General features: G+C 40.8%; 5 protein-coding genes across 9 annotated transcripts; 3 read left to right on the top strand and 2 right to left on the bottom strand.

Moving 5' to 3' along the window:
- The first annotated feature begins 3,312 nt into the window (after positions 1–3,312).
- On the top strand, positions 3,313–5,354 carry LOC119908466 (gamma-crystallin M2-like). Its single transcript, XM_038726161.1, has one exon. It carries the CDS (start codon positions 4,754–4,756, stop codon positions 5,306–5,308), a length of 555 nt encoding a protein of 184 aa, XP_038582089.1. The 5' UTR covers positions 3,313–4,753; the 3' UTR covers positions 5,309–5,354.
- Positions 5,355–12,823: 7,469 nt separating this feature from the next.
- On the top strand, positions 12,824–14,244 carry LOC119908467 (gamma-crystallin M2-like). Its single transcript, XM_038726162.1, has one exon. The coding sequence runs from the start codon at positions 13,690–13,692 to the stop codon at positions 14,242–14,244; it is 555 nt and encodes a 184-aa protein (XP_038582090.1). The 5' UTR covers positions 12,824–13,689.
- A 50,358-nt stretch (positions 14,245–64,602) lies between these two features.
- marcksa (myristoylated alanine-rich protein kinase C substrate a) lies at positions 64,603–68,100 on the top strand. Its single transcript, XM_038726953.1, has 2 exons — positions 64,603–64,994; positions 66,138–68,100. Exons 1-2 carry the CDS (start codon positions 64,899–64,901, stop codon positions 66,849–66,851), a joined length of 810 nt encoding a protein of 269 aa, XP_038582881.1. The 5' UTR covers positions 64,603–64,898; the 3' UTR covers positions 66,852–68,100.
- A 3,837-nt stretch (positions 68,101–71,937) lies between these two features.
- On the bottom strand, positions 71,938–88,854 carry LOC119909029 (histone deacetylase 2). 2 transcript variants are annotated; one of them, XM_038727053.1, is made up of 14 exons: positions 88,704–88,854; positions 87,404–87,516; positions 87,185–87,302; positions 86,494–86,568; positions 82,930–83,068; positions 82,259–82,400; positions 81,954–82,046; positions 80,396–80,504; positions 80,170–80,310; positions 77,759–77,867; positions 76,752–76,882; positions 74,847–75,002; positions 74,675–74,732; positions 71,938–72,321 (listed from the first exon to the last, which is right to left on the bottom strand). In XM_038727053.1, exons 1-14 carry the CDS (start codon positions 88,756–88,758, stop codon positions 72,291–72,293), a joined length of 1,470 nt encoding a protein of 489 aa, XP_038582981.1. In that variant the 5' UTR covers positions 88,759–88,854; the 3' UTR covers positions 71,938–72,290. The 2 variants fall into 2 exon arrangements, with proteins under 2 accessions (XP_038582981.1, XP_038582980.1); XM_038727052.1 differs by having other exon boundaries at positions 71,938–72,264.
- A 1,515-nt stretch (positions 88,855–90,369) lies between these two features.
- LOC119909522 (heparan sulfate glucosamine 3-O-sulfotransferase 5) lies at positions 90,370–198,196 on the bottom strand. 4 transcript variants are annotated; one of them, XM_038727776.1, is made up of 9 exons: positions 197,846–198,196; positions 188,387–188,550; positions 187,575–187,711; positions 185,471–185,528; positions 185,157–185,276; positions 184,712–184,863; positions 137,839–137,914; positions 93,845–93,986; positions 90,370–92,267 (listed from the first exon to the last, which is right to left on the bottom strand). In XM_038727776.1, the coding sequence occupies exons 8-9, from the start codon at positions 93,949–93,951 to the stop codon at positions 91,337–91,339; spliced, it is 1,038 nt and encodes a 345-aa protein (XP_038583704.1). In that variant the 5' UTR covers positions 93,952–93,986; positions 137,839–137,914; positions 184,712–184,863; positions 185,157–185,276; positions 185,471–185,528; positions 187,575–187,711; positions 188,387–188,550; positions 197,846–198,196; the 3' UTR covers positions 90,370–91,336. The 4 variants fall into 4 exon arrangements, with proteins under 4 accessions (XP_038583704.1, XP_038583703.1, XP_038583706.1 ...); XM_038727775.1 differs by having other exon boundaries at positions 187,575–187,693; XM_038727778.1 differs by lacking the exons at positions 184,712–184,863; positions 185,157–185,276; positions 185,471–185,528 and having other exon boundaries at positions 187,575–187,693.
- Between the last annotated feature and the right edge of the window lie 90,162 nt (positions 198,197–288,358).

Raw genomic sequence — 288,358 nt, 5'->3', positions numbered from 1 at the left:
AATCAAAACAGCGAGAGAGTTGGCAGCCATCTTAAATAAATCTCAGGTTGTTTGTGTAAATGCAAGATCACAAATTCAAATTAAAATGGACACATTGCAAAAAATGATTACTTGAAAGAATAGAGATTTTGTCAAGACCACATCTTAGGATGTGTACTTTCCCGCATTCTGTCAATACATTTTGGTAAATTAAATCCTGTAAGTGAATACATCCTGGGTCTTGCCTCTGCTGGAATGCAGAAAATATAAATATAAAATGAATAACTAATAACTATTGTAACTTTTTAAAAATTACAGGGAACGTTCAGCACCTTTTATGTGGACATGATGATCAGTATTGAAACAATAAATTCCTGTGCGTGCTATATTGACAGAGAAAGCAGAGTTCTCCTGCTTGTGGAGCCATGTGAGCAGTACCTACATGTACCATGATTCATTGTGTTCGAGCTTCTGATGCGCACGCCCATCCAGAGAGGCAACTACAGCTCTGAGCAATCTAGCTGCTGGGTTCTAATCAAAGTTACACAACGTTGCCAAGCAAATTAATTCCTGAACATGAAAAAACGGTCACCCGCATCCAACTTACTATAGTCGTTATTTATTTAGGATTATTTAGTAGTCAAATTAGGCTTAACACACAGTTTTGCCACAATCTAACAACTTTGGTTCAAAATTGCCCTAGCATCCAACAACAACTGTCCGCGTTTGAAATTCATTGCAGCAGAATGATTCAGTTTCTGTTGCAACTCTTCATTTGTAAAAGGAATAATGTTTTATTTATTATTTCAAATGTTCTATGGTGTTCCTTTAATCTATCCCTTAATTTGCTTCTTTTTCATACTTAAAAATTCTTGTAAACATACAGTAGGAACAGACTACAGTATTAAAGTCCGAATACAACTAAAGGTAAATTGAAGAACATTCACTATATTTTTTTTACTAAAATCATTATAGTACAAATCATCAGATTTGATAGATCCATGCAAAATTTGCCTTAATCAATCCTAATTAGGTTTCAGACATTTTAAGGTATATAATTAAGGTATTCTGTTCCCTAGTTATTCCTTTTATTATGGTAATTCACAGCACTGACTTTATACTACAGACCTTATATTACAGGGACACATTCCCTAAAGCGAAAAAACACAGAAATTCCTCTGCTGTTCAGTCCACACCCTATACTTTCTGTCGACAAACACCACAAGCGAATATGAGCGCTTTGTGCTAACATTTGCTGTTTGCTCAACCTGGAACAGCAGCCAGAGATGCCATAACTCAGTTTAACTACCATGTTGAGTTTAATGGAGTGGCCACACAGCAAACTGTTGTTAGCAGTATGATAACATCCACTGTTATGGTTCAGTCAGCTGTTTGCAACTTCCCCAAATTAACATACAGCTGAGCCACTGAGTCTTAGGGGCCTCAGAGAGTCTTCATCTGTAGTAATTTTTTTTTTTGAAAAACAGGCCTCATTTGCTGCAAGTCCTGCACGATGAAGGGTGGAAACACTTTCATCTTCACTGTCATGGCCGAGGGAGGACAACATCTAAACCACAAACTTCAAGATGAATAAAATAGAGTGCTGAGTGAAGAAAAACTGGAGCCAACAAGAAGTGAAAGTGATGTGGTCAATGTTTACATGAAACTGGAGATTCAGTCACAACTTCCTCTGTGTTGATGCCTACTGCGTTTAGTTAGCTTCTCTATACTGGCTGCTTGTTGGTTTTAAATTGTTTTTATTATCACTATTAATGCTTGACTAGGACTAGGACTGATGACTGAGTACTCAGATCTTGTACTTAATAGTAACAATACCATATCAATACAATTCAATTTTTTACTTTAGTAAAAGGTTTTTGGTATTGGTATCAAAATATATATAAAGAACCAAAAGTAAATCTACTCATCAGAATGAATATAGAATTTCAGAAAAAGATGCAATATATTATAAAATAAAACTTATTGACACATGAAGTTGTACATCATTTTAATGTTGAAGCTGGTAAAGGTGGTTTTATTTTAACTTTATATAATTTATCTGCTGGGTAGCTCGTGAATCAATATTACTACTTCATAATTTATATGTTGATTCTATTTTGTATTATTAATCTACCAACTAGTAATTGGGGAGTGTAAAATACTAGCATTAACATTAGCCATTTGAATTGTACTGGAGTAGAAGTATAAAGTAGCAGAAAACAGAAATACTCAAGTAAAGTACAAGTACCTCAAAAGTTCTTAAGTACAATACTTAAGTGTACTTAATTACTTATTTTTTGCTGTCATTTACGCTTGCGCTAGTTTCCCTCCCTCACTTGATGAAACTTGACAGTTTGTTATATTTTGTAACACTGAAATTCAACCGTGGTGTTCTGTCGGGAGATTCAGTGACTTACACCAACTGTTGGTGGAAAAAGTATAAATAATATGTTTTCCCAGACCCGTCATTTAGTGGTTGAAGTTGATGCTTCTGACTCCAGCGCTGGGGCTATCCTGTCTCAAAGGTCAGCCAACATCAACATATGGGGCTTCTTCTCCCGCAAGCTGTACCCTGCTGAGAGAAACTTTGATTCTGGTAACAGTTAAACTTGTATTGGCCAGTGTAATGGCTCACGGTTGACCCTTTATTTCACCAGCAGAATAATCACGAGGATAAAACAGGCAGGTCATTTAAAAGTTTCACCTGCTCTCATGCTGCATTCTGTCAACAGGTCACCAGGCACTGCCTGTTAAATAAATAACTGACAAGCCATCTTGCATCAACCTGTACTGAACTGAAAAATGTATTGCATGACTGCCTTTGAGTGTTGGCTGGTATTGTTTTGCTTACTGAGATCTCAGATTTAAGGTCCGGGGCATGATTTTTAATAAACTTCTATTGAAGGAGTGCATGCTTACTACAAATGTGTGTTTTGTTATAAGGTCATGGAAGGATTATGGCCACTTTATAGATTACAGGAATGTTCTTGGCACATTGTGTAAGTACAATATCAAAGGTTTACCATGTTGTCCTCCTAAAACAAATACTAGCTTTATATATTTATATACTATAGCTTATAGTTTTACTTCTTAGTTCTCGGCTCCAGGCAAAGTAAGGAAATCAAATAAAATCTTGCCTAAGACCCCATGTTGTCTTGAGCTGGGGCTGCCTGGTACACAAGTTTCCACCAACCACAACTTCATTCTGTTGTAATAAGGCAGGCATGTGCTACCGTGTGCCTCCTCTGACACTTTTACTTCTGTTGACCTGACATGAGGCGTTTCATCAACAAAGGGAACACTTTCTATAGCCGGCTTTTTTTCACCTTCATTTTTCAGTCGTGTCTCACGCAACAGGTAAAATACATTTTAATCAATACTCTATACTAAAGATTATCATATGTACTGAAACAAAGAAGCAGAAGTGCAGATGATCGCCCTAACAATAACACTAAATGGCCAAGAACAATGCTCCCAAATAACCAAAAAAAAGTTGAAGTGGCTGCACCAACCATTCAATGGATATTGTTTCTCTGTATCTGCGCACAGTAATAATCTCAGGTCATCACTATAAAGATGGTGATATGCTCCTAAGTGGATATGCTGGAATCAAAATCAAATCATTCTGTCAACTTAAAAACCTTCGTCCGTACTGCTGACCTGCTGCATTTGGTACATGTGTGGTGTAAACAGGATGTTAATGCATTAAGTGTCAGAATCGAGGGTGCGCAACGCAGGTGAGAGCCCAGATGCACCTCACAGAGAGCTAAGATACAGTTCCAGGGTTTATAATCAGGCAAGACAAAACTCACAGGCAGTGGAAACTGGTAACTGGCTGAACACACATCAAACGACAATGACCGAACAGGGACTGAACAGAAAAACCAAACATATATACAACAGGGTTAACGAACAGTGGGAGGGTATAAATAATAACTCAGACTAAATAACGGATGCAGAACTGATCAATAAGTAAACACACAGTGAACTAAACTCAACAGATGACAGAACTAAAAAGTAGATACCAAACCCAAACCTCAAAATCAAGAAACAAAACCCAGAAACCAAAATCAAAACACAGGGAAGGCATGGCCAAAATCATACAAACACAAACAACCTCAGGACAGGATCATGACATTAGGAGATTTGATATTTCTGCCCGTTAGCAAGTGATCGGACAAACTTGTAGCACAAGTTATTCCTTTACCTTATACTGTGACATTTCAAATTAATTAAAATTATTCTAATGTACTGAAATTGTATATGGCCAATTGATTATTACTAAGCCCAAACAAATGAATGTCAACACTGTGAAGGCTACAGGCTGAGTATCATTTTGATGATAAATGATTATAAATAATGTAAGTTTGTTAGAATATGCACATCTTTTTGTATAATAAGCTTTCACAGACAATATTAATGGATGATCGGGCAAACTGCTAAGAATGACAAAAAAAACCTTAGGATGGTTTTGTGCACGACAGTGATGTAACAAAGGAGCTATTGTTGTTTTTTAACCCTTTTTGTTTTGTCTGACAGGATTCGAAGTGAAACTGCCTCTCTATGGTCTTTTGGGGGAACAGCTCTAAATGTGGACAACCCTCAGTCCTCTATGGGCTTCTATGGTATGTTGCTGCGTCAGGCTGTTTTCACAAAAGGGCCCTCTGCTCATCAGGTATAAAAAGGAAGGTTTCCAACAGGTAGAGAAGCAGTTCAGCTCCAAGTGCAGCACCACCAGCAGCAGCATCACTTCTAGTGACAACACCAGGCAAAGATGACCTCCAGCAGCATGAATATGATGGGCAAAATCATCTTCTACGAGGAAAGGAACTTCCAGGGCCGCTCCTACGAGTGCATGAACGACTGCCACGACATGTCCTCCTACCTGAGCCGCTGCCACTCCTGCAGGGTGGAGAGGGGCTGCTTCATGGTCTACGACCGCACCAACTTCATGGGAAACCAGTACTTCATGAGGAGGGGCGAGTACGCCGACTGCATGAGCATGATGGGCATGAGTGACTGCATCAGGTCCTGCCACATGATCCCCATGCACAGGGGGTCCTACAGGATGAGGATCTACGAGAGGGAGAACTTCCAGGGACAGATGTATGAGATGATGGAGGACTGCGATAACATCATGGACCGCTACAACATGTCCAACTTCATGTCCTGCCACGTGATGGAAGGCCACTGGCTGATGTACGAGCAGCCCCACTACAGAGGAAGGATGGTGTACGTGAAGCCTGGAGAGTACAGAAACTTCATGAACATGGGCTGGAGCGGCATGAGGTTCATGAGCATGAAGCGCATCATGGATTCCTACTACTAGATGATGACGCATGACGGTTACTAAGCAACTTATCTGCAGCAGTACATACTGGGTGCTGACTGCAGAAAATTGACAACCACTGAACTGCACGTAAAAATGATTAGAGTGCAGGCTGAAAAAGAAAATAATAGCAGTCAAAGTAAAGAAACACTAATAAAGTCTACTTTGCTATAAAAATAATGTTGGAGTTGATTCTTTTCTTTGTTCTTCCTATGATTTCTTTTAACAGATATTTTTTGGGCTTTTTGCCTTTATTACATGAAAGGATAGCGGAGAGACAGGAAATACGGGAGGGAGAGACAGAGAGTGTGAGATAAGGGGGATGATACCAGAACCAGGGGCCGCTGCAGCGAGGATTTAGCCTCCGCCTCCGCACAAGGGGCATGCGCTCTGGTGGCGAGCTAAACAGCGCCTCGTCCTATGATTTCTAAATGTACCTCATCAACATTTCTTCTTACTTTCCAATACACTCAACAGGCTGATTCTATCATTAACATTTTTATCTAGGGCTGGGTAGTGAAACCCAACATCTCAAGGCTACCAACCAATACGCTTCGCTTGAATGAAGTACTGAAAAATGGTCATTTGATATGTTAAATCTAGGGCTGTCACGATAACCACAAAACTGAAATACCGCGCTGTCTGTCAAGTCTACCGCGGAGGATGGCAAGCACCGCAACAACCGCACTGTGGATATTTTACACTTCAGGGCGTGTTAAATTAATAAATTAGTGCTTGAAAAAGTTCCACAAACATAACAAGCTCTGTAACGTTTCAAGGACGGATTGCCATGGGCTGTACGTGAACTGACTTCAAACTTGGAAGCTGTCAGTGTTGCCGTGTTTTTTGCATACTGGAGTTAGCATACTGCGCGGCTAATGTGGCTAGCAGGCTTAGCGATTTTGGACTAACATTGTAATCTTGAGGGACAGTCGAGAGAAACTGAACGGTAAGCCCACAATAATAGGCTGAATAAAAACTGAAAACATCAATACATAAATATATTTACTGACCAATAGTAAATATGGTTAAGTTAAATTTAGAAATGTGATAGATTATTTGTGTGTCATTTCATTGTTTGGATGGTATTAATGCAAACAATGACAAATATTTTAGCCAAAATCTGTGGTCACACCACCCTTTACAATTCCTCAAGTTCATTAGCAATTTCTCAGCAAGAACAGGTGCTCTGTGGAGCTCATAAGGCATTTTTCTTCATAGTGTTACTGTAGCAGTTTGAAAGACAAACAGCTACTCCGTGCTGCACGAGTACTATACATCTGACTAGAAAATATTTATAAAAGGAAGTAGGCCTAACATGCTCCAATACTACACACAAGGCCTACTACTTCTATGTTCATGATGTTCATGGAAATCCTTTGCCAAAGTCTTTTCAATTGAATTGTGTCAAAGTATTTGTTGAAGCCTATTTATAGTTAATGTTATGGACATGTTAAGTTAATAAAGTTCACAATTCACATCCTATTTTTCTCTGGTCTCACTGTTACACATTGTTGGCTTATGTTTATTATTGTCATAGCTCAGCTATGACAGTATGACCACTAGTCTGTTTGATAGTTGTGATAGAGAGAGTTCATCTGTTCACACCGATTTCAATAGCAGATAGCTTATTATAACATCCACTGGTATCAATCTTAATACTTTCCTGAAAACATGTTTTAAGTCATGATATACCACCATGGGCACACCATCAGACCTGTGGTTACCGGGCCCGCAAGGGGTGTGGCCCCCGCTGCTGCAGGCGTCCCTTGTTTTCCTGTATTGAAGGTGGCAACCCTAAGTGTGTTGGATGCCTGCAGATGTTTTTAACGTTGCTTTCTGTGGAAATTTAGTTATAACATCACTACAGTGCAGTGGTTAACGTTGCTGTGCAGTGAGGTATAATCCACAAATACTCAGTAAATGTAATGTAATGTCAGCCCTAGTTACATCTCAGTGGCCCCCCAAAACTGCTCATGAATGTGGATTGATTCTACATTTGTAGAAACCTGCATTATAAAATCAGTTCTGAAGACCAGGACCAGGGAATGAGATTAGCTTACCAGGAAAAACATCATTTTAGTTTTAACTTTGGTGATACATGCAGGTTTGCCTCTTTTATTCTCTCCTATAGTCTGCTCTCTGTCTGTGCATTAGGGCAGGGCTGAGATCTTTCACACCCCATCAGGGCTGACACAATAACGACAAGATTGAAATGCCGTGGTATTGATGAGCCAACTGCAGAGGATGGCAAGCAACCGCAACAACTGCTATGTTCATACCTTCTTGTTCTACACTTCAACGTAACGGTTCAAGTGCCAAGATGGATTGAAGTGGGCTGTCTGTGACCTGACTTCAACTTCGAGGCTGCAAGTTTGGCCTTGGTTTGTGTTGTTTTACTGTTTATTTTGTAGGTAAGTTAACTTGGCATTTGCATATTGTGCGGCTAATGTGGCTAGCAGGCTGGGCGATGTTGGATCTTGTAATGTTGTAACCTACTGAGGGACAGTCAAGAGAAACTGCGTTATGCCTCATTTGACGCATACGACGAGAGCGGTAGGTTGGATGCCTGTAACTCTTACCTGTCAATCATCCCGGGATTATCCCGTACTCTTCTATCCCGCTGTCCTCCAGTTTAAATATTTTACCATAAATCTCCTGTATTTCTAACCTTTCTATAAAAAAAAAAAAAAAGAAAACCCCGCCGGACATTGTTGATGTGTTTGCTACATTCCCCTCCAATAAAAGCAGGTGGCATCCCAGGTAGGAGGTGACGTTCCCGCAATCATGTTATGAAAGTGCTGCAGTTCAACACTCCTTATATGACTTTAGGGGGACCTTCCATATTGGTTCTGTTATGGTCAAATAGCAACATTACAAAGATGACATTTAGGACATGAAGAATATTCCCACGTGGTCCTCTGTTGGCCATATGACAAAGTTTTGTTGCAAACTTCATCAGAACGTTCCAATATGGTTCCCTGTTGTCACAAGGTCTCACGATTCTGTCTGCTTTGTTTTTCTACCTGGGGTTTTAGTATGATATCTCTGCCCATTTCAGAGGACGTCAAGGACGTTGCCTGATAACATGAACATAGTTACCAATGTGTTAATCAGACATATTGATTGATAGTTAGGGTTCCATTACAGCTTTGATAAGACATATTTGATTTATAAAAGGAACTGAGATTTGGTTACTTCCAAAATGCTTTGGAGATATCAAGTCCAGCAGTAAACAGAAATGCTATATTTTATTAAATTGTTAATCAAGTCAGCTTTTGTCACCTACTACGGCAACATTTGACATAGTGTTCTAAGTGAAATGCTAAGAATGTCTAGCATTATACCTGAATGTTTTATGCTGTAAACATTTTTTGATTGTATTTCAAGATACCAATTTTAGGTTCCTACAGGCACTGCAAAAGTTCCTGTAATGTGGCAAACATTCTGGGACGGTGATGCAAGGACCAAAACAGAACATTCTAGGTTGGTCGCCTACAGGTTCAACAAAAGTTCCTGTAATGTTATTAAAAGTTCCGCAAACATTCTGCAAAGGTGATGCAAGAAGCAAAAAAACAACATTGTAGTTTGGTCCTCTAAAGGTTCCTGTAATGTTTCTAAAGGTGCTGAAAATGTTCAGTAATCATGATGGAAGGACCTAAATAGGACAAAAAAAAAATTACATTCTAGGTTGGTCCCCCAAAGGTTCTGCAAACGTTATGGGAATGTTGTGTAGAGACCTAGAGGGAAAGGAGGTAGAGCAGGTTGCACGTCAATCAGAAGATCGACGGTTCAATCACTGGCTCCTCCAGGCTGCATATCGAAGTGTCCTTGGGCTTAATGCTAAACCCTGAATTGCTGTTCCATCAATGTATGAATGTGTGTGAATGGTGAATGCAATGTAGTTCAAAAGCACTTTGAGTGGTCGCAAAGACTAGAAAGGAGCTATACAAATAAAGAGCATTTACATTTACCTCCAATGGTAATGGTCCCCTAAACATTTCCAGAACATCCCAATTGTTCCCTGAAGATCTGCCAGATAACTTCCCCCAACTCTTTAAAGAACTCCACATCGTGACCGTCTGGGAACGTTTTGGTAACATTACATGGCGACATCCTTGACACTATGTTGGATGTACTCAGAATGTTCTGGTAAAATAAAAATTTCTGGCTGGGCAGTATGTAGAACATTAGCTGTAACAGTGACGGGAGGTCAACAGCACCTGCCAATAAAACAAGAAGAACAGGAGTGTGAGGAATCCAGGACGGAAGATGCAGAGCTCTAAGGGTATTTCACTTGCATGTGCTACAAATAGATACATGCAAACCAAAGGATTTACGAGCAGTGTGTGAGTAAAGACTAAAACCTACTGAAATTGTTCTGCAAGAACAGTTATGATTGACAAGTTAGATTAAGTAACACATTAAAGACCAATGTAAACCTTTTTTCTTACACAAGGATTTAATGAATGAAAACAGCCCCCAAAATTAAACTGCTGTAACTGGAATTAAAGAGGTGGAATTCTGCTCATTTGCAGGTTCAAAATCTTATTTAGGGGTTGTACCAGAACAGGTTTACATGGTTTAAAAAACAAACAACACCATATTTTCCCCTCATACTGCACATTGCTGCAGCTCCTCTTTTCACCCTGTGTGTTGAACGCTTCGCTCTTGAGCTACAGAGTGATGCATCTTACTTGTACAAAATCTTTGTTGGGAGTTGCACATGCGCAGTTTGCAGGTAAGGACTACTAGCCAATCAGAAGCAGAGAAGGGCGGGTCGTAAGAAACAAGGTAGTGTGATCCAAATCAAAGATATACTACCATAGCGCAAACCGATAGACTGGACTCTACTCGGCCCTGCTCCATTTTCCATTGCAGACAGTACCCAGAGATAGTACGTAGCTTGTCGTCATAGCGACGCCACACACAACTGCCGCGACGTAATGTTCAATGCGCCACACACACCAGCGATCCACACAGATTTCTCTTTTTTGAGTGAAAGCGTTTCAACATTCCTCAGAATGTAAAGACAGATAAGCGGTATGAAAACCTTCCAGCTGTGTTTTCCTCTGCCGTTGTTGCTGCAGCGGTCTGTGTGACGGCGGGAGCAGAGGGCTCTGTGAGCGGGAGGCTGGCCGGCCTCACGCTCCTCCCGCGCAGGCTTCCCCCGCAGCCACTTGCGGAGCTCCTCAACTTGGACAGTATTCAAGCACATTTTTGTTCCGCCATCACTTCTCGTAAAACTGTCAATATTCAAAATCTACACAGCTGATTTCTCACCTCAAAACTTCTCAGAAGTAGATTTAGTGATGAAATTTCATACGGAAACTGTAAAATATAAAACTTTCTGTTGCTGGCCTGATGCAGTGAAAAGTGACGATTCTCTCTGACCAATCATTTTAATATCCCTCAGCTCGCTTGGAACCTTGACGGAGGTGAGGTGATATGAAAAAAAGTACCTGGAAGCAGGTACAGGTGCAACATTTCTACAAGAAAACCAAACAAAGGCGAGTCGAGCCAAAGGGCCTCCGCTCAGACTAGCTTGGTTTGAGGGCGTGCCTGACCCCGCTAGCCGCTTGGCAAGCTTTATGACGCGTTTTCATTGTGACGTCACAAGTAAAGGAAGTGAAGGGCTGGACTACAAACGAGCTGTTTTCAAGCGGTTCAGAGCAGAGTTTTCTGTGGGAGATGGGAACCTTGCAAACCTGTTACATGCACAAAAAAGATATATATAACTCAATAAAGGAGAGGGAAAAAGCCAAAAAGCATAATACCACCTCTTTAACATTAGGCTGAAACTAGACTATACACACAATTATAATGAATATAGTAACATTATGTAGCCTATTAACATTACACTAAAAAGTATACTATGAAATGAACACACTTTTATTTCATGTTAGAATATTATACTAATACAATTTATAATCCTTTAGGTTGTGGATAGTGATAATATAACATTTTGACTTAAATTTACCTTATTTTCAAATGTTGACAGGAATGCTGAAATTGCTACACTGCAGCTACACTACAGTACAGTTGGTAGTTGTTAACGTTATACGGAAGCTGATTCTGCTCCACACAGGTGTGTGTATGAGTGCATATGTGCGTTGCTGTGGTATGTAAATTTACTTGACAGACATGCCCCGAAGGTAACAACATAGCGTGTGAAGAAGAGACGATCAAACTGCAGGAGTGAATTTGCCTGGCAACGTTGTGTAACTCCACAGATACACTTACTATACATTATTGCCAGTGGTGGACAAAGTACACAAATCCCGTACTTGAGTAAAAGTACAGATACCCGTGCTAAATATCACTCTACAGTAGAAGTATTCAATTTAAATTTCAACTTGATTACAAAGTATAAAAGTACCTGCTTTAAAAATTACTTAGTAAAAAGTACTATTAGTTTGGTTCTGTCTGTCGGGGTTTGCTGACATGATAAACAGAATTTAAAAATACAGAAAGCAAATTTTCCTATTTATTAAACAATGGTATTCATTATAAACAGGTTGCCCTTTTAATAATAATTGAAGTTACTCTGTGTGTGTGTGTGTGTGTGTGTGTGTGTGTGTGTGTGTGTGTGTGTGTCAGTGGTGGAAAAATTCAGATCCTTCACTGAAGTAAAAGTATAATATATAATAACACTGCAAAAATACTCTGTTACAAGTAAAACTGCTACATTGACAATGTACTAAAAGTATGTAAGTATAATCAGGAAATGTATTAAAAGTAGTCATTACAGAAAGAAAACTGTCCTGTGACTGTTATGCTATTATACATGAGATTAGTATTATTATCACTCATGCATTAATGTAAAAGCAGGATTTAGCAGGAGCTCATTTTAACTATTTTGTATCAGGGTGCAGCTAATGATTATTTTCACTATGGGTTTCTCTGCTGATTATTTTCTGCATGAATCATGAGAAATGCCATCACAATTATCCAGAGCCCAAAGGGAAACCTTCACAGTGCCTGCTTTGTCTAACCAACAGTACAAAGCTCAAAATTATTACAAATAAATTAAAATAATTAAAAGGAAAAGCAACAAAACTTCACATTTGTGAAGGTGCATTTTTCTACATGAAAAGTGACTTAAACAATCAAAGATGTGGCCAGTTAATTTCAACGTCAATCTAATAATCTTGTTTAAAATGTTGGGTAGTTTAAATTATAACAAAACATATTTTATGAAGTCGTCATATATTTTGTAAGTAAAAATCTTAATTTGTGAAGTAACTAGTAACTAAAGCTGTCAGAAAAATTACAATATCTCCCTCTGAGATGTAGCGGAGTAGAAGTAGCAAGTTGCATGAAAAGTGAATGTACTTAATTACTTTCCCCCTCTGATTATTGCACCAAATTACTTCATGATAAACAAAATACCAGGTACTGAGCCACCTTTAATCACTGCAGGGGAAATAACTTCACCGTGACCACACTACCCACAATACACACAGCAGGCAGCAGAGCAGAAGGGTCGAAATTGTGGGTACATTTTATTCTATTCATGGACGTAAGTCTCATTTTAATTCATGTTCCTGCAATGTTAATGAAGTTAGCGTGTTCTGCAGTGTGGCGTGCTATGTTCCGGTAGTTTCACATGCAATTATCACAAGTGCGTTAGACCAAAGAGGTTAGGTTTGCTTTCAGTGACATTCCTTCTCTTCCGAGTGCTTGGACAGTCTAATATAAAGTGATACTGCTTGTTGCACCTCCACTAACAGCAATAGACGGAAGTGACGGAGCCCCTCTACGCCCATACAGCGGTGCCTGACTTGTAAAACATTATAGTGGGGAAGAGCCTGCCAACACTGATTTGGCCAATGTGGCCAGCAGAACATCTTCCCATCCACCTAACTGTCCCTAACACACTGGCAAAAGTATCTGTTTGACTAAAGCAGAACGGCTTCAGGTGAAGCAGGTGGACTGTGAGGAGACTGATGATGAGGAAATAACACACCCAGTCACCTTTACCTCGGTTTGTTCAGCCACGGTGGCAGAACAGTAGGTCATCAATGGGGGAGGGGATGATCTGGCAAACTGCTAAGAATGACAAAAAAAACCTTAGGATGGTTTTGTGCACGACAGTGATGTAACAAAGGAGCTATTGTTGTTTTTTAACCCTTTTTGTTTTGTCTGACAGGATTCGAAGTGAAACTGCCTCTCTATGGTCTTTTGGGGGAACAGCTCTAAATGTGGACAACCCTCAGTCCTCTATGGGCTTCTATGGTATGTTGCTGCGTCAGGCTGTTTTCACAAAAGGGCCCTCTGCTCGTCAGGTATAAAAAGGAAGGTTTCCAACAGGTAGAGAAGCAGTTCAGCTCCAAGTGCAGCACCACCAGCATCACTTCTAGTGACAACACCAGGCAAAGATGACCTCCAGCAGCATGAATATGATGGGCAAAATCATCTTCTATGAGGAGAGGAACTTCCAGGGCCGCTCCTACGAGTGCATGAACGACTGCCACGACATGTCCTCCTACCTGAGCCGCTGCCACTCCTGTAGGGTGGAGAGGGGCTGCTTCATGGTCTACGACCGCACCAACTTCATGGGAAACCAGTACTTCATGAGGAGGGGCGAGTACGCCGACTGCATGGGCATGATGGGCATGAGTGACTGCATCAGGTCCTGCCGCATGATCTCCATGCACAGGGGGTCCTACAGGATGAGGATCTACGAGAGGGAGAACTTCCAGGGACAGATGTATGAGATGATGGAGGACTGCGATAACATCATGGACCGCTACAACATGTCCAACTTCATGTCCTGCCACGTGATGGAAGGCCACTGGCTGATGTACGAGCAGCCCCACTACAGAGGAAGGATGGTGTACATGAAGCCTGGAGAGTACAGAAACTTCATGAACATGGGCTGGAGCGGCATGAGGTTCATGAGCATGAAGCGCATCATGGATTCCTACTACTAGATGATGACGCATGACGGTGCAGCCATTGTGACTAATCTGTGTTGACAGCAGCAAATGATTGAAACAGATTGACGACCACTGAACTGCACATACAGATGTCTTAGGGGGCTGGCTTATTATGAGAATAATAATAGCCACTAATAAAGTCTGTTGGAGTTCATCATTTTCTTTTCTTCTATTTTTCTTTTTCTTCTAATTATTTCTCTCTCTTCACAATTTCTAAAGTACCAAACGTCCTACTTACTTTCCAATATCCCTGACCCGCTGATTTAGACAAATTAAAGTAAGTTTGTCAAAAAAAATTCAATTCAATATCCCACAAATCTAGGTAATCTTTTGAGCATAGTGAGCCCTGTGTGACATGGGGAATCAGCCCCGAACACCTCTGAGAACTGCTTCTGAATGTGGATTGTTTCTACATTTGTAAAAGCCTGTATTTTAAGCAACAGAATCTGCCTATATGAGAAACATATTACATACAGTTTTGTGAACTCTCCCATCTTAATCCAGAGCCTGTATGTTTTACATGTAAAGGTGGCAAGCTTTAACTTTTTAGCCTATTCATAACAATTCTCTCTTAACCTTCTTGTTTGTAAATTTAACCTGGAACAGCCGGACCTGCTAAGTAGGTAATCTCTTCACATTTATGTTAATTTTGTTCTGACCTTTTTCTTCTTTTTTTTAAATCAAAAGGAACCATTACACAGTATCAATAAATCACTGGACTAATAAGCTGTGTTAAGATGAAGCTATATGCATAAAATCATACCAGTAACCAACTCTACAATGAGTAAATGCATTCTGGGTTATTTGAACATTAGGCTGGTTTTTCATACTTCATTCATAATTCATACGATTGTAACACCAACCCAAATGGATAGGTGCTTTAAATACAAGCTGAGTCAAGAAGTACTGATCTGGATCTGAATGAATGCCAAGCTCATTTAACAAAACTATCAATGGATCAATCAGCCCTGGGGTCTAGTCCAATTCTGTCTGACTTTTAGAAGAAGTGAAGAGCTCTTCGACTGACTGATGCTGGCCAGTGCTAAACCATCAGCAAGAAAGGTTAGAGACTACAAACTGATTGTATGAAATGACTCAGATGAATTACAAATATTTACATTTTAAGATAATTATCTTCTCACACCAGCGGGAAGGGGATCTTCCCAAATTATATTCAAATCCACGAATCACACTGGAAAGTATACTGGCTATGCAGCTCTCTGCATTAATCTTAGGTCCTGTGTTTGTGGGAAAAACCTTGCTCCCGTGTTGAGCTTTTGACCTTGTCTGCTCTTTTTCTCACATTATCAGGTATAACAGCGCCCATCCCTCCCCGTCAGGCCAAATTAGAGAAGAGATGAACAGACCATTAATCAGGCAGCCTCATACAGGCAGGGAGCTGGGATACAATAAGTTGCTCCTCCAGGGGTTACTATGGCTGGGTTATGGGCTTGGTTCAAAGCACCAGTAATACTAACCTACATATTAATAAAGTATGGGGTTTTAACTTTAATAGCCCAAATCCATGTACTATTAAACGACTGACTGTAAGTTAGGATGCTGCTCACAAATGGCTCATTGAGACCTTAAAGTTGTAAAAGAATAAAGCCCTGCTACAAGCAGCCAATATGGTAGATGAGAAAAAAGACGCAAAATGAAAATGTATGTCCAACTATCACCTGTAGTTTTTGCAGTTTGGCACTGCTAGCCAATAACTAGCTTAGTCAGTATGTAAACAAGAGCTGTCTGGCTGTTTAGCATAGCAGTTTCTACTTCTTTTTCTGCCTGTCTCTTGTCTTCTTCCATACCAGTGCACAGAAATGCAAAACTTTAAGCTGCACTAATTCATATTTTTATACTAACAACGGATCAAGTTACTATGTGTAATGTGATAGAGGTCACTCATAGAGATAGCCAGACTAATGCAAATGCATATTGAACCTCTCAGTTCGTTTTTCTAAGGGGCACAGACCGAAATTAGATCGACAGGCCTAGTCAGACACTTGCTCAAATTACAGCTAAAGAGTACACTAAAATGTGTTTCTGAAAACATTGTAGGCCTGAAATAGGCAGTGCAGGTACAGAATTTTGATTCATATTTGATCAGTGCTGCCAGTTTTGACAGTTTGATCTGAGTTTAGTGAGCCTGGTGTGTTGACTTAGACAAACCTGCAGACTGGACGCAGGTCCTGGCTTACAACCAATTAGAGCAACAAAATGTGCGATGTGTGCCTTTTCAAACTGGACTGGTGACTCTACTGTTGGTCATCCTATCATTGTCACACCGTGTGCCTGCCTGCCTTTTTTAGTTCTCAGTTTTGTTATTTCAGTCTTTTCTGTATCTGTTGTGTAGTCTATGTTATTGTTTATCTGGTTATTATCCGTCAGCTGGTGTTTTGGTATTTTCCTGATTTCAGTTCTGTTCCAGTCTTACAGTATTACACTGACATGCTTGAGTTCTGTCTGTTTGCTAGATGTCAGATGCTAGATGTTCTCTGCCAGTTTCATTATTAATCTGATCATTCTGCTTTAGTCTCTGTTTAGCCTTTATTATTCCTCCGCATCTTCAAGTTACTTAGTATCTGTCTTGTCTCGTACCTTAGTTCCTTGTTCAGTGTCTTAGTTCTTAGTCCTGTACCTTAGTTCATGTTTTAAGTGTTCACTCCTGGTCTGTGTACCTCTGTGTTGTTTTGCCCATGTCTGCTCTGAGTTCTGTTTAAATCTTAGCTTCAGTCTGTGTTCCTTATTATTAGTGTATTCGTGATCTGTCTACTTGTGTCTGGATTAGTTTGTTGTTTTTACTATTCTGATCTGTTACTTCTTACCTTGATATAGTCCATGTTTAGTGTTCTGCAACTTGTGTTATGTTCCCCTCCAGTAATCTGCCTGCCTGCCCGTCTCTGTTTTCCTCTGCTTCCTCTCTACCTGCCTTGTTAGTCCTGATCCCTGTCACCTGTGTTGCTGCCGCCCTGCTCGTTAGCCCCTAAGTATAAATGTTTGGTGTTTCTGTTCATTCCCCGTCTGTCATATATTGTGTGCACTACCAGTTTCCTGTACTGTGAGTTTTGATCATGCTTGTTTGTCGTGCTTTGTGGATTAAAATCGCTGAACTGCCTCTGCTCTCTCTGTGTCTTGCATTTGAGCTCTCACTTCATCGGCGCTCATCCATGAACCCTGACAATCATATGTACTGATAAATGGTTGTGATTGGTCTGACAGGATCCACTTTGAGCGTTTTAGCCTCTTTTAGATAATTGTTTTGGTTTTTCAGCCTGCCAGTCTGCTGTTTAGTTCAGTCCCAGAGCTCTCATCAACCCTGTTTCCATTAAACCGCGGGCAGCTGTCTTCAGCAAAATCATCTGATGAACCCACTGTACACTACCTCTCCACATCAAACAGCAGACAGATAAAGTTAGTGATTAGCGGGTGCACACAATGAAGCATTTAGCAGATAACAGAGCCAGATATTTTTTAAGCAGTTGGTGTAGAGTGGAACAGAGCTAACAAGAGAGTAAATATTTCATTTACATTTGTCAGGTGGGCAAACACAACTCCAAATAAGTGCTAATGTTGCTACAAGTCTTTGTAATAAGCAAGTTAGTCACATAATATATAAGATGACAGACTACTAAGTCATTTCCTCTAATGCAGGCACAGAATGTACATTTACTTTGGCAGTCAGATGGCTCTGGTCTTTGTGGTGCAATCAAACAGTTAAAAACTTAACAGTTATAATGAAGCTATGTGTGGCAGTGCATCAGTGTTTGTTAGCTGTAGTTTTTTTAAGCCGAACAGGACAAGGAAGACCAAAGACAACTGCATGGCCCACAGCACGGGTGGAGCAATAATTTGACAAAGTTTAGAGGACTTTCTAATGCAGTGTTTCTGTCTATTGTGTGCCCCTTAGAGATCAGTAGAAAATAAAGGAAAGGGGCAAAATATCCCTATTCACATCCATTCAAGAGAGAAGACAGCCATCTGCCAAATGTCTCTTCAAATTAACTTGGCATCATTGAAGGCAATGATAGTGCAGGACAAAACTATACAATGTTGCAGCCATTACGGCTGGTACATCAAGTTCTTCAATTGAATTATTTCCTCCTCTTACTTTTCACACATCTCTCAACAAAAAGCTGAGACTCAGTCTGACAAAATTTTTGTCTGAGATGAAAAAAAGGAAGCAGACAACTGCAGAAATAATTAACGGATTGCACTGAAAATATCTGTTCAATGTTTTAATACTGCCTTCTGTGGTCTTGGGCTGTGATTCAATGTGACAATCTCCTTTTTGGTCAGAATCATCCAGTTGGAAAACGATGTGAGCAGGCTAATCCGAAAACAAACAATGACTTCATCTATGTGGATCCTACTATCTATATGCCTGTTAATTTGAACAGTGACACAGATTGAAAAAAATACACGAGACTTCCTCTAAAAGGTTACAACTTGGCAAAGATAAGAGAGCTGAGAGTTACTTTGTAGGTTTAACAAGTCTGCAGGCCTAATTGGAAATTGCACCAAGGTTAGTCAAAAACCTCTTAAAAAGAGAACAGCCTGGCAGGAGAGGACTGCTATCCTGGCTTTGTAAGTCACATCAACAGAAGGCTCTAACCATTTGAAAAACACCACGGGGTGAAGGAGGCCAGCATTTTCTCAGGCAAAAACAGGTACTAGGGAAACCAAACCAGAGCGGTCATCACTACACTCGACTACAGCACTAGCAACGAAAATTGGAATCATATGAATGATGGTTGCCATTCGTAGTCACAGGAATATTTGAACAATGGTGGGAAAGGATTAGACACTTTAGGGGCTTCTGGGTGGTTCATTGTGTGTGGAAGTGGTGTGTTCAGCCCACAGCCTGTGCTCACATTAACTCACACATCAGTCTGTGATCATGGCACAACTCAACAGCTGGCCTACAATTGGCGAGTCTGGATTTATTAGAAGGCTTAGAGGTGCTGGGAACTGGGGGCTGGGGGATCAGTCTAACACTGAAAGCCCTCCCAAATATGCAGAGGAGAAAAGTTAAAAAAAAAAAAAAAAGAGGGGAAGACTGCTTCAAATAAGAGCTTGTCGGACCGTTCAGAAAACATCTGAAACACCTTTCCAACTTCAGAGTTGGGGGGTGGCTGCATCGGACAATTTTTTATGTTTACAAAACCAACCACCCGACAAGCTCACCCACTTTACCAGGCCAGTGTGAGGAGGTAGGACAGCAAACAGGGTTGAACGTCTTTTTCAGGGACCTGCACAGACATTTTGGTGGGCAGGGGCTCAAGCAAAAAAAAGGGCACGGTCTTCTTTAGTATTCACTAGGTTTATCTCAGGAGCAGGCGACAGAAAAGCAAACTATGCCACAATGTGCATGTTTTCTATGCTACTGGTTTCAAGTATATATTTATGACTTAGTTTCATTAATAATTTGTTTATTTTTCACACGGCAATAAATCGTTTAAATTCTTTTGGTGTTATTGGAATAATTCACATAAATCTTCACACTAAACTGTGGCATTGGGCTGCAGGCATAATTAAAATAAATGTTATTTAAATACTTTTACTTTTTGTTTCACAAGCAAGATGCCAAATGAGCAAAGATAACCTTCAGCTTCACACAGCCAAGCAACAGAATACTGAATTGCCTGAATACATTAATGTATTGATCAAATACTTTATTATTGTTTCTATTATATTACATTTGCCATGCACATGCGCGCGCGCACACACACACACACACACACACACACACACACACACACACACACACTTACTGATGGTGACATGGACTTAGTTTCACATGTGAGGGAGGGCTGTCTGTATTATTTAAGGATCTATCAGCATACAACAAACTAACAGAATGGAGAGTTATCAGATGAGGAGCCGACCATCAAAACTATGAAGTTACTCTTTAAGGCACTTTTTCATGGAGCGGTCAATTTTGAGACTATGATCTGTTTTGCTTCCATGTCTTTTACTATAATGGAAATAAAACTTGAATAGGCTACACCTTTAGATGGTGTTGGTTTTAAGCCTAATACCCTCGGTCTATTTGCATCTGTAGATTTATTCTATATTACCCAAAACAAGCTAATCTGCATATTTACACAGCACATTTTAGAGGAAAATAGCCAACTCTTGATGTAAGTCATTAAGTTCTGTGGTGATATGCTTTAGTTATTTTCTTTATCACATTAACCTGCAGTGACTTGTCAAATGTGTGCAAATTGGCGCATTTTAATTAGCTAGTCAATGTGGCGATTGTGATGACGTTATTAGACACAAATGTTACTGTGTTAACCTGTAGTGTCTCCATCAGTACATTAGGTTGTATGGCCATGAGATATTGACTTAGCTAAACTTCATCGGAAGTTTTGGAACTCCAAAATCTCATCTTCCGACATGATAGCCTATTTAGATTTTATTCCCCAATAAATGTGTTTGTTTGACAGGGAATCTGTTGCAAACAGGAATAAATATACTGTATATTTATAACATGTTCGGATGAGAGTTTCACCAAGATGTAACTTTCCTATAACAAAAAAAAAAAAAAAAACAAATCAGGATTTGACTTTAGGGCAAGAGACCAGACAAATGTCCTTATAATAAGGGTTGAGTTATCCTTTGCTATGGTTCCTACAACTCCATTGTAATGTTATCTGTACTGCCAGACATGGCACTAGGTATAGCGCTAGGTAACAAAAAACATTTGTGACGATGTGGGTCAGAAACATTTGCAGTCATAAGATCAGACAGATTTGAAAACAAACAGCCAGGTGGGCCTTAACTGGTAAGTTGTAATGAATTGGAATGATCATTTAAGTAGTGAAAGCTTGTGTAGCAGATGAACGTAAGTTGTGGACAAAAATAGAACTTGTTTACTGCCTTGGGTTGAAAGTTTGTCTCAAGGATTTAGTTTAAGAGGTTGTACTGAAAATGGAGTAGGTACCAACTCTCTATAGGGTTTCTGACACAACGAAAGGCATTTATTAGCATTCACTCGGGGGAGCTTGGGACAAAACGCATTATGTTTTCTTGTTTTTTTGGACCTTTATATCCATGGTTGTCATGGAATAAGGCTGACCGACTGGAAAAGCTTGTTTATGGCAGAGAAAGGAGGCTGAGATGGAATATCAGACCAATTACCCTAAGGCCAAGGATAGGGTATGTGGTGCTGCAGTGGCTCTTTCATATTGACTCATTGTGTTTTTTGCAAAGATACATGAGGGGAAAAAAATGTGTGAACTTGTATAGAGCTGATATTACAAGAGTGAGAAGAATCTTATTTCACACATTGACAGAAGCAGACAGCTGCACTTGAGTAGTCAGCTGGTACACGCAGACTGTGTCATTTTAACCATCACATTAACAGCTCTTTATTGCAGCATTTTGTCTGTAAATATTTTGACCATTCTGCCTATTGCCACTTCTTTTAAGGATACAATCTGGAACTCATTTGACCATAACATTGAGATTAGCACATGGGGAAACACAGCGGGTTTCTGGATGGAAAATGATAACTTTGGGGCTTTCTTGACATGCCATAAGACCAAGGGTCCAGTCTGAGAAACAAGATTTATCTGCAATCTCACTGTACCATGATGTAGAAGAAGTGGAACATTGTGCATTATTATTTTCTAAGATACACCTAGGATTTAAATAGACTTTCAATATGACTATTTTTCTTGCCAAGACAAAAGAGACCGAGCACGTTCAAGCTATATACAGTTTGTATCAATACTATACTGAAGATTCTCAGTTATCTAAGGAAGGTTAAACCAAGGCCCACTGGACTTGGTTGAAGATGCTTGAAGATGTTTCCCGTCTCATCAAAGAGGCCTTTTCAGTTCTCAATATTTGACAGAAAACAAAAACTTCACCAAAATGTATTATGGGGAAAAAAGAATACATAACCCACCTTAACATATAAAGCTTTTGTTCGAAGTGGGATCACACACACACACACACACACACACACACACGTAGTTACACACTCTGAACATGGTGGAACTTTGGATTGGATGGACTATGGAATTTCTTTCCATAGCTGATCTCCTTCTGAAAAGTTATTGTAAAAAAATCACGTATACATTCGCATTAAATTACCTCTGAAACCATTTACACTCTTAGTCAGACCAGATAGCCACCTGATTTCATACGAGTCATCCATGTGTTTGTGTCAATGGATTATTTTTAGTTAGATGGATAAAATGTAATTGGCACAGGTTGAGGAAGCCCATTTATATTTACTCATTTTAGCTGACACTTTTATCCAAAGCGACTTACAATTGCTTTAGATGTCAGAGGTCGCACGCCTCTGGAGCATTTACATTATGAGCACTTAAGTAAAAAGAAGAATCAATCAATACAATACAGCAACATGTACATAATCCTCAGATCATCCACTTAAAACTGAGAAAGGGTATCAGCCAGGGCTACAGTATGAAATAAATACAATATAAAAGTATAAAATAGATAAAGCCGGGGAGGCGAGAGGGTGCCGTGGAAGATGCCTGAGAGGAGAGGGCAGGTAGGCAAGCCCAGCTGACAGGACGGAGGTGAGTGGACCAGGTCAGAAGCAACGACGATCAAGCAGAGCAAGAGATTTGGTGGAGAACTGGGGTTAAAGTACTGTCAGAGATGAGGTTGATTGCTGGCAGTTGTGGCAGGCAGAGGAGGTGGCTGATGAGGTGCAGGTGCGGACTGTCAGCTGGGCTCAGGAGCAGATAGAGGAGGAGACACAAACGGAAAAGAGAATTACAAGAAAAAAGGAGAAATAAACAGGAAACTCACCGTCGGCCGGGCTGCCACCACAACAACCAGCACTTTTTTTTTTAATGATTAATATGAAATAGATTTTATGTCAATGTAGAATTAAAACTCAGCACAGCAGCGATTGGAGAATGGCGGTATTTCCCATATACTGCTCTGATGCCAAGAGCATATTAAATATACAGTATGTCCTGGTCATAAGAGTAGGTTAAGTGTGATTAGCAGTAGACTTAAGATGACTGCTCTAACTACCTTGCTGGCTTTGCTTCATTGATTCTTATTCTGCTGTAACAGCTTATTAAGGTACATTACCACTGAAGTAAGGTTGATCCAGATTTGCATGTAGAGAGGAAAAAAGCAAGATAGATGCAACCAGATTTGTGATCTGGCTAATGGAGACACATCTATGTGTATGCATTTTCTCAAATAAAGTCAGTTGTACATAAAATGTTGGTCTCGGATGGGGGAGAGTTAGCCACGGATAAATAAAGGATGGTCCCAAATACAGGCCAGGAAAAAAAAAAAGGTCGCATAAACTGCTGGTGCCTGTAATATAATTTGCATGCAAGTAAGTAAATTCAACAATAAAATCATGCAATTTAACACTTTCTGAAATACTCATCTTAGGTTTTATTGTCACATTTCAGTCACTGGCAGTGTATGTGTCTTAATGTCTCAGTTAAACTGTGTTTTGTTGTAACATACACATGCCACGAGATAACAATAGCTACCTTGGAAGTGCAAGTCACTGAATTTTTTTACCATGGTCCTGCAAATGTTTCACAGTAAAAGAAAATGAAGCAATTCTGTGCACTAAAACGCTAGAGAGCTTTTAATTTGAAATGCATACAGAAAGGAATTAGAGGGAATTAGAAACAAAAGCCTGTCTTTAAATAAATGCATGGTATGCTCTGCAGTTGAGGTAAAAAAAGGCCCCGGTCACTTTGAGAATTTACAGTAGCTATTTATAAAACAACCGAGCCCTCTCTTTCATTGGGGCCAGGCTGGCGATAGTCGTCCGACAAAAAAGTTGAACCTGGCTCAACTTTTGCCGCAACTCAATGTGACATCACCTAAGGTGATGCAAGGCACTGCAGTGGCCAATTGATTGTCACAATGAAAGATAAAATAGTTACAGTTGTGACTTGCCAGTGTTCGAAAATCCTTTCTGCAAGTTTTACAAACTGTGCAGTGTTTTGGGGTCTGATAAGCCTTTCAACAGAAATCTGTTACTACAACTCCTGGATCGTATTTCATGTCTTAACTGTATTTTAAGGAAATTACCTCCACTAACATAGTCCCCTAACGCAGGTCTGTTTCCTGAATGTCTGCTATGGTTTAACATCTGGACATTCTGCAGATATAAAACGCTTTAAATGAAGTGTAAATGGGGACACTGAGATTGAGAAGCAATGCTAAAATAATCCTAAAGTTCTTATTTGAACCTGTGTTCATGCATGTTAAACCCAGGCTGGAAGCATGGTCTGCCAGTGTAGATGGATGAGTATTTTGACTCAGTTACTCATGTTAAACATGGGTTTGTCTGTGATCCTGCTTCAGTGGGATGGGACTGATGATGCCTGGTAAATCACTTGTAGCATTTAGACTGGACTGTCAAAGCTATTTGTCAGATTCTGTTCTATGGTTTACAAAATGTTTGGGTGAACATCGACAAAGTGGTGGGATCTGTCTGTCCTGGGAGTCTGCCTGGCAGCCACCATGTGGCTATTAGCCGTGTCACAAACTGCCCCAGTAGGTACCCAGAGAAAGACAGACAGAGTGCTGATTGTCACCGGTGTTATCTGAGCCGGATGGTGGCAGTTGGCAGGGTAGGTTTCACCCAGCGTAAATGTGAAGTGACAGAGTGTTATTGTGATAAAATCATGCAGGGCCAGTGTTATTCCAGGGAGTTCTGTTGGCAAGAGACAGGGACACTGATATGGGCCAACTTTGTAATGCGAGCTGAGCCCAAACTGCCTACTTCCCTTTGTGTGAGTGGTGAAAACTGCTGTAGCTAGCAGCAAAACCTGTTACTGTCACTGATCATTTCCAATTCCTGCCTCTGAATAAATATCTGAATAAATTCCAGTGAAATATCCAACAAAACACGATGACCTGTCTTAAAATATAAAATTCCTGAGTGTGGTGTGGCTTGAACATGAATAATATAACAATATAATAATCAAACTGTAGAAAGGTAGCAGACCACTGACAGTGCAACTCAGCATGTGGGGTGAAAAAAAAGCAACAGGTAGTCGTTATGAGAGCATATGGCACAGGGTGGGAGGAGCAACGGGAGTCACCAGTGTGGCTCAAATGAGACAGACAAGAAAAATGTATCACTTCTATCACTGGCAACGATGCGATACAAAGTCTATCTCAAAACTAGGGAAAACAAACACTCCCATCACTAACATGCAGGGCAGTGAATGGAGGGGGGGGGGCAAAATCAACACGAGAAGGGGTACGAGAAGCCCCACCATTCCCTACACTCCTGTCCCCTTTGCCAGCGGCTGCCGCTGCTGTGTTATCGGGGCATTGTGGAGCTGTTGCCATGGAGATGTGGGTCAGAGCGCTGATGTACAAGCACAGCGTGGATTTGACGCTGGCAGCAGAGTGCAAACAGTAAACTCCAGCTGAATCTAGGTCACCGGAATGCTCCGGAGCAGAGGCAGGCTGAGGCACAAGTTACTGCAGAGGGGGTACGGAGTGGTGGGAGGGGGGGGGGGTACCGGCTCAAACATAAATAGCTTAATGGACTGTACTTATGTAGGGCCTTTCTTGTCTTAAATGTGCACACACTGATGTCACAGTAATGGGAGAGGCTGCCAACTGCACATCAGAAAGAACATTCACACACACTCACAGCAATTTGCGTTTCAGAATCTTGCTCAACAACACTTCAAAATGCAAAGTGGAGGAGCCACGGACTGAACCCCCAACCTTTTCATCAGTGGATGACCTGCTCTTGCTTGAATTTGACTGTTACATGCGTATGCAGTCTTTTTTTTTTTCTTTTAACCCACAATCATTTGGGATATTTACTGTAACACTGACTCAACCTGTGTGAATTCTGTGGATGTCTGTGAGACAGCTAATACTGGTTATTGTTTAATTTCTCAGGAACTCATGTTTTTCTTATTTGCTTCCTGGTCCTTTCCCTTTTTCCTCTGGGTTTTTATTTAACAGGACTAGGAAGATATTGAAAAAATTTGACTTCACTTGTACAGAGGCAGTTTCCAAATGGCTGGGTTTAATGTCCAGATAAACATCTGTGTAGTATTCATAAACCAGAATCTAAGAAATGCCACCTACAATAAATTCACAAGACGTCATCAAGAAGACACAGGGATTCCAAAGAGTTCATCCAAAGGCAGAAGAAAATGGGCTTTCCAACCACACTTGTTACTTCATGGTTATACAAAATATTATGGAACGTATAAATCACCCAAAATTTTGGGAATTTGTAATGTAATAAATGTAGCATATGTCTGTGCCTTTTTTTAAGTCTGCCACTGGACTAGACAACCAGCAGAATCCACCACAAATTTCTTACCTTTGTCTAAACCGGTCCCTGGCTACGCCTTTGTGTTTTCAAATGTGTGTTCTTCATCAGGCCCGTGTAAACTACACAAAAGTAATTTTTATCTAATTGAGTCGTTTAGCCATGACCAGTTCTGAAAGGAGGGAGAGCACAAGGCTCAAACTCAAAAAAGATTCCGGTAGGCAATTTCAAGCACTTTTAAGGACCTTATTATTAGGACTGAGAAATCAATCTCTTCTTTGGCAGTACAATCAACATGAGCATCGTGTTCAAAGACTGAAGCCCTATGTTCAAACAGTGTAACGGAGAGACTGTGGTTGTGATTCAGCTATATATCTGAAGATACAGCACTGAAGTCTTCCCAACCACTGATACACAACACAGATCATCTCCCGCTTCAGCAAAACCTAATTCAGACCCCTGGTGAATCTTTGACAGTATCGGAAACAACTCCTCCCATTCGTTCTCCAGCACCACAGAAAGACAAAAGCCAATGAGGAGAGATGGATAACTATCATTTTTTTTAGTATCATACATTCAAAGGAAAATGCTAATCAGGTGCTGAGCAAAAGGTAAAGCAGTAAAACTTGTCATTCTGATTCACAACCTTGACAGGAGAAATAAATGAGTCTTTACCAGTAAACTGAGTCACTGAACAGGTTTAAAAGAAGTATATCAGTTCTGCCAATCTTCAGACTTCAAAAGCCTTAACTTTCCTTTCTGTTACATTAACTTGTTAGGGGTCCAAGCCCAAGGGGGCTCAGGGCCACGCATGCAAGGCAGCATGGATCCCTATACCAGCGGTGCGGGGAACCCAACTGATCGTCATACTGCAGCCTAAACTGTAAACGATAAATAAGTGAAATTCACAGGAGAGGTATAGACTGCTGCACAGACACAAAAAAATACACATGACCACCAGCAGGTGGCGCAATAATCAAGGTCAATCAAGGCATTCCCACATATTTTGTTGCACATTCAAAAATGCTTGCATTCCCTGAAATGAGCTGCATCTCTTGATATACCTAGGCGGTAAGCAGTCTGCATAAAATTTTCCATGTATCAAAAATTATTAAAACAATTTTGATAATCCAAAACATGTGCAAGTTATAAAGGAACAACTTCCTCTACACTGCAGTAGGGCTGACAGTTGAAGTTTCGATGCGAAACAAGGATCATGCCATTTTGGCCATATGGGGGTGCTCAACATCTGATTTTACATAGAACTACCAGTTTTCTTCCAAATAAGTTAATATACAGCCCATTACAATATACATTTCAATGTTTAATGCTGTAAATAAACATGTAAAAAAAAAAAAAACTTTCACTAAATGTTTTTAAAGTGCGTAAATAAATCCAGAATTGTAACCCTAACCCTGGGTCGCATGTGTAGGCGTAGCGTGAATGTGTGTAGTGACAGAAGAGGAACACTTGCTGAAGAGACAGAGCTCCAGCTTCACTAATGTTGTGCCGAGTTGTCAACACCTCGCGGGACTTTTGGATAATTTATCACCGTTGATAAACCACACAAAGAATATTATATCGTTTTTAAATAGCCGGCTACTTGAAATAGACCCGCGACGTGCAGGCAGTTGTCGGCAGCACACACACACACACGATTCGACTATAGGCAGGACTTGACAATTCTGATTCGACTATGTAAATCTTTAGTCGGGGACAGCCCAACACTGCGGACAAACAGGAAGTGATGTCATATATCCGCATACTTCTGTCAAATTAAAATGAAACTTGTGCCAGTAGTTTCCCGTGCTACATGGAGGCTGCGCGAAAATGTTGCCGCCAATCAACCACTAGATGGTACTCTTAGTGAAAACCCATGAAATACACGAACACCTGATGAGGGTACTGACAGTAAACCAAAAATAATGGCTCCATAGAGCTGAAAGGAACAGCTGCGGTGGATTATTATAAATGTAGGATCCAGTGTTGAAGCTTGACCCACTAAAATCCGCTGCTGGTTCGATTTTGACTATTCTCTTTAAAATTCTGTCTCTCCCACGCCCCCTGACATGCTTGGGTGAACCTGTCCATGAGGCTTGGCAGGTGCCCCTGGGAGTGTGCTGCCACTGCTGCGCTCAGTACATCAAGCAAGAGCCTGCCATGAACGATGATCGGTCTGACCTTTGTTTAAGCTTCCAGTCGAGCCACAACATTACAATCTGTCCTTGTGAGTAGGTAGTAGGGGTTTGCATCTTCACTGGTCTCACAATTCGATTGTGATTATCAGGTCAATGATTCGATTCCTCGATACATCACCTCAACTGTGGGAATTTCTAGGCACGTCATTACGATTATGAGGGATACGATGCGATTGTAAAACAAATTGGATAAAGATGTATTTTTCTCACTGTGTGACTACTTGGTACTTTTACAGCAAAGTATTTAACAAGCACTACCTGCCTTAATTTATCCAGCAGTTGGAAAACAGACACACTGTGACCTACACTGTACATTTACTGCCTTTGAAGAAGGAGGAGAGGACGCTCGCTAAGCGCTACCGTGCTGCAGCAGTGTGCGGGTTAAAATCAATAATGTTAGTTGCGCATTGATTTTATTTATTATGTGTAAAGTTTGGTAGCAGTAGTCAATCAACAGTCTGTGCCGAACAGGAAGAACCACAGGTCTCTTGTGTGCACCACAGACGATCCGGAGCTGCTCTTCCACATTTCCGAGTTCCGCCCTTTTCGTTCTGTCAACATTACGTTATTAATTAACCTCTAGATAATCGATTATTGACATTTGTAAATTGATTCATAATCGTCCAAGTCCGCATTGCGATGCATCTAAAATCAATTATTTTCCACACCCCTAGTAGGTAGACCCCCTCAGTTGATGTTCCAAAGGCTTACCGTAGGAGGTAGGAAAAAGAATACCCCATGGTGGCATGGTGCCAGAACACATTCCTCCTTGACACCACAACAGATTTTGAAGGGGTCTGAGGTGGACTGATCAAATGGATGGCGCCTTGCATGTGTGGAAGGACCGGAGGATGTGGACGGGTTTTCGGGGGCAACCTATCCATTCAACCATCTAGAAGAGACTACTCTGCTCACAAGGTCGAAAGCTTTTATAGAGAGATTTTCTCCTGTTCTCTGCACTTCTCCTGCTCTGAACCATGCCTGGGACTCTGGGTAAAGCTTCTCTGCGAGGACCTGAAGTCAGTTCAGTGCAGCTCTAGCAGAGAGTTCACCAGTGATGCTGAGTGGATATTTGGCTCTCACATGTGTTTTTGCCATATTGTTGTCAGTTTACTACACATTATTTAAACTTTAAAGTAATAACTAAATATACTTTTGCTACCTATCAGGCAGTTACTTTTAGCTCCATACATTATTATTCTAATCCATCCATCATCAACCGCTTATCCTGCGTACAGGGTCGCGGGGGGCTGGAGCCAATCCCAGCTGACATTGGGCGAAAGGCGGGGTATTATTATTATTATTATTACAACACAATAGTTAACACAGACAACATTGTGAGCAGACCGGGGTTGTGTCTCAAACAAGTTTCAATTCTCTGCATATTGATTTTCATAATGCAGTAAAAACACATTTGTGGACCAAGAGTTCATACACGCTACATGCGCTTTGAAAAATGGTCATCAAGAGCGCATGTGATTTGAAATAAATAGACTTAACATGCAAAACCATTGAACTCACTGCAGCTACACATTTGCATAATGCTGTTTTAAGCAACAGGTGATAAAGTTCAATATTTGAATATGTCAAGCCCATGTAAAAAGGCTGACTACTGTTGCCATGGTTACAACAAACACACTCTACTAAACCAAACAGCCTTAGAGAATAGTGTCTACATAACAGCATCTCATGCTATAAATATGAAGGGTGCTGTAAGAAACGTCAAGACCCAAATTAGAAAAATAAATTGACAATTGAATAAAAAGACAATTGTCTCTTTTATAGGGATGTGTGAGCGGCTGTGACAGCCTCAGGCAGTTTCTGTCTTAAACTGCCTTTACTCTTCCAAAGACACTGCTGAAAACACAAGCCAGAGACTCTCAGCCAACCCTGTTGTCACTTGTAACTGAACTCCCCATTTACACAAGATGACAGTGTAGGCCTAACCAGTGAAGGTCCTATCACTGGGAACACCTGGAGACCTTTTATTCTTAACTACAAATGAACAGTAAAACACACTTAGTTGAGATAAAGCATCCGTTTTCCTCACACAGCCTGATTAGCTCACTGCCTGACATCAAAATTTCCACGATAATTTCTCAAGATACACTGGATAAGATGTAACTAGTCATTTTGCTATTCAGGCGGAGAGTCTGTGAGAGCTAGGATAACAGATAATGACACACCCAAAAGACTAACGTAAAGGCTGTTTGTCATTAGCTTTGCTAGCTTGCCTACTTCTACCGTAAAAGGGTATTTTCTGAAGAAGCGGATAACACAACTGTCTGTAAAATGTAAAATTACCAAAACTTTTACAGGCTGTGGCTGGGTGGATCCTGTCCTTTAGTATCCTTTGGGCTCTGCGTAGTCACCTCACCGATATCACTGATGCTCGGGAGATGGGTACCAATGATCTTCTGAGCAGTTTTAATCACCCGCTGCAGAGCCCTCCGGTCCTGGGCTGTGCACATCCCATGTTAGTGATGTTTCCAGTCAGGATGCTTTCTATTGCTGCTCTGTAAAAGCTGACAAGAACTTGGCGTGGGAATTTGGTCTTCTTAAGCTTCCTCAAGAAATCCAGTCGTTTCTGAGCTTTCTTCACCAGCGTGGAGACGTGAGACGACCATGTCAGCTTCTCTGTGATGCTGATTCCCAGGAACCTGAAACTGTTCACCTGCTCACCTCAGCTCCACTGATTTCCTTTTTACTCAATAATATAATCAAGTGTTGCTGAAGTTTGTTCCGACTGTCCATTTTCCATATACCTTGGAAGGGTAGGTGAGGTTGTACTGTCTCTACATTTATTTAAGTCAGGACAGCCAGAATGAATGAGGGGCCAGGTTATGAAAGGGTTGGTGCACTATTACAGCTTAACATACTAATACTATAAAACAATCCTGTTTTTTATACATTCTGTGATTACAATGTCATAATCAAGGCTGTGTTCCCCACTACTTAAAATTATGAAAGTAACTAACTGAAGCTATATAAAGACTGGTAGCTTGTACCTCTCTTGAAAGTGTGACATTGCAATACACCCTACATACAAAGTAGTCATGATATCACCAACTTTTAGCACAGAAAAGTGTAAAGCACAGCGTAGCTCACTAGCACTAGTTAACGCTCACACATTTTCAAAAAATCAAGTTTAAAAGAATTAGAACGAATAAATATATATAATACTATCTAATTAATCTAAAGACAGCCCACATAGTCTAATCTGAAAGTACATAGTAGAATTGTCAGCTGTTCAGTAGAGTGTAGAGTTCAGCTGCAGTGCCACTGCCTCACTTAATAAGCTAACAGGTGACGCCATGGCGTTGAATCCAAAATTCTTCCACAAAATACTTTTCAGATTCACATGTAAACAGTTACATCTATCTGCCAATTGGAGCTATCAATATGTGCTGCTGTGCGGCCCAGCTTTAAACAACAAGTTACTGTCAATTAGTCAAATACAAGAGGGTTTAGTTTTGTGATATTTGGTCTTGTGTTTTGCCTACTATATAGAAAAACTGCAAAATTATAAACACAAAGTACAATAAATACTACAATCAGTTCAAGAACCTTTGTGTGAGTGACTGTAAGGACTTTACTGAACAAATTGAATGACTCTCAGCTCAGCAGCCATGGCATTTAGTAATGGTTTCTGATTCATAGCTACTCCTTTTGTATCCCCCTTCAACATTGTTCACGTGCCCACTGATGCCTTTATCCCTCCAGACAAATCCCAAGTAACTGTGACCACATCCTTTTCATTCTTTCCATGAAAACTCCAACTACAGCAATTAGTGGACTGTGAATTACACTACGGAGAGGGCTTGAGAACATAACATTCATAGACCTTGGAAGACCTTTCAAAAGAAGACAACAATGCCTTTCCGGCATTCCACAGAGAAAATGTACATATGTCCTAGAGCAAGAAGGGGGGGGAGCTCACATTCCCAGTCATACAGGGCTCACAATCAGCCACTGAGGGAGTACAACAGAAAGAGGTCATAGAGGTCTTGTCAAGGATAAAAATTGAGATTAATTGTTTAATTCCAGTCAATTCACTAAGGTCCTGATGATCTGTAGAGCATGGGGCACATTTTTCACCTGTTTCCCATAAACCTGACGCATAAAGTAGCTCCAGACGTGGGATTAAATCCAGGCATGGTTAGCAGTGCCTGTGTGTTACATAACAAAGAATTTCCTTCAATCCGTCAAAGGGAATTCAAAATGTGACGGGACATAATGTGCTCATTGTGCTCTACAGCATCATTTCTTATCTTCAGCGAGAGGAATGCCATAGAGGGGTTTAGGGAGCTACCACAAGTTTGCTCAAAACTGGTAGAGTGCATTGATGTGATCTTATTAGCATTATCTGTCAACACAAGGAAACTGTTTGTCCAAGTATGAGGAAATCTGGGGAGAACATGGATTTGGGGTGTCACTACAAATCAAGAATGATGCCCTTTTTTACACTGTGTTCAGGTGAACTGACACTGATCTTTTTTTTGTCCAGATATCCATAATAATACAGGCTCCATACAATAAAATTTGTAAATCATTCCAGAAATTTCAGGCAAGAGCTGAAAAGAGAACTCTATTAGTTGATAGACAGAAAATGAATCAGTAACAATAATTTATTAAGCAATAATGCCAAACATTTACTGGTTCTGCTTCCCATATAAGATTTGTCGCATTCATTGTAAATGACTAATGTTGTTCTCATGCCAGTCAAAGTACAATTTCAGCGCAGAAAATGTTAAGTATCCTTTATTTTTTTCTCATAAGTCAGGACTCTGTCACTTAGTACAACTTTGATCAAACAAGGACAGACTTCAAATTAGCATTTCTTGTTGTTTCCAAATCTCAGTGTAAGAAATATGACAAACTATTGCAGCCAATTGACGTCAATCTGTGAGCACCATCCAGATTGTAACCTTACACTCCATGCTTCCATGAAATCTATATTCAAATGATTCTGCCCTCATGTGCTACAGCCATTATTTCCAAATCAGACTCCAGGCCAATAATACGTTTGCCATTTTTCACTGTGGGGCTTGGAGGGATTCCCAAATGTCCAAACAAAGACACACATAAATTGCAGCCAATCGCCATTTAAAATAATGAAAAGCTGGACAACAAATGTTAAAATGTCTGCAGTAAAGACTGATTGTGTCTTAGTGTGATAACACTGGCTTCAGTGTGACACGCCACATATTTTATTGAATAAATGTGCCTACATCCTGTGGATAAAGGTGACACAGACTGCACCTAAACCAGGGTACCTGCAGGGTCTTAAAAGTATTAAAAATCTTAAATTTCATATTCCAAAAAGAAGGCCTTAAGTATTAAATTACATTACCAAAGTATTAAATTTCGTTTACCAAGGTCTTAAATTTGTTCTTGTCCTTTCATAGGGTTAAATAAATGCCGTAACGTCATAAATAAACACTTTTTATGTGTGTGACTTTATAAATTTACTCCATTTGGTGTGACTCTGATGTTACACGGCAGTACAGGTAACGTTACTATTTATGTCAGTGTTTAGATTTACGCTCTAGACTGTGGAGTGTTCGCGGTGCACAAGCTCTGCCATCCAAGCTCTGGGCGTATCAGTCAGTTAGGAAAGAAAACAAAACGTCTGACGGGTTACCAACAAGCTAACGCTAGCTTGTTGCCTGAGAATGGGAAAGTGTCTCAAATTTAGAAAGCCAGAGACACGGACAAGTGGTGGTTGAGGCCGAGGTCAGTGGCGCTCACACTTTGGCAAGCACTAATGAAACAGCAGAGCTGGAAGACCCGCCTGCAGGTTCCTGGTCAGTGAATGTTACTCTTTATCGATGCTGCTTTCAAGCCAATATTTCAAACAGCCTTAAGATGCACAAACCGAACAGGATGAATAATCACATTAAATTACATTACCTTATCTAGCCAAGGTGTAACTAATTGTAACAACTCAGACTGCACAATTTAAGAGTTTTTAGTGCACAAATATTGGATTCATTTCATAGTTGTAATTTACGCTGGGGATCCTGGGGACATGTCTCCATCACTTTTTGTGAAGCATTTGTTAAATACTAAAAAGGGGACAAATTAAAATTAATGGACAGTTACTGGCTGTGGCATGGAACTTGCGGGTGAGTGAGTGAATCAGACCTTTGGCTCATTAGTGTGAGTGACACGTGGTCTTGTGTCGTCTTCACAGTTTACACTAGCTAGTAGCAGGTAGGAGGGGCGAGTCAGTGAACGAGTTAGTGGAGATGAGGACTTGTGACTCCTGAGTCAGTAAAAAGAGTCTTTCATTTCTAACAATTCAGTCATGACTTCCACATCACTACTGAACAAAGCCTAATGCAGAGGAGCAAATTTATTGTGGAAGAAAATAATTTCCTCCGGTGCCTTCTCTTACCTACAGTTCTTCTTAGTTTTGCATTCATTATTCATGTTATTGACAGGAACTCTTCTGGCAACCCTGCACTATGTCCAGGCTTGTTAAAATGTGTTGAACAGAGCATAAATATAGGCTGTTTTCTTTAACTCTATACATTTCTACATAGAATTGGACCATTGTAAACAAAAAAAAACAGGAAACATACTGTTAATCATAATTCAGGTATTCAGGCTGTTTGTGGGTTTGTTTTGTTTTATTTGCATCAGCATTCCTAACAGGAAGCTGCTGCCAATTTACACCATTCTGATGTTGGTGTGCATGTATGAGGGAAAGAAGCAGCGTGGTCATAGTTCATAGTGAAAATATTGTCAGGGTTGGGATTCACTTCTACAAGTTGACAATATGCACTTATAGTGCAGAAAATGGATAAAAGCATCCACTGAATGGAATGTGTAAGAGAGGAGGTCAGTGACAAACCTGCAAGTTTGGTAAATCTCAAAGTCAAACCCGAGCACTCCTGACTGCCTGAGAAACTTACCAGTCACAGCAATTACCTGTATAGGTGGCAACAGTAGGACCTAGTCCCTGGTTTTTACACATCACTGCCATGCTCGGGCCAGTGGCAGACAATCTTACAGTATATGGCACAGTGATCTCCTTACTGTGCCCATATTTGAATTTAACAAGAATTATTGCCCCATTGTAGCTGTCGCGGCAAAAGGTACTTGTTTACTGTGTACAGGTGCTGGTCATAATTAGAATATCATCAAAAAGTAGATTTATTTCAGTAATTCCATTCAAAAAGTGAAAAAGTGACACTTGGATATTATATTCATTCATTACACACAGACTGATATATTTCAAATGTTTATTTCATTTAATTGTCATGATTAAAACTGACAACTAATGAAAATCCCAAATTCAGTATCTCCGAAAATTAGATTACTTAAGAACCAAAAAAACAAAAAAGGATTTTTAGAAATGTTGGCCAACTGAAAAGTATGAGCATGTACAGCACTCAGTACTTAGTTGGGGCTCCTTTTGCCTGAATTACTGCAGCAATGCGGCGTGGCATGGAGTCGATCAGTCTGTGGCACTGCTCAGGTGTTATGAGAGCCCAGGTTGCTTTGATAGTGCTATAACTAACCATAACCATCACTGACTGAAAACTTTACACTGGATTTCAAGCAACGTGGATTCTGTGCCTCTCCTCTCTTCCTCCAGACTCTGGGACCTTGATTTCCAAAGGCAATGCAATTTTGAATGGGTTTTGTTTCACAATCCTCTCCAGGGTGCGGTTATCCCTATTGCTTGTACACTTTTTTCTACCACATCTTTTCCTTCCCTTCGCCTCTATTAATGTGCTTGGACACAGAGCTCTGAACAGCCAGCCTCTTTAGCAATGACCTTTTGTGTCTTGCCCTCCTTGTGCAAGGTGTCAATGGTCGTCTTTTGGACAGCTGTCAAGTCAGCAGTCTTCCCCATGATTGTGTAGCCTACAGAACTAGACTGAGAGACCATTTAAAGGCCTTTGCAGGTGTTTTGAGTTAATTAGCTGATTAGAGTGTGGCACCAGGTGTCTTCAATATTGAACCTTGAGATACTGATTTTGGGGTTTTCATTAGTTGTCAGTTATCATCAAAATTAAAAGGAATAAACACTTGAAATATATCAGTCTGTGTGGAATGAATGTATACATTATACAAGTTTCACTTTTTGAATGGAATTACTGAAATAAATCAACTTTTTGATGATATTCTAATTATATGACCAGCACCTGTAATTGTTCAGAATGGTTGCATGTCTTCCCCAACCAGTCAGGTTGCAGTTTACATTCATGTCTGTCCAGACCCATCTAGTGACTACATGGAAGTAACTGAATAAAAGGTATAAAGAGTTTTTTGGTGGGGGCTAAATGGAAGTTAGCACCATACTGATGATGCATAGTATGCATGAATGCAGTGACTATACAGTGTTGAAGTGAAGGGTAATCAGATATATTTAACAGGTACACATTTAATTGATTACCATGTAAAGATGTATTCTTACACAAAATAATAATAATAATAATAATAAATTTTATTTATAATGCACTTTACATTTCAGGGAAATCTCAAAGTGCTACAACAACAAGGGGTTAAAAACAGTACCAGAAAATAACAATCGCAATAAAACACCATAACAAAAAATTTAAAACCATGACTGTTAAAAGGCCTTTTGAAATAAAAAAGTCTTTAGGCCCTTCTTAAAAACCTCCAGAGTTTGTGGGGCCCTTAGGGGCTCTGGGAGGGCATTCCAGAGCCGTGGGGCGACTGCCTGGAAGGCCCTGTCTCCCATGGTGGAGAGTTTAGTCCTTGGTTGGTGCAGGCAGTGGGTAGAGGTGGAGGAGCGGAGGTTTCTTAAGGTGGTGAGTGTAGTGAGGAGTTCACTGAGGTAGGCAGGGGCAGTTCCATGTATGCACTGGTGGGTAAGGAGACAGATTTTATATTGAATTCTGTATTGAATGGGCAGCCAGTGGAGGGATTTCAGGACTGGAGTGATATGGTCATATTTGCGCCTCCTCGTCAGGACCCGGGCAGCGCAGTTCTGAATATGCTGGAGCTTTTGCAGTCTCCTGTCAGGGATCCCGACGAGGAGGGCATTACAGTAGTCCAGCCTGGAGGAGATAAAGGCATGGATCAACTTCTCAGCATCTAGTTGTGAGAGGGAGGGGCGGAGTTTGGCGATGTTTTTGAGGTGGAGGAAGGAGACCTTGCAGAGGTGACGGATGTGAGTGTCGAATGTGAGATTTGAGTCAAGTCTGACTCCAAGGTTTGTAACAGAAGTAGACAGGGGAATGTGATGACCAAAAATGGATATACTGCTGAGGGAGGAGGACTGGGTTTGATGTGGAGTACCGATCAGGATGGCTTCGGTTTTGCTGCTATTTAGTTGAAGAAAGTTGTCAGCCATCCATGCCCTTATCTCCTCCAGGCAAACCTGAAGTGCAGATGGCAGAGCTGAGGGGAGTGTAGAGTCCATTTTTATGTATAGTTGTGTATCATCTGCGTAACAATGGAATGAAACTTTGTGTTTATGGATGATGTGACCGAGGGGTAGTAAGTAGATGGTAAAAAGGGTTGGACCAAGGACGGACCCTTGTGGCACTCCACAGCTGACTGTGTGGGGTGATGATTGGGACTGTCCTAGAGCCACATACTCCGTCCTGGCTGTGAGATAAGACTGGAACCGGCCTAGTGTAGTCCCAGAAAGTCCTACCATAAACTGGAGACGGTGAAGCAGGATGTTGTGATCCACAGTGTCAAAGGCGGCCGACAGGTCCAGTAGGAGGAGGAGAGATGGTAAGCCCTGGTCTGCAGTCATAAGTAGGTCATTTGTGACGCGGACCAGGGCTGTCTCCGTGCTGTGTGCTGCTCGAAAACCGGACTGAAATTTTTCATATATGTTATGGATGTGAAGGTGATTGTGGAGTTGGGCTGCAACAACTTTTTCCAGGACTTTGGACAAAAACGGCAGGTTTGAAATGGGTCTGTAATGAGCCAGGATGTCGGGGTCAAGTGACGGCTTTTTCAGATGGGGGCGGATAACTGCAGTTTTGAGAACTGGAGGGACCTGACCGGATTTGAGTGACTGGTTGAGGATTGCTGTGATCAATGGACTGATGGCTGTAATATTGGATTTTAATAATGATGTGGGGAGAGGGTCCAGTGAGCATGTGGAGGATTTCATGCACCTTATGATCCTCTCCACCTCTGTCTGAGAAATGCCTGAGAAGAGAGAAAATGTCTTTAATGGGTTTGTGGGACTAATTTTGGAGGAGGGTGAAACTGTGGCAGAAAGGTTGGATCGGATTGAAGCTACCTTGTTGGTGAAAAAGTCCATGAACCTATTGCACTGGTCTGTACTGGTGTCAAAATGTGCATATGTGGGAGGTTTGAGAAGAGAGTTTATTGACGCAAACAGCTTTTTTGAATTTCCAGAGCACTCTGAGATTTTTTGAGAGAAATATTGAGACCTGGCTGTGGTGAGTGCTTTGCAGTATGATTTTTGGTGTTCACGGTAGGCCTGTTGATGTACTTGTAGGCCACTGGAGGTGAATTTCCGTTCCAGGGCACGGCCAGCCGTTTTCATCCTCCGGAGCTCTGTTGTGTACCAAGGGGCTGACCTGGAAAAAGTAACTGTTTTCGTTTTGATTGGTGCATGTAAATCAAGAATATTGTAGAGGCTGGAATTATAATGGTCAACAGAGCCATTAACTGATGCGAACTGTGTGACTAGTGAAATTTGCTGTATGTCTTGGTTGAAGAGGGTGGTGTCTATTGCTTTTAAATTTCTGAACCGGATTTGACGTTTTGTTTTATGGTAGGGACTTGCTAGGGGCACTTCCAGGGAGATAACCTTATGATCAGACACGCCCAAGTCATAGACTCTCATGTTGGTGATAGGGGCGGTGTCTGTTATGACTAAGTCAAGAGTGTGGCCTTTTGTGTGTGTGGGTACTGTGACATGTTGTGTGAGATGTAAGCAGTCCAGGAGTTCAAGGAACTCTGCAGCAGGGCGGTTTGTGGGGGAGTCAACATGAAGGTTGAAATCTCCCATAATGAGTGTATTATGGGTAATTGCACAGAAAGATGTGAGTAGATCTTGCAGCTCAGTGATGAATCCAGGGTGTGGTTTTGGGGGGCGATAGATGAGGAGTATTGTTATTACTACTTTATGTGATCTGAGTTTGAATGGAAGACACTCAAATGTGGTCAGCTCTGGCTGTGGAAGGGGGGTGGCAATTAGGTCTTTGCGATGGATGACAGCAAGACCTCCACCCCGGCCGGTGGTTCTGGCCTTCTCCAGGTATGTGTATCCTGGGGGGCAGGCTTCATTTAGTGCGAGATATGAATTTTGTTTGTGCCAAGTTTCAGTGAGGCACATCATGTCTATTTGTTTTTCAAGAATATGTTCAGATATTAAACCGGTTTTGTTTGTCAGTGACTGGGTATTGAAAAGGTCTATTTTTATTTCTGAGATGATCTTACATTTGGGAAGAGTGCGAAGAAGGCGGAAATCCACTCCACGTTTTCCATGTCTCCGGTGTTGCCCGTTCTGACGCAGCCCTTTATTGGTCCTTGTGTTTGTCGTGTTCTGGTGACGTAATTGCCAGTGACGCGTTTGGTGAGCGCTGCGGAGATGCAGCAGGTGAGGGTGAGGTCCAGGTGGAGACGAGCTGATGGAGTCTCCGAGTTTTTCGAATCTGGACGGTCTGCATACAGGTTGGGGTCGACGGCGGTGGGGCCTGCTTTCCACTACGCGGATGTGATGTGATGGTCCGGGATGTCGCTGCAGCGAGGCTGGCGTGCGCGGTCTGTCCCAGGTAGACGCGCCGCTCCCGGGCTCCAATGGCTCCGTCCTGTTGACCGCCTCGTCTGTCCTGGATTCCGGTGACACCGCATCGCTCACAGGAGGAACACAAGGACGGAGATGAGATTGTTGTAGTGCAGTGTGAAATGAACAAGGTGAGAATACCTGTAAGTTGTTGATGATGCTCCTGTTGTTAGCAGTGGTGTTGACATGGTTTTCATCTGTTGGGCAGTTCAGCGGGCCTGGACATTGGTGGATGTCCCCGGATAGCAGGAGGCAGATTGCGATGATAAATGCGAGGGTTTGTTGTGGTTTAAGCGTAGTTTTGGTATGTGTTGAGAGACGGCCGAAGAGGTGCGGATGAATGAACGTGGCAGCCAGGACGTGTTTTCCAAATCCAAAGTGCTTGTTTGCTTGCTTTATTATTAACAAGTGTGAGGATGACGGTCTCAAATCATAGGAATCTGTCAGTAATTGACCGGTGTCGGAAAAGGCAGAAAGGCTCATGAGAAGTACATGTATGAAGAGAGCTGTAACTACCCCTGCTGTACCTGGCGCGGCCATCTTCCAAATGTAATGTTAATTACCTTATTAAGGTAGCCTAACCTGGCCCAGTGCCCTGTGGCAGGTGCCTATGCGTACACCAGAATGACCCTATGGTAATTATAACAATGCTGTTGTCTCTCAGGTGACTGTTAAGCAGCCAAATGTGGCCAAGCCTCTCTGTGAGCTGTAGGTAAAACTCACTTAATCACAGGATCACGATTAGCTAGGCGTGCTACCATACGCCATTTGCGGTCAGCATTATCGCCTGATGTCGATTTAGCCTCTGGGAGTAACTGCCAATGTTTCCGGGCTTCGGTGTATCCAACATATATCTGGATTATGGACATTTTTTAAGATAACATAAAGCTATTCTCTAAGGAACCCTGATAAATATACTATTATATATATCTATATACTTTAGATACTGCTAAATTGTGGTCAGATGATAGCCGATCGGTTCTGAGATTACATTTCGGCCAATGACTTCTGCTTATTTTGCACTCCACATGGACCGTTTACCTGCATGCAACCAAAGCCCTCTAAAATGTGATTGGCCAATACTACAAATGGACTAAAAATGGAAACCAGAATGCCTCCAATACCAAAATCTTGTCGCATGCCTACAGATATGCAGATATCTGTTTATAAAGATTAGTGTCCAACCAACTGTGAAATATGGTCAAAGTCTTCCCTTCTGTTCCTGAATTAGGATGCTGAAAAATGGCCAGTGTTTTTCCAGGACATTAGGATGTCAGAGTGAAGTTGACCTTTGACAATCAAATTCTAATCAGTTCATCCTTGTGTCCACATAGATGTTTGTGCCAAATTTGAAGAAATTTCTTCCTGGCGTTCCAGAGACATGACGCTCATGAGAATGGCACGGACATGAGGTCACAGTGACCCTTACCTTTGACCGCAAAATTTTAATCACTTCTTCCTTGAGAGCCAAATTTTACGGAATTTCCACAAGGCGTTCCTGAGATGTCACGTTCACGAGAACAGGAGTGATGGATGGACAAAATATAATGCCTCTGGACATGACTATTGCTGGTGCAGAGGCATAAAAAATTGCCAAAAATTTTAGTGAATTTGAGAGTCTTAGCTTGTTGGTGGTATCACACAAAAGATGATGGTATAATTAAGGAAGTTATTGCACAAAATTGGTCTGTTACCTAAATGTTGATCTCCTACAGTAAAAATGGGGAGAACTAATTGCTGAAGATGGGTGTGTTAGCTTTCCAAGTGTATCAGAGTGTTTCATAAATTCCCGAGCTGAAAGGCTTCAGATTTTTGCATACACTATTAAGATATACGCAGCATAATAACATTAAGAGACAAAATTTTTAGTGCTGGGCAATGATAAAAAAATTTTAATCGCGATTAATTGCTTGGTTTTCTGCTATTAATCACATTGTTATGCGCAAAATTGAATAATGAATTCTAAAGTAGTGTTTTGCGCACTTTTAATGTACTGCTATATACACAAAAAAGTGCAACAACATGTGGTTTGCAAACACTTTAAACAAATCAGGTGCTTTTTACCAGCAGTATTCCCTTTACACAGTAGCAATAAAATATTTCTTTTAAATCAACTTAACTTATTGTAATCAAATGAAATATAAAACCAAAGCCATTTGCCACTGCCTTACCTTTTATCTAGCTTTTTAAAACAAGTTACCATCAGAGTCCAGAGCCACGATCATAACAGGCACCTTCTAAGTAACAGGTTAACATATATAAATCGGTTTTCTTTTTTTCTGAACAGGTATCAGCAGAAATGTATGTTCAGTAGTAAGTGTCCCAATGAAGGTGGACGAGCACAAGGCGTAGTGACAAACGGGTGCGCTCCCATCACACACATGCCCGCCGCCGAAGTTGAATTGTCTTGAACTTTTTGTACACGACGCACAGCACAATTTATTGGAAGAGATACTGATCCTCGCTGTTTGTGAGTTTCCAGAATCTATTACGGTTTACTAAATAGGACATCAACAGGAGGGAATGCGCATGGCAGAGTCCCTGCAAAACTAGATGAAGGCCTATCAGGTAAAGGTATGCAGCCTGTAATTGTAAATGAAGTTAAATAGGCTACGACTGTGTTGCGCACAGAAGCTGTAGTCTGCCGAAGTCTCCCTCCGCTGCTTGTTTGGGTGGCTGATCAACAATCCCGCCCCTCCTGTGACAGTGGTTTGACATGGTTTGACAGTATGTGTATTCAGAGCCAGTGAGCAATGGACTTTCAAAAATATAATAAAAACTGCGTTAATGTGCGATAAAATAATTGTCGGCATTAATCAATGCATTTACACAATAAGGCATTAACGTGCCCAGCCCTAAAGATTTCACTTATTTATATACATTAAAGATTCTCATTCGATTTAAACTAGGGAAGTACAGAAATTCAAAATACTCAAGACTTCATTAAAAATAACTACAATAGTAATGTAAACCAGGACCAGATCTGATGGATTTGGGAATAATTGCTATAGGCTCTTAAAACCTGGAAAAAAACATGTGTCCCATACTTCCACTGTATCTGGAAAGCATTTAGCTGGAAGACAGGTACATCTGAAAACACCATGTGTTTCACTTCTGTTAAACACACATTACATGTCTTAAAAAATCCATATGGACACATTTCATCTTAGTGGCTTTCCTTTAAAACTGTACCTATCATGTACCTTGTGTCACTCGTTGGCTTTGGCGGGTCTTTTGTATCATTCGGGCTCTGTGCCGTCATCTCACCTCACTGATATCACTGAACCTCAGTAGATGAATTCTAATGATGTTCTGGGTGGTTTTACTCGCCTGATGCAGAGCACTCATGTCCTGCGCTGTGCCATCGTCTTTCTCTGAACTGTCCCACGGACTATAGATAATTGTCCCTATTTCCACTTAACATTGTATCCTGCTACGGAACAATTTTCTGTTTGGATCTGTTTTCTTTATGATGGACAACATAAGAACATCTGTGTAGAACATCCTTGAAAATCTCTAAAAGGTAGGAGGTGTCAGTATTACTGAAAAAGCCCTAACCTTAACCCAATCTGCCAACAGATACCAGCTTAGAAGGTCTATGAGATCTTTTCATTTTAGTGTTGCACATTTACTTAAAAAAAAACAGGACTAACATTCTGTGTGCTTTGGATGTGGTGTTGGCTGAGCGAAATTACTGCCACGATCACTGTTGGTGTAAAAATACCAGGTGCAGCAGGGCAGTGCTGGGGCCTGCAGTAGATATCCAGGGACCGCTTCCTCCAACAACCAAAACAACCCCTCCAAAGTTAGCATGCTGCCAGCTGGCCGGCAGCCACGGAGCCTTTCCTTCCCTCTCAGATCCCCCAGCTGGCCTCTCTGTGATTATCAGCAACCAATGAAAAAAAACCCCACAGAGTACAAGGACCTGCTCGGGAGCTCTGACCTACCTGGAACAGATCAACCCACTCAGCTGTTGTCTTTTCCAGTCTAACGTATATACCCCAAAAGCCACAGACAGGCTGGCCTAACTGAGGGAAAAAGCAAAGGATATACACGTTTGTTGGCATTACTAGCTCGGACTGTACAATATGTGACTGAAAACCATCCTAAATTATGGGTGATAGCCAGACCCATTTTGGATCCCTTTTCCAACATTTTGTTCCCAACTCTCTTGCTGACACTACAGGCATAACAGTTGTTAACAAGACAATCCAAAGTGTGGTCACATTTCAAGTCAATGACTTGCACAAGCACAAGTCAAAAAAACATTCAGCATGTTAAAGTAAGGACTTGTGGCATTTTTTCTGACTTGAAAAAGGACAAGTGCGCCACCTCAGTCCGTGTTACAGCACATACTGTTGGGGTCGCAGCCATAGCCTACAGGATTTCATTCAATGGAAGCGAAAGCAATATCACTGTCCCCGAATAATACACTTTGATATGATGCACAGACTATAATGAGATTATTGAGTTTGTCTATACAGCTGTCTTCAACATTTGCATGGCATCCAAAAGGATCTCCAACAGAAATTATGTAAGAAGGTTCTGAAGTGAAAGCAGCATCAAACAAATACTAAGCTGGAGAAGGCAAAAACCAAGGTTGCCAACCCAGCAGTATTTTACAGCAGAGGCGGTCCTCATCACCTTGAGTAAAGACAGCTAACACCAGATGATAATACTAAATTAAAAACTTTAATTTAAACTTCTTTGGCAAGGCTTGTTCTGAGTTTAACCTGTCCTGTTGAACCACTGTATGGTCTTGGTCACCGTGCTGCAGCTCAGTTTCACGGTCTTGGTAATCTTCTTATAGCCATCTTGTAGAGCAACCATTTTTTTCAGATCCTTTGCCATGGAGGTGCCATGTTGAACTTCCAGTGACCAGTATGAGGGAGTGTGAGAACCATAACACCAAATTTAACACACCTGCTCCCCATTCACAACTGAGACCTTGTAACACTAACAAGTCACATGACACCGGGGAGGGAAAACGGATATATGGCCCAATTTGGACATTTTCACTTAGGGGTGTCCTCACTTTTGTTGCCAGCGGTTTAGACATTAATGTGTTATTTTGAGGGGACAGCAGGTTTACACTGTTATACAAGCTGTACACTCACTACTTTACATTGGAGCAAAGTGTCATTTCTTCAGTGTTGTCACATGAAAAGATAGAATCAAATGTTTACAAAAATGTGAGGGGTGCACTCACTTTTGTGAAAGACAATGTGGGACTGATGAACATCGAGACTTTTAGAGATACTTTTGTAACCCTTTCCAGCTTCATGCAAGTCAAGAAGTCTTAATCCTAGATCTTCTGAGAACTCTTTTGTTTGAGGCATGGTTCACATCAGACAATGCTTCAATAAAAGCAAAAATAAAATGTGTGTTTTTTTGTTTTTGTTTTTTTTATATAGGGCAGGGCAGCTCTAACAAACACCTCCAATCTCGTCTCATTTAGTGGATTCCAGGTTGGCTGACTCCTGACTCCAGTTAGCTTTTGGAGAAGTCATTAGCCTAAGGGTTCACATTCTTTTTCCACCCTGCACTGTGAATGTTTACACGGTGTGTTCAATAAAAACACAATTGTTTGTGTGGTATTAGTTTAAGCAGACTGTGTTTGTCTATTGTTGGGACAATTTATGTAGAAATTCAGGTAATTTCAAAGGGTTCACATACTTTTTTCTGTTGGCAATGGGAAAAATCTGATGGCTCTATTGTGGGAGGATATGAAACACACAACAGAGTTGACATTTTCATACTGGTGTTGAAATGAAAATCTAGGGTCACTTCCTTTTACATGACAAAAGATTATCTGCTTTCTGTTCCTATTATTGATGTGTCCAGACAAAGACAGCAACACAATCACAGAGCTGCTAATCCTCCCCCCCAGTCATGATAAATACATCTCTCATATCAACATTCGCTGTTTCTCTGAAAAATTTAATTCACCTTAAAGCTCCTATTATGTGTTATGCGCCATTGCTTAAAATTATTTGTTTAAACAAGAAAAAGACTCTTTCCAGGAATAGTTCATAGAGTATTTATAGCTTGGAAGATGTTTTCACTGTAAACAGCTGCACGCATGGGTAATCTAACAACTGCAAGCATCAGGCTTTAATGGTAGGGGCAGGGAAATGTCCCGTTTGCCATCAGTCTTTCTGCTGGTGTGTCTGTCTCCAGAGCTGTGGGTTCCGGATATGTGGTCGCAGGCCACCTACTGCCCCTGTCTTCCAACTCGACACCAGCTGCTACAATTATTATAATTAGTCCTATTATTAGTAGTAATATCATTCATTTTAATTGATATCTGTACCACTACCACCTTCATTGTTGTTTTGCATCTCTGTGTGGATATTGCATTGGGCCTGCTCTATATGAAAAGTGCACTTCTGTTATGAATTGGTGATAAAATTTGATCAATTTCAAGTGTTGGGATGACAACTACAAAAAGTAATAAAAAAAATGTATTTACACACATTATGGACCACGTGGTAATAACCAGGGGTGAGAATCAAATTGCTTTTAAGCAAAAGCCCTAACCACCAAAGTCCCAAATAGCTTGATATTCATATGGTGTCAATACAATTTACAAGTCACTACACTGTAAATAGCTCTTTCTGGAATGGATAGATTTCAGTAGTTCTGTAAATAGCCATTAATGGCCAATCCATCAAGTTGATTAATACATCTTTGCAAGAGGTTGCAACATTGTGTCTTCATGTGCTATTTTATGCCAATTAAACAACACAATAAGTGACAGAGATAACCTCTAATCCATCTGACACTTCATTACATACACACACACACACACACACACTTGTTCCACAGTGGAATCAGGCATTTGATAAAACAGAAGGCAAATAACTTTCTAAAATATTCAAGACAACAAATATTCCAGATTTGTGCCATAAAAGCACTGATTGTGTCACTGTAGCTTCACCTACTGCATATTTTATTCATACATTCCAGTCTTACATAGCTGAATCTAGAGGAAGAAAGCTAAGTAAAGAGCACATTCTGATGTTTGACTAGGATCACTTTCACACTGCAACTCACAGTGTCCCTCTCAAGATTTTCCCACCATCAGCCAAAACTGCATGACGCCACAACTCATTAAACAAATGAACAAGAGATACAGCACCGAACCCTAACGCATGTGACTTTATTGCGGCTTGTATTTTAAACTATTTGTCAGTGTAAAATAGTGCATCAGTTACCTAAAACTACTGAGTACACCTCACTTAACACATACACACAAAAGCGTATACTGTATCCCAAATGCTTTAGAGCCATTTGCTACCCTGAGTGAAGGAAATATTATTCACCAGCAAAGTTAAGATTGAATGCGAGATTAACGGGCACGTTGGTGTGGCTGCTACTGTGTTGTACCAGAATTTTGTGGTGTAGAGGGAGCTGAGCCTGAAAGTGACGCCCTCAAATAACCTTCTGAAAGGAGATTGGAGTAGAGGTCTTTGTGGGTCCAAATTGTTTGACTCGATCTAAAATGGACTTAACTCAACCGACCGGAACTTGATGAGCATAAATACATTTTCAGAAATAAGAGACCTTATCTGAAAGGGATTTGAGGACAGTCAGACCCGATTCGAATAGACCAGATAAAAAAAAGCAGACAACCCAAACTCATTCTAAAAGTGCGAGAACACCAACAATGGCTGCAGAATGATGGGCCACCAGAAAGGAAGAAAATACAGCGACATGACATTTTTCCAAGTTGTTCTCAGTTTATAATATGTTTGACGTGACAAACACTGTTTTATCCTACGATGATGATTCCATCATATTAGAGCTAATAGGGTCAACTTGGACCAGTATATGTGTATGAAACGTATTTACAGACACCATACAACAAACCCCTGATTTGACTAAATCCAATTTGGATCATGTGGACTCTTTCCTGGAATAAAACTGCTTGCTACCACTGCAACCCAGAGTAAATGAATAGATGGATGTAGGTTTGAACTTGAAGTATAAGCGACACACTGCAGAAAAAAAAAAAAAAAAAAATCACATAATAGCATAATATTTGGAATATGTTGCATTATCATTATAATATGATATCCCTACTCAGGCCCATGTGGTCCTGTAATGTGATAGTTAACCATGATGGATCCCGCATCTACATATCAATCAAATGACCAATTAAAGGTAAGCAGGCACTTAAAGCATCCAATAGCAGCTCTAAATGATGGTCTGACACTGAAGGAATGCCTTGTAGTTGAAATAACTGAGGCTTGGGGGGCTCACAGTTGTGACTGTGGTCCAGTTCCTGTTGCCCCTTACATTCCTGGTTTAAATGCTGCTGCTGCTCTGATGCAGCGCGCACACACACACACACACACACACCCCCAGCAGTCATGTTTACTGAAGCCAGGGGTCAGAGATTCTCGCCACACGTTTATCATTAATTGGGAGCAACTGGCTGAAAGGACGATCAAAGGAGTGGCTGCAGACATGTAAACACTGTCCAGGCCTTTGAAGATAGAAGCTGTGTGAGGCTGGATCAGCACACAGAGAACTCAGTCCTCTTACAGCTTGCTTTATGTCTTTTCATTCATGCTAACATATGGAAAGAAATCTGAATATTTTGTGAATACGTTTGTCTTCAAACTCTGCTACCAGCTGGGCATTGATACACTGCTGTTTATGTTAAGGCCTGTTTAAAATGTAGAAATGCACTGAACACAGCGTCAAGCTGTGGCTTAGGGGTCTGTTTGCACTACTGACGTTAATGGCAGCAATCCTGAAAACAAAGTCAAGAGCTGGCAATGAGTGGGTGAAGAACCAGGGTTGATATACTACAGTGTTGATTAGTGGATGGATTGCAGGTGTGCAGCTTGGAGCAGGTGTGTAGATTGAACAGTGAATCAGGAGCCAGTAGAGAGAGAGAGTGATACCTCACATACCACACACACACATAGAGACAGGAAACACCAGGCAGATACTGAAGTAGCAAAGGTGACATATTCTAATAGCTTTTTGCATCTGACCAGCAGTTCAAAACCCAAACATATGTGCAAATGTTCAGCATTTTAACTTAGGATTTAAAAAAATGTTTACTCAATTAATGCACTAATTGTTTCTCCTCTAGCTCTTACATGTCACGTAGTAAATGGACCTTTAGATTTTATGTGCTGGTGTGTCCCTCAGAGGTTCAGCGAAATATTTAGTTTCAACCTGTGGTTCATTTTACAGTTGCGTGAACAGGACACATTCATAGGAAATAAAGGTCACAAACAGAGCTAGGTGCACAAACTGCCAAAAAATAATACAAAGTCACACTTCTACTACTATTCCCTCAGAAAACTGATCAGCTGATACTGACAGCATGATGGTTCTCTTGGATAAAAACACTAGTGATCACCATCATCCTGTTTAATGAGTAAGCAACGGAACTCATTAAACAAAAATGCAGTTCCAAATGACTCATTCATTTAACCAAACCGTCCTGTCACACTGAAGCCAACATTAAAGAGGATCAATCTGTGAAGGGTGTGGGATAACTTCCCTCACATGAGAATTTTATTTTTATGATAGAATAACCAGCCTCGTTCCAACAAACTGACAAGAACTGTCAGATATTTATTTGCTTTCAATAAAAAACAAAAACAAGATTCTGACAAAATACAGGACTGACAGACCTCTTGGTGTAGAATATATTTTTGCAGTGTATGAGCTCAGCATGTGCTGCACTGGCAGACTAAACATCCACTCTGTCAGACACATGCTGCTTCTGTTGCATCTGTCAGCCAGTGGCATCCCTGTGGCTGCAGCCTGTGCTGAGGCAGCAATCTGCACAGACAAAAGTCTTATCAACAGGCACAAACAACAGTCTGCCCCCCCCGGCAACCCAACAGAACAGACACACACCGTCGTTTACTCTCTGACCCTGCATGTAGGCTTGCTTTAAATCAGTGGTCAATCCTCATGCAAACTTATCAAAACACATGATGAACTGTGGATCTTACTCCTCATCCTCAAGTTCAGCAGCTCTAACTGTAGGCCTGCTTTTAACCAGTTCTTCAAAACCAAAACACTTTCACACCGTGACCTGCCGTTTGGATTATAACACTGTTAGACAAAGGTTAGGAGGCTGAGTACTGTGGATAAAAAATGGAGTGTGTTTAGCCTGGGATGGGCTGAAGGACTGCAGCCGTGCCCACTCTATGAACGTGAGGGACTTTTCCCTTCACTAATGAAAAACACTTCACATCAGTGCTGGAATGCAGGGCTAGTATTACTTCCAGGTGACATCCGTTGGTGTACAAGCTCACACACATTCACAGCGTAGTGGTTGATGTAGATGTACAAATAGAGCCTCCTCCAGATGTGTTTGCTCCCACTCACACATATAGGGACGGTTCGCTTGGTGTGGTACATGCCTTTGTATGATAAGACCGCATGTTAAAGGAAATATCTGGTTTATCACAACTTAGATAGTTGCTTGCTGAGATAACTATAAAAATAAGACCCAAGTTATAGCTCACTGAAATTACCCTTTCAAGGAACTGTGTGACATTTTAGGGAATACATCACTTTACATTACATTTACATTTATACATTTAACTGACGCTTTTATCTACAGCGACTTATAATTGCTATAGGTCAGAGGTCGCACACCTCTGGAGCAGCTGGGGGTTAAGTGTCTTGCTCAGGGACCCATTGGTGGACGTGTCACAGTGGGGAGTTGAACCCGGGTCTCTCACACCAAAGGTGACATTTTAGGGAATACACTTAATCGCTTTCTGGCGGAGAGTTAAATGAGAAGAACTCCTCTCATGTTTGTACAGTAACAAAAGGCTAGTCCAACCAACCGGTTAGCTTAGCTTAGCATAAAGAGCGGAAACAGGGGGAAACAGCTAGCCTGGCTCTGTCCAAAGGCAACAAAATCCATCTCCCAGCTGCCCTAAAGCTCATTAGTTAACATGTTACATGTCATTTGTTAAATCCATAGAAAAATGTATGTGTAGAATGACAATTTACAGTTTTAACTATTTATTGGCTCTGAGCTGCTGCCAGGCAACCAGAAAGAGACTCCGGGAAGTTATTGGTCCCAGTCAAGAAACAGTCCAGCATAACTCCCGTAAAAGTGCGTACTGAAATTTTTACATTTCAGTTTTGTGCAGATTAAATAACGAATATAACGGGTTAATTAGTGAGCTGTAGACCTGATGGTGGTCAGATTTAGTTACTGTTGGCTAGAGCTAGGCTAGCTGTTTACCATGTTTCCGGTCTTTGTGCTAAGCTAAGAAAGTATTTTTATATATCTAGACAACACACTAAACCACTGTTCAGTAATGATCTGTAAATCCTGCGAGAACGCCAGCTGTTGTGTGTCTTTGTACCGAAACAAACATGTTTTACATGCAATGCAATCTGCATATAAAATAAGCTACAAACTGAGGATAAAAGCTCCTGGATGAAAAGGACTGTACAGCCTACAGAGGGAACTGGAGGTGAGTGAACTTTGTAAAATGAAGGTAACTTCTGGTAAACATGTTTATTTACTGGTAAGTAAATACGTCTTAGTAGTCGATCTCAGCATCGAATATCACGTGTATCGACATGTTTTTAATAATAAGAGACTGAGACTGACCGGCAGTGACTGGATATCACTAACTATATGATTTTATCTGATTTTATCTCCAACACCAGCTGGCCCATCAGTGGTCTCGCACAAATCATATTCAGCTCAACAGTCATAATGTGACTGCGCTCAAACTTGTAATTTTAAGCGGCGAAATGGTTCTGAATGTGAGAAATAGACAATATAAGTTGACCTGACTTAAAACTGGCACAATCATGTAATTATTGCGTATACAAGATGAGTTGCTTAAATTAAATTGAATTTAAATGATGGGTTTTTACAGCGTACAGATGTGGCTGCTTACACTGACAGATGTAGGGAGAGCTGGTTTGGCACAGTTTCCAGACACTGCTTGTTGACTGGTTAATCATGAGTGAAAGGCCACAGCAGAGAGGTAGAGCGGAAAGACAAACCCTCCTGTTTCTTATCGGCTTCCCCCCCTCCCGTGGCAAAACAGCCCCTGTTTGGTTCATTCACGTGGTATATGCAAATAAAAGCCCGCCGTGTGGAGCATGAAGTCACCGCCAGTGAAGTCAACACTAGCGATAAGCCCAGCGTGGTGTTTGACATGCGGGGTGCCTGAATCGCCATCTGTGTGGGTACAGAGGCACACCCAAAACAGAAGGAGATATTCCCTGAACGCTCCCAGCCAGGGCGGGGGACCTGAGCCGAGGAAGAAACAAAGCGACGGGAGCAGGAACTGGGGCCAGATCCACAGTGGGGAGTGGAGACCTGCAATTATACAAGCCAGCGGAAGCAGCACCTCTCCCTCTCACACAAAACTTGGCCTTATGAAAAAGAAGATCATGTTTACGCAGCTTTTGTGCGGGCCTGAGTGTTTGGTTCCTATACCTTTTGTATAAGAAGCACATAGACAAATCTCCCGTCTTAGCAGCCTGGTTGAGTCAAGCTCTTCCCACAGAGTACAATAGGCCCAGCTAATAGCATTCCAGTAATGGCAGCAGAAAAGCTGTGGACAAACATTAACGGTTGGCCAGATTGAGTTTTAAAGAGCCTCTTTTCTCTGCCTGTCCTTGTCCCATTCAGACCAGTCAGTGGGCTCCTCCCTGGTGTTTTGTGCAATGTGATTCACAGCACTCCATCACTCAGTGCCTCCAACTCTCTCCCCTGTCCTCGGTTCACTCCGCTGGACAACACTGACTCTGGGCAAATGAACTCTGGTGTTCATCAGCAAGGTGAAGTGTTTAGAGCAAGGCTTTGAGGCTGTGAGAAGAGAAAATCCCAAAAATTGCAGGAGGAAAATAAAGAAAAGGAGTCTACTCTCCAGTGTAGAAAGGGAACATTAAACTGTCAGAATTGTTAAAGAATGCAACAAAATCTTACCACCTTTTCATTAAAGCTTGTTGCCTAAAAATTATGTTCAGGTTCAACTAATTAGCATTAGCAGCTACAGTATGTCACCCAGATTAGCTAACAATAAGGGGACATTTATATCGATCTGCAATGCAAAAGGTTTGTAATGAATATATTTTTGTTTTCCTATAATATCTGCTCATGCCTACTGTAGCACAAATAATACTTTTATGGTTATGTTTAAACAACTGAAAGCACCTGATTAAAAGATGCTGATCTTGGCTAAATAATGGTAAAGTCAATGCTAAGTCAAATGCTAACTCATGGGACTGACTTGTTTGTCACAATTTTTCCCCAACCTATGGTTTTATTACAACTTGAGTTTTTTTTTTCTCTGGCCATTGGGTAATTCAGGCAAAGAGCTAAAGTCACACTCACACTTGCGTGAGTTGAAAATTTTAAACTCGAGCAGGAAAGTTGCATGACGCTGAGTCGCGAAAGCCTATCAGCGGTGGGATTATCCGGACGTCATCCGCGGCTTCAGAGCGTTGTTTGGAGAGGGCCAGGCAGAGCGGGGGAGTGACACGCCGCTGGCTGACGGAGAGCTGCTAAAGTACGGGGAAGTGTAGAAGAAAGAGCCAAGAGCAGCGCTGCAGCTTTTGGACAAATAAACACCTGTAGTCGGTCTGGATTATTCTCTGACAACTGTTTACCTGCTGGAGGAGCTTGGGGGTTTTTGATTTTATTAAATCAGCTTTTTAGCTGTTAGCCTTGGTGGGACTCAGAGGTCTGTGATTCTACCACTTTGTATTTATATAAAAACCGGACAAAACTGGACATTACTTAGAGAAAAGAAAGCAAGGAAGTTGAACTACCTGGTGGGTTCAGAAAACATGTGTCTGTAACTTTATTCCAGCTATCGTGGTACTTTACTCTGAACAAGTTAGCATAGCATAGCCCTGATCGATCCGAACTTCATTCAGAAAACATTTAGAAGTTGTTGTCCTGCTGACAGACCTGACAAAGCATGAATTTATATGTTTGACAAATCTGCATCATGTTGTAGTTATTTCTGCATCAGTTTAATCCGTTTATTGCTATTTAATCACAGCAAAATGTTTACTTTGGGTTGATACAGCTGTAGTAATGGCTGGTTGTGTTTATTCACATTATCGCGTTGTGTGTGAACACTTCGCAGCAGTCCAGCGAGGAAAGCGTGACACTGCTTGCACCTTGCTGGGTGACTGAAGTTTGGATTGTCTTCTTGCTAAATCCTCCTAAAATTACTGCAGACTACGTTGTTTGTCTGTGCCCTCTAGAACGACACATAGAAGTGTTTTCTGATCTGATGCAAAATCTGGCTAATGATGAGACAACACCATGGTTAAGGCACAAAAACCACTTGGTTTATTCAGCACCTTTCAAGAGCAGACGCCACAAAGTGCTTCACAAAATAAAACTGTGACATAATCAACAAAAAAAGACAAAAGAATAATAAAATAAATAAAAGACAGAGCAACAGGCATGAAATGTTACTTAAACCAAAGTAAAGCAAGTCCGAAACAAATAGGTCTTAAGTTGCTTTTTAAAGGTGTCCAAAGTGTCCACAAATCTGAAGTCTAATGGGAGAGTTTCAAAGTTTATGAGCTCCAACCTCCAAAGCCCAGCGTCCTTTTGTCTTGAGCTGGGAGCGACATAACAAACCCTATTCAGAGGAGCTCAGATTCCTACAGGTGATCCAGGGCTGCACCAGCTTGCTCATGTAGGCAGGCGCCTGACCATGGAATGCTCTGAATGGTTTTGAAATCGATGGGAAGCCAGCATTTTTGGTTACAGAGATACCCACCCGCTACCTGAGCCTCTCAGCCAATGTACAGCACTGGGGACTGATCCAGAACCTTCTCCTGCATCACCGTGCATTAAGAAATCGTTTCAGACTGGCTGTGTGTGTTGGTTGGTCTGCCATGTTAATGTCGGGTGTTTTGTTCACTCATCAGTCCACGTAGACGTCCTCCCTACATGGACATCCTCCTTTGCATCCGTCATGATTCCTACAGCTGCTAGGGAATTCTGTCTCTTAAATGTAAACAGATGTTATATTTGGGGACTTCCTAAAATCTGATTCTGTTTACTCTTTACAGTTATCTCTGATTCTGTACCTTTAGTTGTCCAGCAGAATGCCTTTATGTGTCAGGATCATCGCCTGGACTCCTGCCGGCCTGCCTTCAATCCCCGCTCAGCTCTGCTTAGCCAGCCTCTATTTTCCCACTACCTCTTACCCTCCACCATTGCCAGCCAGAGCCCTACTCACCCTCCCTCACCCTCTCATCTTCCATTCCTCACCTTTGAAAAAAAGTCCGGGATTGTTCATCTAACCTCTGAGTCTGTGTGCTGCATTTGGGTTCCCTCGTCTGACGTGGCACAGGGAGGTTTTGCCTGGGGAAATAACTCCTGAAAGAACTGATGCGTTTATGTCACATTAAGGACACATGAGTCACGTCACCTCCTATTTGCTTCGATTTGATGATATCAGCTACATCAGATTTCACAAGAGAACACCCTGAGGCATGTGTCTCATCAAACATGAGTTTTGTCAACATATCATGTGTCAGTTGAGTCAATACAGCTCCCATAATGTGGGGGCTATGGGGGCTATAAACAGGGAGAATAAAGTTGCCATGGATTCCTTGAGTTACGCTTTGGGCTAAAGCTTGAGCTCATTAGCTCTTAGTAGCAATGGGGAGGCGCCCCTCACAGTGTGAAAACATGTATCTACTGTATTTACAGAGATGGGGACTCGAGTTAGAGACTCGGACTCAAGTGCAACTTAAGTCGCACACACTCTGACTTCAGACTCGACTTGAGACTCGTCCTCAAAAGACTTCAGACTCGACTCGGACTTGAGGTGCGGGACTCGTGAACAGTGTTTATTTTTTAGGAAACATCTGATGAGCTTGCTGTTATTCCCTCCCCGCGTTACCTATAACCTGCCTACATAACACGTACCATCTGCTGCGCGCAGCAGCAAGTGAGAGAGGACAACAAACACCGGCAGCTGCTGTGCTATTTATCATAAACTTTGGCTTTAAAACTTCATACAACAAGGCCCAAACAAAGACGCGCTGAACACAAAATAGGTTAGTAAACATGTTAAGTTCAGCATTGGCCATCTAACGTTTGTTGCTTCTTGCTTCAGCTACGACCTACGGGAGGTTAACTCCGACTGTCGTTCGTTATGAAAAGATGAATGAGCGTTTGTTTACTTGCCAAACTTGTGGTGGTCGATTAACGTAATCATTAACGTCCTGCTGGCTGCCATCACGTTAATTATTAACGTTGGCTGGAAAGAGGTTACAGGTTTATTGTTCATCATGTAACTTTACAGTTTTATTTAGTTAACTTTACACTGAGTCTGAGAATCAACAGGGTTTGCTGACTTACAGTAGTTTATAAGTTGTCGTTAACTGTAGACGCATTGTACATTAGGCTGGAGGGTTGCGCTCTGTCAGTTAAAAAAAACAGATTTATTGTTGATTATGTCACAGTTTTATTTAGTTAACGTTACACTGGGTTTAAGAGTCTGGGGAGTGTGTTGACTTACATTATTTAATAAGCCGTCAATATTTGCATTGCACATGACATGGTTGTGCTCTGTAAATGAAAAACAGGTTACAGTTACAGAATTCCTTATAGCTATGCAGTTTTATAAGCAGCCTGGATTGAACGCAGCAGGTGATACAGCATTCATTATAACCGAGAGACTGGAGACTTGACTTGGACTCTTGCTCAAAGACTTGAGACTTGACTTGGACTCTACCTCAAAGACTTGAGACTTGACTTGGACTCTAGCTCAGTGACTTGAGATTTGACTTGGACTCTACCTCAAAGACTTGAGACTTGACTTGGACTCTAGCTCAGTGACTTGAGACTTGACTTGGACTCTAGCTCAGTGACTTGAGACTTGACTTGGACTCTAGCTCAAAGACTTGTGAGCATCTCTGGTATTTATTATACTGTCTTAGCATAAATTAATTTTCATTTACTTTGGCCTCAAACATTGGTAGGTAGATATGTCCTTTGAAACTGATGCTCAGGCTGTGCTATTAGTAAGGCTGCCCAGTGCAGATGAAAATGGCAGCAGAAATCCCCACTTAATACCTCAAACAAAAAATCCCTTTCATGACAGTAGTGGTAAATACAGCATGAAGTTCCACAAGAGAGGGAATAGGTTTCACTCAAAATTCAAGGGACACTACTTTGTTGATGTACAACACATTTGAATGTCTTCACTGACATGGCAACTGGACGTCCTCAAGTTAAATTATATATATTATAAGTCTTATTTCTGGTACCAGGCAAAACTGTCAAGTACCAAAGTGCTTGGTCATCTTCTTTGCTTATTCTGTAATTGGACAGCTCCTGATTTAAATTCAAATTTTACAATATTTTACATAGGCACGCCTCTAGTACAACTGATACGTTTGGCTGCTCCTGTGAAATGCAGAAGGTACTTGAAAAAAGTGTTAACATCTCTCAAAGTAAGGGATCCAAAAATCAGTATTGGTTCAGAAACTCCGGTATCATATCTTGATTGTATAGTAGAATACCCTATTTACGTGTTTACTCAAACTGCCTTGTGTGTTTGTGTCCTCCTCCTCACCAAAAGTCAGATGAATGTCAACACTCTGTTTCAGTTAGAGCATGGTTCCTCTTCCTGGGAGTCACATCGCAGTCATGTGCACCTCCACCTCCTCCACCTTCAGTGACTACAAAGTGAGTTTACTACAACTCATGTCAAGTGTGTTTTGTCAACTCATCCTTGGTATCATCACAGACAGCCAGGCCTGCTGATAACACCTACAACGGCTCTAAACATCGTTTTTGTTTGCTTACCTTTCCACCAGGAAAGAGACAGCAGGTGTTATCAACAACATTTTAAACTTTAAACATCCCAAAACTCTTTTTATCCAGCATTTGCCCCTGTGATTTACTGTTTCTGACTTTAATAGCATCATTAATAATGCTGCATGACTGTGCAAGCATGCATTTTAATACTATAGCTGGTGGGGGCATTTAACTTTTAATAGAATAAGCTGGTAGTTGTAGAGAATGCAACATATTTTATAAGGTAGGTCATCACACATTCTATATGTAAATTCCTAATCTGCAAAGTAAAATTGTTCATCAAATAAATGTGGTGGCGTTAAAAGCGTCATTATTTATTGACAAGAAATGTCCACTTGTTTTTTCCAAAGAGAAACAGTTTATGGATCAAATAATCAGATGGTCTTTCCTGGCAGGTCAAGTGAATAAAATACGTGACAAGTCAAGGTGCTTCATCACATTGATGCAAAAATCCTATAAAAACAACACCTTTGTAACACCTTTGTAACATTACCCACAATTACCTAATACACCCATAGATATCTAAGTTCTAATGTTAGGCACATTTTTGTCGTCTCAGGGAACAGGTATATAATCCTTTCTTGCCTCTGGAACGTAGTGAAGTAGTGCAGTGTTTGGCATCTCACCATCAACACTGTCCAATAACAGCCACATTTCTCTGTATCACAGAGCTTGTTCAACAGAAAAGGAAACTGACTATCCTGTAATTAGAACAATAAATCATTAGCCACATGTTCTCTTTAAAAACTGCACCACCTCGTTTATGTACGAAGTTTAGCTTGTAGGGGTGAAAAATGCTCCAAAACTCAGAATCACCACAGTCCTGTGTAGACTCATGAACATCACTGAGAGCAAAACTGCCCCAGTGAAGGTCGGCAAACACACGTCAGCTTTCCCATGTATTACTACTTACCAGGGAAATGTGATTGCGGCGGTAACATATAAAAGTCTTGGAATTACAATTGATGATGACCTCCTTTAAACTGCATTTACTTCAACATGCCAAAAAACTCAAGTTGAAGTTGGGATTTTATTTTAGGAATAAGGCTTGTTTCTCTTTTAAGGCCACATGGAAACTTATTTCAGCAACTTTTCTGTCTATAGTAGATTATAGCGATATTTTATATATGAATGCCTTTGCTCGCTGTTTGAGATCGACTGACACCCTTTACCATGGTGCATTTCACTAGCAACCTGTAGACTCAGTCACTGGTATACTTTTATTAAAAAGCAACCCTGGGTTTGCGACCTTCTTACGTGTGCTGTTTTATCATAAAAAAGATGTGGGGTACTCCGTTCACAAAATTTTATTTTGTTAACTGTCCCAAATGTTAGAACGGATTTTGGGGGGAAAAAAAGCTTTCAGGGACTCTGCCCCATCAGCCTTGAACACCCCACAAAATAGTATTAAATTGAAAGAATTAGTCTCTCTTGGCAATTTTAAATCACTGCTGCTATGTGTCATTGTTTGTAATTTTGGCTGTGTCAATTATTGTGAGTGAAAGGTTTAGTGTGTAGGTTTTAGTGGCACCTAGTTGTGACGGTTGCAAATTGCAACAAATAGCTCACTGTGCATTCACTTGCTCCTCAGACGAAAAAACTGCTTTATAATAAATGTATTAAATGCAAATAGCAAGGTAAAATTTAGCAGTAAAAAAACCTAACTTCGAACTTTGTACTGCAGAGGTTGTTATATCAAGTTTAAAATTCAACAACAAAAAGGCTTTCAACGTATGGTCTTTTAACATCTTTATATGATATATACCCCTGGAAAAGTTTTTATTATTTGTCTAAATATCACTTCTAATAAACCTAGTAAACCTATAGACTACTACTACTTCTGCTTGTTTTTCGTATGTATTCAACGTAGTGACGAAACACGCTCTGTAGAGCACTTTGTCCATTTGGGCTACTGTTAAAACATGGCAGCGCAACATGGCGACGTCCACGTAAAAGGACCTGCAGTGTATATATATCATTCTAAGGTAATAAAAACATAACGGGTCATTGTGTAAGGTCTTTATACACCACTGTCAATTCTGTCAGTAGATCCTCAGAAATATTACACACTGAACCTTTAAGTTGTTCTTGTTTTTATGATATTGTATTCTTGTTGCTGACTGTCTTCACTCGGACGCTCCTGGAAAAAAGATTTACAATCTTAATGAGCCTTTCCTGGTTAAAAAAGGTTTAATTATAATAAAAAAACAACACGTTTTAGACAATGCTACATAGGTTTTATGACTCAATAAATTTATTTTTTGGAATATAGAGGTTACAGCCACAAAAAAGCTATGAAGCTATTAATAACTTTATAATAAAGCTAAGTATAATGGTTGACATTATTAATCTTTTTTTTTTTGTCAACTTTTGTATCTACAACATCGGACACACACACGCAAAGAATTGTGTATAAGAAATTTAGCATAAAAGTTCATTCTTGGGAACAGTGGTGAGAAAATGATCTTAACTAAAAGGTCCAGATACTGGCTAATGGGTTTAACGCTGGTTTCACGTACAACACGATGCCAGCGCTGGGATGAGCACATTTACATTCAAAGTAACTGTAAAGATGCAGAGGGATGCGATTTCCTTCCGCGTGGCGTGGGCACGCTGCCGGAAATGCAAAGTGCCTCTGCTCACCGACAAACAGCTGCTGAGCTACAGGGAGCGCAGAAGGAGAGAGCCGGGAGCAGTGCCGGATCTTTGGACAAATAAGCAACCAGTCGGTCTGGATTCTGCTCTGATAACCCAGCAGTTTACCAGTGGGAGGAGCTCAGAGTTAACTGCTTTTATGAAATTAACTTTTTACTTGTATTTTTTGGGATTAAAACTTTGATTTATCTTCACTTGCGCTTCTCAGCAGTGACCTGCCTTGTTTTCAGCCCCCACTGTTGTTAGCTGCCATAGCTCTGTGGGGCTACTAGATAAGTATATAGAAATCAGACAAAACAGGGATTGCTTGGAGAAAAGTAAGCGAGTAAACTGAACTTGTAGTTGTAAGTTGTAACTTGTAAGTTTGTCATCTTGCTGACAGACCAGCAGCAAACTTAATATTTTTAACAAATCTGCGTCATTATGTAGTTATTTTGGCGTGAGTTTGATTTGTTTATTGTAACTAAATCACAGCAAAATATTTGTTTTTGGGTTCATCCAGCTGTAGTAATGGTGGGTTTTGTTTATTCGCATTGTCGCGTTGTGTGTGAACTAGGCCTGCACAATTAATCTAATCGCAATCGCGATGTCGTCATATGCAATTATGTGCAATTTCTCAATTGTGATGATTTGTTTCTTTTCTGTCTTTTGTGATACATAACTGAATATCTCTTGGTTTTGAACAGCAATTTGAAGATGCCACTTTGACCGCTAGAGAATTGTGATGGACAGATCTCACTATTTCCTGACATTTTATGAAACCAAACAACTAATTGATAAATCAAAAAATAATCAGCAGATGAAACGATAATGAAAATGACAGGGCACTTAAAGCTCCAGATAAAGCTAGTAGCTTAAGCAGACACTGAGATGAGATTTTGAGTATCCTGTAGAATAGAAGAGAAAAAAAAATCATAAACACACACACAAATGTTCAGAAGAAAGAGATCCAGTTCTTGTTTCAGGGAATCCTCCATGAGGTTAATTTTCAGGAAGCCCATCGGGTCCTTCCCCTTCATTGCAAGTGTTCCACAGAAAGACAGCTGGGTAGTCCCTCTAACCGCTGGCTGAGAGGTGGTGTTTGTGGGTTTTTCCAGAACACATATTTGTCATATTTGATTAATTGTCTATAAAATGTCACAATTTCCCCGAGCCCTAGGTGACATCTTCAGAGGTCTGTTTTGTCCAATCAACAGTCCAACACCCAAAGATATTCAGTTTACTACTATAGGAGACTAAGAAATCCAGCAAATATTCACATTTTAGAAGCATCACCAAGTCCGCCCTACAGTGGACACTACAGTGGACAGATATTTGAAAGCCATTTTGAGCCATTTAAGTTATAGTACCATGTCCCAACCGTTACGCGGCAGACCCCCAAAGTGTTGTCTACAATTCCATTTGATTATTATCTAAACATATCTGTCATATTATATACTGCATCATAAATTTAAAATAGGGGAGGGAAGAGGAGATGTACCAAGTACCTCAGCAATAACTGTGAAACCTTTTATTCTCAGAAAACTAGACCAGTAAAAAAATAAAATTTTTTAGAAATACCTTTATCCAGATTTCCATGATATATTTATTGTACATTTGGATTTGGATTCTGTCTATGTAGATTCCACCTTATTTAGGATGTTTCATTTAAAATTCTGATATAATTTGCACTTAACTTTATGTGTATATTTACCACTTGCTTTTAGTAAATGTTTTAAAAACATGTAGTTTTTTGGACCTATGTTGAGTTCCATGGAATCACTTTTCATGCCATTGATGCAGTGGACACCATGACATTTCAAAATAAAATCAACTGGGGGGGAAAGTTTATAGGCATTATTTTTCACTTATTTTAAAAGTAAAAACAAACATAAAAAACTAATACTTTGTGATTTATCAATTCATGAATGAAAGGGTTAAAATGACTTATATTATTACTGATTATTTAACAAGATTGCTTTCATTTTTTCTACCATCAATGATTTCATGAGATGGCGTAACACACATGTTGACTCATATCTATGCTATTGAGCATGAACGTTCATTCTTGACCTTGGAAACTGTAGTTAGACCCAAAAAAGTCCACCTACTTCAGTCTGAATACCAGCCAACTCGGAAAGAGAAAATCAGTACACCATGTTTGAGTCTAATATGAGATGTGGCTGAAAAAAGCAAGTAATTCGATCTTGAGCTAAGACTTTTTTTGTCAAACTTCATGCTACATATTGAAGCCACAGTCTGAGGTTACGATAGTATTACATTATCAGGAAGTAGCATTTTGGCGTCCTGCTAATGGAGCCCCTGGTAGGACATGTGATTGTATTTGGACACATCCAGGCCGTTAACAGAAGCTGAATCAAGTACTGTAGTTTGCATCCCAGGTGAGAGAGGCCCTGCAGTGCTGTTTTGCATTGCACTTGATAATATTTAAAAGCAACAGAGTAAAACTACTCCGGGAAGCCTGCGTCAGTGTGTCTGGTACTGGCTGTGTTAGCTCAGGTTCTCTCGGTGCAGCAGAGGACAGTTGACTCTGCCTGCGTGACAGATTTGCATTGCAAATTTGGGCTAAGGGACCTGTTTTAACACTCAGTCCCATAGTCATCAACAAGACTGCACTCGGTACATGCCAACCCCCAACCCCTGTACTAACTCCACACACACATTCACATACAGGAGGTGTTTGTTGTTCATTTTGGATCTGGTATACTTAGCCTCACAACTAATCTAATCCTGTCGAACTGTCCTCAGGTCCCTTTTGGATGGGGTCTCGTCTGTCTTTGAAAATGAATTTATGCTTGCTAGGTGGGATTTCCACAGGTCAGTTTTCCAACTGAGACCACAATGTCTGACCTGATCCAAAACCGACATGAAAAAATTTCTTACATCACATAAAATCACATCATATAATAATAAAAAAATATTGTTCACAAATCTGTCAAAATCTCTGTTAGTGAACTCCTTTGCTGAGATAATCCATCCACCTCACAGGTGTGGCATATCAAGATGCTGATCAGACAGCATGGGTATTACACAGGTGTGCCTTAGGCTGGCCACAGTGTAGCCACTGTCCATGAAGGTATTTACATTTTGTCTGGTAAAACTAGCTTACACGACAATACTACCTACAAGACAAAACTTTGACAAACTGTATATGAAATATCAATCAAATCATTATCACAAATAATTAAATTTTAATGGATGTATTTGAAATGAAACGAGCCCCTGATGTCTTGATCAGCTTGTAGCCCATATCTTGCGTGCAAAAGTTATTAGATTTGATATACCTAGCTATAGCTTCAGAAAACTCATGGACCTTGAATTAATAAATAAATGAATAGAGCAAAAAGAAGGAAAAAGGTGTTTTTAAAACTTTAATGTGTGTTCATTTCTGTTGATCTATGTTCTTTCTCCATATTTGAATGCAAAATAAATGATCACTTTGGTCAGATGCAGTTCCAGTGATTTAGTTAAATGTTGCCAAATTTTTGAAATCTATTATTCCTACCTAGTTTGAACGCAGCGCTACAATCTATTGTTCACTCCCTTTCCCAAACCCCGCCCACGCTCTGAGCGGAGGCGCTCATTGGCTGAATCCGTGCGGTGCCGTCATCGTTCGGAGCGCCCATTCATCTCTTCACTTGGGCGTTGGACTCCGCATCTTATTAGCAACAAGGGAGATTTCTCCATTTTGCAGCCTGTCTACCGCGACACGGCCACCAATCTGGGATTGTACTACTTCGACTTACCTGGCCGCTTTTTCCTGCTATTTTGAAAAATCCTCCTCACTCTAACTGGACTTTGCTTTACATTTTCCCTGTGAACTTTTTCTCTGTGCAGAGAGAGGGAGACAAGAGCGAAGAGCTTTGCTTTCAACAAAGAGGCTTGTGGGTCTTTGTTCGTTTTTTGGATCAGTTGAGTTTCTTTGTTGGAGCGAAAAGCATGGGAGCGCAATTGTCCAAGACAGCCGGAAAGGCTGAGACCGTGGCTGAAAAGCCCGGAGAGGCAGCAGCTTCACCTACCAAGACCAATGGACAGGTAAATGATATTTTAACAGCCAGCTCCTCACATCCATCAGGGGAGAATCTGGTAGTTCTGCAGGAGGCTGCGCTCTGAGGGCGCAATCCGTGCGTAATTGTGGAGAGATTGAATGGAGCTCCGCGGTGGGAGTTAAAACTAAATAGAAATACATGTTTTTAAATCGGAATAGATTATAGTTCATGAGCAACAGTTGATCATTTGATATTTCCATTTTCGTGGGAAACTGGCTATAATGAGCAGATATTTAAAGGAACTGTGTCAAGATACGCTTTTATTTTCCATTTGGTTGGATCTTTTGTTGATCTGATCACTTTGAAATGTAGGATCTGAATGAAATGATGTGTTGAGTGGTTGATGGGTAACTTTCCTTTTATTTTTTTCTTACTACCAATCATTCCAGGATAATAGTGAACTGCTTTCGGCTTTCAGTGAAGTCGTCTCCTGATTGTAATTTGGAAACTGCTGAATTAGACAAGATGCACGGCGCCAACAAAGGCTGTGTGCGCTCGGAGCACCACTCCTTTTGTTAGAGAAGCTCGACTAGAAAGTGGAGACGGAAGCCTGCTATCACACAGGAGGGGAGGCAGAGGCTCGGAGAGAGAGTGCGCCCCGGAGAGAAAGAGGCTCGGAGCTGTTCTTAGTCGCTCTTTTATAGTGTGGATTTTTGAAAACACATAATTCAGAATCCCGTTTATAATTACATAGATACATTTTTTAGGAAAGGTATCTGAACTCTGCTCCTTATCTGCTGGACTAATGAGCATCTGCTGTTTTAATGAGCAGCTGCGCTGCTTTGGCGCTCCGCTGCTGGAGCGACCAGGCACCGACCCCTTGCGATCCAGTTGAAATACTGCGCTTGAATGAAATGATATGAATGAAATCCGAGGCCTATAGATGAGGAAACATGTTGCGCTTTTTAGTCTAAAGCATGACTGTTGTTTTCTTTCATTTTCATGTAAAGTCTCCGAGAGCTTGACAGTAGAAACTGGGTCCAGGCTGAAGTGAGAGTCTGCTTTATCACTACAGATTTGATGGTGTCTGCTGCCCCCTGGTGTCCATCAGCGGCACTGTCCGGCCTGAGTCTTGAAATCATGCCAGCTCTTTACATGACTTTAACAGTCACTGTTTCTCTCTTTCAAGGAAAACGGCCATGTTAAAGCAAACGGGGATGCCTCTCCTGCAGCAGCCGAGAATGGCAAAGAGGAGGTGCAAGCCAATGGCAGCGCCGCGGCCGAAGAGAGCCCAAAGGAGGAGGCAGAGAAGGCGGAGGCCCCCACCGCTGAGAAGGAGGCTGCAGATGGGGAGAAGGTAGAGGCGGCGTCTCCTGCTCCTGCTGAGGGAGAGGCAGCAGCAAAGGCAGAGGATGGCACCACACCTTCCACCAGCAACGAAACGCCTAAGAAGAAGAAGAAGCGGTTCTCCTTCAAGAAGTCGTTCAAGCTGAGCGGCTTCTCTTTCAAGAAAACCAAAAAGGAGACGGGAGAGGGAGCAGAGAACGAGGAGGCGGCTGCAGCAGAATCCACAGAGGAGGCGAAGGCTGAAAGCACAGAGGAAGCAGCGACTACTAGCGAGGAGGCCAAGCCTGCTGAGGGGGAGGCTGCACCTGCTGCAGAGCAGCCCAAGGAGGAGGTCGAGGCCAAGCCAGAGGCAGAAGCAGCGGCACCAGCAGAGAAACCTGCTGAGGAGCCCAAAGAGGCCAAGGAGGCCGTGCCCGCCGAGGAGCCAAAGGCAGAGGAGCCAAAGGCAGAGGAGAAGCCAGCAGAGGAGGCGCCCAAAACAGAGGAGGCTGCTCCCGCCTCACAGGAAGCAGCGTCAGCAGAAGCTCCGGCTGCAGCTGCAGAGGCAGCCGAATAAGTCTGGAAAGAGGAAGAAATTTTGGCAAAAAAAAAATTAAAATAGAAGGAAAAAAGATAATCAAGAAACATTTCCCTGTTTGTATGTTGGAGTGACGCCAGGTCTTGGCTTTGAAGAACTTGTCTACAACCAGGGATATTATTTTAAAGCTTTTCTTTATTTTTGGTTTCCATTGCCCCTTATACAAAACCCATCTCGGCCCATTGTTACTTCCATTCTGACGGGCTAGAGAGGTGGGTGGCTTCAATATGTACAACAGATTAAATACATCCACTCTGCCATATATTTTTTCATCAGTATTAAGTTTTGTTTTTTCTTTTGAATTTTTATACAACATGTAAACAAAATGGTATGGACATGCAGATGGTATGAAGCAGAAGGGGGTAGAGCTGTAAATGAGGGGGGCGGGTTCAGAGATGGGCGGGGCGGGCCTGGGAGATGTGCCACAGACTATTATGGAAAAAAGTAGTCTAAAAAACTAGGAGACCAACATCTACATTCACCATGCGGTTTACAACACTAAGTCCTTTTTTACAATAAGACCACAATAAAAATCCCAGAGTTAGCTTTTTAGAAAGTCATATAAACTCATAGGAGCTTTTCACTCCTCTGTAGCTGTACCAGTCAGTGATTCAGTAGAAATACAAGTTGTATAGGCTTTATTGTTTATCGTTGGTTTTCTGACCTTAATAAAAATGTAAGTATGTATATGCGGGGTGTTTTTAACTGTGATTATTGTACAAAATGAAATCTTGATCTCAAGAAGCACATGAAGTTTGCAGCTCCTTTTTTCCACCCGCTCATTTTTGTAAGAAAGACACACACACACACACACACACACACACACACACACACACACACACACACACACACACACACACACACACACACACACAGTAATACTGAAAGAAAGACCTTCTTAAGCAATTTCGAACTCCAAAACCAAGCTGTGATAAGTGGAATGGTTAACTGTTTATATACTGTGGTATGCTTTTTGATTACAGCAGGCAATGCCTTTTCAGTGGTCTCTGACACAATTTAAGGAATCTATCAGATGCAAATGTTTGTGTAGCATCTCGTCTCTCTCTCTCGTTTCCTTTTGTAAATACTGGAGAAGCTTTGACCAGTTTGACTTAGAGAAGGAATGTAACTTTGCTTACAAAAATTGCTATTAAACTCCTCTGCTTAAGGTGTTCTAATTTTCTGTGAGCACACTAAAAGCAAAACAATAAATGTGAATAAAATTTGAGCTGCATCTGTCCTTATTTGTGTGTTACATGAATGCACGGTAACACTTTACAATATTGTACTCCCAAATTGTGAGTAGTTACTAAGGAACGAGTGAGGAACGGCCTGAATATCTCAGAACTGAGTTCTGTATGACCATTAAGAGTTACTAGACTGAGTAATACTACTCATATTAATTCTTCTTAGTTCACGAATAGCTGACTACTGACTGCTCTCTTCACAAGTAGTTTCTGATTAACTCGGAATCAGCCGCTGAGCAGCACTGAACTAGTAACGACTCATTAATTAGGAATTATTTAGCAACTCCACATGCACAATGTATCACTTTACTTAGCGGTGCACAAGAGAGAGACTAATGACTAAGTAATGAGAAATGAATGAGTTATTAGTAGCTGATTCAGAGTTAATCACAAAGAGAGCAGTCGGTATGTCGATTCATAGATATTATGTAATGATCCATTAATATAGTAACTCTCCATTGACATCTATAGGCCTACAGTACTCGATTCTAAGATATTCAGGAACTATTTGGGGACACAGGGTCCAATTAAGAACTGTCTCTTATTCTCTCAGGTTTCTTCCCATAGGCCCCGACAACCTACTCTGAAAAAGGATCGGTCTAGACACGTCACTAACCCATATCAGACCTCCCATTTCGAAGTATAATCACTGAAAAGGCTGTTTTTCTTCATGGCTCTAAACAACTGATTTGATGTCTTCCATTCTGGATTCCGACCACACCACAGCAGACCGCCACTTAAAAACAGACAGTGGCAGGATTTCAGTCTTGGTATTATAGGATCTCAGTGCTGCAAACACAACATATTACTAAACCAACTGGAGAACTGGGTGGGACTTTCTGGCACAGTACTAAACTGGTTTGAATCCTGTTTAAAGGACAGGGACTACTTGGTGTTTATGGGTAATTACACACCGGAGCTGACAAAAAAGACCCGTGGAGTTCCCCAGACTCCATTCTGGGGCCTCTTCTATTCAACATCTACATGCTTCCACTCTCTCAGATTACGAAAAAACAAAATACTTTTGCCGACGACACACAGATTTACAAAACCATATCACCAGGGGACTATAAGCCCATACGAGCGCTGAGTAAGTGCATTGAACAAATTAACAATTGGATGGGCAAGAATTTTCTTCAATTAAACAAAGATTAAACTGAACTCACTGGTTTTGGAGCCAAGAAAGAACAATTAGGCCTAAAGAAGACTGAAGACTGTTTTTTCTCCTGCCGCCGCCTTTTATCAAAACAAATCTGAGGAATCTTATTTGAACTTTCTTGCCTTTAAAGATGTTTTATTGGAAGAAGGTAAAACTCAACTTCATAAAGATTATGAAATACATAAAGACTGCCTAAAGGGTACAATACACAGCTGACCTGCAACTGTCAAATGCATACATATTCATGGAAACTGCACAATGAATCAGGTTATAAATTCAGATTTATACAGGAATCTCAGCATGCAAAGTCAGATATCTGAATGTCACCACTCTCAGATGTCTGGAGTGGGAGTATGAAGATGGTGGAATGTAGACTAGTTGTTTAAATCAAAGATCCCTAAGTAATGTATGTCAGTGCTTCCAAATCAGTATGTTTTATACATTTAGACGTTTACCTTGGAAAGAATGAGGCAGCAAGGAAAATGGTAGATACTACGGTATACATTTCTGTCACTGCTTTATCTACAAATGAAAACCAATGTGAAACTCAGGGACCAGCTGGCCTCGACAGTACTGCAAAATGAAAAGTGTGTTCGTGAAAATCCGAGTATAGGTATGGAAGTAAAAGGGTTTAAAAAGACTAGGGAAAATCTAGTTAAGCTGCATCAGTATATTTTATATCAATAACCAAAACTGAAAGTGGTGATTTAGGTTATAAAGAGGAAAGTGAAGATTTATACTGAAGTACTGTAGGTTTCAATTAAGCCTCATCAAAGCAGACTGAAGCCAGTTAGACTAAAATGTCCCTGTCCCTGAATGCTACTTGCACCACTTAATGATATAGTTTTATTCCAGTACATTTACAAACGTCATCCTACCTGTTATTGGCTGATGTACTTCTGTGTGGTTTCCAGCTGTATTAGCATGACTCTACATGTGGAAATGATTAATTTAACAAATAGGCTACTAAGCAAGTGGCTGAAATGAAATGTTGATAGCTTTTTAAATAGTTAACTCAGCTGTTGATTGGCGCATGTCTCTAGCCTGTAGCATTCCATCTGAGCCTCCATTCAAACTCTTGAGTATACTATTTTTTATAGATATGAAGGAAACATGCCAGACATTTTGCAAATAATTACAATATACTTTTCAATTTGGCATACCTTAAACGTACGAAGAAGAAATAACTTATAAGACAACTTTAACTTTACACATTGAGTCGCCCATTCCCTGGGGTCTTAACGTTACTTCTATCAAAACAGCCACGGTACACAGCTGGAGCGAGAGCTCTCTAACCGAGAACTGGCTGCTTTTTTGGTGTTTTTTTAACATGGGATTTCTGTGCACTGGATTCAGCAGAACAGTGTTTTGATGTTGTAAGTATCTTATATTGGGCTTTATAATATGTTAACACTCACCATCTTATCTTAAAGAGCTCATAGTACCTTACTACCCCACCAGAGCACTGCGCTCCCAGAATGCAGGGTTACTTGTGGTTCCTAGAGTCTCCAAAAGTAGACTAGGAGCCAGAGCGTTCAGCTATCAAGCTCCTCTCCTGTGGAACCAGGTTCCAGTTTGGGTTCAGGAGGCAGACACCATCTCCACATTTAAGAGTAGGCTTAAGACTTTCCTCTTTGATAAAGCTTATAGTTAGGGCTGGCTCAGGTAGTCCTGAACCATCCCTTAGTTATGCTGCTATAGGCCTAGACTGCCGGGGGATTTCCCATAATGCACTGAGCTCCTCTCTCCTCTTCTTTCTCTCCCTCTGTATGCAACCTCATCCCATTAATGGATGTTACTAACTCGACTGCCTGCAGGTGTTTCTGACTCTGGAGCTGTGGAGTCTGGATCTGTGGTTGCGAGTCACCTGCTGCCCCCGTGTTCCTGCTCGACACCCTCTGCTACAACTATTGTTACTTGTCTTATTGTTATTATAATCATTAACATTACGATTGTTATCATTAACACTACTATACATATCTAAACCATTTTTCATTTAGTCTATAGCAACATCACCTTTACTGTCTCTACCTCTGTGTGTGGATATTGTGTAGGCTGCCTCCTTCTTTCGCTCTCTCTCCTTCCATCCCTCTCTTTTTCTCTCTGTTCCTCTCCTGCCCTCCCTCTCTCTCTCTCCCTCACCCCCAACCGGTCGAGGCAGATGGGCACCCACCCTGAGTGATGGTTCTGCTCGAGGTTTCTGCCTCTTAGAAGGAAACGTCTTCTAGTATCTTCAACCAAGTCCAGTTGCCCTTGACTTTAACCTTCTTTGGATAACTATGACCTGGATGACTGAGAAGCTTCAGACTTCTTAAAAGGAAGTTTTTGTTAGGTTTCTGTAAATAACATCACAGAGTACGGTCTAGACCTGCTCTTTTATGAAAAGTGCTCTGAGATAACTGTTAGTTGTTATTTGGCGCTATATAAATAAAATTGAATTGTTAAAAACATGGACCACCGGCAAATGTATCCACGATAGCGTGCGTCCTCCAGTCAAGACTCCACTTGTCCCCAGCTTGGCATGTTATCTCTTGGGTTACAACGCCCCCATGTGGCTGTGCATGTTCATTACATACATACATACATACATACAGAAAAAAATAAAATAAAATAAAAATCACACCAAGCAGCTAATTTAAAGTAATGCACATTCCAAGGAAATGGTATAAAAAGTTTTATTGACAAATGCAAAATATTTAAATTTAATCATGAAATCATTATAGGTTCATCTACACTTTACCCGCAGTTTCCTAAAAACTAGAGAGCCGAGGTTTCGTTCAGAAGATCAAGCACATTGGAATAAAATAGTTCAAAGGGTATCAAAAGGACGGTATGATGAATTCAAGTGGTGGAAAGCAATCCACTGGTACACTACACAAAGAGAGACGCTAACAATTCACACAGATTTACAAGTAGAGTCATAATAATGCTTCTGGCTGCGATTCAGTGAAGAGTTGGATCCTTGAGGCAGGACAGCACCGCTGAGCTGTGTGTGGGGTTAAGAAGAACAATTCAGGCGCTGCTCGTCTGCTCAGTCTTCACACTGCCAAATGACAGACAAATGAGGTGATCTCAGCTGTAGATTTAGTCTGAGGCTTAGGGGAAAGGTGCATAATACTTTCTCTTTCTCATAGACTTTAGAGACGTAACTAAAGAGAGCTGTTCTACTGAATACTTTCCTAATTCTAATATGACTTCTGAATGCGGTGAAAGCGGACCCACAGGTCCAGGCCAAAGCAGTGTCTTTTTAGTGTTCACACTATATTACAAACAAACAAAGAGCCATATGTAACTCCACAGAAAGCCAATCTGCACTTCATGTTGTCTGGTGGTCACAAAAGGCTCAGGAAGAACTGAGCAGTGATGGAGTCCTGTCTTGGACCTGGTACTGGAATATGATGGACTGCATTCAGATAGTGCCTTTCCAACCGCAATACGGTGAGAAACATTATAAACATAATGCAACACTCAAATGCTGGATGGCAAGGAACTTCCTCCAACTTAATGAAAACAAAACCAAAGTAATTTTATTTATCCCTCCTAGCTCAGTCACAAGCTTACGCAATGTGCTCGGTCCCCTGTTCAGAAATTTGCATAATGTAGTTGAAAATCTTGGCGTTTTCTTTGAATGTTAACTAACAAGTCAGTAGTATTGTGAAGGGCAGCTTTCATCAGCTTAGAACCATAGTAACAATAATGCATGACAAGGACCTGGAAACAGTTACACATGGGTTTATCACCTCTCAGCTGGATTCTGGCTCACTTGCATTGGTTACCGGTGAGGTACAGAATTGATTTAAATTTTTACCATCTGTTTTTTAAAGCCCACAATGGATTAGCTCCACAAGACACTGACATGCTGATTCCATTTTCTGCTCCTTAGTCGCTTAGGTCATCCTCATAACAACAACTCTCAGTACCCCACTTATGCCTCACAACCAAAGGTGGCCAGCCCTTGTCTGCTTCTGTCCCCAGGCTCTGGAATAGTCTCCCGTCCAACATTAAGTCCTCTCCAACCCCCCCCTCAGGCTTTTAGTTCATTTGACTGGTGTGACTTAACGGTTTGTGTCAGGCCTACTCTTAATTATTTTAACCTCCTCTCAGCATTTTAATCTGTTGTTGATCTTTTTGTTTTTGAGTTTTTAAATTTTATTACTTCTGATTTTTAACCTTGTACTTTTTATTCCTTTTTTTTATTTTTTAATGTATACCGTAAAACTTTGATTAATAGCCTGGGCTTTTATTTGGGACGGTCATCGATATGGGAGAGGCCTTTAATTCCTCTTTCACAAAACTGAAATAGGCTACTATGAAACAGTTTATTTATTTCAAACAGAATATTACTTGTATAAAAATGAAATAGTGAAAAAGTGAAATGAAATAATATCAAATACACGTCATTAATTTGATTAAGCTCCGACAGACGGCTTATGAACTTCTATTTTGAAAGCAACATAATGAAAACATGGTGCAGAATGAGAGTGTGGCAGAAGTTAGCAGACAGAGCGTGATGGACCTCACATGACAGGATTCACAACTTACATGAATTTTTATGAAGAGAGGTTTTGTTTTTTTGATCGGTGGACCCTTACAGACTACTGAAATATAAATAAATCAAGGAATGGACACATTCGGCCTCAACGAGTGCTTCAAATGTAAAGCGAGTCGGCACTCTCCCCACACCAGGCCAGTCAATGGGGTAGGCAGCTATTTGGGACTCGGGTATTTATTAAAGTTTTACGGGTAATTGTATTTGTGTATATTGTAGATTTGGAGAGCACTTTGGGTCAACTCCTGTTGTTTTTAAATGTGCTATATAAATAAAAGTGATCTGTCTACATAGGAGGCATAGCGTGAGCAGCCCGTTAGCAGAGCAGCTTCTGTCCTCTGAGTCTACACAGAATGCTTTCCGCATCTGTACTGAATGTAGTTCACCCTCATTTTGGCAGGAAGTTCCGCGCAAAAAACTGAACAAAATACAGTTGAAGCGCAACAATACACTTTTAAGTGCATACAGTGTGAGCCATTACGTCTGTATAGACAGCTGTAATGTTTTAAACAGGAGCGGATCTCTACAGTATATTTACATCACCCAAGAAACCAGGTTACCCTCAGACATCAGACAAAGCCTGTACACACTGTGGACCTGCAGAAACAAGGTTTACAGAAACGGCAACTGTTGAAAGCAAATAGTAACCAGGTTACATAGGGGAGTAAAAAAAAAGTAAAAACACTGCCGTCAGGTGTGAGCAGGCCATTACTGAACTTAAAACTGCATTTTGTTGCTGTGAACTGGACCTGAAGAGTAGTGAGTAAGCGTGAGGTAATACAGAAATATGAAAGAAAGGTTTAGGGGACAGGTGTTGTTGGACAAATACCATGTAGAGGGTTATCACCTTTTTGAGTCAGTCTTCTCCGCACTGCTGTCCTTTGTTTTCTCTTCCTCTTTTATATCTGCGATAGGATATAGGACATAAAACATTTATAAAATAACATCATTAATAACAACAACAGTCATTTCACCTCAGTGGAATAATCCCTCAATGTGTCCAAGTTGAGAATACGCACCAGTTCTCTTCTCCTCGCCTTCCTTCTTGTCTTCGTCAACTCTTGGCCTTTTTGCTCCCTTCTTGTGATTGGCCACGTTTCTCCTGCCTCCCTCCCCCTCGTCCTCAGAATCAGAGAACTCTTCATCGCAGGCTATCCTCTTATCTGTGGCACGGACTGCAATCGCACAAGACACTCTGATTAATGACGCTACAGGGGGAAAACCTGTAGCCACAAACCATTTGACCCTTAGCTAAGCCACGCCCCCCTTAGTTACTGTTGCTAAGTCCAACAAACTGTTGAACTTGTCAGACTTTTAACACGGCACTGCCACTGTTTAATACTGCACTCCCTGGAGAAATATTGTCTAACTGTTGGAAAAAGCGATCTCAGAAAGACGCAGACAGTTTGGCAGTTGCATTGCTTGCAGGCAGTCAAACTGACGTAGTAAAAGTGAACCACCGTATTATTATTATTAACTACTGAGAAACAGGACAACAATATTAAGGACCAACACTGTTCCTGTACAGCTGGGTAGGTCTCTATTCATTATTACAATCATCAAAATGCAAATGCAGTAGGTTTACAATAACGGTGGCCCGATGGCCCGGGGCCAGTAAAAAGTAACACCGGGCCAGTGCAAAAACATTAGTATTTAAAAGATTTAATTAAAAACTCAACATCCTGCAGTTGCTTCGCAACTCATGGCGCATGCCATTGTCCAATCCAGATGTGTAGTTACGTGACTAGTGGCTGATTTCTTTAATCTCAATCACTTAAAACTGCATTCTCTCTAACGGCCAGCAGGGGGCGAGTCCAGTTCTATTAGAAATGATGTTAAAATGTTGCTTCTTCTCAGCCGATTTATTACATCAGTAAAAACTTTCCTAATGAGTGTCCGGTCTCAGTCGCTAGTTTGAAGTATTGTTACAACACAACATGATGTTAATTGAGTAAATTATGGTCCTATTTAGGGGGAAATAGACAATAACACAGCAAATGCTTTTGGGCAGGACTACCTTATGATTGACAGCAGAGCTGACTTGTATCCATTGCTCTTTTTAAATTAAATGGCTGTCAGCAGGAGAGAGAGATGTCGTGTTTTAGACTGTTAGTATGTTTTGTTTTAAAAGTAATTTGTTTTGTTAACCTTTTTATAATTTTAAACTGTGATTACATTTTAGTTTATTTTTTTATATCCAGGATGTATTTAATAACCAATTAAACATGTTAACAGTATAACATAACTTAGAAGTCTTTGGTTTTGTTGTAACACTGATAAATAACTTTTTGAAGGAGGGCCAGTAAAAATTGTCTTCAGGCCATTAAGTTTCAAAACATCTGGCTCTTGACAGTCACACGAAGAGAAGTGCTCTACTGAAAATATGTCTGTCACCCCTGAAACGTAAAACTGACAATGACAACTGTCAGTTTAAGCCTGCCTGGGCTGGCAAGTACTTGGAGGGAAAATAAACATCTCCAAACACCAAACCAGTGGTTTTGACTGAGTGCGCTGTGGTAGTTTATTTAGAATACAATATTAGAGCGTCCAACGTTTAATTGAATGTATAATTAATCACAATCTATTTTGATGATTGATTAATCTGTTTGAGTAATTTTTTTGAAATGAAAAATGATCTGATATTTTTAATGTTTAATGTGAATACGTTCTGGCTTCTTTGCTCCTCTTTGACAGTACACGGAATCTCTTTTGGTTGTGGACATTTGAGGACGTCATCTTGGACTTTGGGAAACAATGATCAAAATTTTTCACAATTTATTTCCAAACGCTAAAGACAGGTTTTAAATGGGTTGCCGAAAATGTCTAGCCTTTCTACATTTCCTGGTTTTGAAATCTGGCCCAACTGAATGTATAACTGAACAGCCCTGCTGTATTCCTGTGTGTCTAATCCACAGAAGTCTTACTGGACAAGCGTTTGTCAGGATCCTCTGCGTCCTCGTCCACAGTGTCGTCCAGGACAGCGTCCTCTGGGATGGCCTGCATCTGCACTCCAGGAGCGTGAGGCAGCATCCGCAGGTTCTCAAACAGTCGCTGCCTGTCAACAATCAGATACACCAAGCAACGCATTAAGGCAGCTCTGCAGCAATCAACTTTTACACAGGAACATTTGTTCCATCTATCACTGAAGCTCTGTGACAGCAGCCTAAGCAGTTTAATCTTCCGGTTGACTCATCAGCTTCATGTAAAACTGAAATGTGTAAAGTCAGACTACACCTGCCAATACTGCCTAAGAGAATGTGTTCTAGTTATTTGGTTGGTGCATACTAACTACAACAGCCACCATAGGCTCCGTCTTTGCTGCATCGTAAACTTGCTCTGAGATGAATGTGAGACATGAGTCACTTTCACTTTAGAGATATGTTTTTTTCCTGGTATTCAGAGTAGCTCAGGTGGTAAAGTCACATACTACATGGCTGTAGTTGAGGTATGGTCACTGGAACACAAAACTAGACAAGGACATTTAAGACCCACTGAGGGGGCTGAGAGTTTTGAATAATTTAAATACGGGGAGTAATCTGAATAATTTCAGATGAACATCATCACAACCTGAGGAAGTTTTCTCATACTGAGCAAACTCCATTAGCTTAGAGACCGTGAGATATAGCTGAAAGCTCCAGAAAAAGTGGTTAGCGGATCTACAGTTGAGAACGTCAAACCGATTTGTCACACTACCATTTCCAAGAACTTTATTGCTCAAAATATTTGGATGTTTGAACACATTCTATATGATGCAGCCAGAAAAACAATACAATAACAGGCCATCTCAGAGCAGAATTGATATGAAAAGCCTGGATTTAAAATGCAAGATTATAATCAAAGCATGTTTGCATAATTATCAGTAATAATAACAACAACAACTCTCTACTGCAGCTTTGTTAAGAAACAGTCTAATAAAAATGACTGTACATACTTGATCTTGTCCATGTACTCCTGTGTGTTCTGGTTGGTCATGTTGGAGGGGCTGATGTGCAGCTTGAAGTCAGGCCCAAAGTACTCAAAGTAGTCATTGTACGGCAGCTCTGCAATAGAAACATCATTGAGAAACTGAAATCTTAGCACACAGCTAAAAGAGATTTATACGCTGCAGATAAAACAAAGTGTCAAATTATCAGTCGTTTGGAATGAAAAGCAGTGATAACACACCTGTTCATATGATTTACTGCGGCTTTGTAACCTGCACTGATCCTCACTGAGTGGGGGAGGTCAGTTAATGTCCTGAAATTCCATTAAGAGAACTACTGGCCCATTGGACAGCTGTGATTACATCCCCTCTCTTTATGTTACACACACTCAGTGGAGGAGACAGTCTGCCCAGTCAGCTCTCTGCAAGGAAAGGTAGCAGTCTGGCGTTTCCTTTCCAGAGGTGAAGGCGCATAATATTCCCTCACAACTAACCCCCAGATACTCCATCACTTCCATCCCCAACACCCCAGGCTAAAGAAGGAGAGAAGGCCAGCAATAGGGGTGCTGCAGACCTTTTCCTGTTTCCAGTTCCACTGGTTCAGTTGTAAGTGGATATTTATTTTGATGCATCAAATTGTTAAATGAGAACTAATTTCATTACACAAAAGAGTCAATTAAATCTTCCATCAAATCTACACATGGCCTTTGCTTCTCTGAGGATGTGGTCAATTGAATTTAAAACATAAAAACATCATTTTTCGATCATTTCAGTTATCTCTGTTGTCTGCATAGACTTTGAGACGTAAAACTGTATTTATATGACTTTGTACTCCCAAACACTCAAAGAATTCATGAAAAATAGCATTCAACATACTACTGACATTTTAATATGTTTGAAGGATGTCAACAATGTTACAGTGTTTTAGACCTTATATATATATATATACACAAATCTCCGTCCACACCAGCATTTTAGCTGCGTAGCAGAGTTGATCTCCGTCTACATTAAAACGACTGAAAACGCACATCTAGTGGCCGGTCACGTACACTGGGCATGCGCGTGCTGGTGTAAACGTGAAGCAGATGCTCTATTCCGTAGGTACAGAAGATTTGGGAAAAGAATAAAGTACTACAGACGAAAAATCAGACCAGATTTTGTTTTTGCATGGGCCAATAACGAGCTGGGACTGTTATTGAATGTACCACGGGAGTTACGCAACTGTGGCGGCAGAAAACAGACTGGGAGTCTACACAAGTGTAGCCAGTGTAGGCTGTAAGTGTTATTTGCACAGTCAGAATATTTTAATAAAAATACCAAATCAAAAACTCTGTCAGTGGCGTCGTGTTTCTGCTTTGCATGACTTGTGAGACCCAATCAGAGAGCCGAACATGAGCGTCTGCTTCATCGTTTCTGAAGTCCTCCGTTTTTGCCCATCTTTACTAAAACGCTCCCAGTTTCAAAACAAAAAACGGGGTCGGCAGCGTTTAAAAACAAACGTAGTGAAAGGTCTCCGTTTTAAAACGAAAAACGCAGTAGTGTGGATTGGGCCTTAGTCTGCTTAATCCTACCATTTCCATGTGACTTGATACTTGTTCATTTGACCCTCCCTGCCCGGGAAACAGCCACATCTATCGAACGCCACACCTCCAGTTTACAACACAGGCTGTTATAGAAGCTGAGATCTCACAAGTGATTTCTCAGACTTGACAAAGCTCCTCCAGATCCACAGAAAACATTAAATGTAAATGCTCCGTATTTGTATAGCGCCTTTCTAGTCTTTTCAACCACTCAAAGCGCTTTTACACTACATTGCAGTCAACATTCACACACATTCATACACTGGTGGAATAGTCACCGGGGGCAATCTGGGGTTCAGTATCCCGCCCAAGGACACTTCGACATGCAGCCTGGGGACTGAACCGCCGACCTTCCGATTAACGTGGTGGAGTGCCTTTTAAGAAAAATCTAATTACAGTACATAAGCAGTTTGGCCGTCTAATATGGTTAGATGCAGGAAGATATCCAAACATTATTGTTGAGGCCAACGTTAGCTCTGAGATTCACTGAAAAGGAAGAAACTGGTCCAAACAGATTTCCACCTGACTTGATATGTGGGCTGGAGTAACCAGTAAACCGGTTCCTCTGGTAGAGAGAACAGCTCAGCCTAGCATTCTAGTGAGAGAAGAGAGTCAGGCATTCACTGCCTTAATTAGTCATTTTCCTTTTTGATAGGATTGTCTGGGAACTACTGACATCTGTTGACCTCTTACAATCAAATAAAGCAAGCTGAAGATGAAACCAACAGTTCAGGGACGTTTGCTGCAAGGCTCACAAACCAACAAGACTTGCTGCTCTTTCTATCTATTGTGTCCTTCACATTCACTGATTTTTTTAACATCTTGGAATTAGTGACAAACCATCAGGGATGTCTGTGTCCAGAGCTACAGCGGTCTCGTAGGTCCAGCAGCGGGCCACATTCCGGATGGTGTATCCTCCTCCACCCAGCATGAGCAGCGGGAGGTTGAAGGACTTAATGTACTCCACACATTTGGCATGGCCTAGTGAAAACAAGAAGCACAATATAACACTTCCTGCGTGGCTTATGCTCCCATTCATCAACCACCATTTGCTGTGTTTCTGTACCGCGGATGGTGAGGTTGAAGCAGCCGAGGCGATCTCCTGAGAGAGAGTCTGCACCACACTGAAGAACCACAGCACTGGGCTGGTACATCTCCATCACCTTGGCCATTACCTGCACAAAGTCACACTCAGGAGGTGTTGAAAGATAGTGTGCCCCTGAAATGTATAATGTGAGTCCTTTGGAAGACGCTAGCAAGGTATTCTCGTCAGAGGAAGCGAGTAAGGGTGATCCGGTTGGTCGGCCATGGATCGTTATCGGCCAATAGTTGTTTTAAATAGTTTGATTGGTGCTCTCTATTAAAGATAACGCAATACTACAATTTTCAAGGCGCACCTAAAATGGTTTCACTACATTCAGCAGTCTGACCCCGGACTCACACAGGCGGCGTGTGCGCCGCGTTATGGCTGCGCCACGGTTTTGACCCGTCCTTGGTCAACTCACACTGGAAGTGTTTCAGCAGTGGAGCGTTTAGCCTGCCCCACGTTGTTGATTTGTTGTTTGTCATTGTGTGTGCTTCTGCTACACAGCGCTCTGAACCGTTTCCCTGCAGTTCCCTGCAGGGCTGAATTTCCCACATGGAGCATTTCAGAATAAGAGCGTTCTGCCTGCCTGATGTTGATGAATTGTTTAGATTTAGTTGATTTGGTAAGCCTGTAGTTATAATTGCTTAGTTGTTAGCAAACTTACTGGAGAACACACTCAGACATCTGTATCGTTACTGTAAGTGCTCTTGCAGGTGTCTGTCTAGCTTTATTGACTAGCTTTCCATCCATGTTTCAAGCAACACTATGCTGCTGCTGGTGGAGAGCGGCGCCGGTGTCGAGCCAGAAGCCAGGCGAGTGGGCAACATAACCGGGCTCAGCAGCCTGTTTGGACGCAACGTTAGCTAAAGTCAGAGGACGTTGATGGAGGGAGCTAAGAAGAGGCTGCTGGACGTTGACGAGAGCTTAGTGAAAGAAAAGGCTGCAGGACAGACGCAGAGCTTTCCTTCTTCCGGTTGGACTAGTCAGTAATAAGTCTTGTGTTGTCACACTTGTTGTTTGGCTGTGGATCAGCTTACTGGTTTTGATTGTAATGTAATCATAACAAATGAACGTGTGTAGCTGTGCATATTTAGGATGGCGGTGATTACACAGAAGGTAGGGCGCCAAATCGCATAAAATACAAAACACATCTGACATGACGTCGCTTTAAATTGAAATGTAGCATTTGAATGTGTTTTGACTGAAACTGTTATGATGGATTCAGAATATCAATTTCCTTTTCAAAACAACTCTACAGTGTCATCAAGTGTTGTGCTACCTTCTGCTCTGAATATATTTGAAATCAATTTCCAGAAGGTTTTGGCTCCTACGTGTGCATTTCCATTTGAAAGTCTCACACTGTGCTTAACTCTAAATCTCTGACTTTAGAATGCTGTTAAATTCTGATCCATCTAATTCCCTGTAACTGGGATATATACAGGATTTATAGATGTTTTCAGTCGGGTAGCAGCTCTGACATATTGTAAGTACTATGTAAACAGCATAGTCATATTCATGATTACACTGTCAGACTCACAGGCTTGAAGATTTGTTCGTATGACTCATCTTCGATGCCATCACGCAGGGGGAAGTTGACAGCGTAGTATTTCCCTTTCCCAGCGCCAATATCCTATATACAGAGATTGGGGGGGGTGGGTGGAGAGAAATAGAGCCATCACTAAATGATCTGAATACCCTTGTACTATCAGTGGGAGAGCCGAGTGGCAGCCAACCAACATGACTTTTTTTCAAACATAAACTATGTTGTAAGAGTATTTCTCTTCTTTTCTACCATTTCACTCTCGGCTGCTTCAAACAACTGAATGTTTTGCTGAGGCTCACCCTGAGGTCTCCGGTTCCAGGGAAGTACTCCCCATATTTATGAAAGGACACAGTCATGACCCTGTCTGTGGTGTAGAAGGCCTCCTCCACTCCGTCCCCATGGTGGATGTCTATATCAATGTAGAGCACCCTCTGGTGGTACCTGGGAGAGAGGGACAACACAGAGAGAGCTGGGATAAGTACCAACGACACATTGTTTGGTTAACACTGTATTTTCAAGAGAAACAACCTGGGCTCCGTTTCAGAAAGCTGGATTAGTGAAAACTAAGTGTGATAAGCCTGAGAAGAGAAACTCTAGGTTTTCTGTTTCAGAGACCGGGATCAGATAAATCCTAGATCACTGGCTGTGTCCGAATGTATAGTGATAATTATTATACCCTATATAGTCCACTCGATACATCCCAGAATGCATTTTGAAAAGTAGTGTACAACCGATGGTCACTAACCAAGCCATATATACCATCATGCACTCCTCCCTTCCTTCAGAAACTGAAGCAGCTGTCTGACACATTGTTTGATATGATAATAGAAAATGTGTTTGGGACGGACAGAATTATTCTCCGGGACAAAAGGGATTGTTTGTGTGTTTAACTAGGAGGCAATTCTTTCATTTATTGTATTTTCTTGCATGCAGATGAACATTATGTGAAACTGACGTTGGTGAAACTCACTTGAGCAGCTCCAAGATGGCCAGCACAATGTCATTAACGTAGCAGAATCCAGAGGCTTCAGACTTCTTTGCGTGGTGAAGTCCTCCAGCCCAGTTAACCGCAATGTCAGTCTGCTGTCGGTTTAACTTCACTGAACCAGCTGTGTACAACAGAAAACACGTTTGGTTTAGTAACATTAGGAAAATGATGAAATATTTACATGACTGATTCTTAATCACCAATAGTACAGCTCTAACGGGGCCTATACTTTTCATTTACCAACCAGATGTATGCCGGTAAGTCCCAACTGGTTCTAATAAAATCAGCGATGAAATTAGTTTCCACAAATGTGAGAATTTGCTCATATGGGTTAAAAGCACTGTACCCCGTTGGCAACAAATTTAATAATCGATTTTCGTCAACTACAGCGATTAGTTGTTGCACTCCTACAATCGATAATGCTTCCTTCATTAAAGGCCCTGTAAACATGAGGTCCTTTGTGAACACACATTTTCCCATTTTCTCTGCAAAATTACAGTGTTGGTAAATTTAACTGACAGATTTCTGTCTGTCCTGTCTGTTCAAGAAAAGATGTGGCAACATTTGAATCCCAGGCTGTCGGGTTGTTTGCTGATGATATCAGGCCACTGTCAAATGGAAGAAATCCCACCCACATGATGAAGCAGATTAGCTGAATTTTGGCTGTTAAACTCTCAAAAATAACAACAAATTATATTTTTCCCGCCGACTTTGATATGTTGTTGTACCTACGATAGTCATGAATATTTAATGTTAGAAAGAAATACTTTGGATTTGAAACAGATTTCAGGGGCTTTAGCGTTCTGTTCACAGTTTTATTATAGTTTATAGACATAATTCTACATGAGTAAATAAAAAGGTTCAAATACTGGTTTGAAAATACTCGACCTAGCTATACTTAGTGATAGCCAGCCAGCCAGCCAGCCACACACAAGCTGTAAGACAGCACATCTCTCTGCTCTGAATAGGGACAGTGAGTTAGCATCTGTCTAAATACTATAAATGATATTACACTCATTTGTTTAACTAATGAATTACTGTAAATGTTTGATAGAAGTAAAAATGAGAATGGTGCTTTAAAAATCTGTATTGTAGTGTGCAGTCTTTGCTAAAAATGCCAGTATGTCTAATACGGTCATGGGTTTGACATCTTCTATGTGCAGAGGATGTGATGTAATATAACTAGTTTGGGCTGGATGATATCGAGACCAAAAGCTTCTAACAGACGTAATTTTCCCATGTCGGTTATTTTGGATTTTAGTCCTATTAATATTTCCCCTACTGTGTGTGTTTATGTACTTTCCTCTTGTATGTACAAAGAAACCGTGTAGTTACGTGACGCCGCCACGTCCAGTCCTGCTGGCTCGCTTGTCACTTTTTTCCGGTCGCTCTCACACTTGCTCATCCTCACACACACACACACACACCTTAAAAGACCTAACTTTGCTACTCTTATGGTGCTTTCAGACCAAAAGTGAAGCAAAGTCAATGTAAAGATGCGTGGAGCTGCGCTTTTCTGTCGGGCGGCACAAAGGGGGCGGTGGCAGCGACGCCAAGGCTAAATGAAGGAATTCGCATGACTGGAATATTTTCAACTCAAGATTGTCCTTGACATTATCCGATTGTCACAGACGGCTTCAGAGCGTTGCATGGAGAGGGTCAGGCAGAGTGGGCGATTGAAAATCCGCTGGCCGGCGGAGAGCTGCTAAACTTGGGGGAGAGGATGAGGGAGCTGCGCTCCAGCTGTTGGACAAATAAACACCCGTTGTCGGACTGGATTCTGCTTCACAGTGTTTCGCACGGACATTTATTAATGTGGCACATCGCGCTTACGCTGTGAACATGACTTGATTATAATGGAGCTGTTTGCAAAGTGGAGGAACAGAGAGACAACAGCGAGAGACAAAGAAGAAAGTGTCCAAAGTATGGGATTATTTCAAGCTAAAGAAAACAATAACTCTGTAATCTTACTGTCCGTCCACTGTAAAAGGAAACTTATGTCGCCTCAGCAACAGCACAACGGCAGCTGAACAAAAAGCCCCGGTGTTCTACCGGCGGACCACAGACAAGGTAACAGTAACAGCAACTTTAGCATTTAACTGAAGTCATGATTGATTGTTGAGTTGAAGCCAAAGTAAGCCGCAGTCCTCAGCTGAAAATGTGCACACGAGCGTTTGTTGTTCTCACAGTCATGAGTTAACTGGGTGTCGGGGAGCTGCACCTTTTAACTCCCCTGCAGCTCTCTGTAGCTCAGACAATCCCTGCTACCTGCATGTGCTAATCCATCCTTTCACCCAGATTCTTTGTCTTTATAATTGCCATCTTTATAATAACAAACAGCTGCTTCGTGTTCAGGGTGCATCGATGAAATAATCTATCGAAGTTTTGGAATACTAAAATCATCGTTTCAAAATCATCATTTTCTAAACTAACAAGATTCTTATTAATCTTTCAACTGAAATGTCATCACTGCTCACTTTTAATCATGATTTATCATTCAAATTAAACCTCCTCCTCAGACTGCTCACTTTCTACAATCACTCTCTTCTGGCCTCCTGGTTCTGACAGAGTCCCGGTGCCACAACACCTCAGCTTTTGTAGGATCAACATTTTTTTTTAATATAGCTTATGGATCATACTCTGATTTCTGGGGAGGACAGCAGGACCATTAGAAGATCCAACAGTGTGTCAGACACTAGACTGATCCACCAACTTTATTTTATTTTATTTTTTTTTATGTTCTGCTTCAGCCTCCTCTTCCTCTGCTTCACTTTCATTTCATTGGTTTGGTGGTAACGTTAATGTCGCCACATTACGCCGGTGGCTAGCTAGTTAAAAGCTAAAAACACTCCAAGTACAACTTTAGTAATTAGCTCCTAACACTTGTAGCTTTCACGCTGCTTTTTTAGCCAATCTGCCGGCTCACTGGAAAGGGGGGGGGGTCTGATTTGATCCGTCTTTTAGCCGGGAAATTTGGTTACAGAGGCGAGACAGAGAGACGATCTATGTGTGAAAAGCCACAGCCGACATGCCGGTGTTGTGTTACACACAACAGTTTTTTTACACGCCGCTGGTTCCGGTAAAGCCAGACCGCTATGTGAAAGCACACACGGCTGTGGGATAATGCTGAAAACCTTTGGTTCAGTTTGAATTAGCGAATAAACGCGGATATTCTTTCCACGTTGATCTCCGTATGAAAGTGGCTAAACTCTCCCCTCTCGACTCCTGTCCATTAACGCCCACCCCTGTACAAATCTACACCAATCAAACACAAGTAACATGAAACATTAGCAACAACCAATAAATGCCCCTAATCCATGTGTTACACGATTTTAGATCCCTTAGTTCACGGGACCAATTTAAACACAACCAACAAGAGTGCCGGTCTGCTGCCAATTACCGTCAATTAAAAATCATATGGCGATATCGTGCTGAATATATTTACCCGCCAATGTGGCGGGTGGCCTTCCAACATTTAGCCGTCAAACGGAAAATCCAAGGTGATCAATTTTCTATAGATCTATATTTTTTAAATATATAACTCACCAGCAGAGCCACCAGCGGAGAGTTGGCAGAACTCAAACAAGCCATCGAACACAGGACAGTCCTCTCCAACGTTGACTGCAAGATTAAAGCAATATTTCATCAATTACTGATGCGAGCACACCCACAGCTGGTTGTGAGCCTTTTCAGATGAACAGGGTTCCAATTGCATTACTGATGAACTCTCAGATTTTTTCAAAACCAAAATTCAGTAGGCGAAATGTACCAATGATTCACTACTTCTGGCTTCTCCAGTGTGAGGACTTTCTGCTTTTCTCTGTCGGTCAACTGCAGTGTTTCCCACACATTGATTTATTTGTGGCATCTGCCACATTATCAACGCTGACCGCCACATATTGATATTATTATTTTTTACTATTTAAAATGGGTAAAATCGCATTTGATCACAGAGCTGTGCACAGCGCATATATTAACTCAGCACCTCCTCTCTCTCTTGCTCACCACAGTGAGTTCTCATTCTGTGGGAAACACTGAACTGTAAAACATTTAGGCTGTTGAGGCATTCTGAAGAGGTCTTCTTGAGTTCAGGGACACTGGGGTTTTTTGTGAAAATATACAGACTAAGCAATTAAACTACTAAGAAATAATCAAAATGAGTCATTAACAATGACAATTATTGTAATCTGCAGCCCTAGTGAAAACCCTACACAAAAGGAGAATGCACAATACTTACACCGCTGCATTTGCTTGCTGAACTCGGACATGTTGTCCGGCCGTATGGATCGGAGGAACTTGATGTAGTCGTCACTGTGATATTTTGTCATCTCCTCTGCTGTGGCTTTGTGTGGTCTCTGAAACGCAAACCAAAGTAACTGGGTGAAAACGAGGGGAGCAAAGAAGACGGCTCCAGCTATGCTCACGTTACTGAAGAATTTAGCGGTTAGAAACATACATAGATCTCCATCTTCCTGTATAGTCCATAATTCAGAAGCAGGTTGTGAGTCATCCGGATACGATGTGGTTTCATGGGATGCCCTTGTCCATAGTAGTAATTTCCAATGTCACCTGCAAAGGGAAACGTGTTAAAGGCTATAAGAAGGAGCGCTGATCACGATTATCTTCTCCTTAGTGGGGCTTCAGTTGTAATATTTTTATACACCATGATGACAATTTCCATTGACGCGCCATTCTGCTCTGGGATATTGTCTTCTGGGAATTGTGCTTTCTGGCGATGCGTTTTGTTTGTTTGTTGCTTCTTTAACGTCCTAAAACTGCTGGGCACTGTAGTTTGTAGCAAATGTTACTCAAACAGGAGGGAATGGTTTATATATTAGAGACTATTTTCAGCACACGAACAAACATGTAGTTAGACTAATTTAAAATCAGAAATCCACCATTCAATGTGGGTTTTACAGACATATGGTCACACTGCTGGTTTGGTCAATATTAGTGTACATAAACAACTATCCAAAAGCTAACAGCGAACCAGGCCACTGTGGAGCCACAGAGTGACACTTTATGGTCCTGGTCCATTGTAAATGAAGAGGAAAACAAGAAATGGGACTAATTATGTCCTCAATGACCTGAACTGCCAAGTTTAAAAATAATCAGTAATTCCTCTGGGGGAGGACCTGGGTACACTTTGTGTGTCAGGACTGTCTCCTCTGCTGTGAATTTCTAAAGGAATCTAAATCATCTGGACCCAAACAGGCGTTAATTCTCCGCTGAGTAACGTTACGCACCAACTGTTCCAGAGCACATCGTGCATGAAACACTTGCTCATTTCACTTTGTGGCTTCAAATATGGAACTTTGACTCTCCGGGTCTAAATTTATTCTTCCAGGTTGGCCAAAGTTGCAATGAGTAGTTATGGCTCAAACAACGATGATAATGAATGCTGGGATTAACGTTACAGTGTTAAGCACATTTACTTCAACAGTTAATAACCTCTTCACCGTAATGTATGCTTACTTGCGTTCATTTTCACACTCCTGCTCGCTCTCCGTGAAGTGGGGTTAGCTTTTTAACCACTTAGCGTGAACATGCAGGGTGATACTAGTTAGCACCACGGAGGCCATTCAGGCGATGTCATTAACGTTAGCGACGAGCTTCCTCGTTAGCTAGCTTGTAAACAGCAAACATTCAGCAGCAGCACGGTCAGCTGCACAGACTAGCTAAGCGGCTAAGTTAGCGTTAGCCTGCCAGACACCTCAATTAGGGCTCCTCACTCAGACACTCAGCAGCTTTCATACCGTCATAGTAGTAGCAGACCTTCTTCTTAGTCCCACCCGCAGTCGTGTATGCCATGTCTGCAGCACTTTTCCTAAAAGTTACTTTGAATTTGCGTCAGCAGATGCAGGTTGGGATGGACGACATCAACACAGCGGAGCGTTGGTGGGTGGGTGGGTGGGTGGGTGGGAGGCGCGAGTGCACCAGGGTGGGGCTACCTTATAAAGTGGCCTCGGGCCCCAGACATCAGAGAGGACCCATTTATGCTTCTGCAAATACGTGATGGGTAAATTCGTTTTTATTGTACCGTGACGTGAGGACAAGTAAATGTATAAATAACACACGAGGGTTTGGCAGATAAGTAAGAATTAGGCTTTCTATGGTTTATGTAGAAAATAATTAATACTACTGCTACAGCACTTTATGTACTGCTTTAACACAACAAGTGTCAGCATAATCTTTGTTACTTTCCCTACCAACAATCCACAACTGTAAGTGAAACAGTAAAACAACATGGCCAGCATTTTTAAATCACTGGTATTCTGCAAGCTATTGGTAATGTGACTCATGTGCATGCTATGTTTTCATTAGCTATTAATTTAATTCCTTTAGAGAAATTCTACTATAGGTGGTCAGAGGTCGGGTATAGCTTCCCAGCAAAGGTTCCAGTGCAGGTAGAGGTTTGCACATGGACCTGGGGCTGTGGCAGGGCCGTATTAACCTTCTAGGAGGTGCTAGGGTAAGCTCTGGGCCCCCACATGTGTGCATGCAGGTGATGCGATACACAGTCCTGCTAATGTTGCTAATATGGGCTGTATAACTAAGAGGAGAACTGACTTATGATTTTGTGAGTTTTTTCTTTTTCTTGAACACCCCATACTAACGTACAGTAATGCTTCAATGTGACAGCAATTTTGTCCATTCTATTTATAGCTGCGCTCCAATCCCCAAATTTCATTTTCCAATGCTGATGAGTGTGTTTGTGACATAGGTAATATGTCCTACAGCAATAAAGGTAAAAACAACAAATTAAAGCAAATATGGGAAAGTTTGAAGGAGCTATTGGCCAACGCATCTGCATGCACCACCGTCATCATTGTAAGAAAAGTCCTGTTTCATCAAAGATCTCTAAAATACAGCAGGCTTGATTTTATTAAGTTAAAGAAACAGTGATGTGCTTATTTGCTTTCTTTCTGAGAGATAAGAAGATTGCTGCCACTCTCAGGACTTCTATGGAGCATCTCCAGCTACAGTGCAGGTTGTTGGATATAGTTGGTGAGGACAGCTTTTAAAACAGATCTGTGCATGTGCAATAGTATCAAACCTGACAATGTCACTGCAACAACAAAACTCCAGCAGGTTGTGCGCAGTCACTACGCCCAGCAGTGGTTCATAGAGAAATAATTACAGCATCTAACGCCCTCTAAATCCACAAATGGTCGTTTTTATATTTCTCTTTGTGTTGGAATAAATAAACACAACATGTTAATTAGTGAGCTTTAGAGGTGTTGTAACTTTGGACAGAAACAGGCTAGCTGTTTCCCTTTGCTTCCATTCTTTATGCTAAGTTAGGCTAATAACCTCCAGACTCCAGCAAAATGTCTTATTACACAGACATTAGAGTACTTTTCCAACATGTTAAACTATTCCATTTAATTGCAAAAAAATAAAACAAATGTACACAATAAATCAGCTGACAAATGTTCACATTATTTTAATATCACCTTTTTTAACAACACACTTATGACACAGAATGAATATTTGCACAGAAACAGACACATTTTGCTAATAATCACAGAATAAACAGTCAGTTTGACAAGAATCATCAGAGGGAAACTTTTTTTCCTCCACCATAGCTTTTTTTGCCTGGTATTTCCCAAACCCATGGAAGCGCTGTAGGGGGAGGAAACATCATACTTACATTAAAAACACAAGCTTGAGTCTTAAATGCTTTGAAGGTTTTGGGCATGGCTTGAATCAAGTTTGAATCATTAGATCTTATTCTGAGTAGCTATCCTCATTTTGTCCTGCTCTTTAGAATGGGTATTCTGTTGAGAATTAAAAGAGGTAACCATCTAATGGAATTATCGCAGCTTGAATTAAAAATAAAATGTGGTTAAAGACAACATGAACTGACAACAGAAGACAACTAATACTAGAGTGCACAACGTTATAATGGCATCTTGATTGCACATGCAGTTTTGGTCAAATAAACAAAAATGATGGGGAACAAATGAAAAACTGTTTATCAAATGTCATTTTGTCATCTTTTAAGTGTTTAATCATGAAAAAAGCATCACACTTAAAGCTTATCTTAACAGCATGAATGTCAGTGTTTGATAGTCTTTTAAAGAGCAACAAAAATAATCTCTTTAGTTAATCACACAGTTCAGTCCTTTTTTTCCTCTTTAGGGAACAATGACAGACAGGTGAATTATCTGCAGGGTCAAGTGCTTTGAATTGAACCTCTTAGTCAAATCATCAAACTGTTTTGTTTTATTCTCACACATCAAGTTCTTTTTATATTTGGTCACACTGTCATTCTTGTATTAAATGCAATCAAAGTGCTATTACTATCTTTGAGACATGGTGGCTTTGTGTTTGAAAAAAACAAAAAACAAAATATCAATCCAAGCAATCTCATTGGATAAGCTGATCATGGCCAGCTGAATGTCCGACCGGTGATCTGGTAAAACTTCTGATTGAAGGGGTGAAAGAACTTCTGCAGTTTAGTCACCACCGACGGGTCCACCTCTGGATGGATGCGGCCCTTGCTGCCTGCCAGGCACTTGTTGAAGACAATGTTGAATCGCAGACAGTAAAATCCCCTGGTGGCGTTGAAGTACAGGTTATACTGGCTGATCCTTGAGGGGAGGTTGAGGAAGCGCTCGACGAGCTGCAGCTCCGGCAGCGGATCCGTGATGAGGCGGTCCCCGTCCACGATGTGGAACTGCTCTGCGGGGAAGTACTTCAGCCAGCGCTCCAAGTGTTTAGTGTAGATGCTGGTTCGCACCGCTTTGTACTTTGTGTTCACCTCGCAAGTGTTTGAGTCGATGGCCAGCTTCTCAAACTTGTGGTACGTCTTGTTTTTGCGCTCCTTGCCCTCCAGCACTTGCGTGTAGTCGGACACAGCTCTGGTGGTGGGCTCCCGGACTATGATCAGCAGCTTGATGGAGGAGTTCATCTTGAAAATGCGTTCAGGGACCTCCTCTGTGATGAAGTAGGCCGGGCTCTTCTCAATGGTAATCTGATGAGGGAAGGAGAAGGGCATTTTCTCCCTGTACCAGTCGATGCCTCGTGCGTAGTTTTGGTCATTGTCAAAGAAGTGGATCTCCTGCGAGGCCTTGACCACTGCCGGATGCAGGTTGAGCATCTCCAGCAGGGCGCGGGTGCCCCCCTTGCGCACCCCGATGATGATGGCCCGAGGCAGCTGCTGGACCAGGTTGTGCAGACGGATTTGCTCTTTGGTGGCATTGCCCTTGCGAAGTTCATGGAGCAGGCCACGCTTAAACTGCAGGGTACGGAGAGGGATTTGCTCTGGCTCAGGAGGGGGCACTCTGCTCTCAAGGGGGCAAATGGGTTGTAACCTAAAAGAGATGAAAAGCAAAAAAAGACATTCTCAGTCTTAACTTAACTATTATGCATTACAAGAATCCATAACTTCATTTCAAACAAGCTCTATGGCTGGTGAAACTACTAGTGCAAATATTCCTTTTTGATTTAGTATTTTACCATTTCATTGCTAAATACTCAGAAAGTACTAAACACACGTTTTGCCTTGTAAATGATAATCAAGCTGATTTTCTGCAGTTGGTGCTTTGCCTGTTAAGCCTCAACAGCTGTTACTGTCCATGCCAACAACGCACTCCTGATTGCATAGGAAGTTCATTTTCTATGCATAAAAATACACCTGACATGCACTTTAATTTTAAAAATTTATAAAAATTATTTAATAAAAAATTATTGAAACTTGAAAGTATGTTTTGTCAAAACAAGGGAAAAACCTGAAGTAAGATTATTTCAACCAAAGGCTTTTGGTGAGAATTGTTTAACTTCTTCAAATTGCTTGGAATGACCAGATTTATATCACTTGTTTAAAAAAAGACTATTGGGATTTAATATCAGACAAAAGGGACTTGATCAGTGCAGCAAATCAGAAGGGGACCATGTACCCTAACTGAGTTTTTTTTGTAAAGAACATGACCAAAGATCTGTCTAAAATCACTCCCTTACCCACTCATTCACTCTTCCTATATGGACAGTAAACACTCAGGAGTTAACTCTACAGTGAGCAGTACATTGAGCTTTTTTAGAGACTTATTGATTCAGTATCATTTTCAATCATCGCAGCATCGACAGGTGTTGTGTAATGCAACAGTAAATCTATTTATACCGTTATCTTTAAAATGTAATGCACTGCATTGCGGGACTGTTAGCAGAAAGTCTGTACCATGGAAACTACTTTTGTTCCATTGTGGAATTTCTGAGGGCCCTATATAGTTAATAAATATCCCCCTCAGGATTTGGCTCTTCAAATAAAATGGTAATTATAATGCATTATATAGTAAGTATGATATTCTGGAAGTAGTAACTCCACGTAACAAAACATATGAGGAGCAGAACATACAGACATCAGAGGGGTATCAACCTACTTGTCTGGAAGAAAGCAAATGACCTTATTATCCAAAATGTTGAACTACTGCTTGAACCAAAAACTTACAAAAGAAAACTAAAATTATTTTAATCTATAAAGTTGTTCCACTCTGTCCACTAAGCTTTTTCACCTGTTTTGAGGTACATGTCTCAGAGGACACACTGCCTGAAAGGCTTCATTTTGTCTAAAGACAAAAACGTCTTTAGACCTGTGGCTGCCAAAACTGTAAAAACATCCTAAGAACTGCCAAGTTCTTGTATGAAGTACCACAACTTCATGAAGTGGATGATTGCCTACATTTATTCACTGAAACTGTTATATCAGTAAAATAGAGTGTGAATTTTAAAAAAGATATGATAGATCATTACAAAAGGTTACTTTAAAAAAGTGTTTTTCAAATTTCCCCCCTTTAGAAGCTGAAAAAAGTTCAAGCACCCGGACTCCAGCATAAGGGGCGGGGCAAACCACCACGCTAGCTAAAAGTAGTGCAATGTGATAGTGATGACTTACCTATCCAAGGTCCCAACCCTGGCCACAAGATAGAGGACACTTCCGATAGCAAGGCTGCCCAGAACGAAGAGCTTCTGTCTCAGCAATGCCTGCTGTTTGAATAGCATGGCCCTCCATCAATCTTCAGGACTGCGTCTTCAGCCTGCACAGAGCAGAACAGCACATAAACCACTAATCACCAGGGGAAGAGAGACAGCCTAATGTTTATTAACACACACTCAATCAAGTCTTACAAGTGATTAAGCCCCACTCACACACGCCTGAAAAGTGCTTCAGTGCCATTAGAGGAAATGCTCTTGCACCAACCACCACTTTGTAACATTTATTTATTTATGCCAACTTAAGAGTCAGATTTGATCTAATGTACAGACGTGCTTTGAGACAGGAATGTGTAATATGAAGTATGGCCGCAAAATAGTGTTTTGGTTTGACTGGTCCAAATACAGTGGATAGAAAAAGTCTACACACCCCTGTTAAAATGCTTGGTTCTCATGATGTAAAATAATGGAGACAAAGATAAATCATGTCAGAACTTTTTCCACCTTTAATGTGACCTATAATGTGAACAGTTCAATAGAAAAACAAATTGAAATCTTTGAGGGGGAAAAATGAAAAATAAAAACCCTCAAATAACCTGGTTGCACAAGTGTGCACACCCTTAGACTAATACTTTGTTGAAGCACCTTTTGATTTTATTACAGTAGGGTAGGAGTGTATTAGCATGGCACATCTTGACCTGGCAATATTTGCCCACTCTTCTTTGCAAAAGCGCTCCAAATCTGTCAGATTGCGAGGACGTCGCCTGTGCACAGCCCTCTTCAGATCACCCCACAGATGTTCAGTTGGATTCAGGTCTGGGCTCTGGCTGGGCCATTCCAAAACATTAATCTTCTTCTGGTGAAGCCATGCTTTTGTGCATTTGGATGTGTGCTTTGGGTCATTGTTGTGCTGAAAGGTGAACTTCCTCTTCATCTTCAGCTTTCTAACTGACGCCTGAAGGTTTTGTGCCAAAATTGCCTGGTATTTGGAACTGTTCATAATTCCCTCCACCCTGACTAAGGCCCCGGTTCCAGTTGAAGAAAAACAGCCCCAAAGCATGATGCTGCCACCACCATGCTTCACTGTGGGTATGCTGTTCCTTGGGTGATGTGCAGTGTATTTTTTTTTTTGGAATTATGGCCAAAAAGTTCTACCTTGGTTTCATCAGACCATAACACATTTTCCCACATGCTTTTGGGGGTTTGTTTTTGCAAACTTCAGCCGTGCTTGGATGTTTTTCTTTGTAAAAAAAGGCTTCCGTCCTGCCACCCTGCCCCATAGCCCATTCATATGAAGAATACGGGAGATAGTTGTCACATGTACCACACAGCCAGTACTTGCCAGAAATCCCTGCAGTTCCTTTAATGTTGCTGTAGGCCTCTTGGAAGCCTCCCTGACCAGTTTTCTTTACGTCTTTTCATCAATTTTGGAGGGCCGTCCAGTTCTTGGTAAAGTCACAGTTGTGCCATATTTTCTCCACTTGATGATGACTGTCTTCACTGTGTTCCATGGTATATCTAATGCTTTGGAAATTCTTTTGTACCCGTCTCCTGACTTATGTCTTTCAACAGTGAGATCTCTCTGCGGACCGTGGCTTTTGCTCAGAGATGCAACTAAGAAAATATCAGGAAAATCCTTCACAGCTGAACTTTATTTGTGATTAATCAGAGTCACTTTAAATGATGGAAGGTGTGTAATGACTCCTAGTTAACCTGAGTTTGAATGCGATTGGTTAATTCTGAACACAGCCACATCACCAGTTATAAGAGGGTGTGCACACTTATGCAACCAGGTTATTGTAAGGTTTTTATTTTTCCCCCTCGAACATTTCAATTTGTTTTTCTATTGAATTGTTCACATTATAGGTCACATTAAAGGTGGAAAAAGTTCTGACATGTCTCATTATTCTACATCACCTGGCATTTTAACAGGGATGTGTAGACTTTTTCTATCCACTGTAGTGTCCATCAGTATATGTGCTAGTTGGGGATGGACATCAAAATCTCCATCTCTAAAAATCTTCAGACAACATGTACAGATAAGAAAGCGTGTGAATGGTTACAATATGTTGATGAATTTGGATCTTTTGACCTTCAAAGAAAATGAGAGACTTCATCTCTTATCCAAAAGAGGGCACTGCATCCTTTCAGATGGAGCACAGAAATGTTTGTCTCACTGTAATTAATAAAAAAGGTTTCTCTTTAGTTTTTTGCAGATCGATACCTGAGCCCTTCCTGCATCTGCAAGCTTACAACAACGTGACTGGGTAAATCACATTATAGCATATCCATATCCAGAACCGTAGCACTATTACAAAAGGGCCAACTGCACTCTAATCCAGCCTTTGAAATGGCCTACCATTACCAAAAGAGCAGATCCTCTAGAGCATCTCATAAACAAGTAGAGAGGTTTTGACCCCAGCCTGACAGGAAAACATTTCACTCATATTGCCTTGTGGTGACTTCTGAAGGGAGTCCAGCAGAGTACTTGCAATTGCATCAGTCTGACAAAGCAGAAGAGTAAAGCCAGTTAGCCAGGGGCCAGCCCTGTGTTTGTGGAATCCCATTTAGAAAAGAAATGTTTTTCATTACAGTCTGTGTCTCTCAAACAAGTTGGAGCTATAAATCCATTTGTTTCCAATGGAAATAGTCTGTTCAGTACTCTGAGACACCATATAATCTGACCATATGATAACAAAGTAATCCACCTGTCTTTGAGAGTGTGCCATTTGTTCCAAAACAGGAACTGTAATAGTAAAACATGGGAGACAAATAAATTTATTATTATCCAGAATTTGTTTTACGTGTTCGATTTAAAGCAAGGCTGTGTAAAAATAAAAAAAAATGTTGTAAAATGAACACATTTAATACCCAAGCCATAGAATGCACCCATGCTTAATTCAATACACCTGCTTAGGGTCTGTTTGTGAGGGAGGGGGAGCCTCATTGCCCTGCTTTCAAGCCGCTGGTAAACGTATCCTGCTATCTGGAATCTGTCCTTGATCCTGCAACCTCATTGCCTCACCTAAACCACCTAAACCTTTTAAGTTAATGTTAAGGATTAATATGCACATGTTGCTGATGGTGGCTGTGTATGTGCTGTGATGTCTGTGTGTGCTTGTTAAATTTTGTTGGTGGCTGTCATATTCTGCTCACACACACAGCTTGTGCGATGATGGATGTTGCTAAAGAAATTAGTTTGTTTGTTCTGATGATAACTCTCACTCCCTGCTTGCTGTTTGCTCTTTGCATTGGCTGGACTAAATTAGTGTCTTATTTTTGTTTCAGAGTTCAAATTGTCAAAAGTAACTTTCGCAGTAACATAGGAGAGGACACAGTAAACTGGGTTGGTTTCCTCACGAGTGAAGGGAGGTCAGGGGGCCAAGGTTTAAGAGTCACTTAAAGGTTTTTACTTTGTCCAATACTAGCTATCTATTTGGTTACTTTTTTCATTCCCTCTCACTCACCCAGGAAGGATCCACGAAAAATATTTGTGAGATACAAAAAAAAAGTCACCCATTAGCAGTCACCTTGTAACTCAATACGGTTGTATGATTATAGATTTGGCCATGTGTGGGTTCAAAATACTGTGCACTGACAATAAAACAGTATATTCATTAAAGCTGGGTTTAATTACCTTGAACAACAGACTAACATTAGGCATCCAGGTTTTGGGGTTTTTCAGGCACTTTCTTGCTATTACGCGCTATCTTGCTATTAAGCTGGATATATCAGAGCATTCAGAAAAATGTGACTGTTGATGTGAACACTATTTACATGTAACACATTACAGTGTAATGTTAATATGGCATGATCACGGCATAAGCTCTGTTTCTACGTCTGTCAAGTTTTCAACCAATCTAGCGCTGTACATGTAGTTCACAATGAAAACTGGCAGATTTACCACTGGACAATCGTAGTAATATTTGAAACAATGGTTCTTTGATTTCTGACAGAGGTATACAAAGGACATTCATTACATACAAAATAAAATATTTCAGGCTTTTTTGTTTTAATCTTGATGATTATGGCTTAGAGCTCACGGAAATCAAGAATCTATATCTCAAAATTTTAGAATATTAGAATAAAGAATTAAATGTGGACCTTATAAGAGCCTTTAATCTCTCAGTCTGGTTCAGTAAACACAACCACAATCATGGAGTAGACTTGTCCAGAAGACACTCATTGACACCCTCCACAAGGAGGGTAAGCTACAGAAGGTCATTGCTGAAAGGGCTGGCTGTTCACAGAGTGCTGGATCAAAGCATATTCATGGAAAGTTGACTGGAAGGTGGTAGGAAAAGGTGCACAAGCCACAGGGATGACCACGGCCTTGAGAGGATTGTCAAACAAAGTTGATTCATGAACTTAAGGGAACTTCACGAGGAGTGGACTGAGTCTGGAGTCAGAGCATCAAGAGTCACCAGGTACAAACGGGTCCAGGAAATGAGCTACAAGTGTCGCATTGTTAGTTTCAAGCCACTCCTGAACCAGAGACAACGTCAGAAGCGTCTTACCTGGGGCTAAGGAGGAAAAGAACTGGACCATTGAGGTGGTCCTCTTTCCAGATGAAGGTACGCGTGTTGTCTCAGTCCAGAGTCAGTGCAGCGTCTCCCAGGAGATTTTAGAGCACTTCATGCTTCCATCTGCTGACGAGCTTTATGGAGATGCTGATTTCCTTTTCCAGCACCTGCACACAGTGCTAAAGCCACTAGTGAATGGTTTGCTGACCATGGTGTTACTGTGCTTGGTTGGTCAGAGAATCTATGCGGTTGTCAAGAGGAAAATGAGAGACACCAAACCAACAATACAGACGAGCTGAACGCTGCTATCAAAGCAACCTGGGCTTCCATATCCCCATGTCATGTCACTGTGATGCAGTAAATTGTGCAAAAAGAGACCCGACCAAGTACTGATAAAGTGGATAAATTAACCTTTTTCTAGAACATTTCCACTTTTCAGAAGACCTAGATTTCTGTATTAGATATTCTTTATTCTAATATTCTATATTCTATAATAGTTTTGAGATATAGATATTTGATTTCCATGAGCTGTAAGCAGTAATCATCAAGATTAAAACGACAAAATATTTCACTTTAATATATGAAAGTTTGAGTTTTTTACATAAATTATGTGAAAAAAATATTTTTCAGGATATTCAAATGTTTTGAGATGCACCTGTATAATCTGTCATCACACAAAATAATGTAGATAGACTATATTTTCTTTATTAGTAATGCTAGTTTACATTAGCATCAAACAAACAGTGAGGGGTAGCTATAGTTTAGGATTAGTGTCGTCGTCCACTAATCAGAGGGTTGGTGGTTTAATCTCTGGCTCCCCCAAGATACAGAACCCCAGATTGCGGTCTGTGAATGTGTTAGTTTTGTTTCTGAGAAGCATTTGGCACCAGAGTGTGAATCACTTTCAGTGGTCGGAAAGGCGCTATACAAGTACAGACCACTTACTATATTTGGTTTTAGAAATGGCGATAAAAAAGGCACAACCCTCAAAACTGTATAGATACCGAGGATCAGTCTTAAAAGAGTAGCCTCAGTGGCTACTGCTCAGGAGAACTTACAGAGTCTTGTTTTGAAGACTAGTCAAAGTCACTGAAATGAAGTCTCTTTTGGAGGCTATCGACAGAATTCCCATTGAACTTCTATGAGCTTTCATAGCAGCTCTCGCCAGAAACTACTCTGATGTACTAATAAATAGAGAGTACCACTTGGTGCATATTCTTTATGACTTATTTATATGCATACACAGACCTTAACCTTTTGACCTGTCAAGGAGCTACAACCAGAACAGCTGTGCCAGGCTCTGAGCATGAGAGGATGACTACTCAAATATGGATTATTATGTTATTTTCGTAATCTACGCACTGGGCCAAAGCGTCAACTTTTGTTTACAGAACTAAGAGAATTTACAGTGGCCAAGGATTTCTGGTTGAGTTTATCTGTGCATTTTGACTGCACCATACAGTTAGCAAGAATTGTATCCTTTAGAGAAAATAAAAAATCCCCTTTCCCTCTAAAAGTTTCTAATCTTACTGGTAAAATGGCTCATGTAGCTCACTTTTGAAATGACAACTCTGCTCCTGCTAGGTAAGATCACTCCTCAAAGAAAAGTGTAGAAGTTATTTATCTTGTCTATAAAGCAGATTCTCATAGCGTGACCTAAAAAAACTCCACTGTTTGCTCCTTGTAGGACTTTGAGACAGAGGAATGTTTTGATCGAACAACCAGAGGGAAGCAGGGAGAGAGAAAACAAAATGGTGACGATCTTTTTCAGAGTTGGTAGACACGATGGAGTGAGCACTGACATCCTCAGCAAGGAAAACAAAATGTGTCTGGAGATGCTTTAGATTAGAGTTTGCTGTCAGTAACATAGGGTGTCTGACCAGAAAAAATCAAGTAGCACTTCAAAGGTTTCTCACTGTATTGAGAACATTTCTCTTCTTCTTCTTTAAAGCACTGCAGGGGGAGCTGAGTGTGGGGGATTTGCAAGAGAGCTATGATAGGCAGCGTTGCTCTGTTCTAAACAGATACATACTATACATATGTTGCTACAGTCTCAGACCTTGTCTGCCACTATATAGATATTCCCCTCCTCCTTTTAAAATGAAAAATTCTGTCCACTCATCCTTCGTTTGACAAAATATCTCTACAAAAACTATTATAAACACTCAAATAGGCATTTGCCATTGTTGTTGTTGCTTCAGTTGCATGCTCATTACACAAAGCAACAATACGGAGGTGCTGACTTCATTGCTTTCCAAAGGCTCTGTTTTTGCATGTCCACACAGAAACCATTTTTTAAAACAGTAAATGGACTGTAAGTGTATAGCGCCTTTCTAGTCTTCTGACCACTCAAAGTACCTTAAACTACGAGTCACATTCACACACATTCATACACTGATGATAGAAATTGCCATGTCAGGTGTCAACCGCTCACCAGATGAAAGAAACTAATCGCTTGTACACACTTACACACATTGATAGACCAGCCATCGGTAGAGATTTGGGGATCAGTATCTTGCCCAAGGACACGTCGATATGCAGACTGGAGGAGCAGGGGATCACCACTGATCTTCCAATTAGACCAGAACAAACAATAAAACAAAAAAAGAACAGAAGCTTTCTGCATATACTGTTTTTCAGGGATAATCCTCTGTGAACCATGAATATCCTGGCAATCCCTTTTAGAGTTTTATACTATACTTACTTGTGGAAAGTTCAAGTAAGAATATTTGTGATGATTCAGGAAAGGAATGCCATGAATTTTCAGAATGCCATGTTTAAGTGGAAATTTTGACCTAATGATGGCACTAAACAAGAAATTAGTGGGTAACAATTAACAATGTAGAATCATCAAATCTGTGGACAGATTGGACAGACACTATTTTTTTTTTTGTTATACCCTACCAGTTGGAAGTCACTAACAGTGACTTTGAGTGCATTGTAGGGCTCAATGCCAATGCCTCTCCGAACGCTTTAATATTCTAGTCCACAACAGAGATCACCCTCTGTAGTAATTTGTTTCATTTTCTCTCATCTCAGCCACTGACCTCTATACCTGTCTCAGATCACCCTGCATTCCCAGATGTTTACTACACGCAAAGCAGGGATGAAATGAAAAGCAGGTAATTTGCTGCACCCCCCCTCCCCATACACACTGTTTTGAATGACATGTGTCATGAACGATCAGTCATACAGGAGCTCGCAGCCTTCTGGGCTAATGGGATGAGGATGAGCGCAGCAGAAACACTTAGAGCTAAACACTAAGCGATTAGAGAAATGCTGACTGGCCTTTGTGTGTGTAATTAAAACACTGAAAAGCCTTGCTGTTTACAGAACTGATTACTCTAATTAGTTTCCAACTAGTGGAATGTGGGATATATGAGCTTGATAAAAAAGTGGCTATGCACAAAAACCTGTTTCGTTATTAAGGAACTTGCTGTATCGCGCTAATAATCTGCACTGCCCCATTCTCATTTTTATCACAAGGGCACTGGTAAAAATAGACCACTAAAAGTTCTCTTTCTATTGTTTTAATTCACTGAATCACTGAAAACACTGTTGTTGGAATGGCAAAGAGGACCAGCATACCCTACAGAATACCAGCCTCTAGTAAAACACACACATGAAGTGTGGGGCCTGGGGAGTCAGTCATGAGGACATCAGCAGTGGCACCAGCTTGTGGGTGTGATAGGAAAAACTTTGTGGGGACTGGTGCCATATTGGGCCCAGATCTATGATCAAATGACCATTTACGCTTCACATACTTCACTGAGGCTTTAAACTGTTACTTTCTCTCTGCGGGCTGCTGCTTTATTAATGGTAGCAGGAGCATGAAATATCCTGACAGATGGACGGGGACTTTCTGTGTGAATATTTTCATGTCCAAGGGATGAAAATAGTTCTAATATTGACCCATTTCATTCTAACTGGATTCATTGTGCAGCCCTTTGTTGTAGAATGACAAATACATGTTCCTTGAACCTTGTAGTCATCTTTACCAGAGGTGCCTTCCAAAAAAGCCTCCGCATCCACATGTCTTCAGCAAAACCCTGCTTGAATGAGCAAAATAATCTAATAATATACCATATAATAGACAATAAAGCCTCATGAGGCTTATCTGTCTGCATTGACAACATTTTGCAATACTTCTGTACTACTTACTGTTGTATTGTGTGGGTATGGGTGTGTTAACCGAACTAGATGCAACACTTTACTGCACTAAATAGCACTTTAAATTACATAACCCTGTCTACAAAACTGTGGTGTCTTATATTATATGATGTTGTAAATTGTGTTGTATCATATATCTAATTTAATGTTTAGCTCTGTTACCTAGTACTTTGTGACGACGTGCCGGGGGACTGCAGATGTAAAATAGCCTTCAGGCTAATTCTGGCATATTTACATTGCTGTAAGGCTAAGATGGCCATTAATATGCACGGTCCCTTTTAAATAAATAAATAATTTAAGTACCATTTTAAATGCAGTATTTTTACAGTAGTGTATAGTATATCAACTTTCACTTACATAAAAGAGAAAGTGAAGGACAAATAAAAAATGACAAATGACTCAAGATCAAACGACTAAATTTCCTTGGACTTGCAAAACTCACTAGCTGCAGTGAAATTTTGACTCACTCTTAAACAAAGCGGCTTATGTGCATGTATACAGCAGGTAATACGGTCCATCCAGCGATGCTTATACACTGAGCTACAGTAGCTATTCCACTACTTCCTGTCTAGTTCACTCAGTCAGACTCAGTGTTCATTTTTCCCTAAGATCTACAACAGAGGTGGTGACCACAATGTTATCATGACCAATAAAAATAGTAGATAGAATTATGACAGTAAGACCCAAGTTGAAAAATATGTGAATTTTCCTTAAACTATTTGAATTCCCGATATTTCTGGGGACAGCGCATTCAGCTGACTGATCAACTCCTCATCCTTTAGTCGCGGAGAGCGGCGGGGAGCGACTATGAATGGCAGTCGCTGCAGTCTACTTCACACAGCCTTACACATTGTATCCTCTGACAGAACTGGTGCACACGCCAAAGACTGTCTGCGATCAAAGATGAAGTTCTTCATTCATCAAAAAGCATTTACATGTAAGAAGAAACAAAGTTAATAATATGCATTTGGCTCTTTGTAAGTGAAAATAATTTCTCCAAAGTTTGGCGGAGACAGACAGCTGCGGCAGTGTACTGTAGCTCTAACTGCTGGAGTTCAATCAGCTGGGGACATTTTGAGGCAGAAGAGGAGGGGGGGGGCAGAGAGAGGACAGAGCACTGATGAATAATTCACCACTATGTGCTTTATTATTGTTATTGATCTTTGCTTATGCACAAGGGAATGATTCTGCTGTTCAGCTTAGAGCTCCGCCCTCCGCTGACCTCTACTCCATTCGTCTAAACCAGGCGTCCATTTTGTGATATAACACCTCCATTATTTATCACCCGTTGCTACTGATCCCTTTGTCTTCACTCTACTCTGGCATCCTCTTTTCATCTGCCACTGTTGATTTTACAAGAAGACTCTAGGTAAGAAATATTGTGCATATGCATTTAGATATGTATCTCTGATATGTCTGCTTATATACTTCTTATAGTATTATCGACCTGAACTCATCACTTTCACCATGGTAGACTTCCTGTATCTGACAAACAACAGCCACATCAATAAATGAATTGCTACATGATGTCTCATACTCCTGTAATATATATTTTTACTGTTCTGTAGTCATGCATTTTGTTACATGTTGGGAGGGTTGGCTCATCTGGACTAACAAAGCAAAGCAAAGCACATCTCAAAAACTGTCACATCTAGTGCATCAAGTATGACCACTGACAGATAAGAGGACAATGTAAGCCTCACTGTTTCAAGTTTACAAATGCATTGTCAGCTGAGGATCAAGGCTCCTCTCCACTTTGTTCAATTAGATAAGCATGCAAATCTTACCAAAATGTCTTTTTTATTTTGTTGGAAATACAACAGAAACACAAAGTAGTATTTATAGCCACAATTTTATTTCAGCTAGTGATAAAACGGTGTAGTGTTTTTAATGGGCATTTACAATGTGAATTATCAGATTACACATTTGTGTGCACAGTAGCGAAGCAATATCCTACAAACAAATAAGTTTTTTTTATGCAAATTCTGAAAGTATAAGCATCATTGGTCACTTGATAGGCACACAGTCCTGTTGTTATATCCCATTAGCAGTAAAAGAAATAAATTAATTTTTCACCAGGGCAGTAAAATGTGAAGTTTAGCTGGCTGATCTGAGCTTCCATGCTGTACAGTTTTATTGCCAATAATATTCATCAGCTGTTTGTCTTTTGAACGTAACCGTCACATTTTTCTGTCCAGGTAGCAAAGCCAAATACAGTACTGGAGAATAATGTTACATGAAATTAAGCCAACTATATATTTAACAACACTGACAGGAGAAAACACATCAGCCATCTTCTAGCTAAAGTTATCAAACAACAGTTTACATTTGAATTGCTAAATTTGCAACTTAATTACCTGTCCAGCAGAAAACAGACAACTTCAGCACAGCTTTGAAAACATTTGCCCAGCATCAGGGCCTTCCATCTGGGAATATCCATCCATCCATCCATTCATCGTCAACCGCTTATCCTGCGTACAGGGTCACAGGTGGCTGGAGCCAATCCCAGCTGACATCGGGAAAGGTGGGATACACCCTGGACAGGTCGCCAATCCACACATAGACTAACAATCACTCACGCTCACACTCACACCTAAGGACAATTTAGGGTCACCAATTAACCTAACCTGCATGTCTTTGGACGATGGGAGGAAGCCGGAGCACCCGGAGAGAAGCCATGGAGACACGGGGAGAACATGCAAACTCCACACAGAAAGGCCGGGGCAACTGAGATTTGAACCCACGTCCTTCTTGCTAGTGTACTGCAGTAAACAGACACTTATCAGAAATCCCAAACCTGATTAGCACTCTGCAGTCTCTGCAGCTGTGAGAGCAGCTGACCTCTCTTGTAATCCCAGAATGAACCTCGTTTTTGTCCCTAAACACAAGTGACTGAGTGCTAAGTCTAACAACCCGTGCCTGCGAGTGTGTCTCTGGCAGCAGAGGAATACAACTCAAGGAGTGAATGTTGTGGAAAAGCTGGCTTTATTCTTGACCGCTGTGTGACCTTCAAACACCAAATAAGACAACAATCATAAACTTTGAGCCGGGAGACAAACAGGAGGAGATATCCCCACACGGTTTGTGCTTTTTGTTTTTTATCTCAAGGTCCTCTTGTGTAGTGGGCACTTACTCCCATTTGAAGGCTGAACTACTAACACAGATGTACACACACATTCAGACACCTTACACGCTGAGACAAACACAAAGACAAAGACCCTTTGAGAGGTCCAGATGAATGACAAGAGATATCCTTTTAAGAGCTCTGAAAACATACAGCTGAGTACACATATCGCTTCAAACATTATACTGTCATCGTGATATTCTCTCCACTTTACTCTCAGCTTTTGAGCACATGCCAAAAGGGAATAAAACATTCTCAAAATAGGCAAGGGTTGAGTAGTAACCACAAACGCACTTGCACAACAGCATCATGTAAATACACTAAGAAGGTAAACTGAAGACAGAAGCAGCTACGAACAGTAAGAAAAGTGCTTACTGATGTAGCTACTGCAGTGCAGGAAATCAGTGATGCAGGTGAACCAGCAAACTACATACTCAGTGACGAGGCTTTGAAATGGAGCTTACCGGTAGCACAGAGCCATGTCATAGTCACATGTTCACACCTGGCAGTCATATAGGTCCATTATCTATCTCTCACAAGTAGGGGGCCCATATAAACATTTGCTGCTCATTCAGCTGAAATAAAAAAAACAAAGCAAGTCACTCCTGACTTTTGAACTAATGGTTTTCTGCACATGCATTATAAGAGCAGTATTCATATCTTAACGTCACTCTCATGCATGTATCACTGGCAGTAGCGGCCTCCCGGTCAGCGCTAGAGTTTCTTTCTACAAGTTTCACATTGCTGTGGTGCTTTAGCCGATGCTTGTTGACAAACTCACAATAATGGCAATACTTTCAGCTGTGCAAAGAACACCTTTCTCCCTCCTTCTCCGTTCTACCTTTAGCTTTTTTGGCTAACAGCTGACTTGAATAAAATCAGGTCTGGCATCTCGACTTGAACTGCCGCAAAGTCGTGCTTACTGTGATTTCAAATGATTCCACCAAGGTACATTTTCTGTTCTGCATCTAGCACAATGTTAGTATTGTTACAGTTAACAGGGATTTTGTCTCTTATTTTTACAAGAGGCAGCTTAGGAAATAAAGAACTTCGAAAGTAATCTATTAACACCGCTCAAGCCTAAATAACAAGTGTCAGATTTCATCCTTTTCCAGGCTTGTGACCATCTATTTTGAGCCTAATGTGATTGTGTGCTTCACGTCACATCTTTTCACATCAGCCTGAATCACTGTATACATGGTGACAACTAATAAGATTAAATAAGAAGGCCTGTTTTTAGCTTTAGAGTTAAGTGCACTAATGGGGGTGTGTTAGCTGAGGGCATCTGTTATTTTGCTGGAGAGGATGTGTGTTTATTTGTTTGTGTGTGTGTGTGATGGGAGGGGCTCTCCGCTCTCTCCACCTCTGGGAGAATCCTGAATCACATCAGGTACAAACACCTGCTAGCCGAGAGGTCTCCGGAGCAGCTGTGTGCCCCTAACAGCTGCTGAACCATCACCCCAACCCCCCCCCCAGAGGAGATGCTGATGTCCTAGCAACCAACCAGCTCCCTGTTGGACTCTGTTTCCTGCAGCTCTGGGTGGAGCAGGGAGTCTGTTGGTGCCTGATTCTGGCCCTACAGGCTGACAGACAGACAGGCGGGCGGTCTTGCCAGGGCCTCCAAACACCGCCTGTGGTGTCTGTGCTCAATTCCGAGCAATCCCTGCAGCAGCTTGCCTCTGTAGCCTCAGTTTATCTGATTTTCTTCTATTACCCTGATGTGTTGTTCCCCATGCTGGGCACTGCTGCCTCTCCTCACCATGTACAGGCAGGAGAGGCCACAATAATGGGCATCCTTCCAAACACTCACTTTCAGCCAGCTGAAAACATCTATATCCAGATATCCAGGGGAAATCTAATTTACTCAGAGTGACAAGTTCAGAAACATCACCACACTTCCACACTGTGGTCTAGGCACGGTGTGCTGTTTTGATAGACCTTGTGCAGTACTATTAGCACTCAAACTGGAAATTCTACCACCCACACAGATAACTGTTTCTTCTACTGACAGCAAAATCCAATGGATGCTTTACTTTTTTTCTGCAAAAATTGCTCTTCATTGTGAAGAGGCCCTAATATAGACACTATAATTGTCATTTGTTTTTTTTATTTTGAGCAGTTGTGGAAGAAGTACTCAAATCCTTTACTTAAGTAAAAGTAGAAATATCATAGTATTACAAATAAAAGTCCTGAATTCAAAATGTTACTTATGTAAAAGTACATAAAATGATAAAAGCATTATCAAGTAACAAAAGTAAAATTATTCAACATGCAGAATGGCACATTTAATATTTTGTTCTTACTTTATAATTCTGTTTATCTTTAAGAAATACGTTTAAGAATATTTTGATACTGTAGTTCGTCAAACTGCCTCTGAAATAGTGAGAAGAAGTATAAAGTAGCATTAAATGGAAATACTCTAGCACATTTTGGAGTGGCCTTTTATTGTGGCCAAGACACACCTGTGCAATAGCCATGTGAGGTGGATGGATTATCTCGGCAAAGGAGAAGTGCTCACTAACACAGATTTTGACAGATTTGTGAACATTATTTGAGAGAAATAGGCCTTTTGTGTACATAGAGAAAGTCTTAGATCTTTGAGTTCAGCTCATGATGAATGGGGGCACAAACAAAAGTGTTGTGATTTTCAGTGTAATTAACCATTTTTTCCATCACCCTGTGAGTTTCTGTGACCTAAGGATCAACTAGCACCATTGCCTCATGGATAGCTTGTGAGGCTAAGGGAGAAACTGTGAAAATATTCCTCACTTTAATCAATGTTTTCTCACACAAGTCACATCCTCAGTGTCAGCGGCATTCCACTAAACACAAAGCTAAAGGTGGTGCAGGTCAGATGGGCTGGACACACAATGCATGATTAACACATCTTTCAAAACTGTTGCAGTTTAAAGACAGCTTGAAACATTCTATGAAAAGCCAGGAATTTGCTGTTGATACATGGGAGAAGTAAGCTTCTGGATGAGCGACATGGCAAAGCACCACTGACATGGCTCTAAAACAGTGGAGAAACTATGTTGTATTGTCTTGGAGAGATATCTACTGAAGTTAGCGTGCTAACCAGCTAGCCCTTGGCCCGTCCTCAGTGTTATTTATGACATTCATTTCATCCTAAACTAGGCTAATCACGTCCTGACTCCAGCTCGGTACTTAAAACACAGATTGATATCGATCCTCTCATCTGACTCTCTGAATGAAAGTGAATAAGATTATTTCTGAAAATACTAAAAACTATTCCTTTTCAATTTGAGGACGCAGCTAGCTTCCCCCTTTAAGAACTCAGAGCAGATAAAACAAATCCTTTCTGATCTCTATATGTCTGAATGTGAATCGGTTTCAGCCAGCACACTAACACCTGATCATCTAGCGGAACAGCAACTATCTCTTTCCCAAGATCCAACAGGAGATAGAAAAGCATGCCGGGTTGATTTTTTTTTTTGTTCACAGAGATGAAAGAGTAATAAAACGGCCAGATTTCATCAGCAGATTATGCACAGACCAAGGTAAACAACAGCTTCATCCCTTTAAGGCTGTGGCAGGGACAGCCCGTTCACACAGGGAAAACCTTGTCATCTCATTTCATAGCTGGACTAGCAGAGGCCTGGGGGGGGGTGGGGGGAAGCTGAGTAATGTGTAAGTGATGAGACTCTGAGTCATGAAAACACTGCAGGGATTGCTGAGATATGTCCCTGCTGAACAACTAGCTCACACCATTCACCTCCTCATTTGCCCAGTCTCTGATCAGCTCCTCTTTGTTGACGTTAAATGCAGCGACCTTGGGCCATCCTTGCTGTGTAGCTTCAATCAAAGACTCAGGCATGGATGTTTTATGTGTAGGCCCTTCGAAAAACCATATCAAGAGCCGACGCGCAACTATCCACTTTGCTCAACTGTAAGTGACACTGACGCAGATAGGATGTTAGTCGGGGTTTGACAGCTTGTGTGAGCGTCCCGGGGATTGTTGCAGAAATGGGGATGGGGAAGCAGAGGTGGCTCTAGGTGTACGGGCAGGCCTGCAGCAGGAGTCGACATATGCGTGGAGCTAATTAGCCACGCACCGCTTATGCAAAAACCTTTTAACGGTTTCCAGCATCAAGCACCTCGTGATTCCCTCTGACAGGCCCTCCGCTCTGCTTTGCATAAAGACGCCGGCGTGGGTGTTTAAAATTTCATCCGCCTCGCCCAGCACAGGCTTATCACTGCCCACGATGATTTCTCCATCAGGTTGTTGGCAAGTAGAACAGCTCAGCAGGACGTACCTATCATCTGTGATTTATTAACCCTTTCTTTAGATGGTCTGATACTTTCTTTTGGGTTACTGTTCAAATCCATATCAAGATTTGACTTGTATGTAAGAGTAATAATTCAATAAAAAAAATTATTATAAATTAGTGTCACAACTTTGTCTGAATCCTCATGCACTGAGCACAATCTGATGATATGTTGACTAGAGGGAGTGTTTTCATCTCCAGTGATCTCATGACCAACCACCTGTTTCCCCAGTTGCCCACTTGGCATACTGCTTTGTTCTCAGACAGCAAGGAAATGCCAGACAGTGAAGAGATGAAGATGTATAATATTCAACACAACGCCCAAATGGTCATGATGCTGTGGTGCAATGTAGGTTATTGATTAACTGATTAATCAATATTTAATAAATCAATACGTCGATCAACAGAAAATTAAGTGGAAACAATTTTTTGATAATTCATTATGTAAGTTATTTAAGCACAAGTGCCTAACATTCTATAGTTCTCAAATATGATGATTTTTATGGGATGAATATCACGCCATATCTCAAAACTGGAAGAAAAAAAAGCACTGAAAGGTTGAAACTCTGTATTAGAAAGCTTTGCTGCTTTCCACTGTTGAATAGCACTGTAAAAGGGAATATCTTTGAATTTAAGATGTCACCTTAAGCTTTGGGACATTATTATCGGCACTTTTCATAATGTTTATAGACTAAAAAAAAATATCAATGAATTGCTATTGAATAGAGTTGTTAGTCGCAGCCCTTGTGTGATAATACCAGCAATTTCTTTTGGTCTGCAGTGGAAAAGGTCATTTTAATCCATCCAATTTGCTGCAGCTATCTGCGGAGCCTGAGCTGCAGCAGTCTTCTGTTTCTCTGGTTGCACCGGCTGACCTGCCTGTCCCCCAGTTGTTGCTGGTTTCTAGTTCTGCTCTGCAGCTGCTGGTCTCTGGTTCTGCACTCCAGCTTTGCCTCTGGCCTACAGAAGGGTACCACTTTCTCTGCCGGCCTCCTGGTTGCCCTCCGGACGGGCTCAGCTTTTTGGCCTTGCCTCCTGGTTGCCCTCCGGACCTGCTCGCCCCACATGTCCAGCATACAGGCTGTCCACCTGAGGCCTCCTGTTCTTACCAGCCCTCAGGCCGTCTGCCTGAGGTCTTCTGCACCACCCCTGTTCTGCAGTTCTAAGGCCACTTACTCACCAGAAAATCATTCCCAATCAGCCACTCACCATTTATACCAATTCACTTCCATTGGTCCTGGTCAAAAAGTCTGGCTGTTTGTCACGTTCCGAGTTTTGCATTTCCATTACCTGGACTTATATATGCCGGCCAGTCCAATTCCCATTGCCCTGGTAAACCCACCCTGACAAATTTAACAAAGCCCAGGTTAGTCAAAAGTATTTGGTGGAGAAAACAAAGGTAAGCGGTAAAATTAAGACCCAAACTATCTGTTGTAAACATTCAACATGGTTTACAAAGACCTTTCAGGTTCAGCTTTGACCTGTCATACATGCATTGCTGGAGTCATGCTTGCATTAGCTGATTGGCATCAGTTGTTTCATTCATGCTTCACTATCACTGGCTCATTGAATAGTCCCTTAGTAAGGTTGATTTCCATTCCAAACATCCTTGCTGTGCACACATCCCAATGAAATCCATATACTTTTATTCTGATCATGAGCTTTGTTCCAAGGATGCTCATCATATTCAAAACATCTCCCAGGCAGTCATGTTGGTAGTCATGTTCATATTTAATATCCAGTATCCAATATCCAGTGTCTGCCTGATAGGAACACTATATCTGCATTGCAGAAATAATGTTAATACTGAGATTAACATTGGCTACATGAGTTTCCAGACCACAGCAATTCCTTCTCTATCACAGTCTGTCAAGTCACATCATTGTCTCATGTCAGTCACAGATTGCCTGGGCTGATCACCGGTCCTTTGAATTGCATTTACATTCAAATGAAACAGATCCAGAGAGACGTACAGGGAAGTGAACAGGAAGCAGTCTTGCTCAAGGACACAGTTACAGCACACACCGGTGTCTGTCGCAGGAATCAAATCAGTGACAGTGAGTTTCTGTTATGGGCCTGTATTTACATTACAGTAATACTCGGTCGCCTTGGTATAGTACCTGTCTGCTTGGAATGTCTTGCAGGGCACTGATTGGTCGCATTACACCACATGGGTGAAAATGACTTGGCCACCATTTTAATTTTGATTGGTGGATTAGCTGCTTTATTGTGTAAATGCTAAATAATGCAATACCATGCAACACTTTATCAGTCTGATCCATATAAGTTGTATGTGAGGACAAGCTCCTTAACCTGACTCCGACTTACTACATCTTTGTATGTTCATTTATCAATTTGTGATCAACTGACCCTTCACTAAGCCAGAAACCCTTAGTTACTGTTACTAAGTCTGACTGACTGTCGGACCTGTCGGATTTATCACGGCACTGCCACTGTCTATAACTGCACTCCCTGGAGAAATATAGTCATATTTTTGTTAAGACATAAAAAGCGATCTCAGAAAGGAGACAGAAAGGTTTGCATTATACATTTGAAGGAAGAACAACAATAAGGATCAACACTGTTCCTGTACAGCTGTGTAGGTCTCTATTCACTATTACAATCATTAAAAAGCAGAACAGGGCCACAGGAACTATTGTTATAGAGTACAGCGTGCCTTCTTTTTTTTCCCCATCCTGCTTTGGGGGAGGGGGTAATTGTTTGGGTTATTACTAACATTGATGTCCTGAAAATCTATAAATAAAGTACATAAAAAACAGAAAAAAACAGGAAAAAAAGCAGAACAGTAGGGCTTTATAACGTTACATTCAGAAGTAAGTTAGCTAACTAACATTACATCAGGAACAATCCACAAACTATATTTTTCTGGATTCGTTTTAGGTTTTGGAAAGAGAATAAATCGTACTTCTCCTTTCAACCTCTCTGGGTAGCTGCTGTAACTATTAGAGCCCAAGGAACAGCATATGACCATATCTTGGAAAAATACAGCAAAAAAAGCTAGAAAGCAACTCCTTTTGCATTAGAGTCAAGGGATTGCAGCCATGAAAGTGGCGATCCTCAGTTAGAGCGAGGCCTATACTGCGCTGTGATTGGCCAGCTGCATACTCGGGGCGTGGCTTAGCGAAGGGTCAATTCTAGTTACCGTATCTTACTTGCTGATCTATGGGAAATTTAGTTCTTCACCAGTGAAGTGAAAAGTTGTGATCTGATTCATAGTTGTGTTTAGTTATTATATGGTTAAAAAAGTTTTGTATTTAAGTTACCACACAGCTCCAGGAGTCTTGTCCTTTCCCACCATAACATGTTAGTTAGTGAGGTTTAGAGATGTCAGTAGGCATATTTTTGAACCCTGGAAACAACCAGGCTATCTGATTCCCCCTGCTTTGTGTCTAAATGCTAAGCTAGGGTAACCACGTTCCGATGCCCGCTTCGTACTTAAAGCAGAGATACGACAGTGGTATTGATCTTCTTGTCTGGTTCTCTGCAAGACATATTGTTTCCTGATTTTCCAATTTAGATATAGAAATATCTGATTAACAAGTGAACAAGACTAAGAAGGTCACCAAGCACTTGATTCCAACTTTTGATCCTTTTACCCAGCCCTAGCCAGAAGTGTAGTGTTATTAAAATACCCCTGGCTGGATCACTAAAGGAACAAGTAAATGTGAAAGGTACATTAATGTCACAATCATCTCTGCATAAGAGCTTTAAAAACTTAATTTCCTGCACTGTGGTGGATTTTTTATGTACCAATTTATTGAGTAAATGTCTTTATTTTATGAAGGGAAACAAAATGCAGGTGGCAGGTTCAAATTATAAAACTATAACAGAATATAATCCAGTAAGGCTCTCAGGCATGGCTTTCAGGTATGTTGCAGATTGACTTTTCTCATGTAATATCATCCCTGCTGAGTCAACACACATGCAGGCATGATTTATTCTTCCCTACTATTTGATGTCTTTTGTTTGGCAAAGTAACCATTTTAAATGTGCATGTGGGACCTTTTTACCTCAATGATACATTCATTCATTTTAATTCAGTTATAGCTAATGTGTTTCAGCAGGTATTCTGCGCATGTTCAAAACGTCCTGCACATTCAAAATAAATCCCACATAGTGTCCTCTTCACATGTTTGACAGACTCAGATCTGGACACGAGCACACTGCTCCTAAACCTAAACCTAAACTGAACCACTTGTGATCAGATATAAATCTCACCACAGATCCACACAAATGATAACTGCAGCACCTCTGACAAAGTGCAGCTCACAGCCGCTTCAGAAAGAAGCACCCTGGAGCAGAACAGAGCAAAAGAGGTCAGAGACAGCAGGACACAGAGCAACAGGTGTCTGTGTCGCCGTTATTCTCTCCCCAGTTTGTGAAGTTCTGTTAATTGTTTATGTAGCAAATACAGTACACTGACCAGACGCTGACCGACAACATATAAAACTTTTTCGATCAAAATTATTGCTAGGGACATTTCAAGCCCTGAAGCTGTAACCACTGCGCGAGAGGGTCTCCAACGTCAGGTTCCTGGGTGCACACATTGTCTTGAAAAACAAACACCAGCGCACTGAGAATCCGCTGGTGTCCTTCTATCGCTGCTCCAGCGAGAGTGTGTTGAGCTCCTATATCTCTACGTGGTTCACCAGTTTCTCCTCAGCGAACACTTCAGAGAATCATCTCGTTGCCTCAAAAGAGCCTCCAGTATGCTCAAGGACTCTTTCCACCCTGGACATTACCTGTTTGAACTACGCTCCTCTGGAAGGCGCTTCTGGGTCTTCAAAGCACGAACGAACAGACTGAAAAACAGGCTTTATCCTTCAGCTGTCAAGGCACTCAATTCTGCTCAGCTGTGAACACTTTGGACAGTATGAACACTGATACACTGTGATATACAACATCAAAGTATACTGTGCAATATCAACAGTCTGCTGCTCTAACATTCTACATTCACTTTTCATACTGACTAGAGTTTCCACTCTGTTTTTGTTAAATATACCTGCTATTTTCAGATGTTTATATTTGTCTATTTTAGATATATATGCTCTTTGCACTGTAAAAGGAAGGCTATCCCATTTCGTTGTACTTGTACAATGACAATAAAGGCATTCAATTAGAAAAGGTTCAGAATGGCCAAATGTCTCTCAAAACCACAGTGAACAGATAGGATTTACATTATAGGAATATAAACACAGCATATAGTCTATAATCAGATTATTTTAAGTCGTTTAAGTGTATTATATAGTATATTACTGACCAAATGTTAGTAGTAGGTTCTGATGCAGTGCATTGTACAGGATCCTGTCTGGATGTGGGTGGACACTTCTGATTTCTTCCTGTCTATCCTTTGGGATAACTGGAAGTGAGCTTCCCACACGGGGTGGAGTATATCTGGATGAGGACTTTTATAGGAGATCCTGGATCCTTTATAGGAGGAAAAGACACTCAAAGTCAAGATGTGTGTATGTGTGTGTGTGCGCTCTGCCAGTTCCCACTCTCCATCAGTGGGTAGAAAACGTGTCACAGAGTGGCACTTGAATAGATAAATGGCCGTAAATACACCACAAGGGTGTTACGGGCAAAAACACCAAAGGACAAAAACAGCTTTGTGTTGCCCAGAGGAAGCAGTTTACCTGTCCACCAAACTGTTAAAGATGTCTCTGAAAGATTAGGTGAGTCTGGAAGCGCACTTCATGTCTAAAATGGTTTCAGCAGTAGGTGAAATTAAAGCTATCCAACAAAACCTAGGTTTTTAAAAGACAACAGGATCCCTCTTCAGTGGTGTAAGAGGAGAGCAGCAGTCCCATCATGTGCTCAGTAAACTGTTGCCAGTCAGGGCATGGAGCTCTTCTTGGTTAGGCAGATTCGTCTTCACATGTCCATTTCGCTGTGTCCCACAAAAAACTCAGGTCGGCAATACTATGAACATGACATGTCCAAAGAATGGCAGTCCAAAGCAGACACACCATAACCTGCAGGTCATGCTATTTGAATGAAATAATCTCGAGCATTTCGTACACAGGCAGGAGGATGAACATGCATCTACACGGGTGCACAGCGAGACAGTACATTATCCCATCGCCAGTTTTAGGCTATTCCACTGATTCACAGTCAGTGGCAGCAACGCACCAAGAAACACATCAATGTGGGAAAAAAAGTCAGAGAAGAAGAAGACTGCTAACTAGCAAACATATCCTTTAATAATGCTATATGTGAAAGAAAATGCTCTCAACACCTTTGTTAGACCTCGAGGAAATATGTTTTGGTGAACATAAATGTAACACAACTCCAGATGAATGCTAATTAATACAAGATGTACACTCCATTAACCACAGATAGCATATTTTTTATTCACCGATCAAAAGCAAAAGATAGTGCTTAAAAATAATAAATCAAAACTGATGTGTTTTTTGTTGTATGTTATTCTATAGCAAAATCCTGATGTCCTACATTGTATTGCTAACTAGCTTTTGTCGCTTTGCATGTTTTTCATGTGCACAATGTTTTCCTTTGCCATTTCCAGCCACAAAAGACAAAAATTTTATTTTGTTATGCAGCCTTGTATAATGACAAATAAACTACATTGTACCTTGTAAAGTTTGATGCTAACCTGATGCGTTTGATTGCTTCTCATGTTTGAGTTTGCAGCGTAATCAAAAGTAATGTATTAAGTTACATTTCTTTGAAAAAGCACACATTTGCTTCAACAACCTTATATAGAGGTAATATGTCAGATATGTTTGTGCTTTAAACTCCTTTTGGAGTTCGTCTGCTCCTAAATGGCCAAAAAATTAATAAACAAATAAAAAATAATTCAGCTTTAAATAGTATTTATGTGAGAATTTAAAGTAAAAAAGTAAGTTTAAAGTATGTAGTCATGATATCTACTCCTGTTTAACAATTACAAAATCATTAAAGTGTGGATTATAAATTTAAAAAAGTAAACCCCGTATGTCTTACACAATTCTTGAACAACTAATTAAAAATAACATTCTGTATTCAACAAAAGCCTGGAGCAATCAGTTCACTACATGTTTCAGATACTGATTTTATTACTATTACTGTAATATTGCATCCAAATATAGATACGCCTATGCTTTACTTTTCTTAGGATGCCTCTCAAGAATATTTATTCATCCTGGCTGTTTGTGCAATTGCCAAGGGACCCAGATTTACTCACTGTCTGTCTGTGTCTACCTGTCCGTGGACGTTTTTCATGTTTAAAAAAATATATGGATAAACTGTAAATCCAAGTATTTTTTCATGAGCTGAACTCAAAGATCTAAGACTTTCTCTTGTGGGCAAGAACACAAATCTGTCAAAATCTGTGTTAGTGAGCACTTCTCCTTTGCCGAGATAATCCATCCACCTCACAGGTGTGGCATATCAAGATGCTGATCAGACAGCATGGGGATTGCACAGGTGTGCCTTAGGCTGCCTCTCACTAGGAATATAATTTCCACGACAGCCACAATAAAAGGCCACTTGAAAATGTACAGTTTCCATCAGACGATGTCTACAATGAAACATTGGGATGAACAATGTCATGTGGCAGCAGTCGATGAGTGCATGTGTTCTCGCACAGACTTCACTCGGTAAAAACATTGGTAGACTATTAACTTAAGTTAAAAGTCGTGGTGGATATTTTACACACGGACCAGGTAAAGCAACGGTGAACACACAGGGTGCAGATGTTGGTTTCAGTTGTTTGGTAAGCTGCATCATTAATAAGTCGACATGCGGCTCACCTGCTGCCGTGATAACGGATCGCTGGTGGAAATATATGGAAAAAAGACGAGTTCTCAGTCATTAAATCCTGATTTCACAGGGTGGTATAAATGTGAAAATTTGAGATTCTTTTTTGCTGGGGGGGGCGGAGGTTTTACAATAACGATGCCGGCTCAACGTCGTGATGTCTGTCAGCCATCGCCGATGGATGATGGCATCATCTATTAGCCCAAACCTACTGTTATTAAGTTGTTCTCTCTTTAACTAAGGATTATATTAACTTCAGGAGACCTTAGCATATGAGAGCTCATTTAGCAGAAGAGCGTAATAAATCACAGACTTTGTGCCTGTGCTCTGATCCCTGGTTAGCCGTGACATGAGGTGTAGGTCCCTCTCTTAATTATAATTTCTTCTGAGAAAGCGTTTATCTAAGAGAAAATAAGTGGAAGAATCCATCTAAAAAAATCTGGCTTTATCTTCAGAGAAAGACACCACAGATAATAATGCATCTCTAATAAAAGACAACTGGAGCTGTGGTAGAGGTGAAATGGTTTCACATTTAAAGATCTTAAGAGGTTCACAAATTAGCAGTAGCTGAAACTACACACACACACACTGCCACTTTCTAACCTTTGTCCTCTTTGAAGCATTCATGTTGCCCTAAACACACAAAAGATTACAATGCAGGGGTTGGAGAGGAATCCATTAACATGCTCCAGATCCCACACAGCCACACATTAGAAGCCTTATTCAAGTCGAGAGAGGTCTGGAGTCATGGAGGAAACAAAGCTCAGCCCTGTTATTAATGGGCTCACTCTGTCTTGGACACATTTGCCATTTCTGTAATGTCACAGAGCTGCGAAGGAGGACGCAATAAAACACAGAGCCTGGAAGCTCCACTTATTACAATTAATAATTCATTTGACTGCATTAAAGTCAAAATCCTCAATTTCACATGACAGGTGTGAAGTGTGTGTGTGTGTGTGTGTGTGTGTGTGTGTGTCCCACCGTCACAGCAGGGGGAGACGGAATCGTATAGCCTTGTTACAGCCAATGCAGACTGAAGCAAATACACGAGCCATGAATAATAGATGGGATATGTCGATGTTGAATGAAGACGTGACAACCCGCTCCTGCAGAATCATCCTCCACAACATCAAGAAGATTTGTCTATTCCACACCCAGGAGGCGGCGCAGGTTGTGGTCCAGGCTCTTGTCATCTCGCGCCTAGACTACTGCTACTCACTCCTGTGCCGGCCTGCCTGCATGTGCCATCTGACCTCCGCAGCTCATCCAGAATGCAGCAGCTCGGCTGATCTTGGTGGCTGCTCGAATCTGATTCACGACATTTGTACCATACTTCGAATGGCTCAGGCCCATCCTACATCCAGGACATGGTCAAACCAAACACCTGAGCCTGTCCACTACTCTGCTACTGCCAATCGGCTTGCCTTATTAAATGTAACGTAATGTAACAAAGCAAAATAATACAGTATGGTAATGTAGACATATTTATGTAAATCCCATTTATTAAATGTTAAAGCACTGAACTCAAATGAGTGTGAGAATGTGCAGGAGCAGGTTCAAGCTGGCTAGCTCAACTTGGTTTGCTTTTTGATCTTTATTACCATAACTTTAAAGATCCAATCCAGACATGTTTTAAGACACATTAAACTCTGCTTAGCATAATAATTTGTGTCTGATACGGGTTTCCACAAGAAAAATAAATAAATAAATAAATAGAAAATATTACTTAAAAAATCTTAAAATGATCTGTTCTCCGACCCCCCCCCCCCCCCAATAGGAAAATCCAGAATCTATAAATATTATTATTTTTTTAATTATTTTAACTGTTTGACGCATGTTATCTCCTACCTCACCAAAAAAGGGCTTTTCCACATCCCACTTGTTGCAAGTTGCACTCCAAAGTTGTGATATCACAACATCCTGCCAGTATGTACACATCTTTCACTAAGACTTAAGGCGAAAGCAGCCCTCTAGTGTCAAACTCTGCACAGTGAAGCTCAAACATTCAAGTGAAGTAACAAAAATCAAAGCACTTTTTTTGAGTGCAGGGGGACTTTAAATAATGGCTGTGGTTAGCACAAAGAAATAAAGGCAGATTACTAATGAAGTGCAGGTAATGAACATTATGCGTAATTAACTGTACTCTAACAGTTCACATTGTAAATTCAGTGTAATGTTTATTTCCACAGAGCAAATTCCATCAGTACAACAAAATCAGTCATGTCATACCTTACCAGTCTGATGCTGTCAGCTTCTCTTTTTTGAACAGTAGATTATGCTGAATCCATCAAGTTTCAAGTGAACAGGATCAACAGCAAATTAAAACGGAAGCAGATCCGAAAACAGGCGAGCTTTATGTTAAGATGTGATTAGAAACAGGGGACATTAAACTAAAACCTGTCTCCAAGAGAAGCCACTTGAAGACCTGGTTTTCTCTGCAGCTGAGATATTAAAAGGCCTGCACAGCATCAGCAGGTTTGATGATGCAGTGATGTCACGCCAACTACACACTGGACTTGATGTCAGCGATAAGTGCTGCAAAGTAACATAAAGCACAGCTGGGATGTGACTCCAGTAGCAGGTCTGAGAAATGCAGCATCTCTAAAATATGGAATTAATCACATTTCAAAACCACCTACAATATAAATGTAGCTTTAATCTGATCCGATCAAAAAGTGTTTTAAACGTTCCAAAGCAAATCAAGTTGTTTCAAGAATGATCACATTAAAATGTGATTAAGCTCTTTTTCAGAAAAATAACTTTTTAAAGAATTGAAACAATTGAATTGCCCTTTTAAACTAAACATTTGTACGGGGCATATTTTGTGCAAACACACTGGGAGTTGTGCTGCCGGAGTCGGATGCCAGTGACATTAGTAGCCCACTATGACAGATTACTGTGAACCTGCTCCGTCTGTTTTAGAGCACATGATCCTAGAAATAGTCACCATGTGATGCAGTGCAAGGCCAGTAGTGCAAATATTTTTTTCTCTTTGGCTGTGAGAATGTGTGACTATTGGGATTACACTCCGCATAATACAATTTATGTACTAAGACATCACAGCATCTTACTGCTGTTGTTGCTCACCTGTTGTTTAGGATGAGCCTTTTCTTAACTACATGGTTTTCTGTTTTCTGTGGGAATCCGGAGCTGAAGTCAGCATGGAAGAAAATGATGGGTGAGGGCTATAATGTGTCCCATGCCCAGCAGGTGTTTCATTAATGCAGCAGTTACCCTTCACATAGCAAACAAACAGCTCGAGGTGAGGTTGATGTCATTTTAACATTTTAGTCTCTCCTTCAAGTCATTGTCCTGTGAGTACATCTTAAGTGGTGACCATGCCGTAATGCCAAAGCGTTGAAGTCAAGGGCTTGTGTGAAGGGTAGTGGTTTATGTATGTGTTTTGTTCCCCGTGTAGCCTACTGGCAGCAGTTTGTCAAGTATACAGGGAAGGTGACTGCAGTTACACTGGCATGTCATTTGGCTGTGATGACCCCGCTGCGTTCTTCTCATGACTTACGCATTGCTCCTGTCTTTTAATATCAACTTCAATTATGGTCCAATACCAGCAGCTTGTCTGAGTTGCCCAGCAGCAATATGCACCAATAAAAAGCCACAAAGCCTGAGGCAACAGCCCTGGATATTGCTTTTGTGTGGCTTTCATCGCTGTATTGCTGCCATTTATCTCACAACTTTGCAGGTGAATCATTTCCACAATAATAACTTGCTTTTAAAAAACAATATAAATGAATTATTTGAAAGAATAGTCTACCTGGGTGACAGTTGTGGATGTCTAATTTAGCGCTTCTGTTCGGCTTAAATTACCCTGTTAGTATATGTGTGTGTGTGTGTGTTTTGCTGATACAATATTCGGTAAATGGTACAATGATTTGTTTCTAATAAAGCTTGATAGGTAAGATAAGATGGTGGACTGGCAATTAGTGGTCCTTCTCAGTGCAGAAGTTGAAGTAAAACCTATATCTATGAATGACATCTGATTAACACAACTAACCAGCCAAAACAAAGGGTAACTAGAAGACCTCATCATGATTGGCTGATCATCTGTAGAGTATAATAGGGGAACAAAGTATTTTAAGGCTGGACATGAAACTATCTCAGTGAAAGTAAAAAACTGGGTCTTTGATAAAAATTCAAAGGCAGGTCTGTGTACATAAGAACTTTAAGTTGGACTAATCACTATTTTTATATCAACAATATGACTATGGGCATCCAGAATAAAGAGTACTAAATTGCGTGTGCATTCTAAAATAATGCACGTGCAATTGTAGTACCTGTTATGGGTGATTTACTAAGAATTATTGCGTAGATGACAACAGGAGCAAACACAATGGAGATAGCAGTATTTAAAGGAGGGTTTTGTGTGTTTTAATGGTTTCCGGGAGTGAAACCCACTGTGTAAAAATTTGTTTCATTCAGTGCGTCCCGAGTATGTGGAAATCGCTTGTACCTGCCCGTCCTGCCTGAGATTGCACTAAGTACTTGGGACAGCACACCTGAAACACTGCTTTGGGAAACCCCAGCAGAAACAGCTACAGTTTCACTCACAGGAAATTGCGTTTAGGCTTGTTTGATCACATTGCGTGTAGTAAATAAAAGTATTTCCATGTTACCCTCCCATTACTTAGGACAATAAAATTGACATGCCCCAAATTGCATTTTCATTAAGGCAAAAGTAGTAAATGAACAACAGGTGCTATCTTGCACTTTTGGTGTCATTCTGCGTGCACACTGTTAGTAGATCAGCTTACGTGATAATTTGCTGGTGATGTCAAGTTTGCACATTTTTACTCACACAAACCTTTAGTAAATCAAGCCCTATGTGTAATGTCAAAGGTGTCGCTGGTGGTGACGAACTTACAGAGTATTATCACCCAGCTATGCCATTAGCTGCTGCTCTAAATAGTTTTCTAGCTTCTTTCAGATAATTGTTTTGGTTTCACAGACCACAATTTTATTGTTTTGGTTTTGGCAAACACCACTCTCAATGTCCAGCAGGAGCAGGGTTTAGTTTAGTGAAAAAGCTATGATTAACTGCATGCCTGTTCAGCACCAAATAGCAGACAGACAAAGTTAGAAACTAGCCGAATATGAAGCATTTAGCAATTAAACAGACAGATATTTTTTCTCAGGAGTTGATGTAGACCAAAAACAGCTAAAAGGAAAGTGAATGTTGGTGGCCAGAAACATGATTCCAAATGAAGAATAATGTTGGTCTGTAACTATCAAGGATTTTTATTACAAACTGATCACAGAGCCTAAAATCTTGTTGCATGTGCTGCCGATAGCATGCTGTAACTTTGCAGAAATCTGATAATACAATAAAGCAGTTCGGATCACATTCCCTGTTGCAACAATATTATATTTATGTTTGTTATTATGCCTCTGACTAACTTCTTTTGTAGAAAAGTTGGCTATGGCTGATGTGTATTGTACTATTTAAAGCCACTGAAGTAAACTACATGGGGATGTACTAAGCCTCCATGCATTAAGACTAGGAAGAGCCAGAAGACTCTAGCTTAGTTTATTGTGTCTAGCTTCAGACACCTGCTGGCAAAGTAAAAGGGGGATAAGGTTTGACAAGACAAAAATTTATTTTACCTACATTCGGACAAACTCTCCTGCTCTACAACCTTTAACCAGCTGGCCGTTATACATGGTTAAATACATTTAATTACTGGAGTCCTCTGTTGGGGCCGTTCTCATTGCATTGCGCTGGGAGCAGCTATTGATTTCAGGTTGTCTTCTGCCTCATTAGACCATGGCAGAGTGCTGCCCTGCAAGCTAAAAGGGAACAGCGTCAATCCATAAATAATACACAATCTCTTATATTGTTCTGGGGTGAAATATCTAGACACCTGGAGTTGTGGGAGAAGCTTTCAGCCATCTTTGGTGCCCTGGGGCTGATGGAGAGCCATGAGTCGAAAGCGCGTCATTTACATTGAATCAGAGGTAATTGGTCATTTTAGAGATTACTACTTGCTCATAGCCAGTGGCCTACACAGGAGGCAGAGGCTTCAGTAAGGACAGGCTAAAGTCACAACCATGATCAAAATGATTATTCCTCTGAGGACATGCGCTACTGATCTCCTTTCAACTCCAGTGGCTGCTGGGACAAAGATGCACACCTCACTCACCATGTGGCCAAAGACCAATGGCCTGGCTGCTCCTGTATGCTTGATTGGTTAATTTGAAATACTAATATGGCTGAGGGGAATGTAAAGGGATAAAAGATTTTTCTATTTCTCACAAACCCATTTCTGGCAAACCCATCTCACAATTTTACCTCTGCTAATTTAATCCATATGGAATAGCTGTCCAATACAAGTGTGACAGTGCTTTCTTTCACTCAGATTTCAACATTAACCCTCCCTGCACCTGACTGGACAAGGTTACCGCTTGTTTACTGTCATTGGTCTTTTCTGTCAAATTACTACCCACTAAAATCTATTTTGGATTAGATTTGAACAAAGAAATAAGACATGTTGAATCACACTTCAATTCAGATTTACCATACCACCAGGGCTGCCAACTTTTCAATTTAGTTTTGAGTGAGATTCGGTATTGGCGGTCGGTTCATTTTAGGCCTTCTGTGTCATATCCCACCGCAGGGTTCGGGTCATCACTTTTTAATCCTCAGGAATTTTGTTCAACAGCCACATGTACAGTATGTGGCTTCACCACAAATCCTCACATGTTAAATTCAGCAGCTCTGTGCAGCTCAGATTCCCAACAGAGCAAGGCTGTGCTGTGTTTTTTTCATTGTACACTGTACCAGCTACGTTACTCGATCACAAACTGCCACTCACTGCGCAAGAGCAGGTTCACTTGATTCCTGTCACAGCGCCCACCGGTGCCGCATCAGCTGGGTGGAGTGTAATCGCGCCAAGTCGACGCTATCAGTTATAGGCTACATCAGTTTTTCCAATGCGTGAAAAAAAATTAATGTATGGCGTGAGGGCGTGTGAAAAGTGTCAATTGCGTGACTCTCACACTCAGTATGTGAGAGTTGGCAGATCTGATACCACATTTTGATAAATGCTTAATAATCATGTACATTTCTGACTGCTTTCTAAACTCAAATCAAGCTTGTGCTATATAGTGTAACTATGTGGGGATAAAGTTGTGTCAAAACAGAACACAAAGCCAATTTTATCCAAATGGGATCATAATTTACAAAATGAACATCATGCTGTTTTGAAGAATGGTTCCCACCTGGGTTATGGCTACTCAGCAGACTTTTTTAGTTACTTCAACCTTTTCATTTAACGGGAAAAGGTTTCACTGATCATTTCTGACAGCAATTCTGAAACACATCATCGCCCAAAATTATGTTTTTTGATGTCCGGTGAGCAAGGAACACGAGGATCTGCTTGGTTCGGTTTGGTTCAGCCTGGTGTCGTAGCTTAACGTTAGCTACGTTAGCTAAATAGTGTTAGTTACATAATATTAACCAGAAAGCGTTACGTTAGCTACGGTTACATTTACTCATTTGGCAGACTTATATCTGAGGAACAACATACAAACATCAATAAAGCATCAATACAGTAAGAGATCTAGGTGACAATAGATACTACTAAGAGCAGCAATAAATACTACTAAGAGCTATTAGCGATTACGGCATCAATGGGGTAAAGACCAAGGGAAAGAAGTAAAAGTTCACAAAAAGTGCAATCAATACAAGAGAACCGTAAGGAGATAGAAGAAAATGAGCACAGGAAGTGCATGTTAGAGGTTAGGGGATGGAGGTGTTAAAAGAGTACATGTTCTCAGAAGAGATGAGTTTTCAAAAGCTTTTTACAGTTAAAGAGGGACACCCCTGTTCTGATGGCATGTGGTAGCTTGTTCCACCATCATGGGCCTGATTTTTCTTATGTTGTATAGACCAAAGTGGCACAACCAAGAGACAGCTGTAACATGGTCTGAGCAGGACAGTTGGTCATCAATCATCCCAAGTTTCTCACCACCCTGGTTCGAGTGATAGTTGAGGAACCAATTTGTTATGTTGTGGTGGATAGACTGCTTGGCTGGAATGACCAAGAGTTCAACCTTGGAGAGGTTTAGGTGAAGGTGGTATCATCTGCATAGCGGAGGTAAGAGAAGCCATGTGAGTGAATGATCAGCCCCATTGAGGTGGTGTAAATTGGGAAGAGAAGGGGCCCTAGCGCTGAGCCGTGGGGCACTCCTGTGGCAAGGCAGTGAGAGGAGGACAATTTTCCTTGCCACGACACATTGTAGGAATACCCAGAGAGGTAGTATTCAAAACACAGGAGTACTTTGCTTGCAATGCCCATTACCGAGAGTGGGGACAGCAGGATCCTGTGATTGACCATGTCAAAGGCAGCTGACAGGTGAAGCAGGATAAGAACAGAGGACTGGGCTGCAGCTTTAGCTGACCTTAGGGCCGGAATTATGAGATGTGCGAGACATAGTATTAGCTATGTTAGCTAGCTAGCTAACTATGTTAAAGGCGTTAAGAGCCCCCCCGAAGCCACTTACCCTTACCCTAACCATCACAGGGGTGTGTGCCTAAACTACTGACTGTATGCATGTCAACTGGTTAACTCTACAGCTAGCCTTTGTGTTGCTGTGGTCTATGGGGACTAAACTATCTAACTGATAGAACCTTTTGTGTTCTGTGCAGAGCTGCTTGAGTATGACTGAACAAAATCCTGTGATCTTAAAAGGAAATGAGGAAAATTGATGGATAGGCCTCCATTGCCTGTACTTTTTGATGGATGACAGCAGAAGGAGGGGTTGTGGGTGATTTCTATGGCGTCTAAAAATGTAAATTCTAACCCTTTCAAAAGCAGGCGAAATTTGTGCTGAGAGGTAATAATTTAAACACAGTGGAACAGCTGGTTTCAGAGCTGTGCCTTACATTTGAGTAGATGTGTGCCTATGTGTGTGTACATGTGCAATATCTGGAACCCATATGTGAACACTTGTATGATGAAGCATGTTATATTTCCTTTCAATCAGTTACATCCGCTCACAACGTTTGACTTCATATGCATATGCGGGCAAGTCAGCCTCAGAAGCCAGGAGCCAGTTATGGTTTTTCAGAGAGCTCTCCGGCTGTCCCCAGCAGGTTGCACACACACATCTCCACAGATATTTTTCTTCTCTCTCCTTTCCATTCAAGTGTCTCACTTCTTCTATAAACCTGCAAAACCTTCTCTGACTTCAAACTAAGAAAGGTTTTTGCAGTACAGAAAACTAAACTTGACATAAATGAATCATGCGTAGAAGATGTTGTTAAATTTACATTAATTGATGATGCTGGTGATTTCTAATTGTAAAGTTTATTGTGTTCAAGAGTTGCTCGTAGTGCATGTAAAAGTGTTTTTGAGATAGCTGACGAGTGATGGTTTCCCATTTGTGTTATGTGCTGGTGTTTAAGTGTATCTGTTGGATAAGACTACCTATACTATAATTTTGGCTCGATTTGGTGGTCGACATAAACTAATGTCCCGATCGACTGGTTGGGCGCCCTGGGTCTAGACTTGCTAGCTTCAACTTTCTTAAAGTAAAGCAAAATTTATCCTTCGAAATGTTGAAGATCATAATGGAATAGATGTCTTAAATAACTGCTGGTATAGGCTTGTTGGACAAGAGACATACAGGGTTACAGGGCTCTTAAGCCTCATGCATTCACTGAGACACACGCATTTCAGCCAGTTCACACTCTCACACGCCACACCTTGTATTTCTCACGCTGAGAAGTTAGTTATCAGATAACATCCTCGAAGTTGTCCCCGCTATATACAATTAATGGACGAGAATTTTTCTGCCGAGTTCATAGCGTTCACTGTACTGAAATGCCAGAGTCGTTAAGCCGATCAGAAATTAAAATGTGTTGTTTCCGGGTAAATTCTGTGATCCCGTTGCAAGCATGTTGGATGCGCGTGCACACACGGAGTGAAAGTTGGAAGCGCTAGACCCGATGGATGCTATAACTTTAGGTGCCAAATCACTTGCCTGTGATCAAAGATAGTGAGAGCAGCTGATGTTGGGGAGTAGCCTGTAGCCAAATTCGTGCTAAAAGATTACTGATGCAATCAAAAACTCTCTTGCAACCAGAAGCTTTGGATTTTTTAGCCAGTGGTGAACAAAGTAACTTCGGCTTATTCAGATCTATTTTTCCTAAAAAAAAAAAAAAAAACATGCTAATAGGCCTACCTAACTGTAAAAATACTCTGCAATACTGCAAGTACTGCATTGAAAAAGTTAAGTAAAAGTAAGCTATGTAAGTAGGCTATAAGCAGGAGGTAACATGCTAAAAATAAAGGTAGCCTACTCAAAGCAGAAAGAAAAATGTCCCCTATGACTACTATTTCTACTATTATATATTATATCATTAGATTATTATTCCTCATGCATTAATGTAGTTGGTTGAGGTTGAACTATTTTGTATCAGACTGCAATTAATGATTAGGCCTACTTTTATTATGTATTAATCAGCTGATCATTTTCTCCATTAATCGATTGAAATAAATACTGATAATAGTGAAAAATGTTGTCACAATTACCCATGCTTGTTTTGTCACTCCAAACCTCAAAATGATTAAAACGACATTAAAATAATCAAAAGTAAAAGCAGCAAATCGTCATGTTTGTGAAGCTGGAACCATGAAATGTTTTCACATGAAAAATGACTAATACCAAAACAGCTGCCAATTCAATTTCTGTCAATTAGCCTAACTGATGTAGTTCTACTAGCTGGACTTAAAAATAGAATGTTAAGTAATTTAATTTATATCAAAACATCCTATTTAACGCTCTAAAAGCCTATAGCTAGTAATTGAAGCTGTCAGATAAATGTAGTGAAGTAAAAAGTACAATATTTCCTGAGATGTGGTGAAGTAGTAGAAAGTGGCATGAAAAGAAAATACTCAAGTATAGTAAAAATACCTCTGTGTACTTAAGTGCAGTACTACTTTATTACTGTCCACCACTGGGCTTAGCTTTGGCTACCTGAAACTAAGAAAAGGACTAGAGATGCGTTTCTATATTTTGGCTCTGGACAGAAAGCTATCATCCATCATGACGGTGTAAATGGCTGGCCACAGGGCTCTAAGGGGGAGCCCCCTACCCTGTCATCAAGGCATTAAAATGTGCAACAAACACTTACAACAATAGATATATATATATAAATAGTCTTTTATCAGATTTACCTATTGTCATAATTTTTATTTGTTTTGGTCATTTATGGTAAAAATTAACTGTAGTAAAAACTTGCCATAAGCCATGTAACTGATATCTCAGCTTATATTATTCTCATGCACACAAATGAAGTTGTATCAGTGAAATGGCCCATTAAGATCTACCGTGTGATCTACAGTACAATAAATCCATGTGTGATTTATGAATACAATTTTTCAAGAACTAATGCACACACCATCACAAATATCATCAATAATGAGTAGTCAGCTGAGAGAAGCTGAGAGGTGACTAATGTAGAATCAGCTAAAAAGGCTCAACCACACAAAATCTTTCAATATTACAGGGTCAACAAAGTTTTAATAGGAGAGTTAGGCATCGCCCTCCATTTGATATATGGTTTTTGGTGTATATTTGTGTTGTTTACACATGCCAGCAGTCTTAATTTGGTGATATTTCAGAGCGGAATTGTCACTTCATTTCAGAATAAGCCTATAAACCAGGGAAGGTGCTGACACATGAGAAGAGATATGAGAGGTAGGATTAATCATGTGCCACAGAACGTGTATAAAGAGCGACGTAGCTTAGCAAAGCTGGAAGGAAAGAGGCAGAGAGAGGGAGGGAGAGAGCAGCGACACAGGCACAATGATGGATGAGTATGGTGTGGATTTACTGCTCTCCCTATGACGTTCAACTCCACCACCATTCAGCTGAGGTTGGTACTAAACTAACAGCACACGCCAGGTGAGGCAGTATCAGGTCTCATCAGCCATCTTAGCAGGACAGGTAAACAGGGCAAAGTCAAAAGCCAGGGTCAGGGTCACCTACTGTGTACCAGCCAGAAACCACACTAGACCAATATATTAGTCTAGAGTTTTCCACCTTCAGTATGATTTCTGGGACTGCTCCTGAATATTCAAATACATATATTCATTCATATATTCATACAAATATTCATTATTTCCCAGTTGGTTTATTTGTCCTGGGAAGCTGAGGAAAACAAATCTACAGGAAAGCTTGGCAGTTCACTCAGGCACGGACCCCAACATAGATGAAAAACTGTAAAAGTGGTCAGGATAATGGAAAGTTTCATGAGCAAACTTCATCACAGTGATGAATATTGGCTGGCTAATATGGCTGAAAGCACCAGAATAAGTAAGTAAGTGGACCTTGAATGGCGATTGTTTTGTGTGATTTTCCCAAGGTCAAGATGAACTGTTACACTCAAATTTTAAATTAAAATGCGGAAAAAAGTGCTGAAAATGTTCACAGTAATGGAGAGTTTAAACATCTGAATATCTAAACAAACTTAATTTGCCGATGAAGACTGTGTGATATGGTTGAAAGCTCTAATACAAGAGACTATATGGTATTTGAATGGAATGGATTTATTTAAAGCCCCCCTCCAGTGTATTTTGACATTTCTATGATATTTAATATTTTTCTGAGTCATTTCCTTACAATGTTGATTACCCACATAGTTCGCCAAATATTTTTTGACAAATAGCTTAAAATTTTGTGCTCAAAGTTGCAAAAGTTGCTTAGTTAAAATGGGGTTGTGACATATGACTATAGTAATTCCATAAGTCATACGTCATTCTCCAAGCTTGCGCAGGCGCACTGTCATGCCTCGTTATGTCAGAGCATCAAACCGATAAACATCGTTGTGAGTTAGCTAAAAAATTTATCATGTCATTTACTTAGAACTTACAGTCGGTATGTCTCTCTGTGTCTGATTGTTGGTTTGTCTTTCTAGTTTAGTTAGCTAAGTTAACTAATTTGTAGTTAGCCAGGTGTAGTTAGCTAGCATAGTTATGGCAGAAAGTTAGCTAACAGAGGGTTTATTTTTTAGTTTCCTCCTCTTGGTTTAGTGTGGTGTTCACTTTCATTAAGGCATCTGTGCGTGCGTTGTTGGAGGACAGATGACAGAAGACGCGTCGCACGTTCACCTGCCACCGTCTTATCTACAGTCTGCAGCATGCATTTTACTGACAGCCGTTTCACCAATGCATCGGCGGAGGCAACGGTATCAGAAGTCTGTACATACAGTTCAACAGAGTAATAGACCTCCCCACCCCCGCGGTAAAGTAACCGCACCATAAAACGTAGTGGGAGATATCGTGTGCAGGACCATCGACTGTATGATTGATAACAGCTGATACGCGCACATTAGTTTCTATCATGGGTAAGTAATAGCTACTCCTGCCAGACAGTAAAGTGTACTAAACTTTACAGTGTAGTGATGTTAACACAGCATACCTTTAGTGAACACTCCAACTGATCAGTTTTTGGTTGTCATGGTAATGTATGACGTCCGTCTATTAACCACACCCCCATTCTCTGTTTGAGAAAGAAGGTTAACCAAAAACGGCAGTTAAAACTGGCTGCAGAGGGGCTTTAACCTCTTAAACACAGACACTTATTTCCAGGAAAAAAAACTAAAATAACATACCCAAAATAAATCAGTAATAATTCCTGAACCATTTGGCCTAGATACATAATATGAATCAACTATGAACCTATTTATTTTTCTAGTTAAGAGTAAATGGAGATGCAATAAAGGAAAATCTGATATTTTCATCCTCTCCTGGTATATATTCTATATTTTAATAGCAATATCACCATTAAAACCATCATCCAACTCATTATAATGAAACTGAATATCTTCTAATACACCTGGAATACAACTGTAACTGTAAATTTGATGAAAAGAAACAATAATAACAGTTATTACCAGTGATGTAGTCTACGTGATACGGAGGTGTACGCCGTATACCCACTAGGAATGTGAAGGAAGATAGGAAGATTTCTGTATACCCACTTAAAATAGCGATATAATACGTAACAACATCATTTTGTGACAGAACTTGCACATGTTTATTCATAAATTCACACCATTTGTGTTGCGAAGCTCTGAAGTGACGTTTGCGGCGTCCGTGGCCTGTGACCAGGATCTGACGTCAGTTACCAAATAACAACACAGCTGCGTGGCGGTCACTCGGCGCACGTTTGAAATTAACTAATGTGAATCACTGAAGGAGATGTGAAATGCGAGCAAACTCAAACTGCCCTCTTTCAGTGTTTTGGTAAGCCTGCTGCCGCTCCGGGTGACACTGCAGCTTCAGCAGATGACACGAACATTAAAGTTACTGAAACACAGAAAACGAGCCAGATGAGGCTGATGCTGTCGTAATGTTAACTGCTGAGTGAAAATAATATATAGCCCTATGTTATCATTAAGGCTATCATTAACAGAACTGTAACAGCATTATTGGTCTATTGAATTGAATCTAGAACTAGTAACCTAATGTTAATGTGGTAGATCAATGAATGCGGGACACTGTGTGTGTGTGTGTGTGTGTGTGTGTGTGTACAGTAGTAGCAGTTCCTGGATGCTTGCTCATGCATTTAAGCTGATACAGTAAATAACCTACGTTTGACAATGGTTTTTGGAAGATAAGTGAGCTTGAGAGGATGTGGCACCTTTTGGTGTCCTCAATGCTAATATTCTGTAATGAATGAGTTTTGGTGATAGAACTGCACATAAGCCTATGTTCCGTGAAATGTGCATTGAAAGTTTCCAGATGATAAATCCAGATTTATATAACATCCAAGGCTAAATGTAGCTCTTAACTGGCTGAGTTAGATGGTGATTAATACTAAACATTAGACATTTCCATCATAAATTGGTGCAGAACATGTCCAGAATGCAGGAAATTAAATGTTTAATGCTCAAAATCTTCTGAGGGAGGACCCCAGACCCCCCAATTGTGTACTCATCGATGAATATTTCTTTAAATACCATTAAAATTTCTTCTAGTCTTGATCTCATGACCCCAATATTCTGGATTGTCACATCTCATATGCTAAGTGTTTTGTCACAACTCTAATCTGAGCCCTAAAATGTCTCCACCACATTTGAACACAAAGTGACGCCCTTGCCCACCTGTAACTGTCACTGGCTGTTAAAGTCTTTGCGTTGCTGATAACACACAGCCTAAGCAGTCCTTCAGAATGCTCTCTATTACATGTACATGCATACTGTATGTATTAGTGAGTGTAGTGGCGCTTACGGGACGTCACGCTGGGACGGGGGAGTATGAGACTGGGAGGGAAAAATCACAGTACACTCACTAGAAAAAACTAGATTACAATTTCTCTAAAATATACCAGGCGAATGTCCATATTTTGACCATATTCACTGTTTAAATGTTCAGTTTTATTGTGAGTTTTCTTCAAAACACTATTTCTCTCCATACAACCACGTTCCAAGTAACATAAAGCTTCCAAAACATTGAAGTATTGATGAAAACAGTGAATATTGATCAAGATTTCTGTGACCAAAAGCACTCCCATGCTTTACAGGCCCACAACTTGAGAGCAGAACATCCTACAGGGCTCTTTCTCTTCGTATTGAAGAGACGAAACGTATATTGGATATCTGTGTAGCTCCTACGAGTTGGCCAGTAGAGGCCGAAAAAGACTGTCTGTTCCAAAGCAGCACTTCTTCTCTCCTTCATTCTGAGAGAGAAACAAAACCTTAGAGCTCAGGGGGATTGCACAATACCAAGATGGCGGCCCAGGCGATCTTTTACACTCAGAAAACAGCTGTTTTTGGACTGAAAACAGCAAAAATGGCAAATGGCAAAAGTAAATCAGCGGCAGCTGACAGCTTATTAACTACTGTAAGTCAACACCAACTGCAGACTCTTAAACCCAGTGTAACGTTAAATTAAGCATAGCATTAGTTCAGGCAGGCAATGCTCATTCCAGCATATCAGCTGACAGCTCAGCTGATTCCTCTCTTAGCATTCATTGGCAAATTCCAGACAAGGCACCTATTTAAGCTGCTGTAGCCTATCTGCCTGTCCTCGCTGCTTCCTATGCAAAAGCTCATAACCCACTGCCACCCCTGCTCCACCTTTCAGGATGTGTCTGATACGGATGCTCAAAAATCATCGATCCGATAAGTATTGGCCAATCGGGCATATCTCATTATCGTAAGCATACTGGGGAACTAATTTGGCCGAATAGAACCAAACATGCTAACATGCACCACCGCACTGTTGCACTGCGGGCGTCATGTCGCTGTGCGCGGATGGAGCCACACAGATGCAGTTTAGGCAGCTAGCTCCTGTCCCCCTTCCCTCTGCCTCTGCGTGATTCACTGCAGATAACAATGTGCAGATTGAAGCTACTTGGCAATCTAAGCTTAACAGTTAGACTACAGACAGCTTTCATTTAGCATTAGCGCAGTGTGGTTTTAATAACATAGAGGATGAGATGTTGGTTGGAGACGTGGTCAGAGCGGATCAATTAACCCCTTCTACATTTTATGGATATATCGACAAAGTTGTCTTTTACTCTTGATGTTTTGTTGCATGCTGCAGTGGCTTGGGGTTACCTTCACTTCAATGTGTCCACGACCTATCTCTGCACTTGTCACTGCGGGCTCACACGCACAGAGCAGCAGAGGCTGCATCCTGATAATAAATAGTACGGTCTTCAGTGGCTTTCCACATTTGGAGATCCCAGAACAGAGCCGTACCGCCAAATATAACTCGGCAAAAGTTCCTGACTGAACTAAATAAAACTGTAACGTTACATGATCAACAACAACTCTGTAACTTGTTTTTCACAGAGCACAACGATGTAATGTGCAATACAATCAATGACAGCTTATAAACAACTGTAAGTCACCACATTCCCAAGACTCTCAAACCAGTGTAGCGTTATAACTAAATAAAACTGTAACATCACATGATCAACAATAACCTGCAGCCACCGTTAATAATTAACATGATGGCAGCCAGCCAATGTAAATGATTACGTTACCACCACAAGTTTGGCAAGTAAATAAACACTCATTCATCTTTTCATAACACAGTTGGAGTTAACCTCCGGTAGGTCATAGCTAAAGTAAGAAGCAAGCTAACGTTAGATGGCCAAAAATCTTTACTAACCTCAGGTTACCAAACTATTTTGCATTCAGCACTTGTTTATTTGGGTCTTGTTGTATGAAGTTTTAAAGCCAAAGTTTATGATGAATGGCACAGGAGCTGCTGGTGTTTGTTGGCCTCTCTCACGTGTGGCCGCACGCAGCTGATAGCTACTACGTGTAGGTAGGTTATAGGAAACGGAGGGAGGGGAATAACAGTGAGCTCATCAGATGTTTCCTAAAAATAAATGTTCACAAGTCCCGCACCTCAAGTCTGAATCAAGTCTGAAGTCTTTTGAGGACGAGTCTCAAGTCACTGTTTGTGCTACTTAAGTCGGACTCGAGTCCGAGTACCCATCTCTGTTTGGTGTGGATAAAAATGGTTGGTTTGAGATGCTAGCTGAGCCTCCTAGCTTCACGGAGGTATGTGGCATACATAGGGTGACAAACTACTAGGACAAACTACTCGTCCATGGATTTCCCATTGGCATTTTGAGGCGAAAATCGATCTACCTACCTGATACTGGGCAGGTCCGTGCTGCACTGAAATTGATCATTCTAATAATACTTACAATGGGCAAGAAAGTCAGATGATCAGAAAGGTTCAAACTTATTCAGATGAGAAAACAAAGGCAAACTGTAAAATTATTACCCAAACTGTCCAGTGTCTAACCTTGGTGTTAATTGTACTTGCTGTAATTGTGTGGACATAGTTTTCCTGTGCAATAAAGGATTATTACCGGGGTAAACCAGGGCTGCTAACTTTTATTTGACCTTCAAATAAAGTGGTTTAGATAATCTGACCAAATGTTGGCTTGTTCACAACTTGCATGAATAAATGTGTTGCATGTCTCATCTGACTTGGTTCTCGTGACGTTACCTTGTTCTGAGATATCAGCTATTACTTTGTTAACTTCACAGTATTCTTGACCAGTAGAAATGCTGAGTTAGCCTATGAAAATATGATCCATGTTGTAATTATAATCAATCTATAATTATCCTTTAAGACCAGACAAGAGTTCCAAAAATATAATTGTGGTCTATTTATATCCTGTCAGAATTTCCACTGGTGTTTCTCAGGGGCACTAATTTTACACTTTAAGTTGAATTCACTTGCCATAAGGTGTACAACTCTGCCTGCGCATGCAGTTATATAATGCCTTCTGTGGCTCTGGAGGACCTTTCTGTAGTCTGTGTTAGAAAGTGCAATATTAAATCACTGGATTGCACCTGGATGTGCCACCTGCATATATTAGTATTTTGACATAAATAGTAAATAAACAATCAGAGAAACGGTACATTGTCTGAATAAACACTGCACTGATTAATTATGTGTGACCTCTGCAGTTAAATTATTGGTGTTACATTAGGATATATATTGTTTGTTTTTTAAAATCTTGCTCAATTGTTCAGTTGTTTAGTATAAAAAATGCCCATCACAATTTTCCACAGCACATAGTGATGTCATCAAATTGCATGCTCTGACCCAAACAACCGAAGTATGGTCAGTTTACAATGAACTGAATCAGAGAAAAAAAGTTTTATCCTGAAAGGCTGAAGTGGTGTAATGTATCTAGACTTCTTCCCTGATGTCGAGCTACATATACAGAATATGTCATGAAACTTAAAGGGGACCAATTGTGTTAATTTCCAGCTCTGTATAGTTATCCTAGAACCCCACTAGAGTAGCTGTGTATGATTCACAGTTCAAATAATTCTACTGGCCCTTTATGCAGCCCCTGAGTACATCCTCGGTCTGAAACATGCCATTTTAGCTCCTGTCTCTTTAAGGCCCCCCTCCCTTAAAGCCAACTCTCTTCTGATTGGCCAACTTCCAGGAAGCCTACCAATCCCCCAATCTGGGGCCCAATCTCAATGTCCACACTCACAGACTCAGACTTTGAGGCGCGTTTGCAGTGAGTCCGTGAGGGCTTAGGGCTGTCCCAATGTCAAATCATTAGCCCGTCTCTCACAGACATTTTGAGCCCTTTATGCACCCTTTTCGTAATTTCTGCAGACTTTGCCTGAGGGAACTGCCCACAGTTCAAAGCGTTGTTACGTGAAACACGGGGGGGTAACCAGGGGAAGCCCGGAAGTTGTAAGGCAGGAGCCTGCAAGACGTATAAATCGGTCGCTTAAGTGCCTTGGCCGAGAAGAACATGTTTCAGCGTCGTCGAGGTAACGTGATAAGCCCTTTTGCACTCAATAACTTACCAGTTGGCGTCAATTAATGGTGCGTTCAATTTATTTCAGAAGTCGGAGCTGGGAATGATGTCACGCCCGAGTTGACCGCATTCCAGTTAACTAGTCAGAAATATTCGCTCAGTCATTGTTTACATCTAGCTAACTAAAATGTATTATGCACATATATTATACACCACAGCGGTATTTCCCCATACTAAACATAGTAGCAACACTGTGGACACAGTGGACAGTACATTGTGTACAAAGATTTATATGAGACACAAATACACAGAAGTGCTAATAAACAGTATAAAGTACAGCTTTCACTAACAGTTGCTACACGGAGCAACCATCTTGGATCTCAAAGTAGGGGTTAGAGCGCTTCTCCTGACTTTCCAAGTAAATCTGAAAATCTGACTTAAGGGGGGCCATAAGTCTGTGGGGGGGATCAGGGTTTAGGGTGGAGCTTGGGAATGGGCCCCAGTGTTGTGAGCAAGCCCCTGGGAAGCGCGCCAAACTGTGAAATGACAACTTCTGGGTCAGGCATGTGATGCACACTGGCCCCAAAAGACTTTTCCCCATAGACATGGTGAAAGACAAACGATGATAATTATCTATGAGAGTCTCAACCCCTGCAAAATGACTTGAAATGAAGAGCTGCATGTTATTTTATCCAGAGAAGTCTCACATGGCCAGACCCATCTCCACACAGAGCACAGCAGGAGTGAGGGGTGTGGTACTGTGTGAATCAGAAATGTCAATACATACCCTCTATTCCTCATGACTGCCAAAGGTGGTGATTTGCACCTCGATACTTCTTTATGCACACATGCAGATCCAGTATCTGTAATACAGAGAGTAATATTCAGACCAAATCAAATCAAATTTATAGATGTATTCTACAAAAAGGAGAACTTTGGTGAACAGTACATAGAGCACAAACCTATATGAAAAATGTCTTGCCTCCACCCATTTTGAATTAAAATCACACCATGGAAATGTGACCCACTGACTGATTCTCAGCTCCCAGGATGTGGAAAGACTCATCCAGTTTCTAGTTTGCATGACAAACGGGACGCAGTCTAATTTAAAATATACCCACAGATAAGAGTAAAACTCAACTCATTGGTGTAACATTTTTCGTCAGTTCATTAAAACCAACCCACTGATTGTGTGGACGTCTGGAAAAATTAGTTTTATATTTGAAAACTGGTCATGTAAACAGCTGACCACCACCCCCAAAATTTGCATTAACTAGTCACAATGCCATTTACTTCTTTGTCTACATAGATCAGGGACTTGTTTTCATACAACCCATCAAGTTGTGACCACTGCTGTGCAGAACCTTCACGTGAAAAACCAGTCATGTAGAAACAGTGTCTCCATTACATAGCGTGTAATCCAGGGGTGGTAGCTGTGACAGCCTTCTTGGGTACCCCTTGGGTATTTTTGCTGAGATGTTTATGTGGATCTTCAGCTTACAAAAAAGGGCATCTTGTCCTACATCTACTGGAAGAAATTGCACTGCTACAGTTTGCAGGCTTGTTATCTAATCAGCTGCAGCACATTAAACAGCTTAAAAACATGCTTGCAAATATAATTTTGGACAGTTTAGATGCTGGTGTGGTCCTTACACTTCAATACCACTGCTAACTACACGCTTATAACATGTACATAGACTCATAGACCAACCAGAGGCTAAGAGAAAAAGAAACATCTGTGATGTCCTTTTAATATTAAAAACTATTTACAATAAATAAAAAATACTAATATTATTATTGCACTTATTGACTTTAAAAAGTAAATCACTCATTGTGATTCAGTTGGAATTTAAGAAATTTAAACCAAATTTAAAGGCTGGAATATTCAGTGTTGATTGGGCTGTAATAGGCATAGTGCTTGTGCATTAGAAAAAGAAGTAATAAGTCTGTAACAATATATGCCTTTCAGGTCCACTTACTAAGGACATGGACAAGTATTCTGCCTCTAAGGGGAACAAATTAAATTACTGACAATACATAATCTGCAGGCCACTTCTTTCTGATTTTCTGCTTCAAATCAGACTGTAAGTCATCCCATGCAGTGCAGCAATATGCATTTTGAAGTTACAGCACATAGCAATCGCAAGAATTATACTGTCCTTTATGCCATTTCCCATGGCTTCAAGAGGGGGCCAGGAGGTAGAGCTGGAGATTGTGGCCAGGCTAATCCAGGAGGTAAGGGGCTATAGGGTCAAATCCACCTGCTGGGGTGCCCATGAGGACTGTGGAGCACTTTAATCATGAAAAAGAGTGACTGCATTGTGAGGGAATCCAGTAAATCACACATGATAGGGTCATATATAAGTCAGTGGACCTGTGCTGCTCCATGGTAACACTTGCTGCAGTCTGGCCTTTACCGCTCCTGTAGGACAACAGACTCAATCAATCGTGACCATGCTTATTGCGGTGAGGGGAATGTGTTTGCCAAGCCTTGCGGAGCAAATAATAATTTAATTTATGCAAATATGACAAGTGTCGATGCAATTTAATTATTAAAATAAGAAATTGTTCTGCTGGTGAATCAACGGCATCTTACATCTCCTCTCTAATTATTAACAGCAGCGCTGTACTTGGATGAAACAGAACAGAAGTGGGAGAGAGCAGGATTCCTTGTGTCTGGCATACAATACGAGTCAAAAAGAGATAACACATTTTCCCACTCCAATGCAGTGTGGATTTCTGGGTCTCTGTTTCTTTCTCCCTGCCTGTCTGTCTCTGTTTTTCTCTCTCCATCTTCAACTCCTCTTGGTGCAAATGCAACCTGCAACCTTTTACAACTTGAGTCTTATTTTACTAGTTTGGGACATCATTTCTATTATAACCCCGGGAACGTAGTAACATTGCTAAGACAAATTGTTAACAAACCAAGAAACTCATTTTGAAGAGAAAACAAATTTGAATGGTAAAATTATTACCTAAAATGTCTGATGCAAACTTCTATAACAGTTTACAGACCTAATTTCTGGTAAGCTGACTTTTGGTTTGGTTTTCTTCAAAATTTGGTGGTAAAGATAATCCGGCTACTGGCAACTGCTTGTTTGCAGCCTGCCTGATTGTCTCATTGTCCAAAGTAGTTCAACGATAAAAATGAATGTTGCCTAAAGCAAAGTTATTTTTGCCAAAACCATGATTCTTGTCTGGCCCTAACCAAGTAGCATAATGATGAAAGAATATCTGTGCACAACAGCCAACTTTAAATCTTAAACCATTGTCTCAGCAGACAGGACAATTGAGACAGGATCTGGGGTCAGCAGGACGTGGTTATAGAGAAGGTTAGATTTCTTAATGAGGTTTAGGAAACAACGTTTCGAGCCACTGTTAATGTTATAAGTAAAGCCTGTGATTTGTGCTTGCTGTGAAAAAGGGTTGCCAGATCCTAATACTAAAAATTTTAAGCTGAGCTGAAGCGATTCAGACAGAGAGTGTATAGAGGCCACGATGTACAAAAGAATGTTTTTCGAACAGTAAAGCATGTAAACCTATTCTAGTATCCACCCCAAAAATTTTAACTTTTTAAACTTGCACAATAATAGGCCCACATGCTGCACAAGTAAAACTCCATAAATCCCAGTGTTGAAGGCAGAGCAGCCAGTGGACTGAAAATATGATCCATTTTCACCAAAATCATTGAACAAAGTTGGAAAGTTGTGTTTTGTACAGTAATCAGTAAGGCCCGGCCCCCAGAAACACTGATTTCTCTGGTGTTTTTTTTCCAAACTAATTAAAAAAAAACTAACAAAACGTCTCATTTGTGGTCTGAAGAACAGTAAATTCATCTAATTCAGGTTCAGAACTACAACACATTCTAATGCCAGGTGTGAACTGACGTACTTAGAGATATCCACTTGTGATCGTGTCACAAGACACCAGCCTGTCAGACAGGACTTCTGGTCTCTCTTCAGTCTCAGTAATTCTTTGGTAAGTACATTACAAAAAAGTAATTCTTTGGTAAGTACATTACAAAAATAAGACCCAATTTGTAATTAAAAAAAGGCAATTGACTGCTTTCCAGTGGACGAGTTTGCCTTTTCTGCTTATTTTCTGATGTGTTGCGTTCAGCGTCACCACCACACAGGAAAACAGCAAAAAGCAGGATGGAGGCTGAAGCCAGATGTTAGTGGGTGTGTGAAAGGTGCTTGAGTGTCTTGTTGTGTTGATTATAATCTATCTCCTATGGCTGAATTTTTGTATCACTGACACCAAAGCACCACGAAGGAGGTAGTGGGGCTGGGAGGAAGCGGGATAGAGAGTAAGAAGGGAGAGAGAGAAGAATAGTTTGATCACTGCATTAAGGATGAATGCTCAATAAGCTGAGAGACGACTCCTCCTTTCCCACTAATGCTTGTGAAACAACATGCATACTTTTACCGTATAAAAATAAAAATCCATTCTGGCTATTACTATAAGTAGCATTAGCGAGATTAATATGACAAACACATTTCCCAGCTGCACAATGGCACTTCATCTAGAAGAGTTGTTTAATGGAAGCTTTTGTTGGATGTGCTGATAAGGACTGTGTATCATAAAACAATCCCTCCCTCTGGTGAAAATATAAAAGTTTTATCAGATGTAATCATATTAAGTATCCTGCGAATGCAGTTCACACAACTACCTATTGCTCCACACTTAAAGACCTGAACTTTCTAGATGAATTGCTACCCCAGTTTTAACTGGTTAAAGTGAAGCGTTTGGATACTCTGTGCTCTGGTCAAACTACCTTTTTCTGCCTTTTTTCATTGGATTACTTTACTTGTCTTGTGGAGAATGTACCCCTACAGCATTTCCCAACAGCCTGCACCTCTGAAACCAATGCACCTTCTGTACTGATAATTGGCAGAAAGTGCTCAAGCACAGCCTCCTTGTCTTCTAGGTAGTTTATCATGGCACAGATAATTAGTCTGGAAGTAGAAGTGTTCTTTGGCACAAAGACACAAAACCCAGAATTACTCAATAAGATTGTCTAGCAATGACCACATAGTGGAATGTAGAGTAAATAAACAAACCCTAGCAGCCCCAAATAACAGTACTTGCTAATTTCATAATCATGTCACATGATATGATGTACACATATTAAAGGCTGTGGTATGGTTCATACGAAGTGCTTGTTGCATCGCTGAACACAGTATGAAACCAACCCCTTTTATATGTTTCTGACTGGGGAGCTGTGTCCCTAGAAGTTCTATCGAGCAATAATTTTACAAGTGTGTTTGGCTAGGTGAAAAGAGTTGATAAAGTAGACAAGATCTGAACTGGTTTTGAAAGTGTGCCATGTTATCCCCATATGTTTGATTCATCATGTCTTACCTCTTCTGTTTGTTTGAAGCGCACTGAACCGTTGACTGTCGTAACAAAGCTCTAATACTGGTGGTCTTCTCATATATACTACTCTTTCTAACTTCATAGGACCACTTACTAAGTGCTGGTTCAGATGTCATATCACCTGACTCATCAACAGGATTAACCTGCACATGAGGTTCACCAGTGAACACAAACAGGACTGTAAGTCATTTCTAGAGATCTCACAGCACCCATTGAGAAGAGGTCATCGACCAGGAGTCAGTGGATGAAAAACATTCACATCGGATGCCAAAGATAATCCCAGAGGTGTGATTTCCCCCATACTATGTACATGTATGTGATTCCGCATATGGGATCAAGCACCTTGAGGCCAATTGTGATTTGTGATAAATAAAACTGACTTGACTTGGGATTGTACCATTATAATGCTAAAAGACACCTCCCATTCAGAGAGAAAACAAAAAGACAGACAGTATATTTAACTATAATACTACTTGTCTCCGTTAACAGCAAAACATAGCTCTCTTTTTATAGTAAAATAACAGGAATGTAAGTAGGCAAATCCTATTCCCAAAGTACTTGAAAGTTCACTTCATAAAGTCATTCTGGAGTTTTCCTAGAATCAAACTCTTTCCCAAGCACGACCAAAACAATCCCGTGTTAATGAGTCCCCAAAATCCCCTGCTGCTCTCTTAGTTGTGTTTGTTAATTAGTTTGGATGTCTTTTGTGGGGTTATAGCAGTCAAATAATTAACAATGACAAATAGCTTTCGTGTCCACTAGCGCTTATCCCACCTCTTCAGCTGTGGGGATCTCGCTCTTCTGCAACCTGTTTTTATCAGGCCACGGGAGCCAAACCTAAACTGGCGATGCGTTAATTTATAACATGACCTGGCATCAGGCTGAGGCAGCCGCTCAGAGAGAGAGAGAGAGAGAGACAGAGAAAGAGAGAGAGAGGTTGGTTGGTTGGGGGAAAAACTGCAGTGTCACCACAAGTCCACTTTTAGCCCTCTTGCATCAGGTTACTGTGTATGATCTAATACAGCCCCAGGAAACAGATGTCCTTGTGTGCCGGATTCTAATTATTAATGGGTGAAACTCGCAGGTTTCATCAAAGCTTGAGCTGTGTGGCGCCACACGGCAAGAGGACAATACACAGCGATCCAAGTCAGTATAAATCACAACTTATTTAGCAGGGTTGGCCTTAATGTGAGGAGATAGAGACTGGAAAGACTGGATGATAAAAAAGGTCATGTTCAAACAGAATGTGTGATTAGCTAACTGAGCTACCAGAAAGCCTTCAACGACAGCTGGACAACCAAAGGAATCTCTCCAGTTACTGAAATTATGAATCTATCTTTTTTACTTATTAATAATTGTTGATGAATTTGTATAATGTAAAGGATGTCTTGTAATGATGAACACACCAAGAATTAACACAAACACTGCAGTTCCCCTCAGCTCTACGAAGCGTTTTAGCAACTTTTAGCTCATTATTTTGGTTTACAGCCCACAACTTTACAGTTTTAATTCACTCTCATCAACCCCATTATCAACCTCAGCACGGAGTTGTTTTCAACAAAAAAAGATCTTACTATCCCGCTATATGCCTACTTATCTACCCAGCACAAAACAACAGACACAATTCAGCAACTGAACAGAGTGATGCATCTAATGTTACTGCCGCTAAAGGAGAGTGAATACCGGACTGCATTTAATTCTACTATTATTCTCTGTCTGGTGCTAGACAACTGTTTGCCATAACAACTTTACATTCACTTGCAAGTTTATTACCGTGGGTCCACCTAGCTAAAGGTAATGCAGTCTAATACTAGTCTAACTTGTTGTTCTAGATTTAGTTGAAACTGTTTTACAGAGGTGGTGATTCAACTCTGTGATCATTTTGGAGTCTGTAGTTTGTGGTGCTGTGAATTGTATTGTGTTTTTTATTGTGGCCACCCTATTTATATTATATTAGCATCTCTCTGGTGGTGCAGTGGTTAGCACTGTTGCCTCACAGCAAGAAGGCCGTGGGTTCAGACCCCGGTTTCCCCGGCCTCCCACAGACATAGGTTGATTGGTGACCCTAAATTGTCCTTAGGTGTGAGTGGTTGTTTGTCTGGCCCTGCGATGGAGGGGTGCGACAGCCCCCCCCACCTGCGACTCTGTACGCAGGATAAGCGGTTGACGATAGATGGATGGATAGCATCTCTCTGTATAAGACCCGCTCCCTGACTGTTACATAGTTTCATTTATTAAAAAAAGGCTTAGTAACTGCGCAGTTTTTTTTTTTTTTCTGCAATTTTTGGCAGCAGGACGGTCTTCGTGGGATTAAATCAAAATAAAACCACAGTGCATGTGTTCATGGTAATGAAGGAACAAGGCTCACTGAAGTGTTTTTAATAGTTTTTGGACAACAATGGAGCTCTATGGCACAGAGGAATAACAACAACTACTTGTTAGTACGATCAATTCATTGTTGGTTTTGATCTTTTCCTTTGGTCTTTTTCTTTATCTGTTAACTGATCATGCTGCAACTACCATAATCACGACAAACATATCAGGAGTGGGTTAACATGAGAACTGATAAATTGGAACAATTATTGTCAATACACTAATCTTTTTTTTTTTTTTTTTTTTTTTTTTTTAGGTAAAAATTAAATTAAATAATTAAGATAATATTAAGATCATATAATGAACCTTTCCCATAACCTTCACTTTGAAAATGCAAAAGAAAATAAGAAAGAGCATCCTTCAAAAAAGTCCTATTAAATGCAATATGCAACTCTAAAATTTCAGTAATTACAGCGATGTGGGATGTATACAAGATGCTGTAGGCCGGCCAGCATTGACCTTCACTGAGACTATCAGTAAGGAAGTTATAGGAACAACAAGAATGATGGAAAACAGCAAGAATTGTCACAAAAGTGAAGCTTAATGTAAGGCGGACACCGGGGATCTGTCTGTATATTTTTAGTAAACACCTGTGGGGTCTTTACGGATGCCTCTTCCCTCAGCCTCAGGCAAGATGCCATTTTATGGTAGACAGCTGATCAATATGAGCGACAAGTGTCAGGAGGGTAACTTTACAAACTGAGGTTAAGTAGGGGTAAATAATGCAAATCCTGCCTCTGGGTCAAAAGCTGCACACTGCAACTTTAAATGCAAAGATTTAGCATCTCAAACTCCAACGGAATCTATGGAAACATACAGTATGTGCTCACATGCTGGTTTAACTCAAACAATGAAAAGAATAATTTTGAGGAGTCTTGATGTACACTGGATAACTTTATATCAAAGCCCCCATACTCAACACACTTTCTCATCCTCAATATGCAGACAGGGTCCTGGGTGAACTTTAAGGATAGGTTAAATACGTTTGAAATACTTCAGCATTTCTTTGTTTTCTGGATTTGTGGTTCTGCTAGTTCTCTTTAAAACAGAATTAAAAAAATTCACATGACAACTTGACAGCTCCCATATTTCTGTAGCGGTGTGGGTGTATGGACGTGTCCCTGTGCTTCGTGGCCATGTTGTGCCTGGAGCAGTTCATGAGCAGATGTCCGTCAGATTGGTACAAAAGTAGTAAAAAAAACATTGGGGACCTAGTATTCAGAGCCGTCTGAAGCTTGAGCTTTTTACTCACAGGGATTACTGTACGTTTACATCATTATTTGAAACTTTGGCCATGTTAAAAATGAACATCCAACATTAAATATGTGACAGAAAATCAGGCAAAGCGTAATTGGTCCCCTTTAACTGCCAATGTGGTTCCACATAGAATGTATTGAGGCCTCAGTCTTATTGTGCCTGTGAAACATGTAGCATCCATAGCAATAACTGTAAAAAACTAGCAGCTATTTAAAGTATTAATTCCCTCTTCACATAATTGAATAGGACACCAAGGTGGATGGCAATATTTTTTTATGGGACTGCCCTGTCAGGAGGGCAGATTGTCTTTTGAGGCAGAGTGATGGTTGACTGCAAAGTGAGGGTGAATCTTGGAAATGGGACTCCTCGGAGCATTATTTGCTGTAAATTTCAGAGAGGACCTCTACTCAAGGTCAGCTGTAAAAGCGACAGCCTTCAAGTAAAGCTCACCATCATCAGCCAAGGCTACATCAAGGAAGCACCCTCCAACTTTATCAGCCGGTCCCGGTGTCTGTCCCTTCACTGGCCTGATAGGAGCATGACCCAGTCCTGTGTCAAGGCCTTTTACAGTTGGACGAATAAAACATGGTCAGTCTCCAAGAAGACTTGTAGAAGACTCATAACTGAGGACAGCCAATTAACTTGGCAGCTTCCATAAAGACTTAAATGGTTGAACTTTGGGATTGGTTTTCTGTTGTGTGGCGTCTAGTGAAAGGTGTAGCTGGGGTTTACTGATCCCTAATGAACTCACCGTGCATCCACTAGAGAAAAAAATCGATTCTTAGATTTATTGCGATGCGGTCGTGGAAGATTCTGATAACGTAATGTTGACGGAACCGTCTGTGGCGCGCACATAACAGAGACCAGTGCAGAGCTACACAGACATGCCCTGAAAGAGCCCTGTGGGATGCTCTGTTCTCAAGCTGTGGCCTGTAAAGCATGGGAGTGCTTTTGCTCATAGGAATATTGACTGTTTTTATCAATATTTCAATGTTTTGGAAGCTTTATGTTATTTGAAACGGGGTTGTATGGAGAGAAATAATGTTTTGAAGATAACTCCTAATAAAAGGTAACGGTAAATATGGCCAAAACATTTGCCTGCTATATTTTTTAAAGATTGTGTAATAACTGTTGTACATCAGTTTCTTTTCATCAAATTTACAGTTACAGTTGTATTCCAGGTGTATTAGAAGATATTCAGGTGCATTTTAATCTATGTTATGATGGTTTTGATGGTTTATTGCATTAAAATATAGCTTTTTTTTCACCAGGCGAGGATGAAAATATCATATTTTCGGTATTGCATCTCCATGTAGTCTGTAACAGTAAAATAAATTATGTACAATGGATTTATATTCCTTAGCTTCTGACCTTTCAAAGGAGACCAGAATTATGCATCTAGGCCAAATGGAGATATTACTGATTTATTACTGATTTATTTTGGGTATGTTATTTTAGGCGTTTTTCCTGGAAATAGGTGGCAGGTACCATGTGGTTAATATCAACCTTGTTCTAATTTAGTAGGTGAAATCACAGAGGCATTGGCTCTCAGTCCAAACAGCAAAGATCCACTGTAGTGCCCAGTAACTAAGGAAAATGGTTGGAGTCTTTTTTACAAGCGGTTCCTATCAGTTATGTGACCCCAGTGATCAGTGTGACGGGTCATCGTGGGATTAGCCAGCTCAGAGCATCCAATCTAATTTATTGTACAGAAAATATGAGCAGGTGTTAACCAAAAAGCTGGATGTTGCTCTTGCAGGACATTCAGGTGCTGCTGCTGCACAACACAGACGCTGTACCATGTAGTGGTGCAAGATCTTATTTACATAACATTCACGTCAAAGAGCATGCTTGACGAAGGTCAAGAGCATTTCGTCACTGACACTTAAAGCCATGTATCAGTTAGAAGTCACTGGTTTCACTTCCGTACAGTGTAAAAAAAAAAATTATTTTATGTGTAAGTGTGAGCCGGGACTCTTTCGAAACTGATGGTGTATTCCAGTTTGCTTTGACATCTGAGATAGCAGAATGAGCTGCAGAAACAGCAGCCTTTGCAAAACATGACCATGTTCACATTCATCTTTCCATGACCCAGTGACGGCATAAGGAATGTGTTCCTAAACATATCACAGTATCACTACACTGGAAAACATTTGTTTTGAGCTCTTCATGGCCAGGCTATGGATTATCTTTCAGAGTTGCTCTCTCTGTACCAGCACAGCATAGAGTCCACACACAAGATCAGAGGGGACTGTGTCTTTCCTATGAGGACACCCAATTTGTGGAATGACTTTTTTGCAGAGTCAAGACTTTCAGAAGGAATACAACTCTAAAATCTGAGACCATATTAGAATAGTATTTGTAAGTTTGGCTGTAGCAGTTAAAGAAAACAGCGGTCGTGTCCGGTGCTCATTTTAGGAGTGACGCCAAGATTGAAAAGTGGTACTTGGTTTGCTACTATTTGTTCGGTGGCATATGCCGAACCCTAGAGTGGTACGCTGCTCGTGTTAATTCTGAGATCATCTCATTAATTCTTTACACTCCGTAGGTGTGTTATCAGGTTTTGGGAGATACAAAGTAATAAAGGGAAAGATGCACCTAAATCCAGTATTGCCGTGCTTGCAGACCCTGAGCAAGCGGCCTTCTCTCTACTGCCTCCTAAACCACCATCTGTGCTTCACTCTGACCTAAAACCTTTCCATCATTTGACTCAACACTAAGTATGACCTCAATAATTAACATATAATTAACGGACACACCGCAGAATAAATGAATATAGCAAAAACGATTGTTGGTAGTTTCGTTTATATTTTCTATTTTAACACGGTTTTGCTTGCAGCCAAACATGCAAACAACACAACAAAAGAAAGAGAAGAGCACGCCTTTTTTCCCCTTATTTCCACTACTTTTATGTAACAGTTACTTGAACCAAGGAAAAAATGAAATAGATAGCTAACCTTGCTTGTCCAACAACAATAAAAATAATAATACACTACCAATCAACTATATGGCTTCAACAGGTAGCATTTTGTTACAAGGTATCAAATGAAGTACTCAATTGGTATCAGTTTAAGGGTACTGGTTTTGGTACTGGTATCGTAAAATTTTAAACAATACCCAACCCTTTCTCTGGGTTTAGAAACTTTAACATGATTATTTAGTGTATAACAGATTTGTTCCTCAGAAAGCAAGCAGGTGGCAGCTGAAGAAATATGGCAACAAGGGCTCTCCTTCAAACGTAAATGAAGCACGCTGCTTTTACTTGCATGTGGAAAAAATATCAATTCCATCTCTCGTCTCATATTGCAACACAAAACACATTTTTGTGGATACAAGTCAGATGCTGTTACGGGTAAAATCCACTGACTCCGGCTATGGCGCGTTAGGGCTGCACCGTGGTTGCAGGAGCTAATCGCAGCCATTATAGTCAATGCTCGTGAGTCCACCACACGAGGCCGCAACCATCCCTAAAGCGTCCCAGAAGCGGTTCTCTGTTCCGCTCCGCAGAGAATAGGTAGTAGGTCTATTTTTGCCGCTAGCCGCTTCAAGCAGAACTGAGCAGATCGAACCAGTCAGGAAGTCAGACACAAAACTGCATAGAGAATCCGGTCAATAAAACACTCTGTGGAGAAATCCTTTAACTACGTAGCCTACTTAATCATAAATCAAAAAAATCTAAACATGTCAGCAAAACGCTCTGGTTCTGAAATGCTTCTTGTGGGAAATGCAGCGTGAAGTTGACAGAACGAAAAAGGGTCACAGCTGTGAAGAAGATAGAAGCACGAAAATGACAAATTAATAACAAGTAAATAATGTGGGGCAGGCTGCAAGCTCCTCTGCTGAAATGCTTCTGAGATGTTTCCAGTGGACTTTGACGCCGGGCTATGGACGCATCAAAACCGTGCCGTAGCCGTAACGTGCCGTAGGCGTAGTCAGTGGATTCCCGCTCTTAGGCCTCATGTCATCAAATGACATCTTCCATCATATACAATGCGAAAATATGATATATTATATGATACAATTGTTAAATTAATTGGAAAAAATTAGGTCTGTAGGACTAAAGATTTACATAGTCCAATCAGAATATCCAATCTTGCCTATAGTCGACTGATCGTCGATCGTGTGTGAGGGGGGAAGCTGCAGAGCTGCAATCTCTGTTCATAAGTCTCTGTAACTTACACTGTACATTTACAGCTAAACTGAGGCTTATTGTTGACCCTTTTCTCTCTGCTCTGCTCGCCTGCCAATCACCAGCCTTGTGTTGAGTTGTGCAAGCACCTCGCAGGTCTATTCCAAGTGCTGTTCAAAAAGAATATAATATTCTTTGTGTGGTTCATTAATTGTGATAAATCATTTGAAAGTCCCGCGAGGTGCACGCACAAGTCAGCACAACACCACCACAGCTGGTTCTCTGTCTCTTCCTTTTCTACCACACACACACACACACATTCACACACACACACACACACTGACACCCCATTTTTTAAGGGTTAGGGTTACAATTTTGGATTTATTCACGCACTTTAAAAAGATTTATTAAAAGCTTCTTTCTTTTGACATTTTTATTTACAGCTTCATATGTTGATATTTATATCATAATAACTTATTGGGAGAAAACAGGTAGTTCTATCTAAAATCAGACGTTGACCAACCCCATATAGCCAAAATAGCATGATCCTCATTTCATAACGCTGCTGCAAAGATTCGACTGAGATTGGTAGTCGAATCAGGCTCTTTCTATCGAAGCATCGGATCTTTAACTATTCAGGGTCACCCCAAGAAAAACTTATTGAAGACCTGCATTTCTCTTATCTATCCTGTACAACATGGCCTCCCCAGTGAACAATGTTGAAATTAACTGTCTAACCTTTCACCTCTCTTGTCCTTTTGCTGTCTTTGGTGTAAAGCTGGCTGTGTAAATGTGAGCATGCCGTGTGTAGTTTACTGACATCACGCTACATGATGTGACCTCTTGCTGATGTGCAGAGCCACTAACATTCCAGGCTGCCTGGTGCAGCTTTAATGAAAAATGTAATCCCTTGCTATCTCAGGCGGCACCGTTACATTTGCCCAGACAGTCTGTCAGACTTGGGTGACATGCATATTCCTCCGCAAAGAGGACGCTGACATGTGATAGCGCCAGGCTTATTCTGCTTTATTCCTCATCCCCCAGTGATAATTTCCACGGGCCCTGCAGTCAATCATGCTGCGCTGCCCTGTCACCGGCAGCGGTCCCAGCTTTCAGTCGGACTGCACCGCCTTCACGGAGAATAAACACCACCCGTCTACACGCTCCTTTGCTGACTGGCAACAACTTGTCTTGTGACAGTGCGGTGTGCAGCGGCGGAGTGTGTGTGCCAGAGATAGGCCCGCTCTGAGATTCCATAAAATCATCTGTTCAGCCTTTCTGGCTCACCCTTTCACAATGCTGTGTCAGGCTTCCACACCGATTCATGCTAATGATCTTAGCTGATGCAATTTGTAAGCCCCATAGATGTGACCAGTCAAAGGGGAGTTATGCAAATGGGTTGTTTTTTCCCTCTCTGTTTGTTGAGTCTCTATTCTCAAGTGTCTTGTATGTATCTAATGGAGTTTGAGGTTTAAAAAGAAAATAAGCATTGTTAGCGACCGTGTTTGCAAGGACAAGCATAATCAGGATGTGGTGGATGAATAAATGAACAAAGACATTGTTATTAGTCAATACCTCATCTACCATGCAGCAGATAAGACTGGCGGCCTGATTATACTGTAAATATCTGTTAATTACTGTTTTGTTCTTTAAAAGGGTCAGTTCACCCAAATAACAACATATCATATTTTATCATTTATATATACTTCATTATGCTTCACTAATCAATATTTTCCTAATAATAACTGTGTGATGTGTGTAGTGATTACTCACAGAGGATGGTTATGTTCCTAACTACAAAACTTTGACATTTAACCCCAGACCTACTTTTTACTATCATGGGTTGGGATGGGACAGCAGGATATTTGTAGGAGTGGGATGGGACAAAAAGAGGAAATCCACTCCACTGTCACCCGCTATTTCAGAGGTCTTGTCACGGGCTTGGGTTGGTTGGGTGTGATTTGTATTTGTTTCTGTGTTCATTCCCTGCCCTCTTCTCTGTAGTATGTGTTACTTTGTTTATTAGTTGGTTTACTTGTTATGAGTTCATCAGTGTTTCGAGTCTTGTTCTCTACATCTATAGGTTTTGTCTATAAGTCACTTATGTTGTCTGTTATGTTTCATGTTGTGACATTGTTCCTTGAGTGTTTCAGTTAGCTTTACTTCCTGTTTTAGTTTGTAGTTAGTCTGCCCTAATGTCTCTTGTCATGTTTTACTTCCTGTGTTTGTCCTTGATTGTCTTAGTGGTCTCACCTGTGTGTAATTAGTGTCCCTCACCTGTGTATTTAAGTGTCTGTCTTTCACTTGTTGCCAGTTCATTTTTGATGTTTCCTGTATTTTCCTGTCATTCTAGCATTAGTTTGTCTCTACAGGAGTCTCTGTGTGTTTTGAGTTTAAGTCTCAAGTTTTGTCTCCTGTTTAGTTTCACGTCTCTCGGTTCCTTGTGGATAATTCTCTGATTTTGGATTTTTGGACTTTTCACCTGCGCTGTAAGTTTTCTCCTTAGTCGCAATAAACTTCACCAACTCTCCAGTTTCCGTCTCAGTGTCAGCATTTGGGTCCTTAACTTCTGTTCTCCAGCGTTCAGCCAGGCCGCTGAATGTAACAGGTCTAGAATCACCCTTTCATTGTCTGGGATTACCCATTAAAAGACAACCAGCTCTATTCAGAACACCTGTCCAGACAAATACTGTATTGGTGGTCCATTTACACCTGGCATAAACATGTAGTAGTCTGTACCTGGATACATAATCTGGATAACGATATCCAATAAATGGGTTTCTGCATTTACACCTGGTATAAATTCTTATCATTATCTCGATTTTACCCACATTTTGGGAAAAAATCTAACTGTGATCTATCTGCCAAATATTGCAATTTGATTTGCATTATTTTTTAATTAAAGTTTTGCTTAAGTTCACAATTCACTGCCAGTCTATTTTTGACTGAAGCCACGTCAAACAGCACAGAGCAGATGAACCAGGCAGGACGTCAGACATAGAACGGCATAGAGAATCCAATTTTCAAATAAAACACCCTTTTGCAGATTCCTAATTGTTCATCAACAATAAACAGTTAAAAAGAAACAATTTAACTACATAGCCTAATTAATCATGGTAGAAGCACAAAAATCAAGGACAACAGAACAAATAACCAAAATCTGAACAAGTCAGCAAAATCAGACAGGCAAAACGCTCTTATTCTGAAATTCTCCGTGTTGATATGTAACGTTAGTCTACAGAGAGCGGAACGGGCAGACAGAGAGCTGGAATCTGTAGTAGAAGCACACAAAATGACAAATTAACAACACGTTAATAGGCTGTAGGCTAAACGCTCCGCTGCTGAAACACTTCAGTGTGTGTTCACGCCGGACAAAATGTTTTCCTCTATTTTCGTTTGTTGTTGTAAAATGTACACTGATTGGTGAGTAGGACCGTAACAGGAGGCGCATGGCGCTTCTGATTGGTGCATGTCTGTAACACAAGGATGACAACAGAACGAATTTGTAACTGTGTGACTGTTTAAAACGGGTCAGATGTGTTGGATAATTAATCTACAATTTTTAGATTAATATGCAAATGAGTTAGGCAGGACTGGTAGACCTATCAACAAACATACTACTACAACTAATAATAAACTTAATACAAAACTTTGCAAAACAAACGTTACAAAGTGCTTTAAACTGTAAAAATCAAGCAAAAATAATTCAGGACTGTAATTAAAATAAAATCAGGTTATAACTACAAAATGTTATAATAACAAGACATGTTGGAAGTAAAACGGTGTTCTTGCATTACTAAAAACTTTTTTGAAAAGATTTTTTTTTTTTAACATTTTATTGAAAATCAGGTTACAGACATTCAGACATTCCAGCTTATAAGCACAATATAAGACTTAATATAACATAATAGTGCAACATATATATATAAATTAATAATAAACTTAAATAACAAATACATTAACAAAAACGAAAGGAAATAAATAACAGGACAGACTAAAGAGATGAGTAAGTGACAGTCTATCTTAACAGGTGGTGACATAAGATATTTTTTAGATGAATAGCTCTGAGTAGATATTACTTATCGAAATACTTTTCTTGTTTGATACAAGTTTAAGAGACTCAAAGTACATATCTATTTCGATTAGGAGTACTTTAAAACATGGGGTAGACTTAGAGCATTTAGCTTTGTGAATATGAAATTTCCCCAACAAAATAAAGCGATTCACAACGGTACATAAGTTCTTATCTTTAGATTCAAAGTAGGTAATGACATTTTTCCTTTCAATTGTAATTGTATGTGTTTTTGTAGAATATATGTAATTCTCAAAGTCCCTCCTGAATGTGCTACAGAATGAACAGTCATAGAAAAGATGATTTAAAGTTTCTTGTTCTTGTTGTCAACAAGCATGAATTTTGAGATAAGCATGTTGGTTGAATATATGTTATGCAACATTTTCAAATGTAATTCTCTAACTTTGTTTGTAATACAGAACCTAAAAGGAACAAGCCATGCTTAACACCAGTTAATATTGGAAAACTGAGAATTCCAGAAAAATTTGCCACGAGGTGTTATTTTCTTTAAATTTAAAAAGCATTTTCTAATGTGTTTGTTAGTGCATTTGCTGCTCAAAATATCAATATTATTTATATAAAGAGTATATATGAAACTGGGCACTTTTTCTTATAGCTTTTCATTAGTTCCAATAAACCATTAGGTATAGATTTAAAGACTGAGCTATATTCTCTGAATGTTATTGGGAATGCCTTCTCTCTATGAAAGGACTCATACTAAATTAATTGACCGTTACAATACTTAAGTCCCTTAAGAAGATGATATTTCTATCGATCCAGTTTTGTAAATAAAGTGACTTGTTCCTTTTGGTGATGCATTCATTATTCCATATAACAGACTTGTGTGGAGAGAAGTTATGAGAATAGCACAACTTCCAAGCTAAAAGAGCTTGTTGATAAAATCGGGACAGTTTTAACGGTAACTTTGTGATATTATAGTGACACTTCAACAAGAATTGGAGACCTCCAACTTCTTTGAAAATGTTATGTGGGATAAAGTACCATAATGAGTCGGGTGCATTTAAGCATTCTTTTAACCATTTCACCTTGAAGGTGTAATTCAAGTCCAAAAGTTCAAAGCCGCCTTCCTCCTTAGAGCCAGAGAGCACCGCTTTTTTTAAGTGATGGTGCTTATTCTTCCATACGAAGTTTGAGTACGTTATTAATGTCTTTGCATGTTGAATCATGGACACTGAGGGTGAGAGCAGGGGAAACAAATCTTGAAATCCCTTCTGCTTTAGTCAGGAGGATTCTGCCCAGTATTGAAATGTCTCTTTGAAGCCATAAGGTCAGTATTGTTTTAGTCTTCTTCAATTTAGGAGAGAAGTTAAGTTGCTGATGTTCCATGTAGTCCTTGCAGATATGAATATGTAGATATTTTACACATTTCTTGACAGATATATTAAACAATTGCTTATCATGACTTTGATATAAACATAAAATTTCACATTTAGATTTGTTGAGTTAATCCAGAAGCAGCAGAAAATTGGTCAATTAAGGATATAGCATATTCAATCTGATGTTTGTCCTTTAAAAAAAGGGCTGTATCATCAGCTAACTGAGTCAATCTGATTTCTTTACCAAAAATAGACAAACCTTTGATAATGGGGTTATGATGAATATGTAGTGACAGTAGTTCAACCACCAGCAGGAACAAAAAAGGCGAAATAGGGCAGCCCTGGCGAACTGATCTAAGTACAGGAAATCTTTTGGTGGTATTTGGGTACAATATAACACAACTGTCAATATTTTTATAAAACATTTCTACAGTGGATATACATTTTGGTCCAAAATCAAATGTTTGGAGTGCTTTGAACAGGAAGTAGTGGTCTACAGTATCAAATGCTTTATAGAAACCGAGAAATACAATCAGTGCATCGGTATTAATTTTGTCAGAATAGTCCAGCAAGTCAAGAACAAGTCTTATATTTGAACTTATGTGACGTTTAGACATGAAACCTGTTTGTGTTTCATTTATGATCTTGTGAAGGCCTTTTTTTAACCGCTTAGCAAAAATTAATGACAATATTTTGTAATCAATGTTTAAGAGAGTTATAGGTCTCCAGTTTTATAAGTAAATATATATATATTGCTATAAAATGAGCTAACATGTCTAGAGATGTCCAAAGGATTAGAGGTGATGTTATCATTAATTTTAAGGGTATTTATATTATTTCTTTTGCGGTTTCTCTTCTCTAAAGCGAAGAAGTAACTAGAGTTTCTAGCCATTTTGCTCGGGACCTTATAAAGGCCCCTTTAGTCATTTCAATATACATGTTGTCTATTTCCTCCTTTAGTTTCTTCATTCTTATTTCTTCATTTTCTGAAAGTTTATCTTTAATCAATAAAGCATTTAATTCATCCATAATACATATTTCTTTGGCTATGTTATTTTTTTTAATTTCTTTACTTCGTTTTATTGCTATTACTCTGATTTTGTACTTGAAATATTCCCATTTTTGTATGTGATTCCTGCAAGTCTCAGATCTTCAGGCAGCGAGTTCCTGAGGTCCCGGACTGCAAAAGCTCAGTATAGATTGCATTTATACCAGAAGATACGGTTTGCAGGTGTAAAAAAAAATCTGCATGGTTAGATACCTCTAGAGGTAAAGGGATATTGTGTTTTTTAGTACTGATTTCACCAGTGGTCTGTGTCAATAAGAGAAACTGCTATATGTTTCAGGTCGATCTTGTATAAGAATTTGGGCTGTTACTGCTGCAATACTGTAATGAGAGGGGTTTAACCAATCAAACATTTATTTTACATATTTAGAGAACAATAGTCACCAAATTGTTTTCCACCTCTAAAAACCTTCCACAGTAACGACCAAGGCCCATATTCTCTGAAGAAGACACAAACTGGTGGAGCAGTTCTGAGGAGACTGCATGATGGTAAGAGACGACTAGCACCGCCATCCGCCTCCCTGCCAGGACAGATGTGAACGCATTTAAAGCGACTGCAAGTGTTCATTAGAGATAAGGGAGTTTGTCTGCCCACGTAATTGCCCGGCTCCTGTGGCAGACTGTATGTGCCAGTCAACTATTACCCGTATGACAGCGGCCTGCCAGGCTACGGCAGGTGCTCTTGTTTCCTGACATTTAGAACCATTTAGGCTTATTAGAACTAAGAAGCCAGCAGGGCCTTTTGTGTTTGCCTGTTTTGCTCACACAGAAGATAAATGAGTGGCATGTTAAAGTGCTTTTTTAAATACTGTGGTTCAACAAGTCTGGAGTGGCTGAAGAAGCACTTGCCGTATCTGAAAACACCTGTATAAATACCTCTCACTGCTCATACCTGTAATTCCACAAGACTAGAACAACGTGAGCAGTAACCAGAAACTCATATCACATCAGTAAGCTGCAAGTTTGTGATCGATGGATTTCATGGCAAAATAAGGCAGTATTATTGAGATAATCTGGGTCCAAGCAGTGAAGCTTTCTGCTGGAACTTTATTCTTCTTTGTTACTTTTCTCTGCAAAAAATGTTCATGTAGCAAAAACCTACATAAATTAACAGGTGTGTTGCATTTCACCCACTACTCAAACACATGAAATGACTCACTGACATCAAGGTGGTGCTTTAACAATCAAGTGTATGTTTTCACATCTCGGAAAGAGCTTGGCTTAGAGTCCAAATTCTTTTATCATTTCCTCTGCTCTACAAATGTAATTTTGCAACTTTTAAAATCCTATTTTCCCTGCGACCCGATAAGCGGATGAAGATGGATGGATGGATGGAAAATCCTATTTTTGAAATCTCCTCAAAACTTCTGCATGAGCATCTACAGGCTTTGCTGATCTTAAGTTATTATATACATTTTAATATGTTAATACATTTCATTGCACCTCTTATGGGAGCCCAAAATGAAAATATAATTATATCTTGTAATAGAATGCATGGATTCATATGAAATTCGGTTAGCATGATACAGGACCTCGACTCACTTGATGCATAACATTTGGTAATGATTGATTTAAGTGGCTGTAGATTATTAAACATATCCAATAGGGGTGTGCATCTTCACTGGTCTCATGATTCAATTACGATTCCTCGATGCATCACCTCAAGGGTGGGAATGTTGAGGTACCTCATTACGATTATGAGGCTATGATGCGACTGTAAAAAGAACAGGATAAAGATGTATTTTTCCCACGGTTGATACTTCTAAAGAAAAGTATTTGTAACAATCCAAACAAGTAGGTGGTAATGAAATGCAGCTATTTAATGTATTTAATGTTTAATGTACAGACAGACTTTAATTAACGGACACGCTGTGACCTACACTGTACATTTACTGCCAGACTGAAACGTAGCACTCTTAATTTCCTCTGCTCCGCTGCTTTCACCGTCACCTACTGGCGCCTGTCCTTTGAAGAAGGAGGAGAGGACGCTTGCTAAGCGCTACCATGTTGCACCAGTGTGCGGGTTAAAATCATGAATGTGAGTTAGGCATTGACTTTACTGATAATATGAAATTTTAGTAGCAGTAGTCACTCACTCAATAGCTGCTTGTCTGTGCTAAACAGGGAGGACCACACTTTTTGTTCCGTCAACATTACGTTATGAGTGAACCTCCAAGATTATTGACATTTATTAATCGATTCATAATCGTCCAAGTCCGCATCGCGATACATCTAAAAAAATCAATTATTTTCCACACCGCTAATATCCAAATATCCAGACATTTCACATTCCAAACCTCAAAAAATCAACAACAAAAAAAAAACACCCGTACACTCTCCTGAGCTGAATCTTTTCAGCACATCCACTGACGTGTGACGAAAGTTTGCCTCACTGCAACCTATGGTCAGTTCAATAGTCTGTCACTCTGTTTTTTTCTAAATATGCTAAACCCATTAACATCTAGACCTCCTTTTCCTCAAATGCTACCAAGACTGACATTCTTTGCATATGAAACCAGCGGCATCATGTGTGACGGTTTTTCTCAGAATTTTATGACCACCATTTTACTGTTCGTGTTTTAAGTAAGACAGAAATACCTCAGGTTTGCACATGTGATGTAATTAGTGTATGGCAACCACATCTCCCCAGTGGTGCAGTCAGCAAGGCAGCTTCTCATGTGATGGTCCAGGGTTCAAATCCTACTTGCCAACAATTAATAATAATGATAATAATAATAATAATAATCTTTATTTGTAGAGCACTTTTCAAAAACAAGTTACAAAGTGCTTTAACAAGTGTAAAGACAATAATACCCAAAAGACAATAATACAAAAACAATACAAGATAAAAGCATGAAAACATTGAAAAGACTAAAATACACATTTAAGATAAATATAAAATAAGTAAAATAGAATAAAAGGGATAAAATAAAGTCAAATAAGATCGGGAAAGGCTCTCGTATAAAAGTTTTAAGAAGGGTCTTAAAAGAGTTCACTGACTCAGCCGACCTGATTTCCTCGGGCAGGCTGTTCCAGAGCCTCGGGGCCCTGACAGCAAACGCTCTGTCCCCTTTAGTTTTCAGTCGAGACTCTGGAACAGACAACTGACCTCTGCCCGAGGATCTCAAGGTGCGTGCTGGTGCGTATGGGACTAAAAGGTCAGAAATATAACAAGGCGAGAGGCCATGAAGAGCTTTAAAAGTGATCAATAGAATTTTAAAGTCAATTCTAAAACATACTGGGAGCCAGTGTAATGAAGCTAAAATAGGAGTAATGTGGTCATATTTCTTTGTTCTGGTTAAAAGCCTGGCAGCTGAGTTCTGGACAGTCTGGAGTCGATCAATAGATTTTTGGGTTAAACAGGTGAAAAGGCTGTTGCAATAATCCAGGCGTGATGAGATGAAGGCGTGTAAAATGGTATCGGAGTCCTTAAAAGTTAACATAGATCGAATTTTTGCTATATTTCTAAGTTGATAAAAACATGATTGAACAAGCTTTGTGATGTGCTGCTCGAAATTTAAATTACTATTAAACCAGACACCAAGGTTCTTTGCCACAGGTTTAATGTGATTTACTAGGGAACCAGCAGATGGCAGTATTTGATTTGCCATCTGCTGGGACCCGATGACCAGGATTTCTGTTTTGTCTGAGTTCAGCTGGAGTTCAGCTGGAGGAAATTATTTGACATCCATTTTTTAACTTCACAAAGGAAGTTGTTAAGTGAACTCAGCATTCCAGGGTCTGTGGATCTGACGGGCAAGTATATATGTGTGTCATCAGCATAAATATAAAAAGAAATACCATGTTTATGGATAATATGTCCAAGGGGAAGCAGATACAAGGAAAACAAAATGGGTCCTAAGACCGACCCCTGAGGCACACCATATTTAACTGGACAGAACGAAGAGACATAGTTGTTTACAGACACACAAAACTTCCTATTTGACAGGTAGGATGAAAACCATTCTAGGGCAGTACCAGAGATCCCCACCCAGTGCCTCAGTCTGTCTAACATGATGTTGTGATCAATGGTGTCAAAAGCAGCGCTAAGGTCCAGGAGTACCAGGACTGAGCACATGCCTTCATCAGCATGGTGACTGTCATTGGTGACTTTAAGCAGGGCAGTCTCAGTGCTGTGGTACTTCCTGAAACCAGACTGAAACTTTTCAAATAATTTGTTATTTTCCAGTAAAGTGAGCAATTGTTTGGACACAATTCTTTCTAGAATCTTTGCAATAAAAGGCAGTTTTGAAATTGGTCTAAAATTTAGCACTTCATGCATGAGGTGCGTTTTTAAATGCTTATTTAGTACATTAAGGCAAAGGGTGCCTCTTGTGACTCTGTGAAATAGGCTTGTGCCGTATCATTTTTTTCATACCTTCCTGACATTTTATCAGGGTTTACAGTATATGACAATATTTGTGTAAAAAAAAAAGACAAAAAAGTAAAAGCTGAGCTGCTGGTGATTGAAGTACAGTGCTGTGTCTAATATGCAGTTACCCTACATAGACAAGTCTTGCTGGGTTTAAATATTTATGGCTCATATTGAACAGATAGGAAATAAGAACCTTCATATATAGACTCTTGCTGGAGGAACTAATGACACTTGTTGCTGTGGCAGATACGTAAGTGGGCTGAACGGAGGTGATGTGCACACGGCTTCGTCCTGTAGGCTGGCTCAGCGTTATCATGGGGACTAAACCCAAAATCCTCCCAAACAGGGGCAAAGGCATTTTTCTTGTTTACTGGTCCTGTAATGCTATCTCACCACTCACAGTTGCTACCAAGGAGCTCCTTTGGTGAGCAGTGTGTGTGGCAGAGGAAAAGCTGAGCAGTGAAGTTCAGCAGTAAATGTACAGTGTAGGTTACAGTCTGAGGGCATATGCTACAATACATCACCAGAATACAGTAACACCTTGTTACTACCCAAGCTTACTGTTTGTCTTCTTCTTATTGTTTTCAGCTAAAAAGTGTTATGGTAACAAAAAAAACAGAAGACCTAGAAACAGGTGGATTGCAAATTCCACCCACTACTCAGTCACGTATAATGACACTCAATGACCTCAAGCTGACGCTGTAACAATCAAGTTCGCACAGTCGCAATAATAATATCGCAATTATCTCAAAAATGGCTTGGCTTAGACTGAAGATTCTTTAATTATTTTACTCTCAGGTCATCTGCATCTTTGCCCCACTTGTCTTGTGCTCAATTATTCTGAAAAAAAAAACAAAAACTGGGCCAATAATCCGAAAACGTAGTCAGGATCATCCGCTTTAATTATACGAGGCAATATATTTTTTATCAAAATACGAGTAAAATATGAGCATCAGCATATAGTGATGACCTCAGTTAATTATTTTAAAGAAAATAAAGAGTTTTGATCAGTAAATAAGAAACGAGCATCCAAATGCTCCCAATCTTCCTGGAGCTCAATCGTTGCCACTTGCAGCTATCTTATATATATATACACTCACCTAAAGGATTATTAGGAACACCTGTTCAATTTCTCATTAATGCAATTATTTAATTAACCAATCACATGGCAGTTGCTTCAATGCATTTAGGGGTGTGGTCCTGGTCAAGACAATCTCCTGAACTCCAAACTGAATGTCAGAATGGGAAAGAAAGGTGATTTAAGCAATTTTGAGCGTGGCATGGTTGTTGGTGCCAGACGGGCCGGTCTGAGTATTTCACAATCTGCTCAGTTACTGGGATTTTCACGCACAACCATTTCTAGGGTTTACAAAGAATGGTGTGAAAAGGGAAAAACATCCAGTATGCGGCAGTCCTGTGGGCGAAAATGCCTCGTTGATGCTAGAGGTCAGAGGAGAATGGGCCAACTGATTCAAGCTGATAGAAGAGCAACTTTGACTGAAATAACCACTCGTTACAACCGAGGTATGCAGCAAAGCATTTGTGAAGCCACAACACGCACAACCTTGAGGCGGATGGGCTACAACAGCAGAAGACCCCACCGGGTACCACTCATCTCCACTACAAATAGGAAAAAGAGGCTACAATTTGCAAGAGCTCACCAAAATTGGACAGTTGAAGAAAATGTTGCCTGGTCTGATGAGTCTCGATTTCTGTTGAGACATTCAGATGGTAGAGTCAGAATTTGGCGTAAACAGAATGAGAACATGGATCCATCATGCCTTGTTACCACTGTGCAGGCTGCTGGTGGTGGTGTAATGGTGTGGGGGATGTTTTCTTGGCACACTTTAGGCCCCTTAGTGCCAATTGGGCATGGTTTAAATGCCACGGCCTACCTGAGCATTGTTTCTGACCATGTCCATCCCTTTATGGCCACCATGTACCCATCCTCTGATGGCTACTTCCAGCAGGATAATGCACCATGTCACAAAGCTCCAATCATTTCAAATTGGTTTCTTGAACATGACAATGAGTTCACTGTACTAAAATGGCCCCCACAGTCACCAGATCTCAACCCAACAGAGCATCTTTGGGATGTGGTGGAACGGGAGCTTCGTGCCCTGGATGTGCATCCCACAAATCTCCATCAACTGCAAGATGCTATCCTATCAATATGGGCCAACATTTCTAAAGAATGCTTTCAGCACCTTGTTGAATCAATGCCACGTAGAATTAAGGCAGTTCTGAAGGCGAAAGGGGGTCAAACACAGTATTAGTATGGTGTTCCTAATAATCCTTTAGGTGAGTGTATATATACACACACACACACACACACACACACACACACACACACACACACACACACACACACCTATACACAAGCTTTAGACACCGAGATAAATGAATTAAATGACACTGTTAAATGTTCAACACCAGATCGCAGTCTGATATTCAAACAGCTACCTTCTATAATATCACATCTGCTGTTGTCAGATTGCTGTTGCAAAGCTCATCACATCTCTTGTTGTTATCAAAGAAACACCAGAGGTGATGAGGCACAGATTCTGTGCCACAGAGTCTAAAGATGGTAAGTCAATCTTTCTCATGCATGTTGCCTTTTTGGAGACCACATCTGCTGTTCTGTTTTTTTAGTCCATTAATTACAAATTACACATACTGCACATTACTGCTGAACATTTTCCCAAGCTCATCATTTTAGAATGATTTAGAAAATGGAAGTTATGTTGTTGTCACATGGTAATTTAGCAGCTACAGTTCTGTAAATTAAAATTCATAAATTAAGCTCAGAGGCCTTTGCAATGTGTACAACATATGAAAACCTCTGTTATCCAAAATTCACACCAGTCACAAGACGTCAGCAATGTCATTCCGTTCAATCCACACCAACACGGGATTAGCGTCGTCAGAACCATTTCCCACTGCTAGCTTGTTAAAACATAATAATAAAAGCTGTGTGACGTGCAATAAAATAACTGTCGGCAATAATAATGTGTTAACTTGCCCAGTCTCACTTTTAATATATTTGTTTTGTCTTGAAACCATTACAACTGATGTTTATTGTCCATATATTTTACTGGGTGGTGATGAGGCAGCACTGGTGCGGTAATGTGGTGGTGCTCACCTAAGTCACTAAAAGGGGACAGAGCGTTTGCTGTCAGGGCCCCGAGGCTCTGGAACAGCCTGCCCGAGGAAATCAGGTCGGCTGAGTCAGTGAACTCTTTTAAGTCCCTTCTTAAAACATACTTTTATAGGAGAGCCTTTCCCGATCTTATTTGACTTTATTTTATCCCTTTTATTTTATTGTATTTTACTAATTTTATATTAAATTTTCATGCTCTTATCTTTTTTGTATTATTCTTTACACTTGTTAAAGCACTTTGTAACTTGTTTTTGAAAAGTGCTCTACAAATAAGGATTATTATTATTATAAAATGGCTAGAGGAGCTCGGTTCCTATGGGCTGATGAGTGTGTATACTAGAAACTACAAACGTTTCATTTGGGCACAAGAAGAATCTATGGGAGGTGGGACATTCTTCTCTATTTCAGCTTCACGTTGTGATTTCAGCTAATAAGAAAGCTGTATTTTTATGTTCAGAGTTTATTGCTGAGTGCAACTTTAAATCTGTAAGGCTGGCATTTTTTGCCAGTTCAGTGAGAACTTAGAGGGAGTTAACAGAGTATGTTAGAATCTTCTGTCTGGTTTCATTTTTAAATTGACTGTTTAAATGACATACTGTGCAGAATTGCAACTTTAGCATTGCATAATTTCAAAGGGAATATTTTTTTACTGTTTTGAGACAGGCTGGATCTATCCTCCAGCTCCGGGTCTCCAGGGAGTGCCAATTAGCTTGTTTTTCTTGTCTTTGATCATCTGAGCTGAGATGGTGCAACATCATGCCACACTCAGGTGATGATGCGATTACCTCCTTTGTGAGCGTGTATAAGCTGAGAACAGATCAAATTTATTCTGCCGTTAAATGTCCAGGTGATGCTTTGTGGCACTACAGATGAAGGAGATTCCAGCAGTAAAAAGTAACAAACATGTGCTTTTGAAGATATCTTTATCAACCCACCGTGCTCTGAAGTGGATTAAATAGAGTGGTGAGTATTAGGAAAGTCGAAAAAGGCAGAACGACTCTGCAGAGTACAGCCATGCTGGGCTGTTTAAGAGGTGTTTCAGATCATGTGGGCCTGGCACTGAGCCCCGTTTAGAGAACTTCCAGGCCAAGGCTGCTTCCTCCTGCAGTGAGTGACATCCATAAAGATGACAGCGGTCCTGGAGGAGACACTGGAGGGGACAAGAGCACAGGCCTGCCCTAAAATAACCAAGCTGTTTGGGGTTGACGGCGGCGGCTACTGATAAGAAGTGGCAGGGGTAGCTGTGGTCCTGTTGCCAGGCACTGAGCCCATTTGGCATAAGTGCACTCCCTGGTGAGGTGGTGATAACTTTAGATTGCTGGAATCATCAGGCGTGAAGTACTGTAAATGGACATCAACAGGAAAGATAAATGTTGATGAGTAAGCGAGCCAAAGGCGATGCCCTGCCTGCCTGACAGATGCAAACACACCTTTTAAGTAACACAGTCTCCTCTAAGATGGACAGCACACATCAGGCAGGATGCTGGCGAGCAGCTCCATCCCTTAAATTTTGATCCAACTTCCTCCAGCCTCTGTAAACAGTGGCGTGTCACATCCTGTGAGCACAAATGGAGTAAATATGAGAAATAAGCAACTTTGGGTTTCAGCTAAAAAGAGTTACTTTTCACCAGTGGGAGGAGGACGAGTGAACTCACTCCACGGTCCCCGGTGAGGTGTTATGACAGTAAGTTTAATAAAGCATGAAGAACTCATTAATAAGTAATGCTCTTCTGTGTTGACAAATAATGTGGAGAGCGTCAGCTGGGGGCCTGGAGTAAATCATGTCAGCATGAGCAGCCAAACATCAAGTCACAGGAGTTGTTTCAGTGAAGAAAGCTCAGCCGGTGTTGTGCACAGTGATGCATCACTAGCAGTGGAAGACTCTCAAGATCCTCCTGCCGGCTGGAATGCAGACTGTTTCACTTCCTGTTGCGAAGTGAAATCGTCTGTAAATGTGCCAAATACCATTTTATTTAAAGGAGTAGCACTATATTCTGCTTATTTTATGACATTGTCTTGCCTACAATGATATGAGTCTAATATGTAGTTAGCCTACTTGGACAAGTCCTGCTGGGTTTAAATACTTAAGGCTCTTAAAATAATGAACAGTGAAAGTTGTCTTCGTCCATACATTCTTACTGGAGGTCCCAACAACAGAAGCTGCTTGGACGCATACCGACACACAGCTGAACAAAGATGATGTGCACACTGCTTTGTCTGTGCTGGCTGGCTCACCTTTTTCATCGGGCCTAAACCCAAAATTCTCCCAAAATGGGTGCAAAGGAAGTTTTTTTTCCGGCAATGGTCTCCCCACCACTCGCAGTCGCTCCTTTTGGTGAGCGTAGTGAGTGTGTGGTTCAGCGAGAGAGAGAGAGAGAGAGAGAGAGGCGGGTGAACGCAGCGGAGAGCAAAATGTTAGAAATGTTTTTGAACAATCAACATTGTATTTATTCGACCAGTACTTCCATGAAATATCTCCCACTGTCAAAGTCCTGCAGTTGACATCGCAACATCAAACAGCCACCACACTGGTGGGCAGAAAACACTGAGACCAACTATCATGTTAATGCATTAGTACTGACTGCTGAGGTATAGTAGCTTTTTTCATGCTAGATCAGTCTTATCACAGTAAATTTAGGCGTGGCAGTGTTAGAAAACCGCACAAATAGACGTAAAGTAACAAACGAGTTAAATTATCATTAGGATTTATTATTGGGCCTCTGGAAATGAAAGTGATGTGGTGAGATAATAAATTAGAAGAAGAGGAGGTCATTGTTGTGGTTAAACTTGACCTGCAGAGGTCATGTTCAAAATGGTGACATTCAGAATGTGAAAAGGTGAATGTTAATTAAAATCAGCTAGGGTTTTTTCATGCTGAACAATGCGTTTGACCAGTGTTATTACTCGCGTTAGCTAATTAAGACCAGACGGGGCTCATTGCATGGGGTAAACTACAATCAATATGTATGAGAGGTGGACACGTCAGTAGCTACTCATGATGATTTAGTTTTGACTCCCTCTGCAGTGTATTGTAGGGGGATTGTTCACCAGGTTGTTATGTCAGGCTGTTGCCAAAAGCTACCTGAGGTTGCATCTACTCCTCTAAGGTATTTGGCTCTGTCCAAAGTGAAAAAGTACACCTACCAGACCCTTATGCTTTACTGTTTCCCTTATGCTTTGTTATTGTACACACATAAGAGTAAAAAAGTGCCTTGAGATAACTAATGAGTCAAGTTGGTTTCATAAAACATGGCCACTTTTGATTTTTTTTAAAAAGCTATTCTGCTATATGCTGTCTGCCCATGGCCACTCTCACCAGTGCTTTATTTACAGCAGAGTATGAAAACGCATTCCACTGATCGCAGAGCTCATATAAACTCTGCCTCATAACCCAGACCTTGATCTTAATCTATTTGCTTTGTGCCACACATACAACAATATTACAGCTGCACGCTTTATGTGCAGCCCCTGTCGCTCCTTAACAGGTTTATTTACAACTTCCTCTTGCTTAGTGCCAAATGGGCTGAAAGGATGCAGTATACAGAACTGCAGACCTTGGCCATAGTGTCCTGGTCTCACAGGGTTAGAAATGGATTAATATCCCTACCCTTACCCATCACAGGTGCATTTCCTTACCAATTACGTAGACAGTAAAGGTATCACCGACATGCTAGTTCATTATTGCTTACCTTTAAACAAATAAAAGGATGCAGCTGTAGCCTGCTACATTGTCAACACAGTAACAGCTAATAGCTCAAACTTCTAGCCATGCTAATGAGCTAATGTTTGGATTAAGAATATTTTTCCTTCAATATACAAATACCTTTCTGTCAACGGAGATAAGCAAAGAATCATTACATTAATTTTCCTAAACGGTAAAACCCATTATTGTGACAAAAAGCCGATGAGCACCCTGCCCTCGGCTCTTATCCTCTCATTGTGTGTCAGGAGGCAGAATAATCCTGTGGAAGAGGCTGATTCAGCACCATGGACAGCTTACTTTGACGAAAAAAACATTATCCCCGGTTGCTGGTGTGAGCTGCAGCCACTTCTGGACTTATACAAGGTTTCTACCAAGTTTTCTCTCCTTGTTTAATTCTGGCCAGTTTAGACCACTCAGACTTTTCTCACATTTCCATCTAAGATTAATTTGAAGGTTTTATTGAAAGAAAAAAAGACCTTAAGACTCATTAAGAAAGGGTATTTTCATTTCTTTCCACGCTGCATTTCATGTTTGATTTTTGGCCATCATTTCTATCTGTTCGGATAACATTGTGCTTGTTGAACAAATTCATTGCTGAGATCTGTGAACATGCTGACAAACAAAGTCGGGCTCCACTTGCTTTGTAAACAAGGGTGTAGATTTGGTTTAACAAGTGGGGAAGACGAAATGAATTCAGAGGTTGTTCAGAAAATTAAACCAAAGAATAGGATTATTATTTCCAGCATTTATATTCCTTTATATAAATCTAACAAAAAACAACTCATGAAGAGACTTACCTTGATAGATACTTTATGATAGACAATATTGCAAAATCTTTACTACAAAGAGCACTGTGCATTACCGATTTTATGTTAAATTTGTGTGTCTTTGTAAACTGTAAATAAAATAGTGCTTGAAGTGGACAAAAATAGGTGCCAGTACCCCCCCCCCCCCCCCCCCCCCCCCACACACACACTATCCCCACCTTAAGTAAAGGTAAATATTATAACATTAACAACATGGAGCATTAAATACTTACTTTCCTGCATTCTGGGGACAATTCAATATAATCTAAAAATATAATGGAATATAATGCAGTTTTTGTACGATTCACATTTGTTTCTTCTAAGTTTCAATTGCATTGCATGTTTTCTCATCGTGCATTGTCTCATTTGTTATTTAACATTTCTTGTTGCTGTTTTTCAGAACATTTTCAACAAAAGCTTTCAAAAAGTGATGGAGCCATTCTGATTCTGACCTGTCCCCAGCATCCCCAGTGTAAATGACACCTATCTGTCAATACTGTTAAATGTCCCGCCCCATCCAGGCTGTGATTGGTCGGTGACACTGATGAGCTAGTTTTAGCACACGGCTGCTTGAAAGACACCCGAGCTTCTGTTCTCCCTCGTCTCTCTCGACCGACAGAGTTTAGCAGGCAGGCGAGAATGGAACCAGGTGAGTGTCACGTAGCGCCCAGAGAACCTGATATGGAGAGGGCAGGGCAGAGGACCTGCAGCTTGGGAGAAGTCCCACTACTCAAGAAAATGTCCCAGTACGCCAAAGAGTAATATGTGGAGGTGCCAGTACTGCCTACCGCCCACTTCAGGCACTGGTTATATACGTAAATAAAGAGGGAGAAGAAGTAGTAGTAGTAGCAGCTGTCGTTGTCGTCTAGTTTATTCAAAGTAAGAAGAGAAGTGAAATTTGGACAAATGGAGGAGCACACACGTTATTTAGAGTGACCGTAGCTTCTCCTGTAAGCTTGGAAAGGGACGGATGAGCGATGACTGAGCCTTTGGTTGCAATTCGCAACCCTCACCACAAGATGCCACTAAAACTTGACTGAAACACTAGAACTGCCAACGGGTCAAATTTTCCCGCGCCTGTTTTTTGATTGTATGTATCTTTGTTTCAATATAATTTAAGTCCCCCAGTCTTTTACTTTTCCTAACAGTGTGTTATGTAGCACCCCCTATTGTTAAAAAATGGCAAGATAAAGCCAGATTTAAAAAATGGGCATTTATACCTATAAGCACCAGCGGGTAATATTTACCCCCTATAAGAATACAGTAACTTTAGCACTGTTCATGTTGCGCGTTTAGATAAACGTTCTATGTTGCTATTGGCAACGCCTCTCCCACTACAGGCATTACACTTGCTCAGTGCAGTGAGTGAAGGAGAGTCTGACAGTGGGGGTTGAGCGATGTGTTCTTGGTTGACTCTGCATCTGACGGGTTAGGGCAATCCACTAAAGTAAACATCCATAAATGCTGCTGCTCATAGGTTTTGTGTTGCTACATGATCATCAAAACTAATGCTGCAGTAGTCTAGTTTTCCCCTGTGATAGAGGTGTGTTCTGCGGTCCCTTCAAGAGAGCGTGCGGCTCCCTCGTGTGCTTTTTGACCAGCTATAACTTTTCCAATGCAGTGTATTTTTAAGTAAAAGTGGTCATTATACATTTTTTCCGTTGAGTAAAAATCTACTATGAATTTCAATTAAATAGCCTACTTTTATTTGGACTTTCAAACTTTTGTAGCTATGTGTGTCTCTGGATGCCCGATGAAGTCTGAAAAAACAAGCGGAACAGAAGCTGCGTTTAGAATATAACTAGCCTATAACATCTCTAATAGCGGCGAGTGGATGACATCAAAAGAGCCGCCGCGTGTGAACGTGCCCTCCACAGATGCGCCTAGTGATCGACCTGCACGGTGAAGACAATGAATAGAATAGAATAAACACTGTAAATGCCTGAAACATGGGGATGGTTTTAATAGGAAATGCACAGCCAAGGGGCTGAATGTTTCCCAAAGTGTTTTGGAGCTAAATGTGGAAATGGGTATTTTCAACTGTTTGGAGATTTTCTTACATCCATCTCCTGATTTGTGCAGCTCAACAACTTCCTGTAGCACGTCACCACTGTGTTCTCATGTCTTTACCCATAGTGATGAGTGACTAAGGGAATTTGGCCTGTGTCACCTCATATGACAGTGAAACAGGATGTCATGGTTGACCAATTAAGAGATCCTACAGGCAAACTTAAAAATGTCAAATGTGACAGGAAATACACTTGAGTTAGATTTGTATTTTCATAGGATCTTCTAAATATTTTTGTTCAATGTCAACTGTTATGAATGTGGGTTTTGTGTTCATGTTTCCTGTTTAAGTCTGTTTTTGGTTCTGTATATTCGGTGTAGCCTTGTTTATTATTATTCGTCTGCATCCTTAAGTTACTTAGTATCTGTTTTGTCTCGAGTCTTAGTTCTTAGTCCTGTACATTAGTTCATGTCTTAGTGTTTATTTCTGGTCTGTGTATTCTGGGTTAACTGCCTCTCTGCCGGCCTGCCTCTGTGTTACCCTCTGTTGTCTCTGCCTGCCCGTCTCTCTGTTTTCCTGCTGTCTCTCTGCCTGCCTCGTTATCCTGATCCCTGTCCCCTGCTCTCACCTTGCTCCCTCCCAGCTCGTTAACCCAGGTGTTCATATATACTTGTCTGTTCCCTCAGTCTGTGTCCGGTTATTGTAGTGTGTTCACTCAATCATGTTCGTCTGGTGAAGTGTTCTGTCTTCTGTGTGGAGCTTCCTGTCATCTGCCTGTAACCTTGTTTTGCCTGTTGCCGTTGTGGATTAAATCCCTGAACCTTATCTCTGCCTCGGTGTCTTGCATTTGGGCTCACCTCCTCTGCGCTCCTCCACGAATCGTGACAAACATTTTTTTATTTTGTGAATATTTTGAAAGACAATGATAAACAGCAAAGGGTGCCAATCATTCTGGAGGGCACTGTATACATTCTAAATATGGACAGACACACATAGTGAAAGAAAGTCCGACAGAAACAGACTCATGGAGGCAACATTCATGATGTACTTCTTTATAGTTAAACATCTCTCGCAGCGGCACATATTTCCCACCTAGATGTAAAGACTGAGACTGCATAAGTAAGCAAAGTCACAGGTGGGCTCATTATGTGGAGCATGAAGGTGTCGGCCTCATTAAACAGAAGTCAGATCAGTGGAAAATGATCATACCACTGGGACTATAGGCATTCACTGTGCAACACATTTATCATGTTGCAAAATAAAGAGATGCTCAGCTTAAGATAAAACCAAAATGTGCATCAATATGTGGAGGCTAATGGTAGGAATATGAACACAAAATCCGAACATGATCCATAAAGAGTGGACAAGCACAAGTCTCAAACTGAAATACAAGGTTAAAATATGAGTATAAATTAATTTTTTATTGATTGTGATTAACTGTTCTTAACACTGTCATATACTAGGGATTCCACGACTTCAGATTTTTCACAGCGGACAGTTATGTGATGAAAGTCGAGTCTACTAGTGATGTGCGGATCGATCCTAAAGTATCGATATTTCTAATACCAACAGGATCGATACTCAAATAAAAGGATCGATATCTAAACTCAGTCCTTTGGAGTGAGTGTGTGTTTTATCATAAGTATCTTACTGTCACCAGGATGGAACAACTTTTCCTTCCACCTGGGTATTACTTGGTAGTGGATCATATAGGAATTAAGTGGTATCGCACATCACTAGAGTCTACGTCAACTAATCGCTGATGACATCATTAATAAATCACAGTAGAAGGGAATGCTTTGCAACAAGCTACAATCTGTATTTCCAACATATAATGCATATGTTGACAGACAGCTCATCTACAGATACACGTAGCAACAACAAGAGGCTACAACTTTCATTTAAGTGCAAAGAAGATCGACTGAAATGTTGGTAGAACAAAACAAAACTCACGCAAGATCTAGCTTGTGAGCCTAGTCGTCACTTTCATAGTCCTGCTCAGTCACAGTTTTTGCTTTTCGATCCTGATTTGCGTGCAGGAAGATATGTGCCATCGACACGGCCTGGTTGAAGGCTCGACCGCTGTGGCGTGATGGGATTCCCGGTCAGAGAAAGAATCCTCTCACTTGGCGTGCTGGTGGCTGGGATAGCCCAGTAGGTTTTGCCTGGCTTGGCCAAACGAGGAAATCTGTCCTGGTTACGTGTCCACCACTGCAGCTGGTTCTCCGTGGTGGGAATATGTGTAAATAATCACGGAACTCTTCAGCTGCGGCGCAGTGGTGTCCTGTTTTCCTCCCAGTTGGTAGTGTGGCCCAAAAGGTTGTGCAAAATCTTGCTCAGGCTTGGCTTTTTCCCAGTTACTGGCTCACCTCCGTTATCAACGTTGTCCTCAAAAATTAGCAACACTGGAATTAGCTTTTCCACCATCTCCCACTGTGATGCTCTCATGGCGAGTGATCTATGGATGCTCAGTTTGGTGACTGAGCACAGACTGCACCGCGAACCTTTGCTCGAAAGGCCGCTGGAGCCTGGCCGACCGTGGAATTCCACCAGAGCAGACTCTTACGCCAAGCTGTTCCTGCCGTTTCCTGAGGGCGCGTGTGGCCACTGCTGAGTGGCGAAAGTGGCTGACAACTCTCCTTGCTGCGTCAATAGCCTACATCAAATCAGGTAAGACTAATCCGGCCTTTATTTCCAGTCGGAGAGTGTACCTGGTGCATCCCAGATCTTTTGGAAACATTTCACAGAGCTCCATGGCATGGAGTTCATGTTCATCATGATGGACCGTGCAAAACACCAGTATTCCCCATTCCTTGATTATCTCTGTAGACAGATGATTGCCAATATTGGCATTATTTGTTTGACTATGAAATTAACCAACAAATTGGTGAGTTGCAGCCGTCTTTTCTCTCTTACTGCCGGGCGTTTGGTAAAGTCACTAATTGACGGCTGTCGAGAAGATTTGGATCGTTCCTCGGCTAGCATTAGCGGATACCTTTTCAGATGAGTGTGCATGACACTCGTACTTTTGTTGTATTTCAGGACGGATTTGCATATTTTGCAAGTGACAGTAGTCTGTTTCATCTTTAGTGAATTATTTCCACACACATGATGCACTGCTGCTGGTTTTCGGCAGTGACCCACCAGGCTCCTCACCTGCAGTTGAGGCATCCATAATCACATGATCAGAGACTATTCAACGTCAAGCTTAAAGTGTCATCACAGCGCAGTAAGGTCGACTGGTTGACTAGTCTATGCAACCCCTATCATATACATATATATTGATTCAGCTATCTTTGTGTTAACATGTCCTTGCAGAATATAATAATACTGAAACACAGATTTTTGTCATTCAGTCTGTCTTTTAGTCCAGCACTTTGGTCCACAGCAATATATTAAGCCTGGCATGGATTTTATTATGGAGATTCAAGATCCACACAGGACAAAATCTTTTCTTGAATATGACTCACTGACAAATTAAGCTGTTTGTAATTGCGTAAAAAAAAACACAATCATTCCATCAAAAAAAGTCTCTTATGTGATGGCTTTTGGTTAAGGTGTAACAATTAAAAAAACTTTTTTAGGGCTAAGGAAAAATAGTGGCCCAGAGGCTACTGGCTCTGTGAGGCTGTACTTAGGAACAGCAGTACTTTGAGCAAAATGCTAATGTCAGCATGCTAACATGCTCACAATGACATTACTAACATGTTGATGCAGTTATATTTTTTTTTATCTCATCTTAGGGCAACATGTGCTAATTGGCACTAAACAGTCCAGCTGAGGCCTGCTGGAGTGTCATCGGTTCTGCAAATATTAGCAGTCATAAGCCAAAGTAATTTCTGATGCTTATATTGATAAATAAATAAATGAAATGATGTTGGAGCATGTAGCATGTTCATTAAAGTGACAATCTATACCAAAGTCATGCAAGACACTATTAGTAACGCTTTATACCAGATAATGTTGGTGAACACAGCTTTCTCTAGACGAACCACCCACTCACTTCTCTTTAGGATATAGTCACTTCCTGTGGGTGGAAAAGTTTTCCCGTGACTGATAATGCCTGCAACCAGAATTTAATTTGGGAAATTAGGGCAAATACTGAGCTATTCTTTTGAAGGGAATCAGATATGTATCTCTACTGCAGCCCTATTTTGTGATTTAAGTTGGTAGACTGGGTCTATTTTTACTTTTTACTTACTTACTAAATCTTGCCTTGTGCAGCTTTAAGCAAATCTTGTCAAAGAGCGATTGTGGGTCAGTGGTCTCTACTGGAGAACCGCTGAAGGTCGAGACATTCATTCATGTATTAGATGTACTGATCCAGACATTCGCTGCTGTTTCGGAATGGCCCTGCTTCACACATCTCCAATCCAATCCCTGCTCGACTCTCTCCTTCTCTGTCTTTCCCCTTTTCATCCCCCACTGTCTCCCTCATTTCCATTGTGCTTGTGAGGCAGAAGCAGCACCTAATCATGGAAAATGACAGCGTGTCCTCAGCTAGATGGAGGACACTCATGACCTGTGAATGCATTTGTTAACCCTTAGGTCAGTTGCTTCAAACAAACTGTTATTTTAAAGAGCTGGCCCTCTGTATTGTCCCTGCCATCATCTCTTATTTCACCCACCAATCACCACACAAACACCATTCCCAATTTTTATACTTCCTGTTAAGTCTTCATATGTTTGTTTTTTTTAAATAAAAAATAAAATGGTCTGTTTCTTGCTTGCAGAGAGCTGGGCATCTATCACTTTTTTTTCAGAGGGGGTTTTATTTATAACACAATTACCTGGAAGAATAACTGATCTGGAGGAATCAATAATTAAGTTAACCCTCAAATATTCTTGAACAAACCTTTATTATCATTCCCGACAACAAAATTGAAGCTAACTGATAAACTGGACTTGCAAAAAGCAGCATACCAATGAATCCTAATCATGAAAGTTCATCCGCTAAGTAACTAGCGTACCTAAATAGCTGCAGGTTAGTATGTTATGTATTTCACCTTTGTTTAAACATGACAACCTCGCAAAAAAGAAAAGAAAAAAGCTACTAAAACAAGCTAGAAAACGACTCCTTTTGTATTAGAGTGAATAGGGCGCATCCATAAAAGTGTCGGACCTCGGTTGGAGAGAGTCCTATACTGCGCTGTGATTGGCCAGCTGGGTATTCAGGGTGTGGCTTAGCGAAGGGTCAGTTGTAACTTGCACTGGATAAAAGCAACCACTAAATGAATAAATGTAGTATCAAGCAATTTTTCAGTAACGTTTGCCCACCCTAAATAGTACTTAGTGCTTCTGGTTTCCAAGGAAAGGCCAACAACTGCGTTTACATTAAAATGCTTTTAGTGTACATATATGCAGGAAGCAGGGGCACCAGAAGTATGGGGTCCAAGAGGCCACTGGCTGCCCCACTTTATGCACCGGCCCCACATTCAAGTCCCTGAATCATGGAAAATGTCCCTTTATTGCCAATGGTAAAAAGAAGTTTTAAATCTTTGCCATCCACTCGAACACATTAGGTCAAATAAAGCAGGCAAACATAAAATGAAGAATATTTACATTTTAATCCAATCAAAAAGTGAATACATAGCGAATCTACCTCACTGTCTGCCAATGTCTTTTCCTTGCTAACGTCTGCCCAGTAACACAAAGATGTGGAAGGTAACATTACAAACAAAGCATGCCAATTTCTCTGTTTGTTGCAAGAACAAACACAAACTTCTTTATGTACTAAAGCTGAAGCTCAAGGATGAACTGATATTTACTTCAAATTTGGAAACTGTAAGTTTTGCCATTTTTACGTTGCTTCATTGTTTATTTTGCAGGTTAGCTGGTGCCTAACGTTGCTATAACATCTTTTATTCATGTGCTGGAGCAATGTTGGAGTATTAAATATTGAGGGACAGCCCAGAGAAACTGTGTGAACGTTAAGCCTCATTTGAAACCAGAGTGGTAGTTTGGATGTGCCAGTTTTTTTAAAGTTGCTTTTTGTGTAACTTCATACTGCAACGCTAGCTTAGCTTGCTTTGTTACCTGAATTGGTAGGCTACTTGTTCATGTGAAGTCTCTGGTCTATCTACCACTATATACACACACACGCACACATTGTGAAATTAATCTGGTGCCTTTGCCAGGAACTGATGAGTTTGTACTGTATCAGCTATATGCATCAACATAAGCACACAGCAGTGAGTGAACAGAGCAGAACAGAAATCAACTTGGCTCCTGCCGTGAGGATGCAGTTCATCCTGACGTGGGCATTTACAAGGAAAAGGATGGTCTAATGATTGATTAAATTATGAGAAATGTAGCATCGCTTCTACACCAGAAGAGGGGATATGTAGCAGTGTGTGGATTCAGATCTGCTGCTTGTGATCACCTGGCACCTACATTTTAAAAGATATCTGACGAATTTTATAATAGAACATGAAGGACTGAAAGAACTGAAGAAAATAGAAAATGAGAGATTTTATTCCATTGCACTCTGACAAACATCTACCACTATGGTATTAATACACTGAAATTATATATTTCGAGTGACCTTTTATTGTGGCCAGCCTAAGGCACACCTGTGCAATAGCCATGCTGATCAGCATCTTGATATGCCACAACTGTGAGGTGGATGGATTATCTCGGCAAAGGAGAAGTGCTCACTAACAAAGATTTTGACCAATTTGTGAACAATATTTTAGTGTAAATAGAGAAAGTCTTAGATCTTTGAGTTCAGCTCATGATTATTGGGGGCAAAAACAAAATGTTGCATTTGATATACAAAATATATCCACAACCAGGAGGATTAAAGCTATAAATTAGTGTATTAATAAATATTATAACATTAAATAGTATAATGTTAGTATAATATATTTACACTTTATTTGGATTATCTGCCTAGAGTATTAGTTGAGATTCAGCTGTTTCACAAATAAAGCCTTTCTCTGATATTAGCCTACACCACTGTGGTTAAGGTTTGATTAGTGCTAATGTTTGTAATTTCACATAATAGTACAAGCTACTAGGGCGGCACGGTGTGGAGTTTGCATGTTGTGAGTGGTTGTTTGTCTATTTCTAAACTTTGCTGAGGCACCTTAACCTTTTTTAATGTCCCGCCTACTCCAGACTGTGATTGGTCGGTCCATGAAATGGGACTTTGACGAGCAACTAACGCACACGGGTGTGATGAAAGGCTAACAGGAAGTCATCTCTCTCATTAGCGCGAGCTTCGTGGCAGAGCGTTCGGACAAAGCAACGCAGCAGCTGGTTTATTAATCCAGCGCCAGCTGCATGTGTAAAATACAGCGGCTGTGGATGAGAGGAGAGGTGACTGCTGAAAGTCAAGTCGTTGTATTTAAGTTTATGTTCTGCTTGCTCAACAGTTGTTTGATAAATGGCTATTAAAACACATTCGGAGAATATTTGAAGCTTTTTTTTCAAACTTCTCTACACAGGAAAAACCCTGGCTAGTCCGACACGTCCACAAAATCACACACTGAGCTGCAGCACACAGTGACAATACATCCGCCTGCTGCCTCTCCTCTCCCTTCCCAACACTAGCTACCCTCCAGGCAGTCAGTGGACATAAAGTTGTTACTGTGATGTAGAGACAGAGCTCAGTTAAAACTTTATGGATGAAAGATACTTTTGTTACAGATTAATAACTCACCACTCTGAAACTCTCGCTCCAGTCCATGTTGCCGAGCTGGTCGGCAACATGTAGCCTACAGCTGAACCGAAGCCGTGTTTACTGGCTTGTCACGACCCACCCTACTCTGCTTCTGATTGGCCAGTTGTCCTTAACTAGGAACTGTGCATGCACAATTCAACTATCAATAAATATCTTGTAGAAGGGAGATGTATCACTCCATAGCTAAAACGAAGCGTTCAACACACAGGGTGAAAAGAGGAGCTGTAGCAATGTTCAGTATGACAAAAAATATGGGGTTTTTTTGAAAATGAAACCACGTAAACCTGTTCTGGTACAACCTCTAAATAGGATTTTGAACCTGAAAATGAGCATAATGACCAATTTAATATATCATAGATATAATTTCCAGTAAATGAAACAATGTGATCAACCATGAGCAAGGAGCAAAACTGAGGGAAAGGCTCATTGTAGGGATGAAACGGTATGAAAATTTCATATCACGATTATAGTGACCAAAATTATCACGGTTATCACAGTATTGTAAAAATGTGTCAAAAAAGATTAAAATGTACTAACACACACACTGAAACCATTTCAAGAAGTTTTATATTGACAACTACAAATACAATTGCCATTTTGTTTGCATAAAAAATAAAAATAACAGCCTTTTAATAATACCTTTTGTAAACATATGAAAATCATCTAAGTGTGCATTATCAAGATTTTATATTGTATATTATACAGGTAATACAATGACCCCGTGGACAATTACATGAAAACAAATAAGTCTTTAGAAGACAGTGATAGTAACTGCAACGAGCCCAACAACAGACATAAATACAGAGCAGTCTGTAGCGTTTCTAGATCTGCTGGTTGGTTGACTAAACAGTGTAACGTGTTCTCATGTGCAGCGGACGAATAGACTCTGCCGACACACGACGCACACAGCAACAGAACAACGTGTAACATTTTTACAAGAGCAACACTGAGAGCTTCAGTTTACACGCTGTTAGCAAGTCAGAGAGACAAACCAAAGTTTAAAGTTCACTCACCCTGCGTTCACGGTAAGGTTATTTTCTTCAAATCAAGTTTCCCTCAGCGCTCTCATAAAAACTAAAATACGACCGGACTTCAGAGTGACTGAAAAATCTCCGCTGCACCGTCTTCTGCTGTGTTGTCATTGACCCAAACAAACCCACGTTGCATTCTGCGAATGCGTGCCTGCTTCTAGGAGACGCTGGACAGTGTTTGCCGTGAGATTATAATTGCGCGGTTAACCGTACCCGGTTACCATGGTAATTAAAAGGTGTACGGTAATAATAACCGTCGGGAATTTTACCATGGTTTACCGTTAAACCGATAATCGTTTCATCCCTAGCTCATTGCTGTACTTTGTGCAGGTGAGAGGAAAGTGAAAAAGGAAACTCAGCAGCATAGCACTGAAGAATGATAATGCTTGCCCTGCGATGTTTCCTTCAGCAGGTAATAATTGCAGCCTCAGAGATTTTACACCATCTAGCATACAACTACTGCTTCCCCAAGAGGAGCATCGTCCAGGCAGACTGTCTCCAGATGCTTGTGTAAATGTTCTCTCCACTTGTGAACAAATACAACCTAAAAAACAAACTGGCTTTGAGCTTACTGGATTTCTTTTTGCAAGCTAATATATATCCCATCTTCCTGTTCCCCCCCCAAGGTCAATAGAGCAACAATATTGAGTCAGAGATATGGCAGGCATGGTAGCAGATCTGTGCAGATAAAACATCTAGGTTACATCCCAGTGGATGTTCTGTACCCTGACTTGAAACACAATTCCGCCTCATTCTATCCTGTGACAAAAACTCTTGATGTATTGTATGTGATTCTGAAGAGCAAGTCTTGTCTTGAGGGGACGCAGAAACATTTCCCGCCTGTTTCTCTTTTCTGAATTTTAACAGGCTGCATAATGTTGAATCTTTTTCCACTACTAAAGGTTTTATGACGTGGTGGGAAATGACAGCTGAAGACATGATTATGGGGTTTTTGCCTGTGAATTTTCCATATTTCAGAAAAGTGGAATCCAGCTACATTTGGCTGTGTTTTTGAAAAGAGGATTATTTCAGTGTTGCTTGACTTTTTGAGCATTGAGGAAAATGAGAAATACTGAATGGTGATTTGAAAATGCACTGCCATAAAACTTTTAACAACCAGGGCTTAGTTATCAAAGTTCTCTGAATTATACTTAAGACTTGTAAACTTGTGACTGTAAAAAAATCTATGCTCACAATTCAAAATGTAAAAGAACGAGGAGAGGTGGATGTTTCAAATGCAGTTTGAATATTAAGAACCCATTCTGCCACTGTATATCTAAAGTCAAGAAAAGTGTCCTGTCAATTTTGAGGGTGTAGGATTAAAGGAGTATATCTTTTTTTTACTTTGCTTTAAGTCACAGCAAGCCAAATGCCATAAATGACAGCAACACACAGTAAAGACTCTGAGCTGAAATGAAACAAGTGCACATAAATCAGGTAAATAACATGTATAAAATATTTTCAAGCAGTACTGTAATAAGCACGACCAGTCATTTCATCTGGTCCGAATAAAAGGATTGGCTGGCCTACCTGCCTTTCTACCTACCTACTTACCATCTGCGCTTATTGTGCATGAAAATGTGTTCTGGGGGAGAGGCTTTTGAGGGAGGCCTGAAGGGAGGGGGTGGGATTGTTTCAGTTGGATACTTTCAAAATCCAGCCGTCTCTTGCTAGTTTCCCCAGCGTTGCCTACCCTACTACCCAGCCTACTGCTTTAACATTATGTCTGTAGATGATGATACTTCAAAAGTTAATTCTTGTTGTGGTTAACACGGGCAGTGTGGGAATGTGGGTGGGATCACTGGACCAGGGATGGGATAGAGATTGACAGGTTAAGGTTTTTTTGCAGAAATAACGGGTTTTGATTAACACCACCGGAAGAACCATAGATACCTCCTCGTTTTCTAGTCTCCGTCTTTGCCGTTGAATTATTGGCATTGTGAGCACACCAAAATTTGTCGGTCATAAAATCGTCTTGTTTTTGCTGAAAGTGAGTGAAAACATTCTTTAGACTGTTATAGACATTTAGTTTAATTGCTAAACTACAAGTGAACAAAATTTCAATGAATTTGAACGACGACCTTGGGAGTTTTATTGCCCGCAAAATCTGCTAACATTGACCAAGAACGTAAGAAGCAGCAAGCAGAGTGTGTCATAGCCATGTAGTACGAGCACACATTTTGCTTTGATTTCAATGGAAAACAAAGCACCAAATAAAGTAACAACTTTCAAATTTCAAATGACCAGTGTTTTGTTATTACTGAGCCTATAAACATGCTCTTGGTATCATTTTAAATGATATTTAAGCTCTTTTTGTTTTAGCCTTTAACCATGTTGAAAATCTTGCTCACACACCTAGGATCAGGGGATTGACCTTTGTATATGGTTTTTGGTATCTGCGTTTTTTCTTCAACATGCACAGCTCAAAGCACAGATACACAGTAAGCTTTAATAGGCTGCAGGTAGGGAGGCTGATTGGGCTGGGCAATCACCTGTGCAGCTCTCCCTTCAGAACTTATTTAGCCAGGACTGATCAGCCTCCTCCTAGGCTGACGTCCTACCGGGTTTGTCTTGTGTTTCTTCTTTTGTTAATCCTGACAACACACACATACACATCTCACTCATTCGTTCACTGCTGACACAACTGATAGTCATACTTTGCCACACCACATATTACTGGTGATCATTTGATCCTTCTGTTACTTTTATAATAAATCATACCATTGGCTTGCAAGCCAGTTGTGTCTCACCTCCTTTTTGTCACGGGCTACGAGCTGGCTTGTGACACACCAAAGAAGAAGCTTTGTTTGTCTTACTGAATCTTAGGGCCTTTCCCATTTCCCAAATTTCTGTCTCCTCGACTCCTCGATCCTCAAGCTTGTGATCCGGAAATCGATCGCAGCATGCCATCTTGAAGGAAATCTCAATTCTTAGAATGCACACTGAGGAGCGAGGATCGAGGAGGCTTTCTGGAGGAGCTATAAGCGAGGCTACAGCGGTGTATCCTTTGCGGAAGTCTTTTCAGCCGCTGTGATGTTTACAAGAGGCGTGACAAGCAGCTGGACCAATCCATTACCGGAGACGGATGCTGCAGTGTTCCTGTTGTATTCAGAAGTTGTGTCAGTTAAGCCTATTAAAAATAATCAAACGCACGATCAAACTTTCTGCCCTTCACCGTTTGTGTAGCGCCTCATAAAGCGCTGTTCTAACCGCATTCCTTAATGTCATTTCACTTTGATATCACTGATGTTCTTATTGTTGAATGTGATGTGTGGATGGGCAGCAGGATTGTAATAATGAACAGCAAATAGCGGCTGGATGAAGCGTCTCCCCAGTGACACTGTGCGCATTTATGCACGAGCCACAGCAACATAAATTAATAATAATAAATCTCCCGACAGGATCGGTCAGGATCTTATGTTAATTCATATTCTGTGTTCTTCTTCAGATCCAAATGGCCTCTCACAGAGTTCACTTTCATACAGTAAAATTGTTTGGAGTAAAGCAGCCGTGCTCCTGATCAACCCTGAGCTCCATCAGAGTCTAAACGTGGATTATAGAAGCTGAAAGTTTAAGTTTCTTCTCTCTGTCCTGTCAAGTTTATTACTGCAGGGTTTTTCTGTTTTGTCCCAGGATATTTGCTGTGACACTACTGCATGGATGGAAACGTTTAAATGACTGACAGCAGCCTCTCAAGGAAATACATCAATTTAACACACAAGAAAAATCACCTGGAAAGCTACAGGGACCGGTGAAGGTGGGGGTAAAACCTCCATGCAGATGCCGGTCTCTAAATTTGATAAAATAATTAGTTGGGGGGGGCGGGTGGATGATTTATGCGTATAGGCCTATATAAGTTCCGTTACTGTCCGAGCCGATCCGCGCGTCACACCAATTCAGCTGCTATAATCGTGACAAAACAGCTGCTGAAGTCTAATTATTAGGCTAAAATATCAAGCAGAGCATTCAGCACTGATCTGTTTCATGTTTTAATAGCCTAATAGTGCCCATGTAGTCTGCATGTCATTCCAACAGTAGAGTCCTGTGATGACAGCTGTAATTGGGGCTATATGAGATAAATGTGTCATTTTGTAAAGGGACTGATGATGAAACGCTCATCTAATCAGAAGGCGCACTGCAAAAAAGTGGTAGGCTTAGTCTACTGTGTAGCCTAGTGAATGATCAGGCTGCTGGAATATGACTGTTTCCAACAGATGCCATAATGTTTGTTGGAACCTCCAGATGTTTCTACGTGTTATAATGGTAACAGACATGTTTCTGGATTGAAGAAATAATCTGTAGCCTTTAGTGCCGACAGCTGGTCTGCTGCTCTGACAGATCACAGCTCTAACAGTGGACAGATGATGCAGCTGTGCAACAGGTCGTATTTAATTGACGTTGCTATAAAATCTCATTTCGTTAAATGCGTGTTTCCTCGCGTCTCCTGCTAGGCCAGGCTTAGCCAGTTTTCAAAATCTGAAGTAAACAATAGGAGGAAGTACCACTTAAAAATTTTTTAAAAATGTAATCTTTTGTAAGGGCAACAACGGTGCAGCCGATCTGGAGCAAACTTCTGCTCCAGATCGGTATATTGGTGCATAAATAAGAATTATATTAAATAAAAGCAAATAAAAAGCAAGTACTATAACCACAACAGTAACATTACACTAACAATTTAATGTGTATTTACAATTAATAGTTATAATAATAAAGCAACAACAGTTCCTTTTCAAACTACCTCTGTTGTTTTTTTTTCTCCAAACTGCTTCAGTTTCACAAGCCAATGAATTTCCTGTCCATCACGAGCCATGTGTCTCTTGATTTAAGTTAAAACGTTACAACATTACTCAGAATGTAATGACAGAATAACAGCGTTACGAACATTTACACTATCTTACAGCTGCGGGTCTTTCCTCTCAAGTTGTTGCTGGAGTCGTCTGCTGCGTTGGCTGCAGAGGTCTGTGGGGCTGTGGGATCAGAGGACTACGTGAGCTGACTGGCTAGCTGGCTCGTTAGCTTCCCTCGCCGCACTTGCGGAGAACTCAAACGTTTGAGTAAATTTTCGATTTGCCATCAATTTTCATAAAACTCAAACTGATATTCGAAATCTACACAGTTGATTTCTCGCCTCAAAACATTTCAGAAGTGGATTTAGTGATGAAAGAGCATTTTTAAATTGTATAAAAACTTCTGTTGTTGGCCTCTAAAGAAAAGACAGGTTGTTGTTACCATTTTAGTGCTTTGCATTATGGGACACAGTAAGCAAGGTAGATCACTGACCATCCTACTAGCGACACAACCCGTAGCGATCTGCCGGAGAGGGTGCAGGGAGCTCACAGGGCAAGAGAGGTGGTCACGGAGCGACCCGGCGTGCTGCTGTCAGTCAGTGATTGTTCCCTCTGGCTGGATGAAGTCAGAGGATGGGCTGGGGTCTTTAGACACAGTGAGAAATATGATAAATAGCTTATAGTTTCTGATTACCTGGTTAAGTCTTTTAATGCAGAACTTCAGTTATTCAGTAACTCAGGTGTTCCTAAGTTCTAAATTAGCGTCATGTTGTTTTTTCCCCCAGGTAGATCTTGTACAGCACAACACGGTTTAGACCACAACACATCAGGAAACAATGATATCCTGATGTCTTCCCCCTTTGTTCTACACCCTCTACCTCCCTATTCAGAAGCAGAATGTGTCGTCTTGTAAATGCAACAAAATTCTATTTACTCACTTATATGACACTGTCCTTCATCTGGTTCAGCTTCTCAAACGACCAATGCCAATCCTTCTAAAAAGGTGCTTTCTTCCTGTCAGAGCAGGTAAGTCTGGCTCATGATTACAGATGATACAGCTAATTGACAAAAGAAGGAAAAACTGTCTCAGCCCAGCTCTGCCACAGTGGAATACATTAAATATTAATGGGAATTTCCTATTATAACTGCAGAATATTTCCAGTTTTCCAGCCTTTATGGCCTTTGACATGTCCTTTATTAAATCCCTTTGAGCATTTAAAAGCTGACCTGAATGCAGAGTTGGAAGACTGACCTGAGACTGCAATAAACCTGTGAGGACTGCTGCCTTCTTTTGGTGTAAGACTGCAAGCCTGGAAATTAATCCATAAGCAAAGGCAAGTCATGAGTATTTCTTTTCACATATCAATGGTATGTAAAACATAGTTGACAATTAAAATGTCTTACTGTACATAATATGTAGTTATTATTGAACATGTCTTACTGTACAGAATGTGTTTTCAGCTAAGGACATAATAAGGTGTTACCAGATAAAATCATATTTTAGGAATGCAAACATTCATGGGCAAAAAAAGAATACCCTGATTATCTCCTGTTTACACCAACAGCCTCAAATCCTATGGTAACCCAATGCAAGAAATAGTTAAATAGTAGAAATAAATAGTAGAAAAGTGCCATGTTTTGTGTACTGTGGGTAGCCGTGTATGTTCACACTGTGAGGATGAAAAATGTATGGGAAAGGTGTGCCTTAAAAATGGCAGCATGCAGTCACTAAAATAACACAATTTCAGACTGAACTTTTGATGAATACCGCAGTCCCACAATGCAACGCACAATGGAAATGCAGCTGCTCAAAGCTGGAAAACATGTTGATGGTGCTGCAATGGCTCAGAGGTACAGAACCTCCAAAAAAATGAAACTAGTATAACCTTGGGAGAAAACTAAAATGGTGGACAGTGGTGTTCCAAAATTACAGCGTGGTGTGTGGGGGTGGACACCTTGTATTTTTAGTAAAACTTGTAAAGGGAATGGATTTCTTCTACACTAACAACCAGCACACTGAACATTTGAGCATAGTGTGAACTTTATAGTATATAGTATGGAATTGAAACGAAGCTTATATTCTCTTAGATTAAAAAAATGCAGTTCCTCTCCTCTGGATTTTACAAGTGAATGAATTGTAAGTATACAAGTGTTCTTGTGGCCTAGTGATTAAGACGAATACCCTGTAACTGCAGTGTCTCCAGTTTGATTCTGGCCTCTCTCTTCACATGTCTCCTGTCTCTATATTTACTATCAGCTATTCAATAAAGGCAAAGGTGCAAACATTTCTTTAAAAATAATCCAAAGGTGTAATATTCATTATGGATTGAATTTTAAAAATCTAAATTTTCAAAATAAGAAGCAATTCCTACGTCTCTGTCTGTCCAGCTGCCATAATCCAGATGAGAGAAGCTCAATAAGATCTTTGGGACGGCGGAGTGAAACAACTTCCGGTTTGAGCGAGGAAACGACAAATAAGAGACTTGAGAAGCACCCTGCCCCCCGGTTTGCTTCAGGGTTTTCTTCAGGTACTAATGAAGTGATTGGCTTCCACCTGTGCAGTCTGGTAGTGCAGCCCAACACTTCCAGACGAGTTTGTGGTCCTTCATGTGGTTACTGCTTTGTGTATGAGCACACTTTGTAAATTTGCAGATGTAGACAGAGTTATGGTAGGTGGTTGGACGTAGGTCAGTTTGGGGTACCCTGTCCATTTTCACTCACATAGCATACTCCTGTCTAGAAACACTCGGTTTAGAGGTTGGTGCCACATTGTAAGTTTTGCTAAGTTCTGTTTAGATAAGATAGTTGAGCCTTATTATTTGCATTTTGGTTTCTATTGGCAGCTCAGCAAGATCTGGTTTAGATCTTTTATTTGGAACAACCCTTCTGTCCACTACTCACCATGTTTTACAGAACCTAGATTGATCGGATTACCCTGTAATTAAATCTCCTTAACCGTCACTGGCACTTCTTTTATTTGTTAAAGAAGGGGACGTAACACAAGACAGTTGGAGAACAATTAAATACAAAATAGGATGGAGGCTCTACTGATGATTTTTTTTTTCCTGGGCAATTATCAGGTTTTTCCAAAATGAAGTATGGATTTTTAGACATTCTATTAACTCAAACAGCTTGGGCGCGGAAAAAAGAAAAAAAGATGTATATAGCAGCTGTAAATGTTCCCGGACACCCAAGGTTTTGGCTAAGCCCTGACTGTTTACGTCTGCATCCTTAAAACACACACACACACACACACACGTACTTACTCAAGTAGGGGTATCAGCTGTTACACTGGACACAAACTGATAACAGCCAGACATCACTAATTCTAATGAAAGCATTTGATTCGCACTTACCGTGTGAATAATTCAGCTTGGCATCAAATGAAAGTCACTCAGGCACCATCTGAGACGGCCCACATGTGAGCAGAGGAAACGACTCCATCCTGTGGTTATTATTCCCTGTGGCAGCAAATCTAAAGGGATACACTGACCTTTGATGTCAAGCAGATAAAAAGTGAAAAAAGCTCACTCACCTACTCCACTGCATTCTTACACTTTTAAAGTTTAAAAACAGGCCACCAATCGCACAGTGAGGCGCCTTTTTATTACACAACACTGTCACATCCTGCCTTGTCACATAATATTATTAATGAGGATAAAAACCCCTCGGCCCGACCCGAGGCTTCCACCACACGCTCCCAACAGACTCCATAGAAAAATGAAGAGTATGAATTAAAAGAGCTGGTCCTGGCCGTTAATTTCAGTAAATAATTATCCTGCCACTCGTATAGCAGTATTTTATCTCGCCATCAGTTTAAAGAAAACATTAATCTCCCCAGGCGACAGAAACCAATAAAGCATTAAAACTTTTAAACTGTGCTCAACATTTCTTCTTCTGTGGCATGCATGCAAAGGCTATTTTTAATTGAGTTCTGGCTCCAACCTGCTTCTCCTATTGCATCTACTTGAACCTTAATTACAGGGGTCTGCCTGTGCAAGAAAGCAAGGTAATAGAATATGGCCACAGGTCATCACATTTAATAGTATGACTCATCATTAACACTTCGGCAACAGCGATCGATCGTGCATAAGTGAAAAGAATACTTGAAAACAAGGCTGAGCTAGAGACTAAGTGCTCCATCAGATAAAGGAGAGCCATAACTCACAGTCGGCGTAGACGGGGGCTGTTGGTGTTTTTCTCACTCCAAAGAAGGTTCAGATTACTGATCATCAGCAGCACTCTCCACAGACAGGCAGCCACAGACTCTCAATGCTCCCTCCATCAAACAGGATGGTTGAGGTGGACCACTCTTGACAGAGTCACAGCCAGCTACCAAAAATAATTCAATTTTTAAATTTTCTGAAAATTTGATGTCTCAACATGAAGATCTTCATGCTGCTCCAAAGATAAATACTAAATTCCGGTGTCACTGGAAAATCACATTCACAGATTTTTTTTAATAAACAAATTCTTATTGATTTTACTCACTAAAACATCTAATGATTAATTTCTAGATGAGAAAGGAAACATGTTTTTGGAAGCTGAATAAGCAGCAGCATCAAGTCTACCATTCTCTGCCCTGCTGCTCTCCTCCTGTCTTTTCTCCAACAACAATAAAGACATGATTCACCAAATAATGAAGATTAACTTTACAGTTAATAGACGAGATTTGTCACCACCAATGTTTGAGGAAATTAGAAAGTGAACCGTTTTGATGATTTTCTCAGCATTTCTGATGAGCTTCTCGACAGCTTCAGTGATGCTGATAGGTTTTCAATGGTCTGAGTCCCTTGGGACCCACAGGTGGCCATTTTAGTGGATCCCCAGGAAATGAAGTAGGCCCCCATTAAAATGTGATTTTTTTGACAAATTGTAGTGGTGTTCAGGAATGGGTATCGTTGAGATTTTATCAATACTATTGGGTTGAATCCATACCACAAAATAACTCTCTACTACTTTCTGTCTGTCTGTGAACTCCTGTCCTTCCATGCATGTTTGTCAGTGTGACCAACTGGCCCTTCTAGCTAGCCAAGTTCTCCAGTCACCTACGTATTACGACTAATCCCCTTTATTAAAAATGTACTTTAAAATTGTATTTGCAGTGTGTGTTTACTAATGTTTGTGCGGCAGTAACAGGGGTGGACTGGTAATCTGTAGGGGTGGGAATCACCAGAGGCCCCACAATATGATATTATCACGATATTTATGTTGTGATTCGATTTTATTGCAATTTTAAATATATTGAGATATTTTGTAATTTATTACCTTTTTCCATCTTCCAATTAGGTTCCTAAAGTCAAACTTTGTCAACATCTGTTTATCTAAAAAGAGAGTTTGTTCATATCACTCTTTCAGTCCTCTATATGGTCCTGTTAAGTTCTCTAGTGGACTAAAAAAGCAATCGATTTTATTATTCTAGTACCAAAAAGTTAAAACTCCCATCTGCAATTTATATAATAAAATATTGATACTTCCGTGTATCGATACAGTATTGCCATGGCAAATATTCCGATACTATGCTGTATTGATTTATTCCCCCACCGCTAGTAATCTGGCATACTGGGCAGCCGACGAACCTTTGGGGCCGGTGTAACGTAATGGAGAGCTGTGGCCACTGCCACAGAGTGACAAAGTGACAGGGCTGAGGGAGAGAGAGAGAGCAGGAGAAGAGTAGAGGTGAAGCGGTAAGCATGGAGTTGCTTAACAGGGACCCGTAGGGAGGGATCAGGGAGGGTCAGGTGTCACTTACACTGGGGACATGGCACTTTTGAAAGCATTTGTTAAAAATGTTCTAAAACAAATAACTCACCAAGAAATGTTAATTAACAAATGAAAATGCTTTGAGAAAGGTTTATTTGCCCAACAAGAAAATCTGCAATGCAGCTATATAAATATAGAAGAAACCAAAACAAGTAACTGAAACATAAATGAATAATAAGCTACTGATTACTGCAGTATATTCTATTATATTTTTATATTCTGAATTGTCACCTGCCACTTGAATTTTGTGTTTCCCTCAAAATCAATACAGACATTTCCACCATAAATTGGGGCAGAAAATGTCTCCAGAATGCAGGAAATTAAGTGTTTAATGCTCAAAATCTTCTGGGGGAAAAACCCCTAGGCCCCCCTATCAAATATTTCATCAATATTTTTTCTATATATTACAATATCATCATGAAATCAGTAAATGAGTACACTGATTCTTCACTTGCACTGGTACCTTTATCCACGGCACATACCACTCAGTTGGTTTGGGGGAGTATTATAGTAGGTACATGTATGGAAAGATGGTGTGTTGGTGAGGGGTGTCCGACCGATTTTGGTGGGCTGCCTGGGCCAAAAATGCCAGGGCTGATTTTTTTTTTTCTAGCCCTGGGCAGTACGCATGCTTTTCTGGGTTATTTAATTCAGTTCTTGAAACACAAACTATTAAAAAATATAGTTACTCAATATTAATCTAATTTAATTCACAAACAAGTAAAAATATCAAATCCTATTTTATTTGAAATAAAAAAATATTTACTCAGTTGAATCAAATACGCTCTGAATTGGAGTGTGATGTGTTGTTACAAAATGCATAAATGTATGAAATATTTCTGCATCAGATCATGCACCATGTACAGTATCTACCATGCATAAAGTATCTGAGGGAGAGTTACATTCCTAGCCTAGTTTCTGTTTGCCTAAAGGTGATCAAAGACAAATGTATCTGAAAAATACAGGAAGCATCGTGTTAAATGCCCACCATGTATATGCTTTAATTGTAGAATATAAACTCCTTTTAGGTCCCTAAAACCCATAAATTCTGAGACCATATTCAGAGGCCATGATCACTGCGGGAAGCTCTTGCTCCGATCCCTCTGAGTCAACATTTCAGTTAAACACTCATGTAAAACTCACCACTAAATCCAAATATTTTAAGAAATCTGGGCATGACTGGTCATAAAGTGGGTTATAGAAGAATAGTAAGTTGTTAACTCAGACATTTTCATTTGACAGAATCCTAAAGCAGCTTGTAAAAGTGTGTGAGCAGGTAATTTGTAAGTATATGCTGTATAACTCTGGGCCTGCTTCCAGTAAATTGCTGCTACTGCCTGCTAGACACTTTTGCAACTTCCTCAAATTGTTAAAGCTCTCCGTTAACATTCAAAATAGCCTCAGCAACTCATACAAAGCCAAGAAGCTGAGGAGAAGCTGCGTCCAGCAGCACAAGTCTGCCAGCACTACTAAGTATTTCACGCTTATTGTTTCTGTCCCCAGGCGCTGAATATTTTGAATCTTTAAAATGTACTGTGCAGTGATACTTGCAAGCGTTCCATCCACTGCCCTGCAGGGGATGCAACGATCTGCCAAAGACGTTGGTTGTCATGGTAACTCTGACAGCACCTTCCCATAAAAGCTCTAATTGATAGCAGACGATAGCTGCAGAGAATTAAGCATCACACCCCGATCGCTGGCGCTACGTGCACACAAAGGCACTGACAGCCAGACAAAGCCCATGTGCAGACCCGTGTGTGGCCAATCCAGGCTTCAGACGCAAGGGTTCTCTGCTGGGACAAATCTGCACCCAAAATCCTGAAACAAACCTTAGATAACCCACATTTGAAGTCATGTTAACTCCTAAAAGAAAAACTAAAGCTAAAATAGCTTTTTTTCATTTGTATGATACATTATAGTCAGAAACCATCATTTCTAATGATCTTGTCCTTTAACTTGTATTTTTCAGGAGAGAAAAAAGCTTTCAGGCCCTAAAAAGAAATTTCCCATTCTATGGTTTTCCACCAATTCTGAACAGCCCACAGGGAAAGCACTTCCCGCAAAATTTGATGAACCTGCCTCTCATTTGGTTAGAGATGCCATTACTCTGCTGAAATGACTTGGAGTAAATCAGCTTGCTGCTAGAAATATAATTATGAATGATTTTTGCATTTAGTATGGCAGCATTATGTCCATGCATGTCAATAAAGCTTGAGTGGTAAGTCTTTTTTATTGCTGTGTTTCAGCAGCAGCAGCAGCGGGGCTAATGCTGAGAGAGAAAGTATTGAGCCGTGATTCAACAAGAAGTTGGGAGAAAAAAATGAACTAACAGTGCCTCTGCCTCTCTGTGTGTCTGTCTGCAGACAGCTGGAGCAGTCAAACATCAGCTTTTTTGTCAACACACTGAGCTAGATGAAAAAGCTCACACAGACAGAAAGGACTGCAGGGTTTGAATTTTTGTCTACAGTTTCTGTGCTCTGGCTGCTTGTTTTCAAATTAGACATCTATACTGGGCTTATACCTGACATGACATACTGGCAAAAATGAACAAGCAGTTGTGAGGCCGACCTAATACAAACATACATCAAACACATCGGGAAACAACAAAGTTCAGGCATGCCAACTTGAATCTGCTGGAGCTGACGCAACAGGGAGTACAGAGTGAGCAGAAACTCACTATGTACCGATTAGACCTCTGTATTAATGGCTGATTTGAGCTTATCACAGGTAGGGCTACTCGATTATCACTATTATTTTGGTCAATATTGAGATCACGATTATTTAACATGATTACTCATTGACTAAGGAAACATCATGCATTTATTGAACTTTTAAAATTGAACGCTTCATATTTAAAACTATTATATATGCATTACCACCCAAATCCCAAACAGACCGTGAAATAGGAAATAGTACTCCAACATGATTAGCCTTAAATAGCATCTTAGAGCGCAGGAGGACGATAGCAACACAGTGTTTGCCCTGGCTGACTGCTTGTCGGGGGCAGTGGGGCCGTCGAGGGGGGTTTCGCGCGCACACACACAGTGTGGAGCAGAGCAGGTGATGAACTACTCGAGGTGACGACAACTTGTTACGTTTAACAAAGCTGAAATTCATCTATGATGTTCTGTCAGTGACTTAAACCAGCAGTGAGTAAGAAAAGTATAAATGAGTATTAATAGTATGAAATTTGTTAAGCTGAGTAGAGGAACAGGCCGCTAGCCACTAGGCTAATTTATGCAGTGTAAAGCGCTATAGGCTTAAGCTAATAATGGTGACACGCAAGTTAAAGCGTGTTCCATCGTTACCATGAAAACACACACTGTGGTTTATTTTGAGTCATTCCCACACACACTGTCCTACTGTCGTTAATTCTCACTAAAAGTGTATTAATCCGCCGCTGAAAACAGTCCCCATCAAATATACTATTTCCTGTTTGAGTAATGTTTGTTAAAAACTACAGTGACTATGTTGTCTGTTATTGTATCTATTTTGTTATATAGTTATTAGTTTTATAGTTACTAATTTCATTTCCAGGGAGGTTTACTGTTCAAGATTTACAATTAAATTTAAATTCTATCCTGCTACAGCTGATAACAGAGCTTACTGAACCCACAGCGCTAACTGATACCTGACTGCTAACATTTTAAGCATGAGTGACCCCCATGGAAATCACCACTATCCTCAATCCACTGAGCAACACAGGCCCATAAACAATCTTCACTGCTAAATGGGGAGGTTTTATTTCCAGACACCTCATCCACCTGGACAACGGCTTTGTTTGCTCGGTTTCAAACTCATTGCTCTTTGAAGGGCTGTGGCTGCTGTGATACGAGGTGAGGCAGAGCAGAGGACGGACAGTCAGAGAGAGAGAGATCCAGCAAGCAGGGGGAGAAAGGGAAGGGCCGCCAGAAGTCAAATACACAGCAAACACAACGGTAATAAATATGGATCAATGCAAAATACCAGCACAACTTCCATCAAGAAATCTGGTGATGACCGTGATACAAGGTTCAAATGTTCTGGTTCTTGGTTTTTCAAAGGCTCTTGACAAATTGGTTTGCTGAAGAATGTATCATCCTATAAATATAATTAGCATTCTGTGCAAGCATTATCTATACAGGTCAGAGAAAAAAAAGAGCAGCTTCATCATCAGCAGCAACTTGTTCAAAGTATCTCCTATGCCCTGGTTAACATGAACACTATTCCAAAACAGAGCTACATCGATTAGTTGTAAACTACAAATTTTAACTATTTGGATAATCAATCGGTTTGAGTAATTTATTTAATGAATCCCAGGCTTGCACTGTGGCTCCGCTTATGGAGGACACAGAAAATGAATCAAACGAATCTGGGGAATGGAACCCATATGGCTAATGGACGTGGGTTATGATATTGTTTTGGAAGGCTCCGCAACATGCCGTCCTTCAGATGCAACAGGGCCACAGATCTCCACAAATCATTTCTGCGGGATAATAGAACACGCTTGATCAGACCCAGGAGGAGGGCATGCCAGGGAAAAGAAGGAGACCAGTCTGTGAATAATGATAACGGTCACCTTAGTCATATATCACCAACCTGAGAGAAGATGACTTGGATAAGGGTGTCAGTGTAGAGGGCTGACAAATGTCTGCACCATCCTTAGATTCCAATCCCACAAATCCACCCTCCTCCTCTCTGTGTCTGCCTCCATAATTGCTTGCTAAGGCAGAAATTAATCCATGTTATAGCTACCGACACACGTCTTTGTAAAGGCACATTGCAGGTTGACCATCATGAATCTGGAGTGATGACAAAGCACGCTTCAGGGCCTCACTGAAGTGTCTTGCTTGCTAAAGTTATCAGGAACTGGTAACCAAGGTCATGTTGGTACAGTACGTAGGTCTTTGCCTAAGATATTGGATGCATTCAATTAGCGCTTCTACGAAAGGCGAACGTGAGTGAAATGTAATAACTGGTTCAGGCGTAGGGGAGTGGCCGGATTGACACCCTGGAAAGGCTGCAGTGAAATTAGACTGATAGACAAACTTTTCCCTGCTCTCTTTTTCCCCCCCGCTGCTTTCCTGCACTTGGAAGCCTCCTGGTCAGAGCTCAGTCGTTTTTCGTCTGCGCTCCATTTGTTACTCCCAGAAGGTCATTGGAGAGCATTTTCAGGCCCTTCCTCAATGTCCGTTGCCGCCCTGCCCACAGGAGTCATTAGAAAGAAGAGGACAATATTCTGTACTGGCTTCAGCTAACTGTGTGCCGTCATGACCTCGTGTAGCTCAAATGAGTCCTTCAGGAACACATCTACTCTTATCCTTTGATGAGATCCACACTCAAGGACTGTGATGCATTGTGGGGTGATGCGATTACCTTTAGGTTGAGGTGAAATGTTGCTAAGAGGACTCACTGGCACTAAATATAGATTAGGTCAGAGGAATTGCACAAACAACAAAACCGGGCGTTCCTCCTATTGAGGACACAGAGGTCATGACCTCTGGATTTTTTTTCTGTGAATTAGGGTGTTTTAGCAACCTGGAGGGAGGGGGATATAGGCTGCTACAGCATTTTTAGACTCTGTCTATTCAAGTTTGACTATTTTAGGACAACATAAATAAATAAAATCAATAAGTAGGTTTTGGAGTGGGTGTGGCTGCCTGTGTATGGTTGTGTGTAAATGTTTAGAACATTACAATAAATCACTTTTATTATTATTGTGGATATAATGAACCATCAAGATTGCACTGAATTGTGTTGTACTTGTACAATGACAAAGGAATCTGAATCTGAAATATAGGGGTGTAAAAGAATATGAATGCAGATTATAGGTTGGAGGCTAAAAACACAAAGGTAAATAGTTTAGATTTCAATACTTATTCAGCTTGATACATTCAGCCACACTCATCCTTATTATTTTTCATCAGTTTCCCCCAGATGAATTGCCAAATGAGTAAATGTAAATGAATTGTTCCACTGTTTTTTTTTACCTCCTGATCCAATACTGAAGCAAGTTCAATCCCAAAACATTTAGCACCTTTTTGCTATGGTTTCCGTGTTGAACGACGTTTCCCCAAAACGCTGTGCAACGGTGCACAACAGGCTTTGAGGTACAGTTTCTCTTGTTTGGTGGGCGTGTCAGAGGAGTTACCCACCCAGAAACTGTAGCAAATCGGTGCAAAACATTTTGAGATTGCCCCAGGACTTGACAGAAGACAGGAAACTGAGGAGTAGGAGTTAGGGGCCATCTCAAAAGTGCAATGCAAACGGGCCACAGGAGCTGTCCAGATTTTTGTCAATACCTTTTTCTAAAAAAAAAAATTTAAATACACGTTTCAAACTTCTTTTTTTTGTTGTTTTCCACCCAGACTGTTAATAACAGTTACACAGCTTTGATTGATGCTCTGCTTTGAAATTGGGGTTCAAATTCAAATCATGTTTTATTATATTATTATTAATTATTAATTAATTCATAGTTAAAAGATGATATTTTTTGATAAACTATGCATGCGGAGTATAAATAACAGTAGAAAACAATTTAATGTAGAAGTGAAGTAGACTGGGTAATTTCTAACAAGGTCCGGTATAGGTCACGCCTACTTCTGGTATAATCCAGAAACATAAAGACATACAGATAGAAGCTTTTCATTTATTCTAAAAAATGCATTGTTACTGCTGCAACTATCATAATATCCAATCAGTATGATCCAAATGCTCAAGAATATTAAATAATAATATAGTGTTTTCTTATCTGGTTTGGTTAGGTTTAGGAAAGATCTTGGTCATTTAAAAAAGATTACAAAGTGACTATAGGTGCGAGGAAAATTGACAGCATTGATAGAAACTGTTCAGAGCTGTTAGTTTGGGGTCCAATGGTGCAAGCAACGCATGTTAAAGTCTGAAATATGGTAGACACAATGCAGAACTGGGATAACCAAGTATCTGGAGGAGCTTATATAAGCAGCAGTATCATGCTGTTGGTATTAAACCAAAGCACTGTATTATCCAACACACCTAATATCGCTCATTACTCTGCACTTTTGCAATCTGCCTTTTTCATCCTGATTCTCAAAGGCTGCCACGGAGCTTTAGGCACTTAACTAATAACAAAAGCCCCATTAGAGAGTTAATGCAGAGTAATGGTGACAAGCAGCAGCACTGAAAATAGCACCTGTCGCCTGAGACAATAATAAATCGCCTGACACAAGACCGAATGTGCACTGACACAAACACAAGGGAGAAAGTAAGAAATGTTGAACGATGTGGCGTTGAATGTGAAAACTGGACCCCTTAGTTTTAACTAATCCTCTCCACCTTCTGAAGGGAGTCTGAGTGTAACTGCCAGTTTTAAATGTTAAAACAGGAAAAGACTGTGCAGGTAGTAAAATTAAACTCTGGATGTGGAGGCAAGTCCATGATCTAGGGAAACAATTGAACAGTGTTTCAGTTTGCTGCTGCAGAGGCATGCACATGGAACGATGCTTCTGTCTTTGAAAATGATGTTTGATCATTTAGCTGATGCACCAGAAGAGCAGTGCTGCAGGGGGAGGAACAGAAGTTTGTTGCAATGTAGCTGAAACTTGATCATTCATGTTACAGAATTAGTTCATATGAAAACAATGCCAATCTTCTAAGGTCAGGAAACTACAGAAATAGAATGTAGAGTCTCTGCAGGAATGCTGTACTGATTATACAAAGACCACACCATAACGTGCCATAAGGTCACTATAAACTCATTATGGGTACATCCGGGACACTATGTAGATATGAAAGAAATCTTTTGAATAGCTATGTTTAATAATCTACCTTCTGCAAGCAGACCTTGTTTTGCAAAAGCTTTGACCAAACAAAAACTCTACGAAAAGATGACTGGCGTTCTGTTTACCTGTTCGGCATCCTCCTCGGGACACAGCGGCTACCCTTCCAGCCAGACGCTCAGCAGGAACAGCCGGGATGCAGTGGGTGTCACAAAACCTCTCCACATCTCCCTAGGAGGCGTGTGGCTTCAGGTTAAACCGGTGTGGAAGTGAAAAGGGTTCGGATGTTCCGCTCAGCGTGCGCGCTCGGGCGGCCAGGTGCGCAAAGAACATGCAGAAACACTCACTATGCGTCCCGTCGCGACGAGATTGTTACATTTTCTCTCGTTGTCCTCTTCGTTTAAAGTAAAGTAAACAGGGAGGCTTTCTGAAGTCCACTTACAGGAGCGCCCTCCTCCAGCACCCCGCGCATCAGTGTGGCGGTAGAGACGCGTGGAGCTCGCTGTAGTACTGCTGTCTGGAGGAGGCAGCGCGGGGAGAGATGGGGCGTGTTCCTCAAGGAGGAGGAGGAGGAGGAGGAGGGCGGATGCGCAAAGATGCTCGGCTCAGAGTGAGAAAAGTTTCTAAAAGTACACCAAGGATAACAGAGTAATGGCCTCCAGATTTCCTACAATATGAATTACTTCGAAGTTCAGGGATGAGATGCAAATTTTGACACCATGTTACATATTTGTGTTTTCCGGATTCCACGTCACAAACTAGGTTGATGTGTCAAGGAGGGAGTCTAGGCAAGAGATTTACTTTAAACAATTTATTAAAACTAAAGTTAACACAAATGAACAGTGAGGAGTGGAAGTCAGTATCAACAATGAAAGCACTGCATGGTGAGGAGGTGCTGTGCGCTGTGTTGGTGCAAAAGAAGGTGAAACAGCATGGATGTAAGTCACTCTAGCCTGACTGACAGGTCACCATGGTAATGACTTGTCAATCACACATAATACCGCCCTGAAGCATAGTCTGCTTAATGGTCTATTTTTTCCTCTGAATGGGACCATAATTTACTAAATGATCATTTTGTTTTAAAGAAGACATGAAACTAGTGATTGAGACCATAAACCATTCAGGAAAGTGTTTACTGGGGTAATTATTTACCTGAGAAGTAGGGTAATTTCACCATTATTTCTAATGGAGCTGGACTAGAAGAGTCGCCCCCTGCTGGCCGTTCAGTAGAATGCAGGTTTAAGGGACTTCCGCATTGGCTTTGCTCTCAGACCACAAGCTTCTCGCTCGGCCTAGGCGAGCTTATTCAGCCGATGACCCTCCCATGTCAGTAAATTGCCTGCTGAAGCTGGCCAGGTGAGCCTCCAAGACAGTGAGAGAGGCATGACAGCATTCATTTGGAGTTGACCTCATTAATATAAGTCTCTCAAGACTCTCTCTCCTCTTAGCTCTGTTGTGGTCTTCACCAGCCCCTGAGAAAAATGAATGGTTAGTTGCTGAGCAGGTAGAGTTGGTTTATTAGAACATGAAAATAGCTGCCTGCTAAATAGATGCTTGAAATGAGGTTAATGAGAGCGGTGAGAGTGAGCCAAAACAGTTGTGGCCCTGAAAGATAAAACAAGCAATGAGCTGAAAGACACTAAAACGCACAGAGCTGAAGGGATTTGCAGTGTTGGTTGATTGGTGTCTGTGGGTTTGTTTTTATAAGGAACCCCTTGCACATTCCACATAGTCATTCGATCCATTGCTAATATAACAACATTGATTAGAACATTGTTAAATTGCTCTGTGAAATGGGAGAAGTATCTACTGTATATTGTAGCAACTTAACTGCATTATAGCTGGATACTGAATATTTAAATTAGCTTTTTTGTGACAGTTTGAATGCAGCTGAACGCAGTCATGCAGATTTAGTACTGTATTGCTCTACACAAACACCTGCATTATCATTTAGCACATTTACAAACTCACAGTTTCATCCACAGAATCTGTTGAAGATTAGAAGATACGCATGAAAGTGTGGGCCCACAGGTTGTTTTGGATGCTTGTGTGCATGCATGCATAAGCTTGGCCATGTGTCCATGTACTCATACATACATATATGCTGTATTCTTCCTCATTTCCTCCTTACTGATTCCCCTTATTTCTAAGTTAAATGGGATGGGATGGGGATTAGGGGGGGGATTCATATTTGATCAACTGTGCATTCAGCAATGCAGTATGCATTAAACTGTTGTGCAGCCACACGGCAGTATTCATATTTTTTGCGAGAAAGAAAGAAATAAGAAAAGTGATGCGGAGATTATCATGCTATCAGTCGAAGAGGCGATATTAAAATAACATCGTTGTTACTGTTTGCTAACTCCTGACCAAACAGATGTGTGTGAGTGCATTCCAGCTGATGTACAGCCTGAGTGTGGAGTGAAAGGGACTTTATGTCGTATCCACAATATTTGAGCTCCTTCTCTGATTGCCTATATCCTCCCAAATAAGCCATCAGTCTGACACAGCACATTTCAGTTAGCTAGTAAGCAGCTCGATCTGCCTGTGCAGGGGTCCTGTTGCGTCATACCACAATTTCTTTACGAAAAGCTATTTGAGGAAGGCTGGTGTCTCGGGCACTGGCTTTGGGCTGCCAGATGGTCCTGTGTAAGAACTTTGAATTATTCAGCCATCCCACAGCAGATTGAAGCTGTCATGCGTAAGACAAGTTGGCTGGCCTCTTCCTGTGCCGGGGAACACCAGCGGATGAGTGCGAACAGCTTCTGCAGTGATCCTACCGGTTATGCAACTCCACATTCAAATTTCACTAATGTACAATTTAGGCCTGGCTTACAATTTACTGCAGGATGGAATGTTATATTTCTATTTTTTTTACATCAGACCCAATATGTGTTATGCTTTCACAGAGAGGGATGAGAATCATAAATTATTCACCTGGTCTGTCTTTTATGTGTGAATGCTGAGCTCACAGCGGCGCTGGCGCATCTAGAAACAAGCAGTTAAGCTTTTTAATAGATACACAGTATCTGTTTGTGCCATTCCCTAATGCATCACATTAAGTCAGAGTGTGTCACACACAATTATGGAAATGACTAAAGTTGGACAAGAATGCGTGAAAAGCCATAAACCAAAACATTGTCATAAATTTTCTGAAAGACATCATGTGAGTCTTTAGACATTTAATGTGCTACAATTACCATACTGGCCATTAGTGATATTAGAGTGAAGCTTTACTGATGGCCGGGATCATGATTAGAGCCATAATTTAGCAGGATAACTCCTGTCACTTTTACAGAGCCATTGACACTGTGAATACACGCCATTACTAAATACTGCTGCACAATATATCACCACATTAGTGATGATATATGCTCCGTATCACTTTCTCCTCATACCTACCTCATTTGCCTCTAACTAAAACCAGCCATGCTTTGTCAAGGTTGAGATGATCCAAACTGAATGACACAGATGTGGTCTCGTCCTTATTTTTGTTTGCTGTCAAAGTGTGGGTGGGGGGCTAATCCTTTCAAAACAAGATGAAGAAATCCAATTCGCTGTGTATACCTGTGTGTGTGGTGTAATCACCCTGAGAGTGGCCCATTAATCCAGTTGGGGGGTGGTGCTTTGATCTCTGGCTGAGTGGCCCTACAGCGAAGCTCTCGAGCTCACCACCTCTGCTAAGAATCACTCAAAATTAGAAAGGACTTCTTATGTGAAATGGGTTAATAGTGCTCCTTCAGTCAAGAGGGCTGTCCTGCTCGCACACACTGCTTAGACGTGAATAAGTGATCCAATTTCAGATGAGGGCCTCTTTGCATGAGGGAAGCAAAGTAGTTATGTACTCTACAAAACAACCTGTGTAAAAGAAAATTAAACAATTTCAGATCCTTACACTGTAATTGCATAAAGGTATTTACTGCAAGTGTCTGCTACTTGCGTCTGGCTGATGTACACTTGCACATGCAGTATGTGTTCCAGACATCGAGTCTAACAAACCTGCGGTATGTTATGACCTGGCTCAAAAGGCCACAACAAACGGGAGACACACCATGGTAAAAGTTTAACAAAATGTTTATTTAAACCACAATTAACCAAATTTAAGAAGTATTTCAAACTAACATTAAAGTATGAGGTATGTAGTCTATGGTTTCAGTAGTGTCTGTGCAGGATGATGGTTGCATGAACGTATGTGTGAAGGTGTTGTAGTATGCAAAACAAGATAAATACCACAACGCAATAGACCAACCAAAGAAAACCAAACTAAATGGGAAACCAGGGAGCCGGCCCGCAGGGAGGTCTGACCTGGCCTCGACAGCATCCTCTTTGCAGAATGAGAAGACAGTCCCAAATACTCTACAGGACAATTAGCCCAGGTGCCCAGAGGCCACACCCACTGACGACATCGCAACTAGAGAATTTAAAAAGTCATTTGAAGCAAACAAAGTAAGGCTTTGATTTTGGTAACATCACATTACGTGCATTTGTATTTGTAGCTTAATTCTTTAGTTAAAACAGGATTAATTCAATTTCATTTTAGGCACTTATTGAGATATTATCACCTTAAAGGGGAACGCCACCAATTTGACACATCACTGTCTGTTCAGAAAACAGGTGGTGGGGAATGCTACTGCATAGTTAAAGCCTTTTGTGGCTTCAGAGGGAACAGCCTGAAATTGGATAAATTACCTCAGGTGATGTCACTTGAGTCAAGTTGGGGCTGAAGATTACAAGTCTGAAAAAGAAAAAAATCTGGGGTGGGGGTTAGAAAGAAGTGAGTTTACCAGAACTCTGTAGCATGCTCATCTCGGCTTGAGGCTAGAAGCTAGCTGCTACTTGCATAACACACCTGAATCTCAGACTGAACTGTTGGTGCTTAGGTTGCTTTGTGAGTAATGGTTGTGACAAGGAAGAATTATGCCAGGGCTGCTTTTCAATTTAGTTTGGAGTGAGATTCGGTATTGGAGGTCGGTTCATTTTAGGCCTTCTGTGTCATATCCCATGGCAGGGGTCGGGGTCATCGCTCTTTAATGTGCATGCCAGAGCCACATGTATGTGTAGATGAAAAGCCAAGTCAATAATCATGGTCAGATCACTGTGATCAGGGTAACTCCAGACATGATAGCCTTAATTTTGACCAACCTAACCATGTACTGGGGAGTCTTTCCCCCCAGAATCTAGGCCTGTGTTTCTTTTAATTCTAGAGAATGTATGGAATATTATAGTTTAGTTCATAATAAGAGTGTAGGTTTTCCTTTAGCAATGGAGGAGCCACTTATTAAGAGGGGGGGTCGGGGGGACCTCCCCCTGCAAAGTTTTAGCTTTAAATACTTAATTTCCTGCATTCTGGTGAAACTTTCTGGAGCAATGTTTTTATCTAGGCTATGTCAACAGAAACACAACTCAGGCAGCAGGTGACAATTTAAAATATACCAGATTTTAATTCAGTAGGTGTATGGCTTTCAAGCATTTTGTATTTCTTTCATGATTTAGTCTTCCCCTCTGTGTCTTTGTTTGGGGAAGTTCCTCTTTAAATGTGGCACCATTCCACCTCAGTGATAAATTTATAGTGGGGAGAACAAGTATTTGATACACTGCTGATTTTGCAGGTTCCTACTTACAAAGTATGTAGAGGTCTGTAATTTTTAATCATAAGTACACTTCAACTGTGAGAGACGGAATCTAAAACATAAATCCAGAAAATCACATTGTAGGATTTTTAAATAATTTTCATTTTATTGCATGACATAAGTATTTGATACATCAGAAAAGCTGAACTTAATATTTGATACAGAAACCTTTGTTTGCAGTTAGAGATCATATGTTTCCTGTAGTTCTTGGCCAGGTTTGCACACACTGCAGCAGGGATTTTGGCCCACTCCTCCATACAGACCTTCTCCAGATCCTTCAGGTTTCAGGGCTGTCACTGGGCAATATGGACTTTCAGCTAGATTTTCTATTGGGTTCAGGTCTGGAGACTGGCTAGGCCACTCCAGGACCTTGATGCTTCTTACGGAGCCACTTCTTAGTTGCCCTGGCTGTGTGTTTCGGGACGTTGTCATGCTGGAAGACCCAGCCACGACCCATCTTCAATGCTGTTACTAAGGGAAGGAGGTTGTTGGCCAAGATCTCGCGATACATGACCCCATCCATCCTCCCTGCAATACCATAAAGCTTTATTTTTGTCTCAGACCACATGACCTTCTCCCATTCCACCTCTGGATCATCCAGATGGTCATTGGCAAACTTCAGAAGGACCTGGACATGCTCTGGCTTAAGCAGGGGGACCTTTCGTGTGCTGCAGGATTTTAATCCATGACGGCGTAGTGTGTTACTAATGGTTTTCTTTGAGACTGTGGTCCCAGCTCTCTTCAGGTCATAGACCAGGTCCTGTCGTGTAGCTGTGGGCTCATCTCTCACCCTCCTCCTGATCAGTGATGCCCCACGAGGTGAGATCTTGCATGAGCCCCAGACCGAGGGAGATTGACCGTCATCTTGAACTTCTTCCATTTTCTAATAATTGCACCAGCAGTTGTTGCCTTCTCACCAAGTGGCTTGCCTATTGTCCTGTAGCCCATCCCAGCCTTGTGCAGGTCTACAATTTTATCCCTGATGTCCTTACACAGTTCTCTGGTCTTGGCCATTGTGGAGAGGTTGGAGTCTGTTTGATTCAGTGTGTGAACAGGTGTCTTTTATACAGGTAACGAGTTCAAACAGGTGCAGTTAATACAGGTAATGAGTGGAGAACAGGAGGGCTTCTTAAAGACGAACTAACAGGTCTGTGAGAGCCGGAATTCTTACTGGTTGGTAGGTGATCAAATACTTATGTCATGCAATAAAATGCAAATTAATTATTTAAAAATCATACAATGTGATTTTCTGGATTTTTGTTTTAGATTCCGTCTCTCACAGTTGAAGTGTACTTATGATAAAATTATAGACCTCTACATGCTTTGTAAGTAGGAAAACCTGCAAAATCAGCAGTGTATCAAATACTTGTTCTCCCCACTGTATATTGAGAATAACGTCATCATTTAATCACAATTCACAATATGTTTTCAAAATCTCCCCGCCCTACAATCTGCTGTTCATTACTTGCTCTGCTGATATGATAAGAAAGACACAGAACCCATTTGGGACTGTATAGATGAGACCTGTGCAAAACGTAACTAACTGAAAACACTTCACCACAAATCCTCACGTCAACTTCAGTAGCTCTGTGCAGCTCACATTCCCAACAGAGCAAGACTGTGCTGATTGTACGTTTTTAAATAGCAAAACTCTACCAGTTATACGCTACCCGATCACAAAGTGTCTGCCGCTCACTTTGTGAGAGCAGGTTCGCTGGATTCCTGTCACAGCGTCCGCCGGCGTCGCATCAGCTGGGTGAAGTGTAATTGTGCCGAGTCGACGCCATCAGTTATAGGCTACATTAGTTTTTCCAATTCATGAGAAAATAGATGTATGGCGTGAAGGTGTGTGAAAATTGTCAATTGCGTGTCTCACGCTCAATGCGTGAGAGTTGGCAGCTCTGATAATGCTTAGAATAAAAAGGACAATATTTCTGGTTCTGCTGCACCTTTTTGTGTGAGTGTAATGATAAATCAGTGGAGTAGCCTGCTCTTTGTAAAGGTCCTTGTGGTAAACAAACAGTTTACACATCCAGCAGAAACAGAGGAATATTAGCATGCCTTTGGAGTTGTGTTTCTGTCCACCTGACAGCTGTAAGTCTAGTATTTACTTTCATTTTAGCTTTGTTTTTTGTTTGCTCACTTCACCATTTTGTTCACCAGCTAATTGCTAACTCTGCTGTAGCACTTTTCTGCAAAAAAAAAAAGCAATGTGCTAAAAGCAACTCTGTCTCCTAGAAATGACATTTATACATCAATAACTTTCAAAAGTTGAAGGAAATATTATGCTGCCTGATTAAGTTTTATCAATGAAGAAATGTTGATACTGAAATTGTTGGTGAATGTTTGAAATGTTCACTGACAATATATTTCATTTATTTTCCACCAAAATAAACCTTTTTAAGGTTATGTTTAGACACAGCACCTGGGTCATGGTTAGGGAACGATGATGGTCTTGGTTTAATACAGACAAAAAGTCTGCAGTGGCTTAAAGCATGAAACACGAAGTCTTAACATTTAACTGAAACCACAATTTTTCCCTAACCCTAACCAAAGTACTTTTGTTGCCTAAGCTTAACCACACATGGGAGTCAGGATGTAAAGCCCTTTCTCTGGTGTGTCAAAGTCCTGTGGTTTAAATGCCCTCTATCCACCACAACCATGTCCCTACCCCATAAATGCTTCATTCATTAAAAAACTTTAGATAGTGTCTGTATGTAAAAGTAATTTCTCTGAGACAGGGTTAGCTAAAAGACACTCAAAGCTCTATAGAGTTGATGAAATCTGCAGAGTTCATCATTACGATACCTCTCACATTCAGTCATTTTATCCATTGTTATAGAAATGTAATGATTAGTGCAGCTTCAGTGTGTGGTTAAATTATTGAAAGATAAAGATAAAAGATAAAGTGAGACTGTGACTTTAATCCTCATGACTGATCTAACTGTGCTACTGTACACTATGTTTTAGCATGTCATAGAGAAACTTTTCAATGGTTTAATCACAAAAGTCTAACAAGAAGTTAAAGAGGCTGATATCTGGTATTTTGAAATAACCATCATTATAACATCCTACATGACAGAAGATCTAATCTACAACCATTACTGGCTCGTGTTAAATATATATTGTTATACTCAAATCTACAGCATAACCAAATGTATTTTTTATTTCATTCATTAATAAAATTCCTTTTAAAACAACACGTTACTGGCTGAGATAAAATTGTACTCTGAATGGAATTATAGATGACTTTCCTTTGTTGTGGTAACAGCCTTATATATTGGCTGTCGGCTGCCCTGCTCTCTAAATATCAGACCACCAAAGCACATGATACCTGTCATGAGGCTACCCCACGCCTTCATTTAAGCCAGTGGTAGCATTGGTCTTAGCCTGCTAAGCTAACCTTAGCATGAGCATTAGCATAGGCCTTTTAGCATTAGTATTACCTTTAGCATGTGTGCTAGCATAAATGGACACATGGCTTGTCATTTCAGTTCATTTAAGTATTAGTCAAGAGTAAAAATCATGAGTAGATGAATACAACACTTACAGTTAATTTCAAGTCATTTGTTTTAGGTTATTGGATTTACCCCAGGTCAAAATGTTTGCATTTTTCATTCTCCTGGGCCTCATTTCAGGAAGCGGGATTAGTGAAAATTCTGAGTATGTTAAGCCTGAGATGAGGGAAACTCTGGGTTTTCCGTATCAGAGCGCGAGATCAGATAATCCCTAGATCAGTAACTCCGGCAACTGATGCTGTGAATCTCACCTCCTCGCACCGATTGGAACATTCGTAGTTATCATGTGTTTTGACAGCATTAATAAAATACGAAATGAGCAAGATTTTATTAATGTAAAATAGACGTCTAAAACTTTAACCTATAGGCCTAGACACATTTTCCACTGCAAAAAATAATTAATAGGCTAACCTGCCTGGGTGTGACTGTAACTTTACAATCACAGGTTCATGAGCAAACTGTGTCTTTTATCTGATCTACAGCCTACCTATTTTCATAATCAGGTAGCCACCGGCATTTTATCCCGTCGGGTTACAGCTTAATAAATCTAGCCTTCCTATTTAAATTTTAATGTAATGGGCTGTAGCACTTTTTCATTAAGGAAATTCCAGTCTGGTAAATAATGATTGAGCAACGCTGTATAGTAGCCTAATGTTAATGCATTTATCCTTCCTCCACTCCTGTGTTTTAGAGCCTATCGTGGTCCGCGTTGGCACGCATTCATATTTCTAGCTCCACCTGATAAAAATGGAGGCTCTGCCTTTGTTTACCCGTTGCCATGGTGAATCGTAGTATCAGAGCTCCATTGATGATGGCTTTTTTTCATCCCCACACACGCGCTTCAATCAAGCTCAACATACTCAGAGTTGATTGAACTAATTCTGATCAGCTGTTCTGGAATCGAAAATTCAGAGTTTCCCACCTCAGGCTCAATCAACCCAGAGCTCAGGGACAAGCTCAGAGTTTGTTAAGCCTGCTTTCTGAAACAGGGCTCTTTTCTCATCTTCAAGCAGGGATCTGGGTCGAAGTGGCAAACAGGAAGTGATGGAGTAATTTATAGGGGGGAAGACCTGGAATGGTCCTAGGGTGAGCTAATACTGAGGGGTGCACTGGAGTACCTAAAGTTTGGTATTTTGAGTAGTTTGTTCAGCATGTAACACTTAATTTCCGGTTTTATAGTTGTTATATTGTGTACTGATGTAGCTAGAAATGTTTGGGAATGTTGAGGTAGCACAATGTTGTTTGATTGATTTCCAGGTAACTTTGGTTTGTCTTGTAGGAGGGGCAGAGGCTCCTCTGGGCAGAACAGGGGCGAGTTAAATCTCAAAACGTTTTGCACCGGTTTGCAATGTTTTCCGATTGAACGGCATGTTTCCTTGAAACGTTGCGCAACGTTCTGCAACGGGCTTTGGGGTATGTTTTCTCCTGTTTGGTGGACGTGTTTCATGTGTTACCCAATCAACTACAACAAGTTTGTAAACACAACGGCGTTAAAAAGCCAGGAAAATGCAGTGCGCTTGCGTACACAACAGGGTGTTCAGGGGACCACAGTTTCCGTTGAAAAAAATGTTTCAACTCCTTCCACCATGGGGCTAAACATCACAATACCTTACCAGGAGACGTTTGTGGTCCCATTCCACTTACTAAGGTCACCTTATAATGACGCTGCTTTAACGACTTACCTCATCAGTAAGTTGCTTCTGGCCACAGTGGTTGCTGTTCAGCCAAAGTTACATAGTCGTGCTTTAAAAAGGTACAATCCCTGATTTTCTTATATAATACCTCCAAGTTCCAAAAAGACATCCAAGCTCACTGTAAATGTTTGAAACAACACAATTCATGGTTTGGTTCCAAATCCAAAGACTGCTTATGCGTTCTCTCCCCTTCTCCCGCATTAATTGATCCAAGTTAATATTAGTGAAGTTAGCTAATTCAATATACAACACAATAACAGTCCCCTGCTGAAACTGCTGGCTAAGGATAAATGTAAATACAGTAAGATTGTTATTCACGTCGGCGGTAATGACTCCCGGTTACGCCAATCAGAGGTCACTAAGATTAATGTTGAGACGGTGTGTACATATGCAAAAACAATGTCGGACACCGTAGTTTTCTCCTGACCCCTGCCAAATCTGACCATTGATGACATGTTTTGCCGCCGCTGGTTGTCGAGGTGCACAGACATTTTGGTGGGCAGGGGCTCAAATGAAAAAAAGGGCATTTTTTTTAAACAAGACAAATATATTAACTGAACAACATTTTTACTTTTCTACAAAATAATCAGTTCACACAGAGACCACGGTCTTCTTTAGTATTCACTAGGTTTATCTCAGGAGCAGGCAACAGAAAAGCAAACTATGCCACAATGTGCATGTTTTCTATGCTACTGGTTTCAAGTATATATTTATGACTTAGTTCCATTAATAATTTGTTTATTTTCCACACGGCAATAAATCGTTTAAATTCTTTTGGTGTTATTGGAATAATTCACATAAATCTTCACACTAAACTGTGGCATTGGGCTGCAGGCATAATTAAAATAAATGTTATTTAAATACTTTTACTTTTTGTTTCACAAGCAAGATGCCAAATGAGCAAAGATAACCTTCAGCTTCACACAGCCAAGCAACAGAATACTGAATTGCCTGAATACATTAATGTATTGATCAAATACTTTATTATTGTTTCTATTATATTACATTTGCCATGCACATGCGCGCACACACACACACACACACACACTTACTGATGGTGACACGGACTTAGTTTCACATGTGAGGGAGGGCTGTATTATATAAGGATCTATCAGCATACAACAAACTAACAGAATGGAGAGTTATCAGATGAGGAGCCGACCATCAAAACTATGAAGTTACTCTTTAAGGCACTTTTTCATGGAGTGGTCAATTTTGAGACTTTGATCTGTTTTGCTTCCATGTCTTCTTTTACTCTAATGGAAATAAAACTTCAAGAATAGGATACACCTTTAGATGGTGTTGGTTTTAAGCCTAATACCCTCGGTCTATTTGCATCTGTAGATTTATTCTATATTACCCAAAACAAGCTAATCTGCATATTTACACAGCACATTTTAGGAAAATAGCCAACTCTTGATGTAAGTCATTAACTGGGGAAGTTCTGTGGTATGTGTGCAAATTGGCGTATTTCAGTACATTAGGTTGTATGGCCATGAGATATTGCCTTAGCTAAACTTCATCTAACTTATTACATTAGCTCAGCTCATGAGTCATGCGTTAGCAAGACATATGCCTATACCACTCACCTCCACACAAGCCAAGAAAAACACTGCTGGGAGAGAAGCTGGAGGGGCTGCTGTCTGTCTGTTGCGCTCAGCAAGCAGAAAGAAAAATATATTGAATACTGGAAAGAAACGACCAAAACACAAAGTAAATTCCAATGTTATCTGACCCTAAAAAGAGAATTCACACTGGCAAATTACCTGAGTACAATAAAATGTCCCAAATTAAGAAAAATGTTGACAACATACAGACTGAGTGAACACAGCCTGGCCATAGAAAAGGGTCGCCACAGACAGAGCTGGCTACCACAAGAGGAGAGACTCTGCTCCCTGCACTTTCTGACCTAATGCCCCAAATATAAAACACTAAGACAAAAACACTTTGCAAACATTTCCCAAATATACCCTGAATTCGAATTCATATCAGACACACAGAAACTCCCCTATTTACTGGGAGAAATGCCCAAATGTGAAATAATTGCTGCAAAATATGTCTCCTCATGCCATGAAGTGAGGACAACCAGTGGAACCTCAGACTGATAAATAATAGTACAGATTTTCAAATTATGATTATTTTTGATAATTTGATATTTTAGTAATTGTTTTGTTTTTACATTTGATACTGATTTTAATTCTTAAAATTTTTTATATATATTTTTATTTTTTAAACACACACACACACACACACACACACACGCGCGCACGCTTACTGTTTTATTTATTTATTTTATTTTTAATATATTTTTATTTTTTAACACAAACACACATACGCTTTGAGTACTTTATGCTTTGATTACTTTTTTAATGAAATGTATGGGGCTGATTGTTCTTGTTGTATGTTGTATGTATGATGCTTTTTTCTCTTGAAGAAGAAAAAGAGCAGGTGCTGAAGCCCCTTTTGATGTCAATGTGTGCACGTGCCTGGCTTTGTAGATCATTGGCAGACTTTCTGGGGACGACCTGGTCTGATTCGGAGAGACGGCATCCATCCCACTTGGGAAGGAGCAGCTCTCATATCTATAAATCTGGCCAAGTTTATTAGTGGACCAAATCCATGACAACCCAGAGTTGAGACCAGTCTAACACACTTCTCTGCCCTTCTAATTCAGCAGTTACCCACCCAAAACCCTACGCAGAGTTGCAGTCTAACACACTTCTCTGCTCCTCCATTTCAGGAGTTACTTAGTGAAAATCGTATAGTGACGGTGTCTGTCCCCCGACCATTGAAATTATTTAAATCAAAGGTAAACAGAAGAGGAGCTGTGGATAAAAACCTCATGAAAATTAAAACCACAAGAGCAATAGTGCAAACTAATAGGAAAATTAAATGTGGACTCTTAAACATCAAATCTCTCTCTTCTAAAGGTGTACTAGTAAATGAACTAATATCAGATTATGATATTGATTTATTTGGTCTTACTGAAAGCTGGCTGGGTGATGGAGAATATGTTAGCCTAAATGAATCCACCCCTCCCAGTCATATTAATACTCACATTCCTCGAGGCACAGGCCGAGGAGGTGGAGTTGCAGCTATCTTCCACTCTAGCCTACGAATCAGCTCTAAACCTAAACTAAATTATAACTCATTTGAAAGCCTTGTTCTTGGTCTTCCGCACCCAAGTTGGAAATCACTGCAACCAATTCTTTTCGTTATAGTGTACCGAGCACCTGGCCCCGTACTCTGAGTTTTTGTCAACTTTAGTCCTTAAAACGGACAAAGTTATTATTGTAGGGGATTTTAATATTCATGTGGACGATGAGAATGACAGCTTTAGTACTGCGTTTATCTCTCTTTTAGATTCCATTGGCTTCTCTCAGAGTGTTCAAGAACCGACTCACTGTTTTAACCACACCCTCGACCTTGTTTTGGTATACGGTATTGAAATTGAACATTTAATAGTGTTCCCACAGAATCCCTCTTTATCTGACTACTGTTTGATAACTTTTGAGTTTGTATTGCTGAACTACTCGCCATTGGGCAAAAATGTCTATACAAGATGTCTGTCTGATAGTGCTGTAGCTAAATTTAAGGATGCGATTCCATCAGCTCTAAATACATTATCAGATCACAAAGTAACGGAGGACTCCTATGCTAATTTCAGTCCCTCCCAAATCGATCATCTTGTTGATAGTGCTGCAGGCTCGCTGCGAATGACACTTGACTCTGTAGCGCCTCTAAAAAAGAATATACTAAAACAAAGACGGTTAGCTCCATGGTATAATACGGAAACTCGCAAATTAAATTAAATCGTGGAAATGTGAGAGGAATTGGCGTTCCACCAAACTGGAAAATTCTCATTTAATTTGGCAAGATAGTCTTAAAACTTATAGGAAGGCCCTCCGTAATCCCAGAGCAGCGTACTACTCGTCATTAATAGAGGAAAATAGGAACAACCCCAGGTTTCTTTTCAGCACTGTAGCCAGGCTGACAGAGAGTCACAGCTCTATTGAGCCAAGTATTCCCATAGCTCTCAGTAGTTACGACTTCATGAGCTTCTTTAATGATAAAATTCTAACTATTAGAAACAAAATTCACCAAGACCTGCCCTCAACTGGCACCGACTTATCTCTAAACTCAGGAACCTTAAAAACAGCTGTAGAACCAGATATATGTTTAGACTGTTTTGCTTCCCTCAATCTTTACCAACTAACTTCAATAATTTCTAAATTATCTATTAAAAAATCTCATCTAAACCATCAACCTGCCTCTTAGACCCCATCCCGACTAGGCTGCTTAAAGAAGTTTTACCCTTAGCCAACACTTCTACTTCTACTAGATATGATCAGTCTATCTTTATCAACAGGCTATGTACCAAAGTACTTTAAAGTAGCTGTAATTAAACCTCTTCTGAAAAAGCCCAAACTTGATCCGGATGTTTTAGCCAACTATAGACCTATATCTAACCTTCCATTTCTCTCTAAGATCCTGGAGAAAGCAGTTGCTAAACAGCTGTGTGACTTTCTACAGAGCAATAGTTTATTTGAGGATTTTCAGTCAGGATTTAGAACTCATCATAGCACAGAGACAGCACTGGTGAAAATGACTAATGACCTCCTCATTGCATCAGACAAAGGACTTGTCTCTGTACTGGTTTTATTAGATCTTAGTGCTGCATTTGATACCATTGACCATCAGATACTATTACAGAGACTGGATAATTTCATTGCCATTAAAGGATCTGTCCTCGGACCAATCCTGTTCACTTTATATATGCTTCCTTTAGGCAATATTATCAGGAAATATTCCATAAACTTTCACTGTTATGCAGATGATACTCAGTTATATCTATCGATCAAGCCAGATGAAACTAAGCAGTTAGCTAAACTTCAAATGTGCCTTCAGGATGTTAAAACCTGGATGACCTGTATTTTTCTAATGTTAAACTCAGATAAAACTGAAGTTATTGTTCTGGGGCCTAAGCACCTCCGTGACGCATTATCTAAAGATATAGTTTCCCTTGATGGCATCGCCCTGGCCTCCAGCACCACTGTGAGGAATCTTGGAGTTATCTTTGATCAGGACATGTCGTTTAAGTCTCACATTAAGCAAATTTCAAGGACCGCCTTTATTCACCTACGTAATATTGCGAAAATCAGGAACATCCTGTCTAAGAATGATGCAGAAAAACTAGTCCATGCATTTGTTACTTCTAGGCTGGATTACTGCAATTCCTTATTATCAGGCTGCTCGAAAAAAGTCCATTAAGACTCTTCAGCTGATCCAGAATGCTGCAGCACGTGTTCTGACAGGAACCAGGAAAAGAGATCCCATTTCTCCTATCTTAGCTCTCTGCATTGGCTTCCAGTAAAATCCAGAATAGAATTTAAAATCATTCTTCTTACCTACGAAGCTCTTAATGGTCAGGCACCATCTTATCTTAAAGAGCTCATAGTACCTTACTACCCCACCAGAGCACTGCGCTCCCAGAATGCAGGGTTACTTGTGGTTCCTAGAGTCTCCAAAAGTAGACTAGGAGCCAGAGCGTTCAGCTATCAAGCTCCTCTCCTGTGGAACCAGGTTCCAGTTTGGGTTCAGGAGGCAGACACCATCTCCACATTTAAGAGTAGGCTTAAGACTTTCCTCTTTGATAAAGCTTATAGTTAGGGCTGGCTCAGGTGAGTCCTGAACCATCCCTTAGTTATGCTGCTATAGGCCTAGACTGCCGGGGGATTTCCCATGATGCACTGAGCTCCTCTCTCCTCTACGAGTCACCTGCTGCCCCCGTGTTCCTGCTCGACACCCTCTGCTACAATTATTGTTACTAGTCCTATTACTGTTATTGTAGTCATTAACATTACGATTATCATTAACACTACTGTAAATATCTGTACCATTTTTCATTTAGTCTATAGCAATCACCTTTACTGTCTGTACCTCTGTGTGTGTATATTGTGTAGGCTGCCTCTCTCTCTCTCTCTCTCTCTCCCCTTCACCCCCAACCAGTCGAGGCAGATGGCCGCCCACCCTGAGCCATGGTTCTGCTCGAGGTTTCTGCCTCTTAAAGGAAGTTTTTCCTTGCCTCTGTCTCCTAGTGCTGCTCTTGGTGGGAACTGTTGGGCTTCTGTAAATAACATCACAGAGTACGGTCTAGACCTGCTCTTTTATGAAAAGCGCTGTGAGATTAACTGTGATTTGGCGCTATATAAATAAAATTGAATTGAATAGAATTGCTGTTACAGTTACGTGAATGATAATGTAAATGCTACTTTCACTTACCAGGTAATTTTAAGATAGCATTGGGCGGTTTTCTGTGGGATAGCATCAGCCTAATTTTCTGTAGTTTCTGTAACATTAACGTTCATGTCATCTGCTGCGGCAGGAGCTTCAGAGGGAGACTTACGAAAAGACTGAGAGTAAAGTTGAGTCAAAATGTTTCATTTCATACTTGCTCTGAGAATGACCATCAAGCACCTGTGTTGTTCCTTGGTGACGCCAGTTCCCAGTCCACAGAAGCACCGATGGTGAAATTATGACCTTTCCTAGTGGGTATACAGCATATACCTGCGTATCACTTAGACTACACCACTGGATCTGGGGAGCTACTCTACGCTACAACAACATGAGAGAGTGAATTTCACAGCCAGTACAGCCAGATCAAAGCAGCAGAGGCTGTTAGGCAATGCTGACTCCAGCTCATATCTATTCTTTTCTTTAACATAAAATAGAAATTAAAAACACCTTAGTTACATATACCCATTCTTAGCATTGTCATTCAGCATTTATAAGATTATGAACATGACATCTGGAGATTAGGACAATCTAATCTAATAAACTGAACTAAGGGTAAGTGAGTTTATTTAAATGGCACCTTTCCCCACCTGAACATCACAAAGTGCTTTTATTGGTAGTGCAAAAGAAATACAGCAACCAACATAAATACAGACAAACAGAATTAAGAAGAATAAAACACCAGAAGTAAACTAAAATAAGAGTAAACAGAGAAAATGGATATATATATCTATACATATAACATTCACCAAAAGTGTGTTTTTAATTCAGACAACCCAAAATGCTTTGTGAACTTCCAACAAAATATACCCGTCTGTTGTTGTTTAAACCTACTCGTTAAACACACACATTTTGACACCTGCATACACAAGAGGCTGTATGTGTCAAGCTCAAAGAGGAGAGGGTGTGCTGGGCTCCCGCAGACACAGAGAAAGGCGAGGCTGTAAATATTCATGCCGGAGCTGTCAGCATGCCGCGCCTCTCTGCTGGCTCCTGTCGCTCCATTGATCTCTCACACATGACATTCACGTCCAATGACCGCCCTGCCTCACCTCAATCATGTGGGAAGAGGTGCCCTTTCTCCTTCCTGCTTGATGTCGGTACCTCCAGGAGACGGGGCCACGCTGATCATCCCTTCTATCCTGGGCTCTTACATCCCCCTCATCATTATATGCATATTGGAGGATGTAAAACCTTATCGTACTGTGATATTCAGGAGTTATTTGCTCAAGTCCAGAAATAAAGTTTTTGATGTCCTTGCTTCCTTAAATCTAACTTTTATTATTATGCCTTTTAACAAACCTCAGAGAAGGCCTGTGAACCACTCTGTTCAAAATGCATGTGGTGTCTGTGATTGCTACAGTAATTAAGTCTGCAATCCAAACATAAGGTCCAGTGAGACAACGCTTTTGGAAAAGACACTAATGGGGCTTTAGAAGTTGCAAAAACCTAGCGAGAAAAGTTTGCAGTCCTTAGTGTGACTGGTTGTTTGTCCATGTGTGGCCCTGCGATGGACTGGCGACCAGCGCCTTTTGCCCGCTGTCAGCTGGGATTGGCTCCAGCCCCCCATGACCCTGTACGCAGTACAAGCAGTTGACGATGGATGGATGGATTGTACTTTGCTACATTTAAAGATACAGATGTTAGTGATTAAGATCTTTTGAGGAGATTTTAACGTCTTCTGGATGTCTGAGGAGGTATGTGTTTGTATTATTTTTGCCTTGTCTGCTCTGGGTTTCTATGTCTTGTGTTCAGTCTGCTTGTTGGTTACCTCTGCCTCTTATCGTACTTCTGTTCATGGTCTGCTTGTGTTTAGGGTTATTATGGTGTTTGTCTTGCCGTTCTGTTTATCACTCTGCCTGCCTTTCTACCCTGTTTTAGTGGGCCTCTGTGTATTTGGTTGTTTGAGTCTTGGCCTGTTTTGTAACCTGTCTGTGTTCTGTCTGTTTATCACCCTGCCTGCCTGTGTGTAAGTTCTGTCTTGATTACTCCCCATGTGTCCCAGCTTGTTAACCCTGTGTACATAGCTGCATTTCGACCAAAGGAACTATACCCCAGAACTAGGGACCTTTGGAGGAACTCACGGAGTTTCTGCCGAAGGGACCAGGGTCTAAATTTAGTTCTAGGGTCTAAATTTTACCCCCCCAAAAAGTCCCTGCTCGGGTGGGGTAGTACTTTCCGAAAGTACCAGTACTAGTGGCTTGTCTTGCAGTGAATTTCTGAATGGACGAGTAGAGACTACTGGCTTTAAATTAAGCTGTTTTTCTACGACTGCTCCTCTCTTGTCCACCGTTGTTTGCAAACCAATAAATCACAATCAGCCGTCAGATAGCACACAAGTCTCGCCAATGTCTGCCTGTGATCGTACGTCGGCATTAAAATGTATAGCTCGGAAATAGCAGCCAGCGTGCACCGGTTTGTTTACAGCCAACAGCTGATGGAGTCACGCTAAATACTGGGTCTGGACTTGTTGTTTTAAGTTTTCATCAGTCAGGAGGTTTTTACACGGAGCTGAAGTCGGTCTCCTCTTCTCCAAAACAACAGCTGTTTACAGCAGGTAATACGACGCTCAGGTGACACAGATGTGAGTGCTGCAGCTGATCTGCAGCTTTTGTCGCTGGAAATGTTTTAATAACCTTCTAACTGTTACGATATTATTTTTGTGTTGCTTTCTCTGTGCTGGAGTTATTTTTAGAACTTTATGGCTTTATCCAGTTTATTAAATTTGTAACAAACTATCTTGTGTCTCTTCATTATACTCCCATGCAAAAAGCTGTTTTTAAGGGTCAAGCATAGCCTACCCATAACCTAGTTTTTCCATTATATTCCAACCAAATCTGATTGCCGGAGCTAATCGCGGCCATTATAGTCGAAGCTTTTGAGTCCATCAGACGCGGCCGCAGCGCATCCCAGAAGCGGCTCTCTGTACCGCTCTGCAGAGAATAGGTAGCAGGTTTATTTTTGCTTGACGCTAGCTGCGTCAAGCAGCACAGAGCAAATCGAACAGGCAGGAAGTCAGACACAGAAGGGCATAGAGAATCCGGTCAATTTTCAAAATAAAAAACACCCTGTGGAGACTCACGATCGTAAAATAAATAAGGTTAAAACAGACACAAAAAGAAATCCTTTAACTATGTAGCCTACTTAATCATCAGCACAAAATGCAAACTCTGAAAATCTAAACATGTCAGCAAAATCAGGGAGGCGAAAACGCTCTGATTCTGAAAGGCTCCTTGTGGGAAATGCAGCCTGAAGTTGACAGAACGAAACGGGGTCACATAGAGCTGTGAAGAAGATAGGAGGACAAAAAGAACAAATTAATAACAAGTCAATAATGCTGGGCAGACGACTGGAAAGACCCTTCCAGTGGACTTTGACGCTGGGCCATGGACGCATCAAAACCGTGGCGCGGCTGTAACGTGACGTAGCTGGAGTCAGTGGATTCCTGGCGTTAATGAGAGCTCAACAGTCCCAGGAGAAGGTGCGTCACGGTTCTGTCTCTCGGATCCAGTCTCGTTTCAGAACCGTTACAGCCCTATTTAGTAATTGCGTCTCTGCCTGTTTTTTGGATTGCTGTTTCACCATGCTCAGTTGAATTTTATTTTGGACTCAGCCACTGCCTGTAAGTGTGCTCACTCTGCTTTAATTAAATCAAATGAACTGAACCTGCTCTACTCTGGTGCCCTGCGTTTGGGTCCTCAACCTCACAACCAAACCTTGATAATATATGGTGATGACTCATATTTACATTGCATCTACAAGCATATATATGTGTGAGACAGACATTATAATAACTTGAATTTATGTAGCGCCTGTCAAGGTACATAAGACAGCTTAAAGAGGGGGGCTTTGAGGGTTGTGTTTAGGGCCTGAAGGTGGGTGTTTGTTCCAAAGTGGGGGGGTAGCAACACACTGTTGTAAATAGGGACTGCTGTACTAGTTGTAACGTTTACTAAGAGTACATTTTAATTGAGCTACTTTTTTTACATGAGTAAAATGAGAATCCACGAGAGCAGAGATAAAGAAGGTTGAATCTGATGAGTAGTGGAAATGAGGAGACCAGGAGGCAGGAGCAGCACAGTTCTGTCTGTAGTACCGTCTCAACTGAGGAATTACTCAGTTATCCAAATCAACAGTACACTTGTGTTTCTTTTCAGGACACCAATAAAATTTTCACATACCACATGTCAATAACTATACATTTTACAAAAATATCACTTACATTCTGTCTAGGACACAATCTTATCATGTTCAGTGTGACGGACTAGCTTACCAAGAACATTAACAAAATGATGGGAAAGATCAAAAAAAAAAACATTGTTTCTGCCTGTGGCTGAGTTAACCACCACTAACTGCACAGTATTCAACAATTTCGAATGAGACATTAAGCTCATCCTGACTGTTTTTTTGTAAGATATAATAAAGCAACAAATTATCAAGTCTAGCAACAACCAGAGTGCTAATTCATTGTTCAGCTAGCAGCCAACTCACCGGTATATTTTGTACATCCACTGTTTGGACGTTGTCGGCAGCTCTGTGGCTGTTGTATAATTCCTCTTTCAGCTTTCAGTACTCTTATTTATCGTTGTTAGTTTCCTACTTTAATCAAGGTGATTAGACCATTCCAACTGTCTGCAAAACAGTAACCTGCTAGCGCTACTATTGTGCTTGTGTCTCGCTCTCTAGAATAAAAATAAAAAAAAACTTTTGGAAAAACATTCTCACTTCCCTTCTCTTACGCTACTAGAGAGCACCAGGAGACCATGTTAACTTGAGGGATGTAGTTACTCTAATATTGTCAGACTTGCCTGATGATTTTGTTCTCATAATGAAGGCTTTAGAATTTAGTAGGGATGTGGGACATGTTCTGGGGAGGGGTTGCCTTTTTCAGATCCTTATTTCTAAAAATCTCCCGCTGGAAGATGTTTTTATTGTCCAGTATTAACAGTGACATGAAATATCCACCCTTCACATAGTTGTGTGCACACTGTTGAGGCATTATTAGCGACATTACAGGTCAATTTCATGTTTCAAAAACAAAACTGAGTTGTAATAAGCCAGAAATGTCCTTGAAATGGCTCACATAAAGGATGCCTACAGTGCTATGATAGCACATTTTATATAACTCTGCCTTTATGTAGTACGTGATATCACAGTAGGACCTGTGGCAATGAAATCCCCCTTTATGATGTCTAATTCCGGTTTTTCACGCACAGATCATATTATCTGTTCAATCTTGTACTCTAAATGCCGTTTTCTTTTTACAGACCCTCAAGGTATTTCTGAACATTTCCACTCCTCATGGCCTTTGGGGAGCAGTGATTGCTATGACTCACGTTTGCATTGAGTTTTTGCTGATTTATATTATAATATACTACACTAATAAGACGCATCATAAAGTACAGAATAATTTCTATAACCTAACTACATTTCAGTGCTTATGATTATTGATTTCCTGTTCACAGTGGTGCTTTTCACAGGTAATAATTACCCAACCACACTGAAAGGCACCAGTTCTTTGTAATTGCTTTCATAAGACCTTTTTACACTCTCAACGTGTCTTGAGTAAAGTAATCAATACATTCATAGAAGAGAACCAGTATTTACTGTTGCCCGGCAAAGATATTAAGATATACACCCTTTTTTGCATTCAGTGTGCAACAGCCGAGCCTGAGACACTTTGCACATCCTGATGTTCCACCTCTGGTCTGTGTTCTGGTCATGCTTCATGAACCCTGGCTGATGTACAGGTGGATCTCAGAGACGGGGGGCCGGGCAGACAGGGGCCATGGCCTGTTTGCTGAAAGGATGAGGAAATCTGTCATTATCCTCTGCAAGCCATTCCTCTCACGCTGACTGTTGGTTGCCCCGAGAATTCATCCAAACAGAGACACTGAGAAGAAACACTGAAAGAGCTGTGAGGCTTAGAAATAATCTTTTTTTTTTAATGAAACAAATGTTAAAGCATGATTTCCCACTAGGTGTTATTTTACAGAAGAAAGTAACTTCCATTATTCATCTATCCTGCACTATGTAGGTGACTACAATACACTATTTGCCAAATGTGATATGGAGCAGGGACCGTATGTTGTAACTCAAAGCTAGCTTGTTTCCATGACAGAATGACTGTGTCTGTTTCCCATATTTCTAGCCTTGTAGTCACACCAGACATAGTCTGAATTTGGCTTTGTTTTGTTACACTTTTGTGGGGGTTAGCAAATGAAACCAGATACAAACAAGCACTGTATTGGCTGTGTTGACTGATATTAAAATGGGTATTATTTAGATGTAGTTGCCAGAGATTGTGGCTTTGCAGCAATTTTGTCAACAGTTTAGTGACACTTAAATAGTTTCACTTTTTGTATGAAGCTTTATTCCCACTCCTCTGGTAATAATTATGGTCTGAATGATCTGACATGATCTGAAGTGCATAAATAGCAGGTTCTAATGCTGTGTTTTTAAGGATAGGTCTCGCAATTTTCTACTTTTGTTATTGTCAACAAATACCATGAAAAGATTAGAACCAACTCAATGCAACTTTGAGTCTCAGTAATAGGTGCATTGGTTCCTACTGAAGAGAAAAATTATTTAAAAATACTTTCAATTTTAAAATAAGGTTCAAAAACAGCTGGTCACTGTAGTTTTTAAACAAACATTACTCAAACAGAAAGACATTTGTGGGGGACTATTTTCAGTATTGGAATAATCCACATTTGGTGCTCTAGAGTGTATTTGGGAAAGCAAGACCATGCATGTTGTGTGTTCATAGTGATAAAGTAGGATGTTAGCAGGTGCAACAGTGGCTCATTGATGTGTTTTTAATAACAATGGAGCTCTGTGGCCCAGAGGAAGAAGATCTATCAGGATTTAGATACAGACACAATATCTGTTATTAGATACACTCAGTGTTTGTTTACAATAGGTCTGTACAGGAGATTTGTTGCCGAGAAGAGAAAATATAAAGTATTACCAGATTCATCCTTAAAATTTGGGGGGGAAAGTAAATACAATGTCTACTACTTGCCAATTTTCAAAAAAGATTTTTATTCATATACCAATCTTTCAGCACTCAAAGTCAGCACACAGAAAGAAGGTTATTTAAGGGCAGGTGCAACAAAGTCAGGAGGGCTTAGAACTGAGCACAAAGTAACCTAATGGAGCAGGGCAGCTCCATCAGGCAAAAGAAAGATGGCTGTGCAGCAAATCCATCAGCAGGAGGAAACTGTAAGGAGCACCAAGGCAGTTTCTGAGTCAATCCAGGTCAGAGGGATGAAGAGGGAAAGTTTAGAGAGGAAGAAACTTGGCTGGAGCGAATCTGGGGTAGAGATTTTTAGTGGGATTTACTCGTTCTTTATAGTTTGATCTAAGCTGAAGGTTATCAATTACATATATTATTTTATAAGGTGGCAAGCCTGTGATTTTAACTGTGCTTCATGGTAATACTGTACATATACACTTTATATCGTCCACTGTAAATGTATCCCTCCCCATAAACTCAACTGACAGATAAGGTGACACTGCTTGTCCCATACACATCCTGGAGGCAGTTACTGTACTCTTTAAATCACGCATGTTTGGGAGCAGTGAAGGCTAATTAGAGACTGGCAGAACATTTTAGAGCACATCTGATAATCCTGCAGGATGCTGCAGCACTGAGCAGACCTTTGGCTCTGTGGGTTGTGTAGCTACTTTGTTGAGCTTAGAGACAGTGCTGTGTAGACAGACAGTATGGACAGAACTGCTGAGGTATCCCAAGAGGACAGCAGAGGTGGAGCAGCATGGCTTGAAAAATGCAGTGTGTGAGCTGCTGGGTTTGTCCCATATCAAAGTTAATTGCGAGCCAGGAAAGTCAAGCAAGGAACAGTCATAAATAAAATGTAATCTGGGCAGCATTATATTTCTTTCAAAATGTATTTTCTTGTGCAAATTAGCAGTATATGTAATTTCAGACTGGGTTTGAAATTACGACTGGATTTGCAGTGTGCAGATATTTTACATATTAACTGTCTTTATATCAATGTTATGTAATGTTATGTTATATTATAATCAGTTAGATATTATATAAAGTTCCTCATGTCTTAATTTTTGATTTTTGGCATCATTTAATTATCTAATATTCATTAATTTTTTAAATAACATTAACATATTCTACATTCGAGGATGGCGTGGTGGCTCAGTAGTTCCCTTGCAGCAAGAACACCCTCACAATGGGGCCTTGCTGTGGAGCCTACATGTTCACCTGTGGTTGTTCCTCTGGATGCTCTGTCATCCCTGTGACAGACTGGAAACCTGGCCAGGGTGAATCCTGACTCTCTCCCCAGCAGCAGCTAGGACAGGATCTATCCCCCAAGATTCTGCACAAGGAAAAGCTTGTCTAGATAATCAGTGAACTGCAGTTCAACATTTTTCCTTTTTCACATCATCTCAGTGTTGCAATTTGTGCCATTACGTTCTTCGATTCTTTCAACTCTGCTTAACATGTTCCAATGTTGAATCCCTCAGGTACGCATGTTAAAATGTGTATCTGTAAAGTTTGGGGATTCACAAGAGACAGATTTTGTTTAAAGCCCAGAATCCATTAGAACAGAAGGTGAATTAGTCTTACTTTTAGTCCCTTGTGTGAGCCAAGCTCTCAAAATACTTGATCCTACATTTGTATGAGACTCAATAGCGTCTTTTGTTAGACCTTCTGTGCCAGGTATGTGCCCACATCGTTCCGCTATCCAAGTTTGCAACACGTGCATTTTGTTGTAACATCATCTCCACCTTGTCAAAGCTTCTCCCAGAGCAGAGATCATACAGCTGTGTTCACAGGTAGTGCCTTTTTAATGATCCTATCTTCCTTTCTGTTACAATTTGTTGCTGCAAACCCCACTGTCCTTATTAAGGAGAATTAATGTTTCGTCTTTGTCCTGTGAATATGTAAATGTGGACTAAATGGAAACAGAAAACTTAAATGACTGCGAGGCAATCGCCTAGTGAGGAAAACAACTACTTTTGGCTCATAATGAAACAACAAGGAAATGGAGAAGCCCCGCATGTGACTGGAAGGTTATTTGCTTTGGATCACAAATAAGGATTTTAGCAGGGTGTCATTTTGATTTATGGATGCCAAACACACATTAATAAGTTTTGTGAGTTCGGGTTGCCAAGATCCCATCTTCCATATCCCATGTCTTTCAACGGGGGATTTCAGCTCAATGGCTTTAATAACATGCATGAATGGATAGGCTTCTTTTTTTTTAAGATAGAATATTGTTGCAGCGATTTTTTTTTTACTCTCCTCTTTCTGCTATTAGCAAGCAATCAATGGCCAATTGCCTTTTTATTGCCTTCTTCAGGATCTTGGTGAAAGTCAGACACACTTCAAGGTATCCATCCACCTTAACTTCCTCTGTGGCTGCCCCTTCATTTCAGCTCAAAAGTGGGTACAAATAATAAAGATAATGTTCACTGAGTAATGATTTCCCATTTTCTCCTTACTTGTACCCCGTTATTAGTTAGATCAGTATGGCAGTGAAAATTAATTTTCTTTTCACTTAGAGGGGACATTACCATGATTAATTTCAGCATGGAGTGGAGCAAACTGGAGGATTGCTGCAATATGAGGAGTGAAATCAATTTACTCTGATGTGAGAACAGCCGGGGAATGTGGGGCATAAACAAGTATGAAATTACCCTCTCTGTCTTTTCCTCTAATAGGAAGAGAGTATCATTTGGCAAGGCCCTTCTATGACCGGAAATGTGACCCTCTTTGGCCTTCATCGGGATGAAAGGGACTTGGAAATGAAATTCTCTCTATCTATCGGCCATTATTTCAATATCACATACACCACTTGTGTAGCTAGCAACTGGAAAATCAATTTGGAGGCAAAGATAAAGACAGAAAAAAAAACCTATCCCGTGCTGTTTGTTTGGTTTGACACTTGAGTCTTTGCATTTGCTGGCAATGAAGAAGTTGCATTTTTTAATGATTCACCTGTTACTGACCTCATGTGAATTCATTAAAACCACAAGGTTTTACCGCAAACATGACACCATATTACATTACCCATTACACCATATGTAATGTTTCAACGTGTTATTCCAAAACCAAGGGCATCAATCTGCTGCTATAAAAGCCTTCACTCCTCTGGTTTCCACTAGATGTTGGAACCTGGCTGCAGGTTTATGCTCTGTGGTTCGATCCCTGGCTCCTCCCCAAGTGTCCTTGGGCAATACACTGAACCCCAAATTGCTCCTCAAGCAACATCAGAGTATGAATGTGTCTGAATGATTAGTTCCTTTCTGATGTGCAGTCGGAAACCCTTGAGGGTACAGCCCCAGTGAGAAGCCTTTGTAGCCTAAAGGTACAATTTTGTACTTTATTTTCTGAGAGTGTTGAGAGCGATTACATAAACACAATCAACACATGCTTATAGTGTATGCCTACAGGTGAGCTCGCCCCAGGCTCCTGTTCAGAAATAGTTACAAAAATAATAAGGAAGTTCCACAGTTCCAAAACATTCACTACATTAATTGATTATTTAGGTAGAGTGAATGTAATGGCTACATAGCCTACTACAAATAATTAACAAATACCAACCTGTCCAAGAGCAGTAACATCGTGTCTGCCCTTGGTCCCTCCTGTTCTCTCAGTGATTTTCATCGAGGAAAAATAAATAAATAACAAAATACAGCCAAAAAAGCTATTTGAAGTGAAAATTAACAGAGATGATGTAACTGTCTCTCTCTACATGACTCTGGAACAACCGTAGTGATGGAGTAGGCTACACCGATGTCACTACCGTTATGAATGTTGTCACAGACAGCAGATTTAAGAATTCTGGTATACTGCAAAATATACACAGATTACCTGGTGGTTATAGGCCTAACCAGCATTGTGTGAACTCGTTTGGCAAGGGCTTGAATGTAACGGACATTCATTTAAATGAGGGTTACTTCAAATTCATGTTTATTCAAGCTTTGTCTGATGTTATTGATATTCCTGTAGATTAAAAGTGAATTCATTTCACATTCATGCATCACATTCGCACAGCTGCAATCTGCCCTCTAATGACCTTTCAGGTGATTTTCTTGTAATGTCAAGATCATTTAATCCAGACTTCCAGAAGTGGAATAATCTTGTGATCAATAGTGTGGCCTGAGATCAGTGGTGTAGTTTGTGCACCCACATGACAACAGTCTGGGATAAGACATTTCTAGTAGTAGCACATGGCCTAAGCCTAACTATTGATAGCATCAAAAGGTGTACCCTTCCATAAATGGGTTTGCTGAATTTACTTAGCACTCGTCATTGTTATACACAAACAAGTCTGATCTAGTACACCAGCAGCTTTCATTTATTATACAAAGTAAACCCAAGCTAATGTCTGTCAATGTACCTAATAAGTAGTCACATAACCAAAGAGTCTATGTAAGTTTCTGTTAAATCCCATCACATCGCAAACCCTTGACCTAATTAAGACAAATGAAGATTGATAATCCTCATGGCCAAGTTGGAGTCCAGAGACTGGACACCAAGGCTGATCTGAGAGATTGAACTGAGCCCGGTGGAGTCATCCCTCACACTCGCTCTGAGAGGCGTGAAGGCCAAGGAGGCTCTGTCCTTGGTTGCCAGCTGCTACAGCCGGACACTGGAAGTCATCTCACCTGACAGATCAGGATGGATAGCTGAAATCTTTGTCTTATCTGGGAATGCTGGAGGATCTCTACTGCAAGTCCAATGAAGACAGATGAGCACTAACGCGGGCCGTTTTTGGGGACGCTCGGTGCCATCCCTCAAGCGGAAGTAGGCCAGGGAAGCACCGGGGTGGACAGGCTGATGTCCTTGGCCGCTGGTGCGACTCGAGCTCTGCGTCTTTAGGGATGAGAGGGAAGGATGAGACGGGCTGCCAGTGTGGAGCATTGATGTATGACAGAAGCTTTCCTCTAACACTTGGTCCGGTGGACCAATAGTGTGACAGCTAGCAGAGCTGGGGACGCATCATATGGACGACAGGCTGCTCACACAGAATGATGGTAGGTCTTCCTCCCAGGCCCACAGACGCCGGGGAGCAACTGAGGCTGTGATTACATATGGAACACTACACAGCAGCCTCTGAAACTCATCACTCCTCAGTGGGCTGAGCTACTTTCTGCAGAATGTGAAAACTTGAGTAGTCTCTCTCTCTCTCCATTCTGAAGTCTTCTCTTGTTGTTGACAGCTCCTTCCATCTGTTGTTCTTTTCTTAGACATTTAAGTTTTGATTTTGTTGTTTGACATAAAACCATTGGGTGAATTCTGTAGCACAGGTAAGAGAGAATACAGAAAGAAAAATACAGCTCTAACCAGAACAAGTGAAATAAGTGGTGAGACTGCCAACAACAACAACAACAACAGTCTGTGTGGCGTGTTTTGTTTCATCCCGGTACATCTAAACGTATATTGAACCGCAATATAATTCACAGGGCTGATACAAACAACCACTCACACTCACACCTAAGGGAAATTTAGAGTCACCAACTAGGCCTAACCTCTTAACCTAAATGACTTTGGACTAAGGCCTCATCCATACAACAGAGATTGTAATATGATCTCTGTCCACACCAGCGTCCACACAGTTGCGTATCAGAGTTGATCTCCGTCTACATTAAAACGACTGAAAACGCACTTCTTGTGGCCATTCACGTATACTGGACATGCGCGTGCTGGTGTAAACATGAAGCAGATGGTCTATTCCGTAGGTACAGAAGATTTGGCGAAAGAATGAAGAAATACAAAGAATCAGACCAGATTTTTTTTTTTTTTGCATGGACCCATAACGAGCTGGGACTGGTACTGAATGTAACACGGGACTGTGGCGGCAGAAAACAGACTGGGATCGTCGCAAAAGTAAACGGCGGCAGCGCTTCCAAACTTCTCTGTTTTAGGTCTTCGTTTTTGCCGTTTTAGTCTGGACGGGGAGGTGCAAACGTAGCAAAAGGTTTCCATTTTAAAGCACAGTAGTCTGGATGGAGCCTAAGGCAGGAAACCGGAGCACCCGGAGAACATGCAAACTCTACAGAGAAAGGCCTGGGATGACCAAGGTTCGAACCCACACCCTTATTGCTGCGGGACGACAGTGCTAACCATCCATAACATTATCTTTTAATTCCATTTTATTCAACTTCACTCAACTTCTGGTCTGTGTCATGTCACCAGCATCCTCTGTCATTTAGTTGTTTGGAACACTAGTCCCTTTTTACTGTATGTCTTATCTGGTTTTAATCATGTACAGGATCTGATAAGGACCCTTGTGCAGTATTCTAGCATTAATGATCTGTGCAGGGTCTTTGAATCAGTATCAAAGACAGTCACGCAGTGCACATTTTAGGTTTGCATTAAAGTTAGTGAAACAGTTCAGATGTTTTATGGCTGAATAGCTCAGAATGCAACAGAATATGGGATTAGACAAAAATACTGAAATTTAGAGGTGAGCTTTGTTTGCAAAATGTAGCTGAAATAGACAGGAATAGACTCTGGTGGGTTACCATAGCAGAAGTTATTTTAGCCTCCGTCTACGTGATCAAAACAAACAGGAAAATAGCTATTAAATATTCACAAAATCTATCGTCATTCAAGTAATCTAGTGCAAATATCCACTGTCAACTGTGTAAGTAGATAAATGCAGTACTCATAGACTCCCGAAACACGATCTTAGTATATTATGGATGGAGCCTAATCACACCTGCAGCTATACAGATGCTAACATGCACGTCTTCAAAAATGCAACTATACGTTGGGGCTATGATGGCTAGGTCAGGGCTGAACATACCATTGAGGACATCATCATATAAATTATCAGGTTACTGTGAATGGGAACTTGTGCGTGGTTGAGATGTTCACATTCTACAGTTGATGAGTTTTGAAGGTTTGATTCTGACATTTTTTAAACTAAAAGACTTCTATATTTAAATATTTATGAATTGTATTAAATGTAATTCCATATTAACATATGGAAGGAATATTTCTCCATCCATTTCTCCAACCAAAAATGATATTGGGGCGGTTTGGAGATAGCTTTGAAACAGCATTTAGAGGGATAAAAAATAAATAAAAAGTACAGAAATATATTTGAACAGTTAAATTAATGAATAAAATGGGAAATAGGAGATAAATTAAAAAAAAAAAAGGAAAGGAAAATCCCAGCCAATTTTTTGGTGGCTAATCAAAACATTTCTTCAGGTGGTGTGGTGGCACTGTGGGTATTTGGACTTAAAGACTGTATTTCTAAAATCCTGATCCTGGTTATGGCCTGAAAAGGTATCTTGTGGAGACCACTTGATTGTTCAGCTTGCTGCTCATGTTCTCTCTTGCAGGTTTCAGACACCAGAAGAGTTGATAGTGAAGACAAAATATCAGTATCTGCACTGCAAGCTGACTGCAGTGTCTCTCAATTACAATTTCTTCAGTTTTCTTGTGCCTTTGATTTCTTTGCACTACTTTATTCAGTTCAGGCCAAATCACTGTAACTTGTCTATTCAAATATTTCCTTTACTACTTTAGCTGAGATTATTTCCTCTTTTCTGCATTTTTTAAATGTTGTTCTAATGGATTTCTTTCTTTCCTATTTATATTCCATGTCATTTTCCACACAGATGTACTTTGTGATGTAGAAAAAGCTGAGGCATTTTTAGCTTCCAGGGGCTCCAAAACACAGTGCCACCAACAGAGTTCCCCTTTCAGTTTGTCAGGTTTTAGAATCTGAACCCAAAAGTAGACAGAGACAGAGCTGGTAAAGATAAGGTTATTTATTAATAACACAGAAAGTAATGAGGCAGAGTGGTTAGCAGGAGAATGGGACTGAGATTTGGCTCGATTCCAGAATCCAAAGTAAGCTGGCAGGATTTGGCTGGCAAGAGGGTGGGACGGGTGTCTCAGGAAAGTGGTCTGGTGAGTTCTGTGGCTGGCTGAACTGACTGACTGATCCGGTCTATAGGGCTTCATATCCCGTAGTGACTCCCTGAAGACAGGGAAAATCCAGTTAGTTCGGCAGGCAGACAAAATATTTAACGTTTCAGGTTCTGAACAGACAAGTTGGCTGGGACGTGCTCCTACTAGGAATGACAACAATCCAGCAGGGACTGGATGTCTGGTCTGTCCTTCATAATGGGAGGCTGATTGGTGTGATGATGAACAGGTGTGTGAGTGGTGATTGCTGGCAGGTGTGGGAAAACGCCACAATCTCCACTGAAGAGGGACAAAGAGAACAACGCAGATAGACACACAAAACTGAAACACACCAAGAACTTCTCATTCATCTAAAGGCATAAATAAATCCATAACACACTCACTCCCAAGTGAGGTAACTGGCTCATCCAGGTAACTTCAGGTGTAACGTCCCATTAACCCGTACTACGAAAGGTGGATAGGTGTTACCCGAGGTCTGTTGCCATGGCAATTTACTCTAAACTTTTGTTCATGGTTAACTCGAGGTTACCCACCACATCTGTACTCAGTGTTAATGATGAGAAGTAGGATCTTAATACACACCACTTATAAATATTTTTAGATTTCATCGTCCTTCATCGACTTCTTGCACTGCAGTTGAAGCTGAAATGAAGTTATTCTTAACACAGCAGCATTCATACAGCAAGCCCCGCAGCTTCCGTGATTTTAGAGATCATCCATCCATCTATCCATCTTCATCCGCTTATCTGGACCAGCGGGGAAGCAGCTCCAGCAGGGGACCCCAAACTTCTCTTTCCCGAGCCACATTAACCAGCTCTGACTGGGGGATCCCGAGGCGTTCCCAGGCCAGTGTGGAGATATAATCTCTCCACCTAGTCCCGGGTCTTCCCCGAGGCCTCCTCCCAGCTGGACGTGCCTGGAACACCTCCCGATCCAGTGCGAGCTGAAGGTCACGGACCGATGATGCCATCAGGACCACATTATCCGCAAAAAGCAGTGACGAGTTCCCAGCCCCTCCTCGCCACGACTACACCTCGATATCCTGTCCATGAATATCACAAACAGGATTGGTGACAAAGCGCAGCCCTGGCGAAGGCCAACCCTCACCTGGAAAGAGTCTGACTTACTGCTGAGTATTTGGACACAGCTCTCGCTTTGGATGTACAGGGATTGGATAGCCCTATGAGGGCCCCCCTCACCCCATACTCCCACAGCACCTCCCACAGTATCGCCTGGGGGACCCGGTCATACGCCTTCTCCAGATCTACTAAGCACATGTACACTGGATGGGCATACTCCCAAACCTACTGCAGGATCCTTGTGAGAGTAAAGAGCTGGTCAGTTGTTCCACGACCGGGACAAAAACCGCATTATTCCTCTTTGATCTGAGGTTCAACAATTGGCCGAACCCTCCTACCCCTGTAATTGGCACACACTCTCTGGTCCCCCTTTTTGAATAGGGGAACCACCACCCCAGTCTGCCTTGGGCACTGTACCAGACTTCCACGCAATGTTAAAGAGACGTGTCATCCAAGACAGCCCCTCCACACCCAAAGCTTTTAGCATTCCTGGGGCTTTGCCACTGTGGAGTTGTTTGACTACTTCAGTGACTTCCTCCAGGGAAATTGATGAGAAACCCCCATCAGCCTCCAGCTCTGCCTCTACTAGAGAGGGCATGTCAGTCGGATTTAGTTCCTCAAGTGTTCCTTCCACCGCCCAATTACCTCCCTACTTGAGGTCAACAGGGTCCCATCCTTCCTGTACACAACTTGGACGGTTCCCCGCTTACCCCTCCTGAGATGGCAGACAGTTCTCCAGAAACACTTTGGTGCCGACCGAAAGTCCTTCTCCATGTCTTCTCCAAACTTCTCCCACACCCGCTGCTTTGCATCTGCCACAGCAGAGGCTGCAGCCCTTCGGGCCTGTCGGTTCCTTGCTGCCGCCTCCGAGGTCCTCCGAGACAAAAATCCCGGAAGGCCTCCTTCCTCAGTCGGACAGCTTCCCTGATCACCGGTGTCCACCACGGTGTTCGAGGGTTACCACCCCTTGAGGTACCTAAGACCTTGAGACCACAGCTTTCCGCTGCAGCTTCAGCTTCACCAATCACGCCTTTCCAGGTTTCTCCATCATTGCCCACATGCGCGTTGAAGTCTCCCTACTGGAGCCCCATACAGAACTCCATTCAGGGTCTCCAAGAAGGCTGAATACTCTACACTGCTGTTTGGTGCATATGCACAAACAACAGTCAGAGTTGCCCCCCCACTACCCGAAGGCATAGGGAGGCGACCCTCTCGTTCACCGGAGTAAATGCCAACGTAGCGGTGCTCAGCCGGGGACTTGTGAGTATCCCCACACCCGCCTGGCGCCTCACACCTTGAGCAACTCCAGAGAAGAATTGTGTCCATCCCCTATTAGGGAGTACGGTTCCAGAACCAGACTGTGCGTGGAGGTCAGCCCCACCAGATCTAATTGGTAGCGCTCCAATTCCCGCACAAGTTCCCGGCTCCTTCCCCCACAGAGAGGTGACATTCCACATCCCCAGAGCTAGCCTCTGCCACCCGGGTCTGGTCCATCGAGGCCCCTGACCTTCACTGCCACCCATGTGGCAGCGCACCGACCCCTGTGGCTCCATGGCAAACCCGGCCACCACGCGCTCGCCGACGAGTCCTCCCTCTGGGCCTGGCTCCAGACGGGGCCCCGGGCTTCCTCCAGGCAGGGTCTCTCCTCCTCTTCCTCATTTTGTCATCAAGGGTCTTTGTGAACCATTCTCAGTCTGGCCCCTCACCTGGAACCACTTTGCCTTGGGAGACCCTACCAGAAGCACTAGGCTCCAGACAACACAGCCTCCAGGTTCACCGGGGCACGCAAACCTCTCCACCACGATAAGGTGATGGTTCCCGGAGAGGATTATTATTATAATTTATTTCTTTATTTTTTATTAATTAACTTCTAGAGATCAATTTAATTAATAAGTTAATTAATTAATGGGACTGTTTCTGTGATGTAAACTATCTGTAACCGATAATTGAATTAGGTAGGTGTTTTCACATATTTAGTCTATTTTACATGTCCAAAATAGCTTATAGGCTACGGAGCCAGGGTGGGGATTAATAAACCAAGAAAAAAAATCCATGATGAAAGTGTCAAATTTACAAGAAAAATGACAAATCCCTGTCAAAAAGTGACAACAAATCACTATCACTCTGGTGTTTCTTTTCTGAATATGCCCACGGCAAAGTCTCTAAAGTGCACGGTAGTGATTGTATTTCCTCACTGCTAAATCTGATTGCAAAGTCTAACTTTCCACTGCATGCATAATACACGGCAGAGGGGCGTGTGTGTGATGTTGCAGCCTTGCAAAGTAAAGTTTCCCTCATAAATGTGTGACTATAATGTTTTTAACTTGTAGATTAAGCTTGGAAATTTTGTCTCGGATTATTACCTCACTCCACTGGCCCTTTTTATTTATTTATTTATTTTTTTTACAATGGACCTTATGCGCAGTTGTACCTTTACATCTTAATCATATTATAAATAAAAGAAGCCCGTAAAATATATAATAGAGATTTGAACTACAATAAGAATGCTGTGAAGATAATTAGGCTGCAAATTAACTCCATGTGACGCCAACAAGCCTCCCTGGCTTTGTCGGCTGCCACAGTGGTAGATTTGGCCATTAATGTGTCTTTAAAGTCATATCCTGACACAATCAAAATGCATTCTTCCTGGGGAAATGAGGCGTTAGAACAATCTCTGTCTGCACGGCCGAACAAGCCGTTTCTATGCGAACGCGCACCAACTCCAATTAAGTTAAGTTCCTAGTACAGGCCACTGATGTCACTAGGCAGGTGTCAGGGCAGGGTGTTATTGGACAGTTCCAATGAAAACTATTTATTGCATGATTTTTGTTTTATGTTTGTATTTGTGTGTGTGTGTGTGTGTGTGTGTGTGTGTGTGTGAACATAGTGATGATTAAGTGTTCAGACAGCATTCTATCATGCTTCAACACTTAACCATAAAACTTAAAATTAATTAAATGGACTCACATTTTCTCCTGTGACTGTCACCAAACAGACATTGCAATATGACCAATGGGAGCTGAGGGACAGCGTTCAGTCGGTCATCATGTCTGCTACCGCTCACTCACTGCTGCATAGTGAACTGCTAACCTGGCAGAGCACACTTGAACCTTGACACAGACGGAGGGAAAACTGTGCAGCTTTGAGCTTCAGCAGGCCATTTCAACTTGCTGACTTGTATCATTTTGACTGGAATGCAGTGAAAGGCCTTAATAAATCAATTAGATTAAAAGAAACATATCTGTCATGTTCATTTAATAGCATATTGGACACTGTTAGTGTTCGACGAGGGTGTCATAACATGGATTGATAGAGCTGAAACACATTGAGGGGGATTGATGGGGTTTCATTTGATTTCATTAATGTGGATCAGTGTTCAAAGGGCCAAATGATGTGCAAGTCACAAGTCATCTTTCAAGTGGCTTAATGCCAGCTCATCCTCTTTCTGTGGTGTGTAAGCATGATGGACAATTAACTGGATAGATTCTGAGACTGGAGGGGGATTTCTCTGATGCAGCGCAGCATGGAGTTTAAGTGTTTCTCTGTACAGATCAAAGCACATAAAGTTTCACACATCAGAGCGCATACAGATGTGGCCACCGCATGCTTTTCTGACACTTTTAAGTTAAGTTCAGACTGAAGCAGATGTTATCACGATTACATATTAAGTCAATATAAATATATGTGTGGACACGAATTTGCCAATTCCAATTATAAGTATGAACAGTTAAGTATGAACATACGGAGACAACAAAAACAGGGGTTAGCAGAAATAGCAGAAAAACCTGGAGCTCCTATTAAGTTTTAATATCAGTCAGATGCCAGGGCTTAGCTGGTAACATCCACAGACACACAAATAGGAAAAATGAGAGAGCACAGGTCAGCTCAAATGTGATTAAAGCTCAGTGAAAGAGGGCAAACTCATGTTGCAACCACCGTTGCAAATAGGTGGATGCTGACTGAGTTAATAACCCTTAATAATAACTTATATAGGCCTAGTTTTGTACTGAACTGAACAGACCAAACTTTTTTATTTAAAATTTATTACTCAGTTTAAGACAGTCAGAAACAGTGCCGAGCATCATAGCTGCATAATTTATATTTGCTGATCAACGTATTGAAGTGCATTGGAGAAGTGATGCAACTGCTTAGCTTTAAGAAAAAAAAAGAACAAAGTCAGAGACTACATCTACAAATTTATTTATTTGAAACAGCAAAGTAATTTGTTGTTTCCACCTCCACTTGGTGGTGTTTTTAAGAATACTCATATTTCAGAGCATTTCACTTCAAGCAGTTAAAATAGCTAAACAGCTAAAATATTACTAAATAATCTTGCCTTGCTATCTTTAAATGTGTTTCCCCATTATTACCCTTTTATTTGGCCCCTTATTACCCTGTTACATACATTTCAGTCTACTATTACCCAGATACACCCGTTGTTAATACCAAGCTATTACATGACGACCCACTCCATGACGTGCTGCTACTGTTTATTCATTATTACTGTTCACCACAGCAATTCCTTTAATTATGTAAATACTGGACCATAACATTCCTTTAACTATGTAAATATTGTACATATCCACACTCCTTTATATTTTATTTTATATTTTTACTCTGATATTTACATACTTCTTTATATACCAACTTTCTATCTTTACTTATATTCCTTTTGCCTTTTGTGCAATGTGTGAAACTGTGACACAGAATTTCCTCTCGAGGATCTATAAAGTATTTCTGATTCTGATATTACCTACTGATTTCTTTGGTATTTTCACAGTATGACTGAATTATTACCTCTCTATTATCAAACTGTTACCATTTTATTTCCGAGCTATAATATAAAATGCTACCAAAAATGCAAGTCCAGCAAAATTGTATGTATGTATGTATGTATTTTATATTTTCTTGACCTGCAGTACTTACTTTAATCATCATCAAGAGTCCATGTTAGTTGGGGTCTCGGGCCTTGTTGATGAGGCCAGCTGCAGTAGGGAAGAAGCCACAATCTATCCTGCATGCAGGTCCAGTGGGGATGGCTGGTTGCAGCCCATCACCTTCTCAGCAGAGCAAACAATACACTACAGTCCGCCCTTGTCCTTACCTGTGGCAGCAGCGTAGCAGATGGTGACAGAGGAGGTGAGTCTGGACTCAATTATGTACTATCATTGACTTTGGTAGACTTAGCTATATGAAAAATCAATGGCAGTCTCAAGGTGTGAAATGAATCTTGAAATCTTTCTAGAAATCTGGCCAAGTTTATTAGTGGACCAAATCCATGACAACCCAGAGTTGAGACCAGGAGGCAGAGTCGCAGTTTAACACACTTCTCTGCCCTTCTTTTTCAGCAGTTACCCACCCAAAACCCTACGCAGAGTCGCAGTCTAACACACTTCTCTGCTCCTCCATTTCAGGAGTTACTTAGTGAAAATCCTATAGTGACGGTGTCTGTCCCCCGACCATCGAAATTATTTAAAAAGGTAAACAGAAGAGGAGCTGTGCATAAAAACCTTATAAAAATTAAAACCACAAGAGCAATAGTGCAAACAAATAGGAGAGTTAAATGTGGACTCTTAAACATCAGATCTCTCTCTTCTAAAGGTGTACTAGTAAATGAACTAATATCAGATTATGATATCGATTTATTTGGTCTTACTGAAACCTGGCTGGGTGATGGAGAATATGTTAGCCTAAATGAATCCACCCCTCCCAGTCATATTAATACTCACATTCCTCGAGGCACAGGCCGAGGAGGTGGAGTTGCAGCTATCTTCGACTCTAGCCTATTAATCAGCTCTAAACCTAAACTAAACTATAACTCATTTGAAAGTCTTGTTCTTAGTCTTTCGCACCCAAGTTGGAAATCACTGCAACCAATTTTTTGTTATAGTGTACCGAACACCTGGCCCGTATTCTGAATTCTTATCTGAATTTGCAGAGTTTTTGTCAACTTTAGTCCTTAAAACGGACAAAGTTATTATTGTAGGGGATTTTAATATTCATGTAGATGTTGAGAATGACAGCTTCAGTACTGCGTTTATCTCTTTGTTAGATTCCATCGGCTTCTCTCAGAGTGTTCATGAACCGACTCACTGTTTTAACCACACCCTTGACCTTGTTTTGGTGTATGGTATTGAAATTGAACATTTAGTGGTGTTCCCACAGAATCCCTCTTTATCCGACCACTGTTTGATAACTTTTGAGTTTGTATTGCTGAACTACTCGCCATTGGGCAAAAATTTCTATACAAGATGTCTGTCTGATAGTGCTATAGCTAAATTTAAGGATGCGATTCCATCAGCTCTAAATACATTATCTAGTCACAAAGTAACGGAGGACTCCTATGCTAATTTCAGTCCCTCCCAAATCGATCATCTTGTTGATAGTGCTGCTGGCTCGCTGCGAATGACACTCGACTCTGTAGCCCCTCTAAAAAAGAAAATACTAAAACAAAGACGGTTAGCTCCATGGTATAATACTGAAACTCGCAAATTAAAGCAAATATCACGGAAACTTGAGAGGAATTGGCGTTCCACCAAAGTGGAAAATTCTCGTTTAATTTGGCAAGATAGTCTTAAAACTTATAGGAAGGCCCTCCGTAATGCCAGAGCAGCGTACTACTCGTCATTAATAGAGGAAAATAGGAACAACCCCAGGTTTCTTTTCAGCACTGTAGCCAGGCTGACAGAGAGTCACAGCTCTATTGAGCCAAGTATTCCCATAGCTCTCAGTAGTTACGACTTCATGAGCTTCTTTAATGATAAAATTCTAGCTATTAGAGACAAAATTCACCAAGACCTGCCCTCAACTGGCACCAACTTATCTCTAAACTCAGGAACCTTAGAAACAGCTGTAGAACCAGATACATGTTTAGACTGTTTTGCTTCCCTCAATCTTTACCAACTAACTTCAATAATTTCTTCATCTAAACCATCAACCTGCCTCTTAGACCCCATCCCGACTAGGCTGCTTAAAGATGTTTTACCCTTAGTCAGCACTTCTATACTAGATATGATCAATCTATCTTTATCAACAGGCTATGTACCACAGTACTTTAAAGTAGCTGTAATTAAACCTCTTCTGAAAAAGCCCAAACTTGATCCGGATGTTTTATCAAACTATAGACCTATATCTAACCTTCCATTTCTCTCTAAGGTTCTGGAGAAAGCAGTTGCTAAACAGCTGTGTGACTTTCTACAGAGCAATAGTTTATTTGAGGATTTTCAGTCAGGATTTAGAGCTCATCATAGCACAGAGACAGCACTGGTGAAAATTACTAATGACCTCCTTATTGCATCAGACAAAGGACTTGTCTCTGTACTGGTTTTATTAGATCTTAGTGCTGCATTTGATACCATTGACCATCAGATCCTATTGCAGAGACTGGAATATTTCATTGGCATTAAAGGAACCGCTCTAAGCTGGTTTAAGTCCTATTTATCAGATCGATTTCAGTTTGTACATGTTAACGATGAGTCCTCCATGCACGCCAAAGTTACTCATGGAGTTCCTCAAGGATCTGTCCTCGGACCAATCCTCTTCACTTTATATATGCTTCCTTTAGGCAATATTATCAGGAAACATTCCATAAGCTTTCATTGTTATGCAGATGATACTCAGTTATATCTATCGATCAAGCCAGATGAAACTCATCAGTTAGCTAAACTTCAAATGTGCCTTCAGGATGTTAAAACCTGGATGAGCTGTAATTTTCTTATGTTAAACTCAGATAAAACTGAAGTTATTGTTCTGGGGCCTAAGCACCTCCGTGACGCATTATCTAAAGATATAGTTTCCCTGGATGGCATCGCCTTGGCCTCCAGCACCACTGTGAGGAATCTTGGAGTTATCTTTGATCAGGACATGTCGTTTAAGTCCCACATTAAGCAAATTTCAAGGACCGCCTTTTTTCACCTACGTAATATTGCGAAAATCAGGAACATCCTGTCTAAAAATGATGCAGAAAAACTAGTCCATGCATTTGTTACTTCTAGGCTGGATTACTGCAATTCCTTATTATCAGGCTGCTCGAAAAAGTCCATTAAGACTCTTCAGCTGATCCAGAATGCTGCAGCACGTGTTCTGACAGGAACCAGGAAAAGAGATCACATTTCTCCTGTTTTAGCTTCTTTGCATTGGCTTCCAGTAAAATCCAGAATAGAATTTAAAATCATTCTTCTTACCTACAAAGCTCTTAATGGTCAGGCACCATCTTATCTTAAAGAGCTCATAGTACCTTACTACCCCACCAGAGCACTGCGCTCCCAGAATGCAGGGTTACTTGTGGTTCCTAGAGTCTCCAAAAGTAGACTAGGAGCCAGAGCGTTCAGCTATCAAGCTCCTCTCCTGTGGAACCAGGTTCCAGTTTGGGTTCAGGAGGCAGACACCATCTCCACATTTAAGAGTAGGCTTAAGACTTTCCTCTTTGATAAAGCTTATAGTTAGGGCTGGCTCAGGTAGTCCTGAACCATCCCTTAGTTATGCTGCTATAGGCCTAGACTGCCGGGGGATTTCCCATGATGCACTGAGCTCCTCTCTCCTCTACTTTCTCTCCCTCTGTATGCAACCTTATCCCATTATTGCATGTTACTAACACAACTTCTCCCCTTTCTGGTAGTCTTGTGCTTTCTCGTCCCTCTCCTCTCTCCTCCTATCACTTCCTGCAGGTTTTCTGGCTCTGGAGCTGTGGAGTCTGGATCTGTGGCTGCGGGTCGCCTGCTGCCCCCGTGTTCCTGCTCGACACCCTCTACTGCAACGACTATTGTTGCTAGTCTTATTGTTATTATAATCATTAACATTACGATGGTTACCATTAACACTATTATAAATATCTGTACCATTTTTCATTTAGTTTATAGCAACATTACCTTCGCTGTCTGTACCTCTGTGTGTATATTGTGTAGGCTGCCTCCCCCCTCTCTCTCTCCTTACATCCCTCTCTCTCTCTCTCTCTCTCTCTTTCTCTCTCTCTCTCTCTTTCATCTTCTCTCTCTCTTTCTCTCTCTCTCTCTCTCACCCCAACCGGTCGAGGCAGATGGCCGCCCACCCTGAGCCATGGTTCTGCTCGAGGTTTCTGCCTCTTAAAAGGAAGTTTTTCCTTGCCTCTGTCGCCTAGTGCTGCTCTTGGTGGGAACTGTTGGGCTTCTGTAAATATCATCACAGAGTACGGTCTAGACCTGCTCTTTTATGAAAAGCGCTGTGAGATAACTGTTGTTGTGATTTGGCGCTATATAAATAAAATTGAATTGAATTGAATTGAAATTGAATTGAACTTGAAGCAGGTTTTCAGCAGTAATGTAAACTATGAAAGTATGCCAATAGATAAATCTGCCCAATTCTTTTAATTTTGGAACAGAGAACATGACAAATACCAGGTCACCTGTGTAAAAGTTTGTGGACTACTTATTTGACGCTGCGAGTTTGGCAGATCTTTTTTTTTTGGAGCCAGAAGTGACCATGTTTGGATGAGATGTTGGAGTTGGGGAGGGATACGCTTTGCTATGCTTCTATCCTTATTAACAGGTCGCACTGGTAGCGACTTGTCAAGCACACGGTAGCGTCTATTTTACTCTAAATGGGACCATTATTTACAAAATGAACGTCATGTTGTACTAAAGAAGACTTAAAACTAACAAATAAGACCATAAATTCATTCGTCATAGAATTCTCAACAAAAGACTTCTTTTGCAGCCAGTGGAGTCGCCTCCTGCTGGCCATTAGAGGGAATGCAGGTTTAAGGCACTTCCACATGGGCTTCACTTTTTACACCACAAGGCTTTGTCCACTTGTTTTATACAGTCTGTGAAGGTGACCCAGGACACAGGCTGCATAACCGAATGCAGGTATTTATTTCTGATGTCTTAGTTGGTCACTGCTAAGTATGTAATTCAAAATTACCTGCAGGGGAATTAAGGATAGAAATTAATTACAGGCTTGAGTTGCTTCAGTCTGTGTGCTGTCATGTTGTGCATCATGTTCCATACCAGCAGGCCCTGTCACTTGCCTCTTGAAAGTGATTGCCATCTAACAAAATTAGAGAGAAATACGACACAGGACATTTCTAGTGCAGCAACAGAGCAAGACAATCAAGCTCCATTTCCCTTTACTGTGGCCTTGTATACCAAGTAGCCATCATCACCTGGTGAGCCCAGTCATGATCTCTAGAAAAATGACAACAAGAACCTTGTCCAGTCAATCACTCTACCTGTCCAACGCTGAAACATGTTGGATTTATAAAAAAATACAGCTACAAGAAGCATAAAACTGATTCATAACAGATGATATTTGGAGCAAAGCTTAAAGTTGAGAGGCTGGGTCTGACCTTTCTTTGAAATAAGCTTACATGTCAGCAACTGATGCCATGGGCAATGTTGCTTTCAGGCACCCAGTAAAAATAAATATTTTCTGACATCATGAACTAATGGTTGACAGCACTTTTCAAATAAAAAAAAACAGCCTGTCCTCACCAGAAAACGACCATATAGTTGTTTGAGCAGGTTACAACCGGTCATAGTCTATGGTCACGACCCATATTTACATTTAATGTGGCCCAACCTCTTGTGGTCGTGTGATGGTAGCAAAGGAGGAAGTCAGGTATATAAGTCAGGTAAGTCAGTAGTATAAAAAGTGAGAAAGTAAGGAGGTAGATGCGCTGGACGAAACGTACTTACTTACAAACCACAATATTTTCCTTAACATAACGTTAACCACGTGTTTAATGTCATGTGACTCATGTAATGTAGTTAAGGTCTGATTACTCCAGAATGGCTGTAGCTGGACTGGTTGGGACGGTAAAAACGCTCGCATGTGTCATTATGAGAGGCATTGTTAAACAACCTATTTTGCCGTTTGGGTGTGAGGACATGGAGATGATAAGACATTGAGTAGTATTGCCAAGTGTGACCAGTAAATTACATTAAAGATGCAATGTGTAAGATATGGCCAGAATTTCAGGTTTTTTTGCTAACCTTATCAACAGAATGTTAAGAAGAAACAGTTCTGACGTTATGTGAAAGACGTCTATGTAGGTTGCACTTTTGCTGAAATAGCTTGATGTCATTCACACATTAACAGAAACAAAATAAAACTCACCAAAACTGGTTAGTCTTTCCACTATTCCAACAATCACCAGCTCTGCTTTGATCAAAATAAACCCCTAATTTACAGTTATAGTACGTGAAAATATTCTGACTCTACCCGCTGTTGCTGCCTCTCGCTCCTCTCCTGCTTGACGCCTCTCTTGTCCCCGCCTTTTCTAACCACACATTCATCCTGTCCTGTTTGGAGCCACCGCAAACCACCTCGTTACTGTATTCTCTGTCGTCAAATTGGCCAGCGTGTTTGTCCTAATCCAGAAACGTTCACTGGGAAACCATGTGGTTCAACATATTTGATGAAGCTGATGTATTTGCGTTATTCTTGCAAATCTTGGGTTGTATCCACATGGTTGCACTTATTGTAAATTGCTCTGGACCAAAGCATCAGAAAAATAAATGTAATGTAACACATAACCCAGAACAGATCTATCAGCAGTTGGTTATACAGCTAAACCCATTTCTGCTGCACTGTTTCACATTAGTATAACAGTCACTTTCCAGGCAGCTCTGCATGTGCTCAACATTTCTTTCAAGTTTAGTCCAGTTAACCCATTTCCATAATTCATGAGTTTATTTGCATTCTAATTTGCAAAAAGACTGAGATATGTTCGGCTTTAATTGCCAATGGGGCTGAAAGGTCGGTTCAGTCAAGAAACTTATGACAGTGCGTGACAGCCATGTGCAAGCTCGACAAAAAACGAAACAAAACAGGGAGTGACAATTAACTCTGGGTTTAAATGGGCTCCCTTTGACCTGCTGTCATCAGGAGAAACCTTCAACAAAGGCGAGCCACACGGTGCTTCATTAGAGTAAATGATCCTCATTTTGTTTGTTTTTACATGACTGACTTACTGTAGCTGTCTCAGTCAAGATAATCAGGAGACGATTATACACAAAATGTCACAAAAAGAACACTAGATAACAATGACAACCTAAAAAATCTATCTAGTACAACAGATTTCAGTAAATACCACTTAAGTACAACCTCAAAACATTAGCAGTCTGACTACAAATGTGTCATCTGGGTCATCTTGGGCTTGGAGACTACACCTTTTTAACATTACAAACTGGCATTGACCAGCCATGGAAGGGTTAAAAATACTTTTGGTTGGATCATGACAAACACCAATGTGTTTGGAGCTTGCCTCATACTAGGGACTAGTATGAAAGGAAAATAAAATGGTAAATGGCTAAACACAGGGTGGTAATGGCTTTCAGTTTTATTTATGTTACACAATCTATGGAGATTTTTTTAACTTACCTCTAGTGTAGGCTATATATATATATTTCAGTGAGGAATATTTAACAAAAAAAGGCTTTGTGTGTCAAATTACATTTTCAAGTAGAAAAACTAAACTCTCCCACTGCAGACTGAGACATCCATCAAATCACTATTTTATGATCATGAAGTGCTATGACAAAATAAATGATAAAAGTTAATGACAACATCAGTGACCGTAAGTGCCCATGAATGATTGTGCATTTTTGTATTTCAACATAAGCTTTATTTGATTGATTCTGTTAATTGCAAGACACAGGACAACCTCTCTAACATACAAATAATGACAATAAAAATTACCCAATTCAACATAATGGGCAAAATGAGGAAAATGGAGATTGATAAATCAAGCAAGAGTGCAGGTAAACTGACTAAAATACACTAACTAAAAATAAGGCTAACAGGATTGTCACTTCTTGACCAAACTATTCACATGATACTGCACTGCATGTAAGTAGAGTGGGATGTCCTCCCACAGGCTGTAAAGCACTGAGAGGGCTCGTCAAGGACATAGACGCTCCATTCGGCCTTGTTATGTCGTCGACAGAAAATGGCCCCTACGGTGCTGGAATATCCACTTAAGGCTAAGCCAATCTCTTCCTTTTGCATATCGCTGAAACATCACTTAACATTTCACCTCAACACTTCAACTTCTCAGTGTGATAAAAGTGACACATATTACCTACTAAAGGAAATGGGAGCATGAAATGGCCCATAAATTGTAACAAGCACTGCTCTCTCCGGAAACATACTGATGAGTTCTCCAACTTGGGTCTAAATATTATGACTCGGTGAGGATGTATGTCAGCTACCGACAATCAACCAAAGGGCAGATGGTCAACTATTGTAAAAACCACATATTGTCATGTTGTGATCGGAAAGTCAAAGAACCTCTGTATGAAAATATTTTAATCTTCTTGAAAAGTGTTCGGGTTAAGGTCAGAGCTAGGTTTGCAGTCAGGGTTTGAGTTAAAAGGTAATCATTGTTACTTTGACAGTCCTAGTCCTATGAGGTCAGGGGTATAGAAACAGTAAAACTATTCCTTTTAGTGGATAAGTATTTGTGACCTTCATAGCAGTGGCAGATAAAACAACTTGTTGGGCTAAGTATAATCATTTCTGTGGTCCTAGTTAGGTTTAGATCAGTGGTTCTTTTTCAAACCTTGCTCAGATTCTTACTATAAGAAGCACTTTCTGGCGTGAGCCATCACGGAAGCTCCAAGACCACCACATCTGTCAGGAGACAGACCAATTATCTTGAGTTGGACTGGTGCCCTACACGACATTCTTACTTTATTCCCTGTTAAGCTGTGAAGCTCCTCAGCTGTCCTGACATCTGGATTTTCATTAACCCCTCTCCAATGCAGCTGTCAAGGAAGTCTGGATATCTGGGGCCTCATTTATAAAAAAGTGTGTAGGATTCTCACTCCAAGTGCACGTGCATACAAAAACTGAAAATTGCATGTACCAAAAACAAATATTTCTGTAGGTACCTTTCCCATTATAAATCATAGTCCACCTGGAATTGTGTGCGAATGAATCAGTGTCATATCCAGCCCTCTTCATGCCCACATTCAGCCATAAATGGTCGATGCAAGCACCTCATGAATATTGATGCATAGAAATGAGCCCGCTTACATTGAATAATGTCAACAACAACCAAGAGGAAGACGGAAAAATAATGAAATTTTCTGACACAGAAATCAAGGTGCTTGTAAGGGTGAGGAGGTAGAAAGCACATTATTTAATAAAGACGGTTCTGAAGCAAAAGAAAACGTTAATTTGTTAACTTAGGTTCGGGAGTGGGGCCAAGCCTCAACCACACCTCAAATTACCTGTCAAGCCTATCCATACCTGTGCTACTCAGCCGGCCCCATTTGTCTCAGATTGTGTTGTAATGTTTTAAACATTGGACTGACCTGCTTCAATGTATATTTTAGTGGTAGGAGGCAGTGTGTGTTTACTGAAGGGCATCAGTCTGATCTTCTTTATATTAAGAAGGGGTTCCACAAGGCTTTATTTTGGGGTCTCTTCTCTTATTAATTAACTTCCATTACTATGCAAAACCTCATATCCATTTATATAGAGAGGATACCGTAAAATATGCTGATCAAAGAAGTGTTTTTCCATGTATGTCAAAAAGAAGCTGGTATTCCGGTTGTTTTTGGCTCTTCTTGACTATGGAGACATTGCATTTCAAAATGCTTCACAAACTGATTTGGCCAAATTTTATTTAAGACTTTATGCAGATTTATTCATAATTGTCGCTTTTGAACTCACCACTGTTTAATGTACAATCAACTGCAATGGCTTTCTCTCAAAAATCAACACATTCTCACTCCCGCATCACATATTGACGCTTGGTCAAGGCACTTTTTAATGCCCTGGGTACCACTTTAGTGTCATTTTTAGATGCTCAGCGGTCAAGTTAGCAACAACAAACATGAAACGTCCAGTAAAGTTAGCATCAATAAATATGCAACCTCTGGTTAGACTTTCAAAATAAAACGCAAGCGCCATTTTAAAACGACACGTTATTAGAGTCGTGAAACGTTGCAATTTAGTTTGGTTTAGGCACAAAAAGTACTTGATTAGGTTTAGGAAAAGATCATAGTTTGGGTTAAACTAACTATGTAGGTCAGTTAACACGTAACTTAACTTACGTCACTTGCGTAACTTAAATAAAAATATTTAATGTAAATTTTTACTTTCACACAGGACACGAACCCCGCGTCTCCTGTTTCAAAATCAGGGTTCTGGCCCTCCATCCACCCCAGCCATCTCTTTACTCAGTCTTTTCTTTTCACTATGACGCTATACTGATCCCCAGTGCGTTACAAACCTACCAACTTCTCTGAAATCTCTGCAGTACTTAATAACTGTCACTGTTTACTGTTGTTATAACACTGATCTGGGTATGTGTGTGTTTTGTTTTTGTACTTATATAATTGGTCAAATTGTAACTGTAACCATGTCTGTTATTTGTTGCATATTGTATTGTATCTTATATTATGTACAGTATGTATTATGTCAGAACCACGTCAAAATTTAGATTGTACACCTAAAGGGTTTTTATCCTGAGAATCAGTTTGAAAATATCATTTGAAGTTTGGCAGGCGAACAATTCTTTTGTGTCATTTTGCTTGGCCTGCATTATACTGTATATACTGGGATTGATGTTGAGAATATGGAGTGTAGCGATTGTGCGAGAGCTGTTACTGGCTTTATGTCCAGACTTTGCCAATTTATACAATCCATATGTGCAGGTGGTGAAGATGTGCCAGGTGAGTTGAGGTAAAAAGACAGAGTGTGTGTGTTTGCTACCGCGGTGTCTCCAGTGTGCTCCGTGCAGCTGACAGGACAGTTGTGAAGGTGAAGAGGAGGACAAGGATTATGTGAACTTGGATCTCCTTTGTGAATGATTAAGATACCCTCTCTCCCAGTGAAGTTGACCAGCACAAGCATCAAGGATTAGTAAATGGGCGATGACCAGATTGGCTATTGACTGGCCCTCATCGCTGGAGGGGCATTTATACAATGGCAAAATCCTGCCTTCTCATCAGGTCTCCAGGTCAGCTTATGTCTGCCATTCCTGTTTGCATGAAGGAGGTGAAGCAGTATTGGGACACCATCTCTACCATCTTTTTGAAATAGCAGTCCTGGGGAGAGAAAGTGTATTTTTGATTTGATTTGGTAAAAAAGGGAGAGTTATGGCTCTGCTATACAGTGTTAATTTTCTGTTTCTATAGAATTTATTTGTTGTGTATAGGTTCATGGTCTGTTTCAGTAAATTTGGACCGGATGAGGAGGTTTTATAAACTCTGGTTCTTTGGACTGAAATTACCCTATGGTTCTGGATGGTTGGGTGTTGTGACTGCATGTGAGAGAAGTTATGTTTCGTGGGGTGATGAAGTCCTCCTGTGTGAGAAAGTGGAAACTATAGGTTTTAGTTGTGGTTGGAATGTGACTGTTAGGGGGATTGGAGTGGCCACCACCTCCAGACAGAGTGAGGGTAGGGTTGTGATAGGCATGAAAGGAACTATGGAAATGGAGGCTGTTCCATACTCTATTATTGGATCCTGGCTGCCTGAGGCGTGAGTGGAAGCAAGAGAGGCCACGGTACTGTTTTTAATTTCCAGGAGAAACCGTTTTGAATAACCTCTCTGTCAGAGGCTCTTTGGTTGATTGTTGGAAATTGGAGGAAATATGGTGACATCGAATGATCTGAATGTTATTATTCCTTTGGATGTATGTTTGTTGTGGTAGCGAATGTGTCAATGGCCTGAAAGTAAACTTTGATTAGCATTTTTTATGTGTGGCATATCTTTGGTTAAACTCTGGTGTCTAAAACTTAACCTGATGTGTATGCAGTACTTGATCTGTATCAGTGGATGGTGGCTATTGAGGGTATCTACAGCCACGTTTCCACCACTTTTAGTCTTGAGTACCTCTTTTCAAGGGGCTACTGTAAAAGGTTCCTGCAGCCCGGTGTCGTGTGTGTGTTTCCAACACAGTCTGACCTGCGAATATTAGGCAAATTATTACAGTCATCATTATTTATGTGACACATCAACATCAGCACAGTAACCGTGGAGGAGATTCAAGTTGTGCTGCTGATCGTGATTTATTTTTTTGCAAATGTGGTCATTGAGTCAGTGGAGGAAAATAGACATGCAGTAATGCCCGAAATGCTAGACTTAAAGCAAGTAATGAATTTACAAGCTATTGCGGAGATTGACTGTGTGATGACAGAGGAAGTCACGCCTTCACACACAAAACAAGAATGGTAAGAGTTTAGTGTATATGTATCTTGTTTAAGTAAATCACAATTGTGAAAAATGTTATTCTAAACTACATCAAATTCTTGTTGGCACCTTTTGTGTGTATTTCAGATATGCGAGTACAACAGAATGCATCTTGTTTCGCCATGTGTTTGGATACACAAAAGAGCAACGGTGGTGGGAAAGCATTGTTTCACTTCAACTTTCACAGAGGCCTATTTCTGTTTTCATTTGCTTTCAAGCTGATGCTAAATTAAGTGGAGATTATTAAGTTGTCTATAGACAACACATAGAATAGATATAAATTCAGGTATGATACAAATTAGCGGCAACAGGCATAAACGAGAAACCTGTGCTTGCAAAAAGTTCCTAGGTACATATCGAATATGCACAGGCATTGGGGGAATACAGACTATATCCAGTCTGAATGGAATCTGTGTGATGCAAATTCGCAACAACCGGCATTAAGGGGTTACAAAAGCATTTTTAAACATTAAAAAATTGTTATTACCATATGTCATTAAATGTAAACAGTTTAACATAGATAAACTGTCAAGATTCTTCCTGTATACACGTTTTATCTTCATAAAATCTGTTGTGATTTAATAAATATTCCAGCAGTAAGCAAGACTTTTTACGAGGGACCTAAAAAAGCGTCTGGCCAGGATTTCTAAATGCCAAAATGTCTGGGATGAGACTTTTGCTTTTCAGTTGGCATTCATTGTGTGCATTTTTGCATTGCTTTGACCCGCACCCGCACGATTACATTTTACTCTTTGGCGTACCGGGACTTTTTCTTGCATAGCAGCACTTCTCACAAGCTGCCGGTACTGCCGGTATCTCTGCCCTCTCCACTGGCAGAGAAAGAATAGGGGGAAGATCAGGTGCATTTTTATCTGACCAATCACAGCTTGAAAGGGGTGGGACATTAAAAAAAGGTTACTATAAACAAACTGTAGGCAAACAAAAGCCAAATAAAGTGATATAATAAGTGACCTATAAATATATTAGCATTATACTAAAATTAAATTTTATGTATATTGTCATAATATTGTACTAATACACTCATCTACACTTAGTACCTCCTCCAGGTGGATAAAGCCTCTGCAGTGGAAAGTTATGGATTTAGCCAGAGCCAGGGTGCCATCTTGAGAGCAGCACAACGCCCTTGTTCTGTTTTACTAAAATTATTGTTGTAATATAAATTGTGCATGTGTGTGAAGCAGAATGCATGCTCTGCAAAGCTGGTGTGTATGTGTCAGTGTCAAGTAAAGTTGCTAGCAATCTTGAAGCCCACATGCAGGTCCTATTAAAGTCAATAACATAGTTGCCAATAAGTAGTTTAAGTGCTGTGAAACCCTTAAATGGTATAAATTTAAGCAGCCAAAGTTAGGAACAACATTCAAGTTTGTTTCTGCATCCCTGAAAATTGTATCTCTGAAATTTACATTATTTATCAGTTGTAGTGATCTAAACTCTATCTTTACCTTCTTTGGTTATTCTTCAGCAATTGAAGTACCAGGCTATGCAAAACTACAAAAATGGCGGTGTGCCAGTCACGTGGCAAGTGAGTGTTTACAGTGATTAGTTCAAGGAAAGCAGGGAAAACAGGGAGATCATACAAGATAATGTCTGTTTAATTATCACGGTGCATTACAATGTAACTACACCCTGCCACACAGCATGCACAATGAGTTGTCCTCAATGGGTGGATGCTGGCGTTGCTTGGGGCAGAACCTAGCGATTGTGTACACACGTGAAAATAAAGCACAGCAGTATCACAAGCGGATTTTCAGGCTGTGTTATAGTGTCGTAACTATCAATTATCGACGAGACCCGCCAGTGAACGCTTCGCGTACTGGCAGGTCTCGTTACGACATATGCTCAGCCTTTAACTCTGATAAAGGATATTTAGCGATCACTTTCACAGACGGCTGAAATCTGTAAAAGCCCGGTCAGCTAAGTGGCCAGGATAATGTTAACACAGTGTGCTTGAGCACGTACAGCAATATCTAGCAGTGGACGCGGCAGTCTGTAAATCCACAATCAACATAAAGCACAGCACATAACCAATACAGTTATATCTATATCTCGGCCCAGACACTTTGGTCAATCTCTTACTCAGGTCGCTCTTGGTAGCAACCATTATAATGCCAGTTCTCAATGGGAATGTGTCCGTCGGAGCCATTTCACGGATCGGATCCTGGCGAGGCCGTGTTACCGCTCGGTAGCGGGTTCACGGTGAGCATTCCAGCGGCGGCAGTGGGCGGAAACAGTCCAGTTGACTAAGATTTGGGGAGGTAGGACGTGGGGTTATCTTCTTCCCTATTGAGCACGGAGTTTACTTATACCGAAGGGGGGCGTGCCGGCTGTGTTACCAGGGCGACCTGTAGGATTACAAGCGCAGCCAATAGTGGCTTTTAGGTATGACTCACTATTTCACATCTAGGTGTGAAACACGCTTTGGCGCTTGTTTTACTGTCCTTTGTTTAAAATAACTCAAATTCAGGCTTTGGGAATTCAACAGGTCGAGGTCAGGCCTGTAGGATGGCAGGAGACCCAGTCTTTGTTCTACCACACTGTCCTGGTCTCAACACCCCCCACCGGCAACCAGGTGGTGGACCTGGTGGAGTCCAACCATCGCGTAGGGGCAGACAGCCACGATCCTCCACACCAGGCCCAGGCACAGGTTGCGCCTGAGCGGCTGCGCCAATACCTGCTTTCTAGTCCTGATGGAAGTCGCGAGCACCTCATGCAGCACCTCACTAAACAGAGGGTCAAGAAGCTCGAGCTGTGCAGCAGTGGGGATTCCGCAGAGGTTGTAAAGAGCGCAGGGCCCACACCGTCCACCTGCTCCTTGATGAATGCAGCATGAGGGCAGGGAGGTCATGGACAGCCAGGGTGTGCAGAACAAGCATGAGCAGCTTGTTTACAATTTGGACCCAGGGGCAGACCTCTTCTCATCTGCCAGTAGGCGAGTCTGGCCTGCACCCTGCCCATGTCCCCCGCCCAGTTTTTTCCCGGGCAGCCCTCATGTCAGTGCCGAGATAAATTCCCAGCACCCCTGAACGTGCCATCCCCCTGCTGGAATGCCCTCCCACGCGGGGAGCAGGCAACAGCAACAAAGTGCGTCAGCGTGGACTTGACCAAGTTAACACGGGAACCGGAGACCCGGAGATGTTCCAAGGCCCTCTCCAAATCAGTCTCTGTCCTGACCTTGATGATGACGTTGCCGCCATCACGGAGGAGGGCCAGGGGCTGGATTGCCACACTGAAGAGGAGGGTGGACAGGAGGCACCCCTGCCTCATCGACATCTCCAGCGTGAAGGCCTCCAACACCGCCCCATTGAGCTTAAGTCTGCTCCTAGCACCTCTGTACAGCAGCTCGAGCCCCCGAGACCAGAAGACATGGGAGCAGACATCCTTCATCTTCAGTACATCCTGAGGTGCTGCCACGGCCCCGGTAGAGAGCTCATCTGGACCCCAGGGGAGGGGCCCGGGGGACCCTTCAGAGCTGGAGGTCTTAGACATATGAACTCTTGTTGAAAAGACCCAGTCAGTTGACCCCTCCTCACCTCCGCTGCCATCAATCTCAGGCTTCCACTCGTGGAAGGCAGCATCAACCCCCACCACGATGTTGTCCTCAGACACACTGCTCACACGCTTATGACAGATGGCGCAGATAGGGCACTTATGGGCAGGGCGCTCCGTCGCCTGTCTGGTCTCCGGTCTACTCACACTCGCATGCATAATGTCCCTGTTACTGACAGCGGATGCAACAGAACTCAGGGCAGGCCTTCAGAACATTGCTGCAGACAGAGCCTGCAGAACCGAGCCTACCTGTCATGCACCACCCTGAAAAATTCCGGTTGCAGCGCAGTCAGGAAACAGGGTTAATAAGGGTGAGACTGTACAGAAGCTGTGAATTTTACTTTAAGCAAGCGGGTGCCAATTGCAACATTCATACCATTCCACATGCGGGCCATAATCGAATGGGCCAGCCAGCTCAATTTAAGGGCCAGGCAATTTAAGGGATAAGACTCATACCTTTGGTGTGAGAGACCCGGGTTCAATTCCCCAATGTGACACATCCACCAATGAGTCCCTGAGCAAGTTGCCCCAGAGGCATGTGACCTCTGACATGCTTAGCAATTGTAAGTCCCTTTGGATAAGCGTCAGCTAAATTAGTGAATAAATAAAATGAATAAATGAAAAAGTAAATACCCGTTTACTTGAATAAAAACTAGAAAAATGTGGGTGTTGTTAAACTGAACTGGTTGTGTATTTTGTGAATGGTTGTAGCTTGCATTTTAAGACTTTAGCAGGAAAAAGGCTACTGCTGGTAACTTACCTTGGCGTTTGTTTGCAGCACGCACTGGACAAGGGCTGCTGGTGGTCGCAGGGGAAAACACACTGATCTCTGCAGCCTGGGGTTCAGTTCTACACGATTCTAGACCACTAGCGGTTGATCTTAGCATGTAGGCGAAAGTACCTGTTGCTAACAGTAGCTTTTCGCTAGAGGAACAATAGCATGACATAGCGTTAAAGCAGTTAACATGCCTTTTGTGAAACATATGTGATATACCTTCAACCAACTTCTTATCTATTTTTCTGTCTTGCACCAATAAGATAGTAACAGAGTCAAATGTTGTGGCTGTGCCAGAGAAGGCTGGCCTGTGACCCAGCAACGCATCCAGACGGTCAAACCACTTGTTGGTCCGCCGTAGAGCTGCTTCTGTTGTTGTGGTCCATGTTTTCCTGTAATCCTGTTATAATTTTTTTATAGCTTCTCCCTGTTTTCCGGTGTTAATAATAATGTTCAGCTTAGCTTGCTGGATATTTTTGCATACACCTTATGTGATGGCCACAGCCAGGTTCCACACAGTCATCTTAAAAGCAGTAGCCTCATGCACTTACAATTTTTGTTAGTTTATGCAGTTATTTTCCTTAGGATTGGTTTATATACTTTTCAGACACATTATACATACATTTGTTGCAAACATTTATTCGAGTACATACGTATAATGTACAGGACACTATTTGTTTCACCTTCATATACTTTATTTAGTTGACCGTAAAAAGTTGCCTTTTGAAGTGTGCACAAGTTACTTTTGGATTGTCTTGCTCTTTGTATAACCACTTTCTTTTGAGCTTACCATTGTTGGGGATTTCACACTGGAAGGATCCATGCAGTCTGCTGGCTTGAAGGGGTGTTGCCTAGAGATGAGGTGGCCCAGTTGGACACTACCACTGCTTGTTATGTCTGGGGGGGTATTGCAACACCTGTGTAATACCCATGCTGTCTGATCAGCATGTTGATATGCCACACCTGTGAGGTGGATGGATTATCTCGGCAAAGATTTTGACACATTTGTGAACAATATTTGAGAGAAACAGGCCTTTTGTGTACATAGAGAAAGTCTTAGATCTTTGAGTTCAGCTCATGATGAATGGGGGCAAAAACAAACGTGATGTGTTTATAATTTTGTTCAGTGTATGTTGTTGAGGTCAGGGAAACAGTGGGGGTTGTGTTAAAATCATTTTGTGTATATAACAAACATGTTGTTAAGGTTAAGTGAACAATCATTGGCAACATGAAAAAACGGTAGCTTTCCAGATCAAATTCAGGTGTTTTGTTGACCTCCTCCCTATGCAGACTTCTTTGATCCAGTCATGAAAGCCACTTCAGAAGCTTTGTCAACGTTTGTCATTTTGGGGCACTTGTTGTAATGGCTAATGCGACCATTCTTCTATTGAGGAAAGTCTCCATCTGTAGTAAAGAGGATGGGTAAGGGGTTAAGGGTTTTATCTTCCTGAAAATTCATACTCAAATAGAAAAACAACACACAGCTAGAAGTCTTCTTTCTATTGCATTACAGTTTTCAAAGAGCAAGTGAATGTGAGAGAATGAAAGAAAGGATTTGCTAGAAAATGAGAATCAATGATAATGATGGAACAGCAGAGGGTAATTGAGTCCAATCTACAGCAGGCCGGATTAATTAAGGAGCAGGGGAGAGGACCTATAGATTCAGCTCCTAAAGATCTCTCTAATTGGACAACAAGATTGGTAAAGATTGGGACATTGTGTCCACTGTTTTTTTCTTTACAGAAATGAAAACAGGAACAATGCATAGAAACATTTCTTTGAAACCTTTCCAATGTTTTTTAAAGGAAAACTTTACCAATACTTCCACAACAGTTGAAAGGTGAATTCTCTCTCAGGAAGTTACCTAACAGCCTACAGTTCCTTCTGTGTTTAGAATGTGTGTGCTTTTAATTAGAATGAGGAGCAGAGATAAAATCACATGGCATTTTAAACAAGTAAAATTTGTGTTTGGTTTTAAGATAAGTGAGTTGTTATTTTTATGATTTTGCATTAGCGCAATCTTATATAAGTAACAGATACAAATTACAAGCATCTATAGGGAAGCAACATAGCAAGAATTAACAGCATGTGTGTCATGACATGAGTGTGGGACTAAGGGTGCTTTCACACCTGCCTCATTTAGTTCGGTTGAATCGCACTAGAGTTCGTTTTCCCCCTTGGTGCGGTTCGTTTGAGCAGGTGTGAATGCAGCAATTGCGCTCGGGTGCGCACCAAAAGCTGACCAAACAACAAACGAACTCTGGTGCGGTTCGCTTGTGGTGTGAAAGCAAATGAACCAAACAGAGGATTTTATGATAGCAGAGATGTGATCTGATCATTATTTCCAAAGCTAAAGCACTAATAAATCCATCGTCTGACCGCGAAATGCGTTCAGTGATCTTATAATTGATCTCTATAAGCCGCTATGTTTATGAAAATCATTTTATAAGGTATAGCCTACTTGACAGCGCGGGTATTTCCCTGATTAATAGGTTAAAATCTGTTTAAAAAAGGGGGCAAGTAGTACTCTGTTTACCCTGTCAGTTCATTAACTCCATAAAAATGTTACAGCGATACTACAGTATACTACAGGCAAATAACCCCTGTATTATTCCTGTACATGTCCTGTTTTTACGTTATTATTCATAACAGGCTATGCGGTTGATCTGCTCTCTAGCATTACTAATCATGCTAATAATAAATTATTACTTCGTGAGCTCTTTGCGATACAGATAAGAAGCATTAAAGTGCTGCACAAACTTCTGTCAGTCACTGGAGTTTGATTTCCCCACGAGGGTCCTGATGATGCAGGATGACAGTCGCCAAAGCTGTCCAATCAACAAGCTACCTCTACGTCTGTGTGACGTCATGGTTACTTCTCTGGTTTGTTTGTAAAACTGCAGTGTGAACATGAACCGGACCAGAACTAAAATGCAACAGCGTATCTTTTTTTTCACTTGGTCCGGACCAAATGAACCGAACTACAGGTGTGAGAGCACCCTTAGAACGTGGGTGTGCAGGTAAACAGTTTTATACAGTCTATGGTGCAGAGAAATCCCAAATGTCTTCAGGACTTAAAACACCATCCAAAAAGTATCAGTGCTTGAGCAAAGACAATAACACATAAAAGCAAATGTCTTAATGAGCAGGTACTCATGAACATTAATGGCTTTATTCTTTTTGGCCGTATATGCAGTATAAATAATGCCTATGCATAAAAACAATGCATATGAGGTAGATGGGTTGGACCAGAGCTGGACTGGGACAAAAATTTGCCCTGGTATTTTGGCCTAGAACATCCCTCCACCCTTGGTCTAACAAGTGAACCGGTGCAAGTGGATCAGTTTACTTTCTCGCTCTTGACTGACTCCCTGATGGGAGGGGGCTGTGGAATACACAATATCCATCCTCAAGTAGTCCACAGCTTCTTGTTCTTGCCTTTCTCTCAGCTCCACTACTACCTCAACAACCTGGCTTGACTAGACAATGTCACAGGGAGACATTATTACACTTAATTCGGTAGGGTATTAAAATGATTATAAATTCAGATCCAGAATTGATGGAATTCCCTGACAAAGATGCAAAGTAAGGTGCAAAAAGCTGTACAATTTAAACAAAACCATACAGGTAATGAGCATATAGTTGTTTATTCATTTAATGCATAATAATTATTCAGTTCATACAGATTTCAAGTATCCAAATGTTATTGATGATTAATGCATAAAGTTTTAAATGATTAATAGATCCCCTTTTTGTTTTATTTTAACTAGTGCAGTGCCCCTTCACAGGACAGATGTGACGCCTCCCTGCGCTTTTTGTTCAAAATGTGTGTCTCCAGTGGCGTAAGGTAGTAACAATGGCCCCAGTGCAGGCTGTTATGATGGGCCCTTGGGCTACACCGTTACGAAGCCCACAAGCAACATCACAGAGTACGGTCTAGACCTGCTCAGCGCTGTGAGATAACTGTGATTTGGCGCATTGAAAAAATTGAAGCACACACACTGCGTTCGAGTCTGGAAGGGAACCCTATATTGGCAAATTTATGTGCCTTCTTCATTTTGCTATGGTTAAACAACTGATAAGATTAGATGAAGTAAATCACTCATTTAAAGCTCCTTAAATTGATTTCTTTCCATATTAACATATCTAATATCGTCTCTCTCCAACACACATGCTGCTGCTGTGGCTCTGTTGCGTGCAGTCTAAAGTACCATCATGAGATGGATTTTAGAGTCGGACTGTGTCACCTAGACTTTTGTATTTGCAAGGTACAGAAGTCAAATAGAAAGTTAAAAGGAGCATGGCCAGTGCAGTTATTTTCAAAATCCTGAAATGTCACCACAAACAGCTGAGTGCAGGAGGAGTCCATTGAAATGACGCAGACTTTAAATTTTAGTACAATATCCTCCCGAATCACGACACACAATTAAACAGGTAGGCCTCAGCGGCGAGCTGACCCCGAAATGATAACAGCCTTTAAAACAGCAGCACAGCAGCCACACCAAATCCACTTGTAAAGTTACTCACCTATTTGAAAAGCATCCGACGAGCCTGCATTGAGCAAAATCTTTGACAATGTCCTCAGTAATCCAAAACGGTCTTATTTGGGAGCTTTGCCTCTGCTCCTGTTCTTTTCTCTCCTGACACTTCTTAAAACTACTTTTATGTTTGAATGGCACGACTGCTAGCTTGCACGTGTGCTTTGATAGTTTACTTGTCCGATTTTGCTATGTCGGCTATGTGACTAAATTCATTCTGCTGAATCTGTGGAATAATGATTGCATTGTTGTGGAGTCTCACTCTTACTGACAACTACATTCCGTGAAAGGCTTTTATATACACACACACAGGTTGTCCATCGTTGTCAACAGGTAGTTGCATTATTCTTTATGCGCTATCAGTAAGTTATTTATTTAGATGAATTGTTATTATTTCCCTCTCATGGCTGTGCTGTTTATCTATTTTGCTTGACTGTTACTCCTTTTCATTCTCCCTCAGTTGTTTTCTTATGTCTGCTGTTTATTGCTGTTGTTCAGATGTTGTCTCCTGTTGCCCCCCCCCCCTCCTTTCTTTCCTCCAAGACCCCACCTGTTCTCTTGCAGGTGTCTTTGCTTTCTGCAGTTAGAGTTTTCCTCTCTTTCCTCTCCTCTTTATGATTTCATAAAGAAGACAAAATATTTAAGCTCTGAGCAAAATCTGTCTGGCACAACATGGTATCCAAAAAAATATATATATAGCTGTGAAGTAAATGTAGGGTACAATATTTCACTCTGGAATGTAGTGGATTACAAGTATAAAGTAAGTAAAATGGAAATACTCAAGTAAAGTACAGGTACTTCAAAACTGTACTTATACAGTAAGTATAGGACCACTGATGTTGACTATCATTTTGAAATGGAAAACAAACAGTGGGCTCCCATGTCAAAGTCTGATGTTTTGTTGACCCCTCCACCCTCCCCAACCTCCACTCTGTGCACACTAACATCATCACCTGACTTGGTCCTTTGCTCCTCTCACAATTACTATGGCTACTACAGAGCGATGTGGCGTCAACATCTGTCGTATTTGGCTGACACAATGGGAATGCACAATGCCAGCCATCATGGGGACATAAACATATAGTGAATCGTGTGTGTTCTGTTTCCAGCAGCAACAGTTTGGACTTGTTAAAAACAAGCATCACTAGCTAATCAGAATGGACAATAATATGATTATGGCTAGACTCACTCAACCTTAATTAACAGGAAATCCAAAGAAAAACATGTCACAGCAGAGAACTTTGACTGCCAACTGGTCTTGGAAAGTGTAATGCAGAAACATCACAGCATGTGCTTCAGGAGAAGAAGAATATAAGGGACTACAACTTTGTTTTTTTCTGGCACAGTCAGTGTATACTAATATTCAAATCTGACGTATGGATGAAATATTGTGCAGCTCCTTAAAATATCAGCGTTAAACAAAGAGGTGACTGTGATGGCAGGAAATAAAGCTCTGGGGTCAGTGGCTCACCACAGAGACCGCCTCTCTGTCTGTTCTGCTGCTGTGTAAACTCCAGCAGTTGCAGGAAGAGATGGATCCACACGGCCACAGTCTCTGAGGAAGCCCTCATTGCCATGGAGCTCAGCCTCTGTGAGACACCTGATCTGAATCCAATCGAGGCAGCCGTCTGTGTGTGCTCTTTGCAAACATCAGCCACCCAGGAGACTGGCTGCTGCTGGGCTCTCTGTCCATATAAATGCAATGCAGATCCATCTCATCCTTCTGCTACCAGCCTCCTCCCACACCTGAATGTCACACTGCCATGTTACTATAGCAGTTATCATAGTGTTGATGCATGTGGTCTGTGCAGTCCGAAATTCTTGCCTTCGGATTGAGAGAAGGATTTTATTCTGCTCCTTTTATTAGGGCATGTTTTGTCCCTTACCTTAAGAATCAGTGAGCTTATTATGTGATTATATTTAAGAATCAATCCCTTAGCTGTCTTGTGAAGCTAGTGTATTTAATTTTTGTTAAATTTGTAGTTTTCGGAGTACGCTTTATTCACTTTAGATAAGAATACTGATACCACTGTTAGTCTGTACTGTAAAAGTGAAGCTACAGCCAGCAGCCAGTTAGCTTAGCATAGCAGAAAGACTGGAAGCAGCTACCCTGGCTCTGTCTAAAGGTAATAGAATTCGACCTACCAAGACCTGTAAAGCTCAGTAATTAACATGTTAAATTGCATTTTTTTTTAAAGCTGGCAACAATTGAACAACCTTCTGCGTCTCTCTCTGCTGATCGTATCACTCCGCTAGGCCTCCCCCACCAAACCCACAACTTCGTACAGCAGAAGAAAGAGCTGGTTGCCCTGTGAACCTCATTCCTTGTAGAGCTCGCTCTCCACAGTGAGAGCCTCGCCAGGACCTCGGTCCATCTCATGTCAGCCCCAGGTCACAGGGCATCAGGCTTACGAGGCAGCTCCGCTGCACCATACACACCACTGTCCCCCCTCAAGTTATTCCCCACTGTTTGTCATAATGCCTCTTGGCCACTTGCTGATACGAGCATTACAATCAAGACAGACAGCAAAAAGTTATACAAGGTGAAACAATTGCCCAAGAAAAATTATGAAGACAAGGGTCGGGGTAGTGTAGCGGTCGTGTAGTGGTTGGGGACAATGTTCTTAAACCAAAAAAGGCATCAATTAAACTGAAGAACTGCTTTCTTTTAAATCAATCTGTGATTTGGCTCAGGGGGTAGAGCAGCCATCCACTAACTGGAAGATCAGTGGTTCGATCCCCGGTCCATGTGTTAAAGTGTCCTTGAGCAAGATACTGAACCCCAAATTGCTCCCAGTGGCATATCCAGCAGTGTATGAATGAGTTAATTTCTGTTTATGATGATCAGGTAGCACCTTAGCCTCTGCTCATCAGTGTGTGAATGAGATGTTGTGTAAAGCGCTTTGAGTGGTCGGAAGATTAGAAAGGCGCTATACAAATACAGACCATTTACCATAATCTAGTGGGCAATTGCGCTTTCCATAATAATCCAACAGCAGAATTCAAATGTATGTAAATATTACTATTAATTAACTAAAACTAAAAATGTGTTTAATTGACCTGATTCTTTCTAACAGATAATGTTGTATTTGAAGAACAGAGACAGCAAACTGGCAGGTACACTCAAGATGATACGCAGACAATGGGGAGACACACTCAAATAAACAAGAGTGAGATGGAACATGTTAGGACAGGGCAAACAATCAACCGGGGGGTGGGCAGTTAGCTCAATGCTAGTGCGTGTGCCCCATGTACAAAGGCTGACTCCTTGCAGCAGCAGCTCGGGTTTGAGTCCACCCCATGGCTCTTTACTGCATGGCATCCCCTCTCTCTTTTTGTCTCTCCCACATTTCCTGTCTATCTCAACTGTCCTATCATAAATATAGGCGAGAAAGCCCCCCACCCCCCGACAAGAAGCAAAACTACACAGGTCAGGGAGAATACATTCAAAATAAAACGGGATATCCCAAAAACCACAACCTTGACAATTTAATGCCTTATCTTTGATTTGATGATCAATAGTAGCATCTTTTTGGAGAAAATAAAAATACATAATTCTTTTTTTAACACAAAGAACATTCAGAGGAGATGGATGGTCATTTTTCCCTGCTGCTGGTTATTGGTATATTACTCCAGATCTGTTTATGGCATGTTAAACATTAGGGCAGAGCAATAGCCAGGCTTTTTAATCTTGCTGTGTGATTTGATGTGTCGCTTTAAATATGCTGTTATTGCCTCTATTAAGGAGATGAATGAAAAAGGCAAATAGGCCTGAGGGAAACTTATTGGCCAGATGAGATGCACCAAATGAAAACCAAGCCCAATATCTCTCTTTCATCTGTGAGGGTTTCGGTCTTTTAGAGATTAATATGTCAATCATCATTATAATTAACTTTTTTAGGGGAATTGAGGTTTCTGGCTGTGGACTAATACATCTTTTCCTGGACAGTATGTTGATTTCTTTTTCTAGATGTCGATAAAACAAACATGAGCCTAAGAGTGTGTCTGACTTCATGTGAACAGCAGGGAATTCAAAGCAGCGATAGCAAAGTTTGGAAAAGATAATATACATCATTTGTTGTTGTAGCTGCAGGTAAAAAATGAAGTTCAGCTAAAAGGTGATGAGGCTCATCGAAACACAAACACGCACTCTGAAGCATCTTGCCCCAGATCATAAACACTTTGCACTAAACCATTTTTCAAACCAAACATCACATAGATTTATTTTATACTTCAAATATTAAGAAACCTGTTCATTATATTATATACTTTGTCTGTTTCTGTGCACACCACAGTAGAATTATCTCAGGGTGATAAATGTATTACTTCCTAGCTGCTCATACTGGATGAATAGGAGAATGTGCAGTCCTCCACGGAGACGGTGACCCATGGGTATATGCACGTAAACTGAAGAAATGAGAAACTGATGGCAGAGGGATGAAAATAAATCGAAATATTACCTCTTACATATCCAAGGTGGGTTAAAATCAAGGGCAACTGGATTTGGATGAAGGTGAAGACATTTCACCTCTCAACCAAGAGGCTTCTCCAGTTCAGACTGACTGGCAGGGAGTCCCAGCCATCTAATCTTTGCTCTGTCATTATCAAGGTGATGGATACCGCTTGGTTCATAAGTGCTCCTAGCTGTTGTGGCAACAGTTGCTATGATAGTTGGAGTCACGTGAGGTCATTGGCATTGTCACATGGAGCGTTTTTTCACTCTCCTGGGAAGAGATGAAAGGACAGCATTGTAAGTGGGGGATAAGTGGTGTCTCCACCCTTCTCCCCCGTTGATAAATGGTTTCTCTACTCTTGTGTAGCTGGCCTATTTGACTCCTCTTTCAAACCATCTCTCCTCCCTGTCCAAAATATGTACATTGTTGTCACAGAGAGAGAGCCCCTGGTCCTTCAAGTGTAAGTAAACTGCTGAGTCTTGACCTGAGGTATTGGCCCTTCTATGCTGAGCCATGCATTTGTGTAGTGATTGTTTATTTTCCCAAGTTTAAAGGTCTTTGCATTCATCACTGCATTGGACAGCATGTGGACTAGATGTGTCTGGGTGTGTATTCTTTCGGATGGACCAGTATCTGTCTTAGCAGGTTTAAAAAAAAACAGCGATGTGGTGTTTGTTGAAATTCCTATTGGGTTAAGGATGTATTGCAGATGCGAATTAGCTTGAAACTGTAATCTGGTACAGTGCAAATGATAACGTTTATGTTTTACTATACGCTGAAATTAAATAAATGTTGAAATAACTCTTCTTTTCCTTATCACTCATAGTGTTGGTGTTCTTCCTGGATCGTGTGGCTGTTTTCACAAAGGTCCAGTTTGGAAGGTCCATCAACTCGGTTACCTACACTGCCAAACATACGGTATATTTTCTGTCCAAACCCCCTTGGTAGGCAACACGCCTCACCAAATCCCAAACTCCATAGACTTTGTGAACGAAGACCCACATGAAACCATGGTATCCAATAATGTCAACTTCTTGTTCACATGTATCCCCACCATGGAGGATACATGACTGCTACAAGACAACACCATGAACAACATCCAATAATAGTAATGTCTTACTTTATTGTCACATACACATACATGTTGCGAAATTCATCCTCTGCATTTAACCCATCCCTCAAGGGAGCCGCAGTGCCCGGGGACCAACTCCAGAACTGGTCAATAACACTGACAGGAGAACTTAACATGTTTTGATGGTGGGGGAAACCCACGCAGACACAAGGAAAACATGCAAACTCCGCACAGAAAGGCCGGGGCAACCGGAGTTTGAACCCATGACCTTTTTGCTGTGAGGCCACAGTGCTATCCACAGGGCCACCATCCAACACCATCGCCACCATCTACATCATCTACATGGAAGAAGTAAAAACACAGCCCTGAACTCCTTCAGAAGACAGGACTAAGTCACTGGTACACATATGTGGACAACATATGGGTCCTAATTAAAACCCAGGAAGCGCACATCTTCACAGAACACATCAAGTTCACATGAGAGGATGTCAGCAACAACGGTTTGGCCTTCTGGGACTGTGCCATACACATTGAAGAGGACAGGAGCCTCCATTTGGAGTATACAGGAAACCCACACACCGACACTAATACTCTTTGACGTTCACCGGCCGCTGAAGAATAAGCTGGGAGTTATCAGAAACCGATTCAATAAAAGTGAAAGGAAAACAAGATATACAATATAACACAATAACCATATAACAATATGACACCAAACTGAAAATATTATCAATGTCTTTATTTGTCTTAAAACCAAGCTTGGTATTGTTGGAACCATACACCATGAGAACAAAGAGAAGCCTACACCGAAGGCCAGACGCCTGAGAAAAAGGCCTGCATGCAAAACAAAGCCAGTAACAAAAAAAACAGCACCAAAACTCTCTGTCTGTCTCTCTATGTGTGTGACTTTTCCAGTCAAGCCCAAAACAACAGGTTTTCAATTGGCCAAGCCTCACAGATACCCCTGGTAGTATGACCAAGACATCACTGAATGCTTAATGGGAGTGACCACACATCACTCTTTGCTGTCCGTTTCTAGCATCTACTGAAGAAGGAGGTAACCTACTTTCAAAGTTCCGAGAAGAGAAAAAACGCTGGAGAACCCAAAACACTGATGCATCAAATTGCTACCAAGATGCAATCCAAGGTAGAGGCCTGTCTGTACAGAGACTTTTTGTGGAATATATGGAACACGGTGTCTCTTTTACTCCTGTGCGTTTCCAAGCTTATCAGGTTGCTATTTTGTATTGATACCACACCGCTGGGCCTGTTAGTTCTGGTACTGTGAGTGGAACCAATAACAACGCTTATCAAGTCTGAAGACAGAAAACACGACTGTTGAATGAAAGTTCAATGCCGGTTCCCCTGTGATAAAGTGGGAGTTCTTGTGTTTAAACAAAGAATTAGGATTTGTGTTTTGCTTGTGTTAACTCCTGTTACTGTCTGTAGAGACAATAACACCCTATCGAAACTAAGCCAGCACCCGCCAACTGAATACCAATTCACTGCATATGCTGCGTGTGATAGACTGTTAGTCACATACTACATGAACATCTGCAGACAGACACATCTGTAGCCCACAGCTGTAGTCACACACACACACACACACCTCTACATGCTTTGCTGATTGTTGTATGTTTGTTTTTAGAATGGACAGTTGTGGTTTATTGATTGACGTTATGCAATCCCCATGCTGTCTGATCAGCATCTTGATATGCCACACCTGTGAGGTGGATGGATTATCTCGGCAAAGGAGATGTGCTCACAAACAAAGATTTTGAGAGATTTGTGAACAATATTTAAGAGAAACAGGCCTTTTGTGTACATAGAGAAAGTCTTAGATCTTTGAGTTCAGCTCATGATGAATGGGGGCAAAACGCCAATGTCAGCGTGCTAACATGCTCACAATGACAATGCTGCTGTACTGTTTCCCGTGTTCACCATCTTAGTTTAGTGTGTTTGCAGCACTGAACATAAAGTCCATATGAGGCCTATGAGAATGTTATTAGTTTTGCACCAAAGTTGTGTTTTGCACCAAAATTCAAGAAAGGAACAACAAACAAACAATACAACTCAATTGTTACAAGGTCATGGAGGATTTCTAATAAAATATGAAATAACAATATTAGGCAGAGACATGCATAGCTGAAAAGAAAATGATTGTGATTGTTACGCTTTCTATTCTATTAAAATGATGCTCTGAATGACGTCACGTTTAACCTCTGAACATTCCAACGGCCTGCCCGCGGGCCGTCAGGTCCTGGCGGCAGCTTTCGGTATGTGCACACAGCTGCTATGTTAACTTCCTACTCAGATGATCCACCGTTTGAAAGCTAAAATCCTCCTGATTCGACCAATGCAAACCATTTCAAGATCCAATCACCACAGCGGGTACAATCAGCGTCTCTGTTAGACCAACCAGAACAAGCAAAATTGAGACGACTCACCCATGAAGCCTCACAGTAACTTAATCCACCGATTGATTATATTCCAACAAAAATGGTCTTGTTACGTTGTCAAGGGTCCAAATGATCCATTCCAGCAAAAACGTTTAGTCCAAAACACATTATTCCATGACTAAATCCCCAGGGACTGCTGCCGCATCGTTTCATATTTGCCGGCAGACGTGGCTCGTTTGTCATTATAACTGTAATAACTCCAATTTCAATGTAAACAACTACGATAGCTTGTATTCAAATTAGCCGCTTAACTCTGACCTTTCGAGTGACACCAAATCCGACCCAATAAGAGTTGACGTGTCCCTTTCACAGCAAGCAATTGTGCCGATGACTGGCACTTTGTGTAGCCAATAATATTCTGAAAATAACGATATCCAGCTTTTAGTAGGAAGTTCATGATCTACCAGCAAAAAAAACACATCTGCGTCAAGCTACCGGCTGATACAGAGCGATGTGTGGGGCCGTGCTGTGTTAGAATAAATACAAGAGACATACACTTTTTCATGGTATAAAATGTAAAATTGGACTAGGTAAGGCTTTATGCTGTGTCCCCATAGTGCTTTCAGAGAAGCCCAGAACCATGGATATACTCCAAATGGTTCAAGAATTACATTCAATTTACTTTGGATATGCCTTTAATAGGCGTTTTGCATGAATTTTACAGGAATGTTAAGAGGTTAAACTAATGCCTGAATGTTCCCAGAATGACCAATTAAATGTTGGAACGTATGTCTCTCATGATTGCTTTATAATTAATAATTGTTAACGTCAACTATGAGCAGCAATGGTGAACAATCGCAACTGAGACAACCATAAAACAAGAACACCACCACCAGTTATATGCATGACTTATCAGGACTAAAATTTCAGAGGTCTTGCAATGACCAGAAAGGGAGAACTCGCCGAAAGCAACAAACATGAAGCCGTTGGCAGAAAGCTGTGATTATGTAGCAATTAGCAAAATGCTATGACAATGTAGCAATTAACAGAATGCAATGATTAAGTAGGATTGGCAGAAAGCGATGATTTGTAGCAATTACCAGCAATATAATATGCCACTTGTCAGAATGACTGAAAACTAAATTAGGATACCTATATATCCTGCGGTAACCAAAAATGAGAATATTGACGTGTGATCAATCAAGGATCAATATGAAGCTACGATCTACAAACCAGTCAACATCTGCATGAAAACACACACTGAAGCTAACCATTACAGTGGCCAGACATGAGGTCACCAGCTGAAAGTATTATTGACTTTTCTCCTGTGACACCTTTGCGCTGATAAAAATGAGACTCCTTTATTCTAACAATTACCTTCTCTGCATGGGCCCATTAATATGTCATTGTGGTATTTTGGGGTACATGTCCTGTGGCTTATTAAAACCGCGATTATATACCTTCACTGTGGGCTATAGAGGGCTGAGACTTTATCCCCCATTACCTGCTTTCTGCAACTAATGTGAACTGAAGCAGAGCGGGATCAGTAATCAGGGAAAAGAGAGAAAATGGGGGAAGAGGGAGGAGAGAGTTGCTAATATTCAGCAGTGTGAGTTGCTTGTAGTGCAGACTCTGCTTTCTAAGGCCTACTGACATTATCAAATGGATTGACATTTCAAATATTTGCAGTGCTCAGCGGGTCCAAATGTGGTGTAAGTGAACCATGGGCCTCCTCCTTGCCACCCAGCAAGCCATGCATGGCCATTTCATCACAAGCACAGAAATGAGATCCAACAGTCTCTGCTTTCGAGACCTTTACAGTGCAGACAATACAATCTGAAGAGCAGGTACTTTCCTCTAAACAGGCCATTGGCCCGCACCGACAGCAATAGCTTAAGTGCAAGAGGTGCATTTGAAGTACGGGCACTGAATGATTAATTTGGGTCAGAATACTAAAGCAGTGTGTACACTCTCCTTTTAGCTCTAGCAGATATTTCTCATGTGTGCCTGAACACCTGCGCCCTGTTTGAGGTGACAATGTAGCACTAATCCACACAACCTTGGAATGAGGCTGCAGTAATGACAGCAGAGCCTGTGGTGTGTTTCCCATCTTAAAGCTCGTACTAAAGCTAAAAAAAATGCTGTCAGAGCAACCTTAGAAAATACAAGTGCAGTAAAACTAATCTTGCCAAAACAGATTAAGCACTATGAGTGAATGTGTTCCAGTTCACCTGAATGAAAAGACATCTTAGCATGGCAGAGATATTAAAAGAAAGCTATAAATCCAGATAAGAGCAAGACAACTGACTTGTATAACGCTCAAATAGAACAGAGGAGCGCAGGTGTTTGAGGCATCTAAAATGAAAATGTTTTGTTCTAAAGTTAGCACAGTGCTGCGTCTGTTGTCAGTTCTTGTGGCTGTGGCTGCTGTCAACTCTGAGTTTTACATGCTGTTTTCATTCAGTGACTTCACTTTTTTGTCTGAAACTCCAGCACAAGACCATTTAACAGACCATGGTTCTGCTGAAACTTTTCAAATATTCTATATCTAGTGGGGAAAAATATTACTTTTCAACCTTAGAAGTACTACAAGAAGTAACGCTGTCATATCACTTGTCAAGGTACCTCTGTGATAAAAAGATAACTTGGCAGGACTAACTGATGTTCTGGTGGAGTCTGCACTTTATTCATCAACACATGTCAGCACATGGCCTTCAGTTAGGTTTGAAATGTTTCTCCTATCTTGCTCTCCTGGTGTATCAAATGTGGCTTATTAGACAGATCTGTCTCCACATCAGTTGTGGCTGTCTACTTGTATAAACACATCCTTATTTAAACATATCACTCTGGTATGACCAATAGCTTTTAGTGGCTCTGTACTCTTCTTGTTAGTGCTGGATTCGATACAATTGACCATCACATCCTATGACAGAGACTGGAACATTTAATTGTCATTAAAGGAACCACTCGAAGCTGGTTTTAATCTTATTTATCAGATCGATCTCAGTTTGTACATGTTAATAATGAATCCTCCATGCAAGTCAGTGTCAGTCCCAGAGTTCCACAAGGTTCTGTGCTCGGACCAGTCCTGTTCACCTTATATACAGCATGCTTCCTTTAGGCTGTATTATCAAGAAACACTCCATAAACGTTCATTGTTATGCAGACAATACTCAATTATATCTATCAGTCAAGTCAGATGAAACTGTCAGTTAGCTAAACTTCAAATTTGCCTTCAGGATGTAAAAATCTGAATGACCTGTAATTTTCTGTCGCCACTCCATAGACACACCCTTTCATGAATCCAAAAAAGCAACACAACTTTGCATCGCAAGGATCTTCAGATTGTGCTGCCCACATTTGAAGTCACATTTGAAGCCCCAGTTTTAGCATGTATATACAGAACAAGGGGCCAAGAATGGAGCTTTGGGGAACACCAGGGGTCAGAGGGGGAACTGAAGAGTAGGCAACATCCATGTCGATTGAGAAAGTCATGTTTGATAAATAGTATTTAAATCATTTTAGAGCAGTGGCCTTGATGTCAACTGACTTTTCAAGGTGATCCATTAGGATGGAGTGTTCCACAGTGTCAAATGCAGAGCCCAAATTCAGAAGAATTCCAATCTAACAATCACCAGCATTAGTGGTAAATATAAGGTAATTAATCACTTTAATGGGAGCAGATTTGGTGCTATGACGTGCACAGAAACCTGAGAGCAATTTGTCAAAAATGTCACAAATATTCATAAATCTGCAGGGTCAAGGCTCAGTTTCGTAAGAAGTGGGTGCACTACTGCGTACCCAAGGAACGAGAGAACACACCTCCTGGACAGAGCTTTTTACAAAAAATAAAATAGTAGGACCAACTGTAAAACACCTCTTTCAGAAATATGGCTGGCTTAGAATCTGAAGGACTCGGTGAAGGCTTTAATTTGCCCAATGTGTTCTTTAAAGTGGGCTGTGAAAGAACCTCAAAGTTATTGAGCAAGGCCAGAGGGGTTGAAGAAGAATGGTCACCAGTGCCCTGACCAATATGGAGTTTTATTTCATTTATTTAACAATATGAAAATGTATGGTATATGCATTTTGTACAGTAATCAAGGCTCTCACCACGCTTGTCATTGCAAAGAGATCAAACACCACACTGCTGTGTGCTGATTAGTTCCCTATTTGAGTTAAGAGTGGCTCTTTTGCCAGCCATGAGAGGTTTTCATCTTTCCTTGCCTCCACCTTTTGCTGTTTGGCCTTGTGGCTGATTTAGCGCAACCTGTAATCACCAGTGGACTGCGAACTGAGAGAAACAGAGAAAGTCTGTGTGTGTGTGTGTGTGTGTGTGTGTGTGTGTGTGTGTGTGTGTGTGTGTGTGTGTGTGTGTGTGTGTGTGTGTGTGTGTGTGTGTGTAAGTAAGCGAAATAGCACTCTAGTCATCAGGACAGTGACTCACACTCACATTATTACACTATGTTCTGATGAATAAATCAAGACATAGCCTGGTCCAAAAACAACAGAGTGCAGAAAAATCCCTCTATATTCGCCCTTCACAGTAGCCTTCACTCTCACTGCTTCTCTGTGAGAAGGAGTCTTACACAATTAATGCAATAATGTGAAATTAAACACATTTACCCAGAGTGCTCATCTTTGACTAATGCAGAAATTGGCATTTTGGTGCTGAATGAGACCCGGAGGTGTAATGGCTTGGATGGGGTTGATGATAGAGATTAGTCTTAACAGCAGGCAGGCATGGTTGGATCAGGCCTGGTCAAGGAGAAGCTCATCGTTAAATGCCGCCTCTGGATTTCAAATGCCCTGCATCGTACATTTAAATGCTCCTAATGAGGATCCTTAAAGAGTGAGACGGTGTTATCTCCTCCCTCAGAGGCACTGCTGTCTCATTGTTCACATTGCTTGGCATGAGAGAAATCCATCAAATCTGTTGCCCCCAGGCTGTGGTATACAATTAAAATACTTCAAGACACTGTATGTGATTTATTCAGGAAATAAATGAGCCATGCAGAGCAACACCTGAAAACAATTACAGCCAAGACTCAGAGCATAGTGATAGTGATATCTGTGCAGTGGCAAGGTGGAGCTCCACAAGTCACCCTGGAGCATACTTTCTTTTATTAATTTTCTCTTTTATTTTGCTACTTTGGGGTCTTATGAAACATGATTAATATATCACAGAAGGCTGCAAACTGGAAGGAAGCCAGTCTGCTATTTCTGTCTGTGTTCATCTTAAAAAATAAAAAGAGGAATTGGCAGGGAGAAGATGTACAGGTATTGTATATAATAGGATACAACATTTTACACAGAGTTAAAAAGGTCCCTTTGAGAAATTAAGAAGCAAAGGTTAGAGGTCAGTCTGCTTTACATTCAAATTAGATGAAACATAACACAAGACTAAAGCTGTGTAATTTGTAAGTTGTAGTCCACCACTCAGGTGGTCGGTGGTCCAACCTCCAGCTCCTCCTGTCTGCATGTCGAAGTGTCCTTGAGCAAGATACTGAACCTAGAATTGCTCCAGATGGCTGTGAAGTGTGTTAACTTCTGCTTCTAATGAACAGCTGGCACCTTAGCCCCTATAGTGTGTGAATGGGTGAATGTGATGTAGTGTAAAGGTGCTACGCAAGTACAGACCATTTATCATTTTACCATTTACTTTGCAGAAAAGAAAACAATGTAAGTTACCATTTTAAAAACAGCAAACGATACAACAAGTACACCGGATTTCTAACTGCAACTTTAGAAAGTCACTGCCAGTAAAACTTGACTGAGAGAACAAATGTCTCTCTAAAAATTAGGGCTACTAATCCATTCACCCATAAAAGCTAGACCAACCTTCCAGTCCCCACCGGATCATTGTACCATTCAAGTACCAGCCTGGACCCCGGACTCAGATTACTCACCAGCACCACAAGAACCAGAGCACTGGAACCCGGACCCCAAACCCCCAGGCCAATCAGAACATCTACCAAATCCCTGTTTTCACCATTTTTGAAATAAATCACCTTTGTTTGAAATCATACTCTGATCTGCATTTGAGTTCTGGCCCCCAGTCCTGACATATACAGGTGCTGGTCATATAATTAGAATATCATCAAAAAGTTGATTTATTTCAGTAATTCCATTCAAAAAGTGAAACCTGTACAATGTATACATTCATTCCACACAGACTGATATATTTCAAGTGTTCATTCCTTTTAATTTTGATGATTATAACTGACAACTAATGAAAACCCCAAAATCAGTATCTCAGAAAATTACAATATTGTGAAAAGGCACCTGGTGCCACACTCTAATCAGCTAATTAACTCAAAACACCTGCAAAGGCCTTTAAATGGTCTCTCAGTCTAGTTCTGTAGGCTACACAATCATGGGGAAGACTGCTGACTTGACAGCTGTCCAAAAGACGACCATTGACACCTTGCACAAGGAGGGCAAGACACAAAAGGTCATTGCTAAAGAGGCTGGCTGTTCACAGAGCTCTGTGTCCAAGCACATTAATAGAGAGGCGAAGGGAAGGAAAAGATGTGGTAGAAAAAAGTGTACAAGCAATAGGGATAACCGCACCCTGGAGAGGATTGTGAAACAAAACCCATTCAAAAATGTGGTGGAGATTCACAAAGAGTGGACTGCAGCTGGAGTCAGTGCTTCAAGAACCACCACGCACAGACGTATGCAAGACATGAGTTTCAGCTGTCGCATTCCTTGTGTCAACCTACTCTTGAACAAGACACAGCGTCAGAAGCGTCTCGCCTGGGCTAAAGACAAAAAGGACAGGACTGCTCCTGAGTAGTCTAAAGTTATGTTCGCTGATCAAAGTAAATTTTGCATTTCCTTTGGAAATCAAGGTCCCAGAGTCTGGAGGAAGAGAGGAGAGGCACAGAATCCACGTTGCTTGAAGTCCAGTGTAAAGTTTCCACAGTCAGTGATGGTTTGGGATGCCATGTCATCTGCTGGTGTTGGTCCACTGTGTTTTCTGAGGTCCAAGATCAACGCAGCCGTCTACCAGGAAGTTTTAGAGCACTTCATGCTTCCTGCTGCTGACCAACTTTATGGAGATGCAGATTTCATTTTCCAACAGGACTTGGCACCTGCACACAGTGCCAAAGCTACCAGTACCTGGTTTAAGGACCATGGTATCCCTGTTCTTAATTGGCCATCAAACTCGCCTGACCTTAACCCTACAGAAAATCTATGGGGTATTGTAAAGAGGAAGATGCAATACGCCAGACCCAACAATGCAGAAGAGCTGAAGGCCACTATCAGAGCAACCTGGGCTCTCATTACACCTGAGCAGTGCCACAGACTGATCGACTCCATGCCACGCCGCATTGCTGCAGTAATTCAGGCAAAAGGAGCCCCAACTAATATTGAGTGCTGTACATGCTCATACTTTTCATGTTCATACTTTTCAATTGGCCAACATTTCTAAAAATCCTTTTTTTGTATTGGTCTTAAGTAATAATCAAATTTTCAGAGATACTGAATTTGGGATTTTCATTAGTTGTCAGTTTTAATCATCACAATTAAATGAAATAAACATTTGAAATATATCAGTCTGTGTGTAATGAATGAATATAATATTCAAGTTTCACTTTTTGAATGGAATAAAACAACTTTTTGATGATATTCTAATTATATGACCAGCACCTGTGTGTGTGTATATATCTTATTGTGCCTGTAATAGGTTTGCAAAGTGATAAGCCCAAAGTCCACCCCAAAGGGAGTTCCCACAGAAAACATTGCTCCTGAACTGCTCGATTGTAGTCCAGCCTTTATTTCTGTAACCTATCTGGATCACTAAGTAACATGCGTCCATAATGCTCTCCTAGCAGCTAGTCAGGCACACCCTCAAACCAAGCTAGATAAATATCAAATTAAAATGTTAGATACCCTCCAGACAGTGCACAATTTGTTACAAATTAATAACTTACCACTCTGAAACGTCTTGCTCCTGTCTAGGTTGTGAAGCTAGACCTTACCTAGGTACTGCACATGTCCCAAACGAATTGAATAGAAGTGAGATGCTTCATTCTTTAGCTAACTTGGAGCATTCAACATACAGAGTGAAGAGGTGCTGCAGCAATGTGCACTCACCGGTAGGTAGTACAGGCAATTCTACATTTTACTTTTTGACGTACCAGGAATTTTTCTTGCGTACTGGCAAAAATAACAAGTTGCTGGTACTCTATACCCGCTCCACTTACTTGAATCCCCCCCAGCCTAGGGTGACCAGAGGTCCCCAGTTTTGGTGGCCTGTCCCTGTCTGGAGATGTCCCGGAAACGTCCCTGTTTTTAACTGTGTTACATAGACTGTATAAGTTGTTAACAGACCTGAAATCAGATTTTACTTGGCCAGAAAGACTGGACAGCAGAGCGTACAGGTGGTGTGCCGAAAACTGATTGCTGAAAACTGATTGCCGTCCGCGGAAGCGCGCGCAGCTTGTTAAAGCTGTATAGCCCAGTCTCTTGAGGTTTACAGCTGCTGTTATCTGAATCAAACAGACATAACGTGCAAACAAACATCACTTTATGCCCGTGGTATTAGCAAAAGTGTGTCTTTGTGATACTTTAACACAGGGGTCGGCACGGTGCATGGGCACCCAGAGACATTTTCAGTGGAACGTGAGAAAGCAAACTCAATCCTACAATACTGACACATCCTGCTACAATATTCCATTAAGTCAGTAAAAAAACAGATGATCAACCACCATGATGAATTAATGTTGACATTATCTATTATTATGGTTGTCAAAATAATAGAAAGAGGCAATAGAAAAAAATAACACCTTAAAATTTTAACGCAGGATAAATTGTAGTAGGCCAGTAGAAAGCTGTCTGTGTCTGTGAGACTGGGCCAAACTAAAACCATTCAGTTTTGAGGAGGATACGACTTGGACTGATCCTCGTTTTTGCTGTAAACTGATTGGCTCAATGGAGCCGATCAAAGGAGTTTCCTATCCATGGGTTTGTGTGACAAGTGCAGCAGAGATGGTAAATATGGTGAGAAATTGTGAATTTAGAAGAGAAAGTTATGGCACAAGAGGCATTTGTAACTATTTTAGCTTTCTGACTAACTGTATACATGATATGTTGGTAGTTAACAATACTTTGACTTAAGTTTTCCAGCTCAGGTTTGACCAGCTCTTGTTCAGTGCAGTGGTGCTTTACTTACACAAACCAAAGAGACAGGTGTCACCCTACAGTTAAAATTTTTAGGGTGCCACTCAATGTAATGGCCAATTTTACATTTTTTCCCAGGTCCCAACCCCTCATTTTGTTCCTTTTATGATGCATAGTAACTGTGAGAAGTTTCAATCAGATATATTAATATTTACTGGTAGCTCAATGGGCTCAATGCTTTTATATTTACTTCCATTGCAATAAAAAATTAATAACATTAAGTAAATTAATCCTTGAGTAAGTATTGTTGTAATTTTTTATATCATTTAACTTTTTTCATATTCTGATTTGTGTTATTATTTGGTTTAAATACTATGTAATCAGATTAATATTTTTGGGTTAGCACTATTGCAGCTGTAGTCAGTAGTATAGTTAAGGGGCTGGAGCAAATCCCAGCTGTCATTGGTTAACCCTGGACAGGTTGCCCGTTCATCTCATAGAGGCAAACAAGCCATACACATGTTCACACCTAAGGGCAAAGAGTCACCAATTACCCTATGCATGTCTTTGGACAGTGGGAGGAAGCAGGAGAACATGAAGAGAACCCACACAGACACGGGGAGAACATGTAAAATCCACAAAGAAAGGCCTGGGCCTCGATCCACAGAACCTCTTGCTGTGAGGTGACAGTGCTAACCACTGCACCACCATGTCGCATCTGTGTGTCATGTTATTCTTAATTATTCTCATTTTTAGCACCACCTACCAGTTATTTTCTGGTACAGTAAAGAGCTTCTTCTGCAGCTGTCGCTTCTATTTGTTGGAGCGCAGTGCGGACGTACACATTTAGGCTCTCAGAGCTTTCTACCGGGCTCAGTGATCTACAGTCTGAACATTTTCCGGTTTCGCCCGCAATTCCGAATGAACTGTCACATATGGTAAATGGGCTGTATTTGTATAGCACCTTTCTAGTCTTTTCGACCACTCAAAGTGCTTTACACTACATCACAATGAACTCATTCACACACTGATGGCACAGCCACCAGGAGCATTTTCGGGTTCCCAACCTTCCGTTAAGGGGACGACCGTTCTTCCCTGAGTCAAAGCCGCCCACTTATGCCACACTTCCATAATTAAGGTCTATCTGAAAGCCTATCTGGTTTTCCTGTGCATGTGTTTCGTCCACTTCATAGAAATCTGCAGCTACTCTGTGAGCTGGAGAGCTAGCCTACAACAAAACACATGTAGCTGTTTTTTAAGCTGCAGTACGGTCATTCTCTGGAGACTTATGAATATTTAAGTGTTTATTATTAACTTATGAAGTAACTGTTAGCAGCAATGTGTCTACTTTTTGAGGAGTTTTACATTATTCTAACTTGTGATATTAAAGTTAATATTACATGAAATATTATATATATAAATCTGAAAATGTTCAATATTGTAAAACTTGTTTGTTTGTCAGTGTTGAGCTACCAGAAAAAAATATTAGAAAACATTCAAATTTTGTCAACGTTTTTGTGGGAAGATGAAAATTAGAAACTTTATTTTTGAGTGGCACAATAATATATATGTGTGTGTATGTGTGTGTGTGTGAGTGTGAGAGAGAGACACTTACATGATTATAGGCAATAGTAGAAGCCTGTTGTTGCCGATTGATTATGTGTTTGGTAGGGCTGTTTCTAATAATCCTTGCTTATATTTGGAAAACAGAATGTAGCCTATAATCAACATGACTTACTGATGAGTTATATATAAAATAAACATGATCTCTTTTGCATCATCCAACTTGCTGTGTACCAACCAATCCAGTCCTTTTTACCTATTAAAATATCTTTAAATGGCCAATACAATCGATGTAATGCAGTATTCTTCTTGACAGAAAGTGACTGCAGCCTCTATTGACTGAAAAGTTATTTCTGCCCTGAAATGAAATGACTATATTCATGAGGGTTATGTTTGACAGATTATAAAATCAAAATCGTACCCCTTTTTTATTTCATATATAATATCATAATTTTTAATGAAGTACTGACCACCAAACCAAAAATGTCCCCAGTTTTCATTTCAGAAATCTGGTCACCTTACTCCAGCGCCAACCTTACTCCCACTGCGGGTGTCCGTCTGAACACTAAAACCCTACTTAAAAAGCAGTATTTTGAGCTTAAAATTAATACATTCTTCTACGCAATTTACTACACCTCCATTGTCTTACCTAATGTTAGCATTAGCTAACTTCTCCAAGACAGCGGTGCAGCTGTTTTCCAACTCAACTGCAGCTGCTGATAAATCATCCGCTCTGTCCTGGCTCGCTAACGTTGCACGAGTGTACACCTACATTGTTGTAGCTAACATTAGCTGTATGCTAAGTAGGTAGCTGACGCTTTTACCAAAAGCAACTTACAATTGCTATATATGTCAGAGATCATATACCTCTGGTGTCTTGCTCAGGGACACATTGGTGGATGTGTTACAGGGGGGAACTGAACCTGGGTGTCTCACACCAAACCCATTTGACTAATCCACTGCTCCATCACCACCCCATCAACTCTGAGAGAGCTGACAGGGTACGTGCATGTAGGCGGGTCCTGTAGCAGCAGCGCTGGTAGCCATGTTAATAAGTTAGAGTGACAGACACCAAGTCAATCGTTGACATTCGATCCAAATGGAACGAGTTTATTGCCAGCCTGGACTACAGACACTCCATTTTTTTCTCTCTTTTTTAGAGCATTTAACTTTTTAATATGTGCTGGTTTATAAGGACAATTTCAACAAATATGACAAAGTGTTTTACAACGACATTGCCTACCCTGCCTTTAATTTGTAAAGGAGGAGGCAGTGGAAACCTATTCAGTTTTCAGTCACATGACATGCACAGTGACCTGGAGGGCAAAACAACAGACCAACATAGCGGCTCACACCGCGACTCCCGTGTAGCAACGCTGCAAAATCATTCAAATTTTATTTGTATCACCTTTCAACTTAAGAAAAAGAAAGATAGGAACACACACTGCAAGTGTTGGGCATGTCCAATCCATATAACGTTACAGCATCCGCTGCTGCATTTCTACCGTTGAAAACCGCCAGGTCTCTGCCGCCGCTCGGACTGTGGTATGTTTATGTTTACCTTATGGGGAATCCCTCACCTAACATAGGCCAGGCTGGTCTCCTTCCCTATTAGTAAATCCGAAAGCACAACAACCATACAGATTTTGGCAACGCAAAAAGTAACACACTCAAAGTAACAGTGTATCACTTGCATATTGGTTGGCAGGCAGGTTAACGTCTTTTTGCCCTCCAAGGGAGCGTTTTCATTGGAATGTGACGTCACGTGAAAACTATGAATTGAATGAAATGAAAGTTAAAACCCGTGGAACTGTCTCAGATACATAATAAATAGGGTTGGGAGGGTTACTTTGTAAATGTAATCCGATACAATTACTAATTACTAATTGTTAAAGAATTCACTCAGTAATGTAATCCAAGTACCAGAAAATAAACATAATGTAACCTGATTACTTTTAGTTACTTTTGGATTACTTCAATACCAAATACGCAAATAAAGACAAGAGTATCAAAGATGTGTTGTCTGCTCAGTGTATTTTTAGAGAAACATGATAAAATATAACAAAATAAAATATCCCATTCCCATGAAATGAAAATGGGCATATACGTCATGGCAGGATCTAGTCCATCAGTGACATAAAATGTTTCGTACGTATTCTTAATGACAATTTAGTGTTTTTCATTTCCTGGAAAACGAATTTAAAAGATTGATGAATCATCCTGCACTGGGGGGCCTGGATTAATTTAGTGTTGAATGAAAAGATTTCGTTTTTATGACGCTGCTGAAAAATAGTGTTTCTGGGACGGGCACCAATGATTACTGTACGAAAGCACAACTTTATTCACTGATTTCACTAAAACGTGATCATAGTTTATGGAAAATATATTCTGGTTTTCTCTCTGATGTTCCCCGGCTGCTCTGCCTTAACTCTGTGAGTTTCCTGATGGACACATAGCTTTGCTTGTTGCGGTAGCAAGTCAACTAACTGCTGCTAACTAGCTGCCAAGATCTAATTAGCTCAGTTAGCCTGCAGCTACTGGTCAAACTAGCCTACTCTGCCTGTACTAGGAACTCGGAGCACCGGAGTGCGTGTTTAGGTTTACACCTTTACTCAACCACATTCAGCTACTGGCTACACACCAATCAGTATCTGCAACAAGTCCCTCCCTAGCTTTGTATTTTTACGGGAAACATTCACGTAAATGGCAAATAGTCCTCCATTTTCTGTTTACATGGAAACTTTCTGCTTAAAGTAATCCCCATTTATACTAAATGTACCTGTAATCTAATTACGTTATTTTCTGTTCTGTAACGGAATATAGTTACTTTATTTTTGTATCCTGATTACATATAATCCGTTACTCCCCAACCCTGATAATAAAGGGTTTAGACCAAACATCACTCCAGTGGCTTGTCCTTCCCTTTCTGTTCAAGAGCTGAATTTGAAGCCCGCAACAAAACAATTCCTGAAATGAAAACTTCACGCTGATTATTACTGATGTTGAGTGTCCAAACTTATTTGCTTTGTTTGACAAAAACGTCTTAATAAGGTCCACTTACTAGATTTCTTTCAGAGCTTTCAGCTCCATCTCATGGCCTTCATCAGTGGATAGAGTTGATTCACTTTTGTCAAACAAGATCAAGAATGAATATTTAAGCTCAGGTGATTTGTTGAAATTCTTAATTTACTCCCCATACATCAAGGCTTTAACAACTAGAAGCACACATTTATAATTCAGCCCACGGACCTCCCACTGATCTCTGTCTCCCACCTGTATAGTAAATTTGGGCTGATACTTCACAAATGTGGCGGCAGCGGGTACTTGTGAAATCACAGAGGGTCCAGTGGGCAAATCTTCAGACACCCATTCATTAGCTGACTCAGCAGCCGGTTGGACAGGAAGCTGGCAGCTTGGTTGGTTGATCTGGGGGTAAGCGATGAGATGACTGAGGAAAAAGTAGGAGAGTGTCTCCTCTGTGATTAAAGACTAGAGATCCTGACATGCATGATAGCCCCGTGACTCCTGTGACCCCGGCCCAGGAGAGATACAGTGATGGCTCTCCTTCTTCTTCTCTGCCGCATTCTCAGCTGCAGCTGTAATTCACTGGCCTCTGGTGAAAGCTTTTAACAACTTCCCTACAGCCTCTGCACTCCATCCCATGCATCAGTCACTTGGCAGGAGAGGTGTAGAGGATGCAAAAAAATTGAGAAACAAAAGAAGCAGAAGTTTTGTTTTGATTGCAGTGAGTAGACCTGCAGTGAATATAATATAGATACAAAGAACAGGAAAAAAAGAGAAGATGATTTATTATCATTTGTCAGACTTATACAAGGGTGTGCAAAAGGTTTACACACTGAAATCTGTTACAATGGAGGGTTTACTGTGCACAAAGTAATGCCCCATGCATATCTGTCAAGGCTTGTCATTAATTCAGATGCAGGTCAGGAAGTGAACTGCACTGTAAATGTGGATCAACACAAATAGCCGTTGTCCCAGGAAAGTCACCATTAAGCCATTTATCATGTTTCTCTGCCGACCAGTCCAGTATTAAGGCCTACGCATCATTACAGCTCTGCAACTGGACTGAGAAGGTGGGAATTTCTTGGTACCTCATGATTCGGTTCTGATTCACTGTTCAGTTCTGCGATGTGATTGTAAAATGATTATCGATGCATCGGTTTTTTTTTCTATGCAGGATTTCTGTATAATTACTAAGCATTTAATTTGCCAATTAAAATCCAAAAGTAACATCTCCATTAGCTCAAAAGGACTAGTTTGAATCCCTAATTTACTTCATTAACCTCAGCGCCATGGTCCTTCATTTCTTCAACATCCAGACTCCTCTGGAAACTGAAATGTAATTATCAGGATGTTCAGTTTGTGTACAGAAGTAAGACAGAAGTAAGCTTGTACCCGATGTTCTCAACCCTTGACAAGTAGGTAAGTGAGTACTAGTGACATACAGCTGAGCTAATTACTTTATTACTAATTTAAATGCTCTGTATTTGTATAGCACCTTTCTAGTCTTTTCAACCACTCAAAGCGCTTTTACACTACATCTGCATTCACCATTCACACACATTCATACACTGGCGGAACAGCCACCAGGGGCAATTCGGGGTTCAGTATCTTGCCCAAGGACACTTCGACACGCAGCCTAGAGGAGTCGACCTTAACGGGCAACCCGCTCTACCTCCTGAGCCACAGCCGCCCCATTTAACTATGTAAAGAGCAAAAAAACGTGCTGTACAGGGAAGATGTTGGCTAGTGCTAACCACCTTCACTTTTCCAGCTGGTGGGGAAACTACGGACTTTTATTAATGGACACACTGTGACCTACACTTCACGTTTATTGCCAGACTGAAACTTACTGCTAATATTTTTCTCTGATAACTTTTACTGTCATGTTCTGCCGCTCTCTCTCTCAGTCGCTCGGAGGCCAAGCGCTGAGTGCCACCATGCTCACACAGTGTGCGAGTTAAGTCAATACATGTGCATTGATATTAAATTTGAGTGAAATTTAAGTAGGTTGGTTATTCATTCTACACCGGTGGTGTCCCAAATACAGGGGAAACACTGGTCTATGTTTTGTGCGCTCCACAGATGGTCCAGGCGCTGCATTTCTGCAAGTTCTGCTTTTTACGTTCCGTTATCAATTAACATTAAAAACAAAACAATTATGGCGATAAAGCCAACTGGCTGTTAGCATTGAAACTAAAGTGCCAGTCTGCCTCTGGATTCATCACTCAAGTTTGCAAGACCCCTAACTCCGTAGTGAAAGAAGAAACGCCTGGTTCATTTCAAACAAGTTCTCTTTTGAGTATCTTAAAACTAGATTTGGCCTTCCACAATCCCATTTATTCAGACATTTTCGAATATGAGACTTTGCTCGCTGTAATTTCCCCAACTTTCCCCATCAACCACCTGTATCTGTCATTGATATAATTCTGTAATTTCCAATAGCCAGTAGAGTCATTTCTGGTATGGTGAAGGTAATTATATAATCCTTATTATCTGCTTTAGCAACTAGGACTACTTGGGAAAATGAGCTTGGTACTGTAATTCTCTGAATGGTGGCAGGTGGCCCTCAACAGGGTTAATTCTACTTAATCTTGCGCTAGACTGACACTGATTCAATTTAAGGTTTTACACAGGGCACACCTGTCCAAAGTTAAACTTAACAAGCCATACAACACGGGCAATATGTGTGACAGATGCGCTCTGTTACCTGCCAATCATACACACGTGTTTCTCCTGCCCAAAGCTGGCTTCTTTCTGGGCCTCTTTCTATGATAAACTATCAAAAGCCCTCAATAGACCGGTGATTTCTGACCCTTGGACCTCTATTTACGGTGTTCCTGGAGATTTTACCAGCTTCACTCTTAAGGAGAGAAATATTATAGTTTTTGCATCTCTTGTAGCTCATAGGTGCATTTTGCTTCATTGGAAGGATCGTAAACCTCCACCGTCTGACGCCTGGCTTAGCGACTTCATGTTCATTTTATACATTGAGAAAATTAAATACAGTATTAGGGGCTGCTCAGATAGCTTTAATAAGATGTGGGGTCTTCTTTTCTCTGGATGATAAGTAGGATTTATTTAGCCAGTCAGTTCACAGAGCAGACAGAGTTTTTAATTTAATTTAGAAAGAAAATTCTCATGCTATCTATTTCTTTCTGAGATCCCCTCTTTCACATGTTTTGCCCATATGCAAATATGGTCACCAAGATGGGAAGTGGGGGATTGATTTGTTTACTGTGTTCCTGTATTTCTTGACACGTCACACTTTCAGCTTTAGATACTTGGGAAAAAAATTAAAATAAAATCGATTTTTGTTAATCGATTAAGAATCTTCCACGTCCGCATCGCGATGTCAAAGTTATACAGCTTCCATCATGTAACTAAGGACTCTACCTCTAGCTTATTACGTTTAATACAAGTAACATAATCAGGTGACATCAAAATAAACGACTCGTAACTATTGTTATGTAAAAGGGTTAATTGATTTGCTTCAAATTGTTTGTTTGAGATATAAGTAAACTTAAGGTAATTATTAACTGAGTCATATCTAACTGTTAACGTTGGTGTCAACAAAATATAGTGTTAACGTTACCACATTTATATATTAAAAAGGATTTAAAACCTTGTGAAGCATAATGTCGATAACAGATTTGTGACGTATTTTAATATTTTCCTGTGTCTGACTATGAGCTGGTAATGACCATAAACTGGTAACAACACAGCCAAAGGTTCCAACCTCCACCGTACAGTGCCAGGGGTGCAGAAGCTAACGCAGAGTAGCATATAGCATTAGCTCCTTAGTGTGAGCTAACTCAGTCACGTCGAGCTAGACGGGAGTGGTTTCAAGAACACGTCACCTCAGCACCACCCGCGCCCTGCCTCTTTGCCCATTTTTGGTTATCCGGGAGTGACGAGCTGACGTCACGGATGCTACGTCAATTTTTTATATACAGTCTATGGTTTAAACGCGACAGCCTACCTGAGTATTGTTGCTGACCATCCGGGGGCGGAGCTAGACTCTCAGTGAGTGAGACAGTGGGGGCAAAGCTTCATCACAGGGCTCACCTGCTTGTCATTTTAAAATTACATAACAGTTTTTAAAAAAAAGGTACAATCACTCATAAATCAATGTTTTAATGTGTCACTTGTTCAGCCAAGTAAGCTAAGTTTTATGTCAAATAAAACACAAAGAAAAGCTGCAATTCAAGTTCAGATGTTTCAGCACCAAAGACAGCACTGTGCTGACAGCGTTGTGCATGCTGAACAGGCCTGGTATACTCTCTCAATCAGCGCCCAAGGCAGTCAACACTAGTCTGAGGCATATTCTAACACAAATTCCATTTACAACTCCTCAGGCAATGACACATAGGCTGCAGGTGCCGAGATGCAGTAAACTTGCAGTAAAACAACAGATGTATCTAATACTCTCAGTGACGTCTTCATAACTGAAAGGGCAGGGCCTGCTCTGTCCACTTGTTTGGTCCACCTAACAATCCTCCAGGACAAATAATCAGAAAAAAATTATATCATGGGCCCTTTCAAAATTTTCATCCTCTTCTCCTTCATGGTGGAAAAGCTGGCAGGACTGCAGGGGTCTGACTCAGAATACAATGAATGAAAAGAGCGAACCCACTGAGTCCACTCTTAACTCTTAACTGGGAGTCTTATTTGATCCTCCTCTGTTCCGGTAACGTTGGTAGTAACACAGAGTGTGAAAAGCCACAGCTGGCATGTCGGTGTATTACATTCAACGGTCTTTTCTTCACTGCTGGTTCCGGAAAGCTGGATCGCTTTGTGAAAGCACACAGGGCTGCAGGATTATGCCGCAAAACTTTGTTCAGTATGAATGAGCAAATGTGACACATTGGCGGATATTCTTTCTGCATTTATTATGGGATCTCTGTATGAAAGTGGCTAGGAAAATACATAAGAATGTTTACGTAATACATAGCCTACATCCGTCCCTCAGAATTCCCATCATGCGTGAAAGCTCAAATCATCTCAAACTGCTTTCTTGAACATGACAGTGAGTTCACTGAACTCCAGTGGCCTCCACAGTCACCAGATCTCAGTCCAGCAGAGCACCTTTGGGATGTGGTGGAACAGGAGATTCGCATCATGGATGTGCAGCTGACAGATCTGCAGCAACTGCGTGATGCTGTAATGTCCATATGGACCAGAGTCTGAGGAACGTTTCCAACACCTTGTTGAAGTATGCCACAAAGAATTAAGGCAGTTCTGAAGGCAAAAGGTGGCCTAACCCAGTACTAGCAAAGTGTACCTAATAAAGTGGCCATTGAGTGTGCTAAAAGTGTAGGCCTACGTGCGCACAAATACTGAATATGGCATACGCCAAAAAATATTCAGATTTATAAAATGCTGCATAAGCACACCTTTAGGTAAGTTTCTCTTTTTTTAAATCACAATCCACCTGGAAATGTGAGCACGTGGATCAGCCTACATCCCCACACTCAGCCATAAATGGTGGATTTAAAGCACCTCATAAATATTGATGCATATGAATGAACCTTCTTATGGTGAATCGGAGCAACAACAGCAAAGAGGAAAGCAGAAAAACAGTTTCTCTGACACATAAATCAAGGTGCTTGTAAGGTGGAGGTTAGAAAGCACATTGTTTAATGCAGCGAGTTCACAAACAAAAGAAAATGGGTAATTCCAGCTGCTAACAGCTTGTTGTCCATCAGGTTGGTCTGTCAAACGCTGGACCCAGTTCAGCCCATAGATGCAAAAGCAAGGGTCTAGAGAATCTAAATCGAAGTATTAGCCAATCATTATCGCTGTCCAGGAAATCTTTGTTACCTCCTATATTGTCCTCTGCCGTGCCAGCGCATCCCTCGTGCAGCATTATGCACTTGTATCACCGCAGTATTTCTGTTTGCAGCAATCATACTGATTTCTTTACACCCTCACAAAAATGATCCCCTCAGTCAGTGGTATCCCCCACCCTGGTATATCATGTGAAAATGGAGGATTGACATGGTAACACATTTTATGTCAGATTAGTTGTGCTCGGCATGCATCATGATTAGTATATGGAGTGCATGCAAGAGCTTTCCTTGGCTTTATTTCCAGACTTTGCTAATTTACACAATCCATACGTGCAGGTGGTGAAGGGTCTGCCAGGGGAGTCGTGGTGAGAAGGCAGTGTGTGTGCGCCACCACGGTGTCTCAGTGCACTTGTCGTGCACAGTCGTGTTCACTGCAGCAATTTTACACACAAAAACTATGTTGCACTCTCTTCTGCAATTATTTATGCTATTTGATGTTATCTAGGATTTCTACAGCCAATGATGATCATTTCATCAGTTAGCCAAGTTAACGTGGTTGAGGAAGAAGGGACGCTTGATATCTGGGAAAGACAAGAGACTTCTGAATCCTGCCACTTACTGAATCCATCCTGACATTTCAACAGTTCTGGTGCTCCACAACGGATCACAGGTGTCAGTAGCTACATCAGAAAAGTCAGTAAACACATCAGGTGAGAGATATTTCTGTGTGGAACATAGCTACATTATCTAGCTAGTAGCAAGAAAGCAATGAACGTCAGCTAGCTTTACCACGCTAACATGTTCGTGACGTATATTGTGCGAGACGAGAGATGTAATTCATTGAGCGGTTTCACACAAAATGACATGTAACTTTACTGTTTTACAACAAACTGCGACTTTGTTGAATTGCACAAAATTAATTCAGGGCTCAATTCTAACGGGATAAAAAGATAAGTTGAAATGTGGTGATGGCGCAATGGTGTGACGTATAGCAATTGGAAGTCGCTTTAGTTAAAAGCATCAGCAAAATGAATAAATGTAAATGTATGCTTCTGGATTAGTTATGGCTCACTAGCACAAATAAAAATGCTGAATGTTTATGATAATGTTGATCTATTATTAATGGGAGATATCAAGTGAAAATAAATTTGAGAGGCATCATCATAACTATAATGATTTCCTTCATATTTCATTTCATTATAAGAATCTTGGACAGTATAGATGGTTTTGGAATTGGCCTGTAGTTATTTTACAGAAAAAAGCAGCAAAGCAGAAAAAATGTATATCAGAGGCTCTGGAATAGAATCAGCTTCCAATTTTGCAAATTAATCAAAACAATTTGCAATGTTTTTTGTGTTGTTTTTGTATGGCCACTCCCTCAGTAATAATTTTTAAACTCCTGAGATTGTGGTCTTGGCTAAACACTGAAAAAGTCACCACTAACTTAATAAATGAGATTGGCTGACTTTTTCAGCAGTCAACCAAAACCACAGTCTTTTCCCTTCCTTAAAGAAATAAAATCAAAATAAACCATTCAACCTTTCATTTTTTACTTTCTACTAACATATATGCAAAATTTTAACCTATAAATACCATCTTAATATTATCTTTTAAAGCTGTTAACTATAATATATTGTTGTGTTTAGATCGCACTATTTACAATTAACATGGGAAACTGATGAATGAAGAATGTAATTTTATATGTATAATTAGTCTGATCAATTTTATAACAAAGTATTCCTAATACACAAGCAAAAGTTAACAAATTAGCTCTTGTCTTGCATTCATGAAAACGTCAATATTTAATGACGTGTATGACTTGAAATAATGTGTTGTAAGAGTTATAATGAAGAACCCAGTGTCATAATTTCACATCAGTAGTGTTCAAGTGTTGTGTGTTAAAAGAAAAGGCTGCGCACAGCAGGAGCTGAAGAGCTGGAAGCTGGAAGCTGGAGTTGTTCTCTCCTGTAGAGTTGGACACAGCAAATCATCATCTGGAGGGTTCTGATTCTTCAATCAGCTCCTCTGGTACCTGTAAAGACAACAATGGGTAGACAGTTAAGCAGCTTCTTCCAAAGTACCATGAAGCTATTGAACTCTGAGATCGCCTCAGCATGATAACCTCTCTGGCATGTAACAGTGATTAGGGTGGGAAATGTGCAATATACAGTTTGCTGCTGGACACTGTGCAATAATAATTCATGCCGCAAGACACCTGAGGACTGCTCAAGTCAGATCTTGGTGAACTTTTATTGTAAGGATCTTATTTTATATTTCTTATTGAACTGTACTACCTTTTTTGGCAAATCCACCAAACAAACTCAGAGGCAGTTCTCACACACCAAATTTCTCGCCTTAACTAAACCATTGCCCTAGTTACAGCCCAGTTACCTGTCTGCAGGCATAACGCTCATTATATGCTGACAAAAAAGGTGGATGCAAATCTCTGCAGGTAGCCTACAACATCTGTTCTGCGGAATAAGGCATCCCACCTATTAAGCTCTTTATCAGAAACGTCGCTGATCAAACGCAGTTTTCACCTCAGATTGTTTGCTGAATCTCAAGGAATGCTACATCTACTGAGTGTAATAACTTATTGATGACTATAAACGTCCTTCAAAATGTACTTCAATCATCCCCACTGATGAACCCCACAAAGAATAGTATAATGTTATCTTTTTTAAACAGTAACGTTACACTCGGAGGTACACGGCTCTCCTCAGCGAGCAGGTGTGACAGTTTCAGGCAGAACCAGGGGAATTTCCAGGCTCTTTAAACATTGGTGGCCCAGCCCAGAAATCTTTCATGTTTTCACCTGTTTTCACCCCCCACCCCCCGTTGCCTCCTACCCGAAGTACGTATGTAAAGCAACAGTAAATGACCTCTACACAGTAACATCTGTCTCATTTTCTGATAATAATTAACATGGATAATATTAACTAGAGGGGGTCTGGGGGTCCTCCCCCTGAAAGATTTGGGCTTTAAACACTTAATTTTTTTGCACCAATTTATTGAGGAAATCTGAGGTGACAATTCAAAATAAAATAATTTAGTGTAATATAATGCAGTCAGGCATTCTGTATTGATGTCAGATATGTTTCTCCTGTAGATCAACTTTTCTCATTTAATTTAATCCCAGCTGAGTCTAAATACAAGCATGCCTGAAGTAGCCTAAAGTCTTAGTGCATGTAGCACCTTTTCAACTTAATGATAAATTAGCTTAATTAATTTGAATTTAGTTAAAAAGAAATATTGATGAAATGTTCAATGCCCAGAAGATTTTGAGCATTAAACACTTAATTTCCTGCATTCTGGAGACATTTTCTGCACCAATTTATGGTGGAAATGTCTTTTATTTTTATAACAAAACAAAAGATAGGTGGCAGGTGACAATTCAGAATCTAAAAATATAATAGAATGTAATGCAGTAGCTTATTATTTTTTTACCTCAAGTTACTTTAATTTAATTTCAGAATTTAATTTAATTATACTTATATTCAGTTTATTTATATTGCAGGTTTTCTTATTGTGCAAATAAACCTTTCTCATGGCATTTTATTTGTTAATTAACATTTCTTGGTGCAAGCTATTTTTCAGTGGCCACGGCTCTCCCATGCAGCTGATTTTTAAGCTACTGCAGCTCCAGTACCAAACATATCAGTTATTTTCACGCATTTGCCGAGCATACGGATCTTCATCAGAGGAAGAAAACCAAAACTGAAAACACTGATCAGACAGCAATATCACCACAATTCCACACAAATGTTCACTTCTGCAGTTCTGATAAAGTGCAGCTCACAGCCGCTTTAGAGGGAATGAAGCATCCTGGAGAAAGTGAAACAATGTCTCAGAGCGAGGGGGACAGAGAGAGCAGGACACAAAGCGACAGGTGTCAGTTTCGCGGTCAGGTGTCATGATATTCTCTCACTACTGTGCAGCGACTGTTAACCGTTTGTGTTAATACATTGACTAGACACTGACCGACAACATTTATATTTAAATATACTGAT

This window comes from Micropterus salmoides, unplaced genomic scaffold, assembly GCF_014851395.1.
Source record: "Micropterus salmoides isolate LMB-PRFRI ecotype aquatic unplaced genomic scaffold, ASM1485139v1 Ms_hic_scaffold_18, whole genome shotgun sequence".
In the NCBI taxonomy this organism is placed as follows: Eukaryota; Metazoa; Chordata; class Actinopteri; order Centrarchiformes; family Centrarchidae; genus Micropterus; species Micropterus salmoides.
This window is presented reverse-complemented; position numbering and strand designations above follow the sequence as displayed.

What these genes read in the sequence shown, in the direction of transcription:
- LOC119909029 (XM_038727052.1), bottom strand. Translation starts at nt 88,758, where the DNA reads ATGGCATACACGACTGCGGGTGGGACTAAGAAGAAGGTCTGCTACTAC. An exon ending in GCCATCTTGGAGCTGCTCAA is followed by an intron (nt 82,401 to 82,929) that starts GTGAGTTTCACC and finishes CCTCTCTCCCAG; the next exon opens with GTACCACCAGAGGGTGCTCT. An exon ending in GAGAAGACTGACTCAAAAAG is followed by an intron (nt 72,265 to 74,674) that starts GTGATAACCCTC and finishes CCCCACACACAG; the next exon opens with CTCAGCGGTGCTGTCCTGCC.
- LOC119908466 (XM_038726161.1), top strand. Translation starts at nt 4,754, where the DNA reads ATGACCTCCAGCAGCATGAATATGATGGGCAAAATCATCTTCTACGAG.
- LOC119909522 (XM_038727776.1), bottom strand. Translation starts at nt 93,951, where the DNA reads ATGCTATTCAAACAGCAGGCATTGCTGAGACAGAAGCTCTTCGTTCTG. An exon ending in AGGGTTGGGACCTTGGATAG is followed by an intron (nt 92,268 to 93,844) that starts GTAAGTCATCAC and finishes CATCTCTTTTAG; the next exon opens with GTTACAACCCATTTGCCCCC.
- marcksa (XM_038726953.1), top strand. Translation starts at nt 64,899, where the DNA reads ATGGGAGCGCAATTGTCCAAGACAGCCGGAAAGGCTGAGACCGTGGCT. An exon ending in CTACCAAGACCAATGGACAG is followed by an intron (nt 64,995 to 66,137) that starts GTAAATGATATT and finishes CTCTCTTTCAAG; the next exon opens with GAAAACGGCCATGTTAAAGC.
- LOC119908467 (XM_038726162.1), top strand. Translation starts at nt 13,690, where the DNA reads ATGACCTCCAGCAGCATGAATATGATGGGCAAAATCATCTTCTATGAG.